The sequence below is a fragment of the Pomacea canaliculata genome, linkage group LG2 (assembly GCF_003073045.1).
Source record: "Pomacea canaliculata isolate SZHN2017 linkage group LG2, ASM307304v1, whole genome shotgun sequence".
Classification (NCBI taxonomy): domain Eukaryota; kingdom Metazoa; phylum Mollusca; class Gastropoda; order Architaenioglossa; family Ampullariidae; genus Pomacea; species Pomacea canaliculata.
This window is the reverse complement of record NC_037591.1, coordinates 33748226-33997824: the sequence shown is the minus strand read 5'-3', so window position 1 is coordinate 33997824 and position 249599 is coordinate 33748226. Positions and strand designations below refer to the sequence as shown.

The window sequence follows — 249599 nt, the reverse complement described above, 5'->3', positions numbered from 1 at the left end:
AACCAACCCTTGTTTTAAACAAGACCAGAACAAAAACCCCCCTCTCTCTATTCTGTTACCCAGTTAGCGCATCGGAACAATCCAATCGATGATGATGAGACCTATAGATGAAGCCTGATGATGGCAAATATAAGACAGCTAGTAGATGCATGGAAATGAGAGATGGTAATATGCAGATAGATGAATAGATCAGCATAATGATTGCACAGATGATATTAATGCGTATTTTTGTGACGATAGCAGTGCAAATGTATTTATTTAAGCTGTTCAAGGTCACATACACAAACACAACCTCTGCCCCAATACACGGTCAAACACAACTAATCATCACCGAGAAAACTCAAGTACTCCCATCTCGGCCTTTTTGCTTCCTTCGCAAAATGTAAGTTCTCTTATTTGTCTACGCTGTCTACTGTGATAGAAGAATGCATTGTCATGGATATGTCGATGAACTAATGGTAAAATTAATATAATATAAAAAATCGAAAATCGAAAATTGAGTAATCGAGATAACTACAATTCCGTCATCTCATCCATCGTAGACACTGTCCGATCCAGCCAGGGAATGCTCTTCTCCCCTTATCGCTGATGTGCGCTGTCACATAGCAACTAACGACACACTGCACATGTTCGGAACACCAATGTTGGTAACAACCGACTCTTTGCCGGACATCAGTGGAAACGTTGACAGATGTTCGATTCTGACCACAAGAAAATCCGGCTCCCAGTAAAATCGAGCACCGTCTCCCTCGGTTGCAGTCACCCTGGGTGGGTCCGGGTTTAGCGAGTTCTCAGCCTCGCTTGTAGTTCGGGATCTGTTTCAGGGCTCCATACTGTTCCTTCACTAGTTCCTGTAACTAATGGCTAATGAGCCTCTATCATTATAGTCTATTTTCCCTGGTTAACTCATCACCAGTTGTTTCTTTTAACTTAGATAAGGACTCTACATTCATGTCACTAGTTCTCCCTGAGTTAAAACTCTCCGTGATGCTCTTATGCGTTAGATTTTTTCATGAACCAATTAGATACTTTTTGCCGTGAAATCGAATTCTAGATTGAACAACATCAAACATATTGCTTCTTGACTGGAAGGACTAAATGCCGATTCCCCTGTCTGTGTTTCACACCTGTAAGGTAGACCAAGCGTCTCTGCGGCTTGCGTGGAAGTCACACACTGTCAGACTAAAAAGGCGTGAGCTGTCGTCTTAGTGTCACTGCATCGTTGCTCTGAGGGAACGATTACCTTTTTTCTCTTTTATTCTACGCGTACCACACTCGCACCACTCGCGAACTCTCTCGCAGGGAAATAAAACATTTCCCTGACCACTTTCTTTATCTTGTAATCTCTTGTCACTAGCACTTGTTGCTATTTACTTTTTTACTCTTTGTTTATTTTGCATTGAGACACTTTAGTATGTACAAAGATAAAAGGTTTAAGGGTATGTTGTCTTCCAAATCAGATATAAATTTAATATTTAAACAGAGAAAATTGTTAACTCTAACTGCTTTAAAGTTGTTTATTTATTTCTGAAATTTTGGTATCGTTATAAAGATGCTCTTGAGGAATCTGTTGTTACAAAGTAAATCCACTGGAAAGAACATGCCGAGTGCTTTTTCTGTTCATTGTATTCCTCTATCTTTAGTTACTTTGAAGGCTTCTGTTGAAAGATGAAGTCACGTTTAACAGTACACATGTCTTTAATTATACTTAATCTATATTTTGATATCTAGTTTATTGCAGTGAAGTGTGTGGGATAACCGTTCCGAACCAGCGTTCTTATTTTATACCACATTAGTTAGATGACTAAATTTGCCACACTGCATTCTGTTTACCGGTGAGTAGAGTTTCACTGATCAAGGAGAAAAAGCAGAAGATAGCAAATTTTTAGATCAGCATTTATTTTAAATAAATAAAAAGGATTCGAAGACAACGATCCTTGCAATCAAGAACATTGATGAAATGTAACGCTATTTTACATTTCTGTTCTTTCTCTGGTAATATTTAATTTTAACTCGCAGCCTTTTGTCCTAAGAAATAAGCTCTGCAAATTAGATCGTCACTAATGCACTAAAGTTCGTATGTGAGAGCTACTCTAAAAGCATCAGCACACAGAGTAAAGTTTGTCCATGCTAGAATTGCTTATCATCATGGACGTAAACCCTGAGTAAGCAGTGAGTCAGAAGGTTATTTCCCTTTTAGCACAGAGTCGATGTGATGAACACATTAAAAATTCCATCTTATATTTATTCATTTACTTTCTTTTAATATAACACACTACATCTGTACTCATGTTGAAATCATGATTTCTATTGTATTATTTACTGTGTCTACGTTCACTCGCTTGCATGACAATCTTTTCTAGCCGTGCTTTTCGGTTCTTCATCCTTTTAAGATAACTCACTTCTAGAGCTAACTGAAATTACATATAATATGATATAATTACCTTTTGTTTTCAACCGTTTGCATTATTATTACATGTATTCATACCTGCAGTATTCATACTTGCATCTTTTCTGTCACGGCTATCTTTTCCCCTCTTTTACTTATCTTTTAATGACTACGAGAATTTGACTTTTTACCTGTCAGACGCTTCACCCTTCGCGTCCTCTACGAGAGGCATGCACGCTGTGTTCTGGCTTTTAATATGAATAATAAAGGCAGAGCGACATCTTTATCGCCAGGGCCAGCATCTTTCAGCCTCGAGTCAGCTCTCCTCGGTACTTTTATACTTTGATGCGAATAGGATGTGCACGCTATGTCGCTTATTTTGTTGTTTCTCCCCGCACCGCTTCCGAACCCGTGCAAGTCGGCCTCCTTTAAACGCCGGAGGTCGATCTTTTCGGACATGGAGTGCGAGTCAATAGATTTTGATCGTGTGAGCGAATTCTGTCACTGAATTAGACCTTGATTAAGAAATGGTTGTATCTGATCTTTGTTCCCTCAGGGACCACTTTCTTCGTCGTTTCAGTTCCGCGACAAGCGTTTTGAACGACAAAAAGAACATTTTATTTCAGATTGATCTTATCGAACTCCTTGTCATTGTATGCAGAGTCCACACTGGGCTGTTCATCGTCAAGTAAGGCTAGCAAACGTTTGACAGCTTTCTTCCCTCTTTCCCCCGTTTCTTAATCACGCTCCCAACACACACGCGCGCGCAACACAGCAGTACTCACACTGTTGTGAGTTCACTATCGTTAATGAAATGTTAAACATATTCTGAAACAGAACATTTATCAGACAGACTCGTTTAAAGGACTGCCGTCTACAGATTCACCTGCTTTTTTTATCGTGATGAACTTGTCTCTGCCTCGAAGATACTGTCGATGTCCCTTCTGTGGAAAAATATTTCATGCTTATGAGTGTTAGGTCTGAAAGGGCGTGGGACTAACACGGACAGGTGATAGGAAAATGCGAAAACTACTTTGCATATTACGCGCAGACAGTGAGTGTGTTCTGTTTGTATAGGCTTGTATTTATGTATTTTTTCCTTTTATTCATGCCTTTGACTCATCGTTCCAATGCCCGTCATTTAATTTCTTTTCTCCGAAATCAGGAGCTGATATACATCAGTTTCCTGTAGTATGGAGTGTTTTTTGAGTTCAAGAACCTCACATCGTGATGAATGTTTACAGTCATATCATCTGGATACTGCGAGCACTCAACCAACCGCTATCGCTGTTTCGGCCCATACATGAAACGTCCTTCGCTCGATTATGACCTCGTAGCAGACCGAGCTCAAGAGACAGTTCATGGACGCAGTCTGACGTCCTTGGAAGGTCGCCGGTTCTGAAAGTGATGCAGTCCACGGTGTAGAAGCACAGGCAGCGGATGGATACGACCCGATGCCGTAGACTGGGTATCCCTCGCTCCTCGTCTCATTATTAACTGGTTTGTACAGTGAAGAAGCATGTTCTGCTGTACTGACTCTAAGAAAAATTCGTAAAATTTTGGAGTATGCCTAACAAGAGCGAGATGCTGCCGACAGGAGATAAAAGAATTGTAAAAAGATTACTGATAGTTACTACCTCTCGCTTTCTTGCTCTTGTTCTTAATAAACAATGTCGTTGGCGTTTGCGCTCGCTTCTGCGTTTAAATCTGCGTTGCCTGATATGACCCCCAAAAAATGAGTTGATAAAGCGATCTTCGTGTCTCTCTGTTGAATAAACACACTATTTTTATTATTATTCGACGCCCCATCGCCTAGAGGTACCTGCATCATGTGACTTTTTTTCACCCCTGTTTCTAGGACACTGCTCCGCCTTGCTCTAATCAGTCAAGGCACGTCCCCATCTGCCCTCGTGCCTGCAATGGGGTCATGACAACAGATGACCCAGCTGAGGCGGGTCGCGAGGGGACAGTCTGCGACACTAATGCAGAAAAGATGAGGGTCCTTTGTAACTGAGTTGTCGAAGTGTCTTGCGGGTCTGTTGCAGACTGACCTTCTCGAACTGTATTGGTTTAAAACTGGTTGGTAGTGTAATGCGAATGGTCTGCAAGTGAGTTGGACTGTGTATGTCGGCCTTTCTCGTCCTTACCTCCTTTTCCTTCTCCTTTCACCACTCCTGTCATATTCATATGTTTCACTCCCTCGTATCATTACATGTTCAATTCATCAGCTGTCAGCGGGTCCGTCAAATGGTCGGAAGCTGAAATGGAGGACCTTTGATGACCGGCTGACCTTTCCCAGGACATCAACTATGACAGGCGAGGGCACTGGCAGCCTGGACCAGGACGAGAAAGCCATTTTCTTAATCAGACGATTAGAGCTTCGGAATATATGCTAAGCAGAAAGTGTTCTCTAGGTACTAAGTTAGAAAAACTATTGTCACGGATGAAAGAAATTACAAACACTTTTCATGGGGCGACATTTGCACGCTGAAACAATTGAATACAGAGATACTTTATACAACACAATTGTATAATAATAACTAAATTAATAATTTTAAATAATATAAAATAAATATAGTTAGAAGTTTGAACAAGACATGGATTAATATTTGGCATATTTACGGATTCTTTCGAACAGCTATGATCAAGACTAAGAGGGGAACATTTCACGATAGGACAGAGACTACTTGGCAAATAATATAACAAATAGCACGCAGCCGACCAGAAGACACGGTAACAGCATCAACTGTGAGCAACGCGTACAATTTCCAGATAAACCCACAACACTTTGAAGTCATCGAAGGGGGGGGGGGGGGGGGGGGGGGTGGGGGGGGGGGTTATATGCCGCCACGCCTGCGTATCCAGTGTCTCCTCTCTCGATGGCAAGCATAACCTCTCCATTGCATTCGCTGAGACCATTTTCTGACCCAGAAGGGGAGGGGGGGAAAAAGGGTGGGCGCCACGAGCCTTGTGTTGGCCAGAGAGTTTCTGGAAACATGCGGAACTAGAACTCCTGGCTCCTTTTTCCTGTCAGACATCAAATAATCACCAGGGGCACGGTATGCGTCGCATGCTTTGCCATGATGCGATAGCATTAACCCATTACAAATAAAACCCGTATCGAATATCGAGGGGCTTGTCCTCTGCATTTCGAAACAGGACTCGGGTGTAGGAAAGGAGGATAGAGGAGGGGGAGACTGAGGGAACGGGGGGAGGTGTTGAACATTCAAGAAACGGGTGGGCAAGCGGGGGCGGAGAGCTCCTTTACACTGCACTGGAAATAACTGATATTAAAATGTTGGGTGACCGTTTATTTACACTTTTAAAAACCAACGAGCGTTCTACTCGGTCGCCATGTCCAGGAGGGTTTGTGGTTGAGAGGGAATCATTTCCAGACGACATGACGTCACTTCCGTAGTTTGAGAGTCTTTATTCTACTGTGATGTGATCACGTGAACAAAAAAATATCGATATCTGATTTTAATTTTTCTGCGCTCGGGCGTACATGCCGTACCCGATAGAAGGTGCACAATGACATCGATGCAGCTGTTTGCTATTTTAAACTTAAGCAGTAAATCTATTTATAGGATAAGGTTTTTTTCCCACTGAAAACCGCAAACTGATTAGATTATTTTCGTAACAGTTGCTTAGTCAATCATTACAATTAGACAATCATTATAATCCACAAAAATCCACAAGGCGGCAATGTACAAACTCTCCAGTCACCACAAATAACAAGCAACAGGAGAACAGCAGCGGATGTAGCACATGAGCGGCCATCTTATATATACATGTATATCTAAAACAGAAAGTAGACTGGAGCTGACTAATCAGACTTTTACATTAGTTTCTAGTGAGGAAACCGATACATCAGGCAGTTACTGACAATTTTATCTAATTTTCTATTTTCTTAAGGCACAAGATACGTCTCCTCCATCCTTTCCACCAATACGAGGAGGAATGAAAAGAAAAAGGTAGTTAACAAAAGATGAAACAAGCAGATAAAACAAGTAGGGGTAAAGAAAGGCATGTGTGGTGTGTGTGTGTGTCTATGTAAGCAATTGAGAGAGAGAGAGGAGAGAGAGAAAGCAGAATGTGCGAAAGTATTTAACATATATCATGGTGTGTTGCCAACGTTCGACTCCTTACACAACACCTTCCTTTCATTCGGCACAGGAATTAACAGTCAAGCAACACACTCATGCAGCCGACTCAGAAGTTAATTCTTTTCATGTTGTTTACAAAACTATCAACAAGCCGCCAGTTCAAACGCAGGATGATAAGGACGCGGAAGCAAACATCTCGAATGTTGTCTGCGTACTTCACTCTCTGGCACCGCTGCTTGTAAGGTGCCTATCAACGGTCACGCTTGGAGGCAACCAACTGAGACAGATTGGCAACGGGGCTAAAACAAACACGTGCAGACGTGAAAGCAAGGAGCCGCGCGCCATATCACAGTCGTGCACTGCGCTGGTGTAAATCATTATCTGCCCATCAGACTTCGTGCAGTGGGAAACAATGTGAGCGGAAGTGGTGCGCAGGTGATACTAGGTGCAGCTGAGAGAAAGCGCTCAGAATATGGACGGGGTAAGGTGCTGGGGAAGAATAAAATTGAAAAAAAAAAAATCTGCGGACATTTGTTCGAAGAATGAAACATCCGAACACTCGGCGGGAGTTGTCGTTCTTCCCAGGTGACACAGTGCTAGGGGGCACCCCGTGGGTATGCTGGCATTACTGAGATGAGTTTACAATTTTCTTGTTCTATGTTCTTTGCCATTTATTAGTTTTATTGTTTACATCCCAGCGTGCCCTGGATTGCTAGTTTTTTTAAATATTTTTTAGAGTGTGACCCAACCCCAACCCCCCACAACCCATCCACCCACACACGCACCCACGATCATAGACAAAGAGTAGCACACAGACAATACATACCGAGTGAACCTAAAAATAGTCCATAAAAATATAAAAAAGAATTATTTTTTTATTTATTTTATTTTTATTTTTTATGTGTTCAAATACATTAATTCATGCATAAATACCTATGTATATACTGTACATAATACATAAGCTTGTTTCTCTCAAAAGAAAATAACAAAATTTAGCTTTATTAAATCTTCAAGCTTTTAACAGAGTTCATCTCAAACTAGCGCAGATGATCCGTCGAGGATATCACGTGACTGCCTGCAGCTCGTCTGCGGGTAAAGCATCGTTTGCACCTGACTGCCCACCTTTGTGTCCAGCCCATCCCCGTCCCGCGGACATTGTGAGCTGCTCCAACAGATCTGTCTGCAAACTGTTCGTTTCCGGATCCCCACAACCGCTACAATGGAGCAGGAAGACATCGCGATTACTCTAATGGCTGAGTGAATAAAGGGAGAGAATAGATGGAAGATCCCGCTATTCTCGTCTTCTTCTCCCGGGGACGTAATCGGCTTAACGTTGCCCAGCGAGTTCTCTCCCTTTCAGTTTGAGTAATGAACGACTGGCGATAATAATGGGAATTTCCTGGAGGACGCTTTACTCATGAATAACAGAATCCAGATCTTGCAACAACAGGCATTAAGCTTCGATGGTGTGTTGTGTATATATATATATCTCTCTGTTTGATGGTATGGATGACTGTTTGATATGTATATTTCTTTAATTTTTTAAATATCTCTATAAATATGTGTGTGTGTGTGTGTGTGTGTGTGTGTGTGTGTGTGTGTGTGTGTTTAATGTTGTATGTGTGTGCGTCTGTGATATATCTTTACCTTTATTATGGCATTCTTTCCAGAAGTGGGAGCACTGCACACCTGGTTGCATTTGTTGGAGGAATAATTCCATTGTTTATATTATTCCCCATCTCTTTAACAAAGACAACAAAAGACATCCTCTGAATAAAATCTTTCAGAATCCGGCATTGCCCTGCTACATCGCAAGGTCAAAGAGCCGCTCACAACCTACCTGTAGGTGCAGTGACAGCGGACAGGTAGATAAGTCACGTGATCCCTTGTGTCATCTTCCTCTTTGTTTTACATTCATTTTAAACAAATTGTGCTTGTCCTTACTGATATGTCGGTGAGATCTTGGTGGCCACAACATGGCCTCGAAGATGGGTATCGTCCTCAAGGCATGCGCTCCATATGGGTCCACCGCCCCTGGAAACGAGAAATATGGTGGGCACAATTTCCGGAGTAATTTTACTCCGGTAAAAGGTGGAAAACGGACAAGGTACACACCACTTTCGATTTCGAAAATCAGTTGTTGATTCTGGCGATTCTCGAGTTTACTGCGGAGGCATACGTTATTGCAAGAACTTTAGTTCCTGTGACAAAATATTGTTGGCAATTGAATGAATGTCATTGAGCATTGAATGTGTCGAACAAAAACTACAGAATCGGCCAATTAGACTGTCAGCTGTCAAGGATGAAGTCATCAACATCATCTCCAGCAGCAAACACTATAGCAGCTCGTGGAAGTAAAAAATAAATAAATTAAATAAATCGATTTCGAGTTCACAGGTCACGCAAGACCTTGCCGCTACCCGGGTTTTCATTGACACGCAAGTTTTGGGCTTTAGATTGTTTGTACTTCTTACTAACCGTCCCACCTACCCACCCTGACAAAAAATGTTCTGTCTTCCGGACTGGGAAACATAAAGGTGTACTCCTTGTGCCCTTGGAGCGGAGCAGGAAAGCCACGTCATAGCCTCGTTTTCAGCAAGAGATTCAGACATAGCGTCAGCGTGCCTCATTTCCTTCTTGCCTTCCGCACATTCTTCCCAAGCTTCTGATTTCCAGGCTAGGAAGCATCAGTCATTCTCTGAACATGAGGCCACTGATTATCACCATTGTCTATTTTCTTTTTTTTGCCTCCTTTCTCTTTCGTTTCTCTCTATTTTTATTTCCTTCTCTACTTGTCTTACCTTCATCGTTCCTTCCTTTTTTCTGTTTTTATTAATACTATCATCTACTACACTTATGATAAATTCACCAGAACCCTTCCCTCCCACACACCTCTCTCCATCTCTTATCACAATATCATACATTGTTGTTATATTTTCACTTAATTCTACAATGTCACCTTTTTCTCCCTCTCTCCTTCTTCCCCTTCCCTCTAGCTGCGCACTTTCCTCCTTTCTCTCCTTTCCTGTAAAATCCATGTTGCGGCTGCTCCCGCATTTAGCGCCCTTTGAGAGCAGTCGAGATTTAAACCTTCTGCGTCAAAGGAACCTTTTGACATGGCACACACCCGTCTTCCACCACCCTCAGTCTTTGACTGCGGCATCGATTATCAATTACAACGCGGGGCAGAGAATACCTGCGAGACCCAAAATAGTTAAAAGATGAATACCCTCTATGACAAGATTATCCATCAATTTTTACCCTGAATAGGGCAATCCCTCATCCACCACCCGGCCAGGTACGGGTGCTGCCGGCGAGCTATTGTGGACAGATATGAGGAGCTAATGGACTTTTCTCGTACTCGCCATCTTTGATGTCGTCTGCTGGAAATGGATGCCAGCGATTCTACATCTTACGCACCGCAACTTCGATATCGTAATCAGGAAATTTGATTGACGGATTTCCAATATTCCTCGCCTGATGAGCGTTAACCTCCTGGGCCTGATACTTCACCACTAGGGTCCATTGTTACCCGCCATTTTGATTCACCTTGGCTGGAAGACAAAAGCGGAAGTCGTCTGCAAAGCAGCGGAAGTCTACCTGGGAAACGGGCGAGGGCATCACGAAAAATGGGACAATAACTCTATTAGAAACTGCAATTAAAGCAAAGAATTACAAAGAGCCAGCGATGGCATTATCCAATAATGAGGCGCAATATATTTCGCGAGCCACCTTTGCTCATTTCCATCCATCAAGAGCGGAGCAGAAAGGAGGGACCCACAACCGGCTCCAGGGGGGAAGATCGATGGCGCACAGCAATAAGCTATCAGCCGCAAACAACAGACTGCCCGTGTGGCCGTAATGAGCGTCTTGTCGCAAGATATATGAGTGAATAAAAGAACAATCATCCGGCGGGCGTCTGCCTCTGTTTGCGGGTTCCAGGCGCCATTTTGGTTCCATCTTTGACTGCAGGCTGAGCGCATGCGCTGACACGTTGTTCCCCTTCTCCCAGACACCTGCGAGTGGGTGGCTGGTGACTTACCTCTCTCCAGCTGTCATCTTGTTTCTTCCCTCTCTTGGCTGTTGGCTGGCTGTGACTTCCCTCTCTTCTCACCTGTGGTTGGTGGGTTGCGGGTCTTTGAAGCTTCGATCGAGCGAGAGTTGCCTTACCTGTCTGCTGCACCAGGTGACTGATTGCTCTGACCTCTTCCCTCTGTGGTTACCTGTCCTTTCTATGAGTCTGCGACAGATTCATTTTCATGGAACTCTTTCACAACCGCTATCTTCACTCGGGATGAGCCACATCGCTCGCTAATTTTAAACACTTGTCTATCTATCCTTTCTGTACACCCTTCTCTCTCTCTCTTCCTCTCTGTTCCTCGCGTTGCTTATCATTGTCTCAGGCAGCACAGTCGTCCATTCGTCTGCACTGTCTCTCACCAACCACTCACATGAATAAATCATCGCTTTCCCTTCTTCATTCCCTCCCTTACAACCCCAAGATCATCCTTCCCCTCCCCCATGCTCCATCCTCTCTCTCTCTCCATTCAAAGCTCCCTTCTGTCCTCAAACAGCCTCAAGGGTTTTATAAGTTTCGGATATGACACATTCTTGTTTCTGTATTTATGGAGCGGGCGTCCCAAGGTCCCCTCCCCCAACCGTTTAAGTGTTTTCCTCTCTCATGAGTTATCGCCGATCGTCATTTTCAAAGAGAGGCTTGTTTACCGTTGCCGCGGGAGATGAAACGAGATCAGTCGCACTTCTCCTACATTAAACTCTGCGTTTCAAAAAAAAAAAAATCTGCTTCTAAAGGGAAATGTCAGGTAAACAATGCGACACCAACATATACAAATAGAAAATTGTTTGATACTTAATTATAATGGCAAGAAAATTCAGAGAATTCCTGTAAAAGTATATTCACACGGAAACATAAGTATTGTGAATGGCACGCGCGCACACACACAACCAAATATCTAATGTAAAATTTAAAATTCAAACCGTTATCATTTAATGAGAAAATAAGACTAGCATAATCAGCTTGAGTAAAACAAGGTATAAACATTCAAAAACAATAAATGCCGCAGGACTAGTCCAATGATAAACTGCGGATTAGGAGAGACAGACAGCCCGGAGTGTAAGGCAGTCGTAAGAATGCAAGCTACAGATGTTTTATCGAAAATCTCAACGATAATTTCAACACTTTTCCCACCCTCCCTTTGAATGATCGATGATGTTGCCATAACTTGAAGCAGTAATTTTCACGATCAGGGTGCTCGACGATGGATTAAGTCTTAAATCGCATTTGCTTCGAGAAAGTCAATAAGACAGCACATGCATGCAACACTCGCGCGCACAAACACATTCATACACGCGCTGGTTAACTCGCACAATATCAGAAATACTGCAAACAGTCAAGCACCCGGTCTGGTAGTAATATAGTATGTCAACAGACTGAAGTATATATTAAATCTCTTCTTCACATAGCTTTTAATTATGTCTTCAGTTTTACTTTTTATTTTGTCTATTTTCCTCACTCGGTTTTTTTCGTCTTTCTCTAAAAATCTCTACCATTGATTCTACTTCACTATTTCACTGCTTTCTTCTGTGAAAATTCCTCTAAACGACTTACTAAAGAGAAATCGCTGTTAAAGCAATAAATAAAAGAAAACTTTAAAAAAATGAGAGCATACCCTGTAAGTACCCACCATTTTCTTCGTTCGAAAATATCCATCAGGTTTCTCTTAAATATGAAACAAGACAAACTCATCTTGCTGTTCCTTATCTTCAAAATTAAAGATAGTTGCACTTCTTTATCTGATTAGTATTTTTTTTATTCCTTGTTTCATTCACTTTCTCTCTCTCAAGCTCTCTGTTAACACGTGTACGTGTGTGTGTCTGTAGGTGTGTGTGTGAACCCTGTATCTGTATTTGTATTAAAAGTTGCGAATAGGGCAAGGTCAATGACCTGTACTCAAAGGACATCAACGTTCTCTCAGCTTTGAGTCAGCTAGGTATACCCTCACATATGTATTTACTGCAGTTCAAAGGTGATCAGTGTCAGTGACCTGACAGAAAGGTCATTCTCTGTCGCGACTACCTAGCTTACATTAGAAATACAAGAGACAGATAGTTCAGACTTCGCTGTAATTCAGTGAAAACTGTGACGAACAAGACCTACAACAGGTGATCGAATAAATAAAAACAAAACAAAACAAAAATAAACTAAAAATTCGTACGGATGGTAACTGGATCAACAAAAATGTTTTTCCAATTCATGGCTTTTAGGGACTTAAAAATTCTAAATTACTTACATAAACGACTGTCTTCAAAGGACATTAGAAACAGCTTTCAATATACAGACAAACAACAACAAAAATAGTGAGAAGAATATAAGTGAAGAAAATGTGAGTTATCCATTGTTGATAAACATTCTGTTTTATATTTCCTTCTCTTCCTTCAGATCATACTCCTTTGATACCTTTTATTACCGTGTATGACCAATGTTAAAGTCGTCTTCATAAAGCGATACTTTCAAACTCAAGTGGACCCTGTTCCATCTGGCAGGATGACAGAAGAAAAGACTTTGTCTTGAACTAGTCCTTAACAAGGTAACACGATATTGCCAGGACCATTAACCGGCAATTCTGCCAGGCTCTTTAGAGTTCCTTCCCCTCTTCCCTTGTCCATACTAATTTTTAATTTATATACTTCTCAAGGCTTTTCATGCTGTTTTTCAGACAGGCGGAATCGAATCAACAGAATCAGCGTGGAGCCGTAAATCTTGTCTCTTCACACGCACGCACGCCATCTTGCAGCGGCCATTTTGTTTGGTGCGGGACAGCTGTCCCCAGTGCGTTGTGTCAACTGAGTACTCCAAGATAAAAAGTCTTTGTTGCTGCCGATTGAGGGTCGGCTAGCCATCCTCTATAAATCACGCTGCAATCTTTTGCGAGGAAACTGTCAGAGATGATCAAACCAGGCAAACACAAGCATCTGTGCACGGCCATGTTTATGTGGGCTGCTCGTATGACAATTCAAAGAATGGAGCAACTGGCCAGATTGACCACTTCAAGTCATCCCACAGGATCGCGGTCGTAAACTGCAAAATCGAAGCCGGAGAAACAACTGCCTGAATCAAATGCATCATAACTTTTCTTGGTGCCTAACCTCTTTTTTTTTTTTTTTTGGTTATTGTTGTTGCTTTCCTTTTTTTTTTCAAGTGTGTTTTATGATGTGCTATTTAGTACAGAACTATTCCACAACAGAGAATAAAACCATCCACTTTAGCTTGGTGATAATTCAGGGACTCTTTCTGTTCACTGTGGACTTATTGAAGGGTTTCTGACTACAAGAGGTTTATCAAATCAAGAGAAACAAAAATAAGAAGAAAAAAAATTACAAGATGAAACCGAAGAACAATGATGAATATAATTTAAAATGCTGTTCCTCCTCAAAAGCATATTTATTAATAATTAGTGCAATTAAAAGCATAAGAACCTTATTTTCTCGGTTCGCTGAACATTCTTTTAATTTACTTTAAAATAATGACATAAAGCTGATGTAAATTTTCGTAATTATTTGAGATATATAGGTTTATTTTCTTTTAAGCTCGTTCTGTTGAACGCATCGTTTGGTTGCAGTTTGTCATGCCATGAGTCAATAGTTTCAAATGTCATATCTCTTGACAAAGCCAGCAGGAGGGCGAGAAAATCAAAGAAAAAATTTCTCTGTTGCCTGTTTTGGGAGCATTGACTGAAAAAAAGAGCTTCAGTCGCTGGAGACCCACACTTGGAGCAGATGCTGAAGGACAGGAAGAGTAAAACTCTACTAAACGGAGCCTGACTTGGTCCGAGACATTAGTGGCAAGATAAAAGTGCTGAAACACCCGTAATTAACTTTCTCTCGCCGCTGCTAATCGCATTACCCTGCAAACGGGAAGAAACTGATGCACAATTCTGCGAATTATTTCAATCAGTGTGATGATCCAGTCTGTTCGGGTTCAGTGTAGCGTGGCGATGGCGGTGGTGATGGTGGAGGAGGTGGAAGAGGAGGAGAAGCGTTGGCATTGCTTCCATCCCTTCCATCCCTTCCTGTGGAGTCTTTCCCGATGGGAGAAGCAGACGAGTTCATGGAGTCGGGAGGTAAGGGAGGAGGAAACAGGGAGGTAACAAAGGCTTTGCCGACACTAAACCCTGTAAATCAGGGGTAGGCTAGACGACGAGGGTTTCTGGGGCGGCGTTCTTCTGAAAATGGCGACCGTTTTTTGGTCTCGTGCCTCTTTCAAGGCCATGATGGATCACTGGCAATTTCTCCTCCCTGGAGGCTGGAGGAGCAGTTTGTCCAGTCGGTCAGGGGCGTCGGCCTCTGGCTACTTTCGATACTTTCATCTTGCCTCTTTCTGGGGGAAAAATTCTCTCATAAAGACAGTGGTAAATAGCAACATCTAGCCTCATCCAATCACTGCACGCAAATCAGGACACGTGACAAATATTTTGCTCATTATTCCTCTGCGTGCAATAATTACAGCTGGCGATGTGACTTAATGAAAAATGCAATTAATTTAAAAAATAACCAGAGCAAGCGTTTTCTGATTTTTTAAATATCGTTTTTTCTCCTGTCCACCTCAGACAGCTGGAGTTTTTTTTTTAAGTTACATTTGTTGTGAGGTTACATTGATGTAGAAGATAGATTGTTCTTGGCTTTACGATTCGCAGTACCACAAGCACAACATGGTTAATTCTTATAGTAAAAAGTAGTTTACAATACAATATTTGAGCGACATATTCATGCAGAGGACAGCACAAAGTTCATGGAAGGCCTGTCTTCCCGATGGTGTCCTCCACTAGAGTTGCAGGCGACTCCAGAGGTCTGTCAAACGGTGTCAAGAAGATGCGAGATCGCTTTTGTCCTTCAGGTCAGCATCTGCCGGTCAGCAGATCAGACGATAAGGAGGGAGGGGTGGGGGATAGGGGTGGCGAACGCTTCTTCATCACCCGGCCCCATAAGTTTCGTTTTTCTCGTTTCTTGGTGCAAAAGAGCGACAGCTGGTGTTTTTGCCGTCCCTTGAACCTTCCCCTGTGACCTCACCCACTCCGTGGGTCAGGTCAAGATAAGGGGGGGACGGCAGGAGAGGATACGGCACGCACGTCCTTGGGCTGCGTTGAGACAACTCCTCCTGCCCCACCCGCTCTCTGTTCTACAAGCCACAGGCGAATCCCTGGCAGTCGTGGGTACGAAGTTGACCCCAGAGTAAGGTTAGCGTGCATCTTAAACACTGCCTGGTGCGGGTCTCGAACAGTAGGAACAGTCTCGTGTTTTGGTGGTAAGTGTCCATCCACCCCTTGGACGATGTTGGTGTTCCATGACCGGCCAGACGGCCAAAAATAAATCTTGAAAGGACAAGAAGACAGAGTCCCTCCAGGCTCTTCATCAGATGGTATGACCATTGTTGATTGAGTCTTTTCCTCTGATTGCATAGAATGTACAATGAATATTGATGACACTAACATTAAGAAGTTACTTCTCCTTGAGCCAGCATGCTCCAGTTGAACAAAAATTTAAAAAGAGAGTTTGCTCCCTAGTTCTTTGCTAGTGAAGTAGGTAGCCAAATAAATGCCAAACACTCAAGTGGCTAATTACCTGTCATGGAAGCATCTGGCTAGAATATGAAGTCGCTAGCTAATTACGAATAGGAAAGTAAAGTGGCTGATTAGTTAAGTGAAGTAGGTAATTAGGTGTCGGGCAATGAAGTACTTGGTTATTTCAATCACAGCAATGTAGCTAGCTAGTGTCACGACAGTAAAGTAGGTAATAGACTGAGAAATACTCACAGAACAGTGATGTAGCTAGTGATGTGATTTCATTGCCCCAGGTCTCATCCAGTGTGATGACTTAATTAGAACAAGGACGAGTGTTGTTATACATGTTTATCAGATAACTGCGGCAAGAGGAGAAAAATGCCTTCACGCGAAGGAAGGAAAAATAGTGTCCCCTGGAAAAGTAAGCAGACGACAGTGTGACACAGTGCCAAGTATTCAAGAAGAAAAATAAATTAAAACCCTTCTCTTCTGCTTAACTTGGTCAAACTTTTGTCCATACCTGTCCGGTTGACAAGAAAATTAAGCAGATAGCATGATAGTCATTCTAGCAGATACGAACCCTTCATGCAATCCGTCGCAGACATTTTCGCTTTTTTTGACGATTTGTAGTTGACATCTTTTCTTTTCTCTCTATTTTTTTAAAGGCTCGTCGGGGATTAGGGCAGAGTAGAAACAAATTTTTGAGCGACAGATGGCAGCTCTGTCTTTTAGGTGCAAACCAGCATGCACATCTAGCCTCGTTCTGAGATCTTGAGTGCATTGCGTGGCGCGTGAAGCAGGCAGATGTGCAAATAATTCGTGCACAGGAATGCAGGCGGAATTGTGGGAGACAGGGCCACAAGTCCCCTAGTGACGTCGCAGCGGCGAAAACGAGGCGAGAAGCACTAAAAAAAAATAAATAAATAAATAAAATAAAATTTTTTAATAATGAAAAAGACCCTGGACCGTTCCTGTCTGACATCCCAGCAGGCCAGTATCCTATCCTCCCCTCCCGTGAGAGCCTTTGTCAGTAGGGGGGCGGTGTGGATGACGGTGGCGGGGAAGCCGGTCACTTTTTCTGTCGAACCATCACGCCTCTCAACCTTAGCCGACCAACGCACAGCCAAGCCCCTCAACCCACTTTCCACCTCGAGTTTTTGAAAGAGTTACGTGCCTTTATCTCTCTCCCTACCCTGTCTTTTGATTTTCTTGGGACAATAGCTTTTTTGTATCGCTCCTTTTCTGAAGACCGTGCATCTGTTGCAGCTGTCCGTGAAAAGAGATACTTGGAACAGGTACCCACACAAACTGTTCATTTACACCTTGTGAGTCATAGCACCACATGCGAAGATTCTTTTTGCAAAGACATCTTTCAGCACGGAATACAAAGATTACCGACATAACTTGCATATTACAAGAGGTCTGTCCTTCCATGTCTCTGTGTATTATGTCAAAGGTAAAATGTGGCAGCTGTCTCGACGGGGAAGAATTCCCAGCGTAGGACTAACAGGACCGACAGAAGTTGCAGGATTTTTTGAAAATAAAGTGGTCAGCTTCGAGAAAAGTCGACCACCCCTGTACTTTCACTTACATTCTGATTTATTTTTTTTGCTGTATTTATGTGACATGAGATTCTCTCTCTTTGCAAGATCATTCAATGAAATTAGAAAGGTTTTATGACACATTTTCACCTTTTTGTGTTTTTTCTTCTCTCTTGCCTTTTCCTCCCTTACTTTCACTCACTTGTCTTTTTTTGTTCCCTTAGTTATGTAAAATCTTAGATATATATTAATATCTCTGTCGTTCCCTTCCCCCTCCAAAAAACAAAACAAAAAAAACAAAAAAAAAAAAGAAAAAAAACTGAAACGACTTTCCCCTTGCATGGTTGTCCAGAAGCGTTTGTGTGAAATATACTTTTTTGAGACCTATTATTTATGTTACCCATGTGGTGGGTTTTGGGCTTGGGGAAGAGGTAGAAGACTGATTTGTAATTGTTGAATAGCCATCTTTAAATCTAACTCACCTTCTTTTTCTTCAACCTGTGTGTCGGCTGTAATATGCAAGCTATTTCCTTCAAAACAGGAAGCATAGCTCGTTAGTATTTTCATGTGTGTGTTGACCAGGCTATTGTATTCCTATTTCACCGCCCAGAGGAAGACCACCAACACACAACCACCTGCATTATCATATCATGTCACGGCTTTTGTCCCTGACATCATCTCGTCAAAACCAGCGCCCGCCTGTCTTTCTGCTTCATCAGGCGAGATAACTCGTCTTCTTGGGGGCTGTGAGCCACACTCACTCATCGGCGCTGACTGTTTTGCTTAGAGCTTTGCCCTACCCACAGGGGCTGGACTCGTCTGGAGTAATGGCGCTCCTCCAGGGTAATCCCACCCATCTTGTCAAGACGGTGACTGCGAAAGAAAAAGAAAAATTACATGGCAAGGGTCCTGTTCAGCGTTTTGTACTCGTACTCGAATGTTCGCAGATACGGTTATGGGGGATGGTTTCGGAACTAAAAAGCGGACAATTTAAAAATACAGTTTTAACCAGCAGAAGAAGAAGAAAATAATGATGATGATGATGACGAGGAGGAGAAGGAGGAGAAGGAGGAGTAGGAGGATGATTAAGATGATGATGATGCACTGTCCATCATTCAATTTTTCTCCCAGAAATTTATCTTCCATTTATCTAATGCGGCCATCGTGTAAGCCACTCTGCGAGTGTATTTTTTTTCCTAAACTGTGCATTCCACGAGTGTATTGACGTCAACTGATGCCAAGACTCACCAGAAAATGCCGATCAAAACGCCCTCGTTGGCGTTTGAGCGAGGAAAATGGAAGCGAAGCGCAGACGAGACTAAAGCAGAGCATATGGCGCCCTCTCGATGGAGGGAACGGCATCGGCGCTCTCCAGAAGGATGGGCTTTGGCCAGGATAAGCGGATTGGAGCTAAGTTGTTCATGCTGTCTCATTTGTCGATTGATCAATGCAGCCGCCGCCAGCCCCGGCGCAGCTCATCCTCCCATTGGCTGGCAGACAGTGGGATGCGGCTTGGCTGTAGGTAGGCAGATGACAGCACGGCGCATCCGCTGCTTCGCCCTAGCGGCCCTTGTCGGAGCGGGCTTGATGCTGCTGTTGCGCAATCATTGGAGGTTCATTGAATTTCTCTCTCACTCTCGCTGCTGACTCTATATTTTATGTCTTCCGCTATCATTTTCTCTTTTTTTCTCTCGTTCTTTCTTTGTCTCTGGCAAACCTCGTGTCCAGAACGCATTGGACATTAGTAACACTATACAATATTAGTAATATTATTACTACTATTATCAGTACAATACTTTTATTTATATTGGTATTATAACTACTACGAAATGGCTCTTAATATTTGCATTTTTATTATTTTTACTGATTATTATTTCTTTATCAATCTCCCTTGATGTCAACGGGCATTATAGGAGTTAACACATATGAAAATGTGTCCTATTATTGCGATTCTCAGATAAAATATTTATTTCTCTCTCGTACACACCCTCACGCGCACGTTCGCATGCCATGCAATAGCATAAACACCGAGCGACAGCCAAGGCATCAGAGAAGGAAGGGAGAGAAAAGTTGAGACAAGAGAGATTACTCTTCACCTGTCGTCTTGCTGCATCAGCGCTTGTGAAGAGGGGACAAAAGAATATTGTGTCACATAATTCCATACTGATGGGTCTGAAAGAGGATCAACGGGACTCAGAGGACTGCCAGCGAAGTTTCTACAGACGGTGTCCGTTTCCAACCGGATGCCCTGTCTCAGCCTGGCGTCCAGACCCTAGAGGCTGTCCTCTCCTTAGCCGATGTCCTTTGCCAGGACACCGATCGTTGTGACCGTGTCCTTGCCGATCGCGTGACGAAGGCGTGGTCCTCGTGTGAATTACCTGTTAAAAAGCATATTTGAAACCCGATGTGAAGTCTCTGGCTGTAAGCCCCACTTTTGAGGGTCGATGGGAATTCTCTACAACGGCCATATCGAAACGCAGGTTTAGCAGGTGTGGTTCATTACCTGCAGTCTGACAACACAATTCAAGGGTTTATATAAACATTCAGTTACAATTGGTTATTAATGTAGAGTGTGCAGCTAGGTAGCTACACAGCTATGTATGTCGACATGTAGGTAGGTATCATCATGTCATCACCAGAAAAGAAATAAAGTATTAAGAGTATCATTGGCCAACCGATCGGTGAAGCGGCTAGCTGGATGGCTCGTTTTGTTCATTTGTTAGCTCGGATTAAAAATTCTTTCGCCTCTTGGTGATTTACTGCATCCAGAGAGTGGCCATGTTGAAGTTCTATAACCTGGTAGTGTTGTATTCTAGACTGCGGAACAAAAGTTTGTTGGTTTGTGTTCTGGTCGAGACTGTGGCCATGAAGCTTTAACGACTGGTTGGCTGATTTATCAAGGGAGGTAATGGCAGTGGAAGGCCATGAGATACTTAAGAAAAAAAAGCTGTTTTTTTAAAATTCAAATCCATTGTTGATTCTACGTTAACCTGAGGAGGTACTTGCTATTATCTCCACTTGTCTTCCACTGCAGATATTCATTAAAAGACGGTATTCTTTGTGACAGAGGTTGGAGTGGAGGCGAGTGTTAGAATCTTTACTTATATTTCGGCAAACGTTTGTGAAAATGGCGATTATCTACCATCTTTTGCTGCTTTATCTTTCCCCTTGAATTCTACGCAGTCAGGTGTCTACTCCACACCTGGGACATCTCTGGATAGTTACCCTACATCACACGGGTATCAAGCGTTCTCCTGTGCATGCTTTTTGTTCGAACACCGAGTTCTGACAACTCGGATATCCGCTTTCTCTATTCATGTCTTCAGACAGAGGAAGGAAGAAAATTATTATCTTCTACTCACCTTGAAAAAATAAAAAAACTCTTGACACCAACGTCTCTCATCCTCGTGTCGGTCTAGCTCGATCCTTTTGTCAACAGGTCGGCACGCGCCAGACTACGCGACCCTCCCCCATACCTTGATCTTCTGACAAGCGTCTGCAGATGGAGTTGCTGGTAGTTCCGGTTCCTACACCCCATCCTACTTCCCTGCTCTCGGTGACGCTTCTTTAATATTTGGGGTAAGTGGCCTTTCTTCGTTTTCGATTCTTTTCCCAACTTTTGTATTTAAAAAAATGTCCTCCACTAATCTTTTCATGTTGTCGAGGAGTGAGATTCTAGAGACTTTCATTTTCTCGGGACTAGCTTAATGTGAGGGCAGTGACATTCTCTCCCTTCTCCCATACCTTACCCCAACATTTTTTAGTTTCAGGTATCCATTCCCGACAGCTGTGTCGACTGGGGGAAGTTTGCTGCGCCACAGGGGTATCGAACCCGTGGACCTCTCGGTTCGGACTCCAGCGCTCTAACCACTGGACAATTCGCTTGTTACAGGAGGAGGAATAATGAGTCGAAAGACTGAATTTTTATTGATGAATGTAGGTAAGGGTTAATTTAAAAATGAAGGGTAGGGGAAGAGAAGAATGAAGTCGTGACTTGCTGAATTATCTGCGTGCAGCGGGCTAAAGTTCCAATTAATTATTTTTCAAAAAATCGTTGATGATGGAAAGGAGACGGCGCGCAAGGTGAAAAACACAAAATCACGTGCATAAATTAAGGGAGAGAATCCGTACACCGGCGTAAATCAAGCTCCTGCCTTGAACGTGGAAGAATACGAGGAGGATGCTCAGCACGTGGCGCTTGTCCTTAATGAAGAAAGAAGTGGCCAGGATGGCGATGATGGATTGCCGAGCGGAGCTGGCGAGGGCTCGCGGAGACAAGCAACAAGCGAAAAGTTTCAGGCCGCCTTTTCTTACACAAATGAGACAGGAAGACAGCGCACAGAGCAGTGGACGCCAACGTCGTCTGGCTGAGGAGGAGAAGGAGGAGGTGTTGTGAGCCGCCGGTTGGCTTGATTGAGGTGGCCGTGGGTAGGGTGGGCAGAGGCAAGTAGGTCTCCTGGAGGTAACGGGCCGGGGGATGAAAAGGTAGAGGCTGGGCCGCGTGCGGATACAGCGGTGGTGGGGTTGGATGGTCGCGAGGGGGGATCATGATGACGGCTTGGCCAAGGTTTCGCTGTTACTGGGATCGATAAATCGATAGAAGCAGAATTGAGGTGTACAGTCTTCATTATATATATATATCCTCTCTCAAGTATACTTCCACAAGCAGAAGATAAGAGAGGAAGGTACTCAAAAGATAACCCGAATACTGGCTAGAAAAGAAATAATATGTAACATTGTTTTCTGGGATGATTATTATCGTCTACCATTAGAACGTTTATAAGAATAATACGTCTATATTATTCATTTTCAACCTATGAGGACCTTTAAAAGGGGCTAAACGAAAGTTTGTAAGCAAAAACGGATGCAATCTGTTCATTGTACGTTTGATGATATTTAAATTTTTTACTTTTTTTTTTTTACTTTTTTTCAACATCGTTCACGTTCATCATGAGGGAAAAAATGAAGTTCTGGTGAACCATTTTGCTCTTTTTCCGTCCTGAGCCGGATAAATAATACAAATCCCGGAGTCAGAAATAGTTTGGACAGAAAACAATTGGCCGTCACAACTTCAGAAAATCTCTTGTCTGCAGCAACCTCCTACTTCACCTAGGAATGGTCTCTAAGTAGACCGCCACGATAAAGACAACAAAATCTCGTTAAAGACAGAATCAAAGCACTGCCGGTTTCCAGGTAACATCTCTTCTTCGCGTCGCCTGCTGTTCTTTATTCTGCCACAAACACACACAAAAAAGTGTGCCGGGAGTTTTGACAGACGGGAAATGGAGTTGACTGGGTGCGATTCACATCTCCACGGGCTGCTAATGGTATAATTTAGATAACTATTATGAATAATCTGCATGCCTCGCTTGACCCCATACACAATAAATATTGTGGATAATTGCGACGTTTTTCCCCTCGTTCTGATTGGTCTCTTCGCAGCAGGGCCCATAACGCTCGCCAGAGTTTGTGATGCACTTAAGAGTTGGTTGAGTTGTTGCCTGCTCCGATTCGTGTCTAAATTTGATCTTTGTGAACTTTGACCCTTTACATCTGACGCGAGAACGTTTGACTAGAAACATATGGCAGCAATATTTGTTTCATCTTTTTTTTTCTTTTTTTTTAACTCTTTTGAATATTAGAGGGTTAGTAAAATCGTCCTTTGGTGGTATTTCGGAAATGTTGGTAACAGCATATTCAACTTTGCCAGATTACTGAGTAAAATCGAACCTTCTCTTCTTCTCCCACTACACACAGAGAGAGAGAAGGAGGAGGAGAAGGTTGATGGTCAAAACACCAGGATAACAACAAAGAAGTTTTGTTGAACGAAAAGAGGTGGTAGCCAGTTAATTTTCAGGCAAAAACCTGGCTCCTACTCCATTCATGTCCTCTTTTGTCATCTCTGGGCTTTCTTCTCTCAGTCTTTTTTCTTAAAGAAACTCTTCTTTCGGCGAGCAGTGGTCACGAGGGGGCGCGACGTGACCGGTCTTCGGGTCAGGAAAAAACAATAGAAGGAGAGAATGACCAGCCGCATGCGCGCCACCTCGTGTGACCCGACGATCTTTTGTTCTCGGTGTGAATACCATCTGCGGTGGTCATTTTCGCTCCCTCCATCAAACCCTTTTTTTTTTCAAAAAAAATCTTATGTACTGTCACTGCACGTGCTGTGCAACTTCGTTCTATGTGACCAAGACTGTCCACGCTCATTAGCACAAACATGCTAATCAATGAAAGTTGCCGGTTATTTCAAATTGAAAAGAGGTTGGTTTAAACGGCTGCATTTATGCACAATTTTTAAAGAAGACACTTTCATTCAATTTTATATTGAAATCACTGATGCGAGTGCAAATTTTCTTTTATGTCATTTGTTTTAATATATCAGCTTGGGTGAGACCGATATACTTTTGAACCAACGAACATGTGTGTCCACATCCTTACTTGTGGCCACCACAGGTCAAGAACGTCTGGATGGAGTAGACAGTCGATGGAAACGGCAACGAAAGTAACTGACCATTATCGACAGATGCTGGTAGGTGAATGGAGCAGAAGGTTGCTGTGCTAAACAGTAGTGGAGAAAGGCGACTGGTCATCGCTTCAAACTCAGCGCCTGCCTCTCGTCCACCCGTATACTTTTGCTATACTATCCCCATCCCTTCCTTATTTTTTTTTTTAACCTTAAACTTTTAAACTTGAAGTGCATGTGTGTGTGTGTGGAAGGGAAAACAAAGCTGTGTGTGTGTGGGAATGAAGCATGAGATAAGCATGGTTCCTTGGCTCGACTCGGTTCCTATCGCCGCAGGGAAAACTCGGACCGTGGGGTGAGTGAGCTTGGGGAGCAAATATCGTGTCACCGGTCACTTAGCTGGTTGGCCACGGCATCTCTCTCGACCTTTGACCTTAGTTGTGTCCATTCTGTTGTAGACATTTCTGCCGTTGTACTCCTTCGACCCCCTTCTTTACTGCCAAACCTCATTCTTCTCCAACCAATACAAAACCAAACCAAAAAAGGCAACTTAAACATTTGTTGATAACAAAATGTGTACATTTATTTTAAAAAATTGCATCTAACAGGTCCGTGTTTGGCACTGCTAAGACAAAAAGGTCTGAAGCTCGAAAAGCTTCAACTCAGGAAGTTTGAAACAGACTTATCACTGTCATAGTTTTATTTCAAATGACTTTCATGATAAGCCCAAGATTACATCGAAAAATGAACGGATTCTTTCTCCATGGAATTATGTTACTGAAAATCTGTGTGCTGTATGTGTGTTGAAACAAGTTGCGAACAGTTCTCTAAAACGATAACTAAAACTTTCCTTCTATCTTTATTCGGCACTAGAGTGAGATTAATTCATCCTTCAGAACATTAAGTTATATTCCTCCCGACATTCTTTTACTTCTCTCTCCTTCTCTCAAGCTGTTACCATGCCTCATCTCTTATTGCAAAACTGGAGTAAGTTTACTTTTCACAACCCCCCCTTCTTCACACAGTTTGAAACGAGCCAGTGGCTTACTCAATAAAGGAATTCTAGCTGTTGTTCCTTGCCTTCCACACTCTCCCCTCCACTACTTTCTCTCTCTCTCTCTCTTATTCATCTTTTTTTCTGGCACTAGTATAAACGTGAGCTCAAGTTTTAAAGTACTGCCAGTCTTATCTAGTTTATTGCACCATAATTACTGCAATTAATTATAAAAACAAAGCATTCGTCTTTGCAACAAGCGATGCGGAAATTCTCTCCACCTCTGGCGTTCAAGTCTCACGCATGCGCACTGACGTCGTCACAGGCCCTCCTCGCCCCGAGCACCTGTGTGGAGTAGGTGACTGTGCATCTCACCAGTGCCAGACTGTTTACTGTTTGCCTCAAGACACAAAATGTCGGCTGACAAGTTTCCGATTGCGTGGGCTGGTTTAGAGGGCGGGGGACAGTTTGTGCGTCGTGCAAAATCCTGATGTCCATGCTCGGCACCGAGCCAACCTGTCACACGCTGAAGATGATGTTGACGGTCCACCGGCTCAGCAGCTGTGACGACGGTGTTGACAAGTCTTCGGACAGTGTTGACCGGCTATGATGAGTCGCCAACACGGTCTTCCTGTGGGGGGAACGCTGACCATGTTGTCACGTGGTTAGGACGAGACACATTAACACTTCACCTACTAAGATAGGCGTACTGTCGTAACAATAAATTTCACTTTAATTTTTTTTCTCAGAATTGTTTTTTTCTTATTTTTATTTTTGGGGCCTTTCCCTACTCGTCATACGAGTGCGCCATATGGCTACACAGGGCTTATCTGATATTTGGATAAGACTTCAACTTTCAAGTTATGTTTGATTTTTCAATTGTTGAACACTAGACTAGTTCTAGCTCTGTCACCCGTATGACTGTGACAGCTGTACTTAAGTAACTGACACTTTCCAGACTGTCACAGATGCTGTCACCTGACTCACCTGAAGCATGATAAGCCAGCCGACGTTTGGGCAACAGGTGCGAATCACAGCTACGTCACGACTGACATCGCCCGATAAACACCTCCAGTCCAATGCAGCCTCACGTAATTTCAGTCAACCAATCAAAGCAGTAATCAGTCAATCAGGTGATCGCTGGATGCACAGGTGTGTTACAGCAAAAAAGTGATGCTTGATTATCAGTATCGTCAGGTGATAGATTGCATTGTTCTTCACAACTGACAGTGCCTCTCCTTCTTCTTTCTATCCCTTACGTCGGAAAGGGGATGTCGAGTGGCGTCCGGACCAAGAGGCGCTCCGGTTCGATGCCCATGTGGGGCAGCAAACTTCCTGAAGTCGACCCAGTTGGAAATGGACACCTGATTTTACAGATGGTTGAGAAATGTAAGTCAGGTAGGGAGGGGATGGGTTCCGCTCTCATGTAAAGCTGATCCCGAGAAAAGTGAAGGTCTCTAACATGTCCCCTACTCCCACTCCCAACGAACTGGAAAAGGTTGGGGACGACTGTTACCTTTCTCTTCCACAGTGCTGTGGTTTTTGACTGAGCATTACCCAAAACAAATCAGACCGACTAGGGAAAGTTAATTAGTAATTAATTAGTACTAAATATGAGTGACGTAGCTTTCTTGTCCTCATTCCCTCTTTCCTGTTAACTGACATCGACTCATGATTAAACAAATCTCAGCCAGCAGAGAAAAGACACAATGTAACCCACCATCGGGATCCTACACGGGTTGTCTCCCGTGAAATAACGGAACGCACTTGACGCACCTGACCCGAGCCAGGTACACATTCCGTCGTACCTAACCTCCCAGCTATGACGAAAAAACCGAAAGTGCTAATTTGTCCCGCGAGGTGGCGCTTCTCTCGGTGTTTAGTAGTTTATCGTCAGATTTGCAGATTTTTCTCTCTCTCTCCTCTCTCCGCGGAGTGATAGATGTGCGGGAAGATAAAAAAAAAAAATACTGAGTAGATCTTTCTCGCAGTTGGTGGGAAATAAAAGACCGTTAGATGTAGCTTGAATATTTCTTTGAGACATTGAAAAATCGCATTTGAGAGAAACTCTTTGGAGGGGAAACACTTTTGTGATAAAAATAAATACTTTTTTAAGAGACCTCATCATTCGTGTTGAGACAGTGACATCTGTGCCGTCCTCACAAAGTGTTCACTCGATGGTTGACTAAACTTTGCAAGCTGGATGTGGACAGGAAGGGGGAGGAGAAGGTCACTCATCCTGATTTCCTTAAAAGCTTTTTAATGCGTCTGCTTGAAGACACTCCTAGAAAGGTCTCCGGCCACTAATGAAGAGTGTTGTGATGGTGGACCAGCAGAAAAAAAAGGGGATCAGTGCCAGCCTGAGATGCGATTGAATCTTCTGTTTGTGTTGTTTCACTGCTAGGGGCGAGTGGTCTCCCTTCGAGGAGCAATGACAGTGAGGTGTCTCCTGGCCTTCGGAATTGTATCTCCCTCTCCTATAACCCTTGCCTCCTTTCCTGACCCTTAGGAAACGGCTGTGACCCTTATTAACTCGCAAATAATCAACCAATATAATTTTTTTTCTTTGCAGAATCTGCAGGGATGCACAATGGCCTTGGCGGCGATGGACAATGGCTGGTGGCCTGCTGGCTCAGGACAAGTCTTTTGTTGTGTCTGGAGGACTTTTTTGTGTCCCAGCGCTGTCCGGCCACTGATGACCCACTTGGATGGGGAAAATGACCGGATCGTGGAGGTAAGGGGAGGGTGAAGGTGAAAGGTTACCATCAAACCGTCCAGTCACGAAGGAGAGAGAGAAGGACGCTTGTAATTTGCCAGATGCGTTTGAGAGAAGGGAGGTGAACGTTCGCTATCTTGACAGAACAATTGGAATAATGGGCTAAAATATCATTCATAGACGATTTCATATTAGAAGTGAAGAAACAAGTTAGAAGCAAACGCAACCTTTGTCTTATTTCAAACATTCCTAAGAAAATGTCCACGCAGAAGAGGGGTAGAAGATAGGAGAAAACAATTATTAAAAAATGACCACTAGTCCTCACGTTCCTGACTATAATACTCAGATGTTAGTTCTATGTCTTTAAATATTTTTCAGATAGTTTAAACGTGCGTTCAAAATGTTGCATCCATTTTAGCACAATTTTAAAATTTTTTCAATAAACAGTTGAAATGATGTTATCTTCATTGTCATTTCTGTCACTTATTAACTTAATACTTTCAACAGTTGGCAAAAACTAAATTCGAAATGAAACATTTTCTAACCACTGCGCAGAAAAAGGGATTTATCCACAACAACACGTTTTCTAAGAGTTAATCCCAAGACAATCACACTGTGATTAACTACAGTACCTTAAGGGTAAGTTTACGCTTGGGGTAAGAATTTTATTCTTTTGCGCTAAAGAGGCATTAAAAATGAAGAAACAAGAGAGAAAAATTTTAATCATTCGTATTGTCTGTCTGTCTCACTATATAGATATATGTAATATATCTTACTGTATCTCTGTCATCCTTCTTATTATCAGAACATCTACCTTTCTCTTATCTATCATTCTGAATTTGCAATCAATGTACAATTTATATTCAATCAAGAAACATTCTATAATTAGTCTACAATCATTCAATCTTGCGCTTGCTATTTCTCTCGCATCTGAGTAACGTCTCTAAAGTATTTTTTTTTTTTTTTTTGATCATCGTCTTCATCATACAATACAGACGAGTTGTGGGTCAAGATTATCTACCCATAGCAGGGTAGTCATGTGTGCTCACGCGTGAAAATGCAAGAACAGCGTGGTGCGAATCTTTTTTCCTCCATTTTTTTATTTGTTTGTGTGGTTTAACTTAGTTCATCCGCTCCCTCGGGCTTTCAAAATTAGTTGGTCAGTCTGTGCATGAGTCCCCCCTCTCTTTAAAATCAAAAAACCAAATTATGTTGCTAGCTCCCTGCGCACCCTGTACCCAAATGTAGAGGGGGTGCATAACGTGCAAATCACGCAGATCACGTGCCAGTTAAAATGAGGCGTAAATCACGTGCTAACTACGTGCCGCCCCACTGCGGCGACTCGCCCGAGACAAGCGCACGATCACGTGATCTGCGCGGAGCTGTGTCCATTAACTATGACAATGATTGGCTGACGTTTGCGCGGCCAGTAAACATGGAGACTGGGCGGGTAGGGTGGTAAAACGCTATTTTTTTAATGGGGAAGGGAATTTGTGGCGTTTCCCCCCGCGGTGACGTCAGTAAGTGAGCATCACGTAGGCGCGATAAACTTGCAGTGTCGCTGTCGTCGTCGGAGAAGATGGGGGATGGGGAGAGGAGAGGAGGAGGTTGTTTGTTGCGTGTGAGACGGGTATGTGTGCACGTGTACGCGCGTGCTGGTGAGTGGATGGTGGATGTAAGGCGAGGTGGTCTGTGTGTGCGTGCACTTCTCGGTTCACGGTGACGTTCGTCAGGCGTGCGCACACACGCATGACTGACCGACAGTTGGGTGGAGGATGGGTACCGACAATCGTAGCCGCAAGGTCTCCCATTTTCGTCTGGCGTGCGTCAAAACGCATCTGACGCTTACTGCACATTGTGACTCGTCTGGCAGCGACCTTTGACCTCTTCCTCAATTTACTTTGATTCTACTCCCCTCCCTTTCATCCAAAACACGGAAAACCTCTCCCAACCTCCCTGCCTGCTTCCCAAACACCACAACAGTAACAACAGTATTTGGTGTCACCTGCTGTTCTCTAATCCTAATCCTCACATCGTCTAGCGACGTCCACATCATCACATTTATTTGTTGCTGCCAGCCACATCGCCTCCTGCAGATAATGGCCTGAGAGACAGCCTGCCTGTCAAGATGGGAGATGTTTATGCCAAGCTATTTCACGCTAGCTAGCTGCCTGCTTGTGTCAATCTGGGTGAAGATGTACGAGTCAAACTTCCTGTCTACGACTGGGTGAAGCTTATTTACATGTCAACGGGACTAGGGATGCCTGAGATTACACACCTACTCCAACGGAATAAAAATGTTCCCTACCCACTTTCCCTTTTGTTGCCTTTCTCTGGCAGGAAAAATTAGAATTGAATTAGTTCCATTGTTATGTATCATCCTGTCCATTCATTCGTCTGTTTGTTTATTAGTGGGAGTAAAGTGGTGAACAGTAATAAAAGATTTGTTATTGTCAGCTCAAAGAATCATCTTTAGGATGTTCAACATGAGATTACAAACTAAGTGCCTGTGTGTTTAGAGAATACAAATGGTATCTTGCTTTTTTCGCTTCAAAACTTCTTCAAATTTTTTGTTTGTTTTATTTATTTATTTTATTTTATTTTATTTATTTATTTTTTTATTTGTTTATTTTTTGAGACAGCCATAATTACTTTTAGTGCCCTCGCTCAGTCATACACTGGCAAAGTCTTCTAAAAACTTTCACTCAAAATTCCCCGTTTAAACATTAAGAGTTCAACAAGTTGAAGCAGGAATAAGTCAACGGGGTTTTTTTTTTTTTAAATCTTTCTTTTTGTAAAGAATGTTGACATTAAAAAGTGATTAGCAAGAGAAAGATCAAAGGTTTTGGAATAGTTCATCGGAAGAAAGATATGTCTACGTCTAGATGCTAAAAATACAAAACTATATTTCAAGTGAGAATTACAAGTCGAGCAGATGAGATCAGAGGAGAAGGATGTCGAATGGGTCTTTGTGTGAGCACCACGTACAAAAAAAGGGGAGATTACAAACACGTGGTGGCGCTCAGCAAGAGAGAAGAGAAGAGGGGTAGATACCGAATGTTTCTTGTCAACACCCCGCCGTAACTTACATCAAGAGATATATCTCCTGCTGCCAAAAATAGAGAAGCCCAGTCGTGAAATGCATTCAGCACTCACAAACCACAGACGAACCAAGTGAGAAAGTAATTTCATCATCATCATCATCATCAGCAGCAGCAGCAGCAGCAGCAGCAGCAGCAACAAAATGTCATCGTCGTCGTCGTTGTCATCAATACCACCGAATACCGGTGTTTTGGAGCTGGTGCCAGTTCTTTGGAGTTTCTCTTTCCTTGTCATGTCGTTATTTACATCTCTCAATCCTCTCTCTCTCTCTATCTCTCTCCTTCCTCATGATCATTTGCAGTAGAAGAGAATAAAGAAAGGGGGAAGGGAGCAGAAAACAAAGCAGACCTAACATGACAGCAGTCAGAGTGCATATGATGTCTGCAACATGATCCCAATTGTTTACTCCCTTCTTCTGTCATTCCCCTCACAGTCATCTTCAATCTCCTTCCTCCTTCAGTAACTGTTTCCATCATCATACAGTCGGGTCGCTTCCTTATTCAATCAGCACCGCCACTGCTCTTCTTCATTAGCCTCGGCATGTAGAATGCGGAGGAACGAACGACCGACTTCGTTCTCGTATGTGTGAACGAGGATAGGAGGGGTCAGAGGTCGTGGGTGGGGGTGAAGTAGGGTAAAGGGGAGGAAGTGCCGCGTCCGATGATGCTTAGAGCGAAAGGTATAGATACTACATCTGCAAGAAGAAAAGAGAGCGCTGGATGGGAACCGGAATGTTCTCGAGGCTTTTCCCACGATCTTCGTTGCACGCCAAGCGGCTTCCATGATGACTATCACTTGTCTGCGGATGAGAAACGTGTTCGGCGAAGCTATCACGTCTGACGGCCTTGTCTTCCTCTACCAGCAGGTGTCTGGGCAGACAGCTATGCAAGCTGTGCTGTCGCTGTAGATGACACATTTTCTCAGGAAAGAAGTCTGCATCCTGAAAGATTTTTTTTGTTGTTGATGTTTTTAATGTTCATGGCTGAGAAACAACGGAACGTGAAAACACTTGTTTAACATTTAAACTTTAGGATGTAAATGTCTTTATTCTAGGCAGATTTTTTCCGAGTAATAAGTAAATAATAAAATAAATGTGGATTTCTTTGAAACTCTCACCCTCCGTTACTCCTGCCTCCTCCCCCATTAATCTGTAACAGCCCAAACAATTATCAGATCCACAGGGAAACTGTTTGTGTGGAAATGGAAGGCAGTAGAGGGTTTATACAAAAATACCTTACAACTGCAGCAACATTTTTAGTGGGACAACAACAACTGACAACAACAGCAACACATGATTTGGAAGGGTGAGACCAAAGTACCTATTGGAGAAATATTTTTCCAGGTTATAAAGGAGCTTTTAATTAGTAAGGGATCATAACAAGAATGCACGTACCTACGCACTGACACAGACATACTTATCGCATCCACACTTGTTGATATGTAAGGCATCAAGTAAATCATCCTCTTCTTTATTTTTGAGAGACCACCCACGTCGCTGTTACCTCAAATGTCATATAGGAAGGAAAGGCTGGCGAACACTCTCTGACACGCGGCGCGCACGCAGACACGCAAGAAGACGTTCGTGCATCATGAACCATCCGTGCACAGGTCTTCCAACCTCCCAGCAAACCGTCCGAGCCGTCCGTGCACACGTATTCAAACCTTCGACACAGGCGCCACAGTTCTCGGAAGACACGACATCGTTATAGGGGAGGTAAGCGAGTCAAGAGATAACAAAAAAGAGAGAAAACGAAAAAACAAACAAACAAAAACCACCAGTGTTCCCTGGATTAACATCTTTACTAATTTATTAATAATCATTCATCAAATGAGGAAATCTCATCGACTCTTGACGAGAATGTTTTGCAAGTCTATTCACCTGAAATCCAAAGGAACATAAACTAAAAGAAATGACAACTTAATTTTGAAATATGAAATATTAAAACAGATTCCACGAATATTTTGATTGAGTATGAAATTATCCTTGAGTAGACAGCCAGCCAGGCAAAGAGACAGAGATATAAAGAAGTTTGTCGTGTGCTGGAGAGAGTGAGGAAAAAAAAACTTGTCCAACAATTTCACAGTGTTCTCCCCTTCCTCTCAAAAGTGCTGATTTGGAGGGCATTAATTTTAATTTGCGTTGAGTGTGTTTAAGAACACAAGGAAGGGCACTCAATTCGCAGAAAGTCAACGGCTGGAATTTGCTTCATACCCCACTCCACCCCATCCCACCCCATCCCACCCTTACCCTGACGCCTTGCTTGGTTATGTCCCCTGGCGCCGGCATCCTATCAAGTTGTTGTTTCCATATTTAGTACGGAATTCGCAATCTGAACCATATACTCTAACCTCCATTTAAAAACCCTTCTAAACAGCTCGCTTCTGTATCCTAGTCTTAGCCTTATAACGAGATGGTTTACAGAATTTTTTTTTTCAAACTTGACAGCCATATGTTTTTGTAGAAATTTTGTTTTAGCATTGTTGAAGTTTAGTGCGCTTTGTTTTTCTTTCCTTTCGTTTAAAGCTCTTCTGGGGTAGAGGATTGATTGCACAGAAGTATGATGGAATGTGCGCCTGGATGCAGCAATAAATAGAAGTTGCTGATGTGAGAGAGTACACAGCCTCACGTGTCATATTAGCTGTAAATAGAAATGAGTGTTTTGAACTCGATAATTTGAATATTCAAGGAGGCAGCACCGAGTGTGACCTTTTCTGAATGAATTCGAGAGGATGTGATAATAAATATTTTGTGATGTTTAGTTTAATTGCATGTAGTGTTGCAGACACGAACGTCCTCGTCTGGCCGCGTTCAGTAAACAAAAACAAAGAATTGACCTGAAGGTTCTATCAGACTCCAACCGTTTCCAAATGACAAAGATGCGAGACCAACAGAACCAAAACAAAACTCTGAACTTTGACTGAGGGGTTACAAACAAAAGTAGGGAGTTGAATTCTCTGCAAACAAAATGAAAAAAATAGTTCCAGAATGTGACGAGATTACTGAGCGCAAGCAAACAAACGGTTTGCTTTGCAATCATCGCATGTGCACATGTGTTCAGACCGTGCATTGCTCGTGTAACATGAATGCGCGCCGGCCCCGAGATGAAACACGTGATCGTCTTTGATGTCGCCGAGGTCTTTGTGCGCGTGAGACACTCACGTCACCGGCAAGTACACACCCTCTCACCGCCTCGTGACGGCTCTCTCAACAAACACCTACCCGCTTCTAATCGCTTTCTTTGTCGGTGACTTCTGGACCAGGGACATCAATTAAAGGAGACAATTTCATCGAAAAGAAAAAGCGGACATGTGAACACCACAAACATTCAGGCGATGGTGGGACAATTTGTCTGAAGTGTCTGATGCCGACAAACACGAAAGTTCGATAACTCAGATCTCTGCACAGTTCGGGTGGTCTTTCCTCTGGCGGTCCGTGAGGAGATAACTCGGGTCTGTGTTGAAAACGAAAGAATGTGTTCAATGTGATGGCTACTTCTGCTAGGATTAGTGTATTATGTGATGGTCAGAACATTCTGGACGCAAGACTATTCTCGTACCCACGTGGGCTTTGTCTGATCTTGCCCACACATGGGGTGGCATGGTCCAGCAGGTACCAATAAAAGGGGAGATAATAGAGGGGTGGTGTAACGTGTCCTGTGTTTGTCGCGGAGTCACCCATCGGACCCGCCAACAAATCGAAACGAACCTTCTCCGGTCTCTTTGGCACTTTCTTACATCGCGGACACGAGGCAAGTAAAGGAATGCAAGTACCCGACCTTTGTGACAGTAGTTGACACTCTCCACTCTCCTCTAAGGTTGTGGAAATTTCACCTGTGCCAAGCGTTTGTGCTTTTATCAGCCGGTCACCTTTTGATGAACGATCCTTACTTTCAACAGACAACACCTTCTCCTGATTACAAAAGCGAATGAGCTCCTTAACAGGTGCCTACAACTTGTCATGTTTGAAGCCCCGCATCCACAATGAACGATAAAGAAAGGAAGGTGAAAGAAAGGGAAAGAGCCCCCAAATGACAGTAGAGGTAGAGATTGTGAATGGTTCACTGTGTCTAGGTCATGTGGAAGGCAGATCCCACCTCTTTTTCCACTGCTTTTATCCTCCATGATAAGTCAGGTGTCAGTTTCTAATGGACGAACAGGTAGAGTTTTTTCCAGTGAGAGGTTCGAGCAGGCCTCGAACCACTAACCCTCTACTTGAAAGTGCGTGAACAAACTAACGAGGTACTTGAAGGTAGGAGCTAGTGAGACCCTGGCAATACATGAAATTCAACCCTCCCAAACATAATATTCAACGCTTAAATCATTTCTTTCTGCATGACGAGAGCCAGATAATCTTTTTTTCCACAGCAAGTGTTCCATGAACAGAACAATACGAGGAAAACACACAGGACATAATTCACTTTTGGGTACAAGACACTGGCAGTGTGAGAGTGAGCACAAAATAAAACGCTTCGGACACCTTCGCCATTTGTTTACCCAATCGTGTTTATGTAAATTTATTTGTTCACTCTCTTTCCGCGTAAATCCCTGTTCTTTCTCTCCACATGACACCTGTTTACAGGCCCGGCTGCTTTGCTGGTTTGGTGTTAAACACCAACTCCCCACCCGACTTTCCGCATGAATACGGGTAGAGTTTACATCCCTGCACGTGTCACAGCACGCTGTCCCACAATACAGTTGTAGTTCATACATGTACTTACTGTTGTAGGGGTGGATAGGGAAGAATGAAGGGTTCGGAAGAATGAAGGTCCTCTGTTGCCATCGCAACTGCCAGTCCACGTCTTTCCGAGGTGAGGATTGTCTGCGGGTAGGTGAGAATAGCATTACTCGCATGCCTGCTTCTCACATCCCTCTGAAAGGTTTTTGAGAGTTAGGTTTCACGCCCTGATTCCCGACACTTTTGTAGGCTTCCTGATAGCTATCTCTCAAGGTCTGTCGTCAGTCTTTGCAAAAGTTACAAAATAGTTCCAGCTTTGATAAGAAAACTGGGTTCGTACTTCAGACAAGTGACCGCAGGGTTTAGCTTTGTTTGCTGCTTTTACACCTTAAATGCATTTTGATCGAAGGCTCGCTTGCCGAACGAAGTGCAAAAAATAAAAAAAAATAAAATAATAATAATAAATAAAAAAAAGAAAAGAAAAAAAAGATAAAAAATGTTTTTGCTCTCTTCTTCAAAGAATTAAGCATTCAGTGTCTAATCAGTGGGATTGTTTGTACGACCCTTCCAGAACCTGATGGGTTGCCACACCAGGGCCTGCTCAAGAGGCGAACGAACAAAAGATGACTTTCAAGGACTGGTTATATGTGATCAGGTGAGAGGTCAGAGAGTGGGAACCGAGGTTTTAATTATCGAAGCTTTATTATAGTAGAGAGGAAACAAAACACACAAACTCGAACCTTTTTCAAATCCTTTGATCTTGCCGACTTTTGCATCTTTGCTTGTTACACGTTTCACAGACAAACAGCGAGCACGTACGAAGGTGTGTACATGCGTGTGTGTGCTTGTGTGCGTGTGTCTGTGTGTGCCTGTGTGTGTGTGTGTGTGTGTGTGTGTGTGATGTGTATGTCTGTGGTTTGTTATTTTGTGTGAGTGCGTGTGTGTGTGAATGTTTTTGCGTATGGTGAGTGCGCACGAGCGTGCGATATAGAGGTAGAAAAAAGTGAGAGTACAGAAATTCTTTAGAAAGTAATAAAATACAAATAAAAAAATAATAATACAGGAACAAAGGACAAAATACACAAATAAATTTTCCCTAGTTTTCTTGCAGCAAAACCTCAATAAAGACAGAGCAAGGATTTCCGTAAAACTTTTTTTTGTCTGTGCTCGTTCATCATTCTGTCACGGTGATGAAGATCAGATCAGCTGGAGTTGTCAGTTGACGGCTGATGGGCCACAATGTAATCAGATGTCATCAAACACCATTCAGGCATTGAGACAGTCTGTGACATCCCACAATGCATCGCACGTCCGGCAGGGACAATTTACTATGTCACCTCCTGTTGCCTCTTTTGTATCTATTTCACGTGTAATCGGAGTTGTCCGCCTTTCCCGTAGCCAGCACCAATTGTCCTCTTTTCAATATTTGGACATTTCAAGAAAAGGGCTTAAGAAATAAAATTGTGTCGATTGTTTATTTTTGTACCGTAGATACGGACTTTGGGAAAATCCCAGAGGTGGGGAGATAACGATTTGGGGAAAACCACAGTCCGACTGGCGGAAGAAATTAAAATAAATGACAGACCACTGTCGGAGTCGGAGGCGAAATTTATCTGATAGTGTGGGAAAACAGGTTGCGCCAATGGTTTTCCGTTTCCTGGTAACAGTCTGTGAATCTTGGCAAACAACATTGATTGGAATGTTCTTTTTGACATATCCGCTTGGAACGAAGCGTAGTGTTATTATATTTGTTTATCTATTTATTTATGTCTAGCAGATTGTCTTCCTCTGGGAATTATTTTGATCGTTTCAGAAAATACATATCGAGAGAGAGAGAGAGACGAGAGGGGTAAGAGAAAAATACAGAGAGAAGAAACACAGAGAGATATAGGAAAAAAAAATAAAGAAGCTCGAAGTAGATTAATGAGATGAAAACAAAGACAAGATACAATTTAAAAAAAAATAAATTTGTTTGCTTTTTGTTATAGACATTTTAAATCAAGTTGAAGTAGAGGATTACAGAAACAGTGCGAGCTTTGCAACCGTTATTTGGAATTGACAAAAGGTGAGACTGAGAGAAGGAGGGTTCAAACGACTTCCTGATTGGAGTGTCCTCGCAGTCGTCTGAATGTTGAAGTGAAGGTATAGAGCTCGAAGGCAGATAACAAGAGCTCTCCAGTTCGTTTTTAAACTAAATATTTTTCCTTAGTTTTACTGGAATTTGTCCTGGTGTTTTGAAATGGTGTCTTAAATAAGGAATTTTACAGGATTTGTGATTGCATGTTTGCACGCTGATGGGCTTCAATAAAATCTGATTATGTTTTCCTGGAGTTTATTAACGAAAAAGAAAAATAGCATTGACACAATAAACAGGTGTTCAATTTAATGGGATCTCCCACATGATTCCTGTCCACGCCACATCACAAAGCCTAATTGTATGCTATGATCATAATGGATTTTTTTATTTTATTTTATTTGTTGTTCTTTTTGGGCTGTAGTCGAACATCGCTTCAAAAGGTAAATCAACAACACTTGATTACATTGTAATTGAGCGTGTTTCTCTGTCGTTGCCTTCCCCCGAACATTGGCAAATTAGAAAGATCCTTGTCTTGCATTGTGGAGTGGTTTTGCATGTAGTGTTGGATATCTCCGGGTTTTTGATGGCCGAGGAGCCACTCCATCAACTGCACGTGCGCCACGCGGTTCAGGGACTTTAGATTGTTTTCCCAACATTCTGGTTGAAGCAGCGGCGGTGCCCCTGGACGTCCACGTCAGCATCCTCTCCTACCCGGCGCCTAGGACGCCTGGAATTTGTTCAGACCTTATGCCTCGTCCCTCCACATTCATCTGCGTGGACGTCATCGCCAGGTGAGGAAAATAACGGATGTTTGGATACGGGGCCGTGACCAGGGGTGACTAGAGCGCGAGTGGAGGGTCCAACAAAAAGAGGATAAGGGGAGACATTGTTGAGAAGAGAGTGGGGCAGGAACAAGTGTCCTGGACGATATGGTGGGTGGAGTTCTATGAAAGAGGGGCTAGAGGCAGGTTTGTTAATAGATTATGTACAGAATTTTGTTGTTCCCCTTTTTTTCGTCGTGGCTCCCTCTTTCCCTCTCTAACGCCTTTTCGTTGCCCGCCACAGAAGAGGCAATGCAAATATTGGCAAAGACATAAAGCAAGTATGAAGTGTCAGGAAAATGGCCGTTGGTGTGACCTGTTAGCACAGGTCCCCCAAACATACCTCCACAGGTGGTCAGTCCCACTTACCTTGGGCTGGCAGAGATACTATTTCACTCTTGCCTATGGACTTACCTGGCTGAGGTATAACACGCCGACAATGATGATGACAACACTGAAGGACAAGAGCGAACAATGGGTTGTTATTCCAAGCTCAGTCTGATCTTAGGTCGGGTAGAGGAGTGAGTGGACCTCGGGTATTGTCTAGCTACTTCCGTCTTTGCTCTGTCGAGCATGGAAACATCTGGATATTTGATCGAAAAGCTGTAAATGCCAATGCTTGTAATAGACACTTGAAGCATGTCTTTGTACCAGATTTTACCGGAACCACGAGAGGCTAATAAACATTTTAAATTTAAGCTTGATCTCAAAGGAAACTCATCAAAAAATCTCTTTAAATTTTTACCAACCTCAGTGTTCACGAGCTCGACAGTGCAGAAACGCAGTTAAATCTGAACTGACGGCAAGAAAGAATTAATGTGTTAATCAAGCAAATTTATTATTTCATAAAGTATTATTTGCTCTGTTCTGCTTCACTGGCAGTGATAGCTGTAGCATTAAAATTATCATTATCTAGGGAAGACATAAATAACTGTCCCTGAGGTAGTCATGGTCATCTTTCATTACAGTGGACGTCACCGAAGTGGCCAACAACAAACCTTTCATCACAGCCACCGACGACACCTGTGCTGCCTCAACCACGAGAACTAACACTGACACCAGCAGAAACAGCTTCTACCTAGTTCTTTGTAAAATTTCCAGTATCCTCTGGAACACACAAGATCTTTTAGCCTATAGAGTGAGGTCTATCTCTGCCTCTCTGATTCTGACGAGAACCGGAACGGTCCGGTGGTGTACCGGTTATAATCGGTTCATTCCAGATTAATTCGGTGTTCAATTTTCAATTCGGTTCAGATTTAAGTTCTATCTGAACCTTTTTTTCTTTTTTTCTCTCTTCTCTGAGAGGATAAATCTTTTCTCCGTGTACAGAGGATTCATTTCTACGTCCCGTCTTCCACGATAAGTCTATCTTTCCATATCCATATCAACCAAGCTCTTGTCATCCTCTCATAATTATTGGATCAATTCTCTGTTAAACTGTTTTCTAAATGTTTGGGCATGGTTGCTGTGGACAAGCTTTTGCCTGTAATGGTGTCGTTCATGTATTTCTCTATACTTTTGTAGGTGTGCAAGTGTGTATGTATGTAACATATGTATGTACCCCTATGTTTTCATATTTATGCGTTCTTTGATGTATGCGTGTGTGTGTGTACGTGCATGCGTGCACCACTTATGCTGACTTCTGTGCTATCGTCTCTTTGTTTCTCTTTAATCCTGCAGCTGACGACAAGGAGTTCTTCAAGGAAGTGATTTATGGACAGACAATCCACACAGCTCCAATCGTACCGCCGCCTTTGTTCGAAGCTGCACTCAATACGCAACGAGATAAGAACTTCATTTCGCTAAAGTTACAAAAGTCAGGTCGCCTTAATATGTTTCCTCAGAGACAGCTAAACCCTCGTCAAGCCACAGAGTTAAAATAACGAGCCTCACCTGTCCAGCTCGGCTCACCCACCAAGAGCCCGACCTCACCTGCCCGACTCTTCCCTTGTGTCCGCCTTGTCATGGTGACATGCGACAAATTGTCCTCTGCGACAGATAACAAGCTTCAAAAAATTTACATCTGTCGACTTGTTCAGGACTGATCGGGGCTTATTTTGTCCTCCAACCTACACACACACCCCCACCCCAAACCTTCCCTCACCACTACCCTCCACCAGACCCTCCACCCCAGCAATAACACAAAACTCCTTCCTTCAAACATATCCACCCGTCCTCAATTTTTTCCTGACAATAAAATCACTATGGGAAATAATCATAGCGAATGTCTGTCCACAATCATCTCAGTTATCAAACAGACGAAAGGGTCAGTGGAGGGCTCATACATGCTTTGAGATTAAGTGCAAGGCAATGTTGGCTGAGGGACGGATGTAAATGAGAGCAAAGGTCGTTCATAAACTCTGTTACCATGTTCGAAGCCAAAGCTTTTTTTTTTCTAAACTTCAGCCCAGTCCTCCCCACCCCTATCCCACCCCTATCCCACCCGTAACTGAAGGAAGTCGTGTAAGTCTTAATCTAATTACCTGGACGATAACTTGCAAGTGGTATTGATAGTGGCGGGTTATTGGATGGTTGTGAAGAAATGGGCGTTTAACAGACGATGTATCATTGGAGGACCCGACTCGACGTATTGATACTTGAAACATTCCTTCCACACCTAGAGACATGCGCAGATAATCGTGGGAAATTCCCACCTCGTCTTTGCTTATCAAAGATGGACGAGGCAAAAGTGAATGTCACTTCAGGTATTGTTGGCGTATGTCCTGTTAGCAAAACAAGAAAAAAATACAGCAGAGATAATTTTGTGTGCGTGCGTGCATGCGTGCGTGCGTGCGTGTGTGTGTGTGTGTGTTCAGGTTTTCTAAGGGAGCTGTCCTGTCTACTAACAGGAAATAAGTTACTCAATCACAAGGGCAAGAAGCGAATTCTCTTTTCAACCTTCCTGATCAATGCACCAAGCAAGTCTATTATTTTCCTTATCAATATCGATATTTCCTCCCAACCTCACCACACAAGACTCCGACAGCAACGGATACAATAAAAATATTCCCTAGCAACATCAACAAAATATGTCGACTGGGAAGACAAGAAGAGAAGGAGTTTATTTTAAGTATCTTTTCTGACATGGCCTAATTAATATAATTTCAATAAGTCATTTCATTAACGTTCTGTCGACAAAGAGGTCATTCAGTTGACCCAGTGACACAATAAGATGCTTGTTTTGATTGGTGATTGCAGTCCGTGCAATACACAGCAATTATATATTCATGCCCGACCATGAGAGGGTAAAGGTTACTGGAGGGCAGGGACCAGACGAACCCAGGACTAATTAGCGATATGTCACAGCAATTTCTCGACAGACTATGCTGTTCATTCATAAATTGCCTTTCGATTTGTGGGCGGTATAATTTTATTTTCAGGCTGGTGCCACTTATGTCTTTCATTCACAGAGTTCGTGCATTTATAGTGCATGTGTCTGCACTTTTTCTTTCTCTCTCTCTTTCTCAGTGTGTGTGCTCTCTTGGGTTCGTGTATACTAATCATTTAAATTTATCTACTTTTTATTTTAACGCCATGAATCAGAGACAAAAAGATTATTAAAAAAAAAACTATGGGAGTGGAGGTTGGAAGAGAGGGAACGATTGTTTGGAGGTCAACACATGTACATCACAGACTTCCACCCAACCTTTCTTCCCACCTATTGTTTTCTGAAACCTCCCTTCTCTCAACATTTACAGCTGCTTGAACCTTAATCGACATGCTTTTATCCCACGTTAACGGGTCGTTGCGGTAGATGACATTAAATGTCACGAAATCAGCAAAATGTAGTGTTCCTGGCAGTTTGAACTCCGGAATATAGCAAAGTTGTTGTGGAGTAGTTAACCAAGATTAATAATTGAAATAATTCATTTGTAATTGACATTTTGACACCAGTAATTAAGAGAGGCTTGGTTGTAATGCTAGGTCCAAAAAGGGTAACCGCTTGTGTGTAGCCAAAGGGTTTTAAAAGGGAGTTTTTTATTTATTTATTTTTATTATTTTACGTATTTGCAGACAGAAGGTGAACGGAGAAAAAAAGAAAAAAAAGAGAAAAACAAAAGAGTCGGAGAGAGTAGATTTCACATATATATGTATGTATATAGATGGAGTACATTTTAAGACATTAGGACATACTTTATTTGTGTGGAATGTCAAAAAGAAAAAAACTAAATACAATGATAAGCTCTGTGAAATCAATGAAAGCAAAGGAGTCGTTAAAATAACTGTCACCTGATGCTACCCTCCGCTCTGTCGATGGTCCAGTACATCATCAGCTGTACAACCGAACAAGTCCTGGGACAGAAAGTCGAGTTTTCAGTTCGACACACCGTCAACATGGCGAGCGGGTAGTCGATCCTTCAGCCTGATGTCGCTGTTACCTCCCTTTGCCAGTTGCCTAGGTGCTGTCCCCTTATCGGCCGCACGTTCCCAGTCCTTGTAGCGACTTCTTAACCAATCTTTGCGAGAGATACTTGAGGTTATTCAAGCTGCCTTTATTGATTCTTAATAATACTTTATGGGTGCTTTAAAAAGTGCGATTAACAAATCTACCTTCTGTTGTGTTAACTCTGGAGAAATAAAGAGAAGGGGATGGCGGGTAGAAATATTCTTTCATAGGTGAACACAAATCAGATTTGCATAACTCGACATACAAATCATAGATGGAAAATTTTAAATATACGTTTTATCCAGAACAATGATTCTGTTAATGGCTGGTGCCAAGCGCTGATTTTTTTTTTTCTTTGTGATGACAAAATGGCGACTCAGTTGGAGCCTTTATCTGCTGCCTTTGTCCGATGACTTTCGGCTTGAACCCTTCAAAGGTTTGCTTATCTAGCACCAAAGGTATAAGCCAGTCGTCTCCCTTACATTCAGGTAGTTCAAAGTCAATCCAGCTCTAGTTGGCTTCTCGTCTCCGCCAGGTTTCTGTTTTTTTACCAGGAGCTGGAACTGACAGATGAAGGTGACATAGTTTCCAATCATCTTGGTCCTTCTCTCTCTCCCTCTGCCCTCAACAGCCGATGCTTACTAAGCAAGATGTTTCTCCTCCACGCTCACCTGTCCACGGCCTAGATCGCAGACTGTTCAGGCGTGACTGACCACCCGGAGTCGAGGGCTTTCCTGTGGAGACCAACACCCAGGTGTGCCGCAGTCTGGACCGTCGTGGTTGTGGACACCAGCAGGCGCGTAAGTGTACTGAGTGCCATTAACACGGGTGAATGAGTGCGAGCAAACTGTCCAGTAGGCCCACAGAGGGGGAGGGGGGAGGGGGCACTTTCAACCTCTGCTCGATCTCGACGAAGTTTGGATGTGAAACGATAAAAATACTAATGTTAGGAGACTTGTGTAGCGCACTGATCCCATCAAGACTAAAAACAAAAAGTGTTCTGAGATTTATGGGTGGAGAGAAACAAGAAGAAAGGTAATCGATAGATCGGTAGTGGTGTGATTAAATTATTTTATTAATGGACAGAGCAAATGAAAAGCTCGTGTAGACTGTGTTCTTGCTAGTGTGAGTTGGTATGTGCGTCTGTGTGTGTGTGTGTGAGAGAGAGAGAGAGAAAGTGAGAGAGAGAGAGGTGAGGAAGAAACAGAAAAAATGAGCTTAAAAAAAGTAAAGAAGGAGATTGTGAAAATGAGGATTGATTGGTGGCTTTGGTGACGTGGCATGAGATAACTGCAATGAGTGTCTGCGTGCATGCATGCGCGTGTCTGTGTGTGAATGTGTGCATGTTTTGTGTGAGAAGGTGCGAGAGATGATGAAGAAGGGATTGCGATGACTAACTTGGGGGGTGGCGCGAGGATGAAGGGAGGGACAAGCAAATCGGCTGCAACAGTTTCGTCTGAACCGTCAGTTTAAAGCACCTCTTATCAGTTGGTGTAATTAAGGGATTTCCTCTTGTTATGTTGTCGCTTCCGCCGTTCCGACAATCACCTGAAGTGTTATTACAGCTAAACGGTCTGCAGTTTCGCCAGGAGGAGAAGGAGCCAGGGAGGGAGAGACAGACAAGGAGAGAGAGAAAAAAAAATGTCTTCCTTAGTGACTAACTTCTAATTTATCCACGACTACAATTATCTCACAACTATCTCTCCCTCTTTCGTTGTTGGAAGAGAAGACTTTTTAGCTGGAACTGCTGAAAAAAAAAATGGACAGAAAAAAGGAGAGATCAAACCTGATAGGTTGGATAAAGATGTCGAAGGATTGAATGTGTGAGGCTGTGACTGGCTTCCTGTTGAGACAGGGCAACTTCTTGGCTCTGGGACTGAACGTATCAAAGTTTATCGCCGAGCGTGCTGGTACCTGTCGTCGAGATGTGATCGATGAGCTGAATAGAAAATAGCGGTCCGGAGTTTTAAATTCTCCTCGCCCCCCTCATCGCCCTGGTGGGTGACAAGAACTGATGATAAAAATCTGAGCCGCAAAAGCTTTGTGAGAACCACAGGCCTGTGGTGTTTTACATGAAAAAGAAAGAAAGAAAGGAAGGAAGAAAGAAAGAAGGAAGGAAGGAAGTAGAGAAAACAAACTCAAAAACAGACAAGCAGAGAAACATGACAAAAAAGAGACTATAAACTAAAAAGATGGCTTGAATGTCTGGTAGCTTTTGCTGACAATTATTTGGTTAAAGTGCGTTCAGACCTTGACCGTTAGTGTGAGGTTGAGTATCGTCTGCCGTGTGAACATATCTGTTGACGAGGCGGTGACTCAACTGTTTACAAAGGCTGTAAAGTAAACGTCGTGAAAGTGTTTTGTTCCGGCTAAGAAACTGTGCATCCTGCCTCAGGGAACGAACCTTTGTGTGACGAGTTTGAGAGTTTCTTCTGTCAGGAAATATTGGGTTCTTTGCCTGCTTCGGGATGTCTCGTCCTTTCTCTGTTTTCTTCACTTCTCTCTATTTTTCCATTCTCTCTCTCTATGTATTACTATCTTTCATGGCTTTTTTGAGGATATATGTGTGCAATATGTGAGTGCAGTTACGTGTTTGCTTGTAGATTTGAGCATTTTGTTTGTTTGTTTGTTTGTTTGTATCCAACTCTGTGAATGTCGGCTGAAGAAAAGCCGTCAAACCAACAAGGGGAGCTAATGACGTAGGAGACCTTACACTGGGCTGCAAGTCTGACGTCATGTCCTGTAGATAATGACGCACGAGACCACGTGTTCTGTAGGGCCTGTGACTTGATGAACTCGCCTCACACTCGCGATAGCACCTGGGGTAGTAGTGTAGCTTTCCTGAGTACCACAGAATAGGTATTAGCTTCACAGGGTATGGGTAGGCAAGTCTCAGTGTGAGGTGAGTGGGTGGTGGGTGAACCTGTTATTCACACAGTACTACGCATCTTTGTATTTGCTCCTTCCATATGGTGTTCTTCTTTGTTCTGCCAAACCCTAACCTTATAGCTAACAGTTTGATGAGGACTGACCCCACTTGACCCCGTCCCGATGATTACATGTTGTCCTCCAACTGAACTAATGCAAGCCCAGTGCTTCAAGGAAATTGTATGTGTGTGTGTAGTTCGTGCGTGTGAGCGTGTGTATGAGACAAAAAGAAAGTGTAGGTGGATCTGTCCACGCTCACAGACACACATAGCCACACGTATGTATGTGTATGTGTTCTCTTTCTTTCGATTTGTCTTGCTCACATCAACACACACACATATTACAGCTCGGCAAGCAGCTTCCGCCCCTCCTGTTCTGTGACTCAACCCCGAGATAGCTGGTCCATTTCCCGTTCTGCTACATCCCATCTCTAGACTCGCTCTCCAATTAAAGACCCTAAGGATTGTGAAGGAAAGTTGAATGCACTGGGCCCAGTGCAGGGGATGCTATTTCGAGACTTCCTTTCACAAGAGGGTCTGCATCAAACACAGCATTGTGGCTTTCCACCGTGCGATAGTATATTAATTAAACCACTCGTTCAGCTTCCTCTCCGGCCGACAACAATAAGAATCTTCTCTCCCCTTCCTTTCTTCTCGAGGAGCTGCAAGCGAAACATCCTCTCGTTCTCTCACTTCTTCCCTGCCTTCCTCTTGACTCTTGCACTATCTTTCTATCTTTTGGGCTTGTCCTCCATAATATGGGGACGGTTTGTACCTATTAAAATTCGCGACCTTCCTCTTCCACTTGTTAATCGTCCCCAGCGCCGTTTGGGTCATTGTTTGATCATTATTATTATCCTCATCATCATCGTCGTCGTCGTCGTTGTCAGTCAACAACATCCTTCTTAATTAAAAATTTTCTATTACTTGAAACAGTAGTTTGTCCTTAAATCTCATACTCGTTGCCTAACAAACTCTACTCATATAAAAGCGGCAACATCTGTTTTCGTCAGTTTAGATTGGAGGATGGGGATGGGGAAGGAAACCGATGTAGGCATGAAATAATAGCCTTATTATTGTTCTCTTTTGGCTGGCACTTTCCAGGTGTTCAAAGCAGCCGTAAGTATAACCGGAACTGTGTCATGGCCGACGCAGTTCACCCAAACACAGGGATGACGGATGACTGGTCACGTGCTGCAGGACAGCGCTGAGGAAACCCTTCCTTGCCTCCACTCGCTGACCTATTGACCCCACCACCCCACGCCGCCTGGCGAGTCTGTCGGTCACCTGTTCACACACAAACACACAGATTAAATAATTTCTTTATTTCTATATACCGAGAGACGCCATACTGTTTCATCCCAGTGCAGTAGCAAATAATATTGTACAGAAGACAACCCTCAAAGTTTGTTTGTTTATTTACAGAAAAAATCGTAATCTTGAAACCTAACAAAGAACGAAAACTCAAAATTGTGGCAATGGAAGATGTCAAGGAGGATAAGCAATATGATCTGCTATACTGCTTATTTCTCCTTATGAGGCTTGTAGCGATGATGATGAGGATGAGGATGAGGAGGAGGAGGAGGAGGAGGAGGAGGAGGAGGAGGAGGATGTAGAAGCAGTTCGACTACCCCCAACAATTGTAAATTTCCTTCTGTCTATGAAATTTTTAAGAACAGTATAAGTAACCAGTTTCCTCGATTAGAAGAAACTGAAGGATCAGTGCAGGTGAGGTCACAGATCCGGAGACGCTTTGTGGCCCTCAAACAAATATTCTTTTCACGGGTATCTAGCGAACTGCTGTCAACGTACCCAAAAGTGGAACTGCTTTGGTGATACTGATCGGGTGCATGCTGGGGTAGGGCACGACGGGTGCTGTCTCATATGATAAGGTGACCGCGCTGGTGCAGAAACACCCGAAAGGTGCGCATGCAGTCCATGGCTTGGGAGGGGGAGAGGCGGAGGTGGTGATGATCGGAGAGGGGAGTAGAAAGGAGGATGGGGAAATTAGGCGCTGCAATAAACACATGGGTGGGTGGGTGGAAGGACGAGAAATTAGCTTGCAGACTCTGCACCACGTGCCGACGTGACGTCTGCTTGTCGGTCTGGCGTCGCTGTCGAGGTCTTTGTCTGGTGTCGTCTGCTCCTTTTCAGCGCTCTCCTTGCCTTTCACCTAACTCCCCGAACGACCACCGCTCCCCCTCCTCACCCAGTCCACCCACCCACCCACCTTTCCCTGTTTGTGCACCCCACCCGAATGTCATCCGCCATTTCCCTGGCACGCGACTCGTAATTTGAAAGGCGTTTAATGGCGAATCTAAAGCCGAGCCCTCCTGCTTTTTCCATTGTCACCTCAAGAGAACTCAAAAGGTACTCTTTTAACATTGCACTACGAGCAGATACAAGGAACAGAGCAGGGGAGGGATGGGATGGGGAACAAGAGAACTAGAAATTAAAAAAGAATTGCCTTTACTACGCATGCGCGCAGGTGAACAGTTGCAGGCGGTGGTAGTGATAAGATTTTTTTTTTATGTTGTCTGACAGCAGACGACAACTTTCAGGTTCGACAAGATGCGATCGAAACCCAAGGCAAGAAAACTACTGAATGGTGAGTAAGCGCAGAGCAATTCTGTTAAAAGCTGTAGTTTTATCTTCTCATCTTGATGCTTGATCATTTTTTTTTCGTTTCAGTTATTATTATTTTTTTAAATATATATATATACGGGGTGGGTGGTGGGTCGGGTGGAGATAGAGCTTGAATTCGATCGCACGACGTCGGCTCACCGACACCTGCTAGCGGGCTCAACGTCTGTAGTCTTGGTGCACACAGACGCTAGAGGACCTGTCGTCTGCTAGCCTTAACACTGGAGCATGAAATTTGCGTAAATTAGCCCACCTCTCAATGCTTTGACGATGTTCCGCCAAAAGGCAGCACTTAGAACAGCACTACTTATTAATAACGGAGCCATTGGCCCCCACACCGCCATCAATAGACATCCTGCAAGCGTGTAATTAATGCTCGTAGCCCAGACACAAGTTTCTTTTTGCTGGAGTGCTTCGTTTTTTTATTGTTATTATATTTTTTTTAAATTGGTGACTGCCTTTCTCCGAGGACAAGATGACCCTTTACTTCACCTCCCCTCTGCCTCTCTCTCTCTCATTCTTTACTAGCGATTTGAAATATCAGCTCCTGATGTGAGAAGCTTGTTATGTGATAGATGCCAGATGTGAGAACAAAATGTGATGGGACAATGAATCGTCCTTCTTGTCTGAAAGACAAAGAAAGAATATAGGATTTAAACCTTTTTACATGTACGTGTATATGAATATATTTTCCCTATCAAGATATATATATATAGGAGATAAGGGGGAGAAAATTATAGTCAAATAGAAAAAAAAAATCCAAAAATTATGATTATTTATATAGAACTAGAAACAGAAAAGTTATATGTCGAGAGAAATATACGATAAAAAGATTCACACTCACACACACACACATGTATAATAAAGATGAGAACATATATTTAGGGCAAGAGATTAAATAACAAATGTCTGGGTGCGATTGTGGGTGAGTTTTGCCTCTATGTACTAGTTGAACACCCCGAATTGATGCGTGCGTTGGAACGCATGTGAATGAAAGAAAATAAACGGGTGGATGTTGTACAGAATGTAGACAGACTCTTGGAGCTAGATATGGAAAGGTTCATCGACACCAACAGACTGAATACGGTTATACATTCCTTTTTTTGTCGATGGATATCATCTAGTGTTTTGGCTTAAGTTGCCCTGACGATAAAACCTGAATAATTACACACAGCTGTTATACCTGAGCAGTAAATTGTTATTCTCATACTTTTATCCTGTATTTATTGCAGCGCCTGACTGCCTACAGATTATAATACTGTAGTTCACTTTATGATACCCCTTTAAAAATGTTAGGCATGAGATAAAATATTACATTTTTTTTAATATATCTTCTTTGAGCAACAGATAAAATGTAGTCTTGTAAAACTGACAGTTTCAAACTACTTCAGACCAATTTATTGTCAAGTTTAAGGAGTTCATATAATTACCATCTTGATTTACTTTGTTTTAAATATGTGGACGTTATATTCAGCCTAAAGCACCTCGTAAATAAACAAAACAGTTCATTAATATTTATATACTTAGTCACATAGTTAAACAGCACACATTTTTCAGTGTACTTTCTCTGTATCACGAAAACTTTAATTCCTTTCCTGTATCAATGGGCTAACCTCGGGTATCGAATCAGGGTGCCTCTCAGTTCGGACGCCAGTGATGTAACCATGTGTACTGATCATCAATGAATACACTGGTCATCAATTCTAAGAGAGCAACATACTTGATGATATAAGTGTCACATAATTCCAGAGGCTAGTGAAGGTAACAAAGGACAGACACAAAGATATGGGTAAATAGTTCTTAACTCAGAACAAAAAGTTCAACAAAAGGGAGTAAACTCAATACTTTAAACTGTAATAAAAGGGAATAAATTCATTATTCAGGTTTAGATAAAAGAAATTATACATTAAATCTTTATATTAGGTTTTAAACTCTGTCGAATACGAAGATTAAAAAACTATTTACTGGTGTAAATAAACATTAATGATTTTTCTTACATTCAATGGTTATTAAAGATTTTTAAGCAGCAGAGTTCTTCGTTCCCTTCTTTTTATCCATCAACTTAGGTCCATCTGGAAAATTAAGTCAACAGCAAAGACATTATATACTACTCGCAAAAAGTTATGGGACATTTCAGTTTAGGGATACGGAATAAAATAAAAAGTTTATAGTAAAGTTCTGTGAAATAAGCTGGAAACTGCAAAAGTCACTGCAACAGGGATTTGTGAATGATTGCTCTTTCTGAACTTCTGTGTCCCACGATGCTTTAAAAATGCAAGTGAAGATCATGGAAAACAGAATTGAAAAAATTAACTGTAAGTGTGAACCAAACCTTTCATCGCACAACGTGCATACCTCGGGTAGATTGAACATTACTCACTAGTGATTATAAATATAAACAAACAACTACTTTCCTTCACGAAACTTGACCACAAACTTAGTACACGAGGTGAAGCCTGACGGGAACAGTTTTTCTCGAATTTCCGTTGGCCGTGCAAGAACGCGATTACGCCCCTTTGTCGGCGAGTTGTCCCGCTTGTGTGCACCTCACAAGGGTCATCTGCTACGTCCTTGACACATCGTGTCACCTGTCTCCAGCAACCGCTAGTGTCAATTTGCTGCTGTTTGTGTGTACTTCGTGCTATTTCAGCTGAAAAGTAGAATTCCGCTTTGCGAGTGGTTGCAGTTCACATCGGGTCTTGTGTTCTTCATGCCTTCCTTGGTTTAATATTACCATATCGACTTGTACAGCGAAACATTCCATGTCTCGCACCAAGGACAGTTAACTTTTGGACAGTTTTTAGTCAGGTTCGCTGGTTGTTGTGGCTTTTTTTGTTTGTTTGTTTGCTTTTTTAAACTATATTTTTTCCCTTGGGCGTTAGGAGCTATAGTTGTTTATGGCACAGCATTGTTTTTAGGATTTTAATTACTCTTTAAATTTTTTTCTTGGTTTATATTGTTGAAGGTGTTGTTATTGTATCACCTGTGGGTTTCTTTTTCATCCTTAAACTGCAGTGTAGCTTTCTTTCACGAGGATGTAGCCTTAAATGATTCACGATGTAAAACTCGACCAACTAACCATCGTATGAGATTCTGATGGCGATGGTATTCAGCTGGCTGTGACTATGTGCCTCGAGTGCTTTGATCAAACTGTTAATATCTTACAGTTAAATATCATCTCATTTACTCCATTTTACTGTTGTACCACTAAGAAGTGGCTCATTTCTGTTTATAACACTTTACCTGTCTCTTTTTCTCATCCGGCTGATCATACCTGTAGTTCTGAATTCTGGATCTTGCCAGAATATTGATTTCTGAGAAATAAAGAAACAAGTAAATAAAGAGAATAAACAACACTAGGAAATGAAAGTTCAGCACTAAATGCTTTCTTTCTTTGTGTGCTTTCAATCTTTACCGCTTCATTTAGCCGTGTCCAGGTTCAAGTACTGGCGACAAACAGAAGCCTCGTGTAAGCCGTGCTCAGATGTCTGACACGACTATGGTCAGCATCTGAAGAGCTCCACACAAGGTGGACAAGGCTTTGGTGCATGAGAGCAAAGTTATGACTCTCCTACACTCTCCAGCAAACACAGGTGAGAGTGTATTAGAGCCGCTACTGGCTCCATGGGTACCAACACGGCTGCTTCATTGTTACCCTCCAGGTACTTCATCACCCATTGTCCGCATTCTTCCCTCGAATTATCCTCCCTCGCATAGTGGCCTCTCTGGTCGTTTCTCTGACGAGGATCAATCGCTGTCCGCAATAAAGGTGGGGAGCTGCCTACCACACCTTGTTATCCACCCCTGCTTGTGGAGGGCCTGTTTCTCTCCCTTGTCCTCTTTTTCCATGACAGGGCCATCTAGTATTGATCTTTGTTTGTGTCCTCTTACCTTACTTTCATCGGCGACAGAAGAAACGACCTGAGGATAAGAGTGGAGCGGAAAAATGCGTGCGGTCCTTTACAATCAGCGCTCGCTGAAAGCTCGGAGGTGTCACGTCACACCTGGACCGAGCTGCCATGTTGGCAACAAAGTGACGTTCGCTTTCACTCTTGACCCTCACTGGAGGGCATCAAACATTCCTGTTACGAAGGCGCAACCCTTGGAGACCTTTGTTGCAGCCGCTAATGGAGGTTTTCAATTGATGGTACAAGGTAGTGATCCGACGGAATTCTGGAAGAGAGAGCAGTAGATGAAGGACATCGAAACCCATCCACATATTCTTTGATAAAGTCTTTCAGGTATAATTCTTCTGTCTACCCTTTGGCTGATGGTGGCTGTTCTATCTGACACTTGCTGGTGACTGGAGACCTGTTTATCTCACAATCAAGCATTAGCCGTGGGTTGTAGGACCAAGGCGCCCGGGGAACTTGAGGAGGGATTCTTTCAGTTGATACTCATAGCTCTTCACGATTGTATTTTAAAAGATCGTTAAAATAACGAGATGAGGAATGAGAAGGCAATTAAAGAACAATGAAGTGGACAAAGAAAGACTCGCCCACGTGTGCACACATCCAAATGCACGCACCCACACACTTTACAGACAAAGTAAACCCATGCTTAAAACTAAATAAAAGTTTTCACTGCAGTGAGCTAAAACTTGATTTATCTCATGGAAAGTTGCGAAAATTAGGCCCACCTCTCAATACAAACCTCTTACTCGTATATACATCTTATTCATTGTTGGTTTTTTTCTTCAACTGCTTCCTGTCAGCATAATGGACGCTCTGTTGAAAACAGTGGAGGAAAAATGGAGCAATAAAAAACCAAACCGCTTGGAAGTTGACATTTGTTTTGTTGTAAACACGGGGACAAGAAAAGAAATGCGATACTTGTAAACCGTTAAGGGCACCTTTAGGGTGCATGGAAACCCGAGACGTGCTGGAACGTAAACATTGTGAATAAAAGTTGTACACACATTAATCGCTCTCCCACGTTAACACGCACAAAGACACCCCATTCTTGCCCACGCGCTGTCTGGGTGGCTGTCTGGCTGGATGGTAATCTGCCCTTCTCTCTCTCCCATCTCTTCTCCATCTTCTTCACGCCCACTCTGCTTTTCACATGTCCATTTTATCTCCTTTTCATTTTTAGTGGTCTTTGTGAGAGTAAAACAGGACCTTAGGCAAGACTTGCAATTAGTCCTCTGATAAACGAGATAAGTTAATTGAAACATTCATCCGATCATCTCTAACTCAAGAATAAAAAAAAAAAAAAAAAAAAAGAAAATTTGCATAGGATTTTTTTTTTTGCAAATTAATATATTTGTCTATTTCCTTACCTACTTTCGTCTTAATTATATAACATACCCACAGGCCGTGTACTTATATTTTTTTTCTCTGTCATTTTCCTGACTACAGACACTCGCGCGCGCATGCAAGCACAAACGCAGGCGCCCGCCAATGCGTGCTCGTGGGAGACCGTTTAATCAAAATGAAAATGAGATAAAAGTTCGTTTTAAAAAAAGAAAGGGCTCTGTGGAAAACGAGGAGAAATTTGTTGAATCGGACGCGGAGAAAAATCGTCCAAAACAATGCATCTGAATATTGAAGCCATGAAACCACAGAGAGTGCGGCCGGCGGCGCTAGACGTGTTGTCAAGATTAAAGATGTATTATTTTGATGAGTGTCGCTTTTGCCATGAAGAGAAACTTCAAAATGGAGATTTTTTCCCTCTGACTAATCTTGTGTGTCTAATGACAGCCCCATTCAAGGGACAAAATCTTGACAGTGAAATGATAAATGTGCAAAATTGCAGGGTTCACAGTTTTTCCTCCTGACCCATCTCACATGGCCAGCGATCAAAAAAATCCACGATCCCAAAGGACGGAGGGGTAGGGTTTTAATTGGAGATTCTAATTTGAGCCTGTAACCGTTATGTACCCTGATCCCGTGCCAAAGACATACAGCGCGAAGGACGGGTCTTGACAGATAATTTGGCACCAGATTCAGGGGATCGCACGCAGGGAGCAGGGGAGTGACACGGGATATTACAGACTTGTGTCGGGGCCTGCCACCTCAACACACATGGGACTGTCAAAGACCCGGCTTGTTATCTCCCTTTCGTTCGATTCCTTTCCTCCCTTGGCTTGTTATCTGCCGTGCTCTCGTTCGATGTGGGCAATCTTAGAAGTAGTCTGGATTCCTACCGAGAAAGTATTGCCCGGTCGAGAAGTCTTTCAGAGAGTTCTTCTCTTAAATGTTGGAGCCCTGTTTCATTCATCCTTTCCAATTTCTTGTTCTCCCTCGTTTTTATTTCCATCCGAGAGAGAATCACAAACACTATCTCGCTCTCTCTTTTTCTTTTTTGAGCGCACTTTTATTTTCTTTCTTTCTTTTTTTGTATCATCTCTTACACCCAACTTTTTGTCTGTCTGATTTTATATTTTCTGTCTGCTTATATTTCTGTTTTCAGTTCGTCCTTCGTTTTTTTTTTTTTATTTTTACTCTTTCTGCCTGTGTGGACATAATTTTCATTTCTTTCTTTTCAGCTTGATAATATGTGTGTTCGTTTATATGTGTGTGTGTGTGTTGTCCTTCTCTCTCTCTCTCTCATAGAGTAGCGCCTTTCTTGGCTATCGACCAGGAGTGAGATTTGAATCTTGTTTGCATAGTCAATGTCCTTTGACTTCAATAGAAATCGTTGAAGACACGGGTCACAAGGTGACTGCAGGGTCTGGGCAATCATCCTTTCAGTAAGATATTCACAGGAAGCAAAGTCTAATGACTGCCTCTCACCAGTTTGATCGTTGGCTTGAATAGCCATCTTGATCAGCACTTCTCTAATTTTTTTTTTTTTCTCTGCGAATTTCTTTTAATACTGAAAAAAATATTCTTTATATTCTTGAAAAACATAGAACTGGCAAGACAGGAACTATATATAGATATAGTTCAGTAGAATGATGCTACAAACACTGAATTTATTTTGGCAAGAGGTAACCTTAGTGTACTTCAGTATCAGTAGGATTTTACAAGTTTTTTCGAACAAACCCATATCTTTGATTAACTTATCGTTGAAAGGTCAGAGAAGAAAAGTGAAAGAAATAATCATCTGACCACAGCACACTCCACCTTCTTCCACCCTAACATAATCCGTGTATCATTTACAAATGTTTCGCGAAGTCTCGTTGGGCTGCACGTCTGTGGTCTCGATCCCAAGGCAATTCCTGAAGTCTCCGAGACAAGATGCCAGAGACGGATACAAGTGGTTGTTGAGTTCTGGGGATGACAGGGAAAGAGACACAGGGACGTCTGGTGCCAGTTCAATTCCCTGTCTCATTTTCCTCCGGGACTCAGACCCAGTCTGCTCACGTCAGTAACATCACGTGGTCTCATCTTAACGGCTAACCCCATCCCAGTCAAACATCAAATTAAGCTCAAAGCTGCCAGCTAGTTAACACAGTCCACAGATGTTATGAATTTGCTTCAAAAATGCGCTGAAGTTTGTACTTCGTGAACCGAAAAAAAGTTGTTCATAGTGTTGGGGAATTGGCATCTTTTGTCAAGTTTAACTCCTTCACCTGAAAATAATTTTGCTTGCGGGTTGTCTTTTGGTGGTTGTGTTTGACTTCGCATCAGAATACTCAGATTCGAGGCTCTCATGTCTGTAACTGGAAAAGTCACCCTGACCACCCAGAGTACTTAGAAATTAATGAAACCGGACCTGAAAGTCCTCATAATGTCTCAACTGAAGTATGATATTTTATTCATCCTCGAATGTCGTAATTATTCGAAGAATCTAGAGCTTACATTTGTGGATATGTCATTGCACAGCAGTCATCCATCAATGGAGTAATATTTATTTATTTTTATGCAATGTGTGTCGTAAAATAAATGCAATAAGTGAATACAAGTCCTATTTCTTTTCTTCATTTGTTAGTACGAACCTTTTCATTTAATTTCACAAGACATCTAACTCCTCCTTGCACTCAACATTTTTGCCCTAGTTTTTCGTTATTTTTTTTTCACTGAATTGCTAATGTCTCAGATTCCAATTTTACTTGAAATATATTTCCCATGATTTTTTTTTACTTAAAAAAAATCCTTGCTAATTTTGAGTCGATTTTTTTGTTCTTTTTTGTGTTTCTCCTTGGTTATCTTGACATCTCGCTCTGTTGCACCAACGAACTCCTCCCTGCCCTGAATTAGCTCTGTTTCCCGCGTCTTCGTTCTGCTCTGGTCTGCACTCTGAACACCTCCTCCGCTCGACCTCCTCTCGTGCCAAGCTCGACTGCCTTCAGCGCCAGAGGGCGTCGCAGTCTGTCGAAGGGAAGATCACGCAGAATCTCTGACCACCTACCGTAGAGTGACTCCCCCTTGCATCCTGTCTGTCGGTGGCCGGAGTCCACGCTCGTGTGGTCACGTTTGCGAAGAACTTAATATCAGCCTCTTGGACAGTCCTTGTCCGCAGCATCTGTAAGTGGTTCGTTAATAGGCCGACCAAGGAAGTGGCCTCTTTGTCGGCCGCAATATCCTCAGGATGTGCAGACGGTTTACACTCTAATTAGCCTCTTCTACACATCCACCTCCACTCCCGTCCCTCACTTCTTGCAAAAGAATCAAAATATATAAGGTTGTATGAATCTTGAAAAAGAAACAACTCTGATTGTTGACTTTGATTTTTGTTTACCTTACCCCCAACACCACCCAACCCCCAGATATTTCTGCACCATGCATCACCCCTTCTTTCCCCCCATCTAGTGTGTGTGTGTGTCGGGGGGTGAGGTGTGTGTGTCGGGGGGTGAGGAGTGTGTGTTCGAGCTACGTGCCGATGTTAAGGGCAAGAGATGATGGCAAGACATCAAGTGTAATCGTTTGTTTCCGGCAAGGATTTCAAAAGTATACTTAAAACTTATATATACTCATACTTGAAACTGATCTATGCTTAAACGAAAATTGAAGGAAATGTGGTTTCTAGTTTCTCACTTCTCTGACATTTAAAAAAAATAATTACCAGAAAATGGTGTCAGTTTTGTCAGCCGATTGCTGTCTCAGAATTTTTTTTTTAAAAACCGTTGCAGGCATGTTTTCAAAGAAAAAAAGACATCCTTCCCAAAAATTGTATTGTGAACCATTAAGCGTCCTCAAGAAAATTTTTACGATCTGCGAGGCTTTAGTGCGCTCCTTGATTTTTTAATACTGCTTTTATTTTTATTATCTTGTTTTATTTATTTATTTTTTGCTAGTCAGAGAGCTTTTTCTGCAGTGTCCGCAAAATGCGAGGGTAACAGTCGTTGTTGGGATCAGTGACGTTGCCATGACAACCGTTCGGAGACCGCTGCATCACCCTGACGTCGGTGTAAACGAACAGTTCTTGGAGCAGACTTGGTGGCTGTTGAAGTTTGGCTTGCTGACAACTAATTACAGGGAGGGGACTAGTAGAGTGGAACTTTATTCTCATGCACTTTTCTTCTTTTTTTTTTTCTTTGACTCCCTTTGCACAGTTTCTCTTCTTCCCTAGCCCCCCAATTATCTGATATACCCATTTGGTACGTATGGTGTGGGAACTTCCACAGCCACTTCCATCATCATCACCGCCACCAACACTACCAAAAAAACATTACAACAGCCGTGTGGTTTCCAAAAAACCACGCAGGCAATCAAGATAAAAGAAGAAAGAAAATCTCAGTAAATCCATCTGCCTTAAATTTACATCTGTTCAATTTAGAGGGAGAGAAAAAGACACTGTAGAATATCTGTTTATCTTAGTCTCTAATCGCAGATAAGAAAGGTCCTATGTAGCGGTACATAATGATGAAGTGGGTGAAGGGATGGACTCCTGTTGAACTAATCTCGGACTGGCAGCCAAGCCGTAGGCTTCACAAGAACCCAGCGGTCGTAAATCAAATAAATAAATAAACAAACAAACGGTACCGCGAGGAGAGTTGAAGGAGGGAGAGAAGTGCGGGGTGGTGGTGTGTGGGTGGGGGAAAGAGACGGAGGAGGAGATGACAGAGTTGCCTGACTTGGTCGGTGTCTGCTTTCCACCACCACCACCACCTACACCACCACCACTACCACCACCACCACCTCCCTCTCCACGCACCCACCCCTCGTCACAGAGGCCGTGATTTGTGACAACATCAGGCACATAGGAAAGCGCGAGTGGTGTTTGTTGACAAACTAAACAAACTGCAAATTAATGTTTTGGCGAGTAGCCTTAAACCGTTGTTGGAGCGATCGTCGTCGCCCCTAGCTGTATCATGTACAGGAATGATCTATGTGAATATTTCACATGAATTTCGGGCTCAAATGACACATGGTGACGGAGTTGAGGCGGTCCTGTCACTCGTTCCTCACTACAGCCTTTCAAAGCTCTAGTACCGAGCTTCTCTTGTAGACCAATAGCAGGGGAAGGACAGAAAAAAAAATTAATTATGAAAGACTGTTTTATGGGGTGAAGGATAAGTTCAAAGGATAGACCACAAATTATCTTACCCTCACTATTTTTAAGCTTTCTTGTTTGGTTTCTTTAACCACCTCTCTATCTATCTTAAAATCATAATGCATAATGAATAATAACTTCCTAACTCTAAGGACTACAAACTTTCTTTCAATATTCTGTCTTTTTTTTTAATTCACTCTTTCTTCGTTTGTTCTTTACTCCACTCGTTGACATATAGAAACATCATTTTGTAGTCAATCTTTTAGGTAACAATAAGAGAGAGAAAAAAAATAAAACGACGATTCCGTGTAGTGCTGATGCAAGCTGTTCGTTAAATACCTCCTGACCCCTGACCTGGCACCGAGCGGCCTCGTGTACTCGTCGTCTCAGGTCGCTCCTTTCTTTTTTCTGGCATCTTGGAATCATCCTCGGTCATTAGGAATCTCTTCAGTGGTCGACAGCTTATGCTCACTGGCAACATAACTGGTTGTTGCCATCTTTTTTTTCTGTTTGCCCCTCCGTCAATCTCTCTCTCTCTTGACGAAGCCTGGCTACTTTCTCACGACCCTCTTTCCTATATTCCATGTGTTAGCGAAGATAGGAAAAGTTTCAGAATTGTTTCTAGGGTTCCCATGTGCGCCCACCCCCCTCTCATTGCCGTGCCACGTCACCGCCCTTGCCTCCCATCGCTTTCCCAGTCGTTCTGGCAAACATACCCTGCCCCCGGCCACCCCTTTCCCACCCGCTACCCCTCTGTGCCGCACAGTTGCTGCAGTCGACTCCCCTCCCTCCCCACTACCCCTCTTCAAAAAAAAAAAAAAAAAATCCATGAAAGCTAAGTGCAGATGAAAATACCACAACAAGCTGTATGGCGATATCGCAGACTGTGATAGCTTTGTGAAGCCACCGACCCGAACTTCTCAAAACGCTTCTCTGCCCGGACACCAGCTGTTGGAGGGTGGAAGTGAAGAAGGAGAGGGGTTGGCATGGAGGGTGGAGATGGGTGGGTAGGGGTAGGGTTTGGGGCTTATTACCAGATGATTGCTGGCATATGGAACGAAACTGCTCGGGCACCTATGAGGACTGGAACAATGGGGGCTAGGAAGGGGAGGACGATTTTTCTGTTTTATTTGACATCCTAAGATGAATTTTTTTTTCTCCTTCTTCTTCTTCTCAGCAACTACCGGCATCGGTATCAGGCCTGGATACTATTTCTCTCACAGATGGGGATATTTCTTGCTTTACTCAGCGCCATCAATTGGGACTAGGGGACCACCGTGTCGACTTGCTTTAAAGTGTTCCTGCTGGGTAGCGTGTACGCCTGCATGCATACGTGTGTGTGTGTGTTTGTTTGTTTACGTGTGTGTGTGTGTGTGCGCTGGTATAAAGTTCATGCATCCGCATCTTGGTGGATAAGGATCGATCGATGCACAGGTACCCGTGTCCCTGCAGACTGCGTGCGCACCTGCTCGGGCATCCCTCAGTGTGTGCATGCGTGCGGAGCGCGCGAGCCTTCGCGCATGCTTGCTGACGTGTTTCCGCTTTACCGCTTCTTTGCCTTATAAAATGAATTTACTGGCCTTGAGTGTTTGCTTGGTTTATGGCGCTTTTTCGCATTCATCTTCAAGCATGTGATTCATGGCAAACCGCAAACGCGCTAACGGTCGTTAATTAAGATCGCCCACACAGGATACGCCGACCAGATAGAGACATCAGCAAAACGGCCATAACGCACGGGAGGGACATCAAGACGATCGCAGAAAGGAGTTGAAACCACAGTCCTCTGTCCCCCCAAACCCCTACCACCACCACCACTACCACCACCACCACCACCACCTTCGACGAATATTTTTAATCACGCAAAATATTTGTGGGTAAACCAGTCTAACGTTCGCCACCATGAGTTGATGCTGACAGAAAGCATCATGGGAAGCAAGAAAGTGTCGGCGATGGAGATGTCGGCAAGGTTCATTTCCTGCAAGATGATCGATTAATTGGAACTGTGGGAGGAGTTAATTTGTCAATCAAAAGCGGGGTTTATCAAGAAATCGGAAGTAACTTGTTAAATTAAATTTATGGCTGCAGTGAATAGGCATGTAGACAGGTATCCGAAGGAAAGGTGCTGAGAATTACTGGAAGAAAACTTGTCATCAGGATGGGATTTTCTGGTATGTTAGACAGGGAATCGAACTGCTAATGTTTCTCTGTGCCCTTGTCTCTCTCTCTCTCTGATGGGTGTGCATGTGTCCGTGCGTGTGTGTCCCTCCCCTCTCTCTCTCCCATCGTTGCTAAATGATTTTACAGAGATTTTGTTTTGATAACTCACGACTGAATGATCCTACCTCAGTGTTATCAGCTCCATGTTTCGCTACATTCGATGCATTATGTCCCACAGTGGACTTTGCAAACAGTCGATCATATCAAGCACAGCTGGAAAGTGTTGTGTCTACCATTCATATTCCTGTAATGACAGCTTGAACTAACACGTTTTATTTTCTTTTACTCTGAGCCAAAGGCCAGCATTTGATGATGAATTTTATCGAAAAAGTCCATCCTGTATCTAAGCAACAAAACAATACTTTACTCTTTAATCTATATAAGGTGACCAGACGTTTCGGGGGCGAAAGCGGGACGCGTGTCGATGAGCGCCGAAAAACGGGGGGGGGGGGGGCTGTGGGGGGCTTTCCCTCTGACTTTGCCGAGTAGTGATGCTTCAACGGCAGATCTGTCCACGCCACTACAGAATTCCATTTTTAAATAGAAAACCGGTATTTAAAATTTAAATTAAAATATTCCTACCTTATCTCCCGCTCAGCCAACTTTGCTGACGTGCAGGTGAGGCGCTGTGTAAATTATCGTCGCAATAATGGTCCGGCACCTTCGTCATCTTGCGGGGCTGTTGCTCCCAAACCGTACTTCATAGACCGTGAATCTCCTTGTAAAGTTTCAGTCATTGCAAGATTGTGTCATACACTTTTTTCACGAGGATTTCGTGAATTTTCGCTGTCAAAGTTACACCTCACAATTAAAGTCCTTTCAGTGTTTCCACCTTTATCTGTCTTTTCACTGGCGATGTCGGTATCGTCCCCGACATTAGTTTAGTCACTGATCCGTACTCAAAGAAAACGATTACTGGAAGTGAATAAAATGCCGGGCAGCGGAAAACACGCGGGGTGGGGGGACGAAATGCCGAGAGGTGAGGGGAAACGTGCTGACGTAGGCTTGATGAGATGGCAGGGTACTGGTGTACCCGAGCCAGCGGTTGTGAGGGGCCTTGCCTTGGTCAGTGGATTGTTTTCCCTCTTCTTTTTCTGGTCTGAAGAAGGACACCCGCATTACACCTGCAGTATACAATTTCCAGACCTAAGGTAGGCGGGCTGTCGGGGTACGGACCAGGTGTCAGAGGCCGCTGGACACAATGATTTATGGCGCATGAACCGTTTAGAAGACAGTTCGTGCATTGAGGTCTCTGGATTAATGTGGCACTTGGGGGACCTGCAAGCAAGTTGGACTTGACAGTAAAGGGTGGATATGTTACTGATGTATGGCCACTCTGTGAATGGAAAGGATGGGCCCGCCGCTGGCACTACAACCTCTAAGTGAGATGTCAGAGTTACTTGTTTCGTAGTTACTTCACGACCGTGAAACTTTCTCTTCGTCTCTCCATCACCAAGCAACCAGGGGTGGCCTGTGGATGCCTTTGGATCGGCATCGTCTGCCAAAACGTAAAATGCACTTGTTTTCCTTTTTTTTTAAATCAGCCTAGGTTAATTTGCTAAAAATGTATTTTATCAAGTATAACAGAGTTAGAAATCGGCAGTCCGAAGCATTCCAACACAGAGAAAGTAAAAAGATTAAAAAAAATAAAATAACTGACATGTCTGATGGAGTCGTTAGAGGCTGCATGCCTTCGAAGGAAAGTGAGCGACTTCAAACAGCTTCACTTTACACAACAAATTCGGCATGTGAAAGCCATTATGTACTCCTTTGTTGTCCATTCCATTATCACTAGGTTTGGGGTGTAGTCACCTGCTGGTGTGAGTTATGGTAGGGAGGAAAGTTAATGCCACTGGGAAGTGGGGAAACTCGGACAACCGTAACCAAAGAAGCTGACACCTTAAAGAGGGACGACCAGACGACCACCGGCGATGTACCAGCGGCGCGTGCAATAAGATATCGGCCGGCAGGTCATTGTCGTCACGGGTCAAACACCAATGCCCGCAGAGACACGAAATATAAATAGGGATCAACAAGACACCGCCAAAACCAAAGGCGAGGATGAGAATCAGTTTACGGTAATCAGATTTTTAAAGACATGTGGGGCATTTGACGGACTTGCCAAAAAGCGGGACATTGGGCGTCCCGCCCGGACATTTCATGACCAGGCGGGACACGAGGTCAAAAGCGGGACTGTCCCGCCTAAAGCGGGACGTCTGGTCACCTTAATCTATATTAATCCCTTCCTTTTTTTTTAGCCATGGTAACATTGAAAAGCGAGAGAAGTGAATGGATTAGGATGTTGGACATAAACTTGGGGACTATGTCACAATATTCATTGTTTAAGGGTTAGTAATAAAGGAAATGTCTGTCTTATTCGCCTTTCATTGTTATTGTTTCTGTCACTTTATTAGCCTAGCTGGCTAAATTAATCGGTCACAATGTCTGTGTCAGTCAGCCACCACGACGATGTATACCGATATACTCTTGATAACCTAGTTCCTCTGGCTGAATTTTTTTAAGTATTATATAACAAAAATAAATAAATAAAATAAAATCTGCTAATTATCTCTGCACATCTGTTCCCGCGACATTAACTTAAAAGGTCTGTGGTTTGAATATAATCGCTACTACTGTTGCCAGCCCACAATATGTTTTAGAGGAGTTACATAAACGTTGTTTGTTCCCACACCGCATGTACCCGCATTTCTGACATACAAAACGACTGGAGTGAGCAGAAGGCTGGGTAGATGAAAGAATTTCTTTATATAATCACTTCTGGATGATGTCACCTGTGTAGTATCGCATTCCGTTAGAACTAACTTTCACTAAAGAAAGTGAAAGTCGGGGGGATGGGGACAATCATCTTGGTTGTAATTAGCTTCTTAAAGTCTGGGCTGGTCGGCTCTGTGCTCACTCTTGCGTGATATTGTGTCGTTAACCTCCTTAGCGCAGGGTGGGACGGAGGAGCGATCATGCCACACCCGAACACGCCCACACCCATACAGTTCTGCATTCCGGCGCACATTAATCTCTGTGTGTGTGTGATTAAGTTTACAGTTTATAAAAATTGTTTACAGGCTCACGCGCACACAAACACACACACACGCACGCACTCTCGATTTACAGGGAAGCTGCAAAGTGTCGCAGCTATGCAAATAGACACATCCAACATGAGAGTAAACCAACACCCGCTCCTGCAACTCAATTTCCCAGCACCAGCCTCCCGAGACGGTCCCCACCCACGTGTCCCCGCTCCCTCCATCTTCATAACTCGTGAGACAAACGTCTGACCGACCTCCTGGGCGAGATAAGTTTTTCTAACCCCTAACCTCCCCCCCCTGCTCCCATCTTCCCCACAATCCCTCCTTCCCCCATTTTCGTAAATAATCGACCTTCACAATTTTAAACAGATTTGCTTCGGCTCTGACCTTTGACCCGGCCCTGCAGAAGAGCCGGAGTCACGGAAGGCAGTTATCACAAAACATGTTCTTGTTAAACGATGGCTCTGCTGTCATCGAGTGTGGAAAGAGGATGGGTGAGGATTTTTTTAAAAAGTTGTTTGTGATGACGCCGTGATGAGACGGGCAGGAGGGACTTTTTCAGAAGGAAGGGGAGTGAAAACTGAGAAAGGGAAGTTAGAAAAGATTGGGAGAGGAATGAAGCGGAGCAGGCCGCCACTGGGAGGAACCGGAGGAGAACAGTGTCGTGGGAAGAAGGTAGAGGATGTCATCCCACAGGCGGTTGCCACACTCAGACTGAGGGCTTACCCCTTTTTAAAAAAAAAAATCTCACAACAACAACAACATGCTTTTAAAACTGTTGGGAGCCGAGCTGAATACGTTTGCCGTTCCATACCTTCACTTTTTTCGCTGGTGTTGACAAAAAAATATTCACATGGAATCAGAAGCATTACATTTCAGTTGCCTCTTTTGTATGGGACGTATTTGTGGGCAGATAAGCGAGAACATGACAGACGATCTTAAGAGTGTCGCCTGGAGGTATTGAAGCCAGCGAACAAATGAAAAAAAAAAACCAACAAATAAATGGCTGAAATGAATTCCACTGTGGCTCTTCACCTTGTGGATCAGTTAGATTGAGTGTAAACTACCACTCCCCAGTCTTCTTTCTTATATTAATGTTAAAAGAAAATAAACAATTAAGGATTTTGTAACTGGAGGTGTGTTTACAGTTTTTTTTTTGTTTTGTTTTTATTTTTTTTTTTTTTTTTTTGCTAATCTTCATGTAACACCTCGCTTGACTTAAAATGACAAATTATTTAGATGTTAAGAATAAAGGGGATTAGTTTCAGAGAGGGAAGAAGCGTGTACCCGCCGCAGGTAGCACTCCATAACCCAACCAACCCACCTAAAAAAAACTTTCGGAAACATGATGACACCAGAAGGACCACTCCCGCCAGACGACGAAAACATGTGTCGAGTTGTCGGTTCCTGCAGCTTGTCTACTCGTCACAAATCTTCAGTCGCAGACCCCTCGGTCACCTCGCCGCCGTCGGTGCTTCCTTTACCTCCGCCTTCCCCCCTGCATTCATCCGCTCTTCCCAGATTGCTATCTCCTCCCGTCCATCTATCCGCTCTTCTTCCTTTCCCGTCCACCCGAGCTTTCTACCTCCTCCCAGCATCCATCCCTACACCCACCCATCCGTAACAAGTTTTTTTCTGTCTCCTTCTTCTCCTCAGTCGTCTGCCCCATTTCTTGTTTGCTCTTCCTTCACATCTTTGCAACTACAGACTCTCCCTCCCGACCACCACCACCACCACACACACACTCCTTTTCGCTGATTCTTGGGAGGGAAAGGAGAGACAGATGGCTTCACAGACTGTGAATGGCTTCGTGATGAGAGAATTGGGTTGTGTGGGACGGGTTGATGCTGGGGTGGAGAGGGAGGGGATTTCAATGGGAGAATGGTAGGTAGACCGACGGAAACTTTTCCGAGAGCTATAAAACGCGAAGGGATGACTTGTGATGAGGCATAAACATACCTGTGAGGTCTCGCCAACAAGTGGCTCGCAGGAGGCGCTTTTCCCAGGAGGAGCTCTCCGAGGGCTGGAGAGCAGGGAAGTCTGTGCAGAGCATGCGCACGGGGGTGTCTTCACGTCAACAGCTCAGTGCTTTGGGAGGGAGAGGGGGCAAACCAGGGGAGCTGTCTGCACTCATTTCTCATTTGGTGCAGTGTCTATAGAGGATGCTTTGTTCACTTAGTGTCTGTCTACCGAGTTTGAAACTGAGGAATAAAACAAAGCTTTACAGAATGTTCTATATTGCATCTTCAATAGCCTCGAGAAATAGATTGATTGATTGATTAATTGATGGATGGATGGAATAGACAGGCCTTGTGACTCATGTAGAATGAAAGGTGTATACGCTTTCAAAGGGTTCACCCTAGGGTCTTAGGTGAAAATGATAGTGATGTCCCTGTATAAAAGATAAACCTCGGCTAGCACAAAGCAAGAAGTGTTTTCATGTCCAGGTCCTTCAGACCGTGTCTCCGTTCCCTCCGTGGCTCACACGTGCACAATGAGAGAGACAGAGAGAGTAGGAGAAAATGTGAGTGGTAGAGAAATCGTCAGAGGGTTCTAGAGGAGGTTATCAATCGCCCGCTGCTTTCGATGACACAACGAAGAGAAAAAGGTTATGCAAATGTTACTTGCCGAGTGTCCTTTGATTGAGATGACTTTGCAAACTTCTCTTTGCAAACTTTTGCAGCACTTTGACGTCCAGAACGAGGCTATGACTTACATGTGAGAGCGCATGCGTGAGTGAGAGAGTGAGCAGGAGGGAGAATGAGAGATCTGTGGGAGGGTGGGTAAGAGAGAGAGAGAACGGTGGGCGTCCAGGAAACAAAAGAAAACAAAAATGGAGTCGTCCGTCTCTTGCTTTGCCAACGGAGTGGGTATCAAGTATGGATGGGAACTTGCAGATAGGACACTCGTGTTGATTATGAAGCTGTTTCCAGCTTCACATTCTGTTTGACAAGCGAGGGTTGCTCAACCTCCTCGCGCCACGTGAGTAAACACGCCGAGGGTCCTCCAGATCTTCTCCTCCCGTCTGCGCCGTGGGCCTCGGAGCGGAGCTGCTAGTGCTTCCCCTCCAATCAGCAGCAAAATCTGAGAATAATGAAAAACGGCGATGTTTTTGCAGAAGCCCCTCTCACTGTCACCGGATCTTTGACAAGAAAAGGCAGACAACTCTGCCTTTTATCAGTGCCAGGATGGTCACCAGGCCAGGGGAGTGGGCGCTGCTGGAAACAAGCTTGTTGTGTTTGTTGTGGTTGTCTAAGGACCTCATCGACCGCCCGCCCCAACACAAAACAAACTTGAGAAGGCATGTCTTGGGTTTGTTTCTCATTCCTTTCAGTTTACGAATGTCAAAAACTCTAAATAAATAAATCAAAAATTTATGTAAGCGATGTGAAGCAAGAAAAAGGGGGACAACTGTTCGCAGCATGGTTATCGTTCTTTCTGCCTAAATTGTCCTAATCATTCAGATTAGACAATTGTGTTTTGTCGTTTGCTCCACCCCGAGATTCAGAAAGACCGCATCCTATGATCATGTGATATACACGGCTAATAACAATAATTATTAAATAAATTTTAGCTTTCTGTTACGGTCAGTTCCATGGCCAACTTGTAGCAGTCTACTGCTATTGGGACATTATTATTGTTGTTGTTATTATTATTATGAATATTATTATTATTTACTATATCCGCTAGTAGCAGCTGTATGTTACAACAACTCATGTAAATATTCTTTTTATTGTATAAAAAATAGTATGTACTAACTTCCATTTCGTGTTGTAAACTGGAAAGTAGCGGTGCGGGTCAAAGGTCACCGCTGGTGTAAAGAGTTTATTGTCAAGCCCGCTTCATGTCCAAAACAAAAAATATTTTATTTTGACTCGCGCCCAGCTGGTGATGCTGGTCGGATGCATGTCGACTGTCTGGAAATGGTGCGAAAGAATAAGCTGTTTGCTAAGTGTTAGCCAAGCAGCCAGAGCTTAGCATCGTTCCGAGCACCTGGCCCCTGTGGTCGCTCGCTCCATCTCCCCGTTCGCTCGCCGCCTTCTGCCCTTCTGCTTCTTTCTCGTGTTTTTCTGCGTCGAGCTCTGCCGTGGTCTAATAGAAGACCAAGAGATTTCTGATTGTCGCAGCTTCGCAAAGGCTTCACGGTAATTGTCGCTCGTCCGATGTTCTTGGGATTCTCGCAAGGATCTGGCCCCAAAAAAGCTCCACGACAAGTGATGAGCCCGCTATTTTGATTTCCACAGTGTCGTGACAAGGTTTCCCGCCACGCCGGAAAGAAAATAGGACCTTAGTTTCAAGCTGCACTTGTTCTTTGAGAACCAGTCGGAGACGCCGGAGATGGAGGAAGTTTTTGCTTGTGAAAAAGCTCGTTTCGGTGTCTCGATAAAAGAGGTTAATGTTGACTGTATGGAGGAGGGAGTGAGACAGGGAGGAATCATGATTTTCTTTCTGTTTTCGTCCCGTACCTAGTCACTCATTCACCAAGTGATTCGCTTACTTTGATCATGTGCAAGCTTGTGCACGAGTGTGTTCACGTATGTGCGTGTGTGTTTTTGTTTGTGTTTACTTACATGCGTGTGTGTGGAGAAAATCAGCGGCGAGCAGAGAGTTACAGTTCGAGACTTTCCTTGTCGTCCAACAAGAAATAGTAGCTAATTTATTAATAAAATAGTTTTTGAAATATTCCACAAGTAAAGACTTCATCATTGTGTACTTTAGAAACGGTGAACCACTTGCAGGTCCAAATCCATATGGGGAAACAATCTTCGCCTTTATTTTCTCGTGTCTGGCAGCCTTTCTTTTGTGTTTTTCTATCAAAAATCAGTTTCTTAGTAACATAATTGCGGACTTAAGAAAATTTATGTTCCTTTTACGATTGCTTTTTCTTGGAATGTGTTGCTCTGCAGATTAAGAGTGTGGTGCTAGGACTTCTGCACTTTTGAGTGGCGCCACTCCTCGCGCGGTTTACGACTTTGTTTTAAGAGTTTTCTAAGAGAGATTCGACAGATGCATGTGCTGGCGAATATATATGCGTGCGTCTGACCTTTGGGATTAGCTTATGGCTCTTTTGCTGTTGAATAACTTTGGTAATTCCCGTGCAAGTGTTAAAGCGTTGTTAAACTTTATCTCCTGCAAACGACAAGTCGGAACATAGAAAATACGTTTTGCTCTGATCGCGAATCGACCTCAGGCTGGACCTCTCGGCCACTCAGCTTCCTGCAGAACCCATTGTTGGCAATCAGACCAATAAAGTTACACTTGGGACAATTTATTCTCCTGGAAGTTTGGACAAACTTGCAGGAATGGCAAGTATAAATACGTACGGTTTCTTAGACAAAAGCATAATAATCAGCTGGTGATGAAACGAGGCAGATACCGGAGTAATCTGTCTTGGTCTTGGACTTACGGATTGGGATTAAGTCTTTGAAGACCTCACGGAGAAGTTTAAAAGCTATCTTGTGTCTTCATCAGTCTATTTTCGCTGACTACAAGCCTTTTTGCTGAAGAAATAAACAGAGCTCGAATGATCCGAGTGATAAATCCTGACTTAATCGGACCTAAACATAAATCCCAGGTAAATGGAGCTTAGCTCCCATTGACATCTTTGATGTGTTTCTTTCACCTTCGGCAAATTTGTCCTACCTGCACGGAGCACCTCCCCACACAGCAGGAGCCGCCAGACCCTCTCTTATCGTACCAGAAGTCAGAGATCCAGCCATCCAGTAACTAGTGTCTCCAGCTACCACCTCCCTTGTTTCTGTCTCGGGTACCCCGGGTGAAGAGAAAAGTGGACATTTTTGGTTAGGAACTATCTACGGCGCTTTGACACACGCCAAGGAAGGGTCAGATAAACGGAAGACCGACTCCTAGCAACTGCCAGCGCCCAGACACAGTTCTTATCTCCCTTTGGGTAGGCAGCCTAAGATTTATCTCCTCTTCTTTTGAAAACTTACCAGTAGGAGAGACCTGGTGCGAGCGGTCTGCTCACCAGGAGTCGCGTCTCGAGCGGCTGTCGCTGGCCACCCGGTCGACAATCGCTATCGTCCGTCGTCATGCGGCGTAACAGCTTGATGATTTATCTCACTGCAATGGCCATCAAATGTACCTTGCCTTTTCTACCCGCCCTCCTTTATAAACCATCGGCTTATCGCGTTAGGCAACGTGTGTTCGAGTCCTCGTGCTTCGCCGCGTGATTACGACGAGCGCTCCGCGTGCTTGCCATATTTATAAACGTTTTAAGACACGTCGTGAACAGCTTTCCAGACACCTTTTTTTTTTTTCTTTCTTTCTTCTATCTGCCCCGTTTGCTGGGACTCGATCCTTGTCGCCGTATCACCCTCGGGCTCTAACTGTCACAGCCTGTCGCCATAAGTTAAAACGATGAGTGAAACGACGGAAACCTGCAGGAGAATATTGCAGGAGAAATGCAGTTTATATTTTGATGAATGAAGAAAGAATCTTAAAGAATAGATATCTATGTACCTAGCGTGTCCAGAAATATATAACTGTAGATCATGTATTTCTTCTGAGTTCAGAGAACCCACACCGCGAATCTCTAGAAGCTACGAGCCACACAGATGTCTTCCTTATTTTCTAAGCTCTTACGGAAACCATGGAAACATGAAAGGACATGTACCCAATGGTCAGCGGTCGTATAGCCGACATTGTGTTATCACCTGTGTGTGGCCGAAGTCCGTCCAGTTGACACCAGTAAACAAGTAAGCCCTCAGCGACTTGAACTGTGAAACTTTGTGAAGCGCTGAGATCTGCTACCTTGTGAGTGTTTAACGGACTCTTGTTGACAGGTGGCAGTTGATTGTCCGCCCCTTGCCCTCCCTTGTGTACCATCCCCCAGACACTAGTAGAGTCAATACACGGACAGGTAGAATTTGCCCACCTTTAGCAGACACGTAAGATGCTAAATTTCATGCTTTTATTCTTATAGAGGAGAGGAACTTCCCGAGAGAAAGGCGAGGGGATTAACTTCCTTTCGTTGCTTAGTTTCCCCGAGTTTCTGTTTACCTGTAGTCTCGCGGGGAACAGTCTTTTTTATCTGGCTTCTCTCGACTACTTAAGTGTTTTATGAAGGCGAGAATAAAACAAATATTTTCGTAATTCATGTACCATTAATATTACGCATAACTAACCATAATAATTTTTTTTGTCTCTGTCTCTCAGTCTCCATCTCTTTCCCCGTTATATCCATCTTTTTTACTATTTCTAACAATAAATTTGTCATCAGCAGATATCTATTTTTCTATCTCCTTCACTGGTATTATATCTCTTTGTAATATTTACATTACATGTAATATAGGCTGAAACAGGAATGAAATTGGAGAGCTTGATATTTTTCGTTGCACGGCCAATCTTTATGGCTTATGATGACACTAGTGCTCAGCCGCCATCGGCGGAACCAGAAGCGAAAGAGCCTCTGGCACAATCATCATAAAGATATTGAGATTTTACACCTGGCTGCGCCGGGCTGGTTCCTAAAAGCTGCCTCCCGTATTTTTCTTGGGTCCGTGCATGTCGCCATTGTGTGCAAGAAGGTGCAGGTAATGGAAGAGCTGTGTAAGAAGACCTGAAGGGAGAGCGGAGGCAACCTTTTCACGCCCAGCCCTCGTTGAAACTCGATTGTCTTCATGCCTTTATCGCTCACATTTCGCTCTCTGAGTGCAAGGTTTGTGAGAGACTTTTCAGATTTACGGAGAATAGGAGAATGGATGATAGATTGCTGATGGAAGGACTGGAAGTGAGGCTGGGGAAAGAGAAAGAGAGTTAGGGTAGCGGGTAGGGGGTACTGTCGAGGGTGTCCGTCCTACTTGCAAGTGGTGTTATTGAAGATTTACACATCAGATGTTCACGCTTCGGATTCTGAATAAAACTGTGAAATCGAGCATTATCATACCTTCTCACTCACTCACATTAAGCTTTTTTTAATTAAAAATCTTTATTTGTTACCATATATTCAGCACAAAATATTAATACACTTTTGTTGGCTACGTAGAGTCGGGTGGTAGCTGAATAATAATGGTCTATCAGATACCAAAGGCTGGGAAGGAGTGGTTCACTGTGGACAGCGAGCATGTGTGTTGTTATGTTTTGACATCCCCCGCAGGGTGTCAACAGCTTCTGTACAGGACACTTCATTGTTGTCTTTTCCTTATTAGCGGGGCGCCGGGTAGACAGGGTGCTGCGCTCGTTAAATATGCGGGAACCAGTCATGCGAGAACATTCCACTAATGGGACGTGTTTGAGTGAAAGATACGAACGATGTAATCCGATTAGATAATACGATATCATATGACAACATTTATTTAGCAAAGCATCGATGCATAACGAATTGGCTATTTGAAAACACACACACACATATTATTTTCATTAACAGTGTTGCTCGTGACACGTTTCATTCGAAATCCTGGCATACAAACTTGCAGTCACATTAAAAATCGAGAAAATCTTTCACTGTCAACTCTTTCTTTACAATTTCGACGATCTCTTGAGTCTGAAGTTACATCATCTCCATTGTCAATCCATCATCCGAACACTAGGTGTCCTCTCGCTCGGTGTCCTGTCTGAAACTACTCTAAAGATCCTGATCACCTGGTCGTCACAAGACACTCGTTAGTTAAAGACTCGTGCTACCTGGAGTGAGATGCCAGGTGTTTGTATTTGTTGGCGGGGTGTTATCGCCATGTTCGTGCCGGCTGATCCCATCGCAATCATCTGTCTGGCTGTCTGGCTGGACAGCAATATAGCCTCTTCTCCGGTGTACATCGCTCCACCCGGGGTAGATGACCACATGATGGGCGCTCGTCTCCTGGATTTTTTTTTTAAAGGCTTGTTGGTCGTATCCTGCTGTTCACTTCTTCATTCACGAGTCTGTGTCATCTCATCCATACCTGGGGGCTCCCGATGGCGCAGTGGCACAATGTCTGTTTGTTGTCAAAGCACTGAGAATCACAAAGTCTTTTGTTAAGTCTTGAGGCACCATTGTGTGTGACACTCTGTTCAAAGGGTGGCCATCGCAGAGGGAGAGGGTTCTTCACCATTTCCTCTTCATCCTCATAGTAAGAAATTACCCCTGGAAGAAGCACTTTTTTTACTCGTTTTCTAGTATCTTGGTATTTATTTCTTGGCTATTTCCGGTATCCTGATCACAGACATCTCAACTAAAAAGACTTCCCAAGCGACCATCTTGTCCACAAGACACGCAAAAGACTGGTCTGTAACGGTGTGCCAACTCCAGTGAACATACTGTCCATAAAACATCTCTATGAACTATAAGGCTAGGCAGAGAGTACCATGAGCCACTCCAAGTCTCGTGGCCTGGTCAGGGATGAGCCAGTAATTGCCGCTTCATTATCTTCTGATAGTCAAGCTGTTTGCTTTGTTGGATCTCGACGGGAGGAGACTGGGGGAAGAGCGAGCAGTCGTGGGCTCGCCTCCATAACTGCAGTGCGACAGTGGGATGACACTGTCATCAATTCGCATTAAGGTGCCGCTCAGCCAGCCTTTCAGCTTTTGGCTTGCCCGCTGGACCACTTTATTCTCTTGTTGTCCTCCACTGATGCACGGTTTCTAACTCCAGGGTGTCTGTGAAAGAGTCCTTAGGTCCGCCACCTGCTCTGAAAAGTCATCGAGATTCCTTTCCTCCACCCCTACCCACTTCTCCCTCCCTTCAGTAGGGACAACGGTTAAACACTTGTCCCCAACTATCCTTGATTTGAATCTCATCTTGGACACACCTTTCTTTATCTTTTTATAGACATTTATTAACGGGGCCTGCTAGGACGTAACCAACAAATTACCAACCTTCTACAAACTTCCTCCATCTGTCTTTCTCTCTCTCTCGCATGATTGAGTGTTTAAGTGTGTTCTCTTGTCAGAACGGGATAAGAAATATAATCTTCATCTCGCTCAAATTATCTCTGTCCTGAAACACATTGTCTTCAAGGCGTGGAAATGCCAGCGAGTTATAGCCGGGGATCACACGCTCGCCCCCAGCAAAGTGGCCTCCTCCATGACAATCAATTAAAACAGACTCCGAGCGTGCTGGCGAGGGGAAGGCCACTGGCACGGGACTCCGCAAGTGTAATCCTTATTGTCTGCTGACGACGGGCCTGTTGACAAGCCCCCATCACGCGCTATCTTGAGTCAACGCTTTGAGCATGCGCGGCCCTCAGCAGGAGGAGACATCGGTAAATGGACAGTGTTTGACTTTCAGTTTGCCTTTTTCTCCCTCTTTTTTTTTTTCTCCTCTTCATCGGTCTTTGTCAAGAGGAGGCGAAATTGAAACCTGTCCACTTTAGCGGGTGTCCAACAACTGAAGTACAAATTGAGGTTCTTATTGTGATGTTTGGTCCTTTTGATGGTGGGAGGATGGGGAGGAGAAGGAAGCTAGTTTTGATTGTTGTGTCTCGCAGGAGTCATATTGGATGTCAGAATGACTGGACTGTTGGCTTTCTTAGAATTGAGAGAATGACAAACGCTTTACAGTCGCCGAGTCTGTCGCAAGACGGAAGTCTGCTGTTTGTGATATGGCGAAGGCTGCTTGAACAATCATGGGGTTGGGTTTTTTTTTTTCATCTATAACGATGTCTATAAATTTCTTATGACAACCTGAACGATGTATAGTATAGGTACATGGACAAAAAAAGTTTCGATTTCTTTTGTCCAACAAATCCTCGAGCACTGCTCGAGTTCCTGAATTATTATGATGGATATTTTGCGATAATTTCTAAATCACTTAAGACCAATAGGTAAGACCCTTCTCAACAAACACAAGCTACCTTTTTTCATGTCTAGAATGAAAACATTCCACCGTCGTTATGGTATGAAAAATCATGTGGATTTAAACGATTTTTTTTTCATGATTTGTCTCTAATAATCATACTTTTTTATTCGCAATCAAAAAAGATCAAGTTGTAATATTTTCCAGTGGCAACCAACCATCTGGAATTTCAACTCCCGAATGCAAGCAGCAAACAGTGGAAAATCTCGACGAGAAATCCGATATAAATAAGCATCAAGAAAAAAAAAAGGGGGAGAGAAACCAGTTGCTCTATGTCCAACCTACAAAATTACCGCGCCTGGCGTCCAAGAGAGCTGCTGCTGATCACGGTTTAATGTGAGAAAGGCCTGGGAAGATTAGAGTCCCGTGTGTTTGGAGGACCAGCCAGCTTTCTGTTCGTCCCTCGCAGACCGGCGGGCAAACACATTAAGGGTGACAGTCAGTTTGCGGACAAACACGTTGTCACGTGACGAGGATAATCAGGAAGTCTCTCTCTCTCCCTCCCCCGCCTCCTCCCTTCTCTCCCTGCACCCTGCCTGTGGAGGATGTGGAGCAGACGGTGGAAGCCAGTGTGGTTATGACACAAAGGAGCATTTCTGTACAATCCTCTTCCTGCGGTTGCCGCAGATGAATGACAATGTGTTGTTGTGACATGCTTCCTGGGTTCACTGTCTTGAGATGGTAGATGTCAACGAGGTGGTAGAAGCTGGGTAGAGTCTATGGAAGGAACTGAGGCAGTAAAAATCCTTGCGTTTGTCGTCATTAGAGCGCACTTTCCTCTTTCCTCCATCTCTCTGTCTTTCTTCCTTTCTCTCTCTCCTCTACACGTTCGTGTGTGTGTGGTGTGTGCCTGTCTGTGTGTGTCTGTCTGTCTGTCTGTCTGTGTGTGTGCGTGCGCTTCATGTGTACGTATTGTATCCCCGATGTCGCAGCGTGTTCCGTCCCCTGACCGCGGCCCCTGAGCCTATCTGTGCTCGCCCTCACTTGCTGACACATTATCATTAGCAGGGTCGTTATGCCATGCGCAATGCCATTGATGCCGTTAGGAGCCATCACCCTTGGCTTTCTGGTCTTCTAGCCGTCAATGAAGCGAACCACCTCTGAAGAGAAGAATATTCAAATAGGCAATTTAGTGGCATGAGACCTTCTCCTGTGTTTGTCACTCCCAGAACAGCTTTAATGAAGAAAACCTTTCTTTTTCTTTCCCTCTTTTCTTATGAGGGGAGAATTAGTAAAAAGCTGCAGATGTGTCGACTCCTGGATTAACCCTTTCCATTAGTTTGAGTTCAGCACTTCTCGTGGATTTTAGGTTTCTTTTAATGTTGTTTGTGTTTTGGTCTCGCTTGTCTGTTTCTGATTACCTGGCAGCAGGTCGATTTGTCAATTAGCCGATCTAGTCGAAGTGTGTTTTGGTTTTAGTTTTTTTTCTGTTTTTCTATGCTTTACCGCCTGCAGCATCAACAGAAAAAGATTGATGTAGCTAATCACCGGCGCATCAATACTCGACCTAAAGTAACAAGAACAGTAGATGTAGTAATAATAATTCCAGTAACTGGTATCATGTCATATCTTTGGTGATGGACTGACAATAAAAGTTTTTTAACAGAAGTGACAACAGCAGTCACATGGAAGCAGCAGCAGCAGCAGCAGCTACGAAGCTACTCAACGAACAATGAGATAGCAGATGACTTATAAGAGGGTCGCCAAGTCTGCAAGTGTGATGAAGTGGATTTTAAGTTGTAAGGTTTAATGCATCCCATCAGTTTGCGTGACAATTGCGTGAAGCCGACCAGCGGCCTGCCCAAAACAGCAGCCGATCGCAGAGAGAAGCTCTCCAAAGCACCGCCAGTGCTGCGAACCCTCAGACACCACGAGGGAACGTTTGTCTTTATTCGCAAGCCATCAGGGTCAGTCTTCATTCTTCTGAAGCGACCAAAGGACCAGAGAATTTCCTGTCATTCCCAAGCTGGCTGAATATGTGGATTCGTGAAGGGACGAGATGGACCTGTTGTGCAGCCTTGTTGGCGCCGTCAGCCCTCCATGTTAGAAGTTTGGTAAAGAAAATAAAATCAGAGGAAAATAAGAATTTTTATTGAACACAATGTTTGTTTTTTTTATCTAATCCGACTGGATTAGTTCGCTGGGACTTTCCATAAGGTGACGGTAAAATCATCTACAACCACTCTACCTGTACCAAAGAGGCGGGTGGACACGTAGGTGTCAGCATTAAGAGTTCAATACCAGTGTGAACAGTGAACTTTCCCCAGTTGAACCAACAGTAAAGAGTGCATCTGACTTTGTAGAGGGCTGGAGAAGGCGGGTACCACCCTCACAAAAAGTTACCCCAGTCCCCGGGATACCCGAGGGCTCTAACACCTCACTCTCCTACCACCAAAAAGTCACGTGAACGCCTTTACTTTTCTATTTTTACCAATTTTGAAACAGTTCAGCTTTCCATGTAAATCATTTCTTCCCCCTCCGACATAATACTTCATAACAAACAATAAATATACTTGAAAAAAAATGTCGCTGTTCGTGATTATATATTTTAAACATTCATTGACCTAAGAATGCAGTTCAATAGTTTTTTTTCATGGGAGCTTGAAAAGTTCAAAAAAAGCATCAAAACGTAAAACCGATATATCTGAGTTTTTCCCGTTAAAAACACTTAAATTTCCTTTCCTCAGTCGTCTCAGCCGACCCTCTCTAAACCTCAACCTCCCAAAATTTGCGCGCGCCGCCGCTCCACGTCCCCAGAGTCTGGCGTCTTTAAAGGAGAGGCAGACTTCTCTGGCGGCAGGGAAATTAGCACTCGCTATTGATAAGACCTGACATTTTTCCAATCAGACACAGGGCAGAAATTACACTGTGTCATCTGCGGGAAGCGAAAGAGAGAGTAGGGGAAAGAGGGAGAGCTGATGACTGATGCCAGAAAAGAGAGAGAGAGACGGGGACAATTTGGATCGTCCATTGACTCCTCAAGAAGAGGGCAAAGTTCAAGCGATCAATGATGCTGTTTTGCTCCAAATTAACCTTCGATGTCGCCACTGAATTCGTTAGTCTCGATCTTTGCCTTCCGAACCTTTTAGTGTGTTTTTCCTTTTCTCGTATGTCCTCTCTAGTCACTTCCCCTTTTCTCTTCTCTGCTTTAGCTGTCTTTGGCAAACAGGAACCTGTCACCGCCATGTGCGTGGAGGTGTTGGGAAGAAGACAGTAGTAAAGATGCAAGAGTGTTTTACTGGTTCAGACTTTGAAAAATTCATACCGAAGGGCATTACTCGTATAAAGCTTTTATAAACCTAACGATTCTTAATAAATTTCTCCGCACCACAATGAAAAGAAATGTGAGAAAATCAAAACTTTTGTTGAACGTCGTCGTCTGACTTTTTGTTTTGTTTGTTTTTTTTTGTTTTTGTTTGTTTCGTTTTGTTGTTTGTTTGTTTTTGTTGTTGTTGTTTTTTTGAAACCAACATTAGCACAAGCTAACTCTTATAGCATCATCATGAGGCAGGATGCGAACCGTGACTGCCCATCCCTAAACTGCCTGGTACACAGACACCACGCATACACTTTTTTTTAAAAAAAATCGTAAAATGATTTCTTCTTTAGAATGTGTTCAAGTAATACATACAACAGCTTCAAATTATACTGTTTGATATTGATACTAAAGGATGAGAGATAAAATGTACAAACATATTCTGCTTTAAGAGAAAACAAAGAGAGGAAAACATATACCGTTATCTAAATATTTTTTCAATGTTGAAAACTTACTGAGTGTACAGAACATAGTGTCTGTGAAGCCGATTTCATAGGGTGAATTGAAAAGATTACAATATTTCCTGAAATTTGGCTTGAACCTGGAGATGCAAACATCAAAAACCTGCCTCTTTTCACCATCACCCACTGAACCACCACCAACATCCAAATTTCTCTCGTCAGTTTCCGTTCAGTCCATTTTGCGATTGCATAGGATTAGGTTATATCTCTCCCTCCCCCCTTATTATTATTTTTATTTTTTGCCCCTACCTTGATGCTAATCGATGATAGGGCGTGGATTAATGCAGCAGGACCTTCGATGCATCATTGAACAACTAGGTTACAGCAAAAACACTCCGGAAGGGAATCAAAGACGGCTTTCAGGAGCCTGAGACTGCCTCGGCATGGTCAAAAGCCTCGCTGACCTTTGTCAAGCCGAACCTCGCGAGTTCATGGCCATCTGTCCAGACTCCTCTCCCTCCCACAACCCGACCTCCACCTCCACCCAACCTTCTCATCTGCGCATTCGGCTCACTTTGACCTATCGATACCTGCAATGTTGGTCCGACATGTTTGTCTCCCTTAGATTAACACCGCCACCTCCAAACCCTGGCGGCGGATTGGAACACACTCGCAAAACTCACACCTGGCCTGGTACCTGCTCGTGGGGAATCCGGCCAAATGGCGACGAAGTGAAACGAGAGGTACGCGAGGTTCGTGAAGTAACGAGCTCACCGCCAGGACTTGAGTCGAGTCTCCAGGTGCGTGTGTCAAAGTTTTTTCTGGCGTCACGAGACCTGCAGAAGGTGAGTACGGGGTGGTCATACCCGCTCACATTTACCTGTGCGGTCTTGTCCTCAGACTTCATGCTCTGAGTCATTGGTAGAGTGTTGTGCATTGGTGCTTACTTGATTGACAAATTTAATTTCTGAAAAAAATTGTGTGTATAAACAATAAAACTGACCAGAAAAAGCGGAAAGACACATAAAGACCTACATTTCGAATGATCTATGAAAGTCGTGTCCCTCAATCTTTCTTCTTGTCTTTTTTTTAAATTATTATTTCCCTCGTGTGTCTCATGTTCGCTTAGTTTTTGTGCTCACACCGAGGTTTCTCTCGTACCAAGTGATGCGATACTATTGACCTCCCGTCATGCTTGACTTGCTGATAAGTGACAGCTTGTCTCTTTTGATTTTCTTTGATCTGCCTACGCTTTTGTCCGGGGAGGGATTGGTGGGAGGTGACACCTTTTCGTGGTAAGAACATTGCTCAGATATTCATCCTTTAAAAAAAATCACCAAAGAAATTCCTCGGCCATAACTTCTGGCTCAAAACACAGGCATGGGTCAGAGTGAAAATACAGAAATATCTACCCACCCACGCAAGAACGCATACCTGGAAATACACTCATAGATACGCATGGACGAGAGAGAGAGAGATGGTGGGAGAGGCAGAGCTGTAGGGATGAAGGGAGGAAGAGAGACAGAAGAGAAGAAGTCCTGGTGTTTATGTTTATCTCCTGAATTTCATTAACTGAGCTTCAAGTCATTCAAGGCTTTTAGCTCACCCTCGTTACTGCTTTCATCATTAACTCTATTCCTTCCTCCTCTTTCCCCCGTCCAGTCCTCTGCTCTTCATTGTCGCCCCACATCTCGGTGGCTGTCGTCGCTCTTTCAGCTGCTGCAGCCGCCGTGGCTGGCCTTGTGTTAATGTCTGGGACGTCCCTCAGCACACAAGCCAGTCACGGCCGTCCACTGTAGGCAACTTTTGTCCCTTCCACAGACTGCATTCAATGAATATTTAAATATGCTTCACTGCCGCTCACTTGAAACGAAAGGAGCGGAGTAATAAATGAAGACTGTTTGATTTATTCGTCTTTCATTCCACCTCTCTCTCTTTTGCTCTGAACTTGATGATTAAAGCGAGGAAATCGTCGTGACCGAGAAGACAGTGTTACGAGTGTTTTGCGTGCAGCTGATTGTTGTTTGATTGCTGGTACTTGGCAGGGCTGGGTGCTTGGCCATGATGTCGCCTTAGTTGCTGGCTGGGTGTAAAACACCAAACCTACCCACCCTGAACCCGGTGCTTCACAGCCAGCTCCACCGATTCGTCTGTTTCGTCAACCAATGCATCACTTATCCTTGCACCCCTTACATCGGTAACTGTCCTCGGGGGAATAGTTCCTTTATTGTAGCCTTCCTGCTTATCTTAAAAAAATCCTCCCATGATTTATTACTATTGACTCAGAGACGAGCAACGATAGTCAGAGATCCTTCTCTTTAAAAAAAGATGTAGGAAATGAGGGATGGACGTTCTGCTGATGTGAATATTATTGGTCCCTAGCTACTAGCCGCTGACACCAACGCAACTGAACACTAATCACCATGTTGTGATAAGATTTTCCTTCACTTTGTGTGCCTGTAGGTTCCGGCCCCGACCAGAAATACCTCATTAGGACTCATTAGTCCTCTTCTTGGATTTTACAGAGATGACAGGTGTCAGGCATCTTTGAGGTCCTCACTCTTACTTGTAGCCATTGTGTTCACAACTATGCTCTTGTAGTTGTTACAACACTAGAAACAGTACCTGACATTTAATTTGCTTGTCCTCGTACTCTTTCTACTCCATTGTATCTACCCGTAATTAAACGAGTTTCAGAAAAGAAAAGTTATTTATTTGTCTATTTATTTAGTTATTAGTTTATTTTGAAAACTTTAGAAGTCTCTAGAGTTCTATTACTTGTGAACTGCGCCTGTAGTTTAAAATACAATAACTTGGAAGAATTTTATACAGATTAACAACAAATTATTTTCGTTACCGACGCACGTGCACCCACACACACACTCTCTCTCTGTGAAGACGTTGTGCACGTGAGGTCACGTAGACGAGCGGTCTTGCGAGATTTTTCTTCCAGGATCGTGAGTGCTAGAACACGCGGGGCAATCTTTCATGTTGTAAAAAAAGAAAAAGAAAGAAAAAGAAAAAAGCGCATAAAATTTCGTCTGCCTTTTTTCTTTTTTTTTTTTTTTTGTTCATTTACTCCTAAGAAATTTCTCTCATGAGATCTGAGTCATCAAACTGTAGGATTTTACATCTGGTATTTCTAGATTGCTGCTATCACAATAATAATAATCATCATAATAATCATAATCATAATCATAATCATCATCATCATCATCATCATCATCATCATCATCATCATCATCATCATCAGCTTCATAATACAAAGACTGTAGATCATACTTTGTACCCTCCCTCCTTTCATTTCAATGTCGAGGAAAGGCTTGTGAAGTTTTGAACCATCATGAACTAAATACTCTGTCTCACTTGATGAAATTTATTGACATTTACATCATAATTAAGACATAAACTTTTGACTGCTATGTCACTAATGTGAACGTAGGTTATTTTTTTTTTAAGTGGCTCTGAACAAAAAGATGTTTATGTCAGTACGATGACTTATTGCTGCAAGTCCTCCCATTTACCGAGACAAGCAGCTCTCTTGTTAGTGTTTCATCAATAATTATGCATGTCTCTGGGATGTCCTCAAGTTAATGTGAAATTAAGGGGAATTGAGAAACAACGTAGAAATGGATGCTGGTAAAATGGTGTTTGCCGACAATCTGGAAATCTAGTCATACATTAAAGTTTGCGGTTTGCTATGGCATTTTAATGGCACCTGGTGGAGGCGGTGGTACTGGCGATGGTGGTGGTGGTGTGGTGACGGTGGTGGTTATCCCGCTTAGAGAGATAAGAGGCAAAACATGCCATGTGTTCATAAACGCGGCTGTATCCCCTGTCCACCATCTGATTTATTCCTCATGTTGAGAACCGAACGTGTAATCTGCATTTGCCAACAGCGATGCCAATACGATGTCATGGCTGCCTCTGTTTTGCCTTTTGTTCTGCCAGGGTCGAAGTCAGTCGAGTGTGTGTCATCAGATGTTGGCCCATGTCTCATTTATTGTTACCGAAACCCTGATCAGCAGACGAGTGGAGACTGGGGAAAAAATAGCCAGCGATTTAATTTGTTGGGGATAAAGGAATTAATAGGAGTACGGTGGTGTGACCGAAAACAAAAGACAGAGTAAACAAAGGGACGAAGACAAAACAGTGTTCATAATGTTTGCTTGAAAATAAGCCAGCAAATTGAAGCAGAAATGGGCAGATATGTTCAGAGACAGAGTTCAAGGCTGAATTTGTGGAGCTTTATTTTTATTCCGTCTCGGGTAATGAGCAGGTTATTGCAGAAACCGTTGTCATGCATGATGATGGGGATGCAGTAGGGATGGTCGCAAGCATGCTTTCTAAAAATATCCACACTGTGACCCATCATCATCATCATCATCCATCATCATCATCATCATTCTTATTTTTGTGGGGAGGGGTTAAATATTTGTTGAAAATGTTAGGACAGGTGGAGGTTCCCGCCAAAGAACGCTCGCGAGTTTAGTCTCCGTCGACATCGAGACAAACATTCCATACAGAAAAGTATCCACATGGGAGTCAACATGGTGTACGTGCGGACGAGAGGGCTGAGTCCCCCTCCGTATCCCAAACTCTTGTTTCACGACTGCCCCCTCTGCACACCGCAAAACTTAAACAGTATGTGGCCAGAGAAAACAAGACTTCGCCAAACCCAGGCTCTGGTGGAGGGAACATTCCAGCGGATGAATGAACAGTTCAGGTTGTAGAGACCTCATAAATTTCAAAAAGATATAGGTAAAAGTTGTTCCAGCACCGAAGGAATATTTCCTGTTCCAAAAAGTATTTTGCAAAATTAAAAAACAACAACAAAATATACACAAACAATGAAGCGCCTTAAAGATACATGTTTCAAACAGTAAAAATATACATGTTTAAAATATTTACACTAGTTCAGCAATGACAAGAAGTTCAGATGATAAAACGCTTGAAATTTTTGTGCATCTGAAATATATAAAAGCATATAACATGTGTATGATAAATAAATTACAACAATCACTTCTTTTACATTCGTATCGAGCTCACGGATTACAAGTTGGTATTTGACTAACGACTTTATCGTTGCACCCTTTCTCCCGTCGTTCGCTGGCGAAGTTTCTGGTGGAGGGATTGGGGGAGACTTATTAAAAAAAGGTGTCGCTCGTTCTCCCTTTCTTATCAAAGACGCTTTGAAGACGATTCGCACGGGAGGCAGGTGTTGACCCCTGGCTTTGAAGAGCACGAATACAAGAACTGTAATAAAAAGTGAAAAAAAAGGATGCAGCCATTGGAAAGAAAATCTAGCTTGATTAGCGCCTGACTCATTGATTCAACAGAAATATTTTATAGGGGAGAAGAAGTGTTCTTACAAAACTGTAAGAGGAGCTTTTAAACCTGTGTTGGGCTTTAGGGGCTCTAGTGTGTTCCATCAATGAGTATCGCGAGCTGCCAGGATTTGCAGGTGTCATTTGGAATTGTGCGCTGTAAAAGCGTGTTAAAGATTCACAGGGATTGACGACTACACCCCTCTGGGAGCCGTCCTTTCCCCTCCCCACACCCGACCCAAGTGAGCACTTGAGGAACGATTTCGAGTTCTTTGTACGAGGCGACAGAGGAAAACTACTCCTGATTTTTTTAATTGTTTAAGACATAATTCTTCAGGGAGAGGTCCTGGGTTCGGATCTCGTTTCGGGACACTCTTTGTATGTGACGCTTTCTGCAGGCCCGCCTTTGAGGTTTTTCTCTGTTTCTCTGTGTACTCATCGTTCGTCCCTTCTCACCTTTAAGTGGAAACACTTTCCATCTACAACCAACCAGCCAAGAAATCAGTTTCAGATCGGTCACTGCTGTAAGCCTCCAGCACAAAGATGTATTCGGTGACTGGAGGTGGTGCTAGTGGTGGATAGTGATTACAATTATTTTTTCCTAGAAGGTTTAAAAGAAGATTCACATTAGGTCTGGAGTTGTTAGCCCCTGACCACTAGTAGAAAGCTCTTCTCGGGACAGACCAGGGGACAGTTTCACAATATATTTCTAATTCAAAACACTTTTCAGTCTACATGATATAATCAGTTTTATAAAAACAGAGTGAAGAAAACTTTCAGAACTTATTAAACAAAAATTGATTTTAAATAAAATAAAATTATTAAAGCCAGACTTTCGTTCCCATCAGCATACTTTTTTCAATGAACTTGTACGAAGCATCTAAATGGCATAGAAATAATTTTTGAAAATCGTTTCTATATTTACTTTTTTAGAACGGTTTTAAGTTTTAGAAACATTTCATGCAACTAGCCCCAGAACTGTAAGTACTTGACAAATTTATGGTCCGGTTTGTGGAGTTTGCCCATCCGTCATCCGGTCTGTGGGCGGCCTCAGTGGATAAACTAATAAAATTAATGTCTTATGTCTACTTTGTTACACCTGAGTGGTCAGTATTGTGACACGTGACATGTTTGTGACGTATGCACTAACCCTTTTGTGGACAGAATGACCTTTTGCAAGATCTTTTCCACCTTTTCGTTTTCTGATTTTCTTATAAATATTTACCTACTGAACAGTTCGGAGGTAAGTTGACTGGTTAGTTTACTGGTTGACTGGTTGGTTTGAAAGGTGAATGAGTGGCGGGATGAGCAATGGATTGAACAGTCATTCTCCCCTCCCTGCATATTACCACTAAGGTGCCAAGCACAGGGTGCCATCTGGGAATGAGTTCTTCAGAAAACTCAGTATTTCCATTCGCTGCTTCAGCCTTCGTTGAAGATGCTGTGCGGTGGCTGAGCGAATCACACACTCACCGGTTAGCTGAACGATCAGTCAGCCACAGGTGCTATGGACAGCCGAAAGGATGGAAGGAAGGAAAAGTGTGTGGCACGTTGATTAGTCCAGCTATTAACTACCCAGACACCTCCACTCACCCTGCGCTTTTCCGTTTCCAAAGGGAAATGATTCACAAAACTCGCTATCCACTCCATCTCTTTGGGACTCATTCTTTTTTCATAGAAACGAAAACATTTCTAGTCTTATCTGTAATGAACTCGGGGTCGTTTGAAGTCATAAAAACTACGAAAAGTAAAAGACAGGAAGGAATACGCAAAATGGACAAGTTTTGTTGCAACACTGACATAATGAATCCTCCTCCTCCTCCTCCTTCTCCCATTCCTCTCCTATAGACGATCCCTACCCAACTCCACATAACTCAAACACAAACTTTGTCTGGACTTTAGCATTTCCTCTTTATAAAAAAAATAGATAAGAAATCATCTGATTTTAGAAACAAAAATATTCAACTTCTTTTTTGCCACAACAACAAAGGTTCATAGGAAATCTTGGCGAGCTGGGTCATGGAACTCACACGTCGCTTCAGGGGATCAGGTGAATCCCCGAGGTTTAGAAGCTCGACGAATGTCTGCGGGTGGAGTGTTGAGAGGAAAGAGTTAAATAAAAAAAGTGAGTGTGGCCAGGTCCAGGTCTTGTATGGTTTTACGGCGGTATTTTTGCTGCCACAAAGCACTGCCTACAACATGACATTATTGGCAGTCAAGTGCGCCGACTCCGCGCCCTCGCTGACCTTTCGGTGAACAACATCGTCAAGGTAAGGAAGAGAAAGGACACGAAAGATAATACTGGAAGTGCGAGCCATCTCATGCAGGTAAAAGAAAAAAATGGTTGGCTTTGATAGATGTACGACGGGGCTTTTGGACATCGCAACCTTTCATCGGGACTGAGGCGATCTGGTGACAAAATGCTTGAAGGGTCGGGCTTTTAAGCTGACTCCATTACAGTATCAGCTTTATAGGCAAGTCTGTCTTGTACAGCATTCTCATGGCCTTCTCAAAGCCTTTTGCGCCTTTGCAAGCGAGGCGAGGGGAGTTCTCGGGGAATATAATCCCTATTGATCCCACATGATCTCCCGTGCATGTTTTTAATGAACTTGAGAACGTAGAGTCAACTCAGGTTCTGCCGTTGCCCACGAGGTCACGAAAAATGCAGCAGGGACTTCCAGTGCCCCCCTGTCTGCATGACACAAGCTCGCAGCGAGATGACACGGGAGGGGTTTGAGGTTTGGGAGGGGTTTCGACCTCGGTGCTCCGTGGCAGCAAGAGTTGCGGGCAATTAACAAGATTGCTCTCCCCTTTTTTCTGCCTGGTCTCCTTCCTGTCCATCCGCACCTTCCACGCTCATTGAAGAGGTGACAGGAGGACCGCGCAGCCGGCCAATGACTAGAGAAATTTGTAAAATTGCACCTCCCGCTCCTTGGCAGGCCTCAAATTGATAACACGAGCATGAGGAGCAGGGACCTCTCCCCTTACTTTATTAAAGACCGCTAGCACGGCATGCCTGTCTTGACAGGAAGCGCTGGCGTAGAAACATCGGGAAGAAGTGGCCGAAGGATGGTCTTGCCGCCAAGCCATCTTCCCTTGACTAGGGCTGGCTCCCCGGGGCTGCGCGCGCAGTCAGGTGGAAGGTATAGGCAAATAGAGTGGGCCGGCAATCACAATATTTGGAGCACTGCGTTCAGGTGCATTCCTGGCTATCGTGCTTGTGGTGCTGATGATGTCCCTGGTGTTGGAGTTGCTGCTAGTGCTGGTGATGATGCTGCAGCGACTCATCGGTATCTAAGTCCGTTGTTACGCTGAGGAATTCGTCCAATAATCCCACGTGATTGAGAAAATTAGATGAAGAGCTTGATGAAGACAATTTTTCATGTGGCGGGAACTAGTTTCACTAACCCTGTTGACAAAGAAACTATAGAACAATAATGAAACATCATAATTAATTATGTGTTAATGTCAACAACACATTATAATTGTATATCTAAATTGTATTATGCGTCTATGCGTGCGTATGTTGGGCGTATGTTCATATCACTATGGCAACGATTGGCTCTTCGAATCATCTAATGTGGAACACTTGGTTCTGTACTTGCTTCTGATCCTCACTTGTGATAAAGATGAAGAAGAGGAAGAGCAGGATGATCACTAATGATAATCATCATCGCCACCATCATTTCGACGACTGGTGACGGCGATAACATGTTGATGGCAACGGCCACAGGAGACACGATGGATGAAGACGTCCCCAAGAACGTCTGAGGTTTCACATGATTGTCTCCCTTTTTGTCCAGGCCCAGGCATATTGGCTAATGGATCGGGTCTGCTTTTGTTTCTGTTCTTCCTGCGCTGGAAGCCCCGTCGGTTGTCTTTCAAGGCAAGCACCGTTAGGAATACGGTGTATTTATGGTCTATCGGCGCCCAGAAAGATTAAACAATGGCTTTGATTTATGACTAAGATTAGGTGCCGATGTTTCGTCATCTCGGTCCTTTATTTGATGTCCAAGGCACTCTATTGTGCTTCCTCGTTCGTTTGCAACGCTGATTGGAGCGTATGATAGATGAAGCTCTGGCGCATGTCCCTGAACATTCGATAGCGAACACTGATTACTGTATTATTGCGCCTGCCGCAAAAAGACGCTTTTATCTTGTACCTGCAGCTTTATGAGAGCTTTAAAGGTGTGTGCTGTCACAGACTGTTGCCTCGGCAAATGTGGAGGGTGAAAACCACCGCGACTTTGGTGGTGTACAGGTCGTCTCTCCAGGGAAGAGCAATTTGTCGCATTCGTTTGTCTTTTGAAGCCACAACAATTGTTTACCCTATAATTTGTTTGTTTGTTTGGTCTTTTTTGCATTCGGTGGTTACGGAATCTCAGCCATGCAGCTTCGCTGTAGGTCCACATCCAAGCTGTTGCCAACGGCTAGAACGTTAAGCCCTCAGGACATTCTTCCGTCATTCAAGGAACGCTGTTAATGTTCTGCTGATATTGCCATCGACGACAGCTTGGAAAGAATTGGCATGAAATCTCGAGAAAACAATGTGCTTTGTTCAGAACTTTGCTAATGGGGTGAAGGCATAAGCAGGCGTCAATCTCTCTTTCACCAAACAGCTGAATTCTTTCACGCAACCAAAGCAAAGACTTTGGAGTCCATTGTGCAGCGAAATAAGCAAGAATATGCAAGCCACTGTGTATACACAGGGATTACATGGTTGACAGTAAGGGCCGTGAATTCTAGATGGTTCGCCGTCTCTAAACCCTTTACGTTCTGTGATAAATTAGTTGCATGGTTCTGCAGGGGGGAAGGTTTCCTTCCACAGAACCTACAAGCCTTAAATTAGTGACAGTTTGATCGACAGTCGAGTTCACTGTAACCAACATCTTCATCTATAAAATGGCCTGAAATCGAAAATTTTAGGAACTAAACCCATGGACTTCTCCATGAGAGAGAGGCATTGGGAGATCGTCTAATTGCAAATAGGAGGAACCACGAAAGTCACTATAATTATAACCCCTCGGTTCTCGTCTTGGTTCATTGACCAGAGAGAGCTCCTGGGACTGTGAATAAGGACGGCAACCTCGGTGACAGCCAGAAATTTCCCGTAGTGCACTGGTCAGGTGAAGTTAATTAGCATATACACATAGGGAATGGAGATAGACTACCAAAACTAAATTGCGGAGATGTGTATGATCGCTATTATACTTCCTCCTCCTCCTCCTCCTCCTCCTCCTCATCTTCTTCCTCCTCTCTCCTCCTCCTGTAGTCATCATCGTCGCTGTCGGAACCGAGGAAGAATAAAGCTTTGTACATGGAGGGGTTTTGACACAGCCATGGGTCACGGGTGCGAGTCTCTTCACGAGAGAAAAAAGATTGAGCTGACACTTTTTTCCTTTTAAATTGTGTTTTGCTTGGTTTTGTTTTGGTTGGCTTCATGGGAAGGACCTCCACCTGCGGAGGACCGTTAAGAGAAGGATTAAGAGTGAGTGAGTGAATTTACGCAGGAAGGAAGGGTTAAGATGAGTTAAGATAAGTACAGGTAACAGGGAGGTTTCAACAATGCCCAAAACTTACAGGAGCATATTTAATACCAAAGCTCAGAGAAGTAATCCTCCTTTATCTGGACTCACTATATGTGAAAGTTAAATATATAATATGTAATGGGAATTCTTTATTATGAGATAAGAATAGGAATTGTCATTATTGGTTGTTATTTTGCATCACGTGTGCTTGTGAATATAAAACTATTTCTTGAAAGAAAGAGAAGGGGTTGTAGCTGCTTGTCTGTGCTGTCATCACCTGAACGGTGGCATTATCTAGATCCCCCTCTCCGTTACCCGATGTTTGTCTGCGATGGAAAACGCAAATAAATTGCGATGTCCTCCGCTGGTGACACCACTGTCATTTTACGAGTGCCTGAGAAAAACAACACCCCATTGCTAATGTGGTCTGGTGCTCAGAGGGAGGAGGGTTCAGTGACGATGTTGACAACAACACATGCAAATAAACAGCAGAGACACTGTTGTAGAGTTGTTGTCTCATGGCCTTGATGTGGATGAACTGGAATAGCAAGGAATGAGATATGACTTTATGGTCGTTTCATCATTTCTTAAGATAAATAACTGGCTTGCGAACATAGAAAGAGTGGACTGGTCGTTCCATGCATGAAATACTTACCTCCACTCAAGACAGACCTAAGAGGCGATAATGAGTCTATACAGCAGCCCCCCCCCCCTCTTCCCTCGAGAACCAGTACCTGCGGATCAACCTGTTTCTAAACTGTCAAGGGACGATTGAATGAACACACACACACACCAGAGAGAGATAGAGAGAAAGAAAGAGCAGTACTTCCAATACGAAACCGTTTTTTATTCAGGGTGGGCGAGTTTGTAGAATCTAAACGGGTAGGAGAAATTAATAGCCTCCATCGCTAGCTGTCTCTTGAGACTGTGTGTTGTACTTGAAAACTAAAACCCTTTACCGACATTTTTTGAGCCGACTGACTGCTGCCGCCTGTGGCTGTGTTGTGGGTTGCATGACGGCAGCTGTGCAGCAGAATACGCAACCGCACGCCTACCGCAAACCTCGGGGGACTGGCATGCGCAGACCACTCTGTGAGTCGGTTGCGGGGTGGAAGGGGTTTGGGTGGGGTGGGGAAGCAGGGAGACAGGCTCCGAACATCAGACCTTGGAAGGCGAGTAATAGAGGCAAATTGCTGTGTCATGTTGCCGAGCCGGCCGCTCTAAAGAGACAGGAACTGTGCTTTTCTTCTTCCGGGTAATTTACGGAAGATGTTGTGTCGTCACTGCATCCCGACGGAAAGGGAGATAATTGCCCGATGATGGCGTTCCGTGGTGGATCAGTCGTGCTTGTAGTGTTGTGGTCGCCGGCGCTTGACTCGCAGGTTTGAAGTGAGGGTGGCTGTTAATGGCAGAAGAACAACGGCGCTTGCATCGCTTCAGGGGCAGGTTACTCGAGACGAAGTACTTTGGGACGCTGGGGGTAGGGGAGGTAATGACTACAAACAATGGTAGTGAGTGGTGAGTCAATGGTGCGTAGCATCAGTAGTGCTGGGTGGTTGGCGAATTAAAAGGTGGAAGAGGGTTAACTGTCGATGGATAGAGGAGGACCAGTGACGATGAGTGGTTTATGAGATGAATGACTTGGTAGCAGTGAAATGTCGGATTATGTCACTTCTTCACTTTTGGAGTTGTTGTCGTCTGTTTTCTCTTTTCATTAATGCATTGGGATAGTAAAGAAAACGAGGAAGTCTATAAATTATATACTACTGTGATTCTTTGTATTCTGTGTGTCAGATAATTTAATTTTAGCAAGCTTCGTATGTAATGTACTTATTTTTTAATTTTTTTTAAACTTTATTATTTATGGAATTTATTTCTTTCTTTACATTTTTCTTTATTTTCTTTCTTTCTTTCAGAATTAAATATAAATATAGCAGAGTTTTAGTAAGACAACAATTGCTATCTCTTTGGGTTTTATAATTTTACTTTTCTCTTGTTTATTTTTATTTTTAAAGTGCTTAAGCCTTTTGAGGGATAACAAGACCACAACAAAAATGCACAGTTGATCTTCTCCCCAAAATCTCTTTGTGTACCCGTTTCTCCCATTTGTTTCACAATGTATCAGTCTCTCATCTTCGTGCCATAGCTTCAAATAAAATATGGCCGATGGTGAAGAAAGAAAATTGTTATGTGTGAACTTGTCTTTGTAAACTTTTATTCTGTAGGCACAATAGAAGAGACGAAAGAATCTTAATAGAGTTTAAAATAAAATATCAGGTAAACAAAGTGATCATCGATCATTTAAAGAACTAGTGGAGTGTATTGTTTATAATATTCGGGTAAATTTCAGAGCTAGATACTATTTCCCGCAAAGTCAGAGTTAACACCTCACCCTTGTTCTGGAGATACATGCCTACAAAGATCGTCAAGGGCACAGGTCAACCTTACAGACGTCATGATAGTGCATGGATATGCTTCTGGTGTGAAGGACTCAGCCAATGGGAGAGCTGAGAACATAGACACTTCGTGACGTCACCATTTCTGTGCATGGTGATCTTTATAAGCTGATATCTCCGAGATCAAAGAAGGGTATTCATCCATAACTGGGTAAGCCTGGTATCCCGCAGAGAGCTTTACCCAAACATTACAAACAATGCACTCCACTAGTCCTTTAACTGCGTAACGACCACATGAGATGGTTTCTCTTCTTCTTCCACTTCAGCGCCTCTGTCTGCAAAAATAAAAGTAACAAATAAAATCTGGTGCAGCTTGCACGTTTCAGATGACAGATAAAAACTTTGACAAATTTCTGAAAACATTAGTCCGACACCTCGATCCCAACCCCCACATCTCCTCCATCTCGATTCCCTTTGCCCTTTCTAGCTGCATTATCAATCGTCTTCATTTTCCCCCCGAAATATGATTCCTTTCTTTTCTTTCTGCTCCTTACCCTCCCTTTTCCTTTCACCTTCCACCCCTTCTTCTCAATGTCTTCCAGCTCCAGGTGTGGCGTTCAAGAGCGTGCATCTTGTTTTTAATCGCGCGCTGCACATCCGTTCTTGGAGCGTCATCGTTGCCTTAATCTTGCGGGTGGCTTAGCTTGGCCTCGACATCCGATCCCTCACTTGCTGTCTCTTTGTCAGCCACCCTTCTTCATCCACCCTTCCACCCAGCCCTGGGTGCGCGGCGCTGAGCTGACAATCTGAACAAAGCGGGGCAAGCTGTCTGACAAAAGTTAGGCAGCCGTTAGCACTTCTGAACTAAAAAACAAAACTGATAATGATAATTAAGAAAGGGAGATAAAGATGCAGTTATCAGCCGTAAATGTCAGCTACTCAAACAGCATGACCGTCGTTACCTCAAATCTGAAAAGTCCGTTCAACAGCCCTCTAGCTGGCGAGAGCTCACCCCGCAACTCACTGTTTTAGCTGCTTGAAACAGCTGCACGTGGCATCCTATTGACAATAGATGACAGACGAATCAAAAAAGAGACGATGAGAGGGAGAAGAGGGAGGGGTGAGGACGGAGTGGGATATCAAAAATCTGAAATTGTTACCCGCCAGTCCATCTGCCCAGTCCCCCGTCCTCCCAATCCCTTCCTCGTCTCTCTTGTCTTCGCGTTGCACCTCGAGGGAGAAGGTAGACAATGGATGGTTGGAGTTGGGTGACTGGAAGGGGAGGGGGGATGACAAGGTCGCGCGAGGTCACTGATCGTCAATGACGGAGAGACTACCCCTCAGCCGCCACCTGGCGCGTGGCAGGGTGGAGAGATAATGGGAGGTAGGAGGGACAAAATACATCTCCCTTGCTGAACACTGTGCGTCGAGACTGGGTACGTGCTGTGTGACTAGTGAAGATGGCATTCGGGTGGGCGGTTATTGAGCGTGCAATACAAGCAACAATTGAAGAGCAGGCGTTAAGAAGACGGGATAAGAGAGCAGATTACAGAATAAAGAGTACACAATAAATAGAACATATCTCTTGAAGGGAGATATTTAAGAAAATAGTGAGTTCAATAATACTGATTATAATTAGATATTATTTGTTATCATCATAATTTTATCGATGTATTTATATTAAAAATTATTGACATGTTATATAAAAATCAACAACAGCAGCAACAACAAAGACGGATGAAAGCAGTTACTGTTTCTCTATCAAAAAGTCGTCCAGACCTTACAGTCCCCTCTATTTTTTTTAAAGGAGCATACAAATGAGAAATGGATTTTCAACGCCTAACATCTGCCGTGTCTTTTCTTCTAATAGATGACAAGGAGATGCTCAGTGTAGTCCCTCGCAGAGGAGCAGAAGGACATGATCCCGGCAGTCCAGAAGGTCCACACTCTACAGTGAGGCCGACATTCTCAGTGTCCGACCGTCCGGACAGCTACTTGCTGCCTCCAGCATCGGGCTGCCTGTCACCTTCGCTGTCCACAGGATCGTCTTCAGAGATCCCTGGTGTCCTGCAGGACACACCTCACGAACGAGAGGCAGAACCTCTGTCCTTGGCCATGAAGGCCGAGCATCCACTGACCCACGAACTGCAGGATGTTGATGTCCCTGACGACTTCGAGATTCGTGAATCCTACGTCTACCCGGGTGTGGGCGTTTGGAGCAGGATTCACCTACCCCAAGGGCACAAGGTGGGGCCATTCAAAGGCGTCTTGAAGAGTGCTGTGGAGGATGCATCTTGCGCCTGGGAGGTAGGTACCCGGATTTGCCCCCTTACGCTGTTTTCACTGAATGCTTTCTCCTAGCCAACAAGATTCAAACAGCAAGGCATAAGACGGTAAGAATTACAATGCAGGGTTCTGGCTATTGACTTGGAAAAAGTTTTTGCTTTATTTTCTTCATCACACAATGATTTGAAAGTTTTATTTGTACGTGCAAATGTTTAAGGTAAGGAGAAACAATCCTATTGCCTAGTAGCAGAGAAGGAAGGAGTAGTAAACAAAGATGGTTCACTATATCTAAGGCGCAGCGAGTAGAAGGCATAACACCGTGTCCTCTAAAAACCAAACAAACAAATGAGCTAAAGCGATGCCGATCTGGTAAACTCTGTGAGTTTCACGCACTAAATAGTTCACAAAATAGGGCTGTCGTTCCTAAGGGGAGGAACAAAGGAGGATAGTGCTGCCTGAGACACAGAAGTGACAGCTAGATAATTGATAGCACCCTTAATAAGAAGATGCAATCTCTTCATTCATTGATTCCTGCTCTGATATTAGGACCGTCACAATATACGCACAGCGGGCTTTAATCATCAACAGACAGTGCGGAATCAAAAGCGGATGTCCAATATTAATTATAGTGAAATAAATCGTGCAACAGTCAGATATCACACACACACATACTCACACATACACACGTGAGCACGAGCTTGTATCCAGGATGGGTCATAAATAGGTGTGACCGTGGATCAGTATTGTGTGACTATTTTTACAGACCTACCTGAAGCAATTATATATCATGTCTCGTTGGATAAGTGAGCAACATGTCGATTATCTTATTCCACAGCTTTACAAATCTATCACAATTAGTGGTCTTCCTTTCTTCTTTCCTTCTTTCCCACGCTAATCCTTTCCACCACCCACCATCCAGCCTCATTATGTCAGTGACAGGCCAAGTGTCGCTTGGAATAACACAAGTGTACTATAGGTCAGAGGTCAGGGGTGTTGGTGAAAGGTGTTAATTCCGCCATTCGCGGGTTCTTCCGTGGGGTTGGTGCTGACAGTCGGGTGTTGGGCAACACCTGCGAGAGCCACAGGTCGTGGTGACTACACCACCTTTACCTGTCAACAATATTTACTGTGTGTACTTGTTCCGCCTCACTGCGCACGGTCGGGGCAAAGAGGAGATAAACTTAGCTCAACGAAGATCCTGATGGGAAGGGAATGCAAAATATGCCGCCTACAGTGTCGTAAGCCTTATTTATAACTTCTGAGAGACAGACGAAAGAAAAAAAGAGAATGCAACAAAAATGCTGTTTGTTTGTTTATCTTGTACAGTGTCTTCAGGTCATTTTTACTTGCTGCATTTTCTGCTTCATCTGCCAGTTTCTCTATGTGATATCTTTTGTCGGTTCTTGTCATCCTCTTTACCTCTTTGTTCAGTTTTGCATATCTTTGTCTGTGTTGTTCCTTCAGGCGTTCAGATCTGGTGCTGTTGATTCTTTGTTTGACTGACTTTCTCTCTTCTATCTTCTTCCATGTCTCTTCTCTGATCCACTGTTCTTTCTTTTTCCGTTGGAAGCCCAGTATTTTCTCTCCTGATTCCTGTAAGACTCGATTGAAGTCGTCTAAGGTCATCTCTTGTTGGTCTCCTAGTGCCTGGAACCTGTTCTTTACTTCCATAGCAAAGGCCCTTTCGGTGGCTGGATTTTTCAGTTTGCCGGAGTCCACTCTCTGCTGACATGCCTGTTTTCCTCGTGATCGACGTAGCTTCAGGGAAACTGTGGCTATCACAAGAGTGTGGTCACTGGCAATGTCTGCTCCTCTGTAGGCTCTAACATCTTGAAGTGAGCTCCTCCATTTTCGGTTGATGATGACATGGTCTATCTGGTTCTTTGTGATCCATCTGGTGATGTCCATGTTGCCTTGTGGATGTCTTTGTGTGGGAAGAGTGTGCCTCAATCAGTAGGTTGTTTCTTCACAAAAGTCTGCCAGTCTCTCTCCGTTGTCATTGATGCTTCCGATTCCATGTTTGCCCATGACATGCTCCCTGCAGGTGTTGTCACTTCCCACCTTGGCATTGAGATCGCCGATGATGAGCAACATGTCGTGGGCTGGAACGCTTTCTGAGGCTGCCTGGAGCTGATCGTAAAAAGCATCCTTGTCTTCTGCCTCAGAGTCATTTGTTGGTGCATAGCAGGCTAGCACTGCCAGCTTGGTGTACTTGGAATGGAATCTTGCTCTCAAAAGCCTGGGTCCATAAGGCTTCCATTCCAGCAGTGCCTTTTCCGTTTTCTTGTTGAGGAGTAGAGCTACTCCTTCAGAGTGCTGAGCGTCTGATCTTCCTGAGAACAAGATGGTATGTCCTGACAGCTAAACAACGGGTTTAAGAACAGTGATGTGCCAGTGAAAGACGTGAACGGTAATGTCGTCGAGGGAGAGGCAGGAAAACTACAGCGCTGGAGGGAGCATTTTGAGTCAGTTCTGAACAGACCAGATCCCCCTCAGCTTGCAGACATCCAGCCAGCAGCTATAGACCTTGACATCTGCACAGACCCACCAAGCCTGGAAGAAGTGACAGCAGCAGTCAAGACAATGAAGAGCGGCAAAGCACCAGGGGCAGATGGAATAACAGCAGAGATGTTGAAAGCAGACGTGAATGTGACAGCTCCCAAGCTGACTGAAATCTTCAGGCAAATTTGGGAATCAGGGCAGGTCCCTGTTGCGTGGAAGACAGGGCTCATCTTCAAGTTACCCAAGAAAGGAGATCTTGGAGACTGCAATAATTGGAGGGGCATAACACTTCTTTCCCTCACCAGCAAGGTCTTCAGCAAGATTGTTTTGTCAAGACTGACGGCAACTCTTGAGAAAGACCTCCGACCACAGCAAGCAGGATTTCGCCCTGGGCGATCCTGCTCCGAACACATCTTCATTCTGCGACAGATTCTGGAGCAGAGCAACGAATGGAACACACCGCTGTACATCAATTTCATGGACCTGGAGAAGGCTTTTGACAGCATCCACCGCGAGTCCTTATGGAAGATCCTGAGGCATTACGGAGTCCTGCAAAACTTGTTCAGGTCATTGCAATGCTGTACAGCGATTTCAAATCCAGGTTGTCTGTGACACGGAGCTCACAGACCCCTTCAACGTCAGTACCGGGGTGAAGCAGGGCTGCATTCTGTCGCCGTTCCTCTTCATCCTGGCCATGGACTGGATCATGAAGACTTCCACCGACAGCGAGAGGAGAGGGCTCAGATGGACCATGACTATGACAGCAACAACAGCACTGGAAGACTTGGACTTTGCTGATGACATTGCCCTGCTGTCACACCGCCACCAAGACATGCAGGAAAAAACAAAGGCCTTCTCAGAAACAGCTGGAAACCTTGGCTTGAAGGTCAGCACAAAAAAGACTAACAGTATGAGAGTGAACGCCAGAGTCAAGACAGCATCAAACTAAATGGAGAAGAGATTGAGGAAGTTGACAGTTTCACCTATCTTGGGTCCAAAATGTCAAACACTGGGGATGCGGAGGTGGAGATTCGAGCCCGACTGGCGAAAGCCAGTCAGGCCTTTGCCTCACTCAGGAGCACATGGAAGGCTAAAAACATCAGCCAGAAGATCAAGCTGAGAATCTTCAAGTCAAATGTGATCAGCACCCTCCTTTACGGATCAGAATCTTGGAAGATGACCAAAACCATCAGTAACAAGCTTGACGTCTTCCAAAACAGATGCCTCAGGCGCATACTTAACATCTTTTGGCCAAACACCATCACCAACGAAGAACTCCACCGAAGAAGTGAAACCGAGTCCATCACCACGCAGGTTCAACGAAGGCGTTGGCGATGGATTGGACATGTGCTCCGCCAGCAGACAGCAGACCTTTCCAGAGTCGCCCTACGATGGACTCCAGACGGCCGAAGAAAACGAGGCCGCCCAAAGGAAACTTGGAGAAGAACGGTGGAAAGGGAGATGAAAGGAAAGGGCTGGACATGGGGTCAACTAGAGCGTGTTTCAGCCGATCGACATCGGTGGCGGACTCTGGTTGAGGCCTTATGTGCAACCTGATGCACAAAGAGGAATAGATAGATAGAACAAAAATGCTAGGGATGTGAATGAGAACTCCTGAATAATAATAATAATTAATAATAATAAATTCAACATTAATTTAAATATTGAAAAATCATTATCATAGTGCTTTGTTGTCGTTTTTGCTTCCACTCGGCGATGCTTACTTATTCCGCTTGATTGAAGTAAGCGATGTTCAGACCCCGCAGACAATACTTATGTTTCTTTACCCTAAGACACCTGTGCCACCTCTTTATTACTACTGCTTCAGAGGTCAAAGATCTGCGGGGTCAGGACTATACTTAATAATACCTAATACTTCGGAAACAAACCGCTTGTCCTTGAGTTCCCCATTTTGCCCCAGTGCAACAACTTGCTCAGGTAAGACCAATCTATTACTACACCTGTACGTTGGTAGACCACTTGATTTTTCAAAAGAACACAAACGTCAGCAAGTGCTAAAGCTATTTAATTAAGCACAAATCGAATGATATACGGTGGTAAACAAAGAGACAACAATAAATGGGGGACTGGTTATTTCGACCCAATATCATATCGCCCCAGCCATATCGACCTCCCCGTCTGAGTCCAATCGACCCTCGCCATGACCATGTCCTCTCAGGTTTGGAAGTGGGCCTGAGCAGCGACACCTGTTGTTGTTGACTAAAGTCTGCACATGCATGTAACACGAACCTCCAAACTAAAGACTAAATGACAACAAAGGCTTTGACAAAATTATTAAAGAGACAATTTCGTCTATCCGCCATTGTCAGATGTGTTTTCAGAATCTGTATAACCAAGTATTGACGGATGAATTTTATGTCTATGAAAAAATTCTAATCGCATGTAACACACCTGTTCCCAGCAACAAATCCGGGTTCAATGCGCTTTACAAACAACACAGACGTACGAGAAGACATATTTTTAGGGTTGATATGAAATATTATTTCACGCACCCACACACAGTGTTGAATAAACAGGATTACCCAGAGATAAAGTCTGACAATCAACTCTGTAAACATGTGTTACATCCAGATCGAGGTATGCCGGAGCAGAGATTCGAACACACGACATCCGATTTTCTGTGCTCCACGAGCAGCCACAGTGTTTGCTTTTCATCATACCATGTCATTTTCCTCCCCATCCCCTTCCCGTCCTTTCCCCAGTTTTCGAACGGTGGCCAGATGCAGTGTGTGGAGGTGGTGGTTGCCGCCATATTGTCTTCGTCAAACAGAAAAATTTGTCGGCGTTGTGTGATCAACGGCCCTGGCGCCACTATGCGGCTTGTTTGACTCCGGGCTGATGGTGTGCTTGGCGCGAGGATGACAACACTCCAATGTGACCGGCCAGTAAATTTTCCAACACTGACACTGGGCGCAAGCAAGGGGTCATCGCTGACAGCAGACGGACAGGCAAAGACCACCAATCAAGTGGACATTGCGGGAGTCGAAGGACCTTGTTTGAGTCCACGTGTTGACCGAGCCAGAGTTAAGTTGGGGTTTGCAGGGCAGAGGGATGGGGCGGGGAGGCTGTCCGAGACCCAGAAATCACACTCTGGCAGAAGCTAACATCAAAAGTGACGGTTGATTGTGGTGACAGTGGACGGACAGGCCAGTGGCAAGCGTCCTACAGACACCACACCGCTCGTGGGAACGAAAAAAGCTGGCACGTTTCTTCGTTCTCTGAGTAAACAATGTCGGCATTTCAACAACGAGAGACTGTGGACAGGTTTTGTCATTCTTCGAGATTATTCTTTGATTAGTGTGGTGCAAGGGGGAGGAGGAAGGGATGGGGTGAAAGGTAGCGGAAGAGAATACAGAAAGGAATATCTCTCGGATTTATGAAATCTCTCTGGGGGCCTTGGTGACGCATCCGTAAGTGCCATAATATGGATGTATAAACATCTCACCTGTGTTTTACTACGAACACAGGTTGTGTGGAGTGAACACGTGGCCTACTCGTCCCGTTTCCTCGCGACTTTGATAACACTGTTCTGTCGTTAAGGCAAAGTACTTTCTCGTGATTATCTTTGCCATTTACAGTCCAAGTTAGCGCCCTCTTCGGCTCAGCTTGGGTTTGGCTGGGTTCCTGTTCTTAGTGCAGGCCAGTCGTAAACTGAAAAAACAATTTGTTCTTCAGATGTTGGCGTTTTCGACATGCTATTACAGGAAACGTCGTGGGTTAAGACAAACTTGCACCGAAGGGCATAGGATCCTTTTCTCTTATCTCAAGGCACAAGCCCTTCAGATGAGCTCCTGGTCTGTCCTTCCGATTTTTACCTGTATTGATTTGCACCTGACGGTGAGCAGTATATCTGTCAATCCCGGTTGGTGTGCTGTCTGAGGTACTTCTGTCAATGCTCTTTGTTTACACCTGCCCACTCTTCAGAACTCCTTTCCTTACCTCTCACTCTCTTTCGCACGCATGCACGTGATTAGCTCGATGTAATAAGGTCCTCAACACGAGGAAAGAGCTGAATGATAACAGAATTACCCTATAATGATGGTGAATTGTTTATTCATACGACTGATTTGTTGACAAATGTGTGCTTCGTGGTGTCTGGTGTCTGGTGTCTTTCATTTATTCTTATATTACGTCTTTGTGTTATTTTCCTTCATTCCTTCCTTTTACGATTCAGGTCCTCAAAAGATTTTGAGGGATTCTTTTGTGTGTTCTTCGACGCTGTCAGGTCTTTGTTTGGCCTCCAGAAATTTTCCTACAATTTCCAGAGCCTGGTACCTCGGGTGGGAGCATTGAAACCCATGCTTTACGCTCAAGAGCAGGGTGTTAAAAAAGGAAGAGGAAAACCCACCCGATTCCCGCACACCCATCCCGGACAGCGTGAATGTCAACGAGGAAGCACTTATTTTAACATGAAGGGCAACCTGTCTGACGGCTGCCTATCAGACCAATAAAACAGATGTTCCACCCTTGAGAGGCGCTAGGATCGCATTTGGGAGATAAGGCAAAAGTCCTCTCACACATCACTTCAAATTTGCGATTGCGCCACTCAGCAAAAGTTTTCAGAATCATCCGAAGCCTGGCTTGATCCCTGAGCAAATATTTTCACGCCTTCCTCCTTTTTGCATTCTTAAGCACCGCAGACAGGGTGAACCCAGGCCTACACCTGTCCCGTGGCGGTAATGATAGCGGCAGAGCGGTTACCTGCGAGAAGGTGGTGTCAGCCAGAGGTGTTACCAGGCCACACAGGACATCGCCAGGCCTACGACAACAATTAGCCGTAAATGCGGGCCTTGTGGTTGGTTGCGTGCCGGGCAGACCTTGACTGTGTTGCTGACAAGTGTTTGCAGAAACTGCTGGTGGCAGGTGCGAAACTTCATCTAGAATATAAAACATTTTCACTTTCGAAAGGCAACGCACTTGGGTTTTGTTACTTTGAAAATATTTTGACATTCAAATGAGTTTTGCAGGCTATAAAATTACAGAAAAATATAGGAAAATTAGGGATTTGTAGGGAGGAAGCTGTGAGGGGACAGCAGTGAAAGTTAGCTGCGGAGGGTTGCAAGAGAATCGGGACAGTTGGTGGAGTGAAGACATAGAGAAGTCAGAGTCGTCCTCACCTGACGGTTGTATTTCAGTATTTATAAACCCTGAATGCAACTGTGGGACAGGACCTCAATGTCCCCAGGACAACATTCGAGAACCTCTTGATTTCAATTCTAACAACGGTGTCCGGTATAACTCCGCTTGGCACTGTTTATCTATCGTGCTTTGGAGTTGCCTTAATTATCTTCTCTTGACTCACTCTATGGGTCCAATCAAAACTCCATAAACATGTGTGAAAGATACTACGAGCGAGAGAAGGAGGATAAAGTGTAGGTAAAAGACTTAGTTAGACGAAACCCCTCGTGAAGCAGGTAAAATAAAATCCATCCAGTACTGATTCTGCTGAGGATATACATTGCTTTGTTGTACGACCATGAAGTTCAAAGCCCGGTGGGGGATCGATTAAATAAGCAAAGAGCTTAATGCACGCACAATATTTCTTGTACTAATCGTGCCCATAGCTTCTGTCATTGAACGCAGTCAAAATAAAAACCCAGTGGCAATTCATCATCCTGGCCGAGTGTTTGTTTAATATTATATTTAGCGCGCGATGTCCCGCCACAGGTCGGCTGCTTGTTCCTCCATTGTTCGTCTTCACGAAGCATTCAGTTTGCGGTTTGTTTGTGGGTGAGGATGTGGGAAGAAGAATGCACGTGTGAGTGTGTGTGTGTGTATCTGTGTGCGTGTGTCGGTGTGTGTGTGCTGTCACCTTCCCAATGACAGGCGCATGGTGACGTCACCAATCAAGCCGTTGAATATACATTTCACTTCGTCGCTCAAGCGTGTTGCAGGAAAGAGCCGCAGCGCTGAGTGGATCGATGTAGACAATCTGTCTACAGGGTGTGTTGTCCTTTCTGTTGCCTGCTGTCGTATGTGTATGCCATGTAGATGAGAGGTGGGATAGAGAAAGAGTGGAGTGTTTGAAACTAGGACACTCGCATCTCCTGTCCATCCTCCCTACCCCTCCCACCCTGCTCACCCTTGAAGGTGCAGAGAGTGATCTCCTGAAGCTCCTGTCGTTGCCCTTCTTGTTTAGACATCGATCTGTCCAGGGTAAACTGTAAATGAAATCTTGCACAGCTGGAGGTTTTTTTTCCCCTAGTCACCATCCCGTTGGTTGTCCCCTCTCCTCCAACCCCACCAACCCACGTTCCTCCCTCCTTTACAGCACAACTGTTATAGACAACAAAAAAATGGCAGTTATGTTTGGATAGGTGTCTCTAATTGCTCACAGTTTGGTCAATGCGACTGGCAAGGCGTGTAAAGCGAAGGGTTAGGGACACTAACCGCGACAAGGGACACCAGATCGGGTGCACGTCACATCCATCATGTTGGCTACAGCTGCACGTCGAGACGTCACTGTTGTCGTGGCGGTTGTCGTCGGCATCCTGCACGCGCTTCAATCAACAGCACAGAAATCCTTACCTTACCTATGCGCATGCGCATCGGATCCCATACCCGCGCCCAGCCAGCACTAACAGGTGCTGATCACCTCCCTTCTCTTACCACAACTCACCTTAGTGAACACAGGAAATAAACACTGCGACCACCCACGCAAACATCTCGACACACCTGCCTCACCTGAGTTAAAGCTTATCGACTAACTGTAACAACATAGGAAGATTGATATATATATATAGAGAGATAATTATATGTAATTTATATATAATGTGGTTTGATATCAATCGGGTGGCTGAGTCAGTATGACTTCACGTGGATTGCCAGACTCAACATTCTTGCTATCAGTCACTTCCATGATTAATTACGAGAACTTCTTGATATCCAAAATTATCATTAGTATGGTCAACCTGACAGTGAGGACCCTTGTGTAATGGTTCTGTGCAGGATACCCCATAGAAAGCCGCCATATTAACCCCAGTATCACGCTCTGACCAACGTCAAATAACTGCCAATAATAACTAGCTGCAATTACTTATCCACACAGAAAGGCATTACGACAATCTCAAGTCAGCAATTTGTCATTCACTTATCGTAACATTATTCCAATCTTTGCGATGTCAGAAATCTCGATGCCCTCAGTGTCAAATGATGAAACAAACAAAGTGGGCAACGATGAAAAGGGGAAAGAACTCTGCTGTAGCTGTTTCGAACGACATTCTAACGGGAAAACTGATCGGCGACCGACTTGTGTCGACGTCGCAGCGACGATAAGCATCAGCAACTGTGGGCACCCCCTGTGTCTTCACTGACGTGAGAACGTGTCTAGCGATGGTGGTGAGGAAGCTGCAGGTCATGTGACCTGCCGGTGACGTCATGCGGATATAACAGCTGCTGTCACCAGTCTTTTCGGCGTGGGATGAGAGGGCGGAGCCGGATGAAGGCCACAGACGTGTAGGTCAGGCCATCACCTTCCATGGTGTCATCTCCGGCCACTCGTGTGATGAGTTCCTGTGACGCAGCTTTGATTCTGTGTGACGTCATGTCATCCTTAATTGGAGGCCTAACGAGGGGATAATATAAACGACGAAGCATTTACACGATTTTGTCTTTCTTGTGAGAAAAGAGACAACATTGTCTTTTAGAATATTCCCTGCCGTCGTAGAAATGATGCCAACCCTTTTTCCAACGTCAGTGCTGTCTTTGCACAGCCATCAAAAGGAACCAGTCAGAAAAAAATGATTTAAAGTTTTATAATGTAGAAATTTTTGTTACAATAAGAGCACAGTTTTTTAAAGCAGATGTTAATGCTTTGTAAAGAATTTAGAAACAGACTACGGGAAAACTAATGCCGTTTGTCCTTTTTTTCTTGATAACTATTATAAGACTATCTACTCTTTTTATGATGAGAATTATTATATTGCATATTCCTTTTTTACTTGCGAAAGTTAAAAATAGCACTATAGAGCACTTTATAGAGAGAGAATTGCAAAAAAACAAAAACAAAAACAAAACAAAAACAAAAACGCACAAAAAAACAACAAATTAGTAAGTGAAAATTGTAAAAGCATGTTCAGAATTCCTTTTACTAACTCTAAGATATTCGTTAAACAAAATGCAGTCAACTTGTGTCTATAGCCCTTCAGGTTTTTACTTTTAGATTCGTTGTGTTTCTTTACTAATAGTTCATAGTCTTCAAAAACAAAATTTAATCCAAGTGGCTAACACTTTGGAAAATACATTGGTAAGGTAAAGGTAAAAGTACCTAAACAGCTCTTGTTACTGATTTGCACACCAGCAAATTCTGCAATTTATTTATATATATGTAAGAAAAGTATTGGGAAAAGTTTTTACCTCTCAATATTATTGGTCCTCGTTAAAGGAAACTGGAGGGGATGAGTGGGGAGAGAATAGAGGAGGGGGAAATAGAGAGACTAGGAGGAAGAGAGACTAAACGCAGCTGCTCCAATAAACAGTTGCCTCCCCTCCACACTAAGTAGTTGCCCTTTTCATCATCCTGACTACCGCAGCGTCGCCCAAGTACAAGTCCGGGTAACAACAAGGCCACTAAACAGACAGTCCGGAAGGGAAAGGCATCATCACACACTCTGGGAAAGGAACGAGGGCAAAGGAATTTCCTCATCATCTGCGTGCAAGGACAGTGCTGTGTGTAACGTCTTTATGCTGGCCTCCCTTTGATTTCTATCCGCCGCACAATGGCGCGCTTGTTGCCGGCGTCTGCCGGGTGAATCTACATATGTTGACGCAAGGAATCAGAACTTTGTGGATAAACATCGTTTGCAGGGTCGCCCAGAGCAGCGCGAGAAATCGCGAGAAATCTTGTACGTGTGCGGTTTATTTATCTGTGGAGGGGTCTTTTTCCCCCGCGGGTCATTAAATCCCCGATGATGTCTCAGAATATGAGTTTGCCTTAAAAAGATAGAGACGGCGTGCTGGGGCCTTCAGTTACAGAGTTGTCTTTTCGAGCATCCTGTTGGTTTCTAGAGTTGCTGTTGCTCTTGCGCAAGAGTCCGGGTAATTAAAACTTATGTGGATGTGAAATACCTTCGCGGAAACCGCATTCCTTAGACAGCATCTCACCCTCCTGTGTGTCTTTTACTCTCCTTCCTCTTGGCTTCCTCCTCTCTGTCTCTCTCTCTCCTCTGTGCCTTTCTACTCTCTAGTGTTTGGGTATTAATCCAAAGACACCAGTCTGTGCTATGTAGTTAATCGTCCAGTATAAAGTTTCTGGTATTTCGAGACTGTATTTCGAGTACTTGGCTAATGGATACAGTCTGAGTTCTCTGGCATTTAGCTCAGTGCACGGCATGTGTTTTCTGTTATTCACTTAATGGACACCGTGTATGATGGCAGTCAGCTACGGGAAAAACATTTACCTTCTAGTATTCATCACAAGTGTCTTGTAGTCTGCAGAGCTATCAGTATCTGCTCTAACACTTGCTGGAACACCCAGCTGCTCGAGGACTGACATGATAAAGATGAGTTCAGGATTTGCAAAGGGACAAAGTAGGATGGTCTGAGCCTGAACTCTTAGAAAATATCTTCACGGCACTCCTAAGATCACTCAACGCTAGTATTCTTTTGTTTCGTAAACATCCTTAAATTATTTTCAAATATAAACAGTCTTTAACACCCATACCTGTCAAAGTCATTGCTTTACAGATTGCGAAAGTGTATTAATGTGGACCTGTCCTCTGCTGTCACAAATGTTTTCTTAGCTACATAACTATTGTTTTGTTACTCTCTAGGCTGTTTTTTCTCTCTTTTTTTCTATTCAAGTCTTCTTGAAAGATTCCGCATAAAAGCTGTTAAACAAAAGGTACAGAGAAGAAGGAGATCCAAAGGGCAACGAAAATGTACTTGGCACGCGCTGTAGCAAGAGCTGGTTTTCTTTAACATGTCGTCGAAAGGGATAATGCTGAGATGTCAAGATGCAAGCAGTTCAGAACAGTACGTCTGCATGTCAACAAGAAGAGAAATAACACGAAAAGGGGGGTGAGCCGAACTTGGAACCGTGCCCATCCAAACATCAGTGTGGACGAAGCACCCCTTCCAGTGTTACGACTCGGACCACCGCCCCACAGCTGTGTCAAATATGAGTGTCTCCAATACTTTACGGTTACCACCGGCAAAAAGAAAAGCTTTTTGGGCTTCTAGTGCTTGACAGCAAGAATAGATATCAAGGCTTCGCGCCATGTTGAATCGTTTTGTCGCTTCTGTTTGGAGAGGAAGTGGTCACACATTAGTCGTGTCTAGGAGCCTTTTTGTGTCCCGAAACCTTGCCATCTGATGGCAATTTTTGCCTCCCCTTCTCTTAGCCAAAGCTTTTGGCTTTCTCTGTCGCTGGGGCCAAGTCTCTCAGCCACATCTTTCTCCCAGTCGAGGCTTAGTCGCTCGCCAGGCGGCCGTCTCTACTTTTGTCGAGGGTTGAGCTAGGTGCACGAACGAGTATTGTTCTCCAGGGTGATTCAAACCTCATGTGACGGGACACAACCACCACCAACATCGCCGACTGCCTCCCCTTAATACGCATAGTCTTCATTCTGGAAATAATCTGTAGGATTCTGATTCCCGCAGCCGATATGGAAATCGGATCCGAGCATTTGAAGAAACGTGCCTTTGGTTTTGCTTTCTTTGTCGTTCTTTTTTTTTAGGTTGGGTTTGGGCTTCCCTTTATTGTCTGCCTTTGCCTTTGTGGTCAGGTTGTATGCTTGTTCTTCTTGTTCTTTTTTTTTTTGTTATTCTTATTTTTTCTCTTTGTCCTTGTTTGTTTGTTTTTGTTGGGTTTTTTTTTTTGTTCTCATTTTTGTCTTTTAGTTCTTGATCATCCTTCTCATTTTATCTTGTTTTAAATAAACAAATAAAAAAGCCGATCAACAGCCATTTATTAAATAGAAAAAATGTCTAAATAAATAAAAATTTCTCAGCCTCTGTATTTTGTGACTTTGTCCAGTTTTGTTACAGTTGTAATCTTTTAGATATTTCTGCTCAGATACTCATTATAAAAGCAATGTTTGTCAAAAGAAAAACATTAGTAGTCTCCATTTGTTGTTTTTCCTCTGCACTCTTCGAGGGTATGTAAACACCCTACCCATCCCAATTTAACTATATAAAAAAATAATAAAAAAATAAGTAGTCTGTGTTGTTTTTGCGATTCAAGAAATACCTACTCGTCTACACTCTTTTCTGTTGAAATTCAGTGGTTAAGCTGCCTCCGTGGCCTCACCCAGCTCCAGTCATCCGACGCCTCTCCTCCGTTTTCTGTCTGGGTCTGGGGATGATCCCGGCTTTATTCCGCGAGTCTTGTTTCTCTACGACCCCGTTGTTTGAATGGCTGTGCTTGTCCTCTATGTCATAAATTGCTGCCGTTTGAAACCCCAGAGGAGAACCGTTTTGTTTTCAAATAGTTTGGAGAGGATAGGACCATTACTATGGAAATAGCAGCGCCGTGAAAAAGACATTGATTTCTTTGATACCCTACCTGGCACTTATCGGGAATCTGCAAAGATACTCCTGCTGGACCTTAATGGCAGAAAGTCGCAAGGATCTTGTCATGAAAGAGATGTTTTCCAGACAAGAATTTTCTAAGATCAGTAATATCCCTTTGCAGGTAATGGTGTTGTCTGCGACCTAGTCATAACAGATAAATGCGTTGTATGAAGGTTTTTCGTCTTTTTTTAAAAGTATCTTATTGGTGCACTCTCATTGTTGTTTAAAGAGAAGAACCATCTCGACTTAGTTCATATATGTGACAATTTAATCCAGAAGATCATGGCACATATTCAAAAATCGTTTTTTTTTTTTTTAAGAGGCAAGAAAGTTGTTAGAAGGTAGCTGCATTTTTTCTGTTTCGAAGCCACAACGTTCGACACTGGCTTTGTCATCTGGGAAAGAAGAGTTTGCTGAAACTATCATCCCTGACTACACTCAGAGAAAGACTAGGAGTTTAATTGTTGCAAAAAAAAAATTGTTAGCAAGTTTTACAGTCACGGTCAAACACACATTTCTGGATGGAGATAATGTAGGATTTTTATTAAAAACGTGGACAGTAGCTAACCCCAGTACACCCGGATGTGGAGAGGGTACCTGACCGGGGAGGATTGGGGAAGGTTAGGTACCGAGAAGAGGAAATCGTGCCTCGTTCACAAATCTGACCGTGAGATAAGTAGACCTGCGGCACCTCCTCCTCAGCAACCAAAGGTCAAGGAACTGTTTTACCTTCTTTTGTTAGTATCACTATGGAACATGAAAATTTTACCTTCATTTAACTTTTATTTAATTATTCTGTTTCTGATTTTCTATTCAGTACGCAATATTTTAAACAAATGTGCTGTTCGCGACCGCTCAGACAAAGATGTCGATGAAGTTCACGACGGGTAAAGGACAGTGGGCACCGGACTTTGTTACTTGTTTCTCCTCCCGCTGTTTCCAAGCTATTTCTTTTCATCATCCCTCCAGCCGAATCGATTTTGGAGTCAGTGGCATGAAAGGTGCTCAGCAGAAACATTGGTCCTCAAAAGCCTCAATTGACTCTCCGCCATTGACTCTTAACCGTCAACCGCGGTCGAGGCCGGCGAAGGCCAGAGCGTAACTCGACATACTCCATCGACCACGGCGAGTGTGCCGCCTCTGTGATCTGCACCAAGTTTTTGCCTCTTTTCACCTGAGCCTACCTCGGGCAGGTACTACAGTAGAAACCAATTCGCCATTGATCTTTAGCCACGGAGAGCGAGATTAATTAATTTCCTTCGTGCCGAGAGCTCCACCGCGACCATTTTTTCCCCTCCCTCCTCTTTCTCGCTCTTGTCAAAGACGTGGAGTCTGGCTGTCCGATCACGTGACTCTCCTCGTCTAATCAAGACTGTGGAACGTATGCCGCCACCCCCTCAAACCACCCTTTCTTTTCCAACTGCCGCCACAGATGAAACCTGGCTGGCAAAGATTCTCTATTGGGCTTTGATATATTGTTGGGGGGCAGCGTGAACAGATCATTCAGGGTCCAGCATAACTACCTCGCTTATGATGATTGCCCGCGTCTTGTCCGCCATCGCTGTAATTGGAATGCAGTGTCTCCTTCTCTCCTCGGAGCAGTGGGAATCCGTTCTGCAGGTCTCCAAGGACCTCTTGGGCAGCGTTCCTGCTCAACCGATGGAGTGGGGGGTGGGGTGGAGGAAGGGTGTGTGGGGGGTATTCCCGATACGCGACGCTATCAAGTCGCTGATGATGTGTGTAATTAATGTCTAGCGGCCCGACCAGTGCTGAACTCTGGTGCCATTCCCTGTCGTTTCTATGCACTCCACGGTCCGGCGTCCGTTGTAAAGTGGCTGCATCCACCGCTGCTAGCAACAATGGCTTGTGATGGATGACAGAGCTCAGACACCGTTTTGTCATGGTGACGACACCTCGTGCCACGACTTGCCACGACCTGGCTCCCAGTCTTGTCGTCGTTTTTTTCTGATGACGTTTACCACAGCGCCATCGTCTTCAATAGAAGTAGTTAAGACCTCCACTAGTCTCGTTTCGACGTGAGAAAATTACAGAACCACCCTTTCCTATGTGGTGTGACTTAAGAGCAATCCAGATCGTTGGCGTAGTCAGGATTTCCCGCTGAGTTCTCAACCATTTCGCTTCGTAAGCGTTTCCTTAGTTTTTGGAACTCGGTCATATGGGATCATATGCTCTTTTTCAGGAGTTCAAAAGATAGGTCACATATTATGTGACATATGTCATCGGGAATAGGGATCTCACGGTCATAATTGTGAGCAGTGACTGTATTGCTCTTGTTTATGAGACTAGGTGGATGCTTCTTTTCTTCTCCATCCTCCTCTTCCTCCTCCCTCCTCCTCCTCCTCCTCCTCCTCCTCCTCATCATCATCATCATCATCTCAATCACTAGCAGCAGAAGTAGCACCAGACCCAGCATTACAAAAAGCATTTGTTCATCTACTCTTCAACCCGTCGTTTCTCGTCGAATAAAAAATGACAGGAGTGAGAGCGAGAAGAGATGGGAAGAGGTCATAACGGTCGCATCTTCCTTCGCGTCGATTAATTTTAAATTTCAATTAGCGCTCTGCGGGAAGAGAGAACTATTCGGGCTAATCAGCGATCGGCACATGCTAGGGAAGTTGTCAGCCCTTGACGGACAGAGCGGAGATAGTCAGGAAGGCACCAGAGGGCGCGGGAGATGGCCAGAAAAGCCTCGGATAGTGAAGCACAAATTGCTTGCCTGCTGTATGCCTCCCCCAACACATCAGGCCAATTCCAGAGGCTAAAGTCATGTTTCCCCGATGTCCGAGTCAGAACGTTTGTCCTCCATCTGGAAAGTTTTTGTTTCATTTTATGGTAGAAGATTTTGTGTGAACAGACATAAACTTAGTATGAAGGAGAAGTAGTAGCAAGAAAGAGTAAAAAATACATAAATAAAAAAATAAAAATGTATGTTAACAATAAGAATATATCGCTTTATAGTGTGAGAAACAATTTCAGTAATTGCCGGAAGCTCAGAGAGGGAAAGAGAGAATGAATATCCTTACATCGTGACCATTGCATTATCATTATTTATTTCGCAGTCTGTCACGCTACAGGATCCGAACTCTTTTCCCACGCATCAACAGTTTACATGATTAGCTTCTTAAGGTCTTGTAGTCTTCTTAAAACCTTTTATATTTTCTATCATTTCCCACTCCACTGTCCTGCTCAAAAACTAATTCTCCTGAATATTTTAGCAAGGAGCGCGCCTGTAGAATATGCTTCTAAAAAGGATCGAATACAGAAGACGAAATATAGTTCTAGAAGATCACGTGACCAAAACGTCACCCATCTCCCTTGGAGGTAAAAATCTCTCCTCCCTGGACGTTGGCTCCATCGGCAAGAGACTCAAGCTCGTCACCAGCTGAGTGCAGAGTGGTTGGGACTCGCGAGTGTTTGGATGATCCTCACGACTGATCGGAGATGCCCTGGTGGGTCTTGATGTCTCCTCCGTGACGCCGGGTGACGTAGGATTAGGGACAGTCGCTCGACTTCTGCGGACACTCACCGCGCGTGCTTCACGTGCCGCTGGAGAGCCCGGCGCGATCGAGGATGACGGATGAAGAGTGCCTGCTGCTTGCTGCTGACGCTTCCACCGCTACAAGTGTTTGGCGAAGACTCATGCATTCCTTTCCATGTGTGTGTGTGTGTGCGTGCGTGCGCGAAAAATAGAAAGTTAAAAGTTTATCCGAGTGCAAAATTATTTTTGAGCGAGGTTTAATGTATTGAAGGATTCCAACGGACCAAGACTGTCGACAAGTAGATACAAAATTGTAGCAGAAGGACGATACTTAATTTATCGACATGTTTATCTCCTTTCCTTTCTGATAATTTAAATTATTTTGGAAATAAACTCGTTATCTCTGCATTGGTCACACCGGTGCTCCAATCTGTTTTATTAACCAGCATCTGGATTTGTTTTGTTTTCTTCGCTTGTCGATTCTCTTAATCCTTCCCCTTTTCCAGCCTCTACTCTCTTCTCTCTATTTGCCTTCAATATTTCTTGATGTGTTTGTTGTCTGTCACTGTTTGGTTTGGTCCAAAGAACAATTTTACAAAGATATGGAAAAAGAAAGACAAATCCCTTTCCATCATTTTACTGTTTAGGAGGAGCTGGACAAGTTTTTCTTTTCATCAAATATGAATCATCTGACATTGTTTTCATTTATGAGGTTGCGCAAAATTGAACTATTGACACATTAGTGAGAAGATAAATGTTTGAAAAAATGAAGGTACCTAGGTTTGAATGTCTTTAAGTTTGTTTTTCCAAGCGACACATCTGAACATAGCAAACCATCAGATTTCCAAGGCGGGATTGCAATGTGTTCCACGGCAACCCAACACCACCCCACCCCTGCTCCTCCCTAAATTTAACCTGTTGTGAACAAAACAAAAAAAAATGAGTTCAGGATTGCAATTAAACACGCAGGTACGCACACGCTCAGCTGACATTCAAGAGGACAGTGACATGTAAATATGTAAACAGTTTCATCCCAAAGGTGAGGCACGTGTGGCGGTCCTGAACAGCGGGATTCACACGGCGTCCAGTTGATGATGTGATTTTTCACCGTTTACACAAACCCTCGCACGGTGATTGTCCAACTACAGTTTTGGCAACGATTTTCACGCGCACGCCGTTGCCGTTGGTCGCACAAGAAACCACTTGTCTGTACGTACATTATGGAAAGTGTCTTCCGACCTTTACCGCCAGGGGGCATCGCGCTCCGTAATTGACGAAACTCGATGAAGCACAGTTAGAACAAGTCATCCTTAAACAGACGTTTTGATTACTTCCCGCCTCTCGCTTCTTAATGGCCCAGCTTCTGCATCAACCTCCACCAGCAAGAGCAGCAGCAGCAGCAGCAGGCGAATCTAATATCGATCGTCTGAACACATGAGAGAGAGAGATGGAGGGAGGGAGAGAGAGATCCGCCGAAAAAGCTCTCACCATTTTACCTGCCACTTCAGGATTGTCTCCCCTTCTGTCTCCAATTGATAATTTCCTCCCGCACGCCACCAAGTCAGCCGCCATTTGATTGGAAGCGAAATCAAAGGGAGGCAATTGAAGGCCTTGCAGGCCAATTACTGCCCCTTGCTATGAGTGACGTCTTAAATATTTGCGGGCTGCCGAAAAAGAGTGAAGCAAAATGGAAGAGGAGAAGAGAACTTCCAGCGTGCTGCCACAGTAGTCTCAGTTTCTCACGACCTGTTTCTTCGAAATGATGTATAACAAACCCTGGACACTACCGGAAGCGGGATATTGGCCATACGGACCACCTGTGCGAAAGGTATGAAGACGTGTTTGATAAAATCTGCGATTTTTCTTTGTCATTGTTCGTTTTTTTTAACAGAAAGACATAAGGCTGTGTCGCCATGTTGCTGCTTTTTGCACAGCTGGATGTCAAAATTGTCCCGATATTATCTTATTCTTAGTCATCTGTTTTTGATGTCGTGAATCCGAACTTTCTACCCGTTCTCGAAATATGTGATGAACTGAAATTATTATTATTATCATTATTATTATTATTATTTGCGTTGCCATCTTTCAGAAAAAGAAAGGAGAAGCTGACAAAGCGTTTAGCCAAGGTATTATCTTTCCTGGCTTATCATGGAGTGTAAGTGGGTACCGAACTAGACATTACTCTTCTGGCCAGGATCAGTGCTCCAGCTCTCGGGTACCGCTTGTGAGTCTGCGTATCAGATGGTTGGGTTGAGTGTTTACCACTTTCTAAAACGTGGTTGACAGTTTACAATCGCAGCCGAGCATCGTACAGCCACATGTGGCCACAGATTCGTCTTCTTGCCCGTTGATGGTGTTCGTGGGTGTTTCCTATCCTGTTAATCTCTTAAGTTTCCTGTAGAGAATAGCAGACGACAAAACTGCTGAGTCAATAACACAAGACTGGATGGAGGCCGCGTGAGTTGTTGTCACGTGCAAACTGTATTCACAGATTCCCACAGCCTCGCGCGCATGCGTCAGGTCTGGCAGTCACAGGAGGAATCGTCTGATGTATTGTCTTTGACTCTGACTTGTCTTGCAGGTCTCTAGAGGCTGGGTCGAGTGGGTGGCTGATGGCGATGGCGATGCCGAGTACTTTCGCCAGAGGCGTTAGGTGTATATTAAATATAGAAATGTAAACCGCTCCTGGCAGAGTGGAGGGCTTTATTAGTTTCTGCCAGATGTGTGAAATGTTTGGCTCTTCTGTGGTTGACTGTTTACGCCATGGTGTGAGAACTTGCTGTAGAACTGTTGTATCCTTGGATATAATTTTAAAAAAAAACTAAAGTAGACATCTTATTTCAGAACATGATAAACATGAAAATGTGGGAAGAAATCTCTCTAAAACGAGACAATATACAGTCCTGCTGCAGAAATAAATATAAAGTATTTCCTGTTTATTGAATAGTAAATAAGTCTGAATATCCTAACACCTTCAGTTTGCGGTTTAATCGGAAGTACCTGGATATTTGTACTTAAATAATTTCCATTCCCTTCCCCTACCTCACAGCATGAAACCACCTTTAGCTGGAGAGCCCATTTCTCGTCTAAATACAACTACAACAACAACCTCAATAATCACGGGTCATACAAGCAATGCGACATACTTTCTTTTTATTAATTTAAAATGAGAAACTCTTTTTTTTCATTTTTCAATGAATACAAACAACACTTGTTATTAAAAATGAAAAGTTAACTAAACAAATGTTTACCTGGAAAGTTGGGAAAAAATTCGAAGAAAAAAGACGAAAAGAGAGTAGAAACTGCAGGGAGAGAGAAAACTGCTTCAGATTAATGAAAAATATTGAATACAAAGCGTGAATAGTGTAACTGAATGAATAAAAGCAAAGAATTTTCTGATTACATCCCCCTCACTTAATACCACAAGAATTAAAAATCAGCAATTGCATTCCACATACTAATTGAGCAAGCTGAAACTTTATTGTTTGTTTGTTTGCTTCTTTGTTTGTTTTGTTTATTTGTTTGTTTGTTTGTTTTGAGTAGGGGGTGAGAAACTGAGGTATAAGGTCAGACCATTGTCTTTGAAGCTAAATCATTTTGTTCTGAACATTAATTTCTGCACTCAGCATCAACCAGGCTAAATCTGCAGCCGCACATATATTGCTGCTTTTGACCTCTGAACTCTATTAAAACAATCGCAATTTGATTCACTTCCCTTTTTTTGTCCACCCCAATCTTTCATCCCCCCTCCAAAAGCAAAAATCAAAAAAACAAACAAGCCAAAAAGCATGGGGCTGGTGGTTGACAATGCTGATATTCTTCAAACAAACGGGCCCAGCGATTGTGACCAATCAACAGTGATTTGGGATGGTTGTTAGATGTCACCGGGTCACTAGCGCGTGGGATGTGATAATGAGGTGGAGAAGTGGTCCTTTACATGGCATTGGTCATCAGAGACAAAACTAGCGATCAGCGATACCGCCACATTGACGGGAGATTAGGTTGGGGGAGGGTTGTGTTGGGGTGAGGGGAGCGGAGGGGAAGAGGGTAGAGATGACGAAGTGACGACTGCAATTAGGGCTTCTTTACCGGAAATATAATACCACAGCGTCTCATTTCAATATTTCTACATATCTGCCCATACACCGCTCTCTACCTCCTAATAAAAAATGTTTGAAAAAATGTATATGGGAGTATATGAAGGGCTGTTGTACACAGCTGGTGGGTTACACGTCACACAATAGTCCCCACAGCGTGTATGTCTCCTTCACACCTGTTGGACACTGCTGTGCTCCCACTCTTATATCAACGGTTCACCGCTAGGATTATCAGTTAACCGCAAGAATGTCCTCATCATCACGCTTTTGTTGACGATGCGTTGGGAGGTAAAGCTTTTCTGTCCTCCATGAACCGTTCTTTCGTTTTGTTTTCTTGCACCTGGCGTCTCTAGCGGCATCGTCGTGCACCTCCGATGAAACTACATGAAGAAAAGCGCATTGTAGTCTTACCTCAAGCAACTGACAAATGATCGGTTCCCAGTCTCGAACAGGTGACTGGCTTCTGACCTCGCTGGTGATGCCAGACAGACACGGCTCAAACCCCAGCTCTCTCCACCGACAAATTTTCTTTCTTTTTTATATTTTGGATAGCAAGTAACTGAGAGATTTTGCCATCCCACCAAGGCTGGACCCCATAATTGCTCGGTCACACGCACACAGGGCTCGACAACCCACGCTGCAGCCCGTGTTACGTCACGGCGACGTGATGTGACGTGACGCTCGTGCAGACGGGATGCCAATCGGAAGCTGCGGAATTTGTTGGCCTGGGCATTCGTCGAGGAGGATGCGGAAATGGTTCTGCACGTGCGGCCTGTGCTGGTTGCGTTAGAAGGCTTTGCTTTCCCGCAAATCTGTGGAGGGCTGACTCTCCTGGTCACCGCCGTCGTTGGCGGTGGAGGATGGAGTAATCTTCGAGTGGGAAAACCCTGGCAGAGGTCAGAGGACAAATTTATATCAAACATGAACTGCGTAACTTCTCTAGTATTACGGCTAGAAAGATTTTTAAAAATGGTATTTTTGTTAAAATAACAATATGTCTATGTGTGTGTTCTTGCGTGCGAGCGCGCGATTCTTTTGCGTAAAACATTTTTTTTAAATAGATGAACTGACAGGGGCGATACAAAGGGTTACAATGTTCTGTTGTCGAGTAGTTAATGTTCAATCTTCTAAGCGCAGTCATGCTTTGTTAGACATGGCAGCTTCCGATGTGCAACTGTGTTGTAGACCCGATCATAAGTAAACGATTCGTTTGAAACCTACACTTTTGATGTAAAAAGATTCAGAATGTCATCATTTTATTATTGAAACCCAATTTTCCATCTTACTTGCCTTTTCCTTTAAATATCAGACCGTAAAACTACCAAGCACCAGATTGCAAATCTCCACTTAATATTAAAAATAAAAACAGAAAACGACTGATCACAACAGGTCCTTTAATATCTGGCCCTAAACCCACCAAACCACAGATCACAACAGTCCCCTTAATATCCGACTTTAACTCGCCGAGCATCGGGAGTTCCCGCGCGGTGTCATCCATCGCTTTGGCGACGAGAGTGTGGGAAAATTTCGCCTCGAGAAATATCTCATTTCCTTCAAAGACATACTGCTGTCTGCCCCCCATCGCATGCCAACGGTTCTCAGCCTGTCTGCTGGGATCTTCTGCTTGCAGGAAAGTTCTCATCCACAGTCTAGCCGGAGTGACACCACCCACCATCTCCTGGCAAGCCCTTTCTTCATGGTTGTCTTCCCTTGGCTCCCCTAGAGAAGATGGGTGGCAGAGTAATCTTGTTAGGGCATTGTTATTGCAGCATCTGTTGCTGCCCCTGTTGCCTGACTCCTTTGGTACTACTGTAAGTACCACAGCAAGACCAAACACTACTTCTTTTTTTTCTTTTCTATCCTATGGTCAGACGAATCGCTCATTTATTCAACAATCACCGGATTATCAGCACATTAATCTCCTCACATTATCTTCAAATTTTGTTTTTTCCCTTCTTTCTTTTAATTTATACTTTTATTAATTCTATTTACTTTCTTCCTTTTTTCCTTTTTGTCAGTTTCTCTCACTCTCTGCCTGGACGTGTTGTGGAAACTTTTTTAATGCTCCCAAAATATCCCACATTAACACGCAGAGATACACCACGAAACTTGCATATTTTCTCCACTATTTATGGCAGACCCAGGCGGTAAGAAAACATCACTTTCTCAGCAATGAGGAAGCTCGGACTGAAACAGAAAGACTGTTCTCCGCGGTGTCACGCATTTCATCTGATTTTATTTGCATGCCAAGACATTTTTCACTCCCCCAAATTCCGCTCTTCCTAGTCCTTCTCGCATTTTTTTTTTTTTTTTTTTTTTTAAGAAAGCTCACTACACCATTATACTAGGGTTCTTCCTATCTCAACATTTACTCCCCCTTCTTCTCCCTCCCCACCACCTTTTACTTCCACCCTGCTGCCCTTGAGCGGCGGGAATCGCTCCAGCAGAAACGCTTTGTCCTTTCTGGTCCCGTCCTCTCGCTCTCTTCTCAGCTCATCAGATAAACACAGGGGTGACCTCCCGTGCCATGGGAAGATAGCGCCAGGCTGGGTGCACGCTGGAATCCTGCCTCGGTGCCGCTACTTCTTATCACAGCTGTAGTTGTCTTCAGAACTTTTATCTAGCATCCGCTGTCAGCGTCCTCCTCAACAGTTTGCCATGACGAGCAAACTGGAATGAGGACTTGCCTGCGTGCATGAGTGTGTTCATGTGTGTGTGTGCATGTGTTTGTGTGTATGATGAAGCTCAATATGACTAACAGACAAATTCTTAATGTCTTTTTATTTTTTATTTTCGAGTTAAACAACTTTTTACAAGGTTTTCAGTTGAAAGGGAATGTAGAGGGAAGCAGCACTTGGTTTTCTCAGCTGACCATTTGCTAATCGTCTGTACTGATGGTCTGAAGTTGTTGTGACAGTTGGTCAAACGTTGATCATTTATCTATGATACCAAGGGACCAGCAGTGACGAATGACATGACTGGATATTTCACCACAACTTTGCAGAAAAATTTTGAATATTTTTTGTCAGAGAGTTTATTGATGCATTTTTGGTTAAAATAAGACAAACAACTTTCTTTTGCTTTTAAGTAGTAAAATTCTATTGCGTTTCTCAGAAGCGTGTACGCGGTCTTTGTTCGGCTAGTTCATTAAACAAGAAACACTGGCCTTTTCTATCTCAAATTAATCAGTATGTACATAAAAATACTAGATTTTTACTGTTAAATTATTTGAAAACATCCAAGTAAACGCAGTTTATAATAATAAAGTAAAATAGTAACCTCCGTAAAATGAGAAAAATAAATGACTCCACTCGTGTCATTGGGAGCGAAAGGGTTCGTGGACACCCCACGCACCAAGCATTTCGGTATTTCCGCGGAAGGAGACTGTGGTCGTCAAAGGAGGAGGAGGCAGGACCTGACAGAAGTGACTGAATCTTTGCCAGTATAAAGCGCATTGTGTCTTGTAACTGCGGACCCAGTGCAACAACGACACTGGGATGGTCTTTTCTGCTCGCCACTGATTTGGGCTTCACGAAAGAAGAAACAATAAAGAGGTTGACCCTTGGCTTCCGGTTGTTGCAAGCTGCTCGCCCTTAAGTGTGTCATTCCGTTCAGTCTGTGCGGACGTCTTGCGAGGGACTACGTGTAGAAAGAAGGATGACCGGCCTTGAGTGTGTGTGTGGGTGTGGGTGGGGTGTGTGGCATGTTACCCCTCTAGCTGCTTGGTGGATGCTTCCTTCCCCTCATCCTCCTCCTTTTTCTTGCCCCTTCATTTGTTACCTTCAGTCACAGCTTCAAGTATGGATGTGAAGTCCCATCGTCTTCAGGTCCAATGGTTTTTATTTTTCGAGTGACTGGGTCTTATTCCTTTCTAACTCTTGAAATTTGTGCGAACCGCTTTATTCTGTTCGTCAAGTGCAAGTCTTTAACACCGTCATCCTCGCCCAAATATTTTAGAAAAAGTTAGTTACAGCTACATCATAAAGGGAGACAACTCTGGGGTAAAAAAATGTGAAATATCTTGAATCTTCACGAATATTGCCAAAGAGAAGTATTTGAAGTCCTTCAATGACTTTAAGCATCTTTTCAATATTTGTTGCTATTATAGAAGATGTGTGACAGTAAAGAAAAGCACGTTACAGCAATGAAGACGGACCGGTAAGCCATAGATGAAACGATAACCATGGAGATGATGATGACGTCGATAATATCATTATAGTCATTTTTTAATTTTTCAATAGCATTTGCATGTTGGCTGAATATACTCTTTTGGAATGAGTGACTAACTTAGTGTGTGCGTGAGTTGGATAGAGATAGAAAGAAGGAGAGTAAGCAAGGGAGTGACAGATGAAAGGAGCGAAAGAGAGAGGAGGAATATATGAGAATAAGAGATGCATTTCTCTATGTACAGCAAAGTCCAATCCCCAGCTGTGAACTACCAAAATTCTAAGACATCTTGCGTCATTGCTTATCTCAATAAAAAAAAAAAAGAAGAAGAGAAGAAAAACAAGTCTATCGCCGAGACGCCTTCTTTTTCGCAGACGGGCGCCCGGCGCCAGTCCTTACCGTGGACACAACACTTGCACTTTCATTCTTCCCGAACAGAAACAATAGTGCCGGAACTAGTGTACAGTTTCAGATTGTCATAGCGATGTTTACTTGAAGAAAATATCCCCCCCCCCCCTGCCACCTCCCTTTCTTAAATGCGGGTGTTTGCCACACGTCGAAAGAAGAGCGGACGTCGTGATTAATCTCCCTTCTGCCGGAGCTCTTCCTCACTGAGACATGGGAGCACATGTCAGAGGCGTTCGTGGTGGGCAAGAACTTATCGGAACCTGTTTGCGTTTTAGTTGTTTTCCACTCTGTTTGTAAGGTCACGGGGGGTCAGTGAAGGGAGAGTACTCGATAGAGGAGGCAAGTGGAAAATTGAATGCCGAGGGTGGGAGAGGGGGTGTGGGTTAACTTTGAAAAGAGAGGTCACTCAAACAGTCTGGCGAGGCTCCTAGGAAACAATTTCTAGTTTTTGTCCCATCACCAGACCACTGTTCACATGTCTAGCACATGTTGCGAATTTGTAAACCGAAACCTGTTCCCAGAGAGGCTTCTACTCTCATAGTTAAAAACCGATGTCTCTTGTTCTCTCTCTCTGTGTTTTTCATCTATTCCTACTTAATTCCTCTCACAAACACGCACACCAACCTAATTTCACAATATCGTTTCAACTGATAAAAAGACCGAGAAATTCATGAGTGTGTTTGTTTTGTTTTTGTTTGTTTCTTTGCTTTTGATGCGTCAATTTTTAGCAGAAAAAAACAATTGTTTCAAACACATCCACATCTTATGGTCTTAAATAGTTGCAATGAATTCTTCCTTCAAATTTTTCACATACGCCCAGAAGTGTATTCTTAGCTGTTATTAGAAGAAGCACAACCTGATATGATCGTGATGAAAGCACTACTAGTCATTCTCTAACTCATCTCCACCTCCACCACCTTCCCCAAAAAAGAAAAAATGAAAGAGACAAGTCGGACATGATTTAATTATTTCAGTGACAGACATGGACAGAAAATAGACGAATTAAAAAAAATAATTCTAAAAGTGACAGAACGAGTCAAAAGAGTACATGAGAAGGAAGAAAAGATGACTGGACGAAGGAAGGATGGCAAGAAAAAAGAAGAAGAAAATACAATCGCTCTGTTCGAAGTATTTGAACATCGTCCATATGGGAGCACAGTCGTTGTCGTGGTCTAACATAATTAGGAGCTGTCGACCGTATCTCGGCAGCTCACGTGTTCAGTCTGTACATATCTGGTGGGCGCTCATCTGGCAGTGAGCGATAAAGGGCGAGCACACTGCTGCTACAAGTGACGGCAAGACACTGTGTGCGTTCCTGCACGTGTGTGTGTGAGAGAGTGTGTGTGCGTGTGTGTGAGTGAGAGAGAGAGAGTGCGTGTGTGTGTGTAAGTGTGTGCGTAAGCATGTGTGTGTATGCGCGCGCACAAGCAGCCAGCCAGCAGCACGGCCAGCATCAGTCTTAGCGCCAAGCCGGGACCGGAAGCAGACAGGACATGCAATATGGTGTCACTAGACACCCTCGTTGTGACTCACTCCCTGTTTTGTCATTGGCTGGGCGAGAGAGACGGGGGATGGGCGTCTAAATAGTGCAGTAAGTGGCCCCCCAGTAGTCACTGGTGCAGCCGACAGGCAAAGGACAGCGACTGGGTCCTTTATTCCTTTATTGGCAGACTGACCTGCGATGCTTGGTTCAAAACCCACCATTTGCTTTCTTTCTTCTTTCACTTTTAGTACCTCGCTACTTTGTCTTTTAGCTCTCTATTGTCCAAGGTGTATCGGTTGTCAACAAATCTTTCTTTCTTGTGACTTTCTGTCTGTTTTTCTTTTAAAAATTTTATAAAGTATTTTTTTTTTCTTTTAGTAAGTATTCAGAATAAAACAATACTTTACATATTTACACCAAGACACGGGGACACTATCAATTTTGTTGGTATTTACCTTTGCTTACAGAAACCGTTAAAACTGAGATAAAATAATCAACATGTATAATTTTTTTTATTATTCTACACCAAATAAATAAACGTCGCTGTTGACCATTTATTCATTCATCAACACCACTTCATAAACATAGTTGAGTAGTTCGGCAATTGTGTAAATATATCAATGCATGGAAGCATTTATGTGCCGAATCATTTTAATAAAACAGACTCCTGAGCTGTGTGCCTTCCCAAGGGTTTAAAAAAAATCCCACACCAAATGCCAAGGGCGCGGAGGTTTCAGAGAGCGCGAGGTTTGTTTCTGGCGCAAACAGGTTGTCTGGCACAGTTGGTGCCATCTTCCCACGCTTCCATGCAGCTCTGCTCGTCCTTCTTTGGTCTTTAGCAGCCATCTGCTCTTCTCATCTCTGGGCGCCAAACCTGTCTGTTCGCCGCAGGACGGAAACCCGGGGAAACGGATTTATAAGCCAGTACTTGCTAAAGATCTGTGTTCTTGTATACCTCCCCCTCCTTACTCATGTCGCTTTTCCTCGGGTGTGACTCTTTGTATTTTTATCCTGTTGCTGTCTTGGAGTCGATTGCCTGACACCACAAGGCTTATTTTTGTTTGTATTTTGATTTGTTATTGTTAAAAAAGTTGGTAATCATGCAAGGATGTGTTGATGCTTCAAGATAGCGCGGAATTCATTGAAAGAGAAGTTTTGGGAGGAAAAAAGTTGGTGGTGAGGAGAGGTAGACAGGCGGTGGTCAGATGACAACTGCGCTCAGCCTCCAGAACAAGTGAATCACGCTTTCACGTGCGCACGTGGCTGGGTGTTGCTGTTCTGTTTTAAGTCAGCCGGTGGGGACATGTTCACTCCAGACTCACTCCAGGAAGACTGCAGAATTGGCTCCCTTTCAACGGATGAGCAGAACGACATAGACTGTTTTCGGTGAGTGAGTGGGAAAAAAAACTGAATATCTTACTCAGCAACTTGTTAGAATCACTTACTCTTTACTGATCGAATTTTTTTCTTGTTTTTTTTAAATTCTTGTTTTTGTTTTATTCTTGTTCTTTGTTCTTGTTTTTTTTTTCTTTTCGCTGTTCTGTTTTTTTTTTATTTTTTTTTTTGTTTTTCTTTTTCCTGTTCTTATTCTTGTTGCGATTTGTTGTTGTTGTTGTTGTTGTTGTTGTTGTTGTTGTTGTTGTTGTTGTTGCTGCTGCTGCTGCTGCTGCTGCTATTCATCTTCTTCTTTTTATCGTTGGTCTTTATGATCTTCGTATAATTGTTTTACTGTCTGAATGTATTGTATTTTGCATTCACGTTTCCCCACTTCTTTGCACTTCTTCCATTCCTTTCAGTCTCACCTTTCCACCTCCTGTTTCATTTCATCAGCTTGCGTATGACAGATGAATTATATTAGAATTAACAGAAGAACTAACAGCAATATAGCCGGCAATATGACCAGCAGCAGTATCACTAATCTGTGCTCGCCATAGCATCGCTGGAAGTGCAGGCTGCAGTCTGTAATGATCCCCCGGAGAGCTTTGCATTCATTAGACGCTTGACAAAAGAGTTCCGATCGCCGATCAGTGGCGTCAGTTGTTGACATCCTCCCATAATCGTTGTGGCTTAAGCGTGAAATCTGCAGCTGATACCTTTATTTACCGTACACTTCGATCCGGTTCAGTTTTCAACTCAAAGGCTCACCAGTTCCGAAGTTTACGTGAGGCGTGCCTGCAGGCAAGCGCGCGTGCTTGTGTGTGTGTGTGCTTCTGTATGTGCGTGGGTGAGTGCGTGCGTTCAGGCAGCATGTGCACGGGTACTTAACTGTCATCTCCACGAATTAATTAATCCATCGTGGATGCAGCTTGGAGTGTCAGGCCCCGAGTGACAGTCGCGGCGTAGTAGCGTGAAGTCTCACAGTTGTCTTATCATCTCGCTCACCTTTTCAAGATAAACAGCCCTCGTCGTCCCCCTCCCAGCCGTCTTCTCCCCCTCCCCTCCGTGACATTCTTCCTCTCTCTCTCTCTGTTGTGAACATGCCCGTGTGTGTGTGTGCGTGCGAGTGTGTGCAGCATCGCTTTCGCCGAAAGTTGTCTCCCCTCCTCATCCGTCTCCTTAAGCGGTTTTTGGAGCAGGACCTCCTTTGATAGAGCCTGATACACAATTGAACTTTGCTGGTCATTACAGGAATGAGCCAAGCTTAGCCAATCTTCTGGTCGGGCGGTCGTTTCACCATCCTGTCGAGGGTTCGGTTCTGCCAATAATCCCAAAGTCTCATGCCAGCACTGCACTCCCTCCTCTCGACTTTCGCTCATTAATAACTGGGACGGGGGCTTGAGTTTCTGCTTCTGTGGGGTCGTGACTAGGGCGTTCACGTGTTTCTCTGTCCCAATGGGTTGAGGGTGAGGAACTCTGTCCTTGCAGCCTTCTAAGCTTCATGCACTTCCGACTCTTTCGACAGGAAGCTAGGTGATGTGCATGTCTTCTGCGAAGGTTCTGAACTCTAGTCCCTCGCAACACGAGGCGCTGTGTGTTTTAACTCATCTGACTCGTGGCCATCTTTCTCTAAAGACACCTCTAAGTGATCTTAGTCTCTCTTTCTCTCTCACTCTGTCTCTTTATAAACTCATTAGCTCAAGATACACTGTCCCAGGGCAAACACGGGGTCTCCCTAACACCACATCGGATAGAACTTTCCCTCTTGCTGTTTGCAGATGATTTGAAAGTGTTTGCAACAACTGTCACTGGCTTGCAAAATCAATTAAACACTTTGCATCAGCAGCCCGGAGAATTTGTCTGAAGGTCAACCTAGCTAAAACTTCAACAGTTGTTTTTCGTGAAGGAAGCTTCTTAAAATCTAGAGTACTAAAGTTATGTGGTGAGATAAATTGGAGGTAGTTAATACATACACATACCTGAGCGTTGGTGTTCTTTACCATGCCTAGTGTAACTAGTACTGGGATTGAATGACTGTGTGATAAGATTCAAACAAGGGACCAATGAAATACTAACACGACAAATATTAAGAACACGAACTCTTTTCTTTAATATCTTGTCCGTCCGTCTGTCCCGTTGCTGTCCCCGTGTGACACCATTGCCCGTTGTCTCGTTGTTAACGTGTCCTTGTCAACATTATTACTTTCATTCTTTCTGCAAAACCCTTCACTCATTAACTTTTATCTAGACTCATAGGATAGCTGCAGCTGGCGCATCTGTCATGCTTTATCTCCCTACCCTGATCATCTAACTCAGGGGTGGGCAATTAATTTTCCCAAGGGGCCGCATGAGACATTGGGATGGTTTTAGAGGGCCGGACTAATATAGTTAACTCAGTTTTACCCAATACTGTATATATAGTATATAAACTGGCGGGTGGGCGGGAGGGCCGGTCAGAGACAGGAGGCGGGCCGGATCCGGCCCGCGGGCCGGCGTTTGCCCAGGTCTGATCTAACTCCTACCCACCCTACTTCCCTCCTCAATTCACTTTCGTCAGCTCTCTGTACGGTGACAAAAGGCAGTAGGTTTTATGTGCATGGCAAATCAGTTCTACAGAAGCAATCATGAAATATTCTCAGCGAACATGCCTGCTAAAGTGAAAACAAAGTTAAATTTATTTTCAAGTTTAAAAATTAACTTTAAAAACTTTGATCTTAAGTAAAGGAAACGGTAATAAGAGGACTTCTTGATTACAATGTGATTGAATACCTTCGTGAATCATGTGTGATAAGATAAAAGCTATCCAAGCCACATCAGCAGTAAATCGTTGTTTGAAATATTCGTGATATATTTTATTTTTCAATGGCCACGCCACTGGCGGAGCCTGTCTCCCAGCGTCTGTATCTTGGCTTGCCAATACTATATTGCGGAGGGAAGATGATAAACCTTTTCTTTCCAGTCGATCTCGTGCAGACGATGCAAATCTTGTCCTTGAGCGTCAGGAAGCTGTCCCTGGGGTGGCAAGCGTGGATGTTCTTAAATCTTTTCCCTCCCACATAAAAGTGCCGCAGGCCGCTAAGACTGTTTAATTTATGGTACAGCTATGTATGGAAAAGACACGTGGACGCTCGTGCATCACAAACCTACTTGGTGATGTAGTCCCTTGACATGCAAGGCTGTGTCGAAATTTGTCAAACTAAGGTCATACGGAGGGGTTGAAACATTCAGTTGTCTTGAGCAGACTTTGAAACTTAGGTAAAGGTAAGTTTTTTGTACCTGTAGCTTACCTATCGTATCGAAGGTAATAAAATTGTCCACTTGTTACCGAAGTCCTTTTGTTGAGGGGTGAGGGGTCAGAGAAAATGGATTCCAAGGGGACAAAAGATTTTCTGTCTTGCCAATACACACCCACCCCCACATAAGCACAATCATGTACTTTCTCTCTCTCGTTCTTTTTCAAAAGTGTTCGCACGCGAACTATCAAAGCAATCACGCGCACATACTCCTCCCTCCCTCACACACACACATATATCCCCCCACTCTCTCAAACACGCCTACACTCACAACACACAACAGTTTTCCCACTCACGCATCACGGACAGGCTTTAAGTGCGCGCGCACGCACCACGCGCACACGCTCACGCGCATGCGCACTGACGCCTGCGCACTTTTGGTTTGTGCCGCCGCTTGCGGTTCAGCATGTGGCGAGCCGCTTCGTGGTGAGCAGTCAATTTGTCAAATGGATCTGTTGAGCAAACCAATGATATGACAAGATGGCATGCATCCCGGTATGATAAAACCATCGACAGGGGACACTACTCTTTAAATACGGGCACACGCATGGTGTTTGCCAAGCTTTTAAAGGGAGATAATGTGCTCGACTCGTACACAGACAATGTTGAAGAAATCTGTGGAGGTTCCCACATCAGCATCAAGTATCACGGGGGTATCGGCGGGAGGGTAATGGCGGTCCACGGCTCAGAATACGCCCGCAAGGTGTTATTTAAAAAGCAGTTTACAATTTGTTTTGGCCTGCCTCAATTAGTACGCCTCCTATTAAACAGTTATACTTTCCCTCTTTCCATTGCTTTGCTCCTTTTTTAAAACAATATGGCGTTTTTTGTCGGTGACAATGATCGTGAAAGATGATATAATAAACTTTCCATTAACTCGACAATGGCGGTCCCAAGAAGGCAAAGAAACCGCACTTGTTTATTTAGTGTCATTCCTGTTAATTAAATTTCTGACAATTTGCAGACCGCAATATATGAACAGGGAATTTTTAGGGAGGGAATAAAACCAAAAACCACAGTTGTGTGATTGAGTTTGTTGAATTGAAATTGAGCTATTTCAACATTTTGAGATGAAATCATGTTCGATAATGCGCCTTAGAGATAAGTTAAAAAAACAGGAGCGAGGAGAGTAAGAAGAATTACAGACCAGGTGTTAGTTCTTCGTGTTGTTCACTTTGGAGTAGAGCTATAAATGAATAGCTACTCGAATAAATGAACGAACAAATAAACGGACGAACCCTTATCCTTCAATGTAAACATGAGTTGATTACCCTTTCAGTTCAATGACTGACATCAACACACTGACAGACAGACAGAAGAAGGAAAGAAGGTGAGGAAACGTGCAGGCAGACAGACATATAAGCGACATTTCTGTACATGCCTGCATTCTGTTCACTCAGCCCAACAGACTGACAGCCGACTTATTCATAGTGAATTGATTTGAACTTGATTTTCTTTTATTTTTTTATTTTTTTTAATATTTTATTTACAAGTGCAATCTAAAATCAGAAAGTGGTTCGTGACATTTTTATGCGAGATCGTTGGCGCTCTCTCATCGACATCTCCGCCAATCATTTGTCGACAGCTCAGCCAATCAGTGTTTGTGATTCTTGATATCAATTCCCTTGTTCTGGCCATTTCAGAAAAAAAAACAAGCCTACATAAAAACCTTGGCCACCGTTGTCAAGCTGTGCCTTCCAAACAGTTGCATTGATTCAATGACATCTGCTTAGCAGATGACATTGATAGAGCTCGCAGATATCAAATGTCATCGAGGGGGCTATTGGCAAAGTAAAAGGCTGTGTTATTGTACTGGAAATGACAGATGCTGCTTGCCCAAGCACAGGCATGCGCGAGCAGACAACTCGCGTCTTGGGGAAGGGAGACCCGTTCAGAGCCATGTCAAGATATTCGCCGAACGCTCGCCTTCTGGGGAACGAACGCTCCGTGTTCGCCGTGAGCCCACGACCCTTGAAAATTATTTTGAAGAGGCGTCGACAGGAAAGAGTGTAAGACAATAAGAAGAGAATCCTTCAACTAAGATTTTTCTTTAAACTTTATTCTTACTTTTTAAAAGTTTAGAGTCCCCATGCTGAAATAGAAAGGACATGGCGAGGAGCGAACGGTCAGCATTTATTTGTCATGGAAGCGGAGATTGTTGTAAAAGACAAAGGAGAAGAGAAAGTCACTATACCCACACCTTTCAAATTTATGGACACATCTTTATTTTTCTCCCACTAATAGTTGCTTTTTTTGTTTTGTTTTGTTTCTTTTAAACTGTATCTTCGGCGTTTATATCATTTAGTTTTATAAAGATTTTCTTCTTGATCAAGGTATGCCTAGCTGAACTTACGTGTAATATTAATTTGGTGTTTTTCCTCCCCCTTTCTCTCTCTCTCTTCTTTTGCTTTCGTTCGTTACTTTTTAATATAAATATCCAGGAAGTCTATGTATAAGTTAGCCTGGAGCAATGGAGAAATATGGAAAAACTCTGAACAGAGTATGTTTTAGTCAAATGTTTGTTGGTGATTCGGCTTTGGAAGGATGAATCCAAAGAGGGATGGAGGAATGAAAAACGGACAGATTGAAGGAGTAACGGATAAATGATTGAAGGTGGTATCTCAAGAACGATTTTCAATAGACTTTTCCATGTAAACAGACACTTTAGGGTCAAGGGTCAAGTCAGACGGTATGGTCCACTGGGTGTCGTGCTTCAAGGCACCGTACCGAGCGTTCTGAACGAGCCTCCAGGAGATGGAAGGAGGCCGGGGTGTCTCCAGGCAGCCGCGCGCCAGTTTACGCTTCTGCCTTGGGTAGCCGAGATACAAGCCCATGATAGGGAGATTGATGAGGTCATATAGTTTTAACTGCAGACCTGCAGAAGGAGATACGGACTGATGCTGAGAACAAAGCGCCGTGTTTAAGACAGCTCTCACCGAAATTCCGCCTTCCTTCCATTTCCTACTCCTCCTCTCTTCCCCCACCTCTCTCTATCTTCTCTTTTCGCAGATCCTTACCTCCCTTTCGTACCTCTCCACCAACCCCCTCCCCTAAACGCTCACCCAACTTTTTTTTTTTAGCTCTGGGAGTCCAGTAGTGCTGCAGCGCTTGGGGAAAGCCCCCGACAGTTTGTGCCGAGGCTCAGAAAATACCATCAATCTGCAATCGATGATTTGCAAGCAATTAAAGGGAATAAATCAGGATATCATTTATCGTGATAAAAGGATTGGCCGGCCGTTACACGGTGTTTGTAGAGGATTCTAGGGGTGTGGTTCAAATATCCACACGCCGTATGTCCTGCTCTCTCCCCATTCCCTCCACCCTTCACTTCACCTCCCAGCTCCCTCCTCGTGTTTGTTTCCGTGTTGGACGCGATGAGAGGATTTCTCACGGGTTCTTATTAATATCATTTTATCCCATGCGTCACATCCTCCACCAGCAATTTAAAAAATATATATATATATTTGCTTTTGCAGGCTTATGCGACTGCACGCGCGTGCGTGTGTGTGAGAGAGAGACATAAAAACTTTTTTCCCAAGACATTCTTAGACATGTAAGTACAAACCAACAAAAATGCTTTGAATTATGAATGAGCATCTCACAAACTGGGGGTGGGATTCGAACCAACCTCTGTGGTGACAGTCCTTTTACCGTTGCGTCACCCAACCCTCCCGGAGTTGAACTGGGGGTTAGATGCAGGCACAGGGGGAGAGGGTAGGGAGACAGGAGAAGCTGCAGAGAAGACAGTGAAGACGACACGTGTCCAGTGTTTGCGATCTTCTTTAGGGGATGTCGGGTCCGAGGTGGCCGACATTTTGTCACATGCAGCAGCAAACACGGTTACACCTGTCTCGCGGCGCTCGCAGGCGGCTGCGTGGGCTTAAGCCGAGGGCTCTCCGTCAACACAGCCGGTGACATCCCTGTTTAATGTCAAACGGTTAGCATTACGACAGCCACGCAGGACCTTCCGAGTATTGCCGACACAGTGTCTTCTCTGGGCTGTCTCTGTCCGCACTGTCAACAAGGAGCGAGTCTGTTGATATTTGTCTCGAGATCACGATGGACGTTCCACCGAGAAGATGATTTCATTCTCTCGCTCTCTCCCTCCTGAATTTTTTTAAAAAAAAGGCGTCAACAGATACACACGCATGCGCATGCGCACATGCTCCCACACACGAGTACATACACGCACGCGAGCACATACTCTTTCACAGAGAAAAAAAAGGAGAGAAAGGATGAAGGTGAGCATGAGACCGTTAAAATACAGACAGGATCTGACTGACAGAAGGACATGTGAAGGAGACCCAAAACATGTGACAGGAGATGACTAACATTGTCTTACTTTTATCATCATTAAGAATTTAGAAGAAAAGAAGGTTGTTACTGATTTGTGATATGGATAAGCTAGGAAAAGAAGAACAAACAAATAAATACGGGATCGGAGCTCAAGGCGACCGATGGGACTATACAAACTGCATCAGAATTTTCGAGCACGAGCTGAATCCATTGACAAGCGTCCATTGACAAAAAGAAAGAGAAAACATGTTTTCTTTCTTTTCTTATTTTCTTCCTGCATTATTTCTACTGTGATTCCGAATGTTGTACTAAAATCTTCTTTGTTTCCTTTAATTCGTTATGATTACTGTGTAAAGATGAATTTGAAACAAAAATCAGAACATCATTTCAAAAGATGAAAGACAAAGACACGTGACAAAGAAACGTCAGTGAGTGCAGCAACTAGTCCGGAGGAATGTTAATATGGAATAGGGACAGAAGAAGGGGAGGAAGCAGTCAGCACAGGTACACCTCAGTCTCATGGGAGACAACGCGGCTGTACTAAAGGTGACACATTATTGCTGCGAATGGCACGAAGAGAATAGCAGCCAAAGAAAAATAAAAACTGTCAGATGTTTCCTTTTTGTTGCACACTTTCCTCCAGCCGGCCCCTGCATTGTGACTGGGCAGGGTGACAGGGTGGAAGCAATTTGCTCCCCTTTGAAAGAGCCACAGACAGTCAAGTCTTTGACTAGGCGGTGCGAGTGCCCTCTGCTGCACCCTTTGACATCCCGGGTGTTTATGGGTGTAATCATACTTGCCAGGTTTCGGGGTTCATCCCATTTCGACACCCAGGATGAATGGTAGCCCTTGGCGGTCGAGAAAGGCGCGATGAGAAGACAGACGAAAAGCTTGGTTGGCACGAAAAGGTCGTCTGAGGCAAGCTTTTCTGGCTTGTTCATTGGAGGGAGGACTACGTTTGTTTGTTTTTTTTTTAAATCTTTCTTTCTTTCTTTTTTCTCATCTGTTCCCCAGCGTTAAACCTTCCACCATTACGGGTCACAGCGCCGTAATAGGGATCCGCTGTCCTTGTCTCGCATTACCTGTTGTTGCTTCTGCTTGACTTCACTGCTTACCTGTCCGTGTTTGATCCCATCCTTACCTGACCCCCATCTTCACACACACACACATGCACACCTCCACCTGCGAGGCTTTGTCAGATGCGTAGGTCTTAAAACAGAGAGCAAGGAGTTCCAAGGTCCACAGTAGAGATGTAGAACACCTCTAGTGATGAGGGTGATGCAAGTGTCTACGAATCAAAAAATAAAATTATCTCATAGGTCCCGATTCGGCGGGAGGACATACCCCTTTCAAGAATTTGTTAAGGACACTGAAGATTTGCGGAACTAGTGCCATGACTCGTTGAAAACAAAGAGAGAAGATTTTCCTGCAAACTTTTGTCTTCTAGAAACCATCAAATTTTTGTTGTTTATCATCAAGAACCCTTTCATACGGGAATCATTTGTCTGTGACAGCTGTTGGCACTGTGTCTTGGTTCAGTTAGTTCAGTATGTTTATTTAAGTTTTTCTCCTCAGAAAGCTATAAACATCTGCAGACCGTTATGTCATGTTAGTAAGCAATACAAGAACAGGGGAGCCCTACAAATATCCAGCCCGAACAACCACCTATGTGTCTCGGAAGGGGAATTGTTATCTGCCCTTTGTGCACCAACTGACCTCCGGTCGGGGTCGGGACTCTTGCCCTCTTTGGGGTGGAAATTCTCCGGCAGCGCTCACTTTGTAGCCTGATACTCCAGGTGGATTCAAGGTGGTCCTCCACCCCCTTCCACGCATTCTTTGCCCACAAGCGTCTCTCCGCTCACACCCATCTATCCACCCACTCACATCTCTGTCCGTTTTTCTTCTTCCTCTCCTTCTGGGTGTTTGGAATGTGCGTCCTCGCCATGCCAAAGTCGTGTTAAACCATGCGAAGCCAGTGGAGTTTGTTCAAACGGTTGTATCAAACAATCTTGGTGCGTCCTGCATGCGCGCGCCAAATACCTGAGCATTGTTGCGAAACGAACAAGTGGCACACGGGTGGAGAGGTGTGGGTGTTGGAGAAGAAGAGCTAAAGTAAGGTTCTCTTTTTGTTCAAGGGCTGGTCTCTCCTTTCCACTTCCATTGTCTGCTGAAGGAGATTAAGACGAATTCAGGGAGGAATCTTGTCTTCCGCTGGTCTTCTGGGATCATTTTCCCACCACATCCCTTGCACGTGGTACGGGTTTGCTCTTCGGGGTATTTTATTTTGTTCAGGATGATGCTAGAGAATATTTTCTCGTGTGGATTTTGCCAGAAGTCCTGCTTCTTCGTTCTCTGTTGTCTGAACCCGCATTCTTTACACAGTCTCTGTTGTGTTGATGATGCACATGAAGGATTTGCGATACGTGTTTGTCCATGCGTGGGTGAACATGTAGATAGCTTTTGTACGTGTCGACCTTTCGAACAAAGAGCTTAAACTTTTAATTATTTTTTTTAACACCGGCTTGTATATGTATCTCCTTCAGCTAGTCAATAAAATATTCAGTAGACTTATTCGGAAGTTGAAGCTTTGGTGTTGTTTTATTAGAAATGTTTTGCACAACGAATGAACAAAACTCTCAATGACACTTTGCTGAAAGAGAAAGAAAAACCCTCTTCTTCTTGTCCTTTTCACAATGAGATGTTGTGTCAAAGATGCCCCCTTAGACCTTGACCAAACCGCGGTCGTGAAACAATGAAACAATTGATAAGTTTGATGTGAGTCGATCATTGCCGCAGGGACTGGCCTGAAATGCCGGAACTATGCAACCATCCACCATATGATGATGATGTGGCGGCCTCTCCCGACATGGTGATTGCATTCCACTGGATCATCCGTTTAATTATCGCCCCCACACAAGCCGTTAGCACACCCACCCACCTCTCCCCATCAAGTGGTTGATGATGCCGGCAGGCCAGTGAGCTGGAATGAGAGAACAGAGAGCTTTCTGTGTGTCTGCCAGTGACATTTCCAAAGAGCTCTTCCACAGTCCGTTATTTTGCCATTAATTGTCTACACTGCTGTTGCATCCTTGGTTAAACTTTCACTTTGTCTGACTCATTAATTCATCGCGCAGTGAGTGAGCTCATGCTTGTTTCCATAGGAACGCGTGGCACGTGCTGACGGGCAGCTTCAAAGACACCGACTGAAGGGCCGATATGACAAGCATAGGAATAAGCTTTAAAGCTGGATGGCTCGAAAATATTGTTCTTGTAACATGGCAATATTCCTTTGTGGTGAGTGACATACCCAGCACGTGCGTACACGCACATGCGCACTCTCTCTCTCACTCACACACGCACACATTCGTGTGTTAACTTGCACTTCACACTCTCTGGTTGTTTGATACTGCAGAAGCAGCTTTCAAACACGACTGAGCGAGTGTCGAGAAAATCCAGGAGACTCTTGAGTTTCTTGCACCTGTTTTGCACCTGGGATTAACTTCGAATGCCTCTTCTGTGTGTGTGTGTGTGCGTGCGCGCGCGCTTCACATTTTTTATCAGCGGTTGTCGTGTGTTGATACCCCGATCTGTCCAGTTCTGTAAAGGACGATCATGCGCTGGCAACACCAGAGATGGGCGTGCCGCCAGACCACTGCACGGTGTCATGAGCAAACAGGAGGAGAAAAAAAGTGCTTTGGCCCGAGAACACGATGGAAGGAAGGGTTTCTTACCTGTAGTCAAACGTCTTGTACTTCAAGCAGAAGGTAGTGCGTCAGGCGCGAGAACCACGTGCGAGGTGCTTAGCGAGGGACCAGTGAGCCTGGACTTGTCTTTTCACCCTCAGCTAAACCTTCGTTGAATTAGTCAATGGCTTCGGTGTAATACAGACCGAACAAATAACACCTAAAGAAATAGAGTGGAGAAAGAAAGAAGAAAAAGTAAACCGGCTGTTTAACTACATCAGAGAAATGCGCCATATTCTGGTGGTTTGCACGCTTGACACCACAACAGGTAACTGGTTCGAGTCCGCTCGGTCCTATGACTAAAACTCATCCCTCTTCCCCACCTCCATATCGTACACACCCGATTGATTAGAGAGGTTAAGATGTGGCGGAGAAGTTTTCACGTCTCCAAATTAGACACAGTGAACCACTCATACCTTTACTGTCGGTGTTATAGATGAGTCTTTCCCCGTTGGCATATGAGTCCGTGCTTTGAATTCCAATAATTGGAAGTTCACACGCACATAAAAGCAATAAAGTGGGCTGGATGGCAAAATAAAAAGAAAGAAAGAAAAAAAGTAAAACCGTTTTTGAGATCCTTGGCAGCGAAAGGATGGTGGGTGAGGGGTACCTGTCTTCCTGCTCGCCCTGAGCTACTCCCATCTGCAGTGTCAATGCGATCGTAATTGAGCCTCTCAGTGTCGCATAATTGAGAAGTTTAAGCTCATCTTGCGAGTATGGGGGTTCTGGCGATTAATCACAACTCTGGCGAAATTAGTCGTTAATTGCTAACGCCGGGTGTCAGTGTGCAGACTCCACTAAACGACGATTTGTGATACGTACGAAATGTAGGTGTCAGCACTAGCGCGTGCCACTGACATCCTACAAATGGTGATGCATAACCCACGGAGAGAGAAAGAGAGACGGAGCGATGAGGGAGAGAGAGAGAAAAGACCGGGGACGACGACGGAAAGAGAAAAAAAGAGAGAAAGAAGAGAGAAAAAAATGAATGAATGAATGGGCAACAGGGAAAGTCCAGAGCAACAGGGAAAGGACATGCTGATATTTAGCCAACATCGATGATTACTAATTGTTCGCTTGCCCGTATTAAGTCCAGGCTCTGACGTCACGTGACTGCTGACGACCAAACATGGCGCTTTCAAATTGTTGGCGCTGACCTTTTCTGCTCGCATCCCCGCAGTCACTACTACCAGCTTTAATGACAGCTCTGCCTGATTAAAACATTCTGGCTAATTTCTTAATTTTCGGTCACAAAACCAGAGCACTGCTTGGCGCGAAGGAGGCGGTGGAGGAGGAAGGAGGTGATGGGAGTGGTGTAGGGGTGTCACGTGCTTTGGTGCGGCTTTGACCTTGAAAACGGTTCCAGGCACGTGACACTGGAACACATGGCAGTTGTTTGTCGGCATCTTTTATGCCAATCGTTCATGCGGATGACCTAATTTCAGGCGTTCCCCCCTCTCCCTACCTTCCTTCTTTTGATTAAGCACGAACTTTGTCTGGTAAGCAAATGTTATGACTGCAGCTAATGATGGCTGCGATTGTTTGGGTTTATATGTTGTATATTATTATTTTTTTTCCTGCTGTTTCTTCCACACTCAAATAACCCTTAATCATACTACTTGTGGAATATAGCTGTACTTTCTGTTTTGGGGGACAAGGGATTAGTGGGGGTAGTTTGCAGTACACAATTTATTACACATTGCCTCCGCTATTTGAAATGCACCAGAACTCTTCACAATCCGGAGGTTGGCGATCGTTTCTTCTTGGGAATGTTTGGATGGACTTTGTGCAAAGTTAAAAATTATCTTGTTATATCCATTGAAATAAAATTGTACACATATGAGATAAAGATCCGCGGAGGGAAAAGATTTAGTTGATAAAGAGGGGAGGGGCGGAGATTCATTTAAATAGAAATGGTTATCCAAGTCTGGACGTAAAGCAAGCATAACCAGGGGAAAACAACTGTCATTGTCAGGACAACTCCAACCACTTAATCTGAATGTGACGTCTTGGGGGAGGAGAAAAAAAATTACATTATTTCTTATACATCCTGATCACCTCCCTGTTTCCTCCTTATCAGCTGTTATCTGAAGACATTATTGCGAAAGACGGTAGAAGGAGGAAAAATGGAGAGAGAAAGAGTGTGTGTGTTTTGATGAAGGAGGGAGGGGAAGAAGGGAGGCAGTTCTTGCTTTCTGCTAACGGTTAGCATGAAGTGTGGTGCAAGACTTTGAGTCCTCCTCCCCTCGACCCACTGCCCCAGCTCGCTCGTCACAAGCAAACTTGTGTCGCCCACGACAGACGCCATCTCTTGACACATCCGCATCTCTCGTTAGAGATGTTGCTAATGAAGAGCGTGCCGCTAGACGAGTCAGTAGAGAAAATGTGGCCGACAGATTTGTCTTGCTCACCTCCCCCTTCTCCCTGCCACTGATTATTATGTCGACAAGACTTGATTTCAGTATCCGCGCTCCATACGCAACACAAACTTGGACACGAGTGCTTTGTGCACAACGGCGGAAGCAGGAAGCGAGCACCTGGTGCAGAAATGGAGATGGAAAAAGGAAAATTATAGAGAGGACGATGAGTTGTTAGGAAGAACCGGAAATGTCACCGGCAGTCTTTACAGTGTAGCCAAACCTATAAACACGATGGATGACACCGCTACATTTGTTTTCCGTGACGTGTACCCTCGTGAAATCTTCTTCAGACACCAGATACTTGACTCTTTCACCCTCAGGGCACTGATACATTCACAAACCCCATTAACACACAATGTAAATTCTAATGTCATGTCGTAAAAGTCGTTTTATGTGACGATGTAACAGACATGAGTGTTAACTCGTGTTACTCTCGCTAAACGCTCGACAATTAACCTCCTCCAAAACCCTGCTACCCTTTACTGCCGTACCCCGCTCTAGAATGTTCTCCATCGTCGAGGTTTTCACACCATTAAACCACTGCGCCACTTTGGTTCCTGAAGCCATCATCTACCTGCCCAGGTATCACTTTCCTTCATACCTATGCAAGATCTGACAAGGACAGCCTGCTGCCTAACACGTAGGTGTTGATATATTGTTTTAATATTAGTATATTGCTGTAATATGTTAATAGATCATACAATGCATCGTTCTGCTGAACTTGAGGTCCTGGTTGTATTCATGGTCAGGTAGCTTCAGGTAGCTGGAGCCAATAAGCTGCTGTGACACTCAGCAATCAAGACACGCATCCACCCCTCATCCCCCTCCCCAAGTCTTTTACTTCTGCTCTGGCGACAGAATAACAAAAGAAACTTCCGGCCTCTTGGAATAGAGAAAGAAGGAGAAGAAATCGATAGCCCTGCTGTCCGTCGCTCGCGGGTCGTTTATTGACTGGTTGTTGGGATAATTAGTTGACTCTCACCCTATCATCCCATCAATAAAAGCTGTTGATTAATCTTCATTACAATATCAATGCCAACGGGCAGACTGGACGCAAGTTAACGATGAAAACTCTCTTACCGTCACTTTCTCTCCGTTCTCGCTTGATCTTATCAGCTTTTGCGATGTGTCCCTCCTTCTATCCCAACCACCCTCCCTTCGTCTTTCTCTCTTTCTCTCACCTGGAAATTGCTCAGAGATGATTAAAGCGAAGAGTTTGACAAGCTTCGTTGCCTGATTTTGAGTGAAAGCAGAACAGGGCGTCTGGGGCAAAGAAGTCACGTAATACCAACGCCAGTTTCTTTGACTCTCATTTCCCCATTTTCTTTGGGTCAGTGGGTTCACGGTTCCACATCGACAGAGGTTTCGAGGCGGAGGAAAAGGGAGGGCAAGAGAATGGTGGCATTCGCCAAGTCAGAGATGATGTTGTACAAAAAAACCATGACAACCGAATCATCCTCTGTTGTAAAGTCGGTCGAAGACCGACGACAGTTGCAATCAGAAAAATTTTGAAGTTGAAACACTTTTGGGGGTTTTTTGGTGTCATTGGCGAGGGTTAAAAACTGTAAGAGGTTAGAGGTCATAACTGCGCTGATCGACTGCAATCGCCGGCTTCTTCGCTAATCGAAGACCAGGAATAGTTTCCAAGCAGTGAGTGAGAATAAGTATATTACTGTACAGACCCAGGGTGGGGATTTAAAAAAAAAGAAAAAGAAAAAAGAAAAAAATACGGGGAAGAGAAACGCAAGCTATCAGCTGGCGGCGCGGGACTCGACCAGCCACCCAACCAGCTGCCGCGCTTCTCCTGTCGCGCAAGCTGTCACTCAAGACCCCATTGACCAATGAGAGCCGAGAGGCTTCAGCTCGGCCATTGTTATTTGCTGTCACAACACGAGGCTGTCGCTCCTCCCACGCGGTGGGCGGGATCTGCGAGTGAAGATAAGAGGAAGGAGGAGCAGGAAGATTTGGCAACGAAAACCTGAGACGTTAGCACTTCTGGAGGGGGGGATGGGGTGTAGGAGAGAATTGAACCCAGGGGAACATGGGAAATGTGGGGAAAGAAGTAGGGAGGGGTAGGGTTGTAGCGCAGCGCCCTCCCCAGCTGCTGTCTGATTTCTGTCTGATTTCCACAAGGTGGTCATGAAGGATGAGAGACAAGGGGGTGGGTGTGAGGTGGAGAATGGGAGGGGAGGGTATGAGTGCAAAGAAAGATGGGATACGGGATGGGGGGATGGGGATGCAGGGGTGCAGGCGTCGTCAAAAGGTGGTTGCGCGTGCATGCGCGAGCTTGCAAGCTGGAAAGGAGGAGGGGTGGGTATCTATTGTATGACGCCTGTCTACCGCGGGTACACGCACGCACGCTGCACGAACTATCTTCACGCACGCATACAACAAAAACACACGCGCGCACGCCGTTACAATATCTTTCACCCTTCCCCTCCCACCATCATGTCCCTTCAACTCTCCTCCCTACCCCTCTCTCTCTCTCCCCCTCCCCCTCGCTCATCGTCTGTCCGTGCTTCACCACCATTGACGGCGCCTGGCGTTGACTTTCCAGCCACATACTCGCCTTCTCTCCTGCGTGTGTTCATCCTGGGAGACAAGCTCGTCAAGTCACTTGTTTGTGTGCGCGTGGTTTGATGTGGGCGCGCGTGCGGTGGGTCGGTGGGTCGGTCGGTCGGTGGGCGCTGGTGGGTGGAAGCCAGGACGGAACAGCGCTGCTCCTTGACAGTCGGCTGAGTGGTGCCGCGCAATGACAGCCGCGCTGTCTCTGTAGGAACTCGCCTCCATCGCATCAGCAGCCGCTTGCTTGTCTGCCAGCTGCACTGCGCTACAGCAGTTTAACGAGCGTCCTGTGAACGGATTAAAAGTCAGAGGTACGGCTTTCTTTCATTCTTTCTTCCTTTTTTCTTTCTTAATTAATTAACAAAAGTCTTCATAACTATTCCGTTAATTTTTTTTTTAATTGTTCTGTTTTACAAGTTTGTGACATAATGACAATCATTTGAGAACTGACTGCCGAGGGTGTTAAACTAGTTTTGGACCTTTTTCATTTGTCGCCTCATCTTTTTAGTTGCTGGCTATTATCCAGGCTTGGGTGTAAGCTACTCAACTATGTAAAATGTTGATCAAAAAAAAAAAAGTTTGTACTTTTGTTGTCTGGCATTGTTGGACACCAGATTATTGTGACTCGTTTAGTGTTTGTCGAGTTACATTCTTTCCTTTGTAGCATCCATCTTGAATGCTCGTGACAGCTGTGTTAGGGGGACAGTCCGGATGATAACAAAATTTGCCAGCGCAGAAATGATGCACAACTGATTCCTGTCGGTGATTTGAGAGTTGATGGAGGATGTTTCTGTTGGTGTGGGGGTTGGGTGGGGTGTGGGGAGGAAGAGGTGTTTGCTGGAGGAGTTTGAAGACCCTTGTATAACGGGGATTTGTTCGCCTGGGGGTGTCGCACCATTTTACGAGCAGAAGGCGTTTGACTGGTGTGTAGCGAATTCTTCTGGGCTTAATCAGACTCCGGTAGGTCGGCTGTGATGTTGTAAGCACTTGAGAGAGAGAGAAAAAAAAAACTTATGGGCGTGACAACAAAACAATGAAGGCTGGTATGTGATTGTCAATCATCATCCTGAGAAAACAGCATAGAAGGGTAAAGTTGATGATTTATCGGAATTTTAACACCGAGTGCAGAGGGAGCTTATTTGCTAATATTTATGTTTTTCTCGGTGTCTAAATACTTTGTCCCCCCCCCCCCCTACCTACCCAGCCCCGCGTTCATTGAAAGGAAAGGGGTGCACTGCAGCGTGTAAAGGGTGGGAGCGTGAACTCGACCGTTGTTGGGGCTTTTTTCGGGTGATTAGCGATTACACAAGGGTTAACACGGGCACAGGACCTGTGAGATGGTGTGAAATTTAATGCATTCCTGCAGCTACAAAGAAGGTCGGCAATATCCGTCTCAGACACACACATACACACATATACATACATACACCTCTAACATACCAACATACACGACTTCTGCCTACCTACCTCCTGGGAGGTGATTGTCCATTCATGCAGTTACACATGAATTTTTATGTTTTGACTTTAAAAACTGTACTTGAAAAAACAGGATACAGTTCGCCATGTAAGCATTTTGTATTAACATAGACGCTTGTTTTTATTGTAAGTATATATATATACCTATTATATATATATATAATCGAGGTATGGTGGGCAGCTTAGCGGTGTAAGATTAGTAAAAGATATCAATAAAATGTTTTGATGTTGTTAATGTCATTTAAACCTTCAGCTTTGTACAAAAACTACTTTTTTTATAAAAAATAAATTGGTGTGAAACATTAACAAACGTTTTAATATAAGAACACATTTTTCAGTGTTATGTGACTATTTAACTATACTATCATGCAACTAAAGACATGAACTCTATCCACTAGGGTGTAAGGAATAGAGAGTAAGATACATAAACGCGCATGCACACACGAACACACACACACACACACAGAGAGGAAAAACCACCTGTAGATTTATCATTAACGGCATACTCATACCATTGCTCTAAAAAAGACAGAAGAAAGCTACTTGTTAGAGGCAGAGACTATTACGAACTCATACACGCTTCATTTGTTGTTCATCAATCCATTAAATACGTGAAAAGGAAAAAGATTCACGGTGAAATGAGTTCCCGAAGAAGTCTCATGGTCTTCAACAAGCTGCCAGCTGTTTGAACCTCCTCTCAGCTCCGTGGTGTGTGTTCAAAGCCACGACTACCCCCAACCCCCACCTGTTAACTCCAGCAGGCGTCTTCACTCGGTTCTCACGGTGTACCCGACTCTTCACCCTGACCGGGCGCGTGAGACCCGAAAAACAGGTACCAGGAAGGGACTTTGGATGGTTGAACAACTTTCAGAAAATATTGCGAAGACAACAAATGCGGTGCATTTAAAAAAAATGAAAATGAATTTTACTGTCAGAGACTGAGTGGGTGAGAATGGGCTTATATAGCTGAGGGTTGATAAAATCCGTCAGGGGGTGTGGTTCACTTTCTCTCGTGTTCTGTTTCTTTCTGTGTGTTTGCCTGTGCGCTCGCGAGCGTACACACGTAAATACGCGTTCGAGCACAAAGAAATAAAATGGAGAGAGAGAGGGAGAGAAACTTTAACCGGGTGAGCTGCAGAGTCACGTGACACCAGCCACAATGCACGCAGGTACCTGTTCACGTTCCGCCTGTCTGATCTTGCTTGCTGATGAGCTTGTTAGGAGGTTTGATGGCCTCGTGACCACCGGCGACCCAACTGCATCTCTCGCGACTTCCGGTGTTGGGGGTAGCTTGGGGCGAGGTGGTGACGGTTGGGAGGGTAGAGGATATGAAGAAGGAGGCATACGCTGACGACATAATGTACATGTTTGCTGTAGGTGAGCGTGCAGCTTACCTGTGAAGGCCAGGTCGAGCGATGCTGGACACTTTCTTCACCTGCACAATTTTGTTTTACATTTTTTCGACTTTATAAATGGAGGATCTGATGAGGGTTTGTGTAGTTAGGACTTGAAAATCCACAAACAGTTCGTTACGACTTCTGTCTAGGATGGCGACACAGGCAAGTGAGTGACCATCCTCAAGATCTGGTCCTGCGCTCCAATAAAAAAGAAATTAATAAAGAAAACGAGAGGTGAAAGAGAAATAAAATGTTCATGTGGACTTCCATGGTACACTAACTCAGTTTGAACAGCGAGAAAAGAGGGGAATGCCTGTCTGGTTCCCGGTAGTCAAGTTTTATCTGACCTACTGTATACAACTTTAGACAGATGCAATGAATACCTTTACTTGGACATGCTGAAAATCACATTATTTATAACAGTTGAATTTGCTGATAAGGATAGGTAGCAAGTATTTGAAATTACACATTAGAAATTAGACTCCTGAACTATTCTTTTCAGCACAGGTCTCTTGACGATGCACGAGCTTTCTTTTGATATTACCTTCATGTATTTCATCACGAAAATATTTCTTAATGTCACGCTTACCGTATTATTTGTTATTTGTTGTAGGTAAGGCTTAAGGTAAAGGTCATCCTCTGATCTTTTCTGTTCGTTAGGTTTATTATAGGAGAGGGAGGTACTATAACCACCCATCACCCTAAAAGAAAATTTAACGGGTGGCTGCTTTTTCGCTTGGTTGTTTAGTGTATAATGTTTTACATTCTCTTGTGACAAGGATAAATGCCATGAAACTGATAATCAAATTGTCTGTCTGCCCATATGTTCGTTTTTGTGTTCAGACAAATATACAAACATTTTCGGCATGAGAACAGAATTATAAGCGGACTTGGTTTGCTGAAGCCAAGAAAGGCCCTTCTTTAAAATAAAAAAACAACAGCTTTCTCGCCAAAAATTGAGCCAGATCAGGAACGATAACTGCATGTTGCAGAACCCAATATCTGTGTTTGTGTGTGTGCGTGCGTTCGTTCGTCCGTTCGTTCGTTCGTGCTACCACTACCTCCACACACGCCTTCTTTTGCTCATGTCGCCTGTTTGTCGACTGTTGCAGCTGGTTGACAAATGCGGCAAGGTGTGCGGCTGGCTGGACGCAGGTGAGGCCGGCACAGGTAACTGGATGAAGTACATCCGCTCCACCGAGCAACTGCTGCAGCGCAACATGATGGCCGTGCAAGTAGACGAGCAGGTGAGAGACGTATGCCTGAGCTCCCTCCCGATTCGGAAGTCCGTCGAAAAGTTAGTCTGGTGTGAAGGGGCACCGGCCCCCCCGTGTTCTGCATCACGCAACAGCGACTTGAAACTGATTATACCTGTGCAGCACACCTGACGAAGGCAGTGTAGGACTGAGTACAGAAATTCTTACTCAGGTAGTTAACGCGATACGGCACCATCACGTCGTTTCCACGTAGTATGGCGTCGAGCGACGTAGCACGACGTGACTCCAGAAGCATGTCCTCCAGAACCTCTCCCAATCCCAATATCGTCAGCGCTGTGGGTGAAGATCAAACTATAAACACTTGACATCCTGTCAGGATCAGGTGATAGTACTGCATGCCCACAGTCGAAGTGTAAAGTTGTGTTTGGCGAGGCTGGGTTTCACCGGCTAATTGTCCGTTGACGAATAGTATTTCCCTCCTTGAGCCAAGCATCATTTATGGCTTTATTTGTTGTTTCGATGGAGCAGCATAACTAACAATCGTGATTCATTTACCGGCAGCCTGGCTTGGTTACTTAAAAATGTAAGCTGGTGAAATGGCGCGAGGGGGTGGGGAGAAAGAAAATGGTCGAGGGACTAATCTTTTCATTTCCTCCTGTTTCTGCCGTCTCCCACCCCTCGCCCCAACATGTTTAGTTAGTCGAGCGAGAGAACATCTTGCCGAAGGGTTTGCGGTCTCTCACTAGAGTTCCTGGCAGGCACGACAAGCGGCCATCTGTACCCTCCCCTCTCCTTCCTCTCTCCTCCCTACCTCCGCACTTGCTGAGACTCAAGTTGACTGCGCATGTGCACTTGCAGGATGGGAGTCTTGTTGTGATGTCCTCCGTTCGGTCTTAATGTTTTCCACAGCAATACTCAGAAGGCTCCAGTTTCAAACACTTGCAGATCCCAACAGTAGAATTTCAGGAATTTCTCACAATATTTTAACTTCCATTAACTCAGACACCCATACTTTAAAACAAAGTCTGGTCTGGTATTGGCGCCATTAAAGTATTTACTTCCTTCCAAACACACATTAAATCCAATAAGTGAATTCGAAGATATTTCAACCCATTGTTCGAGGGCACAGGTTCGGGGAGGGGCATCTGAGACTGTATACGTCTTTGTCCTAAAGACGGATTCGAACTGCAGTCGTCAGAACGACTCGTGTCCTCGCCAGCCATGCTTGTTGTCAGCACCGAAAACATGGCGAAGCTTGTTTGCATCACCAAAAGCACTCGACAATGTCCTCTTCATCTATCGGCTTGCTCATCTTTGAGAACGTTTTTGTCAATCGCATGGTTTCAAAAATATCCCGTTCATCGCCTCAATGAGCCAATCAAAGTCTACCAATATTTCTTTTTCTTCATCACAGTCAAATATAAACCAGCAAACTCTTTAAGACAAATTCCCTTGACACTGCAAATTTTATAACGCTAAATTGTTGCCATGTTTTCTTCTTCATCTGACCGTCCTCGCCGGCAACATCGCCTCTTATCTCGTGGAGCTCACAGAAGGCGTTGCTGATGTCGGGTGCAGTGCCTACGTTTCTGGCGGAGCTGTAGCCAGCTTTCAGCCCGTTGGTCTGGACACGAGAGAAAGAATTGATTGCGGCATTGATTTCCTTATCGCCGGTGTCTTTTGCCTGTCGCTGCTACTGAAGCGGCTTCGGGCTCCATGTTGTTGTTGTCTGTCACAGCGGCAGATCTCAAGAGCTATTGTGGTTATTGAACACGACCATCACAGCCTTGACAACGGCTGGCCACAGTGCGGTCTGACATGTCCTGCGCCCGCACACGTCATCGACATCACTCCCTGCTTTCATAACCTGCAGTTTAAAAGAAAAATTCTTCTTTTCTCTGTCATCATTTTAGCTGATTGCTAGAAGGGTTCTTAACTTCTGTATTTGATCAGTGAAACGACATTTGAGGTGATTGTTTCCGTTTTGTGTTTGCTGGTCCATGACTACATTTAGAAATAAAGGTTTTTATTTATTTATTTATTCCCATACAGCTTACAAAAATAATATTTAAATGTGTTTCGCTGTTTCTGTCAATCTTCTTTGCTTCTGTATCTCATGCCCATGTGGAAATTTTTCATAACCCCGAAGTTGTGTCAATGGAGTTTGCAAGCATCCTCTCCAATGCAACAGAAGGCAGAAAAATAACTAAGGAAGTTATGAGAATCACACCTGTCCTTTGAAGGACCACAGTGAAAAGATGAACACTGAGGCTGGTGCCAGGAAGACTCGCTATTCTTTCAAGTGCAGGCCTGCCTCGTGTGAATGCTCAGCTTGTTTTGGCAGTAATATATATCTCCCGTGGTGACCACTGGCCGAGCTAGTCATTCCATAACTGTCACTGGCCAAATATTCCAAGAACAGAAGGTTCGTGAGTGCAGTAGAGTATAATTTTTGTTTTCAAAGAGGTGAACAGTTACCTTCCAATACTAAAGGTAGTAATCATGCTACTACACCTATAAGATAAGTTTCGGTAGAAGCAAGGCAATTACAACCATAGAGAACAACATGGATCAACACCGGTGCATGTGTGTGGGCCAACAATTTTCCAGGTACTTAATACGATCCCTCGCCCACGTGTGTGGGCCCATCAATTTTTTTTTTTTTTTTTTTTTTTTGGTGCACATTTTCTCTCCAACGCTGATTAGTCCAATCCACTGCGCCCTCGAGGATCCCGCACCCATTTCCGTCGCTGACCGTTGGCCTCGCGGTCAATACCCGGGGTCGAGAGGGTCCCCAAAGTGACTGTAGAGGATGCCATCCGATACGACTGCTGCAAGCTGGTGCTAATCAATTATGCAGATTTCAGCTTGCCGCACAAGTTGTCCTTTGATACGCGTCGCGGCCTGCTTTTGTCGATGCCTCGCTTGTCGCCTCGAGAGATCTGATTGTTTTCTCTTTTTCTCTTTGTGAAAATTTTTTCCCCCGAAATCTATGTATTTCGGAATAAATTCGATGACTTGCAATTCGCGCTTGGCTAGCATGGCCAGTTTGTGTACACAACAAGGCTCAGGGAATCGATGGATGACTCTCCGCCTTGTCAAGTTGTCAGCCGCTTGGAGAGGAAACCCAACACCTAAAGATGCCACGATTTGGTGTTGGCACCTGATATTGTCCTCCACCCATTGTGGAATCGCACCCAGTGTGGATGAAATTCTCTCCTGTCTCTATATACATACATCACGCCTACCATCACATAGGTGCGGACATAAACACTCACGCAAACACACATACAGTAAAAATTCAAGAGGAGAAAGCGAAGGACAGGTGTGTAGGAAAACAATATTTTTTAAAAATTTGAGGCAAGGAGCTGTAAATATTTACTCCTCTACCTGGTGTCTGTGGACGGTAGAGTCTGACGACAGCTGATTAACATCACAGTAATTTCTATCATTAATTAAACCCTTTCTAAACAAATTATTATCGGATTCCGGCATTCTTGAAAGTAAATAACAGTTTCAGTTATGATTTCAATTATAAGAGCGGGTTGTGATAGTTTGTCATTAGCTAAAACGTGTTTTGAATCTTCTCGCAAGATTTACAAAAATAGAATAAATAAGGATGGGGAGTGGTGGCATGGTAGTGTTTTCGTTCACTCCCTTCGTCTCAATCTCTTTCACCCACTTGACAATGAGGTGAACAGCAGGGAAAACAAACGTCCATCGAGATAAAGAAAACATCAGTGCTTGGGTGGGTGGGGTGGTAAGGGAGTGTGTATGCAGCTAGAATATGATCGTATTCAAGGGAGCGTGTAGTTTCATCAGGAGGGGGGTAGGGTGGCAGGGTGGCGGGGTGGGACGTGAAAGCGGGTGTTGTTCAATGAGCGGTTCCTCCCGCCCTCCTTTTCGCGAGCCGTCACCTCAAGATGTTGCAGGCAAGTGACACGGACAAATAAATTAACTTTTGCTGATGGTCATGAGTGCCGGGGGCCGTGATTGCGGCTGGAGGAGATTCGGTTCGAATCGCAGCGATTGATTCATGAGTTCGCCAGGCCGCGTGGGTTTGAGCAAACCTTGACGCATGCGCATTCATACAGGTAGGGATATGCACCCCGATACCAACGCGAGCATCCAGCCTGTCCTTCCTCACCCTTCTGACCAACATGTCTGAACACACACACAGACAAATACACACCCACACACGCATTTACATTCAGGTCTGCTAGAAGCTAGAAAAAAAAACTGTCAACCTTCTTTCCAAGAAGAGAATTAACTTTAGGTATGTCCGGCTTCTTTTTTTTTTTTTTTTTTTTTTTTTTAATACCTGAACAAAGACAAGCTGTCTTCATTAAAACCCCTGAAAAGAAGATACACAGTCTGGCGACGTTTACTGCTTTTTAATGAAGGCCTGACCCCACCCCACGTACCCTCAAACATACCCTCGCTCCTTTTTTGCCCTCGTCTTATTTTCGCTGCTCACATTCTGTTCCGTCTCTCTATCGCTAGGGGGACAATTGCTCTATAAATATTCCACTCTTCTGTTTGCAGACAGTTCTGTCTGTTGTTGACTTAACTCGTAAATCCTTGGATACGTACCTAACGCAACAGTCGACCTATCTTTCCTTAATTTGTTGAAGCTAAACAAACGATTTCCGTGCACTGAGACGAGATAATCACAGGATAATGTCCACCAGAAAAGCGTCAACGATCTTCAAAGCTTCGGTAATTTATGTGGGATGATTTACTGAGAGCTACTTCACACAAAAAACAGCCTTGCTGGTAGATAACGCCGATGCATTAAAGGTTCACAGACCTTGTTGGCTTGTCAGCTTGCCTTCCTTGGTCTTTTTTAATTATATTTTTTGTCGGCATACCTTTTATCAAATTCGATTTATTGAAATTAAGGTGCGCATATTAAATTAAACTATTTATTTTTTCTCAATATTCATTTTCTTTTAAAAAAAATGTTTGCTTGTTAACTATCTTACTGATGGAATGGAGGTTTCAGATCCTGTTGAGGCGTGTAAGAAAAGGTGATCATCATCGTACTCATCATCATTGTCCCTTTACTTGGCATGGGTCTGGTCCTTGATTCACTTCCATTTGCAAGCTGTGGCTCTGGCGGCTGGATAACTCAGTCAGCCAGTGTGTATGAATACACTGAGCTCCTTAGTCCTGTCTTCATCACACCGGTGCCAGGTGTTCTTCAGTCGACCTCCTTTCCCTCACCCTTGTCCTCTCTACACGGGTTCCATCTTTAGACATGCGCAGCGTCTCTTCCCTCGCCACGTTTCTCGTCTGCTGCTGCTTCTTTGTCGTTGCCCACCTGAGAGTCTGTTGTACCTGTGAATAGCTTCTCTTTCTCCATGTTTTCGGAGGATTTTTTATTTTTATTTATTTTTTTTTTTGGTCGAAAGACGCGCCAATGTTCTCCGGACTTCATGTTCACATTGAAAATCGTTAATCATCTGTTTGAAACGTTGCAACTTTTTGCTTCCGTTTGGAGGAATAGGGTGAACCTTCTGACAATTTTTCCAAATAGTCCTATAAGAATCACGAAAGCTGAACGTTCGTCAACATTCACCCCACTTGTTTCCCCAAACAATATTGTTTCAAACAATTTTCAAGTGGATTCCCCAAACTTCTCCCTTCTTTTCTTCCAGAACCTTGTTTTAATCATCTGTCAAACTTCTCGACTGTGTAGCTATGATGAAATACAGATTCGCTGTTAGAGAGTGGAAGAACCCGTAGCTGTTCGTCTCCACCACATGTCTTATTTAATTTATTATTTATGTATTGTCGACCTTGCTTGTACAATGGCAGCAAAGAGAAGAGATCACGAACACGGCGGAATGAAAGGAGTGAGGATGGCGAGGGCTTATTTAGTCTTTCATACCTTCATCCCCACTAACCCTCTTCCCCACCCTCCTCCTCCTCCTGCTGCATTTCAACGATGATCAACATCTCTCATCAGGTTGAGCTCATTCTGCTACACAACAGTTGAAGGACAATCGAGAACACGATGTTCTCCTCCCACCTTTTCTCTCTCTCCACTCAAGGTGGTCAGTTCACAAGGGATGTGCATACGTGGCTCTCGCCCCGCGTGCGCACGTCCAAGCCACATCATCTTTTGTGTCGTTGACACGTCTCTCGTAAGACTCCATGAGGCCCACAAGGGCTGCGAGTCAACCTTCGAGTGTCTCTCCTCCCTTCTCACCCCTTTCTCCTTACCTTTATTCCCCCCTCTACCCCCGGTGTACCAGCCACCGCAAACCATCTCCCCGAGCAGGCAGCTGTATCAATACTTTGTAATGCACAGTCCTTAGGGTGCGCCCGCGTGCCCTGCACGTGTGACAGCGCGAGAGAACGGGTGGAGGGGTGAGAGTTGGTGGAGGATGGGTAGGGCAGCTAAAACCCCTCATCTCATTCACTCTTCTCACCTTGCTTTTTTTTTTTTTAAGTTCAGCTGTTCTCATCCCAGGCTCTGAGGACAGCAAAGATGATGTGCGGAGATGGTGTGCGACAGCTGTCGGAAATTTATGACATCTTCAGTCACGTATGGTTTTAGACACCACGATGTATGCCGCACAACACCAGGTAGAGGAGGGAAGGGAGATGGAAGGAGAAGTTGGGTGGGGGATTGTCGGCGAACTTAGCACCTGGCGTATTGACGTGGTTACCATCCTCCAAATAACACCTTTCTCACTCTCCCTTCATCTTTTTTTATGATGATGATTCAAATGGAGAAAGTAATATTCATACACCCTTACCTTCAAGAAGTTCAAGAAATAAACCAGGATTTAAAGGAGAGGACACTGTAAACATGTTTATTTACGCGATGGGTTGCTAAAGTGTCCGACTGAAAGCTTAGTTTGTCATTTCTTCTGCACCTGCGTCAACCAAAAATTCTCTAAAGGAACACTATATATAAAAATAATTTTCTATGATATGGCAGCGCAATTTAAATAAATTGTCACCTTTGTCCTCCGTATCATTTCTCGGCATCAGAAGCATCAACAGAGGGATGAGGGTGCCGAACTTGGGGTTGTTAATATGTCCAATACTTTAATGGAGGTGAGCATTACTTCTCCTGTGCACAACCTTATCATATCTGTTGCAGCATCAGTCAAGCTGCGACGGTGTTGACATCGAGCTGTATAAGTTCTTTCCTGGATTTCTTTTTTTTTTTTTTTTTTTTTTGCGCGCGCGCTCGTCAAATCGAAGTCAACAGGGAGGATGTCACATCTTTCGCTGCTGCTGATAAAGCGCTACCCGATGTCGATCCTCCGAGCCTTAATAATATCTGGTCCTCCAGCTGTTGATTCTTTTCCAGGTCTAAAGTTGAAAGAAAAAAAAAAAAATCCCCAAACCACCTGCGGTCAGGCCAGCATGTGCATTCGTCAGTACCTCCGCACTTACACGCCCTCGCCACCTCATCGATCTCCTCGTAGGCGCGAGCGCTCAACTTAACGTCTCTTGTTTTGTGCAACACTGTCATCAATCGTCGAAACCGCTTCCTTCCTTATTAGTTCTTTCTAATCATCCAGCAGTCTTTACTCAAATACCAGACGTATGTCAGGACACAGACACCCCTAATTAAAATAGGTTTCACCCCTTCAACAACTTCTCCCGTTGACGAAGATGTCCTTATTCCACTCGGAGGTCGTAGACCAGCAAGTCGATTCATCTCGTGATCGGAAAAGGGTTATTCTTACATAATTTGGAAATTTGTATCATCAAAAGATTTTTTTGCACTCAAGTAGGTCTTTAAACTTCTTTTATTCTCTACAGGTCTGCTTTCCACGTCTTCTTTCTTATTTCTCCCAAGTTGTGTGTAACTCCGTGATGTCTTTTCGTAGCCGAGGTCTTTTAAACTTCCAGTACGACATTAGTTTCGATTTCAAAGAAATTGGTGGCACGGGCTCAACTTTGATATTTACAACATTATAGGCATCTGATGATCCGACAGCTGCATCAGAGGTTCATTGTTTATGTTGATCAACAGGTCCACTTCAAAGGAAACGATTTTTTCTTCTTTTTTTAGAGAAATGGGTGTGGAGCTGCTTTCAATCAGAAGTAGTGATGTTGATGCCTCCTGTGAACAGAAAGATAACTCATGCGTAATGGAGGGTAACTTAAGTGTTAACGACATTTCCACCCCTCCACTTAGTCTCTGTAAGAGAGAGAGAGATCTTGTCGCAAAATCTTTTGTCGTGTGTCACCGGCAGCATGTGGTCAATGGGAAGAAGAAAGAACAAACTTAGTGGCGCCATTCCTTTAACAAAGTCTAAATCTTTCTTTCTGCCTCAAAACGAAATCAGTCGATATTTGAAACATGTTGATGTTGTTTTTGCATTGTTTGATATAATTTTTGTTTTGCTGTGATCAATACATTAATATTGCGATATATATCAATTCCTTTAATCTCTCTCACATTATCTTTGTGTAACCCTGGTGATAAAGGTGGGCTGGGGGTAAAAAGAGTTGTTTCCCCATAAATTTCGTTTTTATGTTGAAATAAACACGAGGATAAGATGATTAGAAAATAAAAACAAAGCTTACCCTTTCCACGCTTTCTTTATCGAGCTACCTCAAAAATATGCATAAAGCTTTTGTCTTTGTGTCGGTTTGTTTGTCTTGCTGACTGTGGTGTTGTTGTTGTTGTTGTTGTTGTTGTTGTTGTTGTTGTTGTATCGTTTCTTTTCATGAAAATCATTTTTGTAGTTTTTATCACGTTTATTTTGAGGAATGTTTAAATTGGATTTGAAGTTACTTTGTTGCTGGCAGAATTCTTTATCGCACCTCCCCCCATTTCTGCCGCTCGTGATTATTCAATTATACAAATATTTCATGGAAGATTCCAGTAAGCTTTCCTCGCAAGACTTCTTTCAACTTTCATCAAATTCAGACCGTAGAGAAGTCGAGATGCAAGTTAATTGACGAGAGTAATCTTATCCCAGGGGACAATATTTCCCTCCTGGCTGATTTGTAAACAGTGTGAAAGACTTCATCGATAAACCTTGCCGACAGTTCATCTGTAACTAGGTGGAAATGATAGACTTCAAGAAGAGGGGAGTCAGAAGATTTTCGTACCTTCCCTTACCATTTCATATCAGTATTTTCTCCCCATTGTGAGGTACATCACCCACCTCCTTCGAATCCGTCTGTGGGAGTGCTCTCCCTTTGTAACCAGTGCTGCGCATGTTGGTACAACTCATTTCTTACTGTTGTCCATCGCAGACGGGGCCAAAATACCCCCGGTAGCAAACATTACTGCCAGGTTATTCTTTTCCCCAAAAGCTCCGATTGTCACCACCGAGAGGATCAGCAGAAAAGCCAACGGGGTTACACTAGTGCGAATTGTGAGCGATCCTTTCGATGCTGGATCAGTTTAAAATGGGAGGGCATGCGCGCCTTCTCCTGGGAGGCAAAAGAGGAAGAAAAAAAAAACCCTACTGTGGGAGTGGGGGAGTATGGAATAGAGAAAGAAGGGGTGGTGGTGAGGAAATAACTCGGTAGGTGAGTGTGAGAAAGGTCTAGGTAGCGATACACTCGCTATCAACGAAGTCAGACAAGCAATAAGACACCGAGGAGGCATGCCGTGAAAAAAAAAAAAAAAATCCTCGGATGTTAAACCTCCCTTCCTTCCCTCTTGCATGTGTTGGAGTGAGAAGAATGAAGAGTGAAAGCCGTTGGCGTGTGATTCATACACGGTGGGCTGAGATAAGATTTATTTGTGTCTTCGCATTCATCACTGGCAGTCGCTTGATCCTCTCTCAAAGAGGGGCCTGGTGATGAGCAAATACACGGATGCCAATAAGCGATGCGACCGGGGTTTTCCTCCCTTACGGACTGACGCTCACCGCCGACGCCAACAGCCACCCGCCACACACAATGACCTCAAGATGGTTTCAATTCTTCGGGCTCGTCGTCTAGGTAACACTGTCGACCATACCCACACCAGCAGCTTCATGCGAGCCGACGCCACGGCTCAAAGGCCCGTAACGAAAGGGGTGGATTAATACAAATGGCGGAGCGTTCGCTTATCGCAGGCGACGGGTAGGAGACGCAGAGAGAGAGGAGAGGGGAAAAAAATAATAATGAGAGAGAGAGATTGCGGCGGTCTGCAGAAACAATTTGCAAGCGTTTTAGAGTGGGTCTTTATCTTGTCTGTCTGCCCTCGCAAACACAGCCCGTCTGTTTGCCATCTGTAACCACCATGTTGCGCGCGCAAATACACCGTTGGCCCGCCGACGACCGGAGCCCTGCGGCCCCAGCGCCGTGAGCGCAAAATTGTGGTGGATGTAAGGATTCAACGCATTATCCTACGGCTTGCGTCTGCAAACTCGCGAATATTGCAGTCAGGTTGATGTTTCCACCCTCGCTCCCACCTTCCTCACCACCCTTTCCACGACACCCGTGTCCCACGTAGTTGAGGTGGTAGCTGCGCTAGGATTTGCTTCTCTTTTCCGCTTTTTTTTTTTTTCTCTCATAGCTCAAAGGAGAGACAGACAGAGAGAAAAATGGCTTTGTTATCTCCAGACATTAAACCCAAGAGATGTATGGTGTCTTGTATTGCGAAACATTCTCGTTACGCCGACTTGCAATCCCTAGGGAACACGCCACTTCACGAGTTCGCAACCCAGGGGTAGATGTTCAGGTTCAGTGATTCCGAAACGCTTAGAGTTCCAAGTTCAAATACGGAGATGAAAGGAGAGACACTGAGGTTGACGGCGATGAGCCATGGCTCGTCATTACACAACACACACCCACCACTCAAGGTGTGGTGTCATCCTTTTGAATTACTTTTTAACTTGGGTGTAGCCGGATATTTAAACAGAAAAAGAGTTGAAAAGCTGAAAAGGAGAAAAAAGAAGTGAAAAAAGAGACATGTGTGAGAAAATTTTTCTCAGTGTTTATAGGATGTGTTCTTTCTCAAGGTATCTCTAGTCGGTTTGCCTTCAGTCAGTGCTCACCTGTTTCTCGGCGACACCAACACAGGAGGGCGAGTTCGACTTCCACGATTTCTCTGCACCAGCTCGACCTTTTTTCTCCCTCTGTTCCTTTTCTTTCTGTCCGTCTCTAAAATCAAAGGGCTTTTGGTAGTGATTTCTTGTCTGACTCGCCATCTGTATTGAAAGACTAGTTTGGTTATAATGATACTGCTTTTTAAATTTATTTTATATCTGTGCTATACTTTCTCGCGGTCTTAAAAAGCTCCCCCGGCATGGGGCCTGATAGACAAGGCGTCGCTAGGCAATGTAAAAGCAGATTAGCTTCAAATTAAGCAGCTAGCGCTTAGCGACGTGCTGTCCACGTGACCACACTATCGCAAACACGACCATCGCCTCGACGGAAGTGCGTACGTGACAGGAATGCTCGTGGACCTCCAGTCAGAAACTTTAACAAAATCACATTTCTCTTCAAGTCTGAGGAAGCGATATGAAACTTTCGAGACCAAAAAACCCAACTCAACATCCACCCTTGACTCTTTTCTCACTTTTGTTTGTTTGTTTGTTTGTTTGCTTGTTTGTTTGTTTGTTTGTTTGTTTGTTTGTTTGTTTGTTGGTTGGTTGGTTGGTTGGTTGGTTGGTTGGTTGGTTGGTTGGTTGGTTGGTTGGTTGGTTGGTTGGTTGGTTGGTTTGCCTGCGTGTATGCGTGTTTGGGAGTAAAGAAGTGAACGCATCCAACGCTCGTCTATACACGGCGACGACATTGCGCGCGCAAGGAGTGTTGTGAACGATGACAGGCGGGTTGACAAGATATCGCAGTTTATCACCCCAGGTCGAAGTCAACTGTGTTTACCCTGACAGGGCTCTGTAGATGTTAGGCCCAGGCAAGGGGCTCCCTTTAAGCACGGGAATCCTCCGAGGACACGCTTTTGCCTGATAAGACCCTCTGGCCTCACCTGTAAATTGGCAGCACGAGAGCGAGTTCAAGCTCTTCAGCCATTTGTCACGCCCATGTTCAGCTGTGGACACGAGGCAGCTAGGATATCACAAAGTGAACACTGTCTGAAGCATTAGCAGACACATTTTTTTTCCTAGCTTGGGACACCATATATTCAATTTCGAATCACTCAGGTGCAATCAGATTTTTTTTTTTAAAAAAAAAGAAAGATTTTGTACCTGTCTTCCTACCTGATGGAAGTGGGCTTCTTAGAGTGAACAGGGTAGCGCTGATTAAGGTTCAGCTTTAAAAAACAATTAATTTAGGTGTAAGCATGAAAAAAGTTTTTGAAATAGTTATTTAAGACAAGAGAACATTTTATGATTTTTTTTTCGAATGGATGCGCCATCATGACATGATGGTATAGGTATGGTGAAGGGGTAGGTCAGTAGTTTTCTCACATTGTCAGTGCCAGCTTTTCATCGATGGAAGTCAGCAGGGTCGACACTTTCCCTTTAAACCATAAGCATATTAGTGTCAACCTCGAGCAGCTTTCAGTCTGACCCTTCAGTCTCGTCATAGCAGTAGCAGACTCTAGCCGCATTGATACTGCCCCTTTAATCTCCTCAAACACGTGGTTGCCCATACCGTTGTTTTATCCAAAATTCCTCTCGGTGGCCTTTCCTTCGTCTTTGAAACAAATACCGTTTTTTTCTCTTCTCTAACATGTGTTTATTATATCTTTTGCTGTTGCAGTAGATGAAAAGACGATTGACAGAACAAGTTACCAGCTACTGAAAAGTTTTGGTTTCCATCCGTTGTTGCCGCTTTTAAAAAAAAAAAAAAAAAAATTGGAAAACTAAGGATCCGAACACTGCCCAACTTGACCAGCTCAGCCTAACCCCAGCTGAACTCGTCGGGTGTAACTCTGCCACCTAGAAGGCCATAGGGTCATCGCTGCGTTAGAGTAGAGAGCCTCGTGCTTTCTCCACCCGCCGACATAATGGAAATGATGAGACACTAATTGTGAGCTCGGCGGCGGAGGGTGGATAGTATGACGCTGATGTGCTCAAACATTGCCCCACAGGGACCGCCCCTCTCATCAGGGGCTAGCAAAGGTTCCCCCGACCTCCTTGTTACGACCCTCGTGTGTGTGGGCCTCCTTGTTACCTGTAAGCCCTCAGACTCTGTTGATGCTCGTTGAAAACGGTTTTCTGAGGATCGGGTTCCGTCGGCAAATAGCTCAGAGATTATCTGTGAGAGAAGATGAAGGTTGGAGGACTGAAGATTTAGATATTTGTGAAAACTATCTTGTATCTCAGCTTAGTAGCTGACTAAGAAACTAAATACTTTATTTGTGGGCTTCATGCCGTGTTCATACTTACCCGTGAAGAAGATAGTTTCTACAAGACTATTGTCCGTTTAGGCTTGTATTTGTTTTGTAAACACAAAGAACACAGATTTCAACATTTGTTGTGCTTGTTATCTGATCAATGCTACCATCAAATGCAAATTATTTGCTGATCTTGTTGTGATATTTAGGGAAAGTCAGCAAACAGTAATGGGAGGGAAGTTTTTTGATGGTGTGGTGCCACGCACAGATGTATGTAGGGAGGGGTGGAAAAATTAGAAAGAAAGGTTAATTTTAGAGAGGACTTTCACTTCATTTATGAAAGAAATGTGGTTGACATTGCAGTGAGGTGGTCTGTGCTGTTACAGGTGTTTTACAAGACGGTGAGGGACATTCGTCCAGGTGAAGAAATGCTCCTGTATGCTCGCGATGCCCTTTACCCAGAGATGGAACTGGAGTCTATGCACAAAGTTGATGAAGGTATGATGAGCTGTAAAATAATTCTTTCTACTTCTGTGGCTCTTTTCTTTTTACCATTACATATGATATTCACTTCGTTTTCATATCACTTTCTCTGTTTACTCACTGAGCTCTTTGTTTGTTTGTTTTGGAAAGCAATTTTGATAACTGGGAAAATTGTCGCGTTATTTGAGTTTCTTTTCGCTGAACCTTTTAAGCAGTTCTTTTAATTCCTCAGTCTTTCTTGCATTTTGAATTTTTTTTTTAAAATTTCTTTGGTAGTGTCCTGAATGTCCATGAAGACATTTTTTCTTACTTTGTCTTCACTTTTCCTTTTTGCATTATTTATGTGTGTGTTTTACTTTTTCTGTCATTCTTCTGAATTGTTTGCCATAGTGCTTCTGTACGTGCAACTAATGGTTTTATTTAATTAAGAGTGTACGCGCACATGTTTTGTGTGTATGTGCACGCGCGTGCACGAGTACACGGAGGCGAGCGGTCCTCTCCTCTTCTGTCCATCACACCTTTTGCCTCCTCACCCCCACCAACCAACCCACACACACACGCACTCACGCACACATACCTTCGGGTGTAGCTAACTTTAAAGAAGCTATCCATGACGTCATTAACGACTCTAACCGTGACGTCACTTTGTACGGCTTTTTCACGTGGCCCCGCCGCAGGCTACCGTAAACCAACACTTAACGGCTCTTGAAGACGTGCGGGCAAGCGGTTTATGGACGGCACCCGACAATGCCAGCGAATGACAGGTATGCAGGTGTACGGGCCTGGCGGACAAAGAGAAGCAGCTTTTCAAAGGCCTTACTCCAGGCATGGAGGAGACACCTGTTCGATACTTTCTCTCACAAGCTCTTAATGATCTTTGAACGCGGAGCAGTCGTGCGTGGAGAAGCAGGGTTCGGACATGGGTGACAGCGGGAATGGCTGGAGGGATGTAAGTGGCTGCAGCATTAAAACCATTTGTAACGAGTGTACTGACGGTAGGCTTTGTCACGTGAGTCATCTCGAAGTGGGTGGCAAGGCTAATTGGCGTACATCTGAGTAAGCTGTAGGAGTTAGTCTGTCTGTCTGTCTGTCTGTCTGTCTGTCTGTCTGTCTGTCTGTCTGTCTGTCTGTCTGTCTGTCTGTCTGTCTGTCTGTCTGTCTGTCTGTTCGATGAAGTTTTGCTTTGATACGTCTCAGTCTAGATTGATAGGCTAGAGAACTAAAATACTAATCAACCGCAGGTCCAGCCATTGCAGTCCTTTATTCATTCATAGTTGATTGTTGGGCATATTTAGTTAGGAAAGTGCTTTAAAAGTAATTTCATTAGAGAATGGAGAGAAGTTGGGAGTTTAATACTCGGAGAAAACACCCAGTAGCCAACCTTATCAACAGGTGGTACATTAACACAAGTACACGTATCCCGGGTACGAAATCTGAACTTTAAAACCCCAAATGGCTTTAAACCACTAGGTTACCGAACCGTCCGAACTTCAATAGTTTATACACTTTCCCGGAAACCCAGAGGCCCACAGTTCATCTTACAAACCTTTTAGCATCGTCAGCCTCATCACTGCCTTTTCCAAGCACGGAAAGAAACTGCGGAGGGTTCGCCGAGACTACTGAGGAGAATGTGGGCCAAAGTATTGATGGAGCAGAACCGTGCGATGGGTTTTACAGCTCATCATAAACATGTTGATCCCTCTCAGTTCATAAATTACTTACGAACAGATGGTCCGTCAATATATATTCATGTGTTCAATAATGCAGTCATGTAGCTAGGCAACTTGACCCCGAACGTCATCTCGAATATTGTGTCAAAACTTATTTATAGCGTCCTTGAGAAGTTTATGGGGGGTTCCCTGTACTGCCCTCGATAGCTCCAGAATCTACTACTTCTCGTGTGAGAGAGGGGCTGGTGTTTGGCTGACAGATCTTGTCATTAAAGTGGTGCACTCTGTCAAGATCTCTTGCTGTAGGCAGTAGTACTCTGGCATTGATGGCGTTAAGTGAAACATTTCTCTTGTTTCTCTTTTTCTTGTTGAAAACGGTTTCATTTTTTTTTTTCTTTTTGTGCTAGGTTTTGTTAAGACAAAATCCGTAATAATTTTGATTTATGTCTCTTTCCTTCGTTCTTTTTTCCCCCCTTTTTGGTGGGATAAGCCGGTTGGATGGATTTATGAGCAATTAATATCAGGAGAGCGTTGCACCTACTTTTATTTCGACAAGAGTTGATACAGGTTATGGCAAATCGTTCTCTAAAGACCCCATCAGCAGTACAAAGAAATTTTAGTGGACAAAATGATGAATAAATACTTCTGTGAGAAGAAAAGCTAAAAAACACTCGCATCCTGAAGAGTTTCTGGATCGTCATCTTTGTTTTACAATCTGAAAATTTGTAGCAGGTTTGAGACAGTCAAAACAAGTGGTACATCTTGTCAAGGGAAGGGGTAGAGGAACAGGGATAAATAAGGAAAGAATGCCATTACTCCACCCCCGCCCTTCTTACCGGGTAGGCTTGCAGCCGAGGACCACCAAACGCTTGGGATTTGGCGAAGACGTGGCAGCACGGATGCCTTTGGGTGCGATGGGCGTCAGAAGGTACAGGCTTTTGACTGCCGAGGGGTTAATGTTTGCGGACTGAGGGTCATTGTGAGGCGAGCGGTGTCCGCGTGTAGCAGATGACAACCGCTGGTGCTAGCCTCGTGTTTGCCATCATCGTCACGGGGACAGGTAGGTACCTAGTAACCAGGTGAGAAGGTTCCGTTGAGTGTCCGAGGAAAAGGAGAGGGAGGTTTTGTTAGCCACCAGAGGTAAGTGGACAAAGCCGGGGACCGTCTGAAGGACGGAGAGTGGTAGCAATGGGGATGGTGGCAAGCACTGGGGGCTGAGCCGTCGTGTTTGTTCATCGAATTTCTTGGGAAATCCCATCTTTCTTTCTTCACTGTTGTCACCCCTTTTCCAACTTTTCGCCACTCCTTTCTGTAGTTTCCTTCTCTCCTTCCTCTTGATCTGTTACATGACATCCTTGGTATATGAGAAGAGTTTTTGGACCTTAAGTTGTTGGTAACAATGCAGTGACAAATGGAGGGATGGAATGTGCACGCAGTACGAATGAATGAACAAAAGAAAGAAGGAATAAAAAGGTTCGAAGGAGAGTAAGAAACGGCGCTGCTAACTAGAGACAGACGAAGAGACCACCTGAAAATATCAGAGAGCACTAGCCTCCTCAACTTTACAACTGACCTCTTCGTCCGTCACCGCCCCTACTCCGTTCTCTCTCTCCACACACACACTTAGAGACGCAAGGCGAGCCTGTGGTGACACACGGGCGACATTGGCACTGCTGATTATATGTGCATTTCAACCTGTCCCTTCCACGAAAACCAGCCAAGAGGATGTGTGCAGAGAACACTTGTTGCTGCAAGAGTTCTCGTCTAACCTCTACCATCTACACCCCGTCAGTAGGACGACACCATCAGCACCAGCTCTGCTTGCTCTACCTTTTAAATACTGATTTCTGGGACACGAAGACCAAAGTCTATATCCGTTCCACACCCTTCAGAATTGTTGCAAGTAGTTGCACCAGCAACCAGCACAAACTGGACAAAATTAGACTATTATAAATCAGATGTCTTCTGTTTTTCTGACATTTTTATTGTATTTGTCATCGTCTAAGTTTGCAGTCACTTTCCTGACCACCTCAGCTTCAGCTGACCGTTAGATTATAATCTAATGAACCATCGTGTATTTTTCCATGAAATACACTCATATAGTCAAGGTGAACTTTGTGGACTTTGACACGAGACCATAATATCTATTTCAGTTCTCGAACATCATGCATCCGCATCCTCCTGGTAAAGTTCACTTGTGTTTGCAGTGGGCAGCGATGAGTAGTGAACAGCATTGCGCCATGGATAGACATTGAGTAATTCCAGGCATGTGGATCAGAGGGTTGGACTTTGAACCATGATGAAGTCAAATCAGCCGATGCTTTGTATTCGAACAAATGGCGGTGATTAGTGATGTGCAGAGTTAGTGAGACTGTTTGATGAAAATGGTGACGACTGTGTTGACAATAGTGAACAATTTACTATGGATGGAAAGTAAGCGAGAACAAATATTAGATGAAAGGACGTGTGGATGGGTGAGTGTGTGAATGTGTGTGAGACACGGAGAGTAGGGAAAAAAAAAATAAATTTGAATTTTGAACAGCATTTTAGTATCACCCCTACTTCTGCCTCCCCTCCCATTCAGTCATCAGCCCATCCAACACTCACTCACTCACATCCAGTACGATGTCCGTAAAGTACAGTTGACATTGATACTATGGGACAATCAAAGCTTTCTACTAGTGATCGGATGGAAGGAGAAGGAGTGTGTACTTGGCCACTGTTACAGCCAAGATGAAGATGTAAAGTCTATAGTTCCTTCTCGGCAGAGAAATGTTCTCATCGCAGCTTTCTTCATGAATCGGAATCTTTACTTCGATCAGTCATGAACAGAAAGGTTTGTCCTCGGGGACATTTCGCCCTCGACGGTCGCTCGTCTACGTTGTTAGGTTTCTCGCTCACGAAGAAGGGGAGCGAGTGCACGGAGAGTGGATGAGCAAAGTTCGACAGTACCACTGAGTCACCGGCGATCCTAGTGGAGTCGCTGGCTGCGCCGTGTCCACGCGGTGGCCCACCGGGGTAGCGAAGTGGCGGGTACCCGTAATCCGATTAAAGGGGTGGCGACGGCCGTGCTACTGGAGAGCATGCGACCCGCTGTCTGTCTCGACGGAATTGAAATAGTTTGGTCGGGTGTTGCGGTGGGTGGAAAGACAAGAAGGAAAAAAAAAAGTGACAAGGGGGAAAAAACCCAGACCGGGAGGATAACAGGGGCTGTGAATAGGATAGGTTGTGGTGCGAGAGAAATAGAGACAGAAAAGAAGGGACTCTATCGTTCTGTATTTTGTGAAGATGGATGCTTTGACAAGCCGGTGGAAGAAGAAGGGTCGATTGGTGGTGGTGGGGAGGGTGTTGTATGCGGGAGGGGAGGGGGAGACAAACTTTGCCTCGGATTCAAGCGGTCCGTCCTTCGAGTGGACGCTTCCTACCAGCAAAAAGCGAAAAGGATGGCCCATTTCTATTGGCTCATTTGCTGGGCTGGCCCCTCCGTCGCGCCAATCTGTCCTCGTCTTTCCACTGTCAGCCCGCTAGGCGCGTCAGCACTGAGCGTCTGTTCTGCTGGGCGTCAGGAGTGGCTATCTCCACAGTTCGAAGACAAACCGTTCAGAAGTCCTGCGACACCGCGGGGCGTGTAGCGAGCTCACAGTCGGGGTCAGCGACTTAGCCGAGACTTAGCCGAGACTTAGCCCCCCAGTGGTCCACGGTCCTGCCTCGCCGACAGAGCGGAGGAAACACTCCCTGTATTTGTTCTTCTGTTCACTTGACCAGGATAGTTGCAGTTTTGTCACTTTGGTCTGAGAGACTGAGTGAAAAAAAAAAAGATAAAAAATATATTGCGAAGATAGTTGAGAATGTATCTGGGTTTGTCCTTTGCTGCCACCCCGATGAGAGTGACTGGACAGTAAAGGTAAGCATGTTATAAATGTTGCAAAATATTGGTCGGTGTGGTTATTTTGTTCTTTGAATTTTCAGCGGTGGTCTTTATATGGCGTAAGATTGTGCTTATGTTGATTTTTTTTAGTACTTAGCATAATTTATCACTTTACAGTTATGATGAGGCTTTGTGCCTGAGCTCAATTACAGATTTATGTTCATACTTTCAACGAGCGCACGCACACACACACGAGAGAGAGAAGGACTGCGAAAATGTAGAAGTGTTTTTGTTCTTAAGCTGAGGCTTGCTGTCACTTAGCGACTAGGCAGATAAAAGAATGTAAATTGGAGAGATAAATTACAGGGTTTAGCTCTGTGTCTCTGCCCACCGTTCGTGATTTCATGTTGTATCACATTTCTTCATTTTCGTTATCCCTATCCTCCTCCTTCCCCATTTACCTTTTATCTGATTAGATGGGTTGAATAATTGTCTTTACTGGATTACAACGATGACATTCGAAAAGTCTTTTTTTTTCCTATCGATCAGGAAGGTAGAAAGAAACTTTAAATGATTCGTCCAGGATCATTACCTGGAGACAGTGTGACAGCTAAAAAAATAAACCAACAATTTTTGATCATTTCTTGGTGAAGCACTTTTCATCAAACTCTTAATTTTGACCAAAATGTTTAGTCGGTGTTTTGATTGTTAAAACCATTCTTTAACATCCCCACTGTCATTCGTCTGAAACAGAGAACTTTAACCTGTTTGATGATTTTCATTCTGGCCACCTCACTACACCCTTCCTTCATTCTCTCATGCTCCATCCGTACCCTGATCTTATGTCGCCATCCGGATGATTAACCTCACGCTTGTGTTACTTAAATTAAGCGATTAAAATGTGGACTTGTTCTCGGATCGAAAACTTAATCCTTGGGGCCATGATTTCTACCCGTATTTTGACGAAGTTGAGTCCAGCCTCAGCAGGGAGTGAGAAGTTGTCCTGTCGGCTTGTCAGGCCCGTGAGGTCGGTGATTCGTGCTGACCTGTGCTGGTCGCCAACCACAATGTCCAACAACTACTTTCGTTTCAAGAGCGCGTGGCTTTGACCCTATCACCAGACATTTTCCCTGCCGTTTATTTGAGAAATTAAAATGAATTTTTTCTAGACCAGAGGAGTGAACAGCGTTAAATGTCAAAGCAGATATCATTTCTCAGTTATCCTTCTTTCCTTCTCTGTGTATGTGAGAGAGAGAGAGAGGTATCAGTAACTACTGAACGGGATTTGGAGGTTCACACTAGATTATGAGTACTTTCTAATATTTCTCTAAGCAGAGGAGGTGCAAAATTAAAATAAAATTGTGTCGTTAAGGGAAAAAAAAAAACCGTTTTGCAAGGGGAAGAACCGTCTGGCGGTAAGGTGACGCGACACCCGACAAACCCAATGACGTCATTAGGAATATTCATGAGACATTGAACGGGTGTAAAACTGCGTCGAGCACACCTCCCACACCCACCTCCCCTTTACCACCCCGTCTTCTTCGCAAGGCCTTTTGCGAAGGATTTATGAAGAACCATTTTGATTCGCTATGGACGTTGGGGGGAAGCTTCAGCGAGAGTGAGGACCGGGTACTAGGGGTGGAGAAGTGCAAGAGGACTGGGACTTAGACAAAAGAGGTCTCTCTCTCTCTCGACCTTGCATGCCAAACACCTGTGCTATTGTCAGGCGCCTGACTCCAGGAAAAAGCTGTGAGGACTAGATAGCGCCTTGGCGTGACATGCCATACACCCAAATCTCTTTTCCCCTCCCCCACCACCCACAATACCCCACCTACCTGCACTCGTTTACCTGCCTGGTGATGGCAGCTCACTGGGAGAATCGATCCCGGTCAAGTCTGCCTTGAGTTTTTCTCACAGGGTGGGCAATGAAGGCTTTTAGATAGTGAGATTGGGGGAAAGGGGTGGAAAGAAGATACCCGCCCTCTCTTGTGTCTTACCGTGCAGCACATTTCTTTGGATGAGGAATGGGTAGGGAGTAGGGGTTAAGGTTTAGACGTCTAAAAATGTTTGACAGAGAGTAACACCGTTTATGGACTATAAACGTGGAGTTTTGTTACTATTTTCTTGTCTAGATATGCAAACGAAAGACTCGGGAATACTGGAAAAAAAAAAGACTTCGTTTTCTTTCAGAGCTGTAAAATAATGTATGCACGTAGAAGATTGTCTTGTTATGTCCGTGTCGCTCTTTTTCGTGTGAGACCGGATCGATTGATTTAGGGATCACGTGTGCTTCGGCCAGACAACTGGCATTTATGCGAAATCGTGGCATTCTTACACGCAAAAGAGGTTTAATTAGTTATTAAGGACGCAGAATTTTTGGAAAATTAGCATGAATCCTGGGCCCGCGTGACCTTTGAACGCTGTGACGCGACTGTTCCTCATCACAATGAAAGATTATACCCAAGAACAAGCCTAAGATGCCTTTGGCCGGGACGCGGGCACGCTGCCGTCCTTCTGATTGTGTCTTGGCGCTGATGGCGTTTCCTTCCTGAAGGGAAATGCACCCCTGTTTGTGCCCAACGCCTCTGCAATGAGGCTCACACTCGACTCTTTATGACCCCTTGCGACCCCCTTGGCTGGTCGTCCGGCCTGGCCCGTCCAGTTCCCGCAGTTTCGAAAGTCAATCTTCGCAACAAAGTTGGAAAATGTACCCCTTTCCCCAACAGCTCGTCTATTAAAGGTAAGTTTATGCGAACCCACGCGACCTCTGCACCACAGAATGCTCGTCTATCGAAAGTTTTCCCTTCCACCTTCTTTATCAAAAGTTAAAAAAAAAAAAAAACTTGCCTGTGGTGTGAACAAGGTCTTTCTTTTTTCGCTTTAGTGTCGGCGTGAACAAAAGAATTGGGAGACGGGTTTGCGGCACGGCAGAGTACACTGTGTTCATACCATCTTCCGAGTTTTTTTTTTTTAAGGATTCTTTTCCCACCCCTTCATTATCGTCAGCTGTTGAACCACTTTTCTTTTTTTGTCGAGAAAACTTCATGGGGAATCATTGTCTTCGGGCGTAAACGTGCCACCAGATACCTTCTCTTTCACCATTCTCTCCCTTCTCTCACTTGTACCAGAGCGCGTGCTACCTCCTCAGTGTTCAGTGATCCTTTCCAATCTTGTTATTCTGCTGTATGGTTTGTCTGACTCCAAGAACGGAAACTACTATTGTTTAGGTTGCGTCCCTTGGCAGGAATTTAGATTGGTGATTTTTATGGGATGTATGATGAAGAGTTCCTCTCACAACCTTTTTTTTTTCATCCCTTGTGTGTGTGTGCGCATGCGCGTGCAAGAGAGAAGAGAAGAGGGAGAATATTTCTGTCAATCCAGTCATCCACCAGTGTCGACGGACAGTCACCTCTCAAAAAAAGCAGAAGTTTCTCACGTGAACTAGTCTTCCAGCTGCTCGCCTGGCATTCAGAGCCACTCCGGGTCCCTCTGTCCTCGCCGCTGACTGTTTGCTGTGCACTTTATTTTTGAAAATACTCGCGAAAAGGGGTTTGGATGAAAGCGAGCGAACGAAGCGAAGAAGAGGAAGAAGGAGAAGATGTGGGTGGGGGGTGTTCTGCCGTCGTAGACGCTGAAAGACAACTTCTTACAAAAGGATACGCCCGGCGGAAGAGACGCCACTTACCCACAGATGGGAGGAAACCTAAAGAAAGTCGGAAACAGGGAGGGGTGTGCGAGGGGAAAGGGGGGGACCGAGCTTGTCAGGTGCTGAGCGCGTTGCCTGGCTTTGTTTTGTCCGGCTATGACGGCGCCGTCCTCCTCCACCAACCCCAACCTTCCCCCCTCAAGGTTTTTTTTTTTTTTTTTTACTTTTTTTTAAATGCCTCAGTGTCCCACACCTGTCTTCTCTTGTCTCCCTGCCACGAGGCAAGGGATTGGGGAACAATTAGGCCCCTGCGATCCTTCGAAGGGGACGGGCTTTTCATTTGCAGGATTACTTCTCCCTTCTTCCCCCTCCCCATTCCCCATCCCATGTCACCATCTCCAGCACAGAGAAGAGAGAAAAAAAAAAATGAAGACGCCATCAAGGTGGCGTGTGCGCAAAGACTTGCGCGGTGTCCGCGCGGTATCCACGCGGCAGTGAACGCTGAGGCAACACGTGGTGGGAAAAGTTTTGTTTTTTTTTTTTTTCTAAAGAAGAGAGAGAGAAAAGGATAGAAAACACAGACAGGCGCCCGTCATGAACGCTGACCAATCTTCGTCGTCGTTTCATTGTCACTGGTCTCTCGTCGACTGATAGCGCACCGCGACAGGGGAAAGATCACTGCCGTAACCCCTCATTTCCCAGTCGCGGCTTATCTCCCTGTCCTCACACGCAGGGGTTAGGTCAGGTTCAGTAAGGGTCACACTGGACAACGCCCTTCATCGTGTCAAAATATAGCCCCCTCTCCCTACTTGTAAAAAGGACGGAGAGGGAGTGGATAAAAGAAAGGCCGAGGGAGAGAGAGAAAAGGAGGGAGGGTACTTATGCCAAAAGTCAAAAGACGGATGACATGAAACGAACTTTTTTTTTTTGTATCTCAGGGGAAATGAGTTCCATGTTTCGTGTGCTTTCTTTCATCAGGTGCATAGCCCTTTCTACCTGGGTGCGCAATTGAGGTGAGGTCATGAGAGAGGGCAGGGAGGCCCGCTGGGAATTACCGTCTGTGTCACGTTTGGGGACACGGGAGTTAGCTCCCCTTATCTGACCTCAGCGTCATCGTATTGTAGTCAACAAGTGCTGCTTTTAACGAGGAGGATCCACACCCTTACACCTCTTTCCTCTTTTTCACTCACTCTCTCTCTCACACTCCCCCAACCGCAGTAGAGAACAGCTCATTTCGACTGTTGGATAATCATTCACGAAAGCTGTTACCCGAGTCTCCTAACGGACGTGACGTCACAAGTTATCCTGTTTGTTTTACCGAAAGTCACACATGCAGACAACAACCGTGGGAGACAAGATAGGGTATAGGGTTCGCGCATGCGTGGACTGCAGTGGTGACGTCTCGCTGCTACGTGACGTGCCCGCTTCACGTCTTCATGCGCAGATCGTCAAAACAGGAAACCGCAAAGAACTTCCCAGCTCAACTGAAAGTCGACCCGCTATCGCTCTGGTTTAGGGCCGCTTGGATCAGAAAGAAAGTGTTCAATTCCATTGTGTTCTCAACGGTAGAAACCTCTTCTGGCGATGGATTTATGACACGGGACCACCCCGGTATGTCCCAGGCGGATATGGGAATGCAGCTCCTTGTAGAGTAGTTCCGCAGATGGGGGAAGGTGAAGGGTCAGGAAATGACTGCGTTTTATGGGGTTGATGGGGGACAGGGCCAATCTAAGCGTGAACAATGCCAAATTAGAGAGTGACTGCACGGTCGCCTAGTTACTGCTACCGCAGATCATAATCATCACTAAGGCAGTTGTCGGCCTCCAGATAATCTTCAAGTTGTTGGGATTTTTTCCACCACCCGCTTCCTCTGTCCTCCGCACCCTTCCTCACCCCACGCCCTCTCACCAGGGTGGAAGCCATCTGCTCAGGAAACGTCTACTGAAAGACGTCAGGCCCTCATAATACTATCTGCTGCCACCACACCCGACACCTTCAACTCCACCACTCCCCTGCACCACAACTACTGCTTATCGTCATTGCCTGTCTAATGTGTCGTCTGCGGGTGTTGTTTCTCTCTCCTTGTTTACAATTGCTTGTAGGATGTGGAAAGCACCCATCATTCATTTTGAAATAGACTTGTACAAGGCTCGGGTGGCCATCATGATAAGCTGATTCTTGTAAACCGTTATGATTAATTTCAACCTTAACCTAACCAGCATGGAAGTTGGAGTGACTCACAACATGTGAAGCCCACGCAAATAAAAATAAGAGAGAAAGAGAATGAGTGAGAGGAATAGAAGTAGGCCAGTCGAGCTTTGTTCCTGTCTGGAATATTGTTCATTTGGTTTACGAGTGCCACCGACCCTAGCTACAAGACATACAATGCCAAGTTACAACTGCACAAGATCGTGGTTGACAGAAAATTGTGGATGGGGATGACATTGCGAGCTTCTTAAGTGTTTTATTTGTTCATGAAATTATATTCTTTTACAATCGAAATAAGCATTTCAAAATAATTAAAAGCATCTTCAAAAAGTTTCGCTTGCTTTACATTGATCAAACCTGATCCTTTTTCTTTAACCCTTGACTTATCCACCCAGAACGATTCTTTAATTTGTGTTTGCTGTGTTTTTGTTTGTTTTGTTTTTACTTGGCCCACCCCATGTTGTAGCGGGTGCTGCGACCTGTGAGGGAGGACCGCGCCACGCACGCACGCGCACGCTACCCCCACCTTTCCTCCGCCGTCCTATTTATCTTCATTGCGAATTCATGTATTCACCCATAGCTGCCACCCGAGGCAGCAGGCAGACGAGTAAGCACGGTCATCTCCCCTTGTCGAGGCGCAGAGGCAGCTGAGTCTTGCGCGCACCCTGCCACGAGGGTGGGGTAGGGGGATGAGGGTGGAGGAGGCGCAGAGAGCGAGAACGATATTCAAATCAGAAAAAAATCTATGCGCCCGTCAACCTCCTCCCCCATCGCGACACGCACGCACACAAATACACCCCCACTCTCTCTCACACACACACACAGACACACAGACACACGGACACACCTCTAGTGATGCGGCGTCTTGTATTCCCAGACGACGCCACCTTTTCGCAGTCTTTGTCCCAGGCAGTCCTTTTCATTAAGACCTGAGTATCGATGCACCTTTTTTATTTCTTTTTATCTCTCTTTCTTTCTCTCTTTTAGTCATTTTCCCCTGTTCTCAAAACACACACGCACGCACACACTGTCCTTTACATCTGATTACCAAGTTTGATAAGAGCAAAGGATGGAGTAAGAAGACTAAAAAATTACTTCTACTTATTGTTATGATCAACACTACCGCCACCTGCTGGGTGCCGACTGCTGACATGAGAGGCTGCAAGGCTTCTGTAAGAGCTCCTGCATTCATTCATTCTTTATATTTTTTTTTCTTGGGGAGAGGGTGGGGGAGTATCGTCTCTCTCTCTCTTTCTCTCTCATCGCATGTTTGCCTCGGGTTTTGTTTGGTAAGGCGCCGCGGACAGGAGAAGGGAAGGGAAAGTTCGGCGTGCCCGAGTTGTCTTTTGTGTTCGTCAAGGATCATTGGACGTTCATAGCTCCTCGCTCCTAGCTGCTGGCTACCCGAGCATCCCTGCACCCGCGCCCTCTCCCTGGCACCGCGCTGCTGCGTTTGCAAGCGCCTCCACCCGTTTCGCACACTCTCCCACCCACCTACCCATCCACCCACCCCCTTATATCTCTCTCTCATCCTTTTCTGTCGACATTTCCATCTGTCCCCTCCTTCCAGTCAACCTTCTTTTGTCTCGCTGAAAACTCATTGGACTTTCATTTCACGTCATCGTCTGCGCGGCGGTAACTTCCCCTCACCCCGCCCGCTCTCGGGTATTGTGTGCCGCCACCCTATTGCCGGAGGCAGGGTGACGCGCACTGCCTGCAAGTCCCAGCCTCCTTGCTCCCCGTCAGCCTATTCCCATCCGTTTAAACGCAGACCCAGGACAGGTAACCCTCCAGCAAAGAGCAATTGCATCGCCCTCGCAGTTGCATTAACCATTGTCAGCTGCTGTTGTATGAAAAAATTAAGCTGGTTATTTGGAAAGAAGAGGGTAATTCATTACCCCCTTTCTTGCGAGTTTTACATGTTAAAAAGTTGAAAACTGTTGTTTCGCAAGGATGAAGGAAGGGGGAGTTAACTCATTGCAATTTAATAATTAATCGAAGTGTCTCCCTTTAAAAAAAAAAAAAATTCATCCGAGTATTACCTGTGAGCCTCGACTCGATGCATATTCATGAGGAAGGTCTCTCTGTCGCAGACAACCAGGCGTACCCGTGTGGAGACTGCGGAGAAGTGTTTCGCTCGAAGGTTGCCCTCCGAAGGCACCAGACCTATGCTTGTTCCAAGTCACAGAGCTACGTCCGCAGCATGACCCTCGACACATCGCAGGACCGCGTGGACAGCGATGGAAAAAGGTGAGCTGAGTTACCTCTGAAGTATTTATGACAGAACCATATTTTAAGATGAAATTATCGAGAAGATAGCTTGGAAGTGTGTGAAAGGGACAAAGGAAAGTAAGGGGTTAGAGGATGGAAGAATACTAGTCAGTAGTTTTATTGGGAAACGTTCAAACCGGTGTTAAAAATGGTGGACTTTTTTTTTTATTTGTGAACGGATCTTTAAGGTTTGTGTTGTCATGGTTTCCCCCCTAAAACAAATTATAAATAAACACGTGAAATGTGGGGACGGTCTTTCACAACGAACAATCCTCCCAGTCATTCTGTTGGCCGCAATCTCTTTGCAACAAGCGTCTGCCTTCAAGATGTCCGATCAGTGACATACACATAGTTGGCCTAATCGATTGTCCCCTACTCCTCCCTCACCACCACATCTCACCCACCCTTATGAGAATAATGTCAACACCCCATCTGTCAGCAAGCTTGTGAAAGACTCATCTCAAACCCTTTCCATCTCTCAAACGTCATCGCCACCCATCGCCACCATCTTGTGTCTACCCGCACGGTCTCCACCTTCTCTCTCTCCCCCTACCCTAAAGGACTCTCTCTCTCTCTGCCGGCTGGAGATGTTGGAGCATCCGTCAGCTTCTAATGATTTTAATTTGTCACACGCCAAAAAGCCGCGTCGCTCCCCCCTGTGGGAGGAAATTGAAATCCTCGGCGAACAAATTTTCACAGCTGTTGTGATAGAGATAACCCGAACCTGGCCGCCGACAGGGAGGAGGCGAAATATCAGTCCCATCGATTTTCAATTTGCGCCTGATCACAAGCCAGGGCTGTAATGCCGGTAATTGTGGACAATGCAGGAAAGTTGGAATCATCCTATCAAAGATATGCAGGAGGGGACGGCAGGAAGACGGCCGTCAGGTAGGAGAAAGGCACGACTCGAGGCGGCAGGAAATAAGTTGGGCCTCGGCGCGAGGCAGATGCAGTGGTCCGCACGCGGACAATCGACGGCACTTTCTGCCAGATGAATGGGCGCGCGCTGATCTCGCGGACCGGAGGTGTGGAGGAGTTGGGTAAAGTGGGGGGAGGGGTAGTGATGCAGGTGAAAAGTGTTGTAGGTGTGAAATTACACAGGGACATGTTTCTCGGTTCTCACGACGGTCGGGATGCACGCGCACAAAAATAAATTTTCTGTTGAATGGCTTGTCTTTCTTAGACTCATCCCTCTAGTTTCATGTTTCGACTGAGAAATTTTTAAAAAATGTCGAATTGTTTGCGAGGTTTGTGGATGTCCACAAGATAGGTAAGGAGAAGAGAGACACTGGTAGAAAAATGTCAAGACAAGAACAAGTAGGGAATAAGTGTTAACCCTGAAACTATTCTGAGAATGAATGAAATGTTATAGGTAATGAATGCCATTTTCATCTGTTTTACAGTCTGGACAGTGAGAACTCTGGTATGGAACAAGAAGGTGGTCAAGAAGGCGAGTACAAGTGTGACCAATGTCCAAAGTCTTTCCAGTGGAAATCGAATCTGGTTAGGCATCAGGTGAGTCGAGACTCATAGTGTAACAATCAAAGTTTAGTTTGGAAGGTATCTTCATTTTCATTTCTTTTATTTTAACAGAAAATATTTTTGAAATCTTGTATTTTGAATCTCTCGGAGAAGGTCGTGCAAAATATTGGTTATCAGAAAAGAAATTTCCAGTATAAGCTTTTAGTTACACGTTATCGTTCTTCACCCAGGTAACTCACGACGAGGACAGACGCTATCCGTGTGAAAACTGCGACAAAGTCTTCACGGACCCCAGCAACCTCCAGCGTCACATCCGGTCCCAGCACGTGGGGGCCCGGTGCCACGCATGCTCAGAATGTGGCAAGACGTTCGCCACTTCCTCCGGTCTGAAGCAGCACCAGCACATCCACAGCAGCGTCAAACCCTTTCAGTGTGAGGTACGCAATAGCCGTGTGAGTTGCATCTCTCCCTTTTCTGGTTGTAGTGTGTGAGTCTTGCATACATGCGGGAATAAATGGGCTGCGAGAGTGCGTTTCGTGAGTGGTAAGTGTGAAAGTGCGAACGTTTCTGCTTGCACGTGAGCTCGTGGACGGAAGAATTTGCTCGAATGATGTCAAACAGCTCTTCTAGTAAATACAAAATACAAATACGTCAACATAAATATTGAGATTTTCTTCTGGGGTTTGACGATGACGATTGTGGTCGTGGTCGTAGGAGTGGAGTGGTTGTAGATTTGTTGATGATGATGATGATGATGAGGAAGAGGAGGAGGATTGAAATGATATAGTTGTCGGTATGTTAATAGTGGATAAGGTCGGGTAGGTCATGATGAATAATTCATTAATAATTTTTTTTAATATATCGACTGGTTGCAGGTGTGTCTGAAGGCTTACACTCAGTTTTCCAACCTGTGCCGACACAAGCGCATGCACGCGGACTGTCGCCAGCAGATCAAGTGCAAGGACTGCGGCCAGGCTTTCTCCACTGTCACCTCACTCAGCAAGCACAAGCGCTTCTGCGAGGGCGCGCTCCGATCGGGGATGCGCCTGTGCTACCCGCAAGACAAGCTCAACCCCATGGCCCTGTCTCCCGGCAGCCAACCTTCGCCCCACTTCAATCCCGGGTACATGAACCTGTACAGTCCCCGCCCACCCTACTTCTTCCCGCCACTTAGCAGCGCTTTCCCCGTTCTGCAGCCAGGGCTCCCTCCAGGAATGCTGGGAACATCCCCCTTGTCTCCAACCTCATTATCCCTAGGACACGCTGGGTTCGTTTTAGACAAGCTGGCAGCTTCTGAGTCCGAGGCAGCCCCACAGGCGACAGGGAGTCGATGAAGGGAGAGCACTTGCGGCAACTGTCCGACGGCTACCAGACTGATGGGAGTCTAGGGAGTGACCCCGACATCGGGTCGGTCTCGGACGAAGAGAATGAGGTCAGTCCATGCAAATCCAGAAGGTCGCCGAGCCAGGCGAGATCGTGTCCTCACCCTTCTCCGCCAAGCACTTGCTTGAGACAGCGGCATCCCGACTATCCCACAAGATCTCTCACTTGCCTTCCCCCGTGGTTTCACCTCCCAAACCTGCGGCTGAGTCCTCAGGCTCCTCGGACATGCCCTTCGACCTTTCCAAATCTGCCCGCAAGCACGAAACGCGCTCTCCTTCCTCACCTAAAGAAGAGTCCCTGACGTCACCGCCACCCTCCAGACGATCCTCGTCCAGAGACGATGCTCCCTTGGATCTGAGCAAGAAGGCAGTGCCGGAAGTTCTCCCCGTGGAGACGCCAAGGAAGACGCATATTTACGGGGGAGAACTAAGGTCGCCGGTGATCCCTGAACCTAAGTACCCCGCGTTCCCCACCTCCGTCCCGTACCCGTTTCCAGCCCCCGCCTCGCTAATGGAGTCGATGCTGAGACTGGACAAAGAAAAGATCAGTCAGTCGTTTCAGCAGGAGATGGTCAAGTTCATGGCCTTCCCTCGTTACCCGATTCCCGGAATGCCGACAGCCTTCGGTGCCGCTATCAACCACCTAGGCATGCTGCGCCCAGAGATGGACAAATCCTTACCTCCCCGATCCTCAAGATGGACAAGGTGCCGGATGGCGGAAGCCATCACTCCCCGCACCATCCTTTCCCCTATGGTCCACAGTCGGTGCCGGCCGGGGCCAGCGTCAGCAGCAAGATGAAGGAGCGATACGCCTGCAAGTTCTGCGGCAAGATCTTCCCGCGCTCGGCTAACCTGACCCGGCACCTGCGCACTCACACCGGGGAGCAGCCTTACAAGTGCAAGTACTGCGAGCGGTCCTTCAGCATCTCGTCAAACCTCCAGCGCCACGTGCGCAACATTCACAACAAGGAGAAACCGTTCCGATGCCCCTATGCGACCGCTCCTTCGGCCAACAGACCAACCTGGACCGACACCTAAAAAAGCACGAACAGGTGAGACAAACAACGATCACTATTTTTTTTTAAATCACCTGTAACAGGATGCTTGCGCTAATTACAGACATCGATCTGGTATGTTTAGAAAGGCAGTCTACGAAATTAATAAACAAATAAAATTGTTAGGCCAGCAGGGAGGAGAAGGCTGCAAATTAACGATTAAATCGATTAAAAGACCAGCAGGATATGAGCTAAGCTAAGATATATATGACTAGGATCGAAATGTGGGAGTGTCTAGCAGGGACCAAAGTTAACACCTAATAAACAGCAGCAGTTTATCATTTCGGATCATTCTTTTCAGTAGGTGAACGAGGCAGTGGAGATATCAGTTACAGAACTTTGTTCTTTGTCCACATCTGATCCTTCATCCCTCTCATTTTAATTAGTATTGCTTTCTGATTCAAATTAAAAACATCTGAAAACCTTCCTGAATGAGGGAGCTCTAAATTAAGACTTTGTGTCTGATTGTGTTGGTTGTTCGTTAGTTGATTATGCCTCAATTTGTTTTTAGATTGATTGATAGACGCGAGAGTTCTACATCTCCATTCTTTCGGGACATTATTTTTATTATTCTTAAGCAACAATGCCATTTTCCTGTTGTGGTTTGTTTGTTTGTTTGTTTGTTTTGCAGCACTTGATTCTTAAACGTCTTTGTCAAATTCGAGAATGTTTTATCACGCATGTTTTGAGGTCGTTGGGTCTGGGTTTTATTTTTCCAGGAAGGTCCACACGTTGCGGACTCACCAACCGCTGAGCTAGAGAACAAGGATGAGGCGTACTTCTCCGAGATTCGCAACTTCCTCAAGACCTCGGAGGAGGCGGTGGTCCCAGCCAGCTTCCGCCATCGTCGCCAAGCCCGAGAAGGAGCGCAGCTCAAGCCCTGCCAAGAACGATGTCTCCGACGCCGAGGACGAGAAGGACAGCGACCTGACTGTCGTGGATGACGATGTAGACGACGAGGAGGCATTCTCAGACGATGCTGACGTGGACTGCGGGGAGGAGTTGAACCTGTCCAAGTCGGCGTGGCGAGACGTGAAGCCCTCCGTGGCGGCTCTCAACAACAACGGCGGCAGCGGAGGCGACCTGGAGAAGTCCGCGACCTTCGTCATGGACGGGGTCAAGGACGAACCTCCAGCCCAGGTTGCTGACAAAGTCAATGGTTTGAGGTCAAGGCTGGGACAGCAGCTGCAGCTGTAGTCTGTTCCACATAAGTTTAGCTAGATGTTTACTAACATGACGACCTGTCTGAAGTGGCCAACAGGACAAGTACAAGTAGGACCTCGTAGTGACTCAGCCAACTTGCTGGGCTCCATACAGGGTATACCATTAGCCACCCAGAAGCTCACAGAGGCATACCTTCTGCAAGGTAGGCGTGTACAAATTAGATGACACCCTGCCACTCAAATGAGGCATAACCGTCAGGCATACTGATGTGCAGATATAATCTAGGCAAAACTTTATATCATCTCCGCCTGCATAGGCGCAAAAACATGTGGGATCGAGCTGACCTAGTTGTCCAAAATGGAAATTTCCTTTCAGGGCAGCAGGCTTCATGTATGAAATCAGGACATTCCTGCCCAGGAGTCAACCATGCAGGAATTTTCCTTTGATGGCTGGTTCTGCATTTTATGGCTCTCCAAGCTCCCAGACAATATCTCTACTCAGTAGGACATGGCAAGAGTGGAGCGAATAGAAAAAAAAATCGGACACAAGAATTAAACTACTTCAGTTGTTGTTGTGCGGTTCAGAGACGAGTCAAAGCTCTGCTGTAGACAAGAGAGGTGCGACAGACCAAGACATGGAGCTGTGTTTATGGTCCAGATGTCGCCCAGCTTGTGGATTGTATGTATTACACACCGTGTAGCCTTGACAGGGCATAGATAAGTGTCTTATTCAATGGAGTTTTACTTTTTACCCTTTGTGAGTTTGCAACATGCCATAGACGAACAGAACCACGAGCTTAGGGACTACTAAGGAGGGGGGACACACAAACACCCACACACACACAGACCAAACAAATATTTTAAACCTGACTGTAAAATGCTCGCGAAAGCAAGCAGCACTGTCAACATATACCAGGCCTCAATATCGATGAAAGAGTTTGGAAAACTAGATGATGCAGCTCATGTTGCGATTCTGCTTCTGGAGAATGCCGGGATTCGACCCTGAGCTGCAAGGAATTTTCCCAAACTTTATCCACCAGTCCACTGCTGTTTGCCAGGGTCATTGTTTCTTGGCCTCCCTCACGAGGACAATCCCAAAGATTGAATTGCTTCCGAGGAACGCTTGCTCGACAAAGAGATGGGTGTAATATTTTTAGCCAGATACTTTTAACCTGCAACATTGTGACTGACACTGATGCCTCGTCTTGCAGGCTGAGTGTTTAAAGTTGGTTCGGGGATGTAGAACCCTTCCACTTTACTTTTTAAAACAGTGTTGTTGAGAGTGAATGAACCAGTGGGAGAGAGATATGTATATGTTTGGTGCCTGTTACCTTTGACTTGGGACCAAAAGTAATTCCCGATGATATTTTTGTATTATCATGTTCTTACTTCTGCATCTGTTTTTTGTGTATTCCATAGAAATGAGCTTAAATGTTGGACATTCGGTTATATTATGCAAACCGTTTGCATTTTCGTTTAAACTTTGTTAAAGCTGTACATTCCCGTACTAAAGAGATTTTATAAAATATCATACATTCTGCCATGCACCGAGAATTTACGCCTCTTTAATAGTTTTCTTTTTAAAGAGGTCTTTACAGCAGATTATACATTTAAAAAAAAATATGTAAGGATAAGTGTCGTAAATGCTGTCTATCAATATTTGGAGTTATTTTTGTGTCACTTGTTTGTGAGTTTTGCCCTGATAGGATTTAAAGAGGCAGAAGAAAAATGAACAAAAATTAAATAAATAAATAAAAAATTTGGACTCTACATCAGGTGTTACAGAACTCCGGCACATTTCGTTTGGTGGGCAGTTACCCGTATAAAGTAGAGATAAAAGTGTTCTTAAGATGTAGAGAGAGAGAAAAGTATCTAAATATGATCCAGAGAGAAGATTGATCGTTAATACTTCATCACGAAATGCATCAGATGTCAGATAATTGCTGCTGCTGAATCTTTTACTTTGAAGTCTTTCTTGCTGTCAGATGTTTGTAAGTTGCGAGGTCAAAGTTTTCTACTTACATCTCGTCAGGAAGGATCGAAAGCGAGGTTATCATACTCGTGTGCTGAAAACACTGCTGAGTATAGCTAACCACTGATTTTTTCCCCAAATGTTGCATTTCAGCCCAAAAGCTAAAATGTCTATCAGATATGTTCATTATTGTGTGTCCGTGCGGGCGTGTCTACATTCTCGAGAGACGATGCTAGTTGTTCATAGTCCCTGAGAAGTTTTTCTTCCTGTTGATTTTTTTTTTCAGATGATGGTCTACATAATCTCGTTTTCTATAGCATGCCTCCTCTTTCTCCTTCTTCATCGACTTGTAGATAAGCCTAATGATATCTGAACATCGTCTGTAAGCGTTGATTCTTCGAAACCCGTCCATATTGTGCGCCGTGCGCGCGTTCACCCTCACGCGTCACGTGAGCACGCGCTGGACGTGAAGGGTGTTGACCTTGCCTTCAGCCACCCGTGTAAATATTCGCAGACTCAGACTGACAGCCGCTGGCTCATCAGTTGTTGGTTCACCTCAGCCGCCAGGGAGGTTTGTTTTAATTTGTCTCTGAACATGTCCCCTCTCCTCCAACCCTCCTCCTCCTCCTATCTTTCCATTGGCCGAGATGGATTCTTGTGTCGGTGTATTAACATGTACATAGAGTTCCAGTTACAGCTGTTTATTTATTTACTTGAAGTAACCTTGGAAGCGATAATATCCATGATGTGTTTGTTGTCTGTGTTCTCTTTTTCGGTTTGGTTTGACTGCCAGAAAGTCTGCGCTTTGCAATTCTGCCTTGCTGTGATTTTGTAGACATCTCTAGCTTTGAACCTGTCATGCTACTACTTTCCCCTCTCCCTCACCCCCCCCCCTGACCCACCACCAGATGTATGTAATGTACACATATGTATAATAAGTTCCCATTCTTCATTTTGTGAGTTCAGTCCTCGAGTTCAAAAAGGCTGTTTGTGAACTTAAGCTATTTGAGAAATCTGCTCGAAAGAATGGTTAGTACATAAAGCGACCTAAGCAGAAAAGTACGTAGGGTTGGTTGGGTTTGTTTTTATTATTATTATTCACACATAACGCAAAAATCGTTACACCTTCATGTTGAGGCTCTGACAGTTAAGATAAAGATTAATATTGTTCCTTTATAAACTAGAAAAATTCACTTTTTGAAGAACTCGATAAAGGAAAGGAAGAGTGGGAGGATGGTGTACTAAAGGGAGATCATTCTTAAGTACCAAGCAAAGAAAGTGGAGGGTGGGATGAATAACATACAGACTTGTAGCTCAGTGCCGTTGAACGTTTGCGTTAGTGTTAACTTTTATTCTACCTCTGTTCGTGTTTGTCATTTGTTGTAAAATATTCTATAATCAAATGACCCGATCTCAGTTGTTGTTTCTTATTGCTTTCTGATTCAGCCAGCTATGTTCCGCTTCTGTAAGAAATACGATAAGAAATGTACAACAGAGCTGTGTTCAGTAAGCGATTTTTTTCCAATAGAAAACATGAAATTATTGTAGACAGAAATTCTCCTTGTTTGGATTCGATAAAATGCTCTTATTTGCTTCCTTTGGTTATTTGCTTTTTATGTTTTGCTTACATTCTAGCATGGTCAATAAATGATAGCTCCGCAGTACGACTGAGAGTTTTATCTCTCAAGAAAAAAATTCTTATTTCTTACTTACAACCTTTTATTAGAGTTTTTTTTTTTCCTTTTAAAAAAAAAAAGGCGAGGAACATTGCTCCTCGGGATTTGACCAGTCTTTATAGAAGACAGACTTTGTACCACAATAAAGCTGTTGGCTTATAACAATTCAGTTGTCATTGTAGCCCTCTGGCCTCGCTGCTCGTTATTATTCAGAGCATCAACCTTGTGTAGATAAGCAATAACTTATGGTCGCAGCTGTCGCCATGGCTGCCGGATGTAGGACTCGTGGACACAGCAGTCTTGACCCTGAGCTGCTGGAAGACGAGACCTGCAGCCACGGTTCTGGCATCGCTTGCAGACGTTGGCGAATGAGGAAAAGAAAATAATAAAATTGAAGGAAAAAGAATTTCATGTAATGTAGGTGTATGGAGCGAATGAATGAGTCTAGTCGTGCATGGAGTTTGTCGGTGGAAATCCTAAGTTATTTGACCGCAAGTTTGCGAGAGAGTCGACTATCATCTCTAAGGACCCACCCCTCTACCCGTGTGGTGTATCTTAACCTCCTCATTGTCGCCTCTAAATTCTGACAGACTTCTCCCTCCATCAACCCTCGTGCTTGTATAAGGCAAGTGTGTAACTGTTTGCAGTGAGAGTGGCTAGAAGGCTTCCTCTTGTCACCTTGTGTTCTTGCTACTCGAAGTAGTTACCCCGAGACTAAGTAGTTACCCTGAGACCAGTTTTATGTAATCCGCTAGGAAATGATATCCAGAATATCTCCAGGCAGGACTTTGCTTGTTGTTACATAACCAGCTGCATCGCTAAATACCATATTTTCCGTGTTTGTGAGTGTGAGAGTGTGTGGGTGACCCCCGAGTGTCTTAGCAGTCTTTCTGAATAAAAATAAAAGACAACAGGATAGTGATTTCCTCCTCGTTTACACTCATCGCAAGCTTTTCATCCAGAAATCAACATAATAAATTAAAGGCTCTTAAGAGAGGCTAGCTGTTTTTTCTGTGGGCCACGCTTGTCCCCTCGTCATTCTCTCTAGTCCTTCACGGTTCATTGGTCAACTGCTTCCCCACCCAGTTGTCACATGGACCGAAAATCAACCGCATTTCCAGGTGGTAGATGTTCATGGGAGAGTGGGTTCTGGTGGATTGCTATCAGGAAGCCATGGCCGATTGCTTAGTATCGTTTTTTCTTTTTTTATTTTTTTTGTGGTTAACCTAGCAGCAGAACTCTTCTCCAATGAATCATTAATGTCTGTTTAATGCAGTATTGATGAGACACTGCATATTTACTACAGTTTATAGATTTTCGACTCTCTTATGCACCATTTCCCTCCGAATTCCGTTCAAAGTCATCCTAGTGAGGTATAACAGGAGAGTTAGTTCATAAAACATCTGCATGTACAAAACTTGAAATAAGAGCTAGGTATTGCAGGGTGAATCACATCGCAGCCATTGTAAAACCTTTCATCGTGGCAGTACATCGAACTTACCTTCCTTGAACGACTCCACTGACAGGGCTGAGATGGTTTAGTCTACCTGACCATACTTTGACTGGTACCAGGCATTGAGTTACTAACAGCAGTCGGCACAGAAACAAAGTGTGGCTAAGATGTCACACATTTGCTTGCCATACCCTTGGGTATTATTTTTTTTTCATGTTTTCTGAGAGTGCTAAGCTCCATACCCGAAATTCGAACAGGTGCAAAGGTTATGGTAGGTCAGGCGAGAGGCAACACTGTGTGTGGGGTCTGGAGATTTTGGTTTTCTCGTGTACTCGTATATTCCTGTAGAAGGCCGTTGGAGTACGTCTGTGACTGATCAGACTGAATAAGTTGTGTGCTGTTTGCGACATTATTTGAGTGTGTACAACTCAGATTCTTGGCATTTCGATGTTTGTTGTAAAGAAGTCATGAAATTTTGTGATTGAAATAAAAAATTAGAAATGTCTTCCTGGAGCTCCATCGTGTGCATTTGTATGTGCGTGTTTGTGTGTGTGTGTGTGTGTGTGTGTGTGCTACACTCATTATGCTGCGAGAGTTATGGAGGAAAAAAACTAGTGGCACCAAAAATCAAATAGAAATTTAAAGAACACCAATCAGTGTGAAGTTTATTGCATCCACCAGCCTACCGGAAAATTGAATATAAATAAAGATAGACGATTACCAGGTCACGACATCATCATTATAAATAACCCAGACGGGTGGCTAATTTCCACCCAAAATACATATTCTCAGCCACAGTATTTAAGAAGAAAGAAGTCGTAGAAAGGAAGTCTTCGTCATTTCATTCAGCACACTCCTGTCTTCTTTACATTTTAACGCAAGACTGATTTTCTAAAGGGTCCAGGAGGAACTTTCTGTCGACAGCAGCTGTTGGTTTAGTTTGTTGTCGGGGGTAGGCGGGGGACGCACTGACTTTTCCACCAGCGCGTTTTCTTGCAGGTGAACCGGCGAGGCGCCAGGGGGCGCCATGGTCGGCGTAAAACACCACCTTCAGCAGCGCCGCCTGTTGCATTGTGTGGTGTATGGACCTTGTAGTAATTAGGTGCGCGAAGAACATGCGCGAAGGTGCTTCCGTTTTATGTACGGCCTTTGATGTTGGCATGGCCGCGACACAAACAGCACACAGTGATGAAGTGAACAGTTCGTCTTTTATATTTTGTTGAGAGGAGCAGCTATCTAATTTTTTTTTTAAGTGTGACCAAATTGAGGCACGTGCGAATATGACCTCAGGTACAAGAATTTGATCATCAAAATATGTTTCACTGATTCACACATACGTGAGAGTGGCCCATACCAGAGAGACAGTTCAGTTGATCAAATTAAATGAACCGTATAAAATAAACGTCAAAAGCGTTAACAAGATCTTAAAATTGCAAAGTACCCTAAAACACATTAAAAGTCCAACAATTAATTGGTATTGTACTCATTATAGATGGATTGGCTAAATAGTTTTCCTGTGCTGTAACATATTAGTTTTTTAGTACATGTGATAGCAAATTGTTAATTCGCATTAAAGTTGGTCAAGGGGGAAAGTGGGGGTGGGGGTGAGGGGTGAGGTGTCAGGAGTTCCCTCATTATATGACAAAGTTTGAATTTCATGTTTGATTTTTTTTTTCATATATGATTTTGATTTAGTACTAATTAAAATCATTTTAACCTTAATATTTTGACATTTGGTATAAATGACAGTTGAACAAATATGCATATTTATTTATTTCTGTAAGGTAGCTACGAATTTATGGGACAAACTCTTTTGACTTCTGTATTTGCATTCTCTAAAATTGACGCATTTTTGCAATTCGCATTGCGCACAAAAATGATTCAAAACTATTTTATTATTAATTTCCTTTTTCAACTAATTTGCTTGCTCGACACTAACAATATGAACCTAGAATGAAGCGAACATTTGTCAAATAACAAGGATAAATGTGACAAAAATTGTAAAAATTACAGGGAAAAAAAAGTAGACGGCTAAAAAAAATCCGTCTTGACTGAAAACATTTGAAACGCATGGTAACAATTCTGATTGGAAGAAGTACTCTCAGGAACTTCAACACAACGTATCGAAGTCGTACGGTAGTCATTATCTCCAATACTTTGAAGTTCAACTTTGAACTTTAGGAATGCACACTAAATGAATTTTAGTCATCCTCAGTAAAATATATACTTTGATATTTTGTAGAATAAGCCAATGTTGATGCCAGAAGAAAAAAAAGGAGGTGAAGGGTTACTCGTGATTCCTTTTACATCTCAGAAGCCTGTAGCTGCAGAATTTAGGGCAAAAGGAGCAGCGTTGGCCATGTCACAGTGAGGTTAGGGAGCGAGTCCTTGCTTATAAGGCTTGCTTATCCCTGTTTCAGTCTGTTTCATTGAGAATTGTCAGATCATGAAGTCAGATCACGTAATCCTCTTGGGATGCGACAGCTGGTCACTTGGTAGATCGTCGAGGATTTTCTCTAGGTACTCGGGTTTCCTTCTATGTCAACCTCACCCATGCATTTGTGCATCCTCAAATCCCACCATCTTAATGTATGGACACATCTGCATTTGTGAGCGATTTCAACACACCTCTCCCCCACACACACTCACAGAGAGAGAGAGAGAAATAGATTGAGACAGAAAACAGAGAAGCATACAGAAACAGAGAAAGAGAGAGATTGATGAAGTTTACAGTTTGTCTTTTATAAGAAGAACCCACCAGCTCCCAATGGACCCTAATTTAGGCAACCACCAACGTAAGTCCGGGTACAAGAATTTAACAATACACTAAATCTTTGATGTGAGAATATCTGTCTTGCAAATCGGGGTCATCTGGGTAATAAGAGAATAACAAAAATACACTTTTAAAGATAAGCACTTAATAATACATCTTTAACGATACTTAAATTAATGTTTCATAAGCCACGAACTTAATATAGTTATTCATTCTGTAGCTTCCTGCCTAGAAAACAAGTTTGTATTTTGCAAAAGAAAGGGTATAGCTGATAATTACAGTATTTAGAGATACATTTATGAAGGAGAGAAGAGAGGGAGAAAAAAGAGAGAATATGAGGATCCAACAAAGTATTTTTGTGTACATTCAAACAGATAAGTGATGGACACACAAAACCACCAGCGCCTGACATGAAATCCTTTGAATCTGTTGTTGGTCATTAAGCCGTCCCTATCAGTCAGCCCCTACACAGCCTACAGAGTCTGGGCCTTCAGTCACACTGAGAGTCGTTAAGATTCTTTGGTCTTCTCGGGTACCCCTACTTGACTTGCGCCACCATTGTTCCCCCTCCATCCCACCTTGCCTGTCGACAAGCGCATGCGCCGTGAGGCACGCGCCGCGTGGCATGCACACTGTTGAGTCACCGATGGTCCCCCCCTGATACCTGGTAGTCACCTTGTCATCGCTTTCTGGAGGTGACACGGTCTCTCTCCACCACCCCCGCCACTCAAACGGCAGGTGAGATAGGACGAGGTGAATGATGGCTTGAAGGGAGGGGATGGTTTCAGGAGGAGGGTGGGGTGGATGAGATGAGAAAGAAATGGGAAGCGTGGAGTGGTAGGATGCTGCGTAACGCCAAGACCAAGTGGGCCCCCTACCCCTTCCTGTCATTATAAAAAAAAAAAAGGAGGCAGTGAGGACTGCTCACCTGCACGGTGTCTTCTTTTTCACCTACCCGCCGTTCAGCGCCACTGTGCGTCAATGGAAAGTCGTTGCGCATGTTTAAATAGGAGTTGGAGGGGAGGGGGAATTCACGACAGGGGAGGGGAGGAGATACAAATGGAGCCATCCACAGTTTCGGAGAGGAGCTTTGGTCAAGAAAGGCAGATGCGTTTTGTTTGTCATTGGAGAAGTGGCACTATAAAGTCTTGACAATAGCGCTTCATCTCTGTTGGAGTTGCGCTTGACAAATATCTGAAGTACTAGAAGTACGCAAGGGAACACTATATTTATGATCTCTCCTGATAAAAAAATTTTTGTTCTCGCTCCACTCTAAGAATTCAGCACAAAAACAAACGAGAGATATAGAGGAAAATAGAATCATCTTAATGCGGACGCAAAACTTTGTTTACTTGCATCTCACTCCTCCACCAGTTTTTGAGGGGCACTTTTTCATTGTTATGAACTCTTTCAAGCACACCTCTACTTTAGCACAGACGCCCCCATTTTCACACCTATATACATGTATATATATCCACTTTCATTTACCTACACCTCCACTTTCACTCACATTCGTCCCCCGCTTTCACACGCATACCCCTCCACTTTTATGAACATTTGTTCTCGAAACATCTATAGCTTTTTTCTTGTCTTTACTATTAATATTCGTCTCCATTTTCACACTTTCACTCGTATTCCTCACTTTTACACATACATCCCCATTTTTACTCCTATACACCTCCACTTTTACTCACACCGCCACCTTCACACAAAATCACTTCTACTTCCTCGCAGACTGTCTTCACTTTATATATACTTCTGGACACTCCTGCACTAGTCCTCTCCACTGTTCTACAGTCACACTCATTTTCAATGACGGTGTCATTCTTTCTCTCACCCTCCCTCTCCTTCTCGTATCCGTCTTGCGTGCCACCTCTAACTTGGTGTCCTTTTTTTTCAGACAACACCTCAAACGTGTAAATTCCACCCAGCCGGCAGGGAGGACTCGGGGTAACAGGGTGTCGTTTGTCAAGTTCCCCCTCAAACTGACAACACTCGCATGGGAACTGTTTTGCTGTCTCGCCTCTCATATAGATGTCATGTTCATCCGCTCTCAAGCTTTCATTACAAGGTGACTGAGAGAGAGATATCAAAAGCGGTGCCTTCAAAGTCAATCCCCACCTGTCCGGGTCTCACGCTTCTAACAGTCTCTTCTGCCCTGTGAATCACCGCCCGTACACACATCACCTCCATGAAGTCGTGATTTATCCTCAGAGTTGTCGTCCTTATCGCCCCGTTGTCCATTCTTTAGATAGCCTCCCTTGTGGAGCTCTTGACAAAGGCTAACACGATCTGTTCAAACTCGAAGATGTCGTTGCCTTTCCCGGCTGAATCATCTTTCTATCCGAGCTGAAGGCTGGATTGTGTGCCAACGCCCCGTTATGACCAGGCACAACGAGATGTGAATCCTAAGATGCAGGAACTCTATGATCTTGACGATCATTATCTCCCCCTGGGGGCCTGGACACAACCTCTGTAACACATAACGATCGACTAACGATCGGCCAATGAACTTTGAAGGAGAAATGCCAGAAAGCTTCAAAAGAGCAAGACAAGCATAGGGATCTGCTGCTGTCTCTTTATGTGGTCTCAAGACACGTGATAAGAAAGAATGAAGAAAAATGCTTCATGGCTTCTTTATTTTATTTATAATCATTATTATTTTAATTATCGGTTTCAGTCGGCTGATCCGAGTGCAACATCGTGTCTTGAGGACGGAGGAGATTTATTCACATGATTCTTTAAAAATGGTATCTTGCACTAAATTCAACCGGTGATTTAAATTATTTTTCTTAATTTGTTTCATTTTTGTAACATCGTTAAGCTCCATTTTTTTTTTACTCCCGTTTTTCTTTCTTTTTAATCGACATCAGCGATATGTTAATTTATTATTTATTTATTCAGCGTTTTACTGAGTGAAAAAGGTAGGACCTTGCACTGAACATAATCTGAAGTAATCTGAAACCGAAGACTTGAAAGGAGTGAATGGGGATGGAGGGTGAGCAGGCTGGCAAAGACGGAGCTGAAGTGGAAATAATTTCAAGCTGAGAGGCTGATGTACATCAACGAAATGTTGCGATGGCTACACGCTTCGACAACGGACCAGTCGGTAAAAGCAGACAATTCTTGCGGAAAGAAGCATGGGTGTCGTGTGTAATCCAATACGTTTGAAAAAAAAAAGCTCACGTTCGACAGGCTTTATTATGTCTCGCTGGCAGATCCATAACAACTGCACTGAACTACCTGCGATCGCGTCTGCTACACTTTCGGATAAACTTGGGCCTCTTTCCGGCACCAGACGGCTGCCGACCGCACTCCGCTGCACGAAAAAGGAAACGAGAGAGAGAAATAAAGTCCCAAAGCGAGATCAAAACTGTAATCCCTTGTATTTCTATTCAGGCGGAGTGATTAGATTAAAAGACGGACGATTACGCTAAAAGCTGCGATTAATGCGAGGCCTGGTTCGTCCGCGCTGCTCAATTTCCTCTCACGCGCGCTCTTTTCACTGGCGGAGGGATATTGAAGATCGGATCAGTGATAAGTCGCGGATGTGCACATGTCAGGAGGTGTAATTGTGCGCAGAGAAGACGAGAATTCTATTTACGCCCGATTTCACGCGTTGTCCGGCCTCGGGGCCGACTTGATGGACTGGAGCACGACATTGTGCGATAAATATTTGGCCCCTGACACGCGCCCACAGGACGCGAGCTGCAGCCAGCAAGTGGCTGGAATAATAATTCTTGAAAATGACGTACTCCGCCATGCGTTATGCCATCAGCAAGGTGAGATCGGAGGAAGCAGACAAGAGCATAGAAACAGAAACAGACCTCAGGAAATGTTAAAAAAAAAGTGGTTAGGTAGGCTGAGAGGGTTGCGACTGACTAATCTGACGGTCCGTTTTCAAGAAATGTTCGTCCGAAGATAGTCGGTTTCTCTGACACGTTTGTTGTTCCACCTGTGTCGCAGTGGTAGGTCAAAGCTGTATCTTTACTGAATGATTTTTTTTTTTTTTTTTTTTTTTTTTGGTTTAAGTCTGATTTAGAAGAATCAGCGATCATTGATGATAACACTTTAGGAAGAATCCTACTTTAAACCTCAGTTTGAAGATAGGTCGCAAACTAGGTTCAGGGTGGGAAAAGATTACCAGAACGTGCTGTAGCTGACTGATTAGCACTCTTGTAGAAAGAAACAAGGAAAGTACATTAAATAATCGAATCCTAGTGGAGAGTACATTGGTACTTAGCGAATGAAAAAAAGTGAGTGCAAAATAAAGGTAAAGTTGCCATGTAGGGGTGGCCTTCTTCGACAGGCTTGGCAAAATCTTGGTCACCCATCAAAACCACCCATTCGTCATTTCATCAAGAACGAACATCTGACTGCCTGAATTAGGTTCAGACCTAGGCTGGATCGCTCAGTTAAGAAGTGACGAGAAATACGAGGCAAACAAGACCTGAAATTCACCGGTGCCATGTCCATCCCTTACAAAAACCTCGTACAAGGGAACTTTCTCTTTCTCCTTCTCTTTCTCCTAGCTCTGCTCAAAAGTCTTAAAACGTTGAAGTGCTGAGCCCAAGACTACAAGCACATTCGTCTGTGATGTATACGCGGAGAAATCTGCTTAGACATCAAATTCTACAGCTAAATAAACAACTTTATAGAAATTTATATAAAGCAAATTAAAATGAAAGAAAATTGTTATATTCAAAATTGTAATTCGAGCATTGGCTAGTCTGCTAAAACATATCAAACGGAAAAGGACGCTAGAGTTTTCATGTGTTACGTAACTGATGTCAGTATAGTGATTGAGGAAAACATATGCTCTGCTCAAAAGTTGCAAGATCATGTGATTAGCTCGAGATAGCAGGTAAGTGTTTTTGTATTTAGAATTATATCAATATTGGCCACCTTTGTCATCGAGCATGCGTAACCGAGAGTGGAGGTGTTCACAACCGCACGTGATAGAGTTAGGACATTTTTTTAATAACATGAGTAATCAGCAGTCCAGAATATGAGTCAGTCCATGAACACTTCTTTACAGACAGACCCTAGGTCCGTGATAGCGATGCGTGGCCGCCACGCTGTGTAGAACCAAGCGCAGCTGGCGGTAGCGACAAAAATCAAGATATGTAAACAAGTCTACGCGCGTACATTTATCTATGTATATGTGCGCACGCATTGATATCAGTGGGAGTCATGTTCACGAGAAGACATAAGCATCCATGTCGTTTGCAAACATTTGTTTTAATGTCCTGTCTTGCTTATTTAACAAAATCTAGAAACTCTCGCATATTTATTGTCTCTTTCATTTACCACTCACTGTGCAGCGGTATGCGTTCACTTCGTGGAGCGTTTGCTAGATATCTTTCAGTCTTTTGTTAAGTCATCTGTTTCTATGCTTTACTTGTAGATCATGTAGAAACATCGTATAAGAGTTCCATACAATGTCATTAGCTTGCTCTCAAAGGAGGCTGCCTCAGCTTGCCTTTGCTTAGCAGCTACCATTCAAAACATCGGTACATTTTCATCTATCATGGTGGTGGTTTTTGTGGAAGGCGATCGCCGCAATAATGACGATGACGACGATGATGATGATGAAGATGATGAAGAGACGACGACGTTCATTTCTAGCCAAAACCAGCCCCAGTCCGATGTCTATAACCAGATTCTACCTCCACTTCTCACCGAAGCGTTCTCTTCGGCGGGGGAGGTTTCAGGTGAGGAAGAAAGGGCACGGAGAAGAAAGTGCGATCCCGGGTGTTTTTACGCCTCATGCTCCGTCACAAAGACCACGCGCAAAAGGTAAAAGCTGTTGTGGAAGCAATGCCAGTGGAACAATAGGACAATATTTTCAAGTTTCCTGCACCGGGGCGATCCGTCATGTCGCGTGCGCGGTAGAACTTTCACAACTGCGCGATGCGTTCTCTCTTTCTCCTGCTGATGACATCAATCACTGCGTTACGCCTGACGTGCTCCGAGCTCATAAACGACCTACTCTTACGATTACCTGGAGGAGAACGCGCAGTCGGCCTCAGAGAGAGAAGAGGGAGAAGCAGAGAGGGAAACTGGGTAGGGGAAATGTCTGCTGAAGACAAAAAAGTTCTGCGATGTGCCAGACGCGTGGTGGCTGATGGAAAATCGAGTTTGACGGGGAGGAGGGGGGAACTTAAGTGTGAGGAAACTGATTCATCGTTTAATAAGGGGTCAGATGGGGTGGAGAGAGATGATAGTTCACACTGGCACCACTCCGTATGTCTCCTCTTATATCTGAGGATCGCTCTTGTTTTCGATTTCAGTAGTAAAGGATTGATCACTGTTGTGTGTCATTCCAGTCTTGCGACTGTACATTTTCCCCATGCTGTCACATGTTTTGTATTCATATATATCTCACATATATAAAACGGTGAAATTAGCGTATCATTAGGTGCGACCCTCGGTCCATGGGAAATAATCCATGGAATCCACTCTAAGAGGACATAACGACATTTTAAGATGCATCAAGCCTAAGCTATTTTCAATATTTAGAAATCTTTCTAAGAAATACATTTGTGTAAATTAAAACAAGATTAAGAAATGCATATATAAATATTTATTAATATATTATACACATGTATATTTAGTAGAACTTAGCGCTGTCACTTGGAAAGGGAGTTAACTCGTGTCGGCTTGTCATCGTCAGCTGGCGACTGTAGTTGGATTCGGAACATCGTCCGATGAGAGCAATCATAAAGTACGCAAGACAAAATACAAAAGAATGGAAATAATAGGTGTATGTATAGGTCTGGAAGTAGTGCTCATGGTGTTTGTTACCACACAATGGATGTCTCAGGAGCAGCATTGTGATTTTCACGACAGACTAGTTGACTAGTTCATTTCCGCGAAGTTTCCAGGAAGAGATAAGCTTGGATCGGAAAGTTATCGAGTGATTATGTCAGACGACGACTACACAAGTGAACCAGATTGAAGAGGTCAAAGGCAGTTAAACAGCTGTACATGTACCACAGAGGGCAAGTTTTGTTGTTTTTTATTGAATTAATTTAACCAGATTCAAGTGTAATTTGCATTTATGTGAGGGGCTTTCCCAAATTCCTCTCTGATGTAACTATCTTACTGAGGGCAGTCATTTACTTGGTTTAATTTATTTTTTCTTTATTTTGTTGTTGTTGCTGCTGTGCTGCTGCTGCTGCTGTTGTTGTTGTTGTCTCAGAAGTATAGTTTGTTTTAACTCATATATCAGAAATATCAGGAACACTTCAAAACCCCTTAAGTTTATGAATAAAGAATTTGTCCGAAAAAGACCATAGATGTGCTTTGGAACACTTTGTTCAAATAAAAATCAGTTGAAGACCCGATAGTTTTCAAATGTGCAAATTGATATAGCATCTTGTTTGAAATTACATTCTACCTGTTGAACACTGGTCCAGTGCTAATATGCTAATGCTTCAACCATACACTGGTCCAGTAAAGAGGATATCTTGAATACCTCTTAACCAGACATTGCTACCTTAGAGTACAGCTGTGGTGGATAAGAATACTATAAAACAACTGTGGAAAGGAAGACCAGGTAACATCATATCTTGCTGATGTGTCCTCTCCTTAATTAGCTGTGGCTCCAGACATGACCTGACGCCACAAACCTGATCATCTCATTTTGGAGAATATCCAAGGACTTGGAAGAAGACTGCCTAGATTTTCTTTTTCTCTTTATCACCATCCAAACACATTAATTCCTGTAAATCAAAGATGAACAACTAGTGTTCTGGTGGAAATGAATAATGTAAAAATTATATATTATTTACAAACAGTTCAAATAAAGATTTACTAACAGTTGTATTTCCTTTTTTTTTTTTGCAGAACACAAATAGTGATGTAATTTCAAGCATAGAAAAATATGGCTTTGACTAGTTTATGTTTTGATACAAAAATGAAGGCGGTCTTAAGAAAGTACAGAGTGGAGCTAGTTAGTTCTCTGCAAGTGGATGATCTACTTGATCATCTAATACGGGATCATGTGTTTGAATGTGATGACTACATCAAGGTAAATATGTTATGCACTGGGTTTTTTTTCACATGAAAGATTATTTTTCAACAACACGCATATTTTATTCACTGCACTCAGCTAAGTTATGTGGACTTTAATATTTTATGCATCATTCAGAGCACATTTCACTCTTGACATGTTCTTTTAGTAGGCACAGAAAAACAAGTACATGAAGGAAATATTGGGGATGGAGGGGGTGGTGGAGAAGATAGAGTGGGAGGAAGAGACAGTGAAAGACTTCATTTTCACCATCTGTAGTCATAGCAACAGATCAGTATAAGGCTTCTATTCTAAATTGAATGAGTAAACATTTTTAAATGATGTTGTTGCTGCAGACACATAAAATGCAGGAGTAGTAATATGTTAAAATATCATTGTAATGAAATAATGAGCAAGTTGGTTATTAATATGATATTTTAACAGGATAAATGGTTGGTTGATTCATTGAATTACTGATTGTAAATAGGCTGAGAAGACTCGCCAGGATAAAGTGCGAAAACTCTTGGAGGACCTACAGAAGAGACCTGCTTCTGATTTCTGGAAGTTTATACAGGCAATGATTAGTACACAACAGAGTCACCTAGCTGAAAAACTGATTCAGTGAGTGTGTTGGGTCATTGAGACAAAACTGTAAAAAAACAGATGTTTCTCAACTAAGAGTATTATAATAATATTAAGTCTATCCATACTAATATATATAGCCATAAAAATGTGAAAAAATGTTCATACATCAATGTCAATATGATGTGCACAGGTTAGTGCTCTCTCTCCCTTTCTGTTTTCGTCAGCTTTTGTCTGAAGATATCCATAGCAGATAATTTGTAAAATATTCAATAGCTAGCACACTGAATTAAAAAACCAATTAAACTTTAGGCTGATTCCACACTCATTACTTTTGTCCTTAAAATATTGGAGCTGTAGAAGAAAATTTCTTTTGCAGAGAATACAAACATCTTGGAGGTGTTGTACCACTCGTGACTAGTAGTCAGCATGAGCATCCCCAGCAACCCACAGAGCGAGGCAGAAGAAATGGGTAAAGAAATTTAATATTTGAGAGGCAAGACATTATAGAAATGTTTGACGTGTTTGAAATGTTTGATATAAATTTGAGCACTTTGTAAAAGATTCATTCATTAACTGAAAAGAGGTACAGCCTGTGTGACATGTACTTACATGACAACCTGCAGTCTTGCAGATACTTAATGTCTTATTTACACATTTTTAAAGTGTACATTGTGCACAGTTTAATATCTGGAACAAATGTTAATATCTTTCTGGCAGTAAGTTGCACATTTTTGTTTACAAAAATATTTGGCAGTAAAAACAACACATTTGTCCCAGCTAGTCTGTTATTGATTAAGATCTCTCTGGTAGGAAAGTGTTTGTTATCAGCATATAACCTCAACAGACCCAAAACCTTTTATAAGGGCATACATGTAAACTATGTGCTTGACTAACAGTCTGTATTGCTGCTAGTCAGTAGTCAAAACCATAACAACAATGACAGAGTCATTTAGTCTCTTTGATTTTCATCCTATATATATGATGCTTTGTTGCACCTCTTTAACTTACAGTTCGTTTTTTGGAACAAGCTACAAATTAAATCTGGTGCAAGGTTTTATTTAAAAACAAAGTATTCTTTTGAATTAAATATCATAGGAATTATATGAATAATGAAATTCACTTTGTTAGAGGGGTGCATAAAGGGAGGTAAGAATGCTGACCAAAATATTTCACATTTCCAAGTGCCAATTAAGTGTTAAATTGCATTCATTGTTCTAGCCAGAATGGAGTCAATATTTGAAGTTTGTCATGATGTAAGGCAAACAGCTGTGTTTTATACATTGAAGTATATAGTACATTTTAGCATATTCATAATTGAAGGGACATTCGGTAAAGAGCAAAAGCATAATTTAAAATGTTTTAAAGTTTGCTTACAAAAATGATCATAATGGAACAATGGAAGATGGTCATGACTATCTGCTTTATGGAAAAAAGTGGTGTTCAAATATTTAATAAATTTGATAAAATGAAGAAAAAAGCTAGTTATGTGGATGTGAGAGCGTACAGATTAATCTTATTTGCTTTACAGTGAGGATATAAGGAAAGAACGCTGCTTGCATTACATGGCACAATGTACTAGTTACTAATTAGCACATTGTGTACTGGTTTGTTTGTCAGTATAGCCTTAGTTGCTGGCTCAGTGTATAGTATATCACCTTTGGTGTAATGCATGAATTCTTTCCCCTTCCACAGAGGGAAGGATTTTCAAAATTATCATTTAGATTATGTGCATATGCACACGTCCACCAATACATCTCTGTTATTTTCCTTAATAGAGAATATTTGTAATTTTTACCAGGTCTCCTTATCATGAATGGTCTGATGGGCGAGTAGTGACTTCACCTTGTGATGCCACAACTTCAGATTCAGAGGACCATAGACAATCTAGACAACAAAATACTAATCGTACAGGTATATTTGGAGAAAGTTTTACAGGTTTTTAGCCATACAAAGTAGGTAGGATGGCATAGCGTAGTTTTGATAAGTATAGATTTTGACTGGACTAAGTTTTTGCTCTCTGCCAAAGCAAAACAAACAGCACTTAAACAGAACATTTTCCAGGACAGATTGCCAGTTGTGTTGTATGTAAACCTGCAAGATATAATGTCCAGTAAGTTTGCAAAAAGTAAATATAGTCAAATATAAATGCAAACTTGTAAAGGGTCCAATAACCATTGGGGCAGTGCATGTAAGTAGTTCACAATGTTTTGACATAGCATGTGGACAGCAGAGCCCAACCCTTTCCTTCCTTGATAAATCAGGTTCCAGTTTCTGTTGGGTAGGCAAGTTCTGTTTACCAGCTGCAGGCTTGAACAGTGCTCAAGACAAAGTCAAATATCCTAATCAATAGACTACAAAGTTTTGTTTTTTTCCAGTTTTCTAAAAACACCTAATTCACTGCATTCAATACATTTATTAAAAAAATAACTTTTTCATCATTCAAAACACCTTCATAAATGAATTCAGTTTTTCAGAAAAATTAAAATTACTGGATCTTGTTCAAGCAAACTGATCGACACTGTCAGAAAATGTGAATTGTATCTTCCTTAACAGGACACAGAACATACTGGGGAGAACTAATTGCTGTTTTAGGAGTATCGGAATCTGTTGGTAAAATTCTATTACGAAATTCTCAACTGAAACCATTTTTCTGTTACTATCTGACAGCATTTATTAAGTACGCATTTCCACAGTGTCTTTTCAAACTTAGCATTCCATTTAATTAATTCCTGTATGCAGTGAATTCAAATCACTGAGCAATGACTGCACAAATCAGTGAGATCTTTTTGAAAATTAGGATAATGCACTAGATCTAGCTGCATGAAAATAAGTTTTTCTTTACAGGATATTAACATTTAAAAATCTGAGCAAATAACTTTACAAGATACGTCTTTCAACATTGTTCCCACCCTCATTTTGGAATAGAAAAGCATTACAAAAGCAGGATTGCTGTCATGGCAACATCTGTTTAGAATGAGATTAAAAATCTCTTTTGCACTTCAGGCATTAGAATATTGGTCAATCAGCATGTGATTTTATGAAAAATAAGAGCTAAGCAATAGTGGTTTGCTTAATTGTTGTCATTGACTTGTTGGTGTCTTTGAAAATGCTCCCTTACTTGCATTTGAGATAGTTACATTTTTCTATCCAGTATACGAACAAAAGAAGGCAGAATATCCTTTGGTATGTATCACTCCAAAACTCTGGCATACAGTATGTGTGTTTATATATCTGTAGTTGTGTGCTAAAGTGCACAAGGGATATTGCATCCATATATTTGTCTATATGTGGGCTCGTATGTGGATGCATATGCCTGCATGCATTTGCCTCTGTGTGTATAGGTGCATGTGTGCACACATATATTTGTTTTTGTTTGTATCATTATTTTAAATCTGATATAGAGAAATGACAATAATTAAATTGCAAAGTAAAATTTTTTATGTCTTGACATCTTAATAACAGATTTTACTTTAGTGAATGAAAATTCAAGATGTTATATGAAAGAAGTTTATCAGCTGTCTAAAGAGTTAAATTTGATGAGAAATAAAAACAAGTGTACACTATTATCTTAAATAAATTATGTGAAGTATGAGTAAGGAACTACAGTATTTCATGATTCAAATTGATATAGAAATATCTGAGCTGAAAAGTTTAATACGTTAAAAATCAGTTTTGTCAAGTATGTACCACAACTTCAAAGCTCAAAGCTACACAAAAGGTCACTCTCCATCAACATCATTTCAGTGGTATTCTTGATTTAGCTAATAACTTTTGTAAGATATACTTATAACGTGGCTTTGTATATGATTACATATGGTGACAAAAATTTTCTTTGAATATTGTATAGTGGTGTATAAGAATAGGTGAATGGTTTCCATTTTTTTTCAGAATATTTATAAAATGGAATCAACACCACGAGGTTTGGCTCTTGTCATAGACAATGAAAGTTTTGATCCAGGTGTGGGAGATCGGCATGGCACTGTAGAAGATGCTGAAGCACTCAGGAATCTGCTGATTGACCTTGACTTTGAAATCCAAATGAAGAGAAATTGTTCAGCAGAAGTAAGCCTATCTTTCTGTTTTTTTTTTAAAGTTGACAAATGCATAAGAAATGCTTTAAAAGCATCCTATATGCATATTTTTGCATTTACAAAGCATGTAATACAAAGCATAAACACGTTGGCAAGAATGTAAAATACATCTGCTAAACAAATACTTTCTGACAAGGTCCAATGCAAGAAATATGCTAAAGTAAAACAAACCAAAATTTCAGGAAATGAGAAATACGCTGCAAAACTTTGCACTTTCTCTCTCTGGTCGAGAGATTGATGCTTGTATTGTGGCAGTGCTATCACATGGAAGAAGAAATGAAGAAATTTTAGGAACTGATGGACAAGTTGTCACAACTTCAGAAATGCGTCATTATTTTGGGAATCAACTGTGTCCAACCATGGCAGGCAAACCAAAGCTGTTTATAATACAGGCATGCAAGGGAGGTAGGTCAGTTGAAATCATACCAATACATTGTCCATGGCTTTTATATAGAATTCCTTGGTTCCAAAAAATATGAAGTTCTTCTCCTATCACTTGTCAAAATACCATGTCAGATTCCTCGTGTACTATTGCTTGGTCAATAAATGAATTCTTATTCTTATACAGATTTTTGATGCCTTCACCAGTTCCTGTTGTTTGTAAATTTTGCTCAGTCATCATGACAGTGTTGTCACCAGTGCTAGTTTCTGGTTTCAGCAATTCTGCCTAGCACGAATTGATCCCTTTCTCAGTTTTCTTGATGCTAGTACATAATCACATTACTTCTCAGATTTTAATTTTTTTCAGATATGGAAGACACACTTTGTGGCCAGAGGAGACATGTTCAAGGAGAAAGTCTTGCTGATGTTGAAAAAGAGGTGTTTCACCAGCCAGCTGTCCCCAGACCACTGCCAGACAATGCTGATATTTGCTTTTTATATGCAACAGTAGAAGGTAAGAGCATCTTATTTTTATTATTTTTTTGGAAGATTATATATATATCTATGAAATATATCACGAATATTCAATTTTTTATATAATTACTTAAAAAGATCATATTAGTGAAATTTGTGATACTTTAACTTGTCTGTAACCACTAGCTGCTGAAATATGATGGCCTAGACTGATATGAATTGATGAAGGATATTATTGTCTTATACCATAAAGTTGCAAAAATATTGATTACTGAATTGTTTATGAGTACCTTTTATGCATTTGTATATAAAGTACTTGTTCAAAGTTTTTTTTTTCCTGCTAAATCTTTTTCAAAAAATTGCTTAGTTCTGACATTTATTATTTCTGATGTACAATGGTAAGAATAAAATATGTGTGTGTGTGCAGGCTTTGTTGCATACAGGAATGTTTTCATACGCAAGTTGTGTGAGGTATTCCGTGCAAATGCTGACAAGTTTCACGTGAAGGAAATAGCAACATTAGTGAGTTTTGTTCCTGTTTGGCCTAACCACCTCTACATAAAGTTTACTTAAATTTGTGAGGATTTAATGACACTTTAAGTGCAGCTGGAGGATGATTTTAAATTAACTATGAAGAATTTATTGCTGGTGTTTACAAAACTTAAACTTGCAGATAAATCCAGAAGTGACCATTTTGTTTTAGACTTTCTAACCCGATAACACAAGAGATGTAAAATAATAGTTGACTAGATGTAGGCATAATTTCCAAAAGAATTCCTGTCCTCAGTGATTACTATATGCTTGGAATGCTTATCAAACTTTCATTTCAGCTCAACAGTGAGATGGCCAGTTTATCCTTAGATGGAAGATTAACCATGTCAGAAGACAGAGGATCACTTACAAAATTCTGGTATCTCAATCCACCAAGTTCTGTTTAAAATGGTTGGTTAAGTAGCTTGGCAGCAAAGTGCTACTAAAGAGATCATTTCACATTTTGGGGAAAGATGGTGAGAGGAAAAATGAGTGCCTTGGGAAAAATATACAGCAAACAGGTGTCACATACAGAGCATTTCAAGACGAGATCTGAATGCAGGACCTTTTTGTTCTCACTGTTATCATTGTCACCACCACATTTGAAACACTGATGGGTACCTTCTGCTTTTATTAAGTCAGGTTCTTTGACCTGAATCAGTTGTTTGAGAGGTAACAGAGTGAATTTGATGGATGCAGCAGTTGTATGGACTTTTCTGGCTCAGTACAATATCATAGTAACCAAATATGCATGAAATTACTTTTAAATTTTATGTATGACGACAGCTTTGCAGTCCTGTGTACCACAAGTATTTCTTCTCGATAGGATATTCATAGCATAATTGCCTATTTTTTCATGGCATTTAGCCCTTTGTCCATAGCAACATGAAGCACATTTTCATTGACAACTCTCAGTAGTTTTGAGTCCATTGTCATTAACAACCCAGCACACATTTGTCAATTACTTAATGTAAATATTAAATACACTGAACATTTATATTAACAAAGTATATTTATTTTTGTCAGCTTTTATCTTCTGAACAACTTGATTCATCTGTTTCACAAATGTATTCTTTTGACTCACTATGACACAACAGAAATTTCCATTCAAAATTGTGCCTTCACCTGTTGAAATAGAAATGGAAGGAAATCTATTCTACAGGAGGTGTTAAAAACCCACCTGAATAGTTTACATATTTTGCAGATAAAGATACAGGTAACATAAAACTAACCTGTAAATTTCAGCCTCTAAAACCCATCCATTAAATTAATTATGCAATAACAAAGTATATCGGTAACAGCAGACAGGTCCGCAAGTTGCCCATGGCTCTCTTAGAGTTCAGTGATGAGCATAAATACCTGTGATATATGAAACAGGATCTGTTTGTCTTGAGAAAATGAAATTTGCCATTGTGACTGTGTTCATACCTGCTCAAAACTAAAAATAAAAAAAAGTATTCTAAAACACAGGTCTTGACAATTTAGCATCATAGTGAACGAGATGCACTTGTACAAGCGTGCTGGCATGCATGCACACACACACACTTCCAAATCATACAATTTGGATTTTATTTTAAGCAGGCTTTCTCTGAAACAAATTTGGAGCTATAGGACACAGGTGATTCAACATGACAGACCTAAAAATGGTTTGTTCTACAGCAGGATATAAATGAGAAGTTTAACACTTCATTAAAACATTTTCATTGCCATCTTATTAATCAGGATGATTGTGTTAACTATGCAAAAGATTCCTTGTAGCCTAATTTTTAAAGACTTTTTTCCTAACCGACTTCATAGATCTGCTTTACTGAAAGAAATAGCTACAAGAAAACTACTGACAGAGGAAAGGCTAAAACAATTTTAGTTCTATCTGCAAAGAACAGTAAGATGATCAATTTAAAATAAAGTATAAAAATAGGTTGAGGAAAAGTGGCTTTGGCGATGAGATGTTTTGTAAACCGTAAAACTTATTAACCAAGATGTAAATATTGCATTGACTTATCAAATTTGGTCAAATTAGGGAACAATACTGTATGATAATGGAGATTTTTTGCCATGCATAAAGCAGACACCTTGTGTTTTCATCAAGCAATAAGAAGAAAGACTTTTCATCAAATCTCTTTAATTTGTGTAACTTAACAATGATCTAAAATATTCTGTCACATATAAAATTTAATACACCGTTGGTCACTTTTCAAAGTAGATTTTTCCTTTAAGATCTGATCTTTTGAATGGAAAACTGAATTTATACATTTATACTTCATTTAACTGAAATTCTGAGAATGTAAAGTCATGGTAAAATGTTTCAGCCCAACAAAGTCTAGGATACTCTCTTATAATGCACTGTTTTCAATAGCCAATGTGTAGTATATTCACTGCCTACAGTTGTTCCATCCCTTTGTCTTAAAGTAGACCTAAATCTGATTTTGACACTGCAGTTAGAAGGCATCAGCTGGACATTAACATCTATTTTTTATGTTTATCAAACACTCCTTGTCTTAATATTACTGTTTCTGGCATTACGTTAAACATCAAACAACCAAGCAACAATGATCAAAGCACTGTGAAAAAATAAAGATTTCTCCTTGTCTTACATCAATAGAAACCAGTTCTCCTCCATATCTAAATGCACAAGAAGGTTAAAAGTCCCATAGAGCGTAGAAGCAGTGAGCTAAAGGTGATTCACAACATCTAGAGCAAGTGGAGGGTAGAGCCCAATCGCCTCCAGCTACATATGCCTTTCCAAATAAATCCCATACTCATCAGTGCTGAGTAAAGCGAGGGAGTTTCTTAGTCAATCTTCTATCAAATGTTGACCTCACTATGTTCTGAATTGGTTAATACAAATAACTCCCATTAAAAAGGCAAAAGGTGGAGCACTGTTCAACAATTTTGCTTAATTTCCCTGAGTTGCAGAGCGACCATCTTTAGGTTCCCCCCACCCACAACCCACCTTTGCAAGCCAGATTAATGCAACGGTTGGTGGCAGCTACACTACACTAAAAGCAGTTGGTGATAAAATATATAAACTGTTTTAAACAGGTTTCCTCTCACATCCCTATGAAACCAAACATGTTGTGTTGAGCACCTAACCCTTATGCTTTTCTTTGAAGAAAACTATTTGGACAATAAAATCTTTTTGTCAAATCCACAGCCCTGATTAAACACAAACTGATTGTAACAAAAAAAAAATTCATCTGTACTTATTCAAGAACTATTTCTTTTCAACATACACAGGCAAGCATGGACATGTACATATGCACCCATTCACACATGCATACTAAATACATGCTTAACAATTCTTTTTTGTATTGCACAAGAATTGGCTACAATCGTTTTAACCAGGTTGGAGTGATCATATACAAACCATTACTGACGATATGTGACTGTGCACTTGGTGGAGAGTTGATGCGCTGCATGGAATTAGGATCTCGCTGTACCCCCCCAAATAAGACCAGTTCTCCTCGTCCTTCTATTAAGGAATGAAAAATAGTCTCTTCAGGAGCACCTTGGGACGGTAAATCTTGCACAGGCAACCAGGCTGCAGTTTGAGATGTTAAAACCTGGCTAATATCGAGCACGTGTATCAACATTGGGTTTCGTGGCCCATGGTCCAATGGTCTCACCTGATGCACCCTGTTGGTGCTGCTGTTCCCACCAACGCTGCGACTCCGCAGCCGATTTTCATGCTTGCGCAGCATATCCAGCTGTCGCTGTCTATTGTGCATGGCATTAGGTCGCACAGATGGAAAGCCAGGGCGAGGTGCATGTGCCCCAACCTCCTGGTCAGGGTTACGATCTGAGTCGGAATCACTAGAGTGATAATCATGTTGCTGATTTCCATTAACTTCATGACTTGGACCAGGAACTTCCTGGGCATTTCTCTGTGCTGCCCCTCTCTCTTCAGCACTTACATTCCAAGCCTGATCAACTGCTCTCAGATTATCATTCTCTGCTCCTCCTCCTCCAGCTGCCAAAGGAACCACAGCACCCCTGACTCCAAAGCTAGCATTTCCTCCATTGCGAGCCCCATTCCGCTGGAATGCAGACATGAGAGGGGCATGGTGTACAGGGGGGTGATGCCCAACCCCAATGTATAAAGGAGGACCTGGCAGTTGTCCAGGGTCTGCATGAGGAGGTACCCACACCCTGTTGCCCTGAAGGATAATGGGCTGAGCATCTGTAGGGCTATTGCTGGATACCTTTGCCTTTGATTTTCTACTCAGAACTACTAGAGATCCATCTACCTGCAAGAAAGAAAAGAGTTTATAAGGTAACAAATAAATGATTTTGCAACAGCATGCAAGCTCTGACAACACCAGAACATTTGTTCTACAAATAAACTGAAAGATCACTTTTTTTTTTAAAGAAATGATAAAGTCAATATTAAAATGATATTGTGCACTTTATGCATTGGTTATAATAGTATTTACTGTAGGAAATATTTTACTACTGCTAGCAATTCGATATAGGCCATGAATACATTCTGACAGGCTGTGAAAAAGTTGTATATTTAACAAAGCCTGTAATATGATTTATCCAGTAATAATAATGTTTGAGTCAGCAAAAATGAGACCCAAGAAACTCAAGGAGAACCAATATTAACCATGCAGGCAGGATGGCACCAAATTTGTGGAGGGGCCCATTCAGGATTCAGGACAAGAATTTCTTCCCACCACCATTCCTCATTTTCTGACAAATGTAGCAGCCATAAGTCACTAAAAATCTGGATAACATCAAAAAGAAAATTTACATGAAAAATAAGTGCTGAACCATACAAAATAACGAACAGCCAAAATAGACGTTGAGGTTTACACAAGCAATATCTCCCAACTGCAGTTCTTCCCTCAAAAATAATTGAAAAATTTTATATAAGATCTTATGTGCATTAAAATCTCTAACATTTTAACCAGCATTTGAGAGCTAAGATAATAATAATAAAGTTTACATAGCACATTTCCCCACTTTACAAAAGAATGGCTAAAAAAATGTGCAAAATACACATATATAGCCCAATATATGTCGGGAAATAAACGACAAAAAAGAGGCAAAGAAGAGCATGATATTTATTTGTTCATATATATATATTCATACACACACACCCTCTCAACTTCCATTCACAAGCACATAAATGTTACCTGGTTAGGACCTCCACAGCCACCTAATACTAAGATGTGTTTCCTGTCCAGTGTTACCTAAAAAAAAAAAAAACAAAACCTATTCAAGAACACGCATCAAAATTGAAAGTGAAAAAGTTAGTGGAATAAGATTAAACTGGACATTCATTTGTGCCCTGAATGCACTGTCAGTTATATATTTTTCAGGCAAGACAGAAAATCAACACCTTTCCTGAAGTTGTTTCTCCCCTGGATGTATTTTATGTACTTGTCACAGTTTTAAGGGATATTGAAACATAACCTCAGCTAAGACAAACATCACATTTATATAGAAAAAGCACTTGAAATATAAAATACTTCTATGAACATGAATTATTTGTTTAGTTTTCTTAAATCTATATAAAAGATGGCAGGAAGACCAGAAAAAAATAGTTCATGATGCACAATGGTTGAGTACTGATCAAATGCACGGACACCGAAACAGAGTTCACTAAAAAATATTACTTGAGGACTGAAACATTTCAACATGGAGCAGTTTGAGTCCCAAGTTGAGTCACTGTACACCCATAATATCAAAGAACTAAAAAAATGCCTGTTACCTGAGATTGTCCATATCTAGGCTTTGGTTTCTTTCCTGTAATTGATGGCTGTTTCCAAACTAATTCTAGAAAGTCAAACACCTGTACTTCATTACATCTGAAACAATTGAGCAAAAATGACACAATATTCAAACAGACATAGAGCAATACCCCTTGTAATCTGACAGTAAGACTTAAATCTTCTTATTTTCTTCTTCAAATGCAAGTTCCAGTATATTTATCGGTATTGTAGATAAAAGTAATCTTGCTTTTTTTTTATCAACAGATGCTTACAAATTAGCAATAAGTCATACAACAGCTTTCTGAAAATTTTTATGAAACCTCAAGAAATGGAAAGAACGTTTAACGCTCAAGTTTTTCCTCCCAAAGCTTGCAGACCTTTGAGTTTATGTATGCAAAAAAAAGGATGAGAGAAACTGGAACCTTTGAAATTAAAAAAGTTTGATTTTTTTAGCATAATGAGACATTTAAACATTATTTTTCTAGATAAGAAAAACTAAGGTGAAACTTCGAGCAGCAGCAATAGTTTGGTAAAATTTTTTGCAAAATTTTAAATGACAATGAGTAAATAAACCAATTTCTATGGTAAAATACTTGCTTACCCAGTCCCAGGGTCCTGTGATCCACCAAACACAACCATTAGGTCCCCAACAACAGAAGCTGAATGTCCCGCAACACGATGCAATGACTCATTAGAGAAAGCCATGACCTGTGACCATCGATTAGTCGCAGGGGTGTACATGTGAAGTTCACTGAAGTACCGTGGTGCCTAAGGGAATAGAAACCTGTCAGTAGCAACATTGTGTGCTGTCCAAGCATGAGCTTCTCCACGTGTCTGTCATCAGACTTTAGGGCGAATTATTGCTAAAGCTCCAAATTTTAATTACCTGGTGAAGAGGCATAGGTGTTGGGTGACTCCATCCTCCAAATAAAACTAATGAGTCCTTGTAAACCACCATGGAAGCACATGCCTTGGGTGATGGGTAGGTTCCTTGTGATTACATAAAAATGCCACAGTAAACATGTTGCAAATTTTTACAAAACCCTAGAAACAATAATAATAAAGCACTTATATAAACATGTTTTCTTGCCTGCCAGTGAGCTCAATGCACTTAAAAGAAGCAAGTCCAATATCACACTTGGTGACTATAAAAACAGGAGGAGAGAGGGATAGAAGATGATAGGAAAAGTAAGAGACAATCAGACTAAGAGAGGCATTAACAAAAGTGGTAGGCGTTAAGGACAGGACTGACAGGTTCAAAGATGGTCAATGTTATAGCTGAAAGACATTCCAGACACTGAGGCCATAGAATGAAAAGCAGCAGCTCCCATATTTGTTTCATCTGGTGCATGGCATGTACAGAAGGTCCACATGAGCAGACCATAGTGACCAACATCTCAGACAGGTATCCTGGGGCCAGCCCCAAAGGCAATGATAGCAAAATATAGACACTTTGTAGTCTAGGCAAGCCTGAACTGGCAGCAGTTCATATCCAACAATGAATGCTATTAGGTAGTGTAGAGGGGTAAAAAGATCAAGGATAAAGACTACTAAAAAGGATCAAAGAATTGTGAGTTTAACTAAGCTCACAAATATAAAGCCAGGAATATTTTTCTAGTTGTTAGCTTAGTTTATTCCTTGTTACACCTCGAGGAGCATAGGGCCACAACAACACCTCGCCAGCAGACCCATTCTTAGGCAGCCCTCCTCAGTTGGGCCCCTGTGGTTCCAACATCCTTTGCCTTGTTCTCTACTGTTCTTTTCCAAGTCTGCTTTGGACTCCAGACTCTACTCTTCCCCTGAAGGTTCCAGTGAAGTGCCTGCCTACCAATGGCGTCAGCTGGTTTGTGAAGGTGTGTCCTATCCAGCCCCATTTGCGCTTGTTGATGTCTTGGCTAGAGGCATTCTAGTTGTATTAATGAATATTTACTATTGTGATATTTTGACACCTAAGATTAGTGTAGCTGTAGCCTTGTGATTAGTGTTCTCTGGGGCAAAAGGTACCAGTTGAAAATTCACTTAAACCACTGAATGAAAAACTCTCTGCTCACCAAGCAGTGATAAGTACCTGATTTATTACAGAAGATGCACATCATATCAGCTCTTAATATGACTCATATTTGTCTTAGTTTTTGTCAAGACTAGATTCTTAAATGTTGTAGACATGCTTGATCTGAATGACAGTTTGTTTACAGCACAGTATCAAGTTGATTAAAATGGTGAACAAGTTTGGGAAATAGAAGAATAAGCAATTTTTACAAGGAAGGAAACACCCATCCCTCTTAAAAAAGTAGGGTTTATGAAGCAAACAGACTGAGCTTTATTAGCTTTCTTAAGTTTTGTTTTAAAACAGTCATGTACATGTGGAACTTCATACCCATGGCCAATGGTCGCACCCACTGTCTTGTGGCAAGATCAAAACGCCACAGGTCATTAAATGTAGTATTTGTGGAGGTGCAGCCACCAAAGATGTACATGGATTGCTGAAAATAACAGGCAGAGTGAGAATACCGGTCTGTTATACTGGGGCCACCATCGCTCTGGATATAAGACCAGTTCATCTGATGTATACGTAGCATCTGGCAGAAGTTACGACGCAGCTTCGCAATGAGATCTAACAAACAAAAAGTATCAAAATTATTAATAACGCTCACTAAACGCACGACGTTGTTCATTACGGCAACCTTCCCTCCTCATTTTCTCATGTTCTTTCTGCATTAGAAATGGACTGATAATCGCCATCCCCTGAACTCTGTACTAGTAGTGGGAGACAGTTGTGTTTCTCGTTTCCCATGGAACCATCACAACACAACTAGCAGTCATCCTTTAAAAATCCATGAAAAGCATAAATGATAGATTTTAATTTAGCTTATTGTGTTTTTTTAACTACAAGAATTTTCTAAAACTGAAAAATAGAGAACTGTGAGAATGGGGAGAATACTGCGTTATTAGTGCGTGTTGCGATACCATCGTTTATTATGCACAAGCTTCGGATATCTCACCCGACAGAATTCGATGCCACAGTTTGCAAACAAGCATGGCTCTTTTGAAGTCTCCATATGGTGATAAATAGCTGAATATCAATTCCAGAATTTCTTCTGGCAGATTACCAAAAGAGGACTCTTGCTGCATATCGTCTGCATCCATTGCAATAGCGACCATGGACGGTAAGCTTCCTATAAATCTCTTATTCTTAAGTAGCACGATCTGAAAATCTCGCGAGATGACGACTTAGCAGACGACAATGATTTGGTTTGGGTGAAATTATCCTTTCTAAATAATGATTGAAAGTTTAACTTGTTAACATTTCTACTTTTTCATAATCTATTAACCAGCACAGACAAAAAAATAAAAAAATCAAAACAAAGTTTCTTATAAGCACTGTATCTTAATATGGCATGATTTTTGAAAGGTAGACAACTACCGAAGACAAAATATTTATTGTTGTGTGTGATTTAACCGCACTTGATGCTAAAAATCTTGAATGTGGAACTACAATGAATGAAAGAAATATTACAGTAATTTCAGTAAATTTTTTAGTAAAACTTAAACTTAATTATTGAAATTTTCTGAAATATTTTCCTCTCCTTGCGATTAAGATATCTTGTCGAATTGTTCGTTGCTTTGGAAAAAATATGCCGAAAATTTGTAGGAACAGCGGCTTGGTGAAGTTTATCGTAACAACAATAGAAATATATGATATAGAAGATTTCTGCAATTGAAACAGTTAAAGAAAAATTCTTAGTGCAGATGATTATCTGACATTTCTAATTGAATTTTTTTAAACATGTAAAACTAATCGTTTCGTGTTTCTTGCCTACGTTTGTAGATTTTTACATAACAGAATATTCTTCAATACTTGCATTAAATGCATAGCCATGCACCGTGGACACAATTATGGTAGAGGTGGAGGTGGCTGGAGGGGGAATCATGGTAGAAAACATGGTGGAAAAGGTTGGGACAGTAATGGTAAGTGAGACTTTTCTCCTCTGTGCGTGTGTGTACGATGAGCAGTGAACACGTTTTACTTATGAGGGCAACAGAATAAGCAAAAGTTATGCCTTTTTACATTTTTTCTAGCCCTCTTACTAATTAGTAGACATTAAATATTGCATAAATTCAGGCAAGGTAATAAAAATGCGGAGCAATTATGGAATGTACAAACATATGTTGATATCTGAATTGATAGGGTTTTTTATTATTATTGGCTAGGACACTACCAACATGTGGTACATGTTAACTTTGTCAGTATGATTAAGGTAGGTAAGATGTCTCTGTAGATAATCAAAGGTGTTGGAGGAATCCCACTTTGAATTTGTACAGTCGACTGGATGCTGTTCTTTGGAGATTAGAGGGAAGATTGATGGAAAGAACACTGCCAGAATATTTTAGGCTTGCTTGAAAAGGTCGATTCTCAGTATGGGGACATTGAGTTTGAGAGACCGTCTTATTATTTTGATGGAGGAAATAATAGAAAGTCTAGGGAGCATTTTACCAGTTAGTATTTTAAAGGTGAGCATAATTTTGTTAAATTTTAGTCCGGTTAGTAGTGGTGCTCACAATGGATGCAAAGTGAGAGTTTTTAGTGCATTAGAAGAAATTGAGATCGTGGTACTATTTTGGGGAGTTTTATTTGATAGGATATTAATGGCTTTCCAGATTATCCTTATAATGGTTTTGGTGTTACTTTTGCATTGTATGAGTTTATTTGAGTACATTTCTTCTTAGTTCTTTTCATTGCTGTGACTTTCTTTACCTTTTGAAATCTGTTTCTTGGCCATTTTTCTTTAGTGAATTTCTTACGTTAATGTGTGAATGAGTTAGAGATAAAGAAGAAGAAGAGCAGTATTTACTTATGCATTTTAATAAAATTGAAGGTAGTTTTTGAGAAAATTATTTATTATTCTGAAAACTACTGAAAAAACAGTCTCAGCGAAGTCAGCTTATGATGATAAAATTACACAAATTCAAAACCAGCATGTCCTGTAGTGGTCACAACTCATATCATTTTTAACACTTTCTGAAGAAAGACATATAGTCATATTATAATTTCTTGCTATGAATTTTTAAATGTGTTAATGAGGTTTACAGTTTATAAACTAATTGTTTCACAGTATTTCTTGAGGTTTTTTTGGTGTTGTTTTCTTCTGCATTACAGAGCACAGCATTGGATGATAATTTGGATAGATTATTTTGACATGCATGTTAAAAATTAAGTCTGTACAATTTTTTGTTTTGTTTTTTGCACGTGATGTATTACATGCTTTAGACAATGGTCGAGAAGAAAGTGGAGGTCGTGGGGAACGCCCTCCACCAGGACTTAAGGGTAGAGAAATTGGAATGTGGTTTGCAAGACGAAGTAAGGCCAAGAAAGAACAGCAAGAGAAAATGAATGTAAGTTGATGTATTTGAAAGATTTAGTGACTTGGACATAGAAAAGCAAAAACTAAACCAATGACAGTCACTGAATAAACACTACTAGAGAAGCAAGATGGTGAACAGTGTCTTATTTCTAATGTGTGTATCATGAGGTTGCAGACAATAGATGTAGTGGCCAGAAACGAGTCAGAAGAAAGTGTATGGTGAAACAAATTTCTTCATGTTTCAGCATGGTCATCGTAAAGAGCTCATTCCGCTTTATAAAGTTTCTAAATATAATGGATTAGAAATGAACTCTGGGATAATTACAATGAGAAACCTATGAGTTATGGATATTGGTCTTCATATGTGTGTTCAGCTGTGACCCTAATAATCAGGTGGCTTATGGGTAGTCCAAATACATAGTGCATGCAAGACCTTACCCTCAGATTCTATAAATAATGTGACAAGTTAAGCAATATGTTTGTAGAAATTTTGAACAGGTAATACAATAAAAGAGCAAAAATGTATGTTGGCATACAGTTGAACAAAATATTTTCACCCTGATTTCATTCATTTTATAGCAATATAGGAAATAATAATAAATGAAAAATTTATATAGTGCATACTCGCAGTTATAAGGAGCATGCTGTCAGCACTTAAGAACAAGAATGAGACATGAGCTACTTATAAGGGACAGAAGAATAAACAAACATTACATGAATGATGGAAGGATTAACAACAGTACTGATGACAAATAAAAGACATAAAAAAACGTAAAGAGCATTCATTGCTCTTCCGTGTATTGCATATCTGTTTTCTTTCTAACTTTATTTTCTCTTTTAAATTACATGTGTGACAGGTTTACACGGAGACATGGTATATTATTAAAGTTGTGTTTTTTTTTTGGTTTTGTTTTGGGCAGCGCCAGTCCGTAGTTATGGATCAACAAAAGGAAGCCAACATTCGGAGCCTGCTCAATGATATTAGGGAAGGAGATAAAGTCCCACCTCAGGTTTTTCGAGGCTTTGATAAATTTGAAAACAGTGAAGATTGGTGGGATGAAAGGCCTGGTGCTTCTCAGAGCACTTCTGCAGCTAATGCTTCATGTGATGATGTCATTGAGAGTTGGGAAGACATTCCTGAGGAGACAAATGAGTCCAATCGTAAATGGAATCAAAATTTATGCCAGCCAGAAAGTTCAATCGAATCTAAGGCTTGTTCATCCTCAGACTTTAGAGTGAAAGCAGAACTCGCAGAGTTGTCATCTCATGATGATCAGGAAAAGTCTGTCAGTGTACAGAATAATGACAGTAGCCAGGCTTTACCTTTTGCTTCTACTGCTGCATGTGTCAAGACTGAAGATGAGGACACAGATGATGAGGAACTAAAGGAAGAGGTGCCCCAGATGGTAGCTTTACTTGAATACAGTCGAGCTCATGGGGATGTCTTCTACTTAAGCGAGGAGACAACTGCAGGTAAAATTACTAGTTCTGTAAGCATTCCACATTTTATCATAGCCGTATTATGTACATAAAATCTAATTAAAACTGTTTGTTTGTAGATTATTTTTTGAAGGAAGAGGATATGTCAGCAACAGAAGAAATGAACAGGCTGAACAAGCAGTTGAGTGAGCAAGCAGAACAACGCCTTGGTGATAAGGCTTATCTCAAAATGCTGAGCTTCAGAGAGAAACTTCCATCCTACAAGATGAGAGAGGTAAGAGTTATCTATAAATGCATCAGTAAATATTACAGGCCATTTTTAATTACAATTAAGCAATTTTTGTTTGCCGTAAAACTAGAATAAAAATCAACCCAGAACTTTATTTATTGCTCTCAACTTTTTAACACTCATTAATACATATAGAATGAAGTCCAGATGGTCACATTGATTTTTTTGCATTACAGGAGATAGTAAGATTGGTGCATAACAACCAAGTTGTTGTCATCAGTGGCGAAACAGGGTGTGGCAAAACTACTCAGGTGAGACAGCATTGAGGTCTTTATGGTGTTCTCAATCCTTTAAGCACAGTTATGATCACTTACAGAGTGTTTATGTTCACTTTTTTGGCAGTAATTTAATTAAACATTTAATGGTTAATAGAATATTGACATAAACTGGAAGCTAGCAGTTAAAACATGACTTGCTTTTTATCTGCTTACTTGTAGATCAGTTTCTAACCTTGTCTTTTAAAAGTTATACCGGAAATGAATGAAAACTCTTAATTAACTGGTTATTTTATGAAAACTTTCTTTAGAATATTTATTTATTCATATTGATTGTTGATTTTACATTATTTTAAATCAAAGTTCCTTTAAACTGAGTATTTAATTTAATTTTTTTTTTTATGTTAGGTTCCTCAGTTTATCCTAGACGATTATATTAGCAGAGGAGCTGGGTCTCAGTGCCATGTTATCTGCACACAGCCAAGACGCATCAGTGCCATATCAGTAAGATATGTCTGTGCATTACCCCTCCTTCAGTCCATTCTAGCAGTCTGCAACGGTAGCAAACTTGTACACTCTTAGAACATTACACCAATTGACTGTGTTGTCTTAGGGATCATCCAATAGTCCATACAAGCATTCTTTTGCTGGAATACATGTTGCAAGACATTTCTGTGAATTGTAGACATTTATTTTTCTTCGTAAAAGTAATGATAAAGGTTCTAGTCCTTTTTTGCAGAGTAATGGTTGTCACGTAGCCTGGTGTACATGATAAATGTATGATAAAAAATTTAACTAAGCTATGTTGGTAATTTACAACAGATTTATCTTACAGCTTTAAGGATTTTTTTTAATGTTATTCCATTTTCTTTCCTGAATAGGTGGCTGAACGTGTTGCAGCAGAGCGCTGTGAAAAATGTGGAGGAGAAAATTCAAGTGTGGGGTACCAGATCCGACTTGAAACGTAAATACCATCTATTTTTGCATCATTTTTTTGTGTTTGTTATTTGTCATTTCCATTAAATAATGCTGGATTTAAAACTGGTGTAAAAATCATTCAGATTCTTAGCATTTAGAATGTGCTGTTTTTGTACATTTTGTTTCAGATGTCAACCTCGAAGACATGGCTCTATACTCTTCTGTACTACTGGCATTGTTCTGAAGTTCCTGGAAGGGGATCCGTGAGTTAATATTGTAGACCTTGGAGACATAGGATTTATTATTGTAGTCTTGCTTATATATCTTGTTTTCATATCTGCATTTTGAACAGTGACTTAATAAACATTTGGCCAGCATTCATTTACTGGGGCTGTTGCTAATAAAGTGCTTTTATTGCTTAGCATCACAACAAAGCAGGTCCCAATATCTGTGCTGACTGATGAAAATAAAAGAAATGACATTAAAAGCATTGACTAACAGTAACATTCTATGATTGAAACACATTCATCCACTGAGCCACAGATTAATGGAATACACAGATGATGAAAGTTAAAGCAAGACAGTGTTCAAGATTACATTTAATTAATCCTATGCAGGACTGAGTTGTTTTAATGCATGATCATAACAAAATTTTAAATAAATGTGTTTTCAGTGAGCATTTACATATATTTAAATCATAATAGCAAGTGTGATGTTGAAGAGAGTTCTACTGTTTGGAAGCACAGAAGGAGAACATACATTGTCCACATGTGATTGTCTTTGTAGGAGGAATGGGTAGAATGCAAGAGTCAGATAAGCAGTGAAGGTTTCAAGCATTCGTGTGGACAGACTAGGGACAGAAAAATAGAGGGGGAAGAGCCAGTAAAGAATCAATAATTTATAGCTCTTGGTCCATAAACCCTAGAGGAAGTAGATACAAACCATAAGTACAGCTGCCTTAGAGGCAGCCATGAACCTTCAGTCTGTATCTACAGCTAACATTGTGAGTGTGCTCTTTCATGTCTGCTACATAAAAAAATCTAGAGAAAGGGTTTTTTAATTATAAAAGTCATAAATGCAATACATTTGTCTCTTGGTGGACAGTATGCTTTTATTGATTTCTGTTGGTAGATTGCTGAAAAGAGCAACGCATATTGTTCTGGATGAGATTCATGAACGTGACCTGCAGTCTGATTTCCTCATGATAATCCTCAAAGACCTGTTGGCCAGCCGACCTGATCTGAAAATCATTTTAATGTCAGCTACTCTTAATGCTGAGATGTTTTCTCGGTATTTCTGTGAGTTATGGGCCCTTTACCCAGTCATGTTTTTGTTTTTTTTACATTTTATCTCCCTTTAAAGACATTTAGTGGCCCAGTAAAATTTATCTAAATTATGACTGTTTGTTCCTTTTCATGTGTTCATTATCACACTATGTACCAGCAGATCATTTTTCACAGCATAAGATTGAAAAAATGTAGATACCATATTTGTTGTGTTGTTTTTACTTTTACAAACTGTATTAAATGTGGTAAAGTCATTAAATGGATTTTTTTCCAGACAAGAGTCCTATGATCAACATTCCAGGCTTCACATTTCCAGTGCAGGAGTTTTTGTTAGAAGATATTCTTGAAATCATCAGGTACCCTTTAGAATATGAGGGGAAACAATTTTTCAGTCATATAAATAAAGCCAAGTGTTTTGTGTAGGGGTGGGTTGGGTAGGTAGGTAGGTGGATGTAGGGGTTGGGAAAGGTCCACACTGTTAATCCGAATGGAGTAAATTTTGTAAGACTACTTATTTTGTCTATGGGAAGGTCATAAACCATGCTTGGTTAGTGTATTTTGCCCTGGAGCATATTTATAGTAATGTTTATAACTACCTGTTATAAGACTTGAAATTAAGAGATAAACTATTTTGGCAACATCATCATTTTGGAGGGTACTTAAAACAAACAAAGAGAAAGCAAGGAATGGAGGGAGAGATAGGATGATTGCCACTGCAATGTTGATCTCCCCTTGAAATTCATGCATTTTGTGACCAGATATCACCTCACCCAGGCATCACTGCATGCCCTTGCACTATTACATTAACATAGTATCAAGCAGTTTAGTCCCTTAAGACTTCTTTAGCTATATCTTCCACCTTAGTTGTGCAGCCAGTAGCTTTTTTTATGATGCAAAAATCCCTTGGTCTGAACATTCAGTGTAATAACTTTTACTGTTTGAGTTTTATACAAGTGTATCTTGTGTAGATACCAGCCAGATCCAGCCAAGATCCAACAGCCCAAAAAGCAGTGCAGGTGGAAAGATAGAGAAAAGGCAGATGAAGAAGCATGGAACTATGGAGCTTGGCTGAGAAATTTACACGGAAAGTGTGTGTTACGTGTTAGTCTCATGGTCATTTATGGTTTACACGTTTATTTACTTTACCTGAAAAACTTGATCCTGCCTGCTTATGATCCCTTGCTCACAAGATGTGCTTGATTTTCAAGCAGTTCTGCACATTAGATGCTGGTATGTTACTTGTCGCAGAAGTAAATATGATAACACTGGCTAACAATATCTTGAAAAATTAATGAGGCTCAGATTTGCGCTGTTCTGTTATGTGATGTATAGCTGAATGCTACTGCCATCCCTTGTTTTATTTTCAAAAGTTTTAATTTTATTTTTCTTTGTCTCGAAAGTTTTACCCGGATTCATAGTAAGCACATTATGCATTTGCTGTCTCGTCCATCATTGTTCATGATTTAGTTTTTGTTTGAATGCTGAGATCTCATTGTTCCAATTATTTTATTTTATTTTTCAGATATTCCCGGAAAACAATAGATATCTTGCAAAATTTTGACTTCTACCAAAATTGACCTGGATCCTTATTGTAGCCATCATTTACCATATTGTGAGAGAAAAGGAAGTGAGCACAATTTTGAAATAATTGTATTAAAATGTCAGGTTCACAGACTGAGCTGTCACAAGTCATATATATATATATGCACAGTCTATGAAACTTCAAATGGTAAAACATATGCTACATATTGCATGTCAGGGGTAGATGTTCTTCATCCTGAGGACAGATTTCCATCCTGAGAAAGAAATCTCAGGTCAGAACTGGGATGGAAAGATAATAATTTTACTGATTATGAAGGGCCAGGGATAATTCATCATATCATAAAGGATATCATACATCAGTGGTTATAGATATCACTATTGTGTCCCTTGCGGAAATGGATGTTGCTGCAGTTATAAAGATTTGATTTTGCGGGCTCTCATCCAAAATACGAATCTTTAACAAAGACAAAGAAATCTTTCCACACCTCTCAAAGCCCATGATACTGCCAATAAATGCATTGGTATAATAAAGTTGGTTATTTGTCAATATTGTAAACTATCGAAGACATTGTATGACTTGTAATATGTGTGTTACATGTGTGAAAATATGCGACCATATGTCATATAACGTTATATGCATATCCTCTAGTGCTACATGGCTCTCGAAAAGTCTGCAGTCCCAGGACAATTTCTGGCTCCCACCCATGTGTTATGCATCATGTTGTTTAGCCTTAATACATGTATTAAATTTGAGAACATGGCATCAGAATTTAGATTTGAATCATTGCTCACTATTATTGTCTGTGAAAGGAGAATTTATTTTCACCTCCTCATAATCTCTTTAATATAAAGAGCTTTCATGTAGGTGGTTGGGGGAGGTGCAGAAAACAATAAATTACAACTTCTTTTAGGACATTGATGTTAACACCTGCTAATTTATTGATGTAATCTTTACCATGGGTTAGGATGGAGCCATCCTTGTGTTTGTGCCTGGTTGGGAAGAAATAAGCAATTTGAACAAACTTCTGCAGAAGAATCCATTCTTCCAGTCTGGTGAATATAAACCCTTTAAAACTTTCTCTGCGTGTGTTGACCAGAATCTGAAGCTAAGTGAATGAAATTTTTCCTAACTTCATTGTAACAAACAATTTTTGCTTCTAAAAGATATTTTATCATCAAATGCTACGTCTAGATCAATTCTGATATTATACAGACTATAATGCTGACATTAGAGGTGAAATTTTATTACCTTTTTGTGTCCATGAAAGCCACCCAACCTGAATTAATCTTATTTTTAAGAAAAGAGCAAAAGACTTGTCGCCGTAACTTGTTTGTGGTTTGATGGTTTTTTTTTTTTTACCCCCTAAAACAGAGAGGTACAGAATCATTCCATTGCATTCTATGATGCCCACTGTCAATCAGCGTGAAGTATTTGATCGACCACCACCAGGAGTTCGCAAGATTATTATCGCCACAAACATTGCAGAAACTAGGTGTTTATTTGTCTGTTTCATAGCATGACTAATATGCAAAGGAGTGCTCAGTGATATCTTAATCTTAAGGGTAATTCAAGTTTCTTCACTTGCAAATAGCATTGCTTTTTAGTAGACTACCAGAGTATGGGTAAATACTGTGAACGTTAAAAATGAACATTTAAACATTAACAGTAGCATTTTGGTGCTACAACATTTTGGCCCAGTTTTGGGGCATGCTCAATTATGCAAAGTTTCATTTACAAATCTGTAGAAAGAACAAGACAAATTACAGTTCACCAAGTAAAAAAATGGTAAAAAATAATCTGCAACAGATGATAAAAGTAAGTCTACAGGTATGAAATCAAACTTGTAAGATATGAGGCGTGAATTGGTTTACTTTCAGTGTTTTTAAAATTAGCATATTGATTTTGCGATCATCTTTTCCAGTATCACAATCGATGATGTTGTGTTCGTCATAGACTGCGGAAAGATTAAGGTAAAGGATTATCAGCCAGAGAAAAATCTATCCTGTCTGGAGTCAAAGTGGGTTTCCAGGGCCAACGCAAGGCAACGCCGTGGCCGAGCTGGCAGGTACATGCTACTGTTTTTATGTAAAATTTCTAAATCTGAATGTTAATGCCTTAGATGTTAACAGATTATGGTTTACAGTATTTGACACAGCAGCAACACAAACAACAATTATAATGATGACGTTTTTGATAGAGCATCTCACTCCATCGTTAAGAGCACTTTACATCCATATACAAACATTCCCTCAGCGACAGAAAAGTTTTACTAATTTACAAATAACTTGTTTTTGAAGAGTTCAGCCAGGCTACTGCTATCATCTGTACACTGAACTGCAGTGGATGGAGATGGCTGATTACATCCCTCCTGAGATTCTGCGTACTCGCCTGGAAGAACTCTGTTTACAGATCAAGGTGACATTTTTCACAGGATGACTTCATGTGCAATTTGAATTTTTAATTTTTTTTTGTGTAAAATGCCATGAGCTTGCTCATAGGGCTAAAATATGGTGCTATATAAATTAACTTTGTTATTTTTGAACTGCGGCTATTGTCTTTGTTCTCTTCTCACTCTGTCGGAAAAAAAGAGAAACCCATGACTATTACTACTGAAACCTCATGCCTTCAAACAAACATTCTGCTTTATAACTATTTTGTGTACTCTAATGAAAATGCATGTTCTTTTAAGGCTGATAGCAGTATTTTAAATCAGTAAATCGTCAGATCGTTGCACATTGCATTATCACAGCATTAATGCATGCTAATTTTACTGTCATCTTTGAAAATATGTTGCCAGCTCTTGAAATTGGGCCGTATTGAGCCTTTTGTGAGCAAAGCCATGCAGCCACCATCCATGGAGGCTCTACACAAGGCTATTGTAAACTTGCAGGAGCTGGTAAGTTTAGTTTATTTTCATATTAATCACTGATAATCTTACATTTTATTTCCTGTTTCGTGAGACTTGCATTTTTAAATAATGAGCAGTCCTGAAATGTATGGCATCTCTGAAAGAGAAAACCCACTTTTGTACATTCAGATTTATTCTTCTTTCTTAACTTATTCAATAGGGGTGTATTGATGGGTTTAGTCCTATAGCTATGAAGAAGTTATAAGAGGAATGCAATTAGGGTTAACAGACTTTTTTGTTGACTGTTCTTTTTGTTAAAGAAGATGGGTTGGAGAATGCGGACAGTAAGACATTAGAATAAGGGCAGCCACCTTAAACTCTTGTGCCTCATTATTCTTTAGAATGCCCTTGATGCAGAAGAGAACCTGCTGCCGCTGGGCAAGCACCTGGCACGCATGCCATTGGAACCTCACACTGGCAAGATGATTCTTTTTGGAGCAATGTTCTGCTGTCTGGACCCTATTTTGACTGTTGCTGCAAGTTTGTCCTTTAAAGATGCCTTCTTTACACCATTGGTATGTTCCTTTCCAGATTATGCATGCTTTTGTCGTGAAATTTGAGACTTGGTTATCATGTTGATGCTACTGTGATCACATTAATTGTATGATGAATTATTTGTTTCAAGGAAGAAATTAAAATGTTTCCTTGTGTGTGTGCTTGTATATGTATGTGCAGGGCAAGGAAAAAGAAGTAGACTCAGCCAGAAGGGAGTTATCAGGTGGCCACAAAAGCGACCACATTGTTCTCATCAATGCCATGAAGGTAATTGCTAATGTTCATTTCAAAGACAAAAAAAAAATTTATGTCAAATCTTTCTTATTAAATGCATGGGTTCACTAGTAGAGAAACCTTGTTAAACTAAATGGCTTTCACCCAGGCTTTTTTCCTTTCTAAATGTTTTATGTTAGAAAATGTCGGTATGCAATTTGAAAGCACTTCGTTTGTTGCAGGGTTGGGAACGCAGTCTCTCAAGAGGAACAGACAAGAATTACTGCTGGCAGAACTTTCTGTCATCCACCACATTAAGGGTTTGAAGCATTGGGTATTTGTAGACAGAGCATATGAAAAGTTGCTATTCTTTTTGTGTCGTTTTAAAGTTCGTGTTGAAATAGAGCTTTACTTCTGGTAAGCGTACATAGAGGCAATAGGTTGTATGAAGATTGTATTGGCAGTTTCTTTTTGAATTAGAGATTTCTGTTTGACATTTTGAGATTGTACTGTTTGTGGTGATCAGTTGTCATAGAAACTGTACTTATAGATTAGGCAATTCCTGAGTGTGAGGAGAGAAAAGTGACTTTATGTAGTCTCTAAATCTGTTCCTTGATATTCAAATATAAGAAATTCTTTTATAGAAGTTACTTAAGCTGAGATTATGGTTACGTATTCTGTGGTTTGTCTTATCTTTGTTGTTCATTTGAGATTATACATTTCCTGAAACTGATGATGTCCAGATGCTAAAAGACATGAAGAAGCAACTGGCAGAGCTTTTGTATGATCTGGGTTTTTTGGCCAGTCGTAATCCTAAGGACGGTCAAGCCAACGTTCACTCTGGTAAGTTTATTTCATACTCAGAACTCGTATGCCAAGATCAGGTCCTGCACACCAATTCTGCTGCATTTTTTACATATCCTTTCAGTCTCAAGATTTATCTGCTCTTATAAGGATACAAATAATCTGTTTCTTTGCATTGATAATACATTTATATGGTGCCTTTCCCAACACCAGCTGTACTCAGAGTATACATACATCTTGACACTCATGAATGCACACCTTTTTAGGCATCAAATGCATCTTCATACACAAACATCCATGGACACCCAAATGCATACGCACAACATACACAAAGGGTGAACAAAACCAAGTATCAAAGAAAGTCATCGACAGGCCTGTTAACAGTTATATTCAACAAGAGATATGTTGGACATGAGATGCAAACCCATGACACGTGATTCTCACTGTTACGTTGACAAGCGCTTAAACCACTGCACCACCAGCTTCCATTGGATATAATTACTTAACAATTTTATTATCCAGCCCATAGCTATCACTAATTTGTATTGCCTAGTTTTATCGATGCATTTGATGTAAAGTGAAGGAAAAATTGATCAATTCACATTTTCCTGAAGGATCATTTTTCACTGACCTTATACTTTTCACAGAATCTTTAATTTTATGCACATTATTTGCAGGACCACTTTCATATTCTGTCATTGTGACAACAGCAGTGATAACTCATGCATTGATATAGGACTGCATGAAAGAAATATAGTGAATTTTTTTTATTATTATTTCCTAATAGATAATATAGGTTTGGTGAAGGCAGTGTTGTGTGCTGGGCTGTATCCTAACGTTGCCAAAGTGAATAAAACACCAAGGCCTGGCGCACCACCTTACAAGTAAGATGCTTTGTGGTTACTTTATAAACTGTCTACTGGCTTTGCTATTTTTTTCTGTCTGGATTTCAATCAGGCTGGCTACCATCATATTATCAATTTTGCTTTCAGACTTGCAGCTATAATGACTAATTAGCATTAAAAAAAAAATAGATATTACTTTGAATAGATTAAACCTGTTTATAAAACAAAGGGTAAAAGCCGAATGGACTGATGGATAGCAAATTGCGTTTTTGAAGACAGATTATTATGCAACGTTTAAATTCTAAATGGATGTCTTACCTGTCTTTAGGATGGTCTCACTTCACACTAAAGAAAGTAAGGTTACAGTGCATCCCAGATCCATCAATTGTAGGGAGACAGAGTTCCCTTCCAAGTGGTTGGTGTACTACAACATACTCAAGACAACTAAGGTAAGTTGTTATTGCTAAGTCTTAAGTGGCTCATTTAAATACTGCCCGCTGCAAGTTTACCTTCCTTAGTCTTAGTGTAAAAGGTTTTTTGACTGCTGTGCAGCGATTCATTCCTGTCACTCATCTTCAAATACATATTTTCTTATCGTGCTTCTTTAAATTTTCTTTGAACATTTGGTAAGGCAAAGATTATGATGGCAAACAGAGTCTAAACTTGTCTCACCAAGTACTTGCTGTACTTTGTGGCAGAGTAGATTCCCTCAAAGTTACCACTATCATCATACTCTTTGTGTCACCACCCCTCCCACATTTGTACTGGTTGGATATGGTGAGCTCATAAGTAGGAACAGTAACTGCTATGGATATAGCAAGGCTGTACAAGGGCTTTGAGGGAGGCGATAAACAAACGAATTGCCAGCATTTGTAGTATCTTGAACGTATTTGTCTGTGGCTGAGATTGCGAATGTTTTCCAGGTGTTCGTTCATGACTGCACGATGCTGTCACCCTATCCCTTGTTGTTTTTTGGTGGTCACATCAAAATTGTACAGGTATTGAATCTTAAGCATAGTGTCTACATTAAATAAAAATATGTATACAGTATATGAAATTCACACATGTTAAAAAAAATTATAGGCAAATTCATTGCAAGGGCACTCACATACATCCAGAGTTATTTGATGACAAAAACACAAGAGGTAGAATGTTCTAGAAAATGGTTGATACTTCAAGGATTTTGTAATTAGTATTTTGTCTTAAGTGGCTTAAAGTGTCATTTGGGGTCAACAGACATTTGTCACAAGCACTGTAGAATTAATTACATCATTTAATTTTTTTTCTTTTGCACACAGGATGGTCAACATGAATGCATTTCAGTAGATGATTGGATCGTCTTCAAAGCTTCACGCAGTACTGCTCAGTTAGTGAAGGTTAGTTTGTAATCTACTTAAACTTTCATTCAGTTTAACTGAATAAATGTGTTTTAAAAAACAATCACCTAGTTTGATCTGTACACACAACAGCAAGTGTATTTATTTTTGCAGGACTTGCGACAACAACTGGACAGGCTGCTAGAGGACAAGATCATTCATCCAGGTGTGACCACTTGGAGCAGAACTGAGAAAGAAGGGGCACTCATGCACGCTATTCTAGAACTCATTTCGACAGAGGAAAGTGTAGGAGGAAAGGATGCGAAATATCACAGAAAAAGTAGACTGGGCCACAATTCATAGTGAAATGAAAAACACTGAGAGGACAGTACAATTATTAGTATTTTATTCCCACTATATTTTCTCTGTGTGACAGATACATTAATGCTCTTTTTTAGAGAACAGTAAATTTACAAGAACACTGTTGTAGAATTTATGTTCATCAGATCTAACTTATTTTCAAGTTAAACCTGCAAACATGAAATTTACAAACACTGTTGTACAATTTCTGTTTGACAGATACTTGCTTTTTTTCCATTCCCACATCTTGTCTAATGTACAAGATATGAAAATGCATTGGTCGTACACCATTCATGAACAGTCAAAACACTGCAAGGATGTGCAGCCAATGTGAGGAGATTCTTGTAGAGCTTTACATTACCTGCCTCTTGGTTGCACCCTCACCAGGAACACCAGAAACAAAGACAAAAAGAAGATAATATGTGTTCAAAGGCAGGCTTAAAGCGCTTTAAAGAAAAAAAAACATGCAAACATAATAATAATGGATGCTGGTCTCAAAAACAGTTGTAGAATTGCTGAAAAATAGCTGAACTCTTGTAGTAAGATCATCAGGTTAGTTTTACAATCACTGAGAAATAGCCAGAGTCTGTTCAAGAATTTCTGGACTGAAATACTGCAGGCATCATCAACATGTTGAGATGATCACTTCTGATGAAGACGACTTGCTGATGGAGAATCAGACAGCTGAGATTCTGAACAAGCACAATGCTTTGTTACTAATTTGTCTGACATAACTTATGCCTGTCTTTAGCCTCTGTTGTCATGCTGAAATCGCCAGAAGACTGCAGGTAGCAATGAAATCACAAAGCAGAGGAAAACTGCATGAAAAATTTGAAAGTTAAAGACAGACTGTGTGATCTTCAAGATCTTCAGAAGAAACCGTTAGGCAGAAAAGACCAGCAGTTGATGTTAAATCTGAAAGACATAAAAGAAAACAAAAAACAAACAGTGCTGCACAGCAAGGAGGCAATGCATAAAAAAAAAGCACCGGCCTGCATAATAGACACCAAAAACAAACTAATAAAAATACAAAAAATTGCGGAGAGCTGCCTCCCTCAAACCTGCTAGGTGAAGGGACGCCACTACTATCCAAACGTGCATGACTTGGTGCAAGTGCTCAACCCCAGTAGCAGCAAACAATGCATTTTTTTAAAAAATAATGTTTTGTTACCTAAACCGTAAATTCCAATTTCTATAGTGACTTTTCCCACCATCAAGGTTGGCTTAAAATGCTTTATGCAAACAAGTTACAATAACTGCCAGGGGTACAACATCTTCAATTCTGGAACTAAGGAAATCACGTCAAGAAACACTATTAGGCAGAATAAACACATCCTCATTGAATTTCAGCCAGCATCCAATTATGTACAGATCAAAAATCAATCCATAGCAGAAAATCTAGTGACAAATCACAAGGCTCCCAAATGTATATATGAAGAGTGCATGGTCTACTGAACACAAGTGAATGAATTAAAGCGGAAGGTCATGCAAACAGCTTTATAACACTATTAAATAGTACGCTAATAGTGTTAAGCAAGCTGATTTCCAATTATATGGCACATAAATAAGATCCATATGTTCATTAATAAACTATATAATGTAGCAAATATATGCAGCTGGCAGTGAGTTTACATGTTAAAACCCATCAAAAACTATAATTGTAATAACCACATAATAAAAAAAAAGCAAACTTGTAGAGCACCACATCCCTAGCGTTGTGGGCAAGTTTATGGTGCTTTACCAACACACGAACCCACACAATATAACATGCAAAATTGTAGTATGTAGAATGCCATATGGGATGAAAGTTATGTAGCCAGAAGTTGCTCCCAGCTTGCGCAATTCATTTGAAAAGTAATCCAGGGTGTAGATGCTTTTTTTCCCACACCAGTTCTAGTCATAGAACAGATCTAATAGAATCATGTTTGGAGTTTTTTTCTGCTCATAACATTGCCTGCAAAGTGCTTCTTTGAAAGACCATAATGAGTGCACAAGCCATCGGAAAAAGCAGTGCAAATCCACTGAACCTGGAAACAAGCTTATTTCTGGACCAATAAGCATGACTAGAGCCATACTATTATCATTACATGCTGAGTGGGTTACATCAGTATATCTGGCAAAAAAAAAACAAACCCTCCACAGCAGTTAAGGCCTTTCTTAACCAGATGAATGTGAATATTTGGCCAAATTCAGCAAAGTTTTTATGCAACCACCATGTGAAAAACTTGTGAACTTCTGACAACATTTGTCTGGTTAAGAATGGTTTTTATCTGAATACATCTGCAGAAAGTCCCAATATCAAGACATGGAATGTTGGCCTGTGCACTCTACTACCTCCTTTCATGAATGCGCAAAACACATTATTAAACTTAAATAGCACAGCATTAAATAAGGATCACCGTCTTTGCTATAAGACGGACATCTAAGTACAACTCCGAAGAATGAACTACACCATGAGACAACTGACAATAATTTCACACAACTGTGATACTATGGCAGAAAAAGGTGCAGTTCCAAATACATCAACAATATGAAAATCACATGGCACAGCAAATCTTTTTTGATATAAATAAAATATTTTGAAACAAAAATATAAAAAATCTTTTTAACATACATGAAGCCTATAGTTCATCTCTAGTAGTTTTACAAACTGGAAACATATTTTTATCTGCTAAGCTCTGCCAAAAACTTTTTATTGTGTCAACACCACACACACCATAAAAAGAATGCTCTTTGCACGAGATCAGGAAATCTGTAACCACCCTTTTCCATTAAGGAAAACCTTCCAGAATTTTGCTCGGGAATCTAATTTTTCCTTCCTGTACTGCTCCACAATAACACGTGTCCCTGGATAAATGGGTTCTTTAACTGTATAGCCTAACACAGTGAGAAATTTTATAAGGAAAAAGTCATCAACAACATCAACTTTCAGATCTTCTGGAGAACCGTTAACATAAGGAAAACCAAGAAAATATATTTACAAAACTGTGATATGTGTCAGCGATAGCATAAGCTGCAAAGAGGCTGTTAGTGGAGAGATATTCATTGTGTGCAGAGATGGCATGCAGCAAGCTTCTTACATCTTCTCGGCTCAAGTTCATACAGCCATTGCCATGGTTACAGGTCACATGCTGGAATTCACAGACCCATGCTGACAGAGACCGTAACAAATTCTTTGCTGAAGAAAGCTCACCAACTTTCTCAGCTAGCCGGGACTTCAAAGTCTCTACAAAAGGAGTACCATGATCCTTGAAGATTTCAAGTTCATGTTTGTATGATTTCTGCATAAAAATATCAACATCGTGGATGCTATCACACCAACAGTGAGTACCCAGCCCTCTTCCTCTCTCAGGTGTCAGTTTTTGAACAACACTGCGCATAAACTGTTTTTCAGTCAAGAAGTCCATGAAGAAGTGCAGAGGTACTTTGGAAAAACTCTTGAGATGGCATGCAGGCTGGAAATTTTAGAATTTTCTCAGGTACCGTTGCAAGACAGGTAAATGTTTATGGTACCTCTTAAACAGGTACTCACCCAGCTTGATCATTTTTAATATAGCACTGGGTGACAAGTCATGTTCTCCACAAGTGGATGAGGAAGGTAGCATCTCAAAATGATTTGTACCTAATTTACCTCCCTTACCTAGATGCTTGTACACTTGTACAACCTCAGGGTATATTCTTGTTTTATATGAAAGCAGAGCAAATGGTGAAGATGTATAATTGCATGATATTGGGGGTGTCAGGTATCTATGGAATGTTTCCTGCTGTTTCCTCCCTTGTTCTGAAGTGACAAGAATATATGTCTTTTCCAGTACCAGTCCTTCATGTCCATGTCCTGAGGAGGGGAAAAAAAAAACAACTCAATATCTCTGAATTACAAAAACAGCTTCTATCACATCCCTCTACCTTAAAAGCTGCCACACAACACAAGAAGGATAACAATTTAGTTCCTAAAAAATCACGGAAATGGTGACTTATCTGGTAATGAAAGCACCCACATCATGTTCATGATTTTGAGGGTTAGAAAAATGTGGTTTTAAGCACAGAACCCTCACATACAAGGGAATGCAGACAAAAGACAAAACTGTAATATTTTCAAATCCTTTCTACTCATTTCTCTTTCTCTCTTATGTGTGAGGGTGTTTGGGAAGGTGGAAAAAGATCTAACATGTCTTTACTGGTGTAACAAAATGGGCAGTTATCACATCATGATGAATTTAAGATCAGTTCACGTTCAAGATTTTTCTTCAGCTCACCCTGCACTTTGATGCTCTAACATCAATCATACAAGACAGCCTGTCCATCAAGTTTGCTTTGTTTTACTAAATTACAGCTTGTTTAAAAAAATATGCAGTCTAAGCATTTCTGTCAGTGGATTTTTATTTTAAATGTCTGGTGTGACATTATAAGTATGCCCATCTAGCAAATGTACCACTGAACAGCCAATAGTGTATGTATGTCAGCAGAATGTGTGTTATTTACCTTGCGACATGCCATTTCAGATCATATAATAAGAGCACATAAGAGGCACAGCTCCCTGCACTTAAACAAAATGAAAGGCAGAGACTGTTTAAACATGAAATATCTGTGGAGGAATACAGGCAAAAGAGAAACTAATATTTCAACTCCTTTCTTCTCACCTTCTTGACCAGCAACATGTGGACTACAGATGTCCTTATTACTTGAATGTTGTGAGGCTTCTTGTGAATATCTGAGTGTAGCAAAGTTCTCATCTTCCAGGTGGTGGTCTGCTGACACTTGACGAAAATGCGGCAGCTCTGGATTGTTCGTCTTTAAGCTTACTTTAACAGAACCTAAATGTCCTGATGCAAGCAAACCTTTCAAGAGAACAAAAAAAATGTAGTGTCAGTCAGGCTTTTATTGAAGAACAAATGTTAAAAAAAAATCTGAATTTCTGAGTTTATATATCTGTGCTTCCACTCACAAAAATAAATAAAAAGAAAAAAAATTCACAAATTACAACAGCACCAAATGCTCCAACTATCCAGTGATGTCAAATTACTTAGAAGTGGTTTATGAAATGTCAAGACAGTTTCAACTTTAAGAATATGTTACACTTTTAATTTAAAAAGATGGAAAAGTATGTAAAAATATGTACATTATTGCTCAAGACGTTCTAGAATCAGCGAGTGTTGGGTTTTTTTTAAACGTATCTTGCACCACACCAATATTTATATCTCTTCTTTTGTTGACATATTATTCAGTGTGGAATACTCCTAAGTGCTGTTTTGTAGGGAGGTAGAGTAGATAAATTTATAAATAAAGATAAAGTAAGCATAATGTACTTCCCTTAACTAAAAATGTACACCTGAAAATTGTCAGTAATGCTTTGGCTATTTTTAAATTTTGTGTGTATGTGGGACACATGTGATAGGGATTCATCATCAATCTAAAAAATATATGAACTTTTACTTAGGTTCAAGAAGTCTGGAAAACAAATATTTTGTGAAACGTGTAACTTCAAAAACATTAAGAACACATTGTCACCCTCACACAAAAATAAAGAAACCCAAAATTATCTGATCGACTTCCTTTCAATGTCACTGCAAAGGTCACAAAGAAGGAAAAGCAGTTGTGATAATTGCTTTTCTCAAGAAGGAAGCAGGAGAAACACTCTCAGTTCAACAGCTTTTAGTTTAGTAGGTACTTGTTAATACTGACCCCAGTACTAAACAGACACTAATTTCACCAACAGTCCCAAATATCCTTGCAGGCTGAAAAATATCCTAAAGTTTGAGTCACTTCTTCCAGCTTTTTTGCTGCAGGTTAAAAACTAAAATAGCATCAAAATGAATTCATGAAAAGATAATATTTTGACAGGTATGTGTGGGTTATGTTTGAAAACTTGTTACTTGACAAGATACATTAAGTGCTGAACAACTAAAGATTGCTGCCTGTTGATCTATTTTTGGTTCATGAGAAATGGCCAAAAAACTGCTGTACAAGCCAGCATACAACCAAGACACACCCAAACAAAACTGTCAGATCAGTTGGGAGACCAAAGCAGACTTGGAAAAGAACAGTAGAGAGCACAGGAAAGGACGTCGGAAACACATGAGCCTAACTCCAAGGGTCTGCACAAAACCGGGTCCTGTTGTTGCAGCCTTATGCTCTTCGAGTAACAAGGATTAAACTAAATAATATTGCATAACGATAAAACCTAGCCATAACCATTAAGGTGTCAGGACCCTTAGCACTACTAGATAAAGAATGTATATCCACAGAGTTGCTTTTTTTCTCACTTAAATATGGCATGATACTGGCAACAGATGCAAACTGCCTTGCTGAAAATGTTCGGGGTTTTGCAAAATAATATATTTCATGAAAAACATTCTAATATTTATCTTTTCCAAGATGTAAGTTGTTATCCATGTGGTAATCAATTGCAACAGTAAACTTTCAAAGTCAGTGCAACAACGACGAGTTATTTTTATCATTCACAGAACTTTTTTTTTGAATGCTGGTTCCATAGTTTGTCTGTACATGATATGAACAGTCTGAACAGTATTCAAATACTTATTCTAAGGTAATTGGTGTTGAGCTTTTTGTGATCACCAAATTGTCAGAAAAGCTACCAACATTTTGCCCATACCAGAACATGCACTGGCAGGATTAATTTGTATTACTGCATTCAGGGAAAGGTTATGCTATGCCTATAGTAAATAACAGTAGAATAGGCACTTGAAATGATTTGTACTCTGTGCAGTCCGGCTGCATAGAATATATAAAATTGTTGGTTGGGTGCTAACATGAGTGAATGATGTAGATGTGCCTCAGAAATGGCTTTAAGATGTAATATTAAGTGTTTTTGCTACAAAGAACCAACTACCTTAACCTGTCTTGTAACTAGCACTTGTTCTGGGTTGTTTTTAGCTATTGTTTTTCATAACTGACCACACTTTCTAAGTAATAATTCCCATTGGGATTAACAATGTTGACCATTAATCAATGTTAATCATCATGTCTCTCCTTGCTACGAGAATTTGTTTTAAATACTCATCGCTTACTCTTCTTTAGTTAAATAAAATCTTTTTTATCAACACAAGCTTCTACAAATGCTCCCCTTTATATTATGACTTACATTATCATCAAGTAATACACTCAGTGTATATTTATATGTTTTATATCTCGTAATTAGAAGTAACCCTTTCCTGCGAAGTATTAAGTGTTCATTGTATAGTATTTTAACTTCTAAACATGAGCCAAGACTTCTTGTATATCTTGTAGATACACGTACGAGAAATGCAATAAAATGTTCACAGAAAATGCTTAATTTTGTTTCTTCCTGGAGTATTGTAAATTACTGAATCTCTTGCAATGGGGTATAGGGGCAAAGCTCACAGTAGCGAATCTGCCCCATGAAATCAGTAATTTATTCTGTCTTTATTAAGCTGTCACTGTCAACTAAACACAAATCTCTTATCTCCTGCTATGTAATCAATACTGTTGATAACAGTACTCAAAAATATATTCACGGAAGAGATTAACTAAACTCTCCACTAGAAAAAAGTATTTATCCTTTAAAATGAGAATATTTACTATGAAGGTGCTCACCGAACAACAGAACTTCCAGAAAGACGCGTTGTCCCTGGCCCATGCTGTTCTCTCACCCATCCGATGGCTTCGACGGAGTTGGCACGAAGTAACCTGACGCCTCATGAGTTCAGCTTAAAAATGATTGCCATGAATAGAGTTTTTTAATTTTCTTTTTTAGTCTCTTTATAAGAATAGGTGAAGTTGGCAGCCAGGAGACAGCGCTAGTACTGTCCTAGTGACGAAATCCACTGCACGCGTGCCTGGAGGCACACCGCGCCAACCGGCGGATGTGACCTTCACTTTGCCACATCATGCAGAAATGAATAATCGAAGAAACAGATTCATCTTTTTTTTTAATGTTTGACATTAAGTAACTCAGTTTAAATCTTGACGTCTACAGTTTATTCACAAAAGCCATAGAAATCGAGTATTTGCGTTCGAAGGAAGGGTGACCTTTGAGGGTCACCTCGATATTTGTTGGGATCAATCAAGGGCGTTAAATCCTGGGTTCAATATGGCAAAAATCACGTGACGAGGATAATATTGTAAGCATGAAATGATGTAGTAGCAGTATTAATAGTAATATCAGTATGAATTTGCATTCATTTCACTTTTTCTTAGGCCATGTACTGTTGTTGATGAGAAAGTGCACGTGGATGACCTCGCAGTTACGAAAGCGATTGTTAACCCCTTCGCAGCTAGTCTAGCGTCCCTTGGTCAGCCTTGGTTCAGTCGGTGCGCCATGTACAGTGACTTTAATTACAACAAGAAAACTAGCGATCGATGAGAAAAGATGTAAAGCTAAGTCTACTGGTCTGTGTTGTTCGATAATGTGTTTTTGTGTGCGCGCACGTACGTGTAGCGAGACGAGGGGGAGAGAGAGAAAACCTTCAACACACACGTGAACACAGCTAGAGTTCCTTCTAAACATTTAGATTGTGTGCGCTTCTTTGTCAGTGTGTGTTGGAGGAGTGGGATGTGAGGAATAAGGGCAGATGAAGATTAGGCACTTTTTTCGACATATATACTGAATACAATTATAGTGGATGGTTTGGAAGTTCAATCGCGAAGGTATTTGAATGGTTCACCATGAAATAAACTAAAGCATATTATTTTTTGAAAATCCCTGCTTTAATTAATTATGTGTGTGGGAGGGTGTGCGTGTGAGATAATATTAGTAATATCACTTTAAATTTGGGATTTTGAGCAAATGTCATTGCTTTGAGCCATAAACTACACCAGCATTCGAAATAAAGAAAAATTAAGCTTGTATAAGATGATATGGAACTCTAGTTCTATATAAGCTACAGATATGGCCTTGGTATCAATGGATTCAGATTGTTGAGCTATTTCAGGCAAGTGTACGTATTCATTTTTTCTGCAACTACAACGATGATCACCTGCATCTGGCCAGTTAAATTTTTTGACAGCATTTCTATACAAAGTGCTGACTGTGCAAGTCTGTTTTTGCAGGGCCGATCATGCGCTACGAATTTGACACGTGAAAGGAGAACCCAGGCATTCGAGGACAAGTGCCTTAGGAGGCTGCTCCAGATCTCACACAAAGAACATAAAGCCAACGATTTCAAAATCGTTTTTTTTTTTTAAATTTCAAAATTTCAAAGCAAGCGCTGCCACACTCGTGGGACACCAGGAACAGCTCCTCGCAACGTAAGCCGATGTGTTTGGCCATGTTGCCATGTGACATCTTGTCGAATGTGACTGTCCCTGAAGGGTGATCGACCTCATGGTGGCCAGAGAAAGAACTGGCTGACGGACGTCCAAGGACTGGATTGGTCGTCCTGCTGACTGTCGCCCACAACAGGCAAGAGTGGGGGACCAAGTCAGCTGCCACGTCTATCCATGTGCTCCCCCTCACCGCCCACCCCAAAGACAGGTGCGGTCAAGGGACGACTGACTGTTTTTAGTTGTTTCTGATTTATAATGAAACATTGTGCACGCATCATTAGTCACACGCTTTGGCTTCAATTCTGTTTCTCCAGAATAATTCAGTGTGCATGAGTGCATCCACACGGAAACTGGATGCCCAGTGCATGACAGACGTTTCAATATCTCAGACGTTTAGTGGTGAGAGAAGTTAATTACTGAATTTAAGCATGTTCAAGTGAAACTTTTTTTTTAACATTGTCATACACATGAGATTTAAAGGCTGCATACTAGATATAAATATTATATGGAAGACGATCACAAATGTGACTAATCGTGACCAAGCAAAAAAGTTAATTGCACAATTAACTATCAAAACTACTGCCTAAAACTTTATGACTACACTTGAAAGAAACTATTTGTACTCTAAAACTATATTACAAGTGTCATAAAATCTGTTTTCCCCAAAATATATTGTATATTCTAGCCCTCTTCATTCTTTAGAACGGGCTGATGGCTTGTTCGGTAAAGCATCTTTACTCGGGGGTAGTCAAGTGCGTTTATGTGACTCATTGCACATCCCCCTGCGCTGGGTGGGTAGGAGAACGGGAGGAGAGTTCACGCAGACTCCACGCTTCAGTTCGCGCAGACGCCTTGCTTGAGTTCGCTTCAACGAAGCGGAAAGCTGACAGCCTAACCTATATTTCCACATGATTGAGGCTCAGGTTACCTATATTTTCAAACTTATGTAAACCGCTTCTATAGATTAACCCTTTATGCTTAGTGCGCCACCTGGTCTGGTTTTAGTGATTTCAGATATTTCGGTTTTGTAATTTATCTTGTAAAAAATGTTTAAAACTCTCATCAATCTTCTATCCATACAGACAAATTCATACAAACATATGCACTAATCTACATAGATATGTATGGAGTATATTCCATGTAAAATTGAAAGTTAGATATATTACATAACGTTTGCATTTTTAATGATGGTTACAGGTTAACATGGCTGGTCTCGAGTGATCCTCACTCTCACGCACGCATTCACCCACACATATTTGTTCTCTTATACCTTGTTATTTCAGAACATTTGGGCGATAACCTCAAACATCTTTATACCTAGAGTTTCTCCCCCTTGTTCACTGTCCACTACATCAATTATTTTTACCTTTAATGCGATCTTTGTTTTAATGACTTACTTCATTCGTCATAAAACAATAGCTTTTATCTCCGATGCCTGTTTGTCGTGTATGGATACAGACCACCGATCAACTAGCATGGCAGGTAGTGGACGGAAATCCAGTGGATTGTGAAATTTTATTAACTAAATTATTGCCGGGTGCGTTAGTTATAGAACTTGCGTCCTGAAGCTTTTTTTTTACTGCTTAAGCTAGTTTAAGGATGTCTATTGGGTCTATCATGTAGCAGATGCGTGCTGCCACCAACTGTGTCAGGGTTTACGGTCGTCGAACTTATTGTGGGAGATGAATGTAAAGCCTCAAGCCCCTGACAATCAATGAATAGATTGCATCCCAGGCACACAAATGTACAGATGGTCTTCCCGAAGGTTAAAGAAATACATGACAGATAAAATAAGCATATCTCACCAGATCAGACTGTAATCAAAAAAGATGGTTTGAAGGGGTTGGGTGAATTAGGCACAAAGACCGGGGAAAAGGCGGGGAAAGTGTAAGTCAGGCCTTTCATCCAGACACTTGTAAGGAAAGAATAGTAACTGTCGGGTCTTGTGGGAGATGAATGTAAAGCTCCACGCCCCTGACAATCAATGAATAGATTGCATCCCAGATGAAAATTGCATTAACCCTATATACTCTGAACAGTACTGTTCAAAATTATGCAAGTCAAGGCGCTTTATTAACCCAAACACACTTTATTTCAATATTGCTTAACACTGCGAGATTTCAGTAAGCAAAATTTAGAAACTGTTACTGACTTCACTCAAACTGTTGTTTACCACAATGTTTGTGTATAAACCATATTTGCATATAACTATTTTAGACTATAAGAATCAAGATTAGAGAAATGAACTTTAATGTTCTAGAAAATTATGCAAAACTTCCTTTTTTGATATGTGTTACAGAAAACTATACTGTTTTAATATCAATGCCAATACAGAGAAAGAGAATGTTAGCAAGAAAGACAACTCTTCACACACACACGGTTATACCCCTTTACCCAAATAATTGTTAGTCGGCACAGCAAGTTCATGCCGCTTTTGTGCCTTGAGCGCAGTAGGAGATTCCCTCAGCTGGTCATTAAAGGCTAATTAAAAAAAAAAAAAAAAAATAACAGAGAAACACGTGTTTGGGTTTGACTAATTAGAGATGACGGCAGTAAATGACCAATCAGCAAAGAGGGAATCACCAATGGCGGACAAAGGCGCCCACGTCCAAACCGTTGAGAAGAAGCTTCTCGCAGCTGACGCGGGGATTCCTGCAACAAGAAGGATGTTACTGGATGGATCGAGAAAGGTAAGACGACCACAAGAGAACTAGAGTGTTTTTACAATGTTTTACACCAATTTTACAATATAATTACAGAATACTTTACAACTTTCATGTTTCTGCTTTTCATTTGTTTAAAATACGCTGTTGAATTTTTTTCCGTTAACAGTTTTGAAATCACTTATCGATTGAATCGTTATATTCGTGTAATGTATGTGTTGATGACCAACCTCTTTGCCTACACTTTTGTCAAGAGAACTACTTTTAAAAGGATATACTTCTGTGAGCATTAGCATTTTTTCCCTTCTGAAATCCCCTCAGCCCTGTTTTTTAAGACAATAAAATTAGTTGTTTTTTCACTGAGCATAATGTTAATTTCAATGGTCATTTTATTTTAGAACGTGAGATCACACTATCTGCCTAATATCTTTCTACTGAGAGTCCTCTATCCACTTTCTGCACGTGGAAGAACTTTCACAGATAGAAAATACTTTGCCTTTGAACATTAATACTATCCTTCATCTAAGAAAATATTCTGTATCAAAATATTACTTTTCTCTCACAAGTTACTAATAAATTGTCAAATAATCGAATGATTTTTACTTTGGTCCGGGCAGGAAGAAGGCGTTTACTTGTATTTCATGAATGCCTGTGGTCTGACACAGCACGTGGGCAAGAGTCACCTTCCTGATCTCGGCAAGTTCGTCTGGGGATTATCAGAGTAACAGAAAGAAAACATGAACAGGGTTAAGCTTACCGATCAACCACAAGAGAGTCAGGCTTTACTACTCAACTACATATCTCGACTGCAGATACTCGACATTATCACTATGCTTCAAGATAAAACATCATCTGTCTGTTCCCAACGGTCTTGCAATTGTCAGCAAATGGCCCCATACCTTTTACAAAAGTCTTGCAAACGAGTGAAAAGCCCTCACCGTTATTGAAGCTCCCCTTTTCTCCGTAGCTTTCATAGAAGAAACGGTCACCATACTTGAGTTTGTAGAAGACCTCTCTCATCAGACAGTTGAACGTCTCACCAACGAGCCCACCGTAGGCCATTGGTTCCAGAATACCGCCGCTGAACAACTCAATGTCATCGGGGTGGCTGGAGGTAAAGAGATGAACAGAGATCGTGACATGCGCAAAGACACCGTTATTTCCATGTGGTCAAGCAAGAACCAATTCCACCTTATTATAAATATTAGAACTCACTTGAAGACTTTTTAATCACACATACACACATTGTGTGTCTGTCAGAAAGAGGAGTAATGGACGAAGAGAGACAATGCTTTACAGAGAAGGTCGTCCAATACGTTCAGTTATCGTGCACATTCGTAATGTTTGAGGGATTAATCAATTTTTTTTTTCAAGGTCCAATTAGTAACGCTGTTTGCCTCGGTAGACACATATCTTCTTAAAATCTATTTTTTCGAGTTTAAAAAAATAAAAAGGTTTCAGACCTATAAATGGAAGCAAGCGCTTTTTGAGAAACACCGAGGGCACTGTCGTCAAAGGACTTGATCCTGTGAAGACCGCAGTACTCCCTGAAATCGTTGTACGTCGGGAGGCCGTGGTCGCGTGCGCGCTGGATGTTGAGGGCAATAAGGTCAAAGGACTTTCCAATGCCCTCTTCTGACTCGAAGAGATGGTTTGTTACCTGTGGTGACAGAGCAGCAATAATTTGTTAGCTGTTTTGAAAGAACAATTTATACTTGTTACCACCAACCTAACAAGTTAACTACTACTTGCTGTGTCCGAGTGGTGGTACTTTGTTATCTTGTGATACTGCAGTGGTGATTTGTTTCTCTGTAAAGGTCAGTTGAAATTTGCAATCTGTGTTGACGGACAATGACCCTGAAGGAGGTTTGCGATTGAAGACACAACATCAAAAGATGGAGATTAAAAAAAGACATTAAAAAATAATACTACAAAACAAAGTGAAAAAAATGGTGTAGTCTGAAAATGTGACACAACAGTAGGCACACAGACAAACGCAACTGTATGAGAAGATAAAAAATACGTGAGACGAAAAAACTTCAAAAGGACAGGTGTCAGCAATAAGACACTGGCGTGTACAATAATCCTGTCATCTGTGGAGCCACAAGATCAAAGTCCACTTCAAAAATCTAGCTTAAAGGCGCATTCTGTTTAAAAAGGATTCTTTCAATACTAAGAAAAAAGTTTATTCAATTCCTAATTCTTTTAAATTCTAAATAAAATTTTTTTAATTCTTTCAATATTCAGAAAATAATACAGTTTAACCAGGAAGGACAAGTTTAAAAGAATGCGCTTGTCGTCAATGAGAAGCAATTTTGTCACTAGATACTGATGGTTATTATAATTTAATACAGGAGAAAGCGACAGACCCGCAAAGATAAGTAGGGGAGGCTATAAGGTAAATGTTAAACCTGGTGATTGATAATTACTTCCCTTGTACAGTCTCTTGCCAGCGTAGCCCTGAGCAGGGTGCCCGGTAGAGATTTAGTAATTAAGGGATCAATCAAAAGCTGCTCTCAAAAAGTTATTTCGAACTATGCAAAATCTTTCAGCCTAAACTCATTTTTCCACGTGTGACGTGTAATGAAATAACTGCACGGAGAAAGGAAGAAGGATAAGAAGTAGACGCACAAAAGCAAGGAAGAGATGGAGGAAGGGATGGATATATTGCACGGCCCGTGCTTACTTCTTCGACTATAAAGGTGTCCGGCATTTGAGAGCGTGCGTCAGGGTCGCTGCCAATGGTGAAGGAGTCAACCATCTTCTCTATGTTGTTCTTAATCAGCGAGGGGTTGAAGAAGAGCTCGCGCAGCAAGCGTTGACTGCCGCCGATAGGGACGGAGCGGGGGATGAGGGTGTGGCCAAACCTAGCGACGACAAAGTCATCACGTGATGAAGGTATGGTCTTCGTGACGACAAACCTTGTAATCACGTATTAACAACAACAATAACAATAATAACAACAAACAAAATTTTGAAGTTTGGCAGTTCACAAACTCCTCTCTCTCCCTCAGACACACACACACACGCATATATAAATAATTCGGCTTAGACACCTGAATACAGCAGTAGAGAAAGAGGTAGGAATGGTAGGGTCCAAAAGGGAGTCGTATTTGGATCGCTTGAACTTGGGACCAACTGCCAAGCCGTAGGTTTTCATAGTCTGCTCGCCCAGGACGATTGGCAGCCAGTCGGCGTACATAATCTTTTGTGTAATGGCGATGACGATTGCACGCGCGCGCTGGAAGATGTCCTCGTCGGGGTAGAAGGGCCGCATGTACTTGAGGATGTGGGCGATGCGGTTGTGCAGGCGCACCAGGATTGTGTGGATGAGAGTGAGGGAGGGATGCTCGTTTACTCTCTCGTCACCTGTCCAGTAAAAGGTGTTACGTAGTCTAATAAGCTGTTTCCAGACAGATGCAGTTCTGGCATCATTACAAAAACAAAAGGTGTTCAAAAAGTCCCACTTTTGCGACGAAAGTTAAAAATAATGTTCATCTTTCTAAAGATTAAAATTCTTCAAATGTATCTCATTAGTAAATATCTATCATTAACAACGTCTTATAACTTGTATTTTCTGTTATTATTTGTATTTTTATGTACTGTTCTTGTTTGTCTGATTTTTCTGATTTAGTTGTTTGATGTTGACTTTCGATCAATCTTTTGTTTGAATGTTATAATATTTTATTACTAGTAAAAATATATAAAATTTTCGTATAAAACTTAAACGAATTAAAGGGGAGGGGTGATTATTTGAACTAAAGACTGATTACCAGCGAGGAAGCAGTAGTCTGATTTGGTTGGCCTGATGCAGTCAGCGCTGCCGCTCGAGGGCAGATAATCATCTTCAGTCACGTTGAGAAGGTAACCTGCGATCAAAACAAAGACAACAAAACCATTAACCGTGAAGATGACGTCATTGCCAATCACCAGCACAAGGTCTGTGTTGATACAGCGACAGAGTGGTTGGCCGAGCGAAGGACAGATGGGATAATCCGAGTTACAGGAGGCGCTGTGACTCACCTGTGCCGTGGTTGTCTCGCACCTCCTTCAACCTTTCTGCCGTACTGCCGTACACGACGGAGGCGTCAATGAAGGACGTCACGGCGTTCATGTGTTCTCGAGGAACTGCCGAGGATCAAAAGGCAAAAAATATTCATGAATACTTCACAATACTGCAAGGAAACCTTTCCGGAGCGCGCGCGCGCACACACACACACACAAATACATCTCTGAAAGCACATTACGGTCAGTGTTCGTCTGCTACAACGATAGTTGCAACGGAAGAAAGTCTCAGAAGGAGGCTATTTAGGAGGGAAATATGAAAACATACGCTTCACGGTTCCATGTTTGTCCTTGATTGGCATAGACCTCACGAACTCCATACAGGACCCAAGGAAACTCTCGTCCGGTCCAAAGCGGATGGGGAAGCACTCTCTGCAACCACAAGAATCATCATCGTCATCAATAATCATCATCATGTCGCCTAGAGTAAAAATAAAAATCAGGTGATATGACTGTAAAGAGTGTAAGAGGATTACAGTAAGAACATGCGCATGAGGAAATATTGTGAAGACTGTTGCTTTTGTGATCTACTTTGGTGCAATCATGTTGGCATTATGAAATATTCCGCAATGCAATATTAGAGCGCCGTGAGAGTATGTGAGGAGGAAAAGTAACCCAAACAAGCCAGTGAAAGACAAAGACGACAAGACTATAACAAACGATGCAGGACAAAGAGACCGCTAGATGGAACAGTTTGAAGAGATCCTGTATCGACCTCGTCCACCATATTTGCCTGACATACCACCAGCAACTGAACAACTTCACGTCAACACCAGCCCTCCCACTAAGACAGAAATCAGCAAAGGTATCAAAAGCATGAAAAGTGGCAAAGCAGCAGGCCCGGATGGCATACTTCAAGAAGCATTAAAGGCAAACCCAGAAACAACAGAAACAATTTTACAGCTCCTTCTACACAAGATATGGGAACAAGAGCTAGTACCAACAAAATGGAAAATGGGGCTGGATAGAACACACCCCACTCAAACCAGGGGAAGAGGAGAGTTGGAAGACCAAAGCAGACTTGGAAGAGAACAGTAGAGAGCGAGGCAAAGGACATCCGAACCACATGGACCCAACTGAAGGGGGCTGCCCTAAACCGGGTCCGCTGGCGAGGTGTTGTTGCAGCCCCATGCTCCTCGAGGAGTAACAAGGATTAAACTTACTAAACTATTTACTAACAGATAAAAGAATGAAAACTATACTTACGGATAACCTAGGATGGAACCTATACTTACGAACTAGCGTTTGGGAGCACGTGAGTTTTGTCGTCCGAACAACACTTGATGGTGCGCCGAGTGTCATCTGTGTAAAACAGTCCCCTTAAAAGTTTGCCAAGTAAGCGAAATTTAACAAGTAATATTAAGCAAACTGTTTAATTGTGCAAGAGTGAAATTTGACCAGAAATTGCAAGAACTGCTCAGTATGTAAAACATACAAGCGTGTGCATGTATACAGAGGGTAGGTCAGTGAGAAATAAAGAAAAGGAAAAAAGAAAAAAAATAATAAAGGAAGGAACAAATAAAGAAAATGTTGTATCTCTATCTCTTTATCTCTCCATTCCTTAATCACTGAACTTACCAACAGGCAGTGGTGTGGATACCATGTCATGGTCCATGAGCTGTCCCCACTGCATAACGAAAACCGTGAAGGGAGTTGAAGTACGGATGTCAGGGTGGATGACTTTACTGACCAGTCTTGCATTTGGGAGTGGAAGACCGAGTTTACCGTGAATGCGGGGTACTTCTCTTCCTTGATTGAAAATACAAGCAAGATACTTAATAAATCAGTGGCGCAGTGGGTTTGGGGGACAAACTTTATGTTGACAGTGAACGACGATCACATTCTTGTCCCTCAGCATCTTTTTTGATGGGTGGCTTTCACCCTCCTCCCAATTCCTACGCCACTGTAAACACCTAATTTTAATATCAAATGATTATCTGTATGCAGGATGATGACCAGTAAAACAAAATTAAATAAGACTAGAACTTGTTTTGGACTTTCTGTTTCTTTTTATGTAAGATAATAAATGTCTATTTGACTTATTGCTTCCCAAACTGACCATCACGTGTAGCACTGAATAATTTTTCCTTTCAAAATAGTTTTACTATCAATTTCAAGGAAAAGAAATCGAAGAATTTCAACACTAACCGTCTTCGTATCTGGCTGGCAAAAGTCGAGACAAGGGCTTAGTGGAGGCGCCCAGGTTAAATGGATGATTGCAGGTGCCGTCCGCTGTTCGGTAGATGCTTTCGTATTGGAAAGGGTCGCAGTCCTAGGAGACAAGCAACAGGAAGAACTGTGACAGCAGCTACAATCTGATTCACACTGTGTGTGTGTATGTGTGTGTGGCCTGATTTTTGTCTTCTTTTGTTTTGTGCCTATAGTTCATTTACTGCAAGAGATTGGAACCGAGGATCCATTAGCTGTGTGAAAATCTCAAAGCATCCTACCCGGTCCGTATTGATGGTCATATTCCTGGGCTCTGCGCTCATAATTCCTGAAGAGGAAGGATAACAAATCTCCGGAAGCATGAAGGTGATCGTGGACTTCGTATTCTCTGCAATAATATCAGCAGCAAACATCACGTGGACTTCTTATTCTCTGCAATCTCAACAACAAACATTACGTGGAAAGACTGTACCAGCGGTGACCTCATGAGATGACCATACCAACAATATAAAGGACACTATTATACCAAATGCTTCATGTATACCACCATATGGCATCAACATACCAGTGGCACTAATGACAACATCAAAGACATCAATATACCAGTGACATTCAGAGTCTCACCACACCTGAGCGACATGGCCATGCAGGTGAGATTATCTTATACCGATGGGGGAAATGTTTAAAAGTAACTACGTGTGCAGCATTTCTTATTATTATAATATTATTGTTGATGTGTACGTGGATGCGTGCATCAGTGAGCACATGTCAGATTTTAGATCCCACGTGACCACGTGGTGAGTGCCTACACATCGCTCACATTGTTGCCCTGGGATTCTATTTGCTTCATGTTGCCTGGTAACAGGCGCACAAACAAGTGGCCCAACTATTAAATGATGATGATGTAGTTTTGTAACGCGCTAGTATCCGCATTACAAAGATGCAGATTGAAGCATTTTATTCTTCAGCTTTAATTTTAAACACTCGGTTATAAACTGCAGCGTCGGAGTACTTTCTATTAAAAAAAATGCACATTTACTTTATTTTCAATATTGTTTACAAACTTTGCCAAGAAACTACCGTAGAGTCATCGCCAGCTGTTTAGTTTGTGTTGTTGTTGTGAAATTTCTGTCGATTCTTGTGACATCGTCAACAAAGGTTTGGAAGATGCTTGAAGAAGGCAGTAGATAATATCTCATCTTCTGTAAAGCAAATGAATGCACGAAACATATGCAAAGGTACAGAAAAGTGTTGTGATAAGGAAGTGAATGGTCATCTCTTCCCTACGTCTCAACCAAGAGGACAAGAGGAGAACAGGTTGCACATAATCTAAGATCCCAAGAGATGACTCGCATAAACACCTGGTTATTTATTACAAGGCGAGGCTGCAACTCTTTTTTTTTTTTTTTCTAGTCAGCTCAAAATCTCTTTGTCGGTAAGCCCTTTTTGTACTGTAAGCATCCCTCTGGAAAGCATTTATTGCCGCCACAGAGTTGGGGATCTACAAAGGTGCAGTAATGACCATCCCGCAAGGTTCGGAAGCTTTTAAAAATGTGAAAGATCATGAATTCAAAAATCATAACCTAAGGAAATACTACTGAGGATAAGGAAAACTGAACAAAAATGAACAGTTTCCTTCTCAGCTACATCCTCATCTATTTCCGTGTCTCTCCATGCTCCTCCAGTCTTTCCTGCCCACCTCACAGCATCCACCGCCGGCCTCTTTCGGACAGGTTAACGCTTTAATCAAAAGGGACAGGTGTATACCCTGTCTGCGCATGCCTGCCCATGAGCTCTTCGTCATCTCGTTGCTTCCTGGGGTGGTGGAGGCGGTGGTGAAGGCGGTGGTGGGTAGTGATGGTGGTGGTAGTGGTGGTGGTGATGGTGATGGTAAAAGAACAGCATGCTGTAATAAAGCATCGACATTATTCCTGTTGTCGTCATCCTTTCCCCATACTCCTTCTCTCAGAACCACCTTCCTGTCTCCCCCTCCCGTCACAACACACCGCTGGTGATGAAGACGTTAATACGCCATAAACCTCTGTTCGCTCCCTCAGCGACCTGCAGAGCCGAGCTGGGAGCCAAGGGCGGAACACGAAATAACATCATCCTGCCAACACGTGGCCGAGGAAGGAAAGAAGGAGCATCCAGATGGTCATTACTTGTCAAAAGTGTCAAAACCGTCAAAAGTGTGGATGGTTAGTTATTAGCTGGTCATATTCAACCCATTCGACGGTTGTTGTTATTATCGAGCTGTTGCCAATACAGATGGTTTGTCTCTTTCATAAAAAAAGGAAGTTGAAAATATTTCTAATTTCATCTGAAAATATATATTTTTTTAATCTGAAGCATCAGCAGACTGCACGACACCTTTTAAAGTGTGAGCCCACATTTCTGTGTGTCCTCTATGCTTGAATAACTCTGCCAACGGTTAATATCAGGGGGAAGTATATAAACACATTTTATTGGATGCAGGTAGATTTTCACTGCGCTGCTTTTGCACTTATGACTCATTCCTTCTATTTCAATATTCCCCGTCTTTGTTTCATCGGCTATTCAAATAATATTTGCTCCTATATAGTCTGCTCCTTCCACCGAATACTCCATCGCACTTTGCCTATCACTGAAAGTCCATGTGAACATTCTTTAAAGATGCAGGATAGACAAACATAATCATTTTAACAAGAGGAATAAAGACAGACTCACATCAAACACATCTTCGTTACATTATTTTTCACCAGTTTCATCACGAGACTGTACGTGACATAAATTCAATAAATGCCTGTGTAAATTATCTGTGAAAGAATAAGATGTCCAACATGATAAATTCTTCCAGAAGGAATCAAATCAAACTTACCCTTGTCTTTTCTAGAAGATTTACAATGGCCTCCGAACAAGCATTCGTCATACTCGAAGAGGGTTGCATAAGCCACTGACTGAAACATAACATATCGCAGATGATGATGATGATGATGATGATGATAGGAGGAGGAGGAGGAGGATGATGATGACAGGGAAGGTGTTTTGATAAAACTCTCTGATGATTGCGATAGAGCTCTTCTATCGTCATCAACATTCATCGCCGTCCTCATCGTCACTCAAATAATTAACTTAGATATGTTTTCGTTATCAGCTTTTGAGTAGGTAGGATTTTATCTCGGTATTGTCGATTTAATATCTATAATTTCTTATTTTACAACTGAAATAAAATCGTTGAGACATTTGGCATGTATACCTAGTCTTAATTTCCAAAGTAAGATTTGTGTTTTGAAGCTATTCTTCCACTGCTCCATTCATGTCATCACTTTCAATATTTGTATTCTTAAATGTTTGGGGTTTTCAGAATTGTATTTTCTTCTACATCTTTTGAGCTTCAACCAGGCCATCATCACTGCCGTATGTTACTCAATATGATACTGTTTATGACTGATGACGTTGGTTTTTTGAACGGTTTTCTTCCTCCCTCCTTCCACCCTACCCACACTTTTACTCCACTACCCAACTTTTATACTTTTGTTGATTAATTTCAAACAGTCGACTCTAAACATTCCCTGATGTGTCCAAGAACATCTACATCCTCTTACCAGAAGTGTGAGGACGCAGGCGACCTGCTGCAGACGTGATGCTCCCATCGTGCACAATGGCGGTAGGGTCAAAGGTCCTCTCGTTATTCCTTTGCTCCCTATCAAATATTTATTAATACAACATCTTTAAGGCCATGATATAAATCATACATATGACGAATGCAAATGTGTGTCCAGCTCGTCAGCTGTAGCAAGAATTAGTGTTAGATTTAATCGTACTATAAAAATATTATTATACAAATGTAAACAAGTATTACTAAACAGAGAAGACTAAAGATTATTGTTATATGCAAACCAGATAAATGACTGCAAAAGCGACAAAAATTTGCTATTTTTATGGTGAGCAGTTAGAACTTAGCCAAAGATAATAAACAATGTTAATTTTTTTTGAGGGAAGGGGGAAACTTAAAGGAAAGTGAAAAATTGTGGGGAAGAGAGAGAGAGAACAAATACACAGACAGGCTTCGTCTACTATGAAAGGTGTTTATTCTGTAATTCTGGTGTTACTGAAAGACTTTGAACTTTAAACCATCGTAAGTTTATCAGAAACGCTGCGAATGGAGAAAAAAAGTCTGCGGTACTGTGTAGTTTTATTCTGTTTTGAACTAATTTAATCAGTAAACCCGTTGATTAGAACACCAGTGGTTAAGAGATTCAACGGCATAAGAAAAGTTTCGCGATAAATCCAAGGTAATTCTAAAAGCATTTTTGACATATGTTTTAAGACAACACACACGTATTCAAATTATACCTCGATCGTATGTCACCGACAAGTAAAATATAACATTAAAATCCCCACAGTCAGATGTTAGTCAAGCTTCATCTTCATCCTGATGTAAGCTGTGTTTTAATTTCTAGCGAAACGAGAGACAAATAAAGACCTGTAATGTCAAGCATAACAAGTGACACAGGTGTGACTTACCTGCGGAGGACGAGACGTAGACAGAGGAGTCAGGGCTCTCGTCTCTATATCTTAAGATGCAACACCTCTCCTTTCCTCTCCCCCTCCCAAACTCTCTTCGCCTCTCGTATTCTTTTCCCGCTCCGCCTACAAAAAGTAGCCCACCACCAAACTTTCATGTATGCAAATGCCATCATCCTCCCTTTGCAGTTTTGTATCTGGTTGGCTGCTTTGACCCGTCGTGTGGAATAGCGGGACATCTTTTGTGGGGGTTAGGTTCATGCAATTTTTTTCCGAACAGTTCCTTAGGACTAAACCTCGTCCGACCAGAGAGTAGAGAGAATTTGCAGACATCCCTCCACTCCTGATTTTACCCATGGTGCACAAGACTGACACAAGGAGAACTTACACATATTAATAGAAATCTCAGTATGGATGCTGCACAATTATTTGTGTATGTTCATAAAATTCAGAGATGCAGATGACAGTACACATGTTTAACTTGCTTGCCGATGTTTGTTCCAGGATTGAAGTTGTCATCGAGGCTGTTAAGTGTGACCGAAGAGGAAATTTAAACTTTACGGTGAGCAGGAGGAGCCATCTGATGTTTGTAGAATGTATGATGTAGGGACATAAGGGAACTATTCTTCCTGAGTGTTCACGCTACCTCCCTTGCAATCTCACTGACGCACCACCACAACCACCACCACCACCACCATCACAACCACCACCACCACCACCACCAACACTCCCACCCCCTAGTGGGCTGAGTCTCGGAACCAGCACACAACAACCCACCCGGTGCAGGTTTTACGAGGACAGCGAGACAAACACGCGGATGCACGCGGCGGACGCCATGACAAGTCAACCGTCGACATTATTTTTCCCAGTCAGTGGCGGGGGTCGACAAAAAGGTGTTCGTGTTTTATGACACGGGAGCGGCCCGCAGCCTCCCAAGGAGGAAGGGATGGATGCAAGTACAGAGAGTCACAAGCGTGCATGTTGCTGATGAAACACTTGGAGAGGCCAAGCTGGTTAGCAGACTGGAACGAACGATGTGGAGAATATGGCGCAACGCTTCTTCTGAACATTCAAACTTTTTCTGGTTGCAAGGCAGAATCATCATTGACTTAACGTCAATCATGATAACAACAAAGAAGAAAAAAAAAAAGAAAAGGGAATGACCACTCTTAGCTACAGAATACCTGCTCCGTAGAAAGCAACACGACCTGCAACCAAACTGACTTAAGGACAAGTTTATCTTGAAGTTTGCTTGATCTTCTCTCTCTCTCTCTCTGTGATGATGTGATGCATAAGTTGTGAATTAAGACCTTGAACAAAGATTACATTTGTGAGCTTTGTGCATCTAATGTCCCTGACACCCAGTCGCAAATAACCAAAAAATAAAGTTTGAAGACTGCCAGCATTGCTCACAGTGTTAACAATGTTTTATGTTTATAACTGTCTTCAAAAAGAAGTCGCTTTCATAGGCAGGAAAATGCGCTGTAAAGCTGAACATCTTCTTATTCTTATTACTTGAGTTGTATTTTTATGTGTGTGTGTATGTGCAAGTCTCAGCTAGTTGTCTTGCCACTTGTTACATCAACAACTCCGCCTCTCGCCACAATATGTGGTAGAACAGACTTCCCCTAAACTAATTATTTATTACGGGTTGTTTACCCCATGTCTGTCACCATCATCGCCTCTCAACAAGCATTTGTGTTGGACAGATAGAGAGTTGAAACTGTATGAGTAGACTTAACGCTGACCGATGGCTTTAAATCATCAAAGTGATACAAAAACTATAAAAAAGAAGACAATAAAAGGACAAGCGTCAAATGTTGCGTAGAAAGTTCACATACTGACATGCCGACATGACCACAGCAGGTGATTTCGTAAGACATCGTGAGGTCGTTTGCATAAACATCGGCCTGCTTCTAATTTGAGAGTTAGGGGTGTGGTGTTTTTTTCAGAAACACAATTGATTGGCGAAAATTTTATTACTGCCCAGTCGGAAGATGAACTCAAAACGTTTGAAAAAATTCTCATAAACACGTTTAAGTATTCACAACCCATAGATTTTTTATTTCTTTACTTCTAAAACCATTAAGATTTCATATCACACACACACACACATCTACACACCTACTTACGTACATACATGCAAACATACCTATTGTCCTTGCATGTACTACCTAAAATATACCATACACATGCGTTCCCGTTGTCATAGAAGCTTGCTTACAAGAATATAAATAATCACAGACGGAGACGAGTATCAAGAACTGTTTCACGTGTTTTATGGAAACATTAAAAAATTTTGATGTTACCTGAGATACAGTATCAGAAGCTTGCGTGCGGGCGAAAATAACAAGTGGTAAGTACGACTAATTAGTTTTATGGGTAAGACAAAGGGAAGTGGACAGAAACTTATAAACACATATGAACGAACATATCATATTGTTATTTTAAAAGAGAAGATATATAGATTTATATAAAAAGAAACAAGAAATTTATATAAATATCCCGATATTTTCACAATCCTTTTCACGGAGTACTAAGCTTTACGGATGTGAAATGTAGACCCTGATTATCAATTCGGAAAGGAGAAGAATTGCTAAGAAAAAACTGAGTATCTAGAAAGAAACAGAAACAGAACAAAACCAAAAACCGAAACAAACAAAATCGAATCATCGATAAATCGCCACTTGTTTGGATTCATTTCAGCAACAACAGTAATTTTATAATCATGGTCTTTGGTCACTGTCGGTTATTGGTCCTTATGATGATGCTTTCACAATACTTATAAAGGCAGGCAAGCAAAAGAAATGACAAATAAAAATCTTCACCGGTTTTTAAGGGGATGGAGGAAGGAAAAATGGAGCGAGCAAGCGAAAGAAAAAGAGAGAGACATGTAATTGAGTGCAAAACTAATGAGTTCCTCCCCAAGGCTTGTTATAACATTAAATGTAGAAATGAGGAACTCACGCCCAAAACGTCACTTTAATGTATTCTGAATGGCTTTTTTCTTTTCGTTTCTCTCAATCATCGAGTGACGAAGTACTGTTATAGCCGTTCCGAGACCCAGTTAAGTGAGATGAACAGCCGTTGACGTATGTCTTCCCCCGTGAAATGTGTTAATTGCCTGCTGCACCATGAAAATCACGCGAATTGTGATGAGCTAATATTTCTCGGAAGTTTGTGTTTAGAGGCCATGTTTTACAGAACTGATAGGAGTTCTACAAACGCTCACTTTAGCAAGACCGACCGGCCACTGCCACCCATGAAGCACATCAACAAACTCACCCAAGCAACCAAAACTGCTCTGCAATGGATAGCAACACAGGATTGCAGGAAACGAGAAAAAAGACCAGCTACTTAAGGAAGACAGTAAAGAGTATGTAACACCAAGTCTGTCATACAAGGAAACAAACACACTAATTGCACACAAAATGAAAAATCAGCATGGCGAAATATGCAGATGTAATAACTCTAGTAGAAGTAGTCCACATGCAGCTAGTTCCAGCAGCTGCTATGCCATAAACAAAAGTTGATTGAGAACTGGAATGATCAACCTGGATTGGCATGAAAGCCTTGGCTGTATGATCATGTGGAGAAGCTGACCAAACACCACAATACATTCTTCCGTCCCTCCTGCAACAAGAACAAGAAATAACTGGCCCCCAAACACCCCATTCTCAGGTGTCAGGGTCTGGGGATCAGCTACCGACCTACACCGGACAGCAGTAGCTGCTGCAGAAGAAGAAGAAAAAGAAGAAGAAGACGTTAAATATGATGAGGGCTTTCAGGCCCCTAAACATAATCACTGGGGTTATATCGACAAATCGCAGAACACCTCGGTGACATTATATTATCACGATCGTCATCCTTGATGTCAAGAAACTGTTCTCATTATTGATGCCCTGTTGTTGTGGATGTAAAACTTGTGTCACTGACATTGGATAATGCGTAGTGATAAAATTTTTAGCTTTCATGTCAGGTTCATTATTAAATATTTTAATTGTGAGAACTTCGACCTATCCTCTTACGTGTTCAGAATCACAGGGCTACATCTCTCAGGCCTGGCAATCTCTTTCGTGGTTTGAATCTCAAGGGGTTTGTGCACGATGGAAAACTCTGATTTGACTGATAATTCACAAGAAAAGACAAATCAACAACCACAAACAATGGACAAAAATGATCTCTGCCTGTTTATAAACACACACACACACACGCATACACAGGCACAGTGCATGAAAGAGTCATAGAAATCGAGAGAGATACATAAATGCTAATAACGGGGGAAATAATTACCTGCGCCCCAGGATCTGTTATCTCATTAAATGTTAGGAACTGGGAACACATATATAAACTTCCATTTTTGTGTACTCTGATTTGCTTTTTTACAGTTTTTTTTCATCTCGTCCGCAGGCAAAATATTTTTATGCAGCCAGGTCCTGCAGTAAAGTGTGAGAGTGATGATGACACTGACATATATTATTTCTCGTCTCACGTGTCACGTACGATGCCAGACAGACAAACAGCGGACAGAGAATCGGACGGACGGACAGACAGAGCGCGGGTCATCCCATAACGAGCTCTCCTCCTTGTGAGAAAAGCTGATACTTTTCTTAGGGCGCGAAGTTACTCGAGGGTTTCTGATTCGGCTCGGACAGAAAGGGTGGCTCTTTTTTTTCAAAGGAGGTGGCGCAAACACGTGCCGGATACCCAAACAAGCGCTCCTTTACAAAGCAGCTTGCCTACGTCGAAATTACGTCCCCCCGCTGTAACGTCCTCAGGCGCTTGCTAAAAGGTTTGCTGATAAAAGGCAGAGTAGGAAGAGTGAGACCAGCGAGGGCTGACATAAAGGTTCACACGTAGCGATGCTGTGAACGATCACGAAGGCTCCTGACCCACAAAAGAAAAGGTTTCAGTGTTGACCTGCAGTTGTCTAACCTTGCAACCTCCAGGAAGAGGTCACGCACCGCCACTGGCAGTGTCTTTTTAATGTTTTGATTTTTTTGGCATTTTCAGGGAATTGCACTTGCACTTGTCACAAGACAAAAAGATGTTTATTTGTTTGCTGGCTGTATTGAACAAGTTTTATTGACATTTCTTATTTATTATTATGTTTTTCTGCAACACGGGGAAAATATGGCCACAAGCGAAGCGAACAAGCAATTGTTACAGAAAAACAAAACAATATAATAAACAATTTTATCGACAACTATGCTTAAAGGATGAGTCCAAATGGATAAGCGCTCCCACAAATCTC

The 249599-nt window shown here is 42.6% G+C and overlaps 6 protein-coding genes across 7 annotated transcripts; 3 read left to right on the top strand and 3 right to left on the bottom strand.

Annotated features, from left to right (window-relative positions):
- Positions 1 to 48332: 48332 nt before the first annotated feature.
- On the top strand, positions 48333 to 181637 carry LOC112555872 (PR domain zinc finger protein 16-like). The gene is given in 12 exon segments (XM_025224437.1): positions 48333 to 48384; positions 93697 to 94133; positions 143480 to 143614; positions 157190 to 157301; positions 170772 to 170928; positions 172353 to 172464; positions 172662 to 172868; positions 173307 to 173762; positions 173863 to 174492; positions 174495 to 174798; positions 174801 to 174865; positions 175588 to 181637. Coding segments are annotated over 12 exon segments (2877 nt in total). The 5' UTR covers positions 48333 to 48347; the 3' UTR covers positions 175813 to 181637.
- Positions 181638 to 190571: 8934 nt separating this feature from the next.
- On the top strand, positions 190572 to 199449 carry LOC112556538 (caspase-14-like). 2 transcript variants are annotated; one of them, XM_025225633.1, is made up of 11 exons: positions 190572 to 190909; positions 191757 to 191940; positions 192410 to 192543; positions 192884 to 192976; positions 194306 to 194418; positions 195659 to 195690; positions 196396 to 196569; positions 196781 to 197003; positions 197347 to 197493; positions 197881 to 197975; positions 198284 to 199449. In XM_025225633.1, exons 2-11 carry the CDS (start codon positions 191794 to 191796, stop codon positions 198389 to 198391), a joined length of 1266 nt encoding a protein of 421 aa, XP_025081418.1. In that variant the 5' UTR covers positions 190572 to 190909; positions 191757 to 191793; the 3' UTR covers positions 198392 to 199449. The 2 variants fall into 2 exon arrangements, with proteins under 2 accessions (XP_025081418.1, XP_025081419.1); XM_025225634.1 differs by lacking the exon at positions 195659 to 195690 and having other exon boundaries at positions 196466 to 196569.
- Positions 199450 to 200086: 637 nt separating this feature from the next.
- On the bottom strand, positions 200087 to 206903 carry LOC112556537 (F-box only protein 42-like). Its single transcript, XM_025225632.1, has 8 exons — positions 206704 to 206903; positions 206079 to 206315; positions 204588 to 204691; positions 204303 to 204469; positions 203701 to 203797; positions 203123 to 203179; positions 202591 to 202710; positions 200087 to 202231 (listed from the first exon to the last, which is right to left on the bottom strand). The coding sequence occupies exons 1-8, from the start codon at positions 206861 to 206863 to the stop codon at positions 201311 to 201313; spliced, it is 1863 nt and encodes a 620-aa protein (XP_025081417.1). The 5' UTR covers positions 206864 to 206903; the 3' UTR covers positions 200087 to 201310.
- Positions 206904 to 207097: 194 nt separating this feature from the next.
- LOC112555865 (ATP-dependent RNA helicase DHX36-like) lies at positions 207098 to 221820 on the top strand. Its single transcript, XM_025224426.1, has 28 exons — positions 207098 to 207219; positions 207531 to 207670; positions 208971 to 209095; positions 209985 to 210537; positions 210624 to 210778; positions 210970 to 211044; positions 211417 to 211512; positions 211890 to 211972; positions 212115 to 212189; positions 213058 to 213224; positions 213487 to 213568; positions 214181 to 214300; positions 214735 to 214756; positions 214789 to 214839; positions 215720 to 215807; positions 216127 to 216247; positions 216677 to 216820; positions 217053 to 217170; positions 217553 to 217651; positions 218005 to 218178; positions 218339 to 218425; positions 218614 to 218691; positions 219115 to 219214; positions 219963 to 220059; positions 220349 to 220469; positions 220944 to 221018; positions 221319 to 221396; positions 221511 to 221820. Exons 1-28 carry the CDS (start codon positions 207203 to 207205, stop codon positions 221697 to 221699), a joined length of 3330 nt encoding a protein of 1109 aa, XP_025080211.1. The 5' UTR covers positions 207098 to 207202; the 3' UTR covers positions 221700 to 221820.
- A 3132-nt stretch (positions 221821 to 224952) lies between these two features.
- Positions 224953 to 229426, bottom strand: LOC112556539. The gene is made up of 3 exons (XM_025225635.1): positions 229272 to 229426; positions 226337 to 226534; positions 224953 to 225531 (listed from the first exon to the last, which is right to left on the bottom strand). The coding sequence occupies exons 1-3, from the start codon at positions 229312 to 229314 to the stop codon at positions 225161 to 225163; spliced, it is 612 nt and encodes a 203-aa protein (XP_025081420.1). The 5' UTR covers positions 229315 to 229426; the 3' UTR covers positions 224953 to 225160.
- A 3585-nt stretch (positions 229427 to 233011) lies between these two features.
- Positions 233012 to 244493, bottom strand: LOC112557869 (chorion peroxidase-like). Its single transcript, XM_025227953.1, has 16 exons — positions 244346 to 244493; positions 243424 to 243521; positions 242697 to 242775; positions 240121 to 240227; positions 239819 to 239942; positions 239249 to 239419; positions 238906 to 238972; positions 237939 to 238042; positions 237629 to 237733; positions 237379 to 237474; positions 236662 to 236974; positions 236292 to 236472; positions 235069 to 235265; positions 234544 to 234713; positions 234209 to 234311; positions 233012 to 233594 (listed from the first exon to the last, which is right to left on the bottom strand). Exons 2-16 carry the CDS (start codon positions 243469 to 243471, stop codon positions 233522 to 233524), a joined length of 1938 nt encoding a protein of 645 aa, XP_025083738.1. The 5' UTR covers positions 243472 to 243521; positions 244346 to 244493; the 3' UTR covers positions 233012 to 233521.
- Positions 244494 to 249599: the final 5106 nt, after the last annotated feature.

What these genes read in the sequence shown, in the direction of transcription:
- LOC112556538 (XM_025225633.1), top strand. Translation starts at nt 191,794, where the DNA reads ATGGCTTTGACTAGTTTATGTTTTGATACAAAAATGAAGGCGGTCTTA. An exon ending in CTAGCTGAAAAACTGATTCA is followed by an intron (nt 192,544 to 192,883) that starts GTGAGTGTGTTG and finishes TTTCTTTTGCAG; the next exon opens with AGAATACAAACATCTTGGAG. An exon ending in AGAGAAATTGTTCAGCAGAA is followed by an intron (nt 196,570 to 196,780) that starts GTAAGCCTATCT and finishes CCAAAATTTCAG; the next exon opens with GAAATGAGAAATACGCTGCA.
- LOC112557869 (XM_025227953.1), bottom strand. Translation starts at nt 243,471, where the DNA reads ATGGGAGCATCACGTCTGCAGCAGGTCGCCTGCGTCCTCACACTTCTG. An exon ending in TTCTCTACTGCTGTATTCAG is followed by an intron (nt 236,473 to 236,661) that starts GTGTCTAAGCCG and finishes TGTCGTCGCTAG; the next exon opens with GTTTGGCCACACCCTCATCC. An exon ending in GCGCTTGCTTCCATTTATAG is followed by an intron (nt 234,714 to 235,068) that starts GTCTGAAACCTT and finishes CTTTACCTCCAG; the next exon opens with CCACCCCGATGACATTGAGT.
- LOC112555865 (XM_025224426.1), top strand. An exon ending in GGTGTGGCAAAACTACTCAG is followed by an intron (nt 211,045 to 211,416) that starts GTGAGACAGCAT and finishes TTTTTATGTTAG; the next exon opens with GTTCCTCAGTTTATCCTAGA. An exon ending in TACCAGATCCGACTTGAAAC is followed by an intron (nt 211,973 to 212,114) that starts GTAAATACCATC and finishes ATTTTGTTTCAG; the next exon opens with ATGTCAACCTCGAAGACATG.
- LOC112556537 (XM_025225632.1), bottom strand. Translation starts at nt 206,863, where the DNA reads ATGGTCGCTATTGCAATGGATGCAGACGATATGCAGCAAGAGTCCTCT. An exon ending in GTGGCATCGAATTCTGTCGG is followed by an intron (nt 206,316 to 206,703) that starts GTGAGATATCCG and finishes TTTGTTTGTTAG; the next exon opens with ATCTCATTGCGAAGCTGCGT. An exon ending in GGTGCGACCATTGGCCATGG is followed by an intron (nt 204,692 to 206,078) that starts GTATGAAGTTCC and finishes TGTAATCACAAG; the next exon opens with GAACCTACCCATCACCCAAG.
- LOC112556539 (XM_025225635.1), bottom strand. Translation starts at nt 229,314, where the DNA reads ATGGGCCAGGGACAACGCGTCTTTCTGGAAGTTCTGTTGTTCG. An exon ending in TCTGGAAGTTCTGTTGTTCG is followed by an intron (nt 226,535 to 229,271) that starts GTGAGCACCTTC and finishes TTCTCTTGAAAG; the next exon opens with GTTTGCTTGCATCAGGACAT. An exon ending in ACATGTTGCTGGTCAAGAAG is followed by an intron (nt 225,532 to 226,336) that starts GTGAGAAGAAAG and finishes TCCCCTCCTCAG; the next exon opens with GACATGGACATGAAGGACTG.